This window comes from Lutjanus erythropterus, chromosome 24, assembly GCF_056507025.1.
Source record: "Lutjanus erythropterus isolate fLutEry1 chromosome 24, fLutEry1.hap2, whole genome shotgun sequence".
Classification (NCBI taxonomy): Eukaryota; Metazoa; Chordata; class Actinopteri; order Lutjaniformes; family Lutjanidae; genus Lutjanus; species Lutjanus erythropterus.
In genome coordinates, this window is record NC_139340.1 from 16,650,375 (window position 1) to 16,935,750 (window position 285,376).

At 41.5% G+C, this 285,376-nt stretch overlaps 15 protein-coding genes across 22 annotated transcripts; 5 read left to right on the forward strand and 10 right to left on the reverse strand.

The window, feature by feature from the left end:
* Positions 1–8,735: 8,735 nt before the first annotated feature.
* Positions 8,736–12,473, reverse strand: LOC146304894 (uncharacterized). Its single transcript, XM_084713316.1, has 2 exons — positions 11,649–12,473; positions 8,736–10,874 (listed from the first exon to the last, which is right to left on the reverse strand). The coding sequence occupies exons 1-2, from the start codon at positions 11,818–11,820 to the stop codon at positions 9,709–9,711; spliced, it is 1,338 nt and encodes a 445-aa protein (XP_084569442.1). The 5' UTR covers positions 11,821–12,473; the 3' UTR covers positions 8,736–9,708.
* A 3,686-nt stretch (positions 12,474–16,159) lies between these two features.
* Positions 16,160–37,851, reverse strand: LOC146304895 (voltage-dependent L-type calcium channel subunit beta-4-like). 2 transcript variants are annotated; one of them, XM_084713262.1, is made up of 15 exons: positions 37,384–37,851; positions 35,410–35,493; positions 31,476–31,547; positions 27,253–27,423; positions 26,516–26,638; positions 26,291–26,418; positions 23,615–23,691; positions 23,120–23,139; positions 21,552–21,632; positions 20,817–20,875; positions 20,303–20,412; positions 19,831–19,982; positions 18,869–18,964; positions 18,458–18,643; positions 16,160–18,305 (listed from the first exon to the last, which is right to left on the reverse strand). In XM_084713262.1, the coding sequence occupies exons 1-15, from the start codon at positions 37,444–37,446 to the stop codon at positions 18,042–18,044; spliced, it is 1,686 nt and encodes a 561-aa protein (XP_084569388.1). In that variant the 5' UTR covers positions 37,447–37,851; the 3' UTR covers positions 16,160–18,041. The 2 variants fall into 2 exon arrangements, with proteins under 2 accessions (XP_084569388.1, XP_084569387.1); XM_084713261.1 differs by lacking the exons at positions 23,615–23,691; positions 35,410–35,493; positions 37,384–37,851 and having other exon boundaries at positions 23,120–23,138; positions 31,476–32,352.
* Positions 37,852–45,661: 7,810 nt separating this feature from the next.
* Positions 45,662–87,150, reverse strand: LOC146304896 (semaphorin-5B-like). Of its 3 annotated transcripts, XR_014769292.1 has the most exons (25): positions 86,971–87,150; positions 76,878–76,933; positions 64,282–64,470; positions 63,301–63,400; positions 63,069–63,114; positions 62,698–62,760; positions 62,512–62,610; positions 61,740–61,953; positions 61,378–61,663; positions 60,519–60,654; positions 59,656–59,863; positions 59,358–59,565; positions 58,077–58,194; positions 57,691–57,875; positions 57,323–57,466; positions 57,107–57,254; positions 54,949–55,174; positions 53,024–53,245; positions 52,744–52,914; positions 49,794–49,943; positions 49,413–49,448; positions 48,477–48,688; positions 48,049–48,161; positions 46,113–46,181; positions 45,662–45,867 (listed from the first exon to the last, which is right to left on the reverse strand). XR_014769292.1 is itself a non-coding variant. In XM_084713754.1 (24 exons), the coding sequence occupies exons 3-24, from the start codon at positions 64,424–64,426 to the stop codon at positions 46,175–46,177; spliced, it is 3,237 nt and encodes a 1,078-aa protein (XP_084569880.1). In that variant the 5' UTR covers positions 64,427–64,470; positions 76,878–76,933; positions 86,971–87,150; the 3' UTR covers positions 45,662–46,174. The 3 variants fall into 3 exon arrangements, 2 of the variants coding, with proteins under 2 accessions (XP_084569880.1, XP_084569879.1); XM_084713754.1 differs by having other exon boundaries at positions 45,662–46,181; XM_084713753.1 differs by lacking the exons at positions 45,662–45,867; positions 46,113–46,181 and having other exon boundaries at positions 47,240–48,161.
* Positions 87,151–89,138: 1,988 nt separating this feature from the next.
* On the forward strand, positions 89,139–101,363 carry kpnb3 (karyopherin (importin) beta 3). The gene is made up of 26 exons (XM_084713270.1): positions 89,139–89,295; positions 92,121–92,201; positions 92,899–93,091; positions 93,285–93,387; positions 93,506–93,602; positions 93,698–93,802; positions 94,847–94,969; positions 95,165–95,285; positions 95,389–95,476; positions 96,007–96,113; positions 96,284–96,408; positions 96,539–96,628; positions 96,729–96,902; positions 96,985–97,203; positions 97,295–97,378; positions 97,469–97,601; positions 97,802–97,923; positions 98,094–98,190; positions 98,306–98,478; positions 98,580–98,691; positions 98,805–98,860; positions 98,957–99,079; positions 99,328–99,547; positions 99,639–99,867; positions 99,947–100,088; positions 100,205–101,363. Exons 1-26 carry the CDS (start codon positions 89,218–89,220, stop codon positions 100,289–100,291), a joined length of 3,282 nt encoding a protein of 1,093 aa, XP_084569396.1. The 5' UTR covers positions 89,139–89,217; the 3' UTR covers positions 100,292–101,363.
* A 2,416-nt stretch (positions 101,364–103,779) lies between these two features.
* On the reverse strand, positions 103,780–111,360 carry atg13 (ATG13 autophagy related 13 homolog (S. cerevisiae)). 3 transcript variants are annotated; one of them, XM_084713891.1, is made up of 18 exons: positions 111,195–111,360; positions 109,436–109,516; positions 108,730–108,810; positions 108,507–108,626; positions 108,259–108,305; positions 108,020–108,160; positions 107,859–107,899; positions 107,492–107,588; positions 107,246–107,353; positions 106,925–107,018; positions 106,629–106,727; positions 106,172–106,255; positions 105,835–105,944; positions 105,493–105,634; positions 105,216–105,293; positions 104,998–105,105; positions 104,587–104,715; positions 103,780–104,495 (listed from the first exon to the last, which is right to left on the reverse strand). In XM_084713891.1, the coding sequence occupies exons 2-18, from the start codon at positions 109,502–109,504 to the stop codon at positions 104,418–104,420; spliced, it is 1,626 nt and encodes a 541-aa protein (XP_084570017.1). In that variant the 5' UTR covers positions 109,505–109,516; positions 111,195–111,360; the 3' UTR covers positions 103,780–104,417. The 3 variants fall into 3 exon arrangements, with proteins under 3 accessions (XP_084570017.1, XP_084570016.1, XP_084570018.1); XM_084713890.1 differs by lacking the exon at positions 111,195–111,360 and adding an exon at positions 110,539–110,700; XM_084713892.1 differs by lacking the exons at positions 106,629–106,727; positions 111,195–111,360 and adding an exon at positions 110,539–110,699.
* harbi1 (harbinger transposase derived 1) lies at positions 110,847–114,491 on the forward strand. The gene is made up of 7 exons (XM_084713894.1): positions 110,847–110,982; positions 111,991–112,156; positions 112,246–112,448; positions 112,604–112,691; positions 112,829–113,036; positions 113,123–113,298; positions 113,467–114,491. Exons 2-7 carry the CDS (start codon positions 111,992–111,994, stop codon positions 113,665–113,667), a joined length of 1,041 nt encoding a protein of 346 aa, XP_084570020.1. The 5' UTR covers positions 110,847–110,982; position 111,991; the 3' UTR covers positions 113,668–114,491.
* Positions 114,492–116,697: 2,206 nt separating this feature from the next.
* On the reverse strand, positions 116,698–153,157 carry creb3l1 (cAMP responsive element binding protein 3-like 1). Its single transcript, XM_084713893.1, has 13 exons — positions 152,746–153,157; positions 151,095–151,373; positions 136,363–136,495; positions 135,030–135,116; positions 125,457–125,611; positions 125,281–125,362; positions 124,947–125,161; positions 123,827–123,973; positions 123,603–123,661; positions 120,330–120,398; positions 117,494–117,596; positions 117,246–117,396; positions 116,698–116,890 (listed from the first exon to the last, which is right to left on the reverse strand). Exons 2-13 carry the CDS (start codon positions 151,203–151,205, stop codon positions 116,718–116,720), a joined length of 1,485 nt encoding a protein of 494 aa, XP_084570019.1. The 5' UTR covers positions 151,206–151,373; positions 152,746–153,157; the 3' UTR covers positions 116,698–116,717.
* A 4,093-nt stretch (positions 153,158–157,250) lies between these two features.
* LOC146304901 (ras-related and estrogen-regulated growth inhibitor) lies at positions 157,251–163,163 on the reverse strand. The gene is made up of 8 exons (XM_084713899.1): positions 162,964–163,163; positions 162,709–162,822; positions 161,306–161,362; positions 161,152–161,225; positions 160,927–161,065; positions 159,539–159,632; positions 159,356–159,427; positions 157,251–159,059 (listed from the first exon to the last, which is right to left on the reverse strand). The coding sequence occupies exons 2-8, from the start codon at positions 162,758–162,760 to the stop codon at positions 158,951–158,953; spliced, it is 597 nt and encodes a 198-aa protein (XP_084570025.1). The 5' UTR covers positions 162,761–162,822; positions 162,964–163,163; the 3' UTR covers positions 157,251–158,950.
* A 1,056-nt stretch (positions 163,164–164,219) lies between these two features.
* On the reverse strand, positions 164,220–170,299 carry LOC146304902 (NADH-ubiquinone oxidoreductase 75 kDa subunit, mitochondrial-like). The gene is made up of 19 exons (XM_084713889.1): positions 170,145–170,299; positions 168,829–168,905; positions 168,439–168,530; positions 167,971–168,078; positions 167,732–167,808; positions 167,390–167,471; positions 167,171–167,301; positions 166,880–167,065; positions 166,638–166,772; positions 166,441–166,555; positions 166,186–166,331; positions 165,965–166,093; positions 165,749–165,878; positions 165,476–165,636; positions 165,238–165,392; positions 164,968–165,143; positions 164,738–164,872; positions 164,576–164,648; positions 164,220–164,499 (listed from the first exon to the last, which is right to left on the reverse strand). Exons 2-19 carry the CDS (start codon positions 168,899–168,901, stop codon positions 164,408–164,410), a joined length of 2,196 nt encoding a protein of 731 aa, XP_084570015.1. The 5' UTR covers positions 168,902–168,905; positions 170,145–170,299; the 3' UTR covers positions 164,220–164,407.
* Positions 170,300–172,166: 1,867 nt separating this feature from the next.
* On the forward strand, positions 172,167–182,370 carry LOC146304903 (uncharacterized). The gene is made up of 14 exons (XM_084713900.1): positions 172,167–172,258; positions 172,364–172,498; positions 173,766–173,912; positions 175,519–175,623; positions 175,938–176,000; positions 176,356–176,434; positions 176,597–176,798; positions 176,909–177,815; positions 177,957–178,844; positions 178,933–179,106; positions 179,385–179,558; positions 179,818–179,991; positions 180,740–180,786; positions 180,886–182,370. The coding sequence occupies exons 1-14, from the start codon at positions 172,182–172,184 to the stop codon at positions 181,455–181,457; spliced, it is 3,744 nt and encodes a 1,247-aa protein (XP_084570026.1). The 5' UTR covers positions 172,167–172,181; the 3' UTR covers positions 181,458–182,370.
* A 948-nt stretch (positions 182,371–183,318) lies between these two features.
* Positions 183,319–186,468, forward strand: unc50 (unc-50 homolog (C. elegans)). Its single transcript, XM_084713897.1, has 6 exons — positions 183,319–183,445; positions 184,585–184,856; positions 184,947–185,067; positions 185,181–185,320; positions 185,425–185,532; positions 185,774–186,468. The coding sequence occupies exons 2-6, from the start codon at positions 184,589–184,591 to the stop codon at positions 185,908–185,910; spliced, it is 774 nt and encodes a 257-aa protein (XP_084570023.1). The 5' UTR covers positions 183,319–183,445; positions 184,585–184,588; the 3' UTR covers positions 185,911–186,468.
* Positions 186,469–187,133: 665 nt separating this feature from the next.
* Positions 187,134–190,601, reverse strand: LOC146304905 (inosine-uridine preferring nucleoside hydrolase-like). 2 transcript variants are annotated; one of them, XM_084713896.1, is made up of 8 exons: positions 190,393–190,601; positions 189,129–189,313; positions 188,872–189,051; positions 188,416–188,531; positions 188,207–188,339; positions 188,051–188,128; positions 187,839–187,955; positions 187,134–187,703 (listed from the first exon to the last, which is right to left on the reverse strand). In XM_084713896.1, the coding sequence occupies exons 1-8, from the start codon at positions 190,442–190,444 to the stop codon at positions 187,551–187,553; spliced, it is 1,014 nt and encodes a 337-aa protein (XP_084570022.1). In that variant the 5' UTR covers positions 190,445–190,601; the 3' UTR covers positions 187,134–187,550. The 2 variants fall into 2 exon arrangements, with proteins under 2 accessions (XP_084570022.1, XP_084570021.1); XM_084713895.1 differs by having other exon boundaries at positions 188,207–188,343; positions 188,420–188,531; positions 190,393–190,600.
* An 890-nt stretch (positions 190,602–191,491) lies between these two features.
* LOC146304906 (inosine-uridine preferring nucleoside hydrolase-like) lies at positions 191,492–194,355 on the reverse strand. Its single transcript, XM_084713566.1, has 8 exons — positions 194,246–194,355; positions 193,364–193,541; positions 193,113–193,292; positions 192,796–192,907; positions 192,521–192,657; positions 192,234–192,311; positions 192,007–192,123; positions 191,492–191,927 (listed from the first exon to the last, which is right to left on the reverse strand). Exons 2-8 carry the CDS (start codon positions 193,538–193,540, stop codon positions 191,775–191,777), a joined length of 954 nt encoding a protein of 317 aa, XP_084569692.1. The 5' UTR covers position 193,541; positions 194,246–194,355; the 3' UTR covers positions 191,492–191,774.
* A 1,437-nt stretch (positions 194,356–195,792) lies between these two features.
* On the reverse strand, positions 195,793–209,372 carry LOC146304907 (protein-tyrosine kinase 2-beta-like). The gene is given in 29 exon segments (XM_084713901.1): positions 195,793–196,270; positions 196,507–196,587; positions 196,850–196,984; positions 197,617–197,657; positions 198,139–198,163; positions 198,926–198,958; positions 199,227–199,352; positions 199,690–199,737; positions 200,041–200,146; positions 200,248–200,452; positions 201,392–201,481; positions 201,689–201,789; positions 201,945–202,060; positions 202,193–202,293; positions 203,560–203,641; positions 203,739–203,833; positions 204,354–204,430; positions 204,831–204,876; positions 205,196–205,313; positions 205,629–205,730; positions 206,001–206,072; positions 206,176–206,316; positions 206,766–206,820; positions 207,336–207,398; positions 207,486–207,565; positions 207,792–207,879; positions 208,253–208,431; positions 208,632–209,027; positions 209,137–209,372. Coding segments are annotated over 28 exon segments (2,853 nt in total). The 5' UTR covers positions 208,836–209,027; positions 209,137–209,372; the 3' UTR covers positions 195,793–196,027.
* A 3,711-nt stretch (positions 209,373–213,083) lies between these two features.
* Positions 213,084–231,713, forward strand: arhgef7b (Rho guanine nucleotide exchange factor (GEF) 7b). Of its 2 annotated transcripts, XM_084713573.1 has the most exons (22): positions 213,084–213,538; positions 215,213–215,296; positions 218,722–218,806; positions 219,314–219,438; positions 219,620–219,824; positions 221,650–221,741; positions 224,026–224,120; positions 224,393–224,488; positions 225,291–225,413; positions 225,519–225,657; positions 225,760–225,819; positions 225,978–226,124; positions 226,244–226,330; positions 226,452–226,530; positions 227,061–227,197; positions 227,296–227,508; positions 227,710–227,803; positions 228,327–228,416; positions 228,769–228,927; positions 229,586–229,682; positions 229,773–229,827; positions 229,951–231,713. In XM_084713573.1, exons 1-22 carry the CDS (start codon positions 213,374–213,376, stop codon positions 230,071–230,073), a joined length of 2,550 nt encoding a protein of 849 aa, XP_084569699.1. In that variant the 5' UTR covers positions 213,084–213,373; the 3' UTR covers positions 230,074–231,713. The 2 variants fall into 2 exon arrangements, with proteins under 2 accessions (XP_084569699.1, XP_084569700.1); XM_084713574.1 differs by lacking the exon at positions 228,769–228,927.
* Positions 231,714–285,376: the final 53,663 nt, after the last annotated feature.

Below are 285,376 nucleotides of genomic sequence, written 5' to 3' on the forward strand. Positions count from 1 at the left end.
ATTGAACTCACAACCTCAGACACACCAACCGGATCTCTATCCTCCTGAGCTACATCATCAGATGGGTGTGGCCTGTTTCTGAGGGACTTTGAGTCTTCCTCAGGTTCCTCACAGAATGAAGTGTTGTACCTGCTGCCATCCTGCTGCCTGCTTTTTTGTTTTGGTAAGAAATGTTTTTAATTTTCTTTGTGAAGCTGCTGTTTGTTTTTTGGCCCTCAGTAATGGAGTTGTTCTCTGCCAATGAGATTTTTTTTTTCTTGTTTGTGTAACCAGCACTTAATTCTGCAAGGAACATTTTAACTTGGCTGCCAGTCACTGCTTTGACTCAGTCAGTCAGGACATTTATGTGACTTTACAGACGTGTATGAACTCACACATGAATCACGCGGCCTCATACTGTCTGATCAGGACCTGAGAGCATCAACAACATCAGGACAGTCACAAGTTTGGCTGATAAAACCTTTCATGGTCCAGTATCTTGTTGTAACTTTTAGTTTAGTTGCACTAATGGTACAATTCGTTTTAGCCTGATCAAAACTTAATATTCACTCACAAAAACCCAAACATAACCTGACAAATGATTAAATGATTAATGCTTTTTTGCTAAATCTAAATGTAAAAGCCTGCTAGAGATGTCATTTGTGATTCAGTCCTTGTTGAGGCACAACAGGGTTCAATCTGCAGGCAAGAAGGTGCTTTTTGAAGACCCACACCCAGAAGAAACAGTCAAGAGCCCCGAGAGAGGAAGTCTAAAGGTTTGATTAAATAGCTCTGCCTGTTAAATACCTGCTTGTCAGTTTTTTGGTTTTGGAAACTTATTTTATTATTATTATTTGGGCTTTTTGCCTAACAGCCACAAAACTTAGCAAGTCTGACGTGTAAAGAAAATAATCAAAAGCTTGAAAGATTATTGCGTATTGGACTAAACAGTTCAAGGAGTAAAAAAAAAGTCTTGAGAAGATTGGAGGTTGTGTGTTTGAGCCTCGAGCAATGTGATCATTTTTGAAGTGCAACACCCAGAGGTGGACCTGAAACCTCAGAAGCAGACACAGAAACTCTGTAGCTCAACATGACAGATGATTGCTGGACACTTATGAGGTTGTGGATTCAAGCCTCATTACAAACATTAGAAAGCAAAACAGCCCAAAAGCTCTTGAACATGTCAGACTGAACGGCTCAAGGAACAAGTACACAGTTAAGAAGGTTTTGGGTTTGATCCTCAACATGTGTCATGAGTTCAGAAGTGCAACAACCTGAGGAAGACTCAAAGTCCCTCAGAAACAGGCCACACCCATCTGATGATGTAGCTCAGGAGGATAGAGATCTGGTTGGTGTGTCTGAGGTTGTGAGTTCAATTCTTATAGGAACTTAATTTTGAAGTTGATCACAACATCTAAAGAAAAGGCTTGAAAAATATTATTTTGGTGTTATGACTCAAGGAGTAAGACACCTGTTTAGATGTTTTGAGGCCATGGGTTCAATCGTCAAACATAACAATTAGTTTTGAAGCCCAGCAGCCAGAGGAAGACTCACAACCTCTGAGGAAGAACCTAAAGCTGTCTGACTGCTGGCGTAGGAGGTTAAAGCGCTGCTTTACAGATCTGAGGTTGGGGGTTCAATTCTTATAAGACTCAATGACTTTTGAAGTCTGACAGCTTAAGAAAAGAGTGAAATGCTTGAAAAATGAAGCTCAGGTGTGTTCAGCACAATAGCTCAAGGAGTAAAGGAACAGTCCAGAACTTTTGAGGTTGTGAGTTCAATTCTTCCAGGAACTTAATTTTGAAGTTGATCACAACATCTAAAGAAAAGGCTTGAAAAATGATATTTTGGTGGGTTGGTTCAAGGAGTAAGACACCTGTTTAGATGTTTTGAGGCCATGGGTTCAATCATCAAACATAACGATTAGTTTTGAAACCCAGCAGCCAGAGGAAGACTCACAACCTCTGAGGAAGAACCTGAAGCTGTCTGACTGCTGGCGTAGGAGGTTAAAGCGCTGCTTCACGGAGCTGAGGTTGGGGGTTCAATCCTTATAAGACTCAATGAATTTTGAAGTCTGACAGCTTAAGAAAAGAGTGAAATGCTTGAAAAATGAAGTTCAGCTGTGTTCAGCACAATAGCTCAAGGAGTAAAGGAACAGTCCAGAACTTTTGAGGTTGTGAGTTCAATTCTTCCAGGAACTTAATTTTGAAGTTGATCACAACATCTAAAGAAAAGGCTTGAAAAATGATATTTTGGTGGGTTGGTTCAAGGAGTAAGACACCTGTTTAGATGTTTTGAGGCCATGGGTTCAATCATCAAACATAACGATTAGTTTTGAAACCCAGCAGCCAGAGGAAGACTCACAACCTCTGAGGAAGAACCTGAAGCTGTCTGACTGCTGGCGTAGGAGGTTAAAGCGCTGCTTCACGGAGCTGAGGTTGGGGGTTCAATCCTTATAAGACTCAATGAATTTTGAAGTCTGACAGCTTAAGAAAAGAGTGAAATGCTTGAAAAATGAAGTTCAGCTGTGTTCAGCACAATAGCTCAAGGAGTAAAGGAACAGTCAAGAACTTTTGAGGTTGTGAGTTCAATCCTCAACCAGTGCTTTGAGTTTTGAAGTGCAACACCCAGAGGAAGACTCAAACCCTCCGAGAAAGAAACCTCAACCGTCTGACTGAGTAGCTCAGGATGATAGAGGACTGACTTGTCATTCTGAGGTTGTGGGTTCAATCCTCATGAGATGCGGTGACTTTTGAAGTTTGTGGTCCAAAGATGAAAGTGAAAACCTCGGAGAAAGCTGACAGTAGTGTCTGATCCAATAGCTCAAGCTGGAAGAAGACGGATTGGGACTTGGAGGTCGTGTGTTCGATCCTTATCGTCCTCGGTGAATTTTGAACTCTAACGCCCCAGAGTGAAGAAATAAAAGCGCCCGGAGAACTAGTCTCAGTGTGAAGGGATGCTGGTGGCGGAGAGGGGTCGTTAGCGTCGGTTGGGCGTGCTAGAGCCGGTAGTGCCTGGTTCGATTCTGACACGGTGCCAGTTCCTGGAGCACAAGCCTCACTGCAGAGGGGCTGGGGGGAGACCGTGTCTCCTCCCGAACCTCTGGAGAGATACCAGCAGGGGGTTATGGGAAATTTTACGCTGCGTTTTTTAATTACACGTGTCCCTCTAGTGCATCCCCTTTATGTTCGTTCAGTGTCCTCCGCTCTTCCACCTGGAGCCGACAACAAGTGGAACACATGGAGCCAAGTCAGTGCATCTTTTGATCATTTGATTTACCTTTCAGAAACAGATATTTAAAAACAAACAAACAAGCAGTTATTTCATTTTCATTTTAAAATACAAAAATTAAAAGCGCATTAAGTGATTCAGCGATCAGTTATTTTCTCCACAGCTTCCAACTTTAAAACTGAAATACAAACTGTTTTTCTTTGTCAAATGTAAAAAAAAAATGGTTTGATCATTTTCTGTTTATTATAATAAATATGTCTGAAGTCACAGAGAAGATTTTAGCTAAAACAACACTGGAACATTCAGTCCTCCTGTCCTGTAAATTATGGAGGACTTTAACTGTCAAAAGTGGGTCTGACTGTAATTTTATTTATTAAATAATTTAACTTTAACTGCCAAACTGGGGACATATGGAGGAAAATAAATAAATCTAAATAAATATATTAATATGCCATTCAATGCACCAAAAATACTACAAATAAATTTAGACATTAACAATTTTTTTAAATGTGACATAAATTGATATTTATGTTTTAGTTTGCTTCTGTATTTATGACTTAAATAATAAAGTAATTAAGTTATTTAAGTTTTAAGTTATAATTGAAGTCACTTAAATAGACTAAGTTAAATAAAGTTAAATAAAAAAGTTAAGTTAAAAATTAAATTATGTTCATGAATTGAATTAAAATGAAGTTCAATGACTTAATAATTAGGTTAAATCAAGTTAAATTATTACCCATTTTTGTCAGTTATGATCCATAACTATGGAGGATTCCACCATAAATAAATTAATATGCCATTAAATGCACCAAAAATATTAAAAATAAATTTACGCATGAACTGATAAAATGTGGCATAAATTGATTATTTTAATCAGCTTCTGTATTACATTTGTATTCATTCTCCTATTTATTTATCTTCCCCTTTAAAGTTTCATTTTATTTATTGACTTTTTAAAATGTAATTCCTTTTTGTATTTCCCCCCATTTATTTTTTCCCCAAAGTCATTTATTTCTGTCTTATCTTTTTTACATTTCATTTTGCATGTCTACATTTTAATGTTCATTAAACATTAAAATAAATACAGGTAACCCTAACCCTGTGACAAAAATCTGAAGGTTTAATACACTATTATACAATTTTATTGTCATTAATGATCTTTCCTGTATCAATGTCTCTTCAGTTACCTGCCTGTTTTTAATTTATTCATTTATTTTTGCTTTTCTGCTGTAAATATTACTAATAAAATCTTATAAAACTGCAAATCATGAAAGAAGATTTAGTCTATTTATCAACTAATGTAACTTAATTTAAATTAAATTCATTAACTTAATTTAATTAACTGAATTGATTATTTTTCTCATTATATTTATCATATTTTGAACTTAATTTAGCCTTTTTTTCATTTAAAGTCACTTAATTTATTTTTGATTTTGGCAGTTAGTCTTCCATAAACACCCAGTTCAGCTGTTAATTTATTTATTCAATAATTTAACCTAAACTAAACTAATTAACTAAATTAAATTAAATTTTTTGACAGTTACAGTTTTCCATAATTTAACAACACAAGAAGACAAGAGCATCAAATGTGTCTCTCTTTCTTTTGGTGATACTATGATAGAAAATGAAAATCAAACCATTCTTTAAAATTGTGCTCATTCCTGTTCGACCACGACAAACAAAAACACCTTGTATTTCAGTGATCACTTCCGGTCAAAGCTCGTTAATGTTTGACTCAACAATCAACCGTCTTCCTTCAGAATCTTAATGCGCCTTTAATTCTTGTATTTTAACATGAAAATCAAACAAATACTGGTTTTGTGTTTTTAAATAAGCGTTTCTGGAGGTAAATCAAATGATCAAAAGACACACTGACCTGGCTCCATGTGCTCCACTTGTTGTCGACTCCAGGTGGAAGAGCGGAGTGTCAAACAGGAAGTGGAAGGTTCCAATTGGATTTATAGAGGAGGGGGCGGGACTTGGACTACAGGAAGTGGTTAAAAGAACGGGGGGGGGGGGGGGATTCGACACTTCAGGGAGATCTTTTACAAACAAAAAACAATAGAATTTCTTCACTTTTTTCTACTTTTAGTCCACAAATATCACACAGAACAAATTATTATTATTCATTAGTACTGCATTAGTCTGGGGGTTAGTCTCCATTGTCTGTTGTCCAAAGGTTGATGGTTCAATTCCACATTCTGCCTCGTGCTAAAACACTTCCTGCTGAGGATGGGAGGACCTGTCTGTAGAGACACCAACACTTGGTTTCCAAACAGCTCAAACTGGTGACCACAGGTACGAACACCACTGTTGGCAATATTGAAGAAAAAAAAAAAATTTGTCAGCAGGAATAGCTCAACAAGATAAGCGGCTGATAACGGATACGCGAGGTTGGGGGATCAAATCCAAGCTGACCTGCTCTGAGACTTTCTTTTTCTTTTTTCTGAAGTTTTCTTTTGAGTATTTTGACCCAGAAATATAAGTACAATTGAAAGTCGAGGTGTGAGCTCAGTCTGAAAGGCGGCGTGTCTCTGTTTGAAAAGAAAACACAACTGTTAGATTTTCAAGTCAAAGCAATGTGGTCGTCCAGACTCCTATTAGACACCAAGCGAGGTGTGAGTGTGTTCTCCGATAGCTCGGGCGGTAAGAGGACGGCTTGAGAACTGAAGATCATGGGTTCGATTCTTGTTGCCCACGGTGACTTTGGAAGGATGCGGTCCACAGAAAAGAGTGAAGACCCGTGAGAAGCGGCATCGCTCTGTCCGTTTGGATAGCTCACGTTTTAAGAGGACGGTTTGGGAGCTGAAGGTTGCGGGTTTGATCCTCACAAGACTCATTGACTTTTGAAGAGCAAAGTCCATAGAAGAAAGTGAAAACTTCTGAGGAGGAGAAGTTCATCACCTGAGACGATAGCTCAGGTCGTAAGAAGGCGGTTTGGGAGTTGGAGGTTGTGGGTTCGATCCTCACAAGGCTCAGTGACTTTTGAAGAGCAAAGTTCAAAAACAAAAGTGAAAACCACTGAGGAGGAGGACTTCATCACCTGAGACGATAGCTCAGGTCGTAAGAAGGTGGTTTGGGAGTTGGAGGTCGTGTGTTCGATCCTTATCTCCCTCACTGAATTTTGAAGTCCAACAGCCAAAGTGAAAAGATAAAAGCGCCCGGAGAAAAGGTGTAAGTGCAAAGGGATTCAGGTGGCGTTGTGGAGGTTCATTGTGGCTACGGAGCCAGCAGGCAGTTCTCTGCCTGGTTCGAACCCCCGTGGCGTCCATTTGGATCCTGGCGCGGAGGGCGGTGCGGGTCAGCAGGAGGGGACAGTGTCTCCTCCTGCGTTTCCGCAGAGATACAAAGAGGGGGTTTTACTTATTTGTTCTTTATTGCAAGCTTGAAATGTTGAAAATTTTTGATTCTCCAAGTCACCCCAGTGGTGCATTCCTGCCAGACGAGAGACGACAACAGAGGACAGAGTCACTGAGAAGATTTAATAAGATGTAAGAAGATGTAAGAAGCTGCTGCATGGACATGTTCTCTGACACTGGACCACTAGGGGGCGTCTGCCTGAAAAATAGAAAAGAGGAGTGAAAAGCAAATCTTAAAGGGCCAGTTCACCCACAGTCAAAAACACATTTCTTCCCTCTGGTCCGTAGTGCTGTTTATCCACGTAAATATTTTTGGTGAGAGATACGAGCTGTAGAGACGTCTGCCTTCTGTCCAACATAATGGGACTAAATGTCACTGGGACTGTGGTCCTTAAAGCACCAAAAAGTAGATTCTAAAAAAGAAAAATGAGTGTTTCTCTCCAAAAATCAGGAGGCAGTTACTACTATAAAAGAGTAGTTGTTAGATGAAAGTGCTCACAACAAGGTGTGTGAATTATTTTTTTTTTTTTGAAATGTTGAAATGTATTTTTTGGTGCTTTGAGTGTCATTTAGTCCCATTATACTGAAGAGAAGGCAGAAATTGCTAGGAGCGGTATCCCCAAAACTCTGCAAGTTACAGCAAAAGACTGTAGATGGATAAAAAGCACTACATGCCAGTGTAAGAAATGTATTTTTGATTTAGGGGGTGAACTGTCCCTTTAAGCAAGACTTTTAGTTAAAACATACATACATATACACACACACACACACACACACACACACATATATATATATATATATATATATATATACACACATGCACACCGAGTACATTTCAAAAAGTAAACGTTTACTCCATTTTACGTCATCTGTTTTGTAAATTAGTTTTTCTACAATTTTTCACTCGCCCTTCTTTTCCTTCTGATGATGAGAGGGGTCTTGTCTTGATTTACGGAACTCTCGCGAGATCTGCACGGTTCAGTTCTTCATCGAACAGGTTCTACAAACTAATAATGCTATCAACTGTGGTTCTATAATGAGGCGTTACAATGAGGATGTAAAAGTCTAGCTGGATTTAGGGACATCAAACACTCACGGTCTGAGTTAGAATAACAGCTCTCGCGAGATCTGTCGCAGGTCTGGGGTTGCCTTGTAGCCATGAGCTCTGTGTTCGCTCAGTGCACATCCGCATCCGTAAATGTGCACTCCGACAATAACTGCAGGAAAACTCAAACAAAAGCGACATTAAACACCACGTTCCTTCCCACAACAGTCCCTCATTTTAACCTCGAGTCATTCGGGCGGTTTGATCGCCGGGCAGTTTGTTTCTGAGCCTCAAATTGTCATCTACTGTCTGCACAGGTGTTGTTAGCTCACCTGTTAGCTGGTGAGCCTCTGATTCACCCCAGAACTCGTAATAATCTTAAACTGCCTGCATTATCATGACATGTAGCTTTAAGTCTTTAAAAAGCTCATGTCATGATTTGAGGGAAAGTTTACAACCAGTCCAACTCATTAAAGGAGAATTGTGTGGTTTTCAGTGGCATCTGGCGTTCAAACCTTAGATTGCAACTAAGAGGATTTACTCCGACACCGCCCGTCTCTCACCAAGAGTACGGTGGCCGTCAGCGGACAAAATGGCGAGCGAACGCTATCTCCCAACAAACTACAATTATGTGTGTAGGATGAATTACCTGTCCAGCAGAAAACAGGCTACCGCGGCGTCACTGTGAAGACGTTTGTCTTCCAGCAGCGATGTCCATCGTGTAAACGCTACGCCGATGTTGATTCGTGTTTTTGCCGTTTCCGGTCATGCTTGCTTTTACTTTCTTCGCGTCTCCGCTTCTTGGATGACGGGGATTCACCGTCCGCTGCTTTTTGTTCTGGTACAGTGTATGTATGATCCTCCATTTGTCAAAACTGTGCCAGTCAAGGTTCACAACGCTAAATGGTCTTCCAGCGATCACCCTCGTCTATCCTCCCCGTCTACTTCCGTGTTTACGCTGCGGCGTCTACGTAAGGTCGCCGTGGGCTTCCCAAGACTCACAGTTAGTGCAGTTTGTCCGCTCTGTGCTGCCGTAGACCGAGTTTACGTTGATTGATAATAATAAATAACATGGTTGGTTGGTGTGTTTCTCCAGAATAAATAAAGGTCATTCAATCATCTTTTTGTCTTGTTGATTTTTATTTCACATATTATCATCAGCTTCTTCCAAAAATAAACAGTTGCTTTAGCCGTCCCGTTCTAACATCACGTGAAAAGCAAAACTACAGTTGACAGATTTTGAAATCAAACACTCAGGCTGCTACAGGAAACCTCCACACACACATTCTGTGTGACATAAAGATTCACGGATTTTCCTCACAAACATTAAATCTTACTTTGATACGGTTTCCTACAGTAAGAATCGCTGCGTTACGACATGCAGAATCACATTCTTAAGTTTCACTGGTTCACAGTTGGACATGAAGGCGAGTTTAAAGTCAACATTTCATAAAGAGAAATATATGTACACAAATAAAGTGAAACGTCTACAATCAATTTTAGGCTCATTCATACTGAATTAATTTCTAAGGAGAGCCGAGGAGACTGTTTTTCTGTGAACATTTTTTTTTAAACTTGATCTTTTTTTTTTCTTTTAGTGCAGCAAAAATGAATTTGGAAATTAAAAAAAACTTCAAAATGGCAGAAAAAAGATCAAGACACAAACAGATGTGACTTCTATGGATAGATGAGGCTCCTACACATTTTTCCACTGCAGAAATCTCTTCTCACACTCACCAAAGAGGCGGTAAACTAACCTTAACATACTAAACCAATGACATTATTTTCTGTTCACCCCTGTATTTTTTAGCTTCTTTTATAAGTAAGAACTGAAAATAAGTTGAAAAACTTGTTGTGAGGCTTCTTGTGCTTTGACTATTCCTGACTGATCAGAACTTTTGTAACTGAGAATCATTAAAACATGATTTAGGGCATCAGACAACAGTTTGCATGACGGGTCAACACCACGTTCACTTCCACCTTCCAAGCATGTAGGAGACCCTACGGTGGCCAAACTCGACGAGCATCTTGTGCAGCCACACTTTTGTTTTTCGATAAGAGCTTTGTGTCTTTTATCACAAAGCGACAAGTGAACTATTTCTCACCTGTGTGGACAGTCAGGTGCTCCCTCAGACGAGCCTTTCGGGTAAATCTTTTACCACAAAATGAACAGCTAAAAGGCTTCTCCCCAGAATGTGTTCTCATGTGTTGGTACAAATTGCCTCTTCGGCTGAAACTCGCTTCACAAACCGAGCACGTGAAAGGTTTTTCTCCCGTATGAATTCTTAAGTGTGAGGTCAGAGTCGAGCGTTGTGTGAACTGTTTACTACAGACAGAGCAACTGAAAAGTTTCTCCCCTGTGTGGATGCTCATGTGCGCCGCAACATTTTCCCTCCGTTGAAACGCTTTTTTACAAACCGGGCAGCTGAAAGGTTTTTCCCCCGTGTGAACTCGTAGGTGTGAGGTCAAAGACGAGCTCTGTGTGAACGCTTTACCACAGACAGAACAACTGAAAGGCTTCTCCCCTGTGTGGATCCTCATGTGTCTGTCAAACTCTCCTCTCCATGGGAACGTTTTTTTACAAACTGAGCAGCTGAAACGTGTTCCTTCTGAATGAAGTCTCATGTGAGCCTTTAAGGAGTTCTTCCCAGGGTATCTTTTACCACAAACTGAGCAACAAAATGCTTTCAATCCTATTTGGACTCTGTTGTCTTTCTGCAGATGTCCCTTGTGGTTAAAGCTTGTAGCACATTCAGAGGAGCTACATGATGTTTTTCCAGCATTAGATTCAATAACACTTACAGGTACTTCATTGTTTTGCAGAGGTTTTAAATGCGACTGAGGCTCCCTGGTCCCGTCCCAGTCGCAGCTTTCATCAGTGTCAGGCTCAGAGGAGTGTGAAGTCTTTTCATGAGGTTGTAAATGACTATGTGGAAAGTTCGTAGCGGGTTCTGATCCTCCATGAACTTGTGTTTTTGAATGCTCGGTCCTCACGGCGTCATCAAAGTCAAACTGAAGCGAACAGAGATGCAGAGGTTTCTCTTCATTATCTTCTTCACTCTTCACAGGGACAGGACTGAATGTGAACCTGGTGACATCAGCCTCCTCCAGCCCTCTGAGCTGCTCTCCCTCCTGGCTCGTCCAGAGTTCCTCCTGTTCCTCTTTAATGTTCGGACGCTCTGGTGGATCCTCCTGGTGCAGACCGGAGCTCCACTCCTGCTGATCATCCTCTTCTTTACTCACCAGCAGCAGCTGGACGTCTGTGGAGAATAAAGAAATACAAAGACACATTTTAGAAAACTCTGATTTTTCGTTAAGCCACAGACACAACAACTTTCTTGAATTTCACACAGTTTTTTTTTGGTTTGTTTTTTGAAAGACGCATCTATATTTTTGTGTATTCATACGCCATAAGCCATGTGGACAAACAGCAACATTTGAGGACATAATCTTGGGCTTTGGGAAACGCTGATCACCATTTTTAACCATTTTTGGACCAAACAACTAATCAATTAATTGAAAAAACAGTCAACAGATTAATCAATTCCTTTAGCCCACAACTCAAAGATATTAAGGTTAGAGTCATAAACGACCAAATAAAGGTTATAAATATGACTTATCAAACGACTAATAATCAATCATTGTAGGTCAAGTGGTTGATCAAAGTGACAGCGACCTCTAGTGTTTGGGCTTTGACAAAATCTACAATTGCAGTTATTTTGATTGATTGACTATGGTGATTTTTTTTTTTTTTTTTGGCAGAAATCTGTACCAAATTAAAATGTTTTAAGTCTGTAGGTGTGTGATGTGTGGGACACGACATCTCTGCCTCACGACAATCATTAATTAAAAAGTTTTCTGACAGACATTTTGCCTTTAACAAATATTGCACCTGCCGTTACTTGAAAACTGCAGAAGAATTGTGATTAATTCTGCAGCCCTGCTGAACACTGCAACGACAGGGATCGCAGGTTGTTGTTCAAAATGATTTCCCAGCAGTTTAAAGTGAGAATAACTGTGAAAAGTGAACAAACCTGCTCTGTGTAGCTGGACTTCAGGCTTCAGAACAGCTTCCAGCAGTTTTCGTTGTCGACACAGTTCCTCCTCGTACTCTGCTATGGTTCTTCCAAACAGCTCGATGATCTCTTCAGCGGCCGCACTCAGCCTCTGGTTGACAAAAACTCTCAGCGTTTGGACTTTGGACATCTTTCTTGACTAAATTCACAGCAACGTTTCCTCCAGACGCACTCCGTTAAACAACTGTTAGCTCATCAATGTGCGCTGTGTTGCTAGGTTACGTCCACGTCCGTCTATTTCTTGCTACCAGGCTAGGCTAACTTCATTAGCTTCGCAGGACGCCAGGGGATAATTCACATTTTCATTTTCAAATAAAGGTGACAACATAGAGTCTATTCACACAGGTCTTCCAAGCCGTTTTGAGTCCATGAGAAATACAGTTTGGTCTCTATTGAAGCTGTCCTGACGAGCACTGTGAGGCCGACCTCCGTCTCCGTCTATTTCCTGCTAGCAGGCTGCGCTAACTTCCGTTAGCATTCTTGGCTGACGGGAGATTCTGGGCTGAAACATCCACAAAGTTTTCACAAAGTCCACTTCAACAAGTTTATCCAGACACTCGGGCTCTGCTGCTTCACTCTCACTGTAGCTTCTGCAGAGATAAATGATGATACCGGAGCTCCGAAGCTTGTTTTGCTCAAGTTAAGCGCAGTCGTGTCTAGAAGAGAACCCTTGGTTTGCGGAAGTCTCGCGAGATTTGCGCACGTTGTTTCTCAGTTGTGCACTTTTGTTCATGCAAGTTATGATGTATAATGTGAGGACGCTGTGGTTAACATCTGGTAGGTTTATGGACAAAAAAAAAAAAAAACACTAGTCGGGCACAGGAAAAGATCAGAGCTTGGGTTAAATTCAATCTCGCGAGAGCTTTCACAGGGGGTTCCCTTCTAGACACGGCCGTGGAGGGCACTGTTAGAATAACGGTACATTATGCAGGAGCTTCTGTCGTCGAAGAAGAAGAAGGACATCACGTGACTGATGCACCAGTAAATTTTGCAAAGATGAGCCAAAAACTTTAACGCATCTATTTTACTATTATATGCAATTAATTACTTATTAATCTCAAGTTAAAGTTGCAAAACTAAGCTGATAATGTGAGTCTAAAAATGTAATGTCTGTCTTGTCACAATACATATATATGTATGTATACATATATGTGTATATACATATATATGTATATGTGTATATATTTATGTATATATATATGTATATATATATATATACATATATATATATATATATATATATATATATATATATATATGTATATATATATGTGTGTGTGTGTGTGTGTGTGTGTGTGTGTGTGTGTGTGTGTGTGTGTGTGTGTACATAAATGAATAAATGAACTACCACCACCTCCTTCTGGCTTGGAGTGTAGATCAACAGTTATTTTTCTAAGACACTATCCCATTATTTTGAGATACTCACATTATTCTGAGATACTGTCTTATTAATTTGAGATACAATATCATTATTTTGAGATTTTCACATTGCAAGATAGTATCAGTATTTATTTTACAGTTAGTACCTCATTATTAGATATTATCACAGCGTCAGACTTTGCTCTGTGCAGTAATAGCAGCAGGTAGAGGTACCTGCTTTGGAACTGTAGATGTCAGACCTCGCGCAGATCCAGGATCCTGAAATGAGAATCAAAGCATCAACAAACTGCACCACGCCACAACAAAATGTGAATCTTCCTGAAACCTTTTCATTTTGTGTTAAACATTCATTACAGTAAAAAACAAAAAAACAAAACATGCTGTAGACAACTTTAGAACGACTCTTTTATTTTGAAAAAGAAATGTTTTAAGCCACTTGTAGCTTTGCCTTAAACACAATCACCTCCAATTCCATGTATTTTTCTTTAATTCCTTTTTATAAATTAGAATGGTATATTATGCATGCAATACCGCATTAACCGCTTAGGTTTTCATCTTCCACAGAAACAAAAAAAAAAAAAGAAAACCAAAAAGATCAACACAAAAAAATCCCTTAAAAGTCCAGATGAAGCTGCTTGGAAAAGGGTGGTTGGAGAAGCCACAGCATGAAGCGATGTACACAGTTTGCGGTTGCATAGTACAGTACATGAAGTTCCTCATTTTAAAACAGCATGCCGTTTTGTATTGCACATTACTGAAACTTTGTATACTGGACCTTGCTGTTGTTCTGAGTGTCCCACATGGGTCGTCGTCTCATTTCAGCACATGTATACAGCAAATAGCATCTCTCAAAGACATTATGTACATTTATTTGTTATAAAAATAATCGCCAGCAAATATTCATCTATTACTTTTCTACTGGAATAAATATTTGTTCTTTTGCTTCTTTTTTGTTCATTTTTTTTTTTCCTCTTTTGTTTTACATTTTACCAAAGAAAGTCCTCCCTAGAAGTTCTGAATTTTGTGGTCACCTTGAGATTTAATCTGTGAAAAAACAAAAGTTTCATTTGGAGATGGAAGTTTGGTCAAACGGAAGTAAATGAAGCCAGGGCGGACAGTTTTTTTTTTTTTTTTTTTTTGTTCGAGGTCTGTGAGTGAGCGTGGCGTTTATTTTTTGCTCTGATCTAAATCCCACGGCTCAAAAAAGGGGCAAACCTCTCTCATCGTTTTCGGGGCGTTTTCACGAAGAGAGAGGGGAAGGTGGGACGCTGGTCTGGAAAAATCCCTCCTGATTGTCTCAAGCAGCCCACCTCGACATTGGTTGGTTGGATTTTTCGAATGGAAAATGGCTCCCTGTTCAATCAACCAATGGGATTCATGCTATGGGGCAGAATGAGACAGATAAGCGTGCCTGTAAACAGTAACATTACGCACTTTAACACTTTGTCTTTTTTTTTCACTTGCAGTCTTGATGTTTCAGTCCGTTAACAAAGAGCGTAAAACAAAGAGACCGACAGGGAAAGTGGGAAAAGAAACCAGCTGATTCTTGGAATAATCTGCGTCCTTCCACTAGATTCACATTGTAGGAACAGTTGCTCAAAACCCACCTTAATTTTTTGCTTTTTCTTTTGTGCTATACAAGTTTTTCCAAAACCCTTTCATCCAAATCTATACAAAGTGATCTATTAAGAGAAAATACCTCACACCTAATTTTCTATTTAAATCAATAAATTAGGAGCTGCTTTGCATCGTGGGAAAAACGCGCTCGGTGTCGTCAGGTCAGGCTTTGAAGTTGTTGTCAGGGCGTAAAGAGGAGGAGTGTGTGAGTCTGAAAGTTGCTCTAATTGGGTCTCGCGAATTAGGTCCCTCCAAGACATCCGGAAACTGTGTCAGGCTGTACAGTTCTTGGGGACAGTCAGATGTCTCCTATATAGGACAGACTTTATGTTTTCAAATAAAGTTTCCTCAGAAATTCAAGTGCATATTATCGAGCCTAAAAGTCCGAAGCCCCGCTGGCAACTCCAGAAGCTGAACAGATCTACAGCTCGAGATTTGAAGGTGCCAAAACAGGAAGTAGTGTCTTTCTGTAGTGATGGGAAAAGTTAAAGTTAGGAGGTCAGAGTGTTCTTTTTTGATACAAACCTGTGTTTAACACTTTTCCACACACTCATCGTTAACCCAGGGTCAGACATGAAGCCTGATCCTCCATAAACGCAAATTAACTTTATGACTGAATGTTTGAATCTAAAACAGTGAAAGTCGCCCTGAAAGCAGCAGCTCCTAACTTATCTTTTGTTCTTTTTGCAGCAGTTTTTGATCACTAAATATTTAGACAGCACTCTGTATAGATCTACAGACAAAAAAAAAACATTATAACACATTATATTTAATGTAACGGATCCTCCATTGAGCCAGTTTTTATTTTCTGAGCGTTTTGTAAGAGGTGTATTCTCTGTTTGTGAGGCACCGAGCTAATCTGGCGCTGCAGCCGTCACTACTGTACATCGTTTTCAGAGGGGGGACGGGGGTCTACATGATAAACTTAGCTTCAACATTTGTCTAAACATGCCAAAGAAAACTCTTCTGACAAATATGGTGTATTGTACTGTACATATCTGATATTAGAGAGCAGATCAGAGTCGTATAGTGAAAGCATCATCATTAAATAGCACGCTGTCCTTGAGGAGGACAAAGCAAAGACACACTTTTCTAACTAGCCAATGTGCTTTGTCTCCTGTCTTTGTGTACGTACGCTGTAACGTTAGCTAACCTGCAGCATCCGCTGGATGTTATCAGTAGCACCTTTTAAGATGTCTGCAATTCATTTCTCACGAGTCAAATGTTAATTTTGATAAATAAAAATTCACAATGCAATCTGTAAATCTGTTCCGACTAGTCGAAATTTAATTTTTACGTGTGAAAATATATTTGTAACATGTCAAAATTATTTTAGAGATATCTTGACATCGAGACATTTCGACATCTACTAGTGAAAACTAAATCATGATCACTTACCCTATTGATTAAACGTCAAAAAGACTTTCCTTATAAGATGAAACACGTAACTTCAGCTCCCCGTCAAAAAGCAGCCAAAATATGTAATATCAAACTGTTTGTTATCTGGAGATATTAGATTATAATCACAAGATAATCTGGTATCTTAAAAGTCAGATATGTACAGCACACCATGATAATGACAACAAGCCTTAAAAACATCATTAGCAACCGCAGCAGCTGTTTCCATACAAAGCACCATGTGGGTAAATTCTCGTTATCTCAGCTGAATCTTTTTGCGAGGGCTGGGGTTTCATCACTGTTAGACAGTTTCTAACTTGGAACATAACTCTGAATTAAAGAAGCTGTTATCATTAAAGTGGCTCCATTTTCGAGTCATGCAATCCACTGAAACTCTCGACATAAACCAATACTTGAAGTTTTTTTTTTTTTTTTTTGTTAGCCGTTTGAGTCTCAAACCTCAGGGATCCAGAGAAATCATTCATCTGTAAATTTGGGCCATCTTTTTTCTTTTCTCTTTTTTGTATTTTTTTTTTTTCCTGGAGAAAGGCGCCCTATACTTCTACAAACATCGACTTGATTACAGTAGGGTTCTAGTTTACGTTTAGAGGGAACATGCTCTGCAGTCAGGACAACATGCCAGCTACACAGAGAATGAACATGATGCAACCGATTCTGCCATGTCACATTTTGAATGCTTTGACCCCCTAAAACCACAGGAAGGAAATTCGATGGCTGTGAACCGATCGCAGGACTTAACCGACATCTGTACTTTTGTTTTAACGCTGTACAACTTTGATTGCGATGCTAACAAAACGCAAAACAACCTGTTCTTTCACGCTGGCAGGGTCAAAAATATCATCCAGAACTGGTCCGAAGGTTCTCCCGGCGTCGGTTTTCACGCTGGTCCACACCGCAGCGACATCGAACGGCAGCTCAAGTAGTATTTTGCTATTGTTTTTCAACTAAACTATCCGATAGACTGTCACAGCTATTGCCTTCTCTAACTCTCTAAGTGCTAGCTGTTCAGAACAGAAGCAGTATTGCCTTCTCCTACAGTGTAACTGAGATCTGATCCCAGCACCATCAGAAATCTGCTCCGCTTATGACGGTGAGGGTCTTCACCCAAATGAAATCCTAAAGCTATGCTACAGAAAAGCTGGCCTTGCTCAAAGTGACTCTCGAATAGCAAAATAGTTTGGGAATGTGAAGCACCAGTTTTCAAAACTAGCAGCCAGATATCATCTGCACACCCACACAAACCCACCACCCACCTGTACCCACCTACCTACCTACCTACCTACCTACCGCCGATCCACACAATCAGGTGATTTAGAAAATTGGACCTCCGTATCTACACCTCGTCGTTGGAGAATCCAGAATGCTAGGTACAAAATATCAATGACGTGGATGCGGAGGTTGGTCATCTATCAGCATGCAAGAAGCTAAATGGTGAGAGGATTTATACATGGCCCGGGGCAGGGGTCAGCAGCCTTCACCAGTCTGTGTGCACTTGGACTCCCCCCTCCTGGCCCGGTGCGACGTCCCAGGCGCCGTGAAGCCCGCACACCGTCACCGTCTGACCACTATCCGTCGTTAGCTTGCTGACAACAAGCACAGTCTGCGCTGCACATCTGCTGAGCGTCGTGTTAGTACAATCCCAAAAGGTCCCAGAAACAGAAACGTAAAGGAATTCATTTTACAGCATTAGTTAGCGTCGGCACCCTGAACCTCTTGACTACTCGCGCCGTTGATTGACGGGGGTTTGCCCTGGCAGCTTGATTGAAAACAAACACCTGAATTTTGTTGGACTTTTTAAAGAGAGGGAAAGCCAGGTGGGCAAAACAAATTAAACCGAAACAAAAAGGTACAATTTGGGACCGTCTTGGCTCTGTTGCAGCGTTTGTTTTGGGTGGAATCTGGGCCGCTGGGGCCCTGGCGATGATAGAAGTGGGCTCAGAGCCGGTGCCGGGAGTCATGGCTGTAGCTGCCCGGTGAACTGCGATTGCGATGTGGCTTGTATGCATCCTGATAGGGGTCCTGGTAGTCCTGGTAGGGGTCCTGCTGCTCTCGGCTGTGCTGCGAGCCAGAAGACATGCGGTTGCGTCCCTTGTGCGCCCGCTCGTTGTGGTAGTTTTCGTCCGATGTCATCAGGTTGCGTCGCTCGTTCGGGGTGGAGTGGTCTCCGGTGTGGTTGCTCTGTCGCATTCTTTGGCTCTGCTAATCACACAAACACATCAAGAACGCAAATCAGGCTGGACATTCATTTTGTTTCCCTACAATTTATGAAGAAACAACACAACTCTGAACGTTTTTCCTCTGTCTCATGAAATTATGCCTCGCAAAGGCTCCTGGGATTGGCGGACGTGTACCTGCAGTCCAGAGATGGTGGTGGGGTACGGGGTGAGGGTGGTGGGGCCCAGGTTGCGTCCCAGCAGGGGGTTCAGGGGCGTCGCCATGGAGGTATGGGTCGCCTTCCAGTAGGCCTCGAGGTATTCGGCGAGATGCTCGCAGGCGTCCTCCAGCTGGTTCTCGTCCAGGATGATGTCAAACATTTCCTGTTAGCAGCAGATGGTCAGAGGGAGGAGAGCAGGTATGAAGCTCAGGATGGAAATGAGATGAAACAGAAATGACCTCCACACTGACTGATAGTACGTGAGGTCCTGTTGTGTTATTCTGTAGTCTGGAAAGTACCTTATTATTTATTTATTTATTTATTTATTTATTATTTAGTCTTGTATTTGTACAGAACAATAAACCAGTATATAAGGACGGCCACTTACTGGGGGACACTGGGCCAACTTGTCAGCTGCCACAAGCTGCACATTCAGATGTTTGCTCTGGGACTTCCCTCTGGATTTGACTAGCCTCTGCAGAACCTGGACGACAGGAAAGAACACGATGCTCCAGTTACACTGAACTCAAAGTATCCAGCTTCGGGTGCGCTCGTTTTAGGTCACCCGGTTCCCTCATAATCACATGGTGCAAAAAAGGAAGGGATGCCAATTCATAATGAGACATTTTTACATCGTGTGCTGAGATTTTAATAGTGCTAGTCATGCCTGTGGACACACTGCATGTTAATGTTTAAGTTTCGGTTGTCTTTTTTTTTATAGGTTTGCTTCTTTTCGTGGACTGGTTGGACTGGTCAGAATCAGGGCTGCAGCGTCCTCCTGTGTTTCTTCTTGGAAGGCGTGAGTTTTCCTGGTCGGCTGTAGTGCAGCGAGCATTTTGCATGCTAGGAGAGTGTGGATTAAGTGAGTGCACCGTTTAAATAAAAATTTGAAGACACATCTTTGCAGACAGATAGTGTGGTTGTTGTTGTTGTTGTTGTCCCAGTGTGGACAGATGAAGTGCAGCAGACCTACTCTCACATGCAGAGGTGTCGCTGTGCAGACTACTTGGTGCTGAAACCTCCTCTGACTCCACACACTAAATCAAAAAGCCTTTTATGTTGGTCAAAGTATTTCATGCTGTTTTTTGTAGGAAACATTGTACTTGTGTTGAGCTGCTACACCAGTGGAGGGTAAATATCAATCTTACATAGAGACCGTTACCTTTAACATGTCTTGTTGTTTGTCTCCACCAGCTGAATGACTGTGTGGGACAGTAGCTGTGGAGATTATATCACACGCTTCAGGCTTGACATTATTACGACGCTGATAAGTCCATTTAACCCGCTAAATAAAAAAATCCAGCTACTGCCTCGGCTCATGTGTGGCTGTGTCCTCCCAGCGTTCAGTACCTTTGGCGAGGAGACTTTAACGTGAACGATGATGGGAGCCAGGGACGTCTTGAGGAGCTGGGCCGGGTGGTTGATGGTGTCAGCGTCCAGCACCACCAGCTGCAGGGAGCGGGCCAGCTCGAAGATCCTCTCGATCTCACTCTGCACCTCAGCTGATCAGACACAACGAAGATTTAGAGATCTGCACAGTTTTCAGTCAAAATAAATAGTAAACAACAGACAGGAAACCAGCTAGTAAACGCTAACATTGCCATGTGTCTGCTGGATTTATAAATAGATAACCAACATGTCCGTCTTGTGTTCACAGCTGCCCAAAGTTGCCATAAAAACAGGTGATGCAGGTTTAAACTGTAGTTTCAGCAGGAATACTTGGTGTAGATTTAGGCAAAGCTGGTTGAATTATCTCCTGTAATTGTTTTACATAGTTTCTACAATTGTACCAAAAACTGTAAAACGGTTGTTCTGTTCTTACCTAAGCTGGAGCGAGTGTTGGATCTTTCGATGATGGCCCTCTTACTGGGGTTGTTGAGAACAGACCTCTTAGCTAACGATATATCCGCCGTGACTCGTGTGATAGATATCCTAGAAAATGATGGGAAACAAACGTTTTTTAAACATGAAAACAGACTCACAGAGAAAACGCTGGACAAAAACACTAACATCTGTCTCTTTTCTTCAGTGGAAAAGGGTTCAATCAACATTCACTCCCGGGTGCAATGACTCAGTCACAGGTATTTATCGACTCCAGCTCCGGCTCCTCTTTTGCCCCTTTTCCACACTGGCTTGACCTGACTTGGTTTGCACCCGCTTGAAGATCTGTATTTACACACTTATTTGTGTAATAAGTGTGTAAATTCCTGTTATTTTGTTACCTAAAAGCTTTTATTATGAAGCAGCACACACACAGAGGCAAACTATCCTACAGGCGATGTGGCGTAAAAACTGTAAAATCACAGGGCACAAATAACTTTCACATTTTTTCTTACCTGCCATCAAATCTGTGCTTGAGGAAGTCGAACAGTGCTTTCTGCATCATGTCTGTTACCTGCGCAGAAAAACAGAAGGATGTAAAAAGCGTCAAAAGGTAAAATTTATGTTGTTTTTAGGATACAATACTGACGCATCATTTGTTATTAATGATTTTTATTTGAGTTCTGGCATATTTCAACGTTCCCTTTCTTATTATGGACCGATAATGTGTTGTTATTGCAGATTTGTATTTGCAGATTGAGTTTAAGATCCTCCACAGCATCTTGAACGTCTCCCACATTTAAAAATCCTAAATCTAACCTTCCCCTACTTTATCTTTACCTCTTCCAAAGAGAATTAATATTTCTCGTGCTCCTCTCATCATCTGTGTACATCGTGACTATTACAGTGCTGCAGATTGTTTCTTCTACACATTTAGAAACAGCAGTGACAGAAATGAGACAGGAGGATGCTCAAAACAGAAAAGCCTAAATCTGCCAATTACACAACATATTTTCATCTGACCTCCCCGTCTCCTCGTTAGTCTGGCTGCAATCTGGATGTTACGTGGGCGATGACACGCTCAGAATTAACTGCGCCAACAGCGAGCTATTTTTTTTTTTTTTATGGGACTCCAGGAAAAGACGTCTCCTTCCTGTAAGCTTGTCCTTTCTGCACACCGTCGTCCAGCGATGCTGCACAAAGGATTATTCTGAATTTTTTTCCCCTCGCCGTGACGAGTGGCAGCTCACCTCGTAACCCTTGAGCGAGGGTCCCACCAGCACCACAGGCCTCATGGAGGGAACCACGTCATACGGTGGGATGTGCTCCGTCTGTTAACACACACAGATTTAATCAGCGGCAGCCGACTCATCACAAACAGGACAATTACAGCAGACAGCCGTAATGGACTGCTGAGTCAGCTGACCTTGAATCACAGTCAGATGTGTTAAATGGTGCGTTGCCATGTGGAGGCATGTAGCAAATGATTACGATGTCAAAAAACAAAAAAAAATGAATGTATTGATATTATTAGTGATAATGGAGCACATTATCATATATTTTTTAGCCTTCGATGAAGCAATCAATACATGTTCTAGCAAGAGATTTTGTGAAATATTCAACACGTTTAAAGAACGACTAGAAAACGTCATTTGTTAAATGGATGGATGGACATGATGGCTACACTGATGCTGTAAAATAGCCACAAAACTACCAGTTAACACAAAACCAGACCAAGTGTCACAATAGAAAGTAGCACCACAACACTGTACCATGCCAAAGTGGTAACAAACTTGATATATTACGCAGCGATTTCATTTAAAGATGCAGATCTGATGAGCAAAATTAAAAACTACTGTTTATATTTTATTTATTTCATTGCTATTTATAGTCAAATGTGGTCACCTGTCAGCTCCAAAACACACGGACGCAAAGCAAAGGATTTGATTCTCACAAGAACGCTTGAACTGTGAAATGTTATCACTGCTGGGTATTTAAAGGGATAGTTCACCCCAAAATCAAAAGTGCATGTTTTTCCAAATATAATGGGACCAAATTGCGCTTTGAAAACGTCAAAACCAGTGTCTGTTTCCTAAATCAAAAATTGTTCCTGTAGATTCTACAGCAGAAAGAAAATATCTCCTGCATGAAACTGGCTTTGAATTTTTCAAATGCATTTTTTGGCATCGTCCATCTTTATTTACAGTCTATGGAACAGACATGACGGCAGTATTCAGCTTTTCTTCTCCTCTATACCTCAGCTAGATAGTGAATGGGGTCATTTTTAATCTCTGGACAGAACCGGGCTAGCTGTTTCCCCCTGTTTCTAGGCTTTGTGCTAAGCTAAGCTAACAAGCTGCTAGCTGTGACTTCATATTTAATGTACACACATGAGAGTGGTATCGACCTTCACCTCTAACTCATGGCAATAAAGTGAATAAGCAGATTTTTTTGTCTTGGACAGAGGAAGGCTCGCTCTTTCTCCCCGTTTACAGACTTTTCTAATATGATAAATCTATAAACAAGTTCTAAAATACTTTCTGCTTTTCCCCAAAACATTCTAGAAAGTGCTAAGATCGTAAGTCTCATACATACAAGAAGTAACAGTTATAACACTTGACACTACAATACTTTGGCATCACAGAAATGCTGATGATTTGACACTTTATACTTCAGTAGAGCTGAAGTATTACGTGTCCTAGGATGTGATGTGAGGTTCTAACGTTCTGCCGGTGCCACTAGTCCCTGTCAGTTTACGACGGCAGCAGCGAGGTTCTAGTGGATGGTGAATGAGTGAGTTTTACCATCACCAACTTACCACTTTCTGTTTCTGCTTTCCTGTAGGAGGAGGGGGGGGGGGAGAGAAGACAGTGACAGTGTCGTCAGTAGCTGCTGCTAGCGGGGGAGGCGTCTCCAATAATAACTCAGAAAACATTCAGACATGCTTCACATGTGCAATTTTGCATCAAATGAAACCTATCAAGGATATCCGGCATTGATAAACATAAAAACAAAATGTCTTTCTATTGTCCTAAGGTTATATTCACAAAGTCACATGAGTGCAGTTCAGGGGGGGTTCATAGTCTTGTCGTTGGGTTCACACACTGTGGTAAGCCCCAGTCTCAGAGCGCCTGCAGTCCTCAACTGGAGGAAGAGGAGGATCATGGGAAAATGTACCAACAACTCTACGCAGTGAACTTATGCTCTATGCAGAGACATGGGAAGGCTTTAGAGTCTTATTCACTCTATGTTGTTTGGCTCTAAGCTGGCAGCTGGCTATTAAAGGCCCTCTCCCCCTGTCCGACGTTCTCACCTGCCGAGGATATGAGGGGTCGGATAGAGGCAGATACCTCATCCTCTACACTGGAAGAAGAGTTCCCTCCAGACTTACTGGAAAAGACAAGAGGGGATAAAGAAAGACAGAAAAAAAACACCTTGGTATTAATGTGGAAAATGGCAGAAAAAGTAAAACTTAAACTGATAATCCACTGCAGAGAAAACGTGAAAAACATGGAAGAAACAGTACTTTTGTGTTGCAGCAAAAAAAAAAAACGGAGAAAAAAACATGGTGCTTTCAAGTCAAATCTTCACATCTAATTTGTCGTAATTACTATTTTTTAGGTGATTACATCTTCCACTTGGCATCACAAATTGTACAGTTGTCAACTCAGGCAGGTGAGGCAGCAAATCCACTGATGTCAGCACTCCATGACCATAAAAATAAAGATTTTCAGTTACATTCACAGGAAGACATATGAAGAGCCTTTTGCATTTTGTGATTTTTATGTGCAAAAAGTATTAGGAACCATCCATCCTGCTATCCCAGATCGGCATTTTTAGGTCTATTGTTGGTCAACAAAATTTAAATACCCATGATGCTTCTGTGAGGCTGTCTGACAAGGAGTTTCCTGCACGTCTGCGTGTATTTATGACTGACAACTGGGCTGAAAAGCATTTAAAATGTGAACTTAATATCAGTTACAGAGGACCATAATCCAATATGCAATTAGTCAACAAGTCGATTAAACATCGGTCAATGTCAGTTAGTCAGTTAAAATAATTATTAACATTTTATTTAATTATGTACAAACTGATTCTTTGTGAAGTTGTGTAAAAAGTGAATAAAAACAAATCTTTTTCCAGCATCTCTGGAAGGCAGCAGGTCTCACGCAGGACAACTATTTCTCAGTTACAGTGAAACTGTAGTCCTGGTTAATGGGGTTCAAACGTCTCTCCTCGTCTGCGAGGCTCGGTGACGAAAAAGCCACAGAGGCCGAGCTAGTGAGCGAAGCTCTGAAGCGCTGCGGTCTAGTAAGATTAGTATTAAAGTGAACAGTAAGGCTGCAGGAAGTGCATGTGAGTTACTGTACAAACTCCGGCTGACAGAACCTTCAAGACACATTACACACACGCGAGGAAACTGGGAGGCTGATAGGGCCGCTAATTACAGCTATTGAAACTGTTACACTGGTACCGTCTGCATGAGTAGAAGTGATGGAGTAAATAGTCATGAGTCATGAGCAGACCTGGGTCAACATCTGAGAGCTTGTCAGGGTTTTTTTTCAATCTGATGACGTTATTTTATTGTCAGTGTAACCCGGGTCTGCTGAGGAGCTGCATGGACCAACATAACAGAACCTCCTCCTAAAGTAAAAAATGCAATAAATTAAATAAAATAACTGAAGCGTGTTCAGGAGTCCTGTGTTAGGACGGCACAGATCTTGTCCTAAATTCAACAAAACTGCCAAAAATAGCAGCACCGCTGCTGTTAGGTCTGTGTGACAATGACGGTGAAGATGATGACACGCATTCTTCACAAATTTAGAGAGGTTTTTGATTTTTACTCTTCTATTATGTTGGGAACACACATTTAGAAGATCAAACTCGTGTAACAATTAGGAGGAAAACCTCACAGAGAGGTGGGGTTTCCTCGACGAGTGATGTGAGACAGCCGTCGCCGAGGATACAGAAAATCTTGTGTGATGTCTGGACACAGATACAGGCATGACGAGACGAGTGCCGATTAAAGAATCGAGTTCACAGTTCTAGTTCAGATTTCTTAAAGGGAAGGTTCACTCCAAAATCAAAGTTACATTACAGGAGTAAAGACGCCAGAAAATATCCACATTTAATGAGCTGGAATCAGAGGATTTTGACTATTTTTGTTTTAAAATCTATCAGCACTACTTTCTTTTCCAACTCATACCAAAAACATTAGATGGATAAATAGCACTACATTCCTGTCCCTTTAATTAGACATAAGCTATGAGGTCTGAGATAAGATCTGGTATGTTTGTCTTTATGTGTGATGTTTGTAAAATGTGTCAGGAGGGTTTCCCTGACTGTTACTGCAAACCAAATCCTCACACAGGTACAAATAAAGTCACCCAACATGTAATGGGAAGATATGAGTTTCCCTCTCTTTGAATCTTGAGTTAAGGTGGGACAAAAAGTCGTTAAAACCCCCAAACTTTCAGAAAATAACGCTGAGGACACGACCTCAGCGCGAGGCTACGGCCCTGCACAAAATCAACCAACTATTTACTGTATCAGACGATCAAAAACCCAACAGAGCCGCGCAGTGATTGGAAATATTGATCATCGTTTAAGATGAAGTGGTGGTAAAACCTGAAACAACCAATAGCTGCAGGAAGCAGAGAGCAAATGTGGCGTCCAGCAGCTGTTTCAACATGAAGGTGACAAACAAAGCTTCAGCATGGAGATGAAAATAAATCCGATAAAAGAATGGTTCCAGCCCCAGCAGGGCTCTTAATTACTGACAGAATAATCTATTTCCTTCTTTTCAGCGATTTGAACCTCTGCTGATTGTTTGTCTGCACTTTTATAGTTTGTTGAACAGTTGTTCCCAATTATTTTAAAGAATTGCTAATTCTCTTATCTCTCTAATACATTTTATTTTGTTTATATTACTGCTGCGTGTCCTTATAATTCTTAATTTCTGAGATGACTGTGCTTTTCTGTTACTTACCCTTGGACTCGTCCTCTCTTTTGCTCCTGCTGGAGCCGGATGTTCTCGAGCTTCAGAGGGCTGGGGATGAAGCCGATCTCGCAGCCCTCCTTCACTAACCGACCGATCCACCAGTCATTGTTGAACTTCTGAGGACGATGACAGGAGGAAAAAAAAATCATCAGTGATTTCAGCAGCAAATAAACGCTGACAGAGCAGTAGCTGGGTGTCGTGCTCGTGTCGTACCTCTTTTATGTGGAGGAAATCCTTGGCGTCAAAGGAGATGGCTGTGGCCGGGACCGGGACATCCTCGTCCAGCGCTCCGCAGTAGCTGACGTTGGTCCTCACAGCAAACGCCACAGGTTTAGTCTGGAGGATCGAACAAGTACAGTGAGTGACAGAGAATTAACAGAGACATCACTGAGAAAACATGAGGGCTACAGAGTCGACATGTTATGTTTGAAACACATCTGATAGCAATATTATTTAATGGATTTGTCTAAAAATAGAAAGTTTAGCGGTATTCCCGTCTTTTTTTTTTTTTTTTAACCAGGAAGTGACACAGGGGTCCTTAGGGTATAGCTGAACCTTTTTATGCCTGATGATTGATCATGTTTTTGTAAAAATCTGATGGAGTTGACAGAAATCTGACACAACCTTCATTTAAACAATATTTTAAAACAAAGATGATTATAGCAGCACATTTTTACACCTATATTATCAGCAGGTGTTGTTAGTTTCAGATTTTGGAGGCTTTTCGCATATTTTTAAATTGTTTAACGTTGTTTTCTGGTTTTAAAAAAATTTAAGATACATTTATACCAAAAAAAAGCCCCACCACAATTCCAACAAAATTGGAATTAGAGTGTTGCTAATAATAATTTGAACAATTTGTCCAAGTTTTCAAGAATGGCTGGTATCTAAAAAAAGAAAAAAAAAAAGCCACATATGAATTTGGCCCAGCAGCGTCACAGTCTGGCTACCTTGGCTCTCTCCAGTTGAATGGCGGCCTGCTGCTCCCTCTCCTGGCGGCTCTGTCCCGGTCCTTGGCTCTGGCTTGGGCTCTGGCTCTGGACCTGGGCCTGCACCTCCCGCTCCTCCTCCAGAGAGACATCTGAGTCTGATGGTCTGCTAGTATATGAATCAGCTGAGCCCTGCGGACAGGAAACACACAAAACAGGTAAGTGGAACTGCAGAGCTGTGATACAAACTGTTCACGGGGTAATACAGACCATCAATATCAAAAACTAAAAGCACGATAACTCCACAGCGAAACTAAATCTCTGGTATCATGACATCCCTGCTCAAAACTGATTCGAGTACTACAGTCCCGGTAACGGCAGTTAAAAATAGTCGAGACTCTCCTGTCAGACAGGGTTGCTGTAAAAATTTCACCCTGCCCGGCCAGTACAGTAGGCAGAGCTGCTTTCAGAGCAACAGGAAAAGGCCACAGTGCTGTAAATGTGCGACGTGGGTTCGGCTAAGAGAGTTCAGTTTAAGAGAGAGGTCAGGAATCATGAGGATGAACTACTCTGCAGACACTGTAGAAATGCTGCTGACAGATGCACCTTAATGACCTAAAATGTCTCTCTTAAGAGACAAAAAAGGCACCTATAGGCTCTGAGGTTCATACATGTGATGACATTGGCGACTAACAGCCAAGGGATCAGTGCCTCGCTGCATAAACCATCTCAAGTTTCCAAATGAAGTTTGTCATTTGAGCAAAAGAATGTGGAAAGCACGTACTCTAAAATATAGCCAAGTAGTGAGTTTCAATACACGCTAAAAGCAGGCAGTTATGTTCATGTTTGGCTAGCTAGCTACACAGTTCCTAGCGCTAACGTCAGAGCTGCAAGTTGCACATCGTCCACTGAACTTTCCATGACCTGAAAAATGTCTTGGTGTCTCCTCCTCTTTAAGTAACATGTCATCCATTGTCTGATTTAACACAAATTATTTCACTTATGGTTCCTAGCAACACATGAGAGAATACTCGAGTAGCTAAGAGTAAATACTTAGCGATTATAGGGCTTTCCCTTAAATCGCCCTCAGGATTTCCTCAGCCTAAGTGTGTTTATGCAAACGAGCACAGAGCTGCAAAGCAGAATGAAGAAACTTGTTTATGGGACCAAGTTTTGGGGTTCATATCAACTTTGTGCCAAGTCCAGAGTGGTGGCTTGGCACTCTGAATGCAAAACAGGTGAAATGGATGATGTAGAAAAGAGCAGACTGCCAGGAGCATCTCAGACAAAGTGGAATTTCCAGTCCTGTGCTGTCAGCAGTTTGAATGGCCACACACAGCCAATCTCACGCTTCCAGACAATTCTGGATGGTGACGGATCTGATCCCTGCTCCCAGAGAGGCGGGGGCAGATGGATTTCTTCATCTCTTGGACCAGGAGTTTAAAGAGGTTACAGAGAGTTACAGAGGTACGCGGTCGTTCTTATATTCTGTCAGGGGTTTTCGTCACTTCGGTGTCTTGAGACTTGCCGGACGTGCAGCAGTTCATCCTCTCACACACCGAGAATTCCAGTCAATGCAACATTTTTTTTTTTGCTGGGATGTGACTGGACCAAGCGCTTCCTTCTGCTGTGTTAATCTAAACAATCAGCCCCTAATGATGATTCAATTAAGGAAGACCATTAGTCTCGAGAAAGATCAATCAAGCCGGCCATCACAGCTAAGCACTTTTTGTCTTTTTTACAAGCCAGCAGCAGCAGCAGGGTCCTGACTTCAGCACACTCCTCGTCTGGACTGCGTGCATCCAATCACAGAGTGGCAAGTTTGAGGAACAGAAACGGTTTCTTAACTTTAGGAAGCTTTCTGGGTTTGTATGATTTCCAGATAAATCACTGAAGCAGGAAAAAACGTCAAATGTTTCTTCTGAGCTGCTCGACTTTCACGTTGACTCAATTTTATTTATACAGAGCAAAATCTTTACATTTGCATCTTTTCATACAGGGAAGGTTAAGACCTTTGTAATGTCATTTACACAAATCCAACAATTCCCAACATGAGCAATCACTAAGGTGACCGCGGCGAGGAAAAAACCTCGAGGAGAACCAGGCTCTAGGCTGGGTGGCCATCTGCTGGTCATCCCATCAAATACTCATCATGAGAAGTACAACTCCAGTCTGTGAAAAATGCTGTATTATGTCTTCTGTGGCCTTCTGAAGCCCCACAAAATATCCTGCGCTGATGTCATAGTGATGTCATTAAGGTTATCTAAGCCTGAGCTAAATGCTTCACAAAAACCCTGCATCACTGACTGGGTATGTGGAGTTTGAAAGATGATGATTCATTTACCAGACAGGGCGGGTCTGATGGAAAATAAGTTGCATTATGGGAACTGTAGGACCCAATATCTTTAGGGTTCAACCCAAACTATGGACTAAAAGTGAGGACATCTCAGCACAGATGTTCTGATTCTTTATTTTCCTTCCCAATACCTGAACTCTGCATATCATCCAATAACAGCTTTTAACAGCTGTGTTGATCTGATTAAAAATGTGTGTTTCCAGCATTTTACCCTAACATAACTTTTTTTTTAAATCCACCTGCTGTGGAGCATCTAATATGTTGCAAGAATGATAGAAGAAGAGGCGTTTCCACGTGAAAATGTTCAAGACGGACCCCCATCTTACCCTGGGAACAATATTTTGCATCTTTAAATCTTTAAATCTATGTTTCCGTCCCTTCTGGAAACTTGTTTTTGTCACGTCGGGCATTTTTTTCTAACCGGAGAGAAATGATCGGAGGAAGCATTTACATGGTTATTATTTTAATCATTATCAAAGGTTTACACCGTCCCTCTCAATCAGGTTGAAAATTCCTTCAGATAGTCTTTTCCGACTTTTTTATTCTGACTGAGGTATTGATCTGATAATTTGTGGAATATCAGGATCCATGTAAACGTAGCAGATTGTTGTATGGCAACAGTGTAACAAGTGAAAACATCGATCTATATCGTCCTCTAGATACACCTTTATTTTGAAATTCCCACAGCAAATTGTCAAATCAGTAATTAGTTGCTTTTTGTGTTAAACGGACATCATCTGATATTGATCGCAGACATCGAACCAAAATCGTATCATAGAAGACTTTGTGATTTCAGCAAATCGTTGTCCAAAAAATTTATAATTTTTTTTGTGGCTAGCGTGGGACACTTCTGAGAAGTCAACAATTCCTTTTTTTTAAATCTGTCTTTCACAGGTTCACCAACTTTATGGTAATAAAATACTAAATTGAAGGCTGGGTATCTGTGCTCACTGCCTTTATGGTATCAATTGAAATGACCTGGTACCAAGCAGTGTTGAAAGTTCTCCAGTCAAACGACACCTGCGCTCGGTAATTTTAGTAACCAGATCTAGAAAAAAATGAGTATTTATATGGTTTTGTCTGCAGCCAATGTGGGCACCAGCTACCCTACAATAAAGCATTTTTCTAAAAATCCCTCAACCCAGCAGTTATAAGTCGTTCTAAACATTATTTCATGTACGTGTGTGGAAGCTTTGAGGTTTGCACTGTAGCATCAGAGCCATTATCCAATGGAGTAGCTTCAGCATGTGACTCATCAACATCAGAATCCACTTAATGACATCACGATGCATGTTTCTGTGAGCCTCGGCAGAGCCTATACGGCGCGCAGTCGCACGCTCACATCAGAAATTCTCGGCTACATTTTTTTTTTTTTTTTAAATAAATGCAGAAATGTGACACATGTAACGGGCCTTAGGGGAGAAATGAGTAATTAACGTGTCTCCATCATCCTCTTTGAATCACGGCTCGGTCCGTCTCTGAGCGTTACAGAGTGTGATGAACGCTAAATGGCTCCTCCTGGCTCCGGTGGTTTCCTGACTGTCCATTCTTACAGGTTCACGGGGCGAATACACGGCACATGCATCACATGCACAAAGACGAATATATACAGAACTGTGTGAATGTCACACGTCAGAGGCCATCTGCCTAATGTGCACCCCCTCCTCTTCACACACACACACCAACACCCACCCACCCAACCCCCTTCCAGCCAAGCATAGCCCACGATCACGCTACACTGTACCGTTGGCTAACCCATCAAAGGCCTCTGGTGTGAGTGTGTGTGTGTGTGTGTGTGTGTGTGTGTGTGTGTGTGTGTGTGTGTGTGTGCACAGCTGAGCCACTTCCATCAATAAACACACAGCGAGATTCACGTCCGAACACTCACCGCCTCCGAGTCTTCAAATCCATGCAGGTACAAATTGTCATACATGGAGGTTTGATATTCCAACGAGCGCCTCTAGAAGAATGAGGGGGAAAAAATGAGAGTGGAGGCGGAGGAGGAAGGAGGGGGCACCACGGAGAAAAAAAAAAGGATGGACGGGGGGATGACGACAATCCCTTCTCTCCCACAGCAGAGAAGAATAAATTTTTTTTTTGAGATCTCCCCTCCCGTTGGATCACGCCTGGTCCTCCGGAGGCCCGTCGCTTGATGGATGCAGCTTCTCCCTGATCCCACAGCGCTCCTGGCCGGCTCACATTATAGGACGGAGAGGTTCTCCCTGGAGGAAGCCCAATCCTGGCATTTCATTTCATCAGGCGTCCACGCGCGCGCGCACACACACACACACCCACACAGACACACACATATACATATACACAACGAGCAGCACGGCAGAGGCAGAGGCAGCAGCAGCAGCAGCAGCAGAGCAGTGGATCCTTCCTCAATATCCAAGCCTGATGACAGAGCCAATGTGCAAGGAGCTGATTGGCTGGCTGGCTGTCCACTCAGCTTGGATGAGCGCTCTCCTTGATTTTTTTTTTTTTTTTTTAGTGCGGGGAGGTAGCGGGGAACCGGGGGAGGGGGATGGAGGAGTGAAAGAGGGGAGCAGCATCCTCCATTTCCCTGTTACCTCTCATTCTCACTCTGCTTGTTTTTTCTCCACCGGGAGCAAAAAAAAAAAAAAACATTCAATCTGCCCCTGATGATACAGGGGGGGCTGATGAATTCTCACACACGACCGATGTATTTAAAAATGGCAGCTTATTTCCACTTGAGAATCAAATCATGAGTGCTACAGCTATACTATTCAAGTAAAAAAATCAATAAAGACATAAAAGCATCACATGCTGTGGTCTCAGTGCAGCACAGGTATATTTACGTTTTAGGGATATTTAATCTAACCAAACGGGACACGTTGGCACAGGAACGTAGCCAGAATTTAAAAAAAGTCCACCCAGTGCACCCCACCTAAATGTTTCATCAGTCGCATTTTTTATATTTAATTTATTCAATTAACCATTCAATTATATTTTCTGTAAATTATTCATCTCAACTAGAGCCAGACTGATGTATCGGTTGGCTGATGTTATCGGCTTTTTATATATATTTGATCCCTTTTCTTCTTTTTTTAAATAGGTAGTGTGTTTAAGTCTGTATGTCCTGATGTGATACATATGTGTACCAATGTTCATACATGTAGGTCAAAGTTAAAAGAAAGGGCTTTTATTTTGAAACTGTTGGGGGGTGTCGTTGAGGCGTTTTGCCTTGCCCATTTTTAACACCAATAAAATATAAATTTTTTCACCAGACGTGACGAGCGTGCAAAATTTCCTGACTTTTCAGACACATTTAGGCCATCAAATATGTGATCATAGGGTAAAAATAAAAAATAATGATAATAATTCCTAAAGTTTCAATAAAAATAGAAGGCTACTTAGTAAACAACAGACCTCACAAGCTCCGTGATAATGAATCATTATTATTCTTTTGGCAGAGATGAGTGTGTATCAGCCGACTCTGTTGGCTTGTCAAAAGAAAAAATGTTATTCTTAAACTAGGTTGAGGAAAAAACAAGAGAAAACAATAAACAAGAAATATCAGAGATCCAGTTTGGAGTCTTTCTACACGACGCTCTCTGTGCAAATAAGTACAACTGCAAACATCAGGCAAATCTCCAGCACCATCAAACAGGCTGCCACAACCACCACTTACAGTGAATCTGCTCTAGACCGTCCTCAAACCCACTGATATCCATTAGAACCTACTAAAACTTAATGGAACCCTTCAGTTCCATGAGAGCATCAACGTGCAGCACACGAAACAAAAAGCAGCATCCATCCTCCCCCTCCATAAACAAAAACCTAAAATAAAAATGGCCATTAAATCCAAAACGATTGAAAAAAAAAACTGATCTACCATATTAAGTTAAAAATACTGTAAAGTTATAGACATTAAAAATCTCACACACTCCATCTGCAGGCTTCGCCTTGTTTTGGAGCAGACAGCGAACGCCTCCCTCCCTCCTGCGTCTGAGTCTGCATCTAAGTTGAAGATCTCATTTGATTTATTTTGCACATTTAAAAAAATCTACTAAAATATGAAACACCTAAGCTGACAGAGTATCATCCATAATTTATTATGGAAAGGAAATAACAAAAAGACACAGGTGGCCCTCTGATGCACACAGGGTTATCTAAACTTTTAATTAAAATACAGCCAAAAGATGTGAATATGACTTAACTTGTACAGTTTTGTATGCTTTAGGTCTATTTTGTATTAGAAAAATATATAATATCTTTGGCTCCAGAGTTGTGAGGCTCACGTTTAAGTGGTTTGAGTGCATGACAAATCTTTAAAACCTGCTCTGGTTTGCAGTCTTCTTTGTCTCCTCACTGCTACCTTCTACTGGCAGTAAACGTCTGCCCTCTGCAGTCGACAGCAGCGTGCATCACGTCGGCCCTGTGGTCGTGTCATGCGTGTGCATGCATGTCCTGGTGCAGGGGTCTGCAAACTTTACTCTCAAAAGAGCCACTTTTGGGCAAAAATAAATAACAAATATCTGTCAGGAGCTGCAACTATTAAATCCTCTATTTTCCTCTGAGACTTTTTCTATTTTTGGATTTGGCATCCACAGCTATCCTGGGGAAACGAGACTAGCCACCGGCAGAATTTAGAGGAAAAAGCGCCAAGACATAGACGTAGGCTGTGACGCACGTCTGAACTGACGACATGTGTAGTTTAGAATTTTGTCAACTGGAAAATGTAAGAAGCACTTTACACTACAACAATGATAAATTAAAACTAAATGTTTTTTTTTGTCAAAGCCACAGGGAGAACTGGAGCTGCAGGTTGCTGACTTCATCTAATCATTGCTGCACAGCGCCACCTGTGGGCACAGACTCCACATGCACCTTTAAGCATGACTTATTTAACACCACATCACAACCATCAGCCACTACGAAATGATTTTCTATTTCTGGAGCTGCGCATCTCTGTCAGTCGTGTCTAGAAGGGAACCCTTGCTTTGCAAAACTCTCGCGAGATTTGTACCCGTTGTTCTTTGTTAAAGTAATCGCACTGACACGATCTTTTGCGGGTCTGACACAACTCTTTCTGTCTCACTCTCACAAACAGCAGACCTGTCTGTGAACAGCACGATCCTACACTGTAGTGCGTTTGGTTTTGTGAGCAATTTCGACATTTTTCTTTATTTCAATAGGCCCGAGAGGACGACGGCATCCACGACCGATTAGTGAACCATCTGCCTTCCTCCCCCTCCCTCAGCTGTTCCCCTCGCAGTGTGAGAAGCCCTCCCTTCTCACAAAAACCTCTTTGATTCTACACAGTTCAGATGAGTGACATATTTTGATCCAGAACGGTGAAAAGCGACTACTTTGCAGGTATGAATAAAAACTCAGAAAGCCATGTTTGTATCTAAATGTACTGCAACCAAATTTTGAGTCAATCAGCAAAAGAAAACATGAACGAATGTTTGTTTCCATCCACTATAGTTATGTGATTATTATTTGGTTTAATCAAGATAAGCAGTAGGTGGCGCCAAATCTCCACGAGGAGGATGCAACAAGATGCTGCGCTTCAAAGAGTTGAACCTCAAACAGTGAAAGACGATGTGGAAAACAGGATGCAAATATGATATTTCTGTTAGTTTTATGAATTAATGTGAGGAGGGTTCCATCAGATCTGTGTGGCGCGATCATGGACGTATTATAGAGCCATGAGCGTGATGATGAGGAGAAGACTACACGAGATGGAAGCGTCTCCATCTCACATTAACAACGCTCCAAAATGTGCATAAAAATACAGCTAGGGACAGATTTCTATTTTACATCCCATAGTGCCTTTGTTTGCGTTCGAGTACCTGTCTGAGGATGAAGCTGGTGGAGGTGGTGCTGCCATCAGACCTCTTGAGTCGACTCCTCCTGGAATAAGTCCCTCGATTCACCTGCGAGGAAAAAGACAAGATCTCAACCAGCAGAAACACTTTTTTTTCCTGCAGGATGTCTCTGAAGTTTTCTCCATGAGCATCTGTATGTTTTATGATTTTAATATGTGGGTGAAATGTTCAATGAAATCTCATCAAACTGATGCACGAGGCATTTAACTAATTAACTAGAAGACACACTATACGGTATGATTTTGCATCATATGTATGTTTGCCTTGCCTACTTTCTTTTCTCCTTACCTCCCGACTTTCTCTTTCCTTCTTTTTCTCTTCCAAAAAAGTCCAAATATACCAGCAGAGTCCATCTCCAGGGAGCTAAATTAATTATCTGCCAGTGATTTGCCCCATTTCTGTTCAAGTCTCCAGAGTTAATGACAATGTCACCGTTAAAAAGTCAGAACCTACTTCCCTGAATTTATAAAAACAGGGCCATTAATCTGGGTCACCATCTCTCTCTGCCCGTCTCTCAATTCCAGCCAAGAAGAGATGTGAAGGATAAAAGTTAGACAGGTCTATAAATACCAGACCAGGCTATTAATATCATCCCGGAGCCTCCAACGATCAATTAAGCTGAAGAAATATCAGTTATCAGCTCTCTAACAGACAGAACCTCAGCCAAAATCTGCTCATTTTATGAGTCACTCCTCACAAGTTAACACATTAAACACCGGAAACAACATTTAACATTTCAAAGAGAATTAGTTTAGTATTATTTATTATTCTGCTATATTTACTATAAACCCTGGACCACATAGGAGCATTTTATTTCAATAAAATGTCAAAGTTTACCAATACTGGTCACTGACTGATGGTTGTGTCCGTTTAATGAACAGTAATAGTAAATAGCTTATCAAAATAAATGCTGCATGGTGAAGGAGATCAGGGCTGGTTTACTACAGTACAGGAGCTTTATTATGATAAAATATGATAAAGACAATGAAAAAAGAAATTTTTACATTTGAATATTGTACATATAAACTTGATATAATTTTGCATATTAATGTATGAGGAACAAAATGCTCTACAACTTCCTCAACCATGCACACACTAAAAATACAACTGCTGTGTCTTTGAAATTCTACATTTTTTCATTTTTATACATACGCCTACAACAGCTGCAACAATTAGCCAATTAATCAATTAGTCAATTGAGGTTGCCAGCTATTTGTATGATCGATCAATCGTTGCAGTCATTTTTCAAGAAAAAATGCACGTTCCAGCTTCTTCCTCTGTGCCGCTAAAATTGCTTCAATAAAACCTAAAATGAGAAAGACGTGTTTTGTTTATCGACAATTATTGGTAATAGATCGATTGCTAATGTTTTCAATGATGGGTTTAGGAAAATACACAAAATTAGAAACACTACAACCAATGATAGCGCAGTCAGACAAAGTAAAGCTTGTTTGTCTTATTAGTAAAGTTAGGAGTACGGTTTCTAAATAGGTTATAACCTCTGTCTAATATAGAACAATAACTACAGCATGTTGTTGTATTAGTGTACCGTATAATAAATTAGTAGTACTTAGTAGTATTTTTTAATGTCAGAATGGTCTATTTGTGTCCGTGAACGCACCGACATGTATTTAGTAACATAAGTTATGACTATTTTACCTTTTTTTAAATGTTAAAAGTCCTTCAAACCAACTCCAACCTGCGCTAACAGTCAAGGCACATCATCACAAGGACTTATGGGTAAAAACTTTCCAGTATTAGTTGTTTAAAAAAAAGACTTGTTACGTCGTGTGTCAACCAGCCCCGGTCTCCCCTACAGTTAAGACGTAACTTGCCAAATACACATTAATTCAAGCTTTTAAAGTATTTTCTTGTGTGTATCTGCTGTCAGAAGCGTGATGACTGTCGTATTTTAAAGTTGGCTCGTGAAGGACCGACCTGAAAGATGGGCGCTTGGATGCCCTCGCCAATCTTGTTCCGTATGTAGATGTGTCGGGACATCTCGGCCAGGACATCGGTCCAGAGGGCTGGCTGCTCGGGTCCAGCCCAGCGGAGGGGCGGCGGGTTCCGGGCTGCGTGCTCCAGCTTCACGCCACACAGGAGAACATGAGCGCTCGCGAGCCGCTGCGTACTTTAACTGTCGCCTCCACAAGACGCACAGGTGCTCCGCGTCCTCCCTGCCGCGCGCGCTGGGGGACACTGCCGCCGCTCGCGCCACTCAAAACCAGATGCGCCTGAATGATGGACGGAACTATTTTAGAAAGCGGAGGGGGGGGGGAGAGGCTTAATTTAGTGTGACTGTCTTAAAGAGGCACAGGTGACTATTGTAGACAGAGTGAGGAACTATTTTAAGATCAAACCTGCAACACAGAGGAATTAATTAAGTACTGTAAAAAAACAAACAAAAAAAAACGAAAAACAGAAAATATATGTCAATTAAGTTTTGGTGTTGTCTTATTGATGTTAAATAAGTCTTTGGACTTCTTAAATTTACCTTTTTTATGGCAGATATTTTTGAAAAGCAACTAATTGTCCCCACAAGCCATATCAGTGGTTTCTTCCTGTTATGACACTCCAAAATGTCTGCAATGTAAATTCAGATTTACATAAGACATCCAAAGTATGGTTAAAGGCGTCATATGTGACATTCACTGCCACTAGAGGTCGCAGTAGAGCAGCAGCATCTCAGACCAAAACAAATTAAATGTTAAAGGAAACACACATGACGCTACTGTGGTGTTATAAATTTTAACTGAGTGCTAGATTTCTGCCAAAAAGTAAGGTTATTTCCAGCATGTTGTTGTGAGCAGTTTCATGTAGGAACTACTTTCTGTCTACGAGAAAAAAGTAGTTCCAACATGAAACTGCTCACATGAAGATCTGTGGATTATCTTGAGTTACCGGGTCACTGGTTTTGAAATTTTCAAATGTATTTTTTGGCACTTTGAGCACCACAACCAGCCCCACCTGCAAAAAGCTAGAAACGGCCCTGTGCGTTGAGTTTAACTGAATTTCACAGACCACTCCCTTGTTCAGCCCGTCCCCACTTTGGTCCCCTAAAGACAGCTCACCTGAGACAGATCAGTATCAGTATTTTCTGGCACGACATCAGGCCTCTGCATCATGTTTGTCCTCCTCTCTTCCACTCCGAATGCTGCAAAATCAGAAGTAGGCAATTAGGTCGTGCATGTTTAGAGCTGTTGCCACAGGTTATCTGCAAAACTTCAGTCTTGGCCCTGTTAAAGCATCTGCATAAATCTTCCTCTTTAATTAGTTTATTAGTTCAAAGTTTCGAATTTCTGCCTCAGTGGTTGCCAGAAGTTCTTTTATTGAAAAGTCCTAATTTTTTTCTTTCCCCCCCGGACATTCTGTTAGTGAGTCTGGCCAAAGAGTTGTTGTTTCATCAGTCCACAACGCCTCGTTCCAACACTTCCAGCTCTGTTTTTGTGTGTGTTTCTGTCAGATGACTGCCTCCATGCAGACTGTGCTGTGGGCACTGGACTGTGCAAAAACCCTCCTTCAGATCTTAGAGGACTTGTCTGGATCGTGACCAATCAGTTCACAATAAAGTCTCCCCAAAGTCAGATATTTCAATACGACAGTTGATTTATCCTATGTTATAATGAGGCTGTCTGTTTAAACATCTTTTTTTATGATCCTTTGAGTTTTATAAGCACATTTAAAGTTTTATTTTCCTGTAGCTCAAATGAACAAGTGATACACTTACAGCAGCGACATGAACTGGTCTATAAAAACCTCAGAAATTCAACTTTAATGATGTGCCTTATTTTTTTATTCTTTGTTTTAGTAGCTAATGTTAATGTCAGTGTTGGCCCACAGTGATACAGCGTGTTCCTCTTCACAGGAAACTCCATGTTGTCTCTTTATTTGTCCAGCAGATGGCAGCATTTTCAAAATAAAAGCAGCTGAGGACGTTTCAGTGCCTCTTCTCCGTTTTCACTGCTGCAGGTGCCGAGGGTGATGTTCCCGTTTAACTCAAACATTTTTGAAATATCATGTGATTAGCTCATATTTGCCAGTTATTTAAAGTATATTTAAAGTGATAAATATATCACATGCACTGGACAAATGTGAGAAACACTTAAAAGAGTCTATCAAGCCTTCAAATGTTTAAAAACTTAAGATCTGCTCTTTCCAAACTCAAGTTTCAACTTTTTTTTTTTTTTTACCCCCAGCATAACCTGGAAAATAAAGTAATAGTGGAGAAACACTGTAAGAAGAGTGCTGTGGTCAAGACAAACTCAAAAAAAAAAAAAATGTTGCAGAGGTTTGAAATTAAAATTTAAATACAAAATAATGTTTCCAGACACAGACAAACACATTATACAGGCCTGAGTTTCAAACTTTAAAAACTTTTTTCTCTGTTTTGAATCATGGCGTTATGTTTTCCCCAAGGGGACTGCAAGACAATTTTGCAAACACCGACCTTATTTTTCTAGAGGGCTGCAATTTAAAAATGTTGAGCACCACAGTACAAGATCGATGAAAATGCTCCTGTGGAGTGTAAATAATTAACTGTTTGTTCTTGTTAGCAGCCTGGTCATGTTGGCCAATGCATAGATACTGTATGTGTTGAAATAAAGTATTTACAGTGAAGCTGCTGCACAGTCTGCAGCGACGCTGCAGTAAACTCAGGTACTGTGGAGTTTGTCCCGACTTATGATCGATACCTGTGGAATCAGGAGGAGCCACGGTCGCAGTGTTTCATCGCTCATATTGTTATGTATCTGCCTTTTTGGTTGAGAGCAGAGCTGCAACAATCAATTATTTAGATGATTACATTTAAATTAAGTCATATAAGTCCAAATAAGTCTTTTTTTTAAGTCAAGAAATCTCTAAAATGAAGTTGGAGAAATAGAAACCAAGACATTTTTTTTAATTAATGAACTAATTTATTTATTTTACAATTTTTACTATTATTTTTTTTACTATTTTCTAATAAAAATAATCATTACTTGCAGCTCTATTTGAGAGTTCACTAAAATTATAGGAACTAATTAAATCTCGTGCCCACAAATTAACCAAAACATTGGAACGAATTATATCTTGTGCACATAAATTGCCAAAACGCGGGAATAAACTGCATCTTGTATCCGTGATTTTATCTAAAATTTTGAGAAGGAAGTATCGTTCCCACAAATCAACCAAAATTATAGGAACTTGTTGTATTTTGAGTGCATGCAATAGCATTTCAAGTGCTAATATAATCTAGTTTTCTGTCTATGTCCACTCTTGGGGTCTGCATGACGGTGAAAACCTGTGAAAAATTAGGACGATCACCAAAGTTGTGACAATTCATCCTGAGGAAGACATGAATGTACCAAAGTTCACTGTCATCAATCCAACAGTTGGTGAAACATTTCACTGAAAACCACAAATGTCAACATCATGGCGGCATTAGAGGAAAAGTGAGGGGATCACCAAAGTCATTGGGATTACTCGTCTGTCCACCGTAGATATCTGCGCTAAATGTCACGGCAATCCATCCAATAGTTGCTGAGATATTTCAGTCTCGGCCAAAGTGGCGGACGGACTGACAGACCGTGCTGCTAGCGTGGCTAAAGAGAGGGCAAAACAACTTAATCCTCCCACTTTAAACTCGGTTAATCCACCACATCCACTTCTTAGAAGATTTGTCTGATCAAAGCGTTTCTGAACTCGTGAAGACACGAGTCCGTGGAACAAAGTGGGTCCTTTTCGTTTGTTCGACGGACGATATAAAAGTTGTCGCCATGACATTTGTCACCTCTGGAACTCTGTGTGTCACGCGCGTCTTCTGCATAAAGTCTTATTTTTGTTATTTGTGCCACAGAACCGTGATGCTTTCATCTAAAGGGATTCATCCGGAGTCAGAGAGGTTTATGTGTGGACCATTACTCCACATACACATGTTGAAGGAGGACGTGGCTATTTAAAGCATAGAGACCAAGATGTTGTCCATATAACTACTCCACTGGCCAGGTGAGTGCAGACACACTCAGGTAAAAGCAAACCACAGATGTGGACCACTCAGGATAAGTAGTGAAGATGGATGGAACCACGACAAAGTGTTCTTGGCTATTTCTGTCGAAAAGAAAGGAAGGAAGGGTCGAAAAAGAAAAGCCAAGGCCGCAAATCGCTCCCGTTAGTGTCACGGAAATGTGTCTGTGGTTATTTCTGCACTAAGGAAGCAGAGAACGGCCTTTTGTCTTTTGTACTCCGCCTGTTGCTACTAGGGTCAGTCACGGCCCTATCAGTTCCCCGAACTTTGGATAAATTCATGGACATAAGACACAGTTTGTTGGCCGTCTCATCTCTGTCTCTCACGCTGAAGCGTTCTGTGAACCTGATGTAGTAAAACGTGACCTAAATATTCTAAATATTTTGTGCCATCATAAAGTCAAAAATATTTTGGTTACATCCTGCAAAATGAATGACACTCCCATCAGCAAAACGCGATTTCCAAATATTTTTTAAGTACAGAAATTCTAAGTGTGTCTGACTGTGCAGCATTATGTTTAGACATGAGATATGGAATTATTATAATTCAGAATTAGGTCAGAAACCCCCGCCCCCCCACCCCCGAAAAAGCTTCAGGATTAAAATTTGAAGGGGAACAGACTGTTAGGGATTGTGTTGACCTGGACTTGACTCCTCGGGCAGAACTTAAACACACTAAAAGGAGTTTTTAACTGTTATAAAACAGTCTTAATCTAATACCGATGCCTCCATATGACCTACATAACTCATGAGACCATCAGAGAGATGATGAACCGTTTCTATATGATTATTCTTAATGCCGGACTCTGCTTATACAAAAGCGACAATCTTCACTACTCAAACTTAAAACATAAAATAAATTAAAATATCGAGTGCAGCAGCATGAAACAAGCAAACTCCCTTTATGTGTGTGTGTGTGTGTGTGTAATATTTATGGACTTTTGCTCCAGTTTTTCCAGTTGCTAAATGGGAGTGGGGAAAAAAAAAAGAGACATTCGCATGAATAAATAAATAAATAAATATAGGGCATGAGTGTCGTCTATTTTGGTGACCCAGTGGTTCTACGAGCAGATTAAATCCTCAGACAGCAGAGCAGAGCTGCTCGCTGGACTGTGAACAATAAACACCGGAGTGCAGTCCGTTCAGAGCGACGACGACGGCAACAGAGGGGTCGACGCCGGTCCGTCCTGAGGAACTCTTTTTACCAGAAAGGGTTCTTTGGATGTAAAGCGTTCTTAAAAGAACCCACAGTGTTAGTAAGAACTATTGAACTATTTTCTTTAAAAGAAAGGGATCTTCAGAAGCCTTATTTCTAAGAGTGTGGACTGTCTGAATACAGAAACACACACAGGCAGTGGATTTTACACTGTTAATCATAAAGCATGCGTTGTGCTGCTGACTGTCGTGATCAGGCTGCACCGATTCCAGCGTCGACTGGAAACTCTTCCGTGGAAAGCATAGTTTCCAGGAAGTGAGCCTTGCGGTGCCTTTCATCTCAGGGAAGCATTAATCTCACTGGCAGTGAAAAACTGCAGTTAATTAACAGTGGACGAGCAACAGATCTGATTAAAGCTCTGAGATCCATCAGCTCGTGTGAGACCATTAATACATCTGTGGGAAAACTTTATGGGCACTACAGGGTCCACACGGGAAAAACTGGGTCCCCAGTGGGATATCTGTGGCCTGATAAATAAGCTCCTTTGTTGTTGCTTGTCCTCCAGATGCTGGTCTCCAGAGGGATTCCACCTTCGCCATCGGCCTCTAGAGTGGTTCTGTCAACGTCACTGACCTCCTGCCCTTCGTCCAGAGGTCTGCTCAGCCTCATGCCTCTCCTACAGAGTTGCTGCACTGCCAGCATCCAGGCCGTCGTCCAGAGGTGCCTCATCCCTCTGCGTCACCCTCCAGACCTGTTCTGCCCACGTTTAGACCCAAGGCCGTCCTCCTGAGGGACTCTGCCTGTCTGCTCGCGCTCCGGGCCGTCCTCGGGAGCAGTTCTGCTCATCTGCCTCGCTGCAAGCCTTTAACACCCAAGATTTATGACTCTCTTGCCTGATTGCTCTTGCCCGGAGCGAGGAAAAGTCTACGAGCATGGGTCAGAGGGATTTTGTGGTAATCAGGATAATCAGCCCGAACCCCAGTCTCAGTTCTAGGACATCTTGTCTTCAGTCTATCTAAGAGAAGGTCCTTAGAGAACTCAGCCTCTTTGTTGTTGCTTTTTACATTTTTCCTTCCAATTCCAGCCAAACAACTAATTAACTCATCTAAATACTTACTTCCTGGTTACATCTAAGGACTATTCAAGCTGCCTTCTCTCCACCAGGTGCTTCTCTTGCTTCTATTATTCACCAGCTGTGATACGTCGACCGACCTACATGAAAAATAGAAACATAATCACCAAGGTATACAGGACAAAATGGTGGACCTCGAGGTCCTGATGACTTACCTGCGTGTCTTCTCTCAAGGAATGTCAATTATTAAAGACCTGAGGGAAGCTGAAGGAGTGAAGTTACTAAAAAGAGCACCTCGTAACCCGCACCTCTTCCTGCTCCTGCACCAGTCCAACCACTTAAAAGAATAAAAAAAATCTGCCTTAGCAACAACCGACTGGACAAAAATAAAGACACTGGCACTGAACTCTACATCTTTGCACCCATTTGGTTGTGTATTTTTTGGCGAGTTGGGAAGCAGAAACTCTGATGCTCTAGATTATTTCCAGAACATGACGGAGCTCAGGCTTTCAGCCATTTTGTTCCTCTTGTTACCAGTCGAGAGAACCGGCAGTTCAGGCGAATTGGACCTGATTTAAGTACATAAATCATGTGACATTACATAATTATTGGCACAAAAAATTGATTTATTTATCTTTTTTTTTTTTTTTACAGTGTACATTATACAAAAATAGAGAGTACCAAAAGTTCACAGTGTCCAAAAGGCAGTGTTAAGTCAAATTCACATCAATCATCAATTTAAGACACTTCTGCTGAAGTGTCTTAAATCAATTTAGGGATCCACTGCAAAACTGTGAAGACACACGGTTTTCCACACTTCACCGCACCGAAGGCCGCGGCCGCCTTCAAATGCAAAACCTTCTCCGTCACAGCGCGCGGTGAGGATCCCCCGCCTTTGAAAATGAATATTTCCATCGTCAAATACGCACAAATTCGTACAGTTTACACAAACATGTATCGTATATTCATGTCAGAGTGTTAGTGCATGCAGTCACTTGTATGCAAGCACCCAAAACGTGAACACATATCATCGGAGCTGTTTGTTTCATGCTACATAACACTGCAGAATGGTGAGAAACACCTGAATTCATTTCTTGGTATTTACAATTTTAAAAACACAAGATATGCAATATACATTTTACAGCACAAAGTAACTTAAATATCAACAATACTGTCCTGGAATGTGAACGAAAACACAATTTATTTTAAAGGTTTCACATTATTTAAAGCCCCCATGTGTAGAATTCTTCATATTATTGTGATTGTGTTCAAAAACGAGACGATCCGAGTGAAACTTTATCAGATTCATAAAGGCGGTCTGCAGTCTGTCAACACATCCTACACATAGTGGCTTTAATAGCCTACATTACCTAATTTGTGTATCCTGGGGAGCAAGTAACACAAATGTACACAAGCACTGGTAATATTACTCACTCGGCATTTATACCTCGTACACGACACAGACAGACTACAGAAGAGTATTTGAGCCAGTCATGAGGAAAAAATGAGAAGAGGAAGAGTTTATTTTTAATTTTGTATGCAGAGAATAAAGTTTAAATAAAGTCGAACTGTCAGAATTAGTGCAAGGCACAAAAGACTTTTTAATTTTGCAAATAAAGTTGAAATGATGAGAATAAATTCAAAATGTTGAGAATAAAACTTAAAGGTTGAGAATAAAGTCGAGTATTAGTGCCAGGGTGCAGCGTATTTTCTTCTTGTCGACGTCGTTGCATGTTAAGAATAAAGACGAAATGTCAAAAATAAAGTTGAACTTTCAACATTAGTGCTCGGCAAAACTATAAATAAATCAGAGGAGGAAAAGTTTTTGTTGCGTGTTGAAATAAACAGTCAAGAATAAAGCTGAAATGTTCAGAATAAAGGCGAAATGTCAAGAATTAAGTCGAACTTACAATATTAGCATCAGGAATAAGTAAAAATAAATCTGTGGAGTTGTTTTGTTGCATGCTGGGAATAAAGTCGAAATGTCGAGTTCATTCTCAACATTTATTCTAAACGCCAAAAACTAAAAATCAAACCTTCCTCTGTTTGATATCACGTCTGACTCTAACTCTCTTCTGCACACAGACAGACAGTCATTTATACTCACATTCATACCTGTGGACAGCTGAGGGTTTAAAGTACACAGGTCATCTAACCTGCCTGTTTTTTAGACTGTTGGAGGAAACTGGAGCACCTGGAGGAAATCCAAATTTGCTCACTGTTATTTGTATCCAGAAAAACAAACTCACAGTCCAACTTGTTCTCCTTGATTGTGAAAACCAGTGTTTAGCACACGATATTTTATCAAAAATCTTAAAGTTATAACTTATTACACTGCTGCAAAAGATTTTCTACATAAAAAAAAAACAAAACGTAGAGACTTAAAACCTGTTTGGGGAAAATTAATCCGTCACAGACATACAGATATTGTTAAGTTACCTTTTTGTTGCAGCTGAAAGTGTGAACTCATTTGGTGATTTCTGAACAATAACCTCGACGCTTTAACATCTGGAAAAGAGGAGTGTGAGTAAAACATTTTTTTTTTACAAAATCAGATCATTTTGTTTCAGCAGATACAGATACAAACACACACGGTGACACCTGTGAACACCCCTAAATAATTCATATAACAAACTTGCATTTTTTTAACAACGTACAGTACATCGTGAGGTGTGTCAGAACGTCCTCTTCAGTGTTTTTTTTTTCCGTTGTGGATTCTGCTAAACGTGAAAATTAAAGCGAATAAGACAGAAATCTGCAAGTCTCAGTTCGTCTCGTCCCTCCGGTCACATGGTTTGTCTGTTTTTGTCTGACGGCGACACACACTTCAGTGTCCGAGCCAAACAGTCGACAGTATTAGTGAGTCCTTTGAGCCCACCCGCTGAAAACGGAGAAAAGGGAAAATCCTCCAAAATTAAAAACCGGTGGATGAGAGTCTTCTCAGTCCAGTGGAAATCCAGGTAAATACAGTACACATACAGTACAGTACAGCCCACCCTGCTCTCACACTGTCCTGAGCACAAACATCACCTCAGGGTGGCTGAAGGAGGAGGAAGTGGTCGCCATTTAGGGAACAAATGAAAACTCGGAGAGGTGAGGGCTGCTGCGTCTGCCTCTTGAGTTGGTAGCGATCGTGCAGCTCCTCGATGACGACTGGCTGACCTGTGAACCAGTCGCGACTTCTTTCGCCTCAAGAAAAAAGCAGCCACTTTTCACCTTTCACGTTTTTTTCAGCACTGTCCTGTGAATTTAGACGCCAGAAGCCGTGTCTCCATATTATTATCAAGCGAATTTGAAGCAAACGTTTGAAATGTTGCGATGCAATTCAGGCGCGTTTCCGTGAACTGGTTTGGAGCGAAAAAACGAGGCCATGCGAAGTGTAGTTTCTTTAGAAGTTGGAGGTACAGCCTACGTTAATAAACAGAGTAGAAGAAGATGCCGCGAACTGAACCGACCGCCATTAAACCTCAAAGAAGAAGAAACAAGATCAGTGGCCATCTACAAGAGAGAAATGGAGAAAGGATTTTTTTAAAAATATTTTTTCATCTCAGCTGTTAACTAACCTTGAACGAGCATAAAAACTTTTTTTTGCAAACTCTTTTCCATTTTTTTTCCCGTTTATGTGACACTTCAAAACACGCAAAGAATTTTTGGGAATTGTTTTGAACGGAAGGCTAACGTGACCAAACCTTCAGACGGCGAACAAACAGCGCCACCTAAACCGTCTCCATGCAATGACAAATCTCACAAGTACAAGAACAGAAAATTTTGGTAACACTATATATCACAGCACATATTCCCCATTAATTAGTTGCTTATTAGTGTGCATATTAGACCCAGATAAATAGATACATACAGTTAAATTGCAGGAGATGTGTGCAAAAAAGTGTCAAACTACTAGTGAAATATTTACGGACAAAACCTTTCTTTATGCTACGAATATTCATGCTCATAAGAAACTAGATAATGGTGAATATTCATTTAAATATGAGTGTTACCAAAATGTCTTTGCACGCTGTAGCAACTCGCGAACGTTACTAATTATGTAATTAAGAGCAAATAATGTTACATTCAGTTGCTACACTTAATTATCAATCACTTGGTCAACTGGAACGACTTCCTCTTTAACGGTTTGCAGGTCTGCAGATTATCCAGAATAATATTTGTTTGTTTTGAGACGCCGCTCGACGTTGTTTTAGTTTTAATTGATTGATTTTAGGGTTTACTTTAAGACCGTCTTGGCCAAGAGGATAATCTTTTAAAGTCTTCAGGGTGGAGTGTACTTGAGTAAAGAGGGTCGGTTTGTTTTCAGCGCCTGGCCGCCTCTCAGCTGTGCATGTAGGTCCTGCAGGGTGAGTCTGGGTGGAAGTCGTACTTGCTCAGGCTGGTGGGGTAGTAGGTGGTGGTGAACATGTTGCTGGAGGGCAGCGGCGAGGGGAAGTGGTTGCACGTCTCGTCGTTCACGTGGAGGTTGTTCTTGTTTAGTGTCTGTAGCGTGGAGGAATAAAGAAAGTTTTGGTCCTCAGATAAATGCCCAAAAACGAACAACTTTTCAAAACTAACTAACCCTTACTAAGTCCCTCCCCTTTTCCCTCTGTGCTCCAATAACAGTTGAGCAAGCTTGGTACGTGGTGTAACCTGGGAAAGCTGGTTAAAAGATGTTGCTATGGGACGTGTAAAAATTAGCATTAGCTACCTGAGCGGACCTGTACAAGCAACATATAGTCACATCTTATGTTAGTTAATGTCAGAAAAGCACAAGCTAACTTGCTAGCTAATCTTCAAACTACTGAACCAGCCCACCTTAAACTCCATGGGGATGTACTTCTCGTTCTTTGGCGTGGCGTTGCCCTGCTTGTTGTAGGTGAGGTGGTTGGGCGTGCTGGGGTGGATGACCGCTGACTCCGCTGATGGCCGGTTCAGGTGGTGGCAGTAGGAGTAGGCGAGCGCTGACAGCAACGCTGCTGCAAAGAAACTGGCCGAGCCCACAGCCACCAACTGGAACAAGGTAAAGGCTGGAAACAGAGGGGTTGGATGGCAGAGAGACAAATGAGGGGGACTGTGAACTTATTGTTGTCCATAAGGACTGAGTACTGATCAACCCTGAGGACGAGTGCTTTGCCTCATGGGAGCTCAAGATACAAATTTAAGGGGTCAGTGGGTAAAGACGATATTATTGGGTATCATCCTTAAGGAATTACGCATAACAGCAACAAATATCGTTGCAGTCTGACCAGTAAATACCAAGATTTCTTGCCAGGGACCAAAGTCCTGGCTTTCGCACCTAATTTTGCATTTCGACCAAAGATAGAACCTGAAATATTAGTTCCCAGCTGGAGCCAAAAAAATAGCATTTGGTTGAGCCGAGGTTCAGCTGTTTGGTCCGGATCAAGTCCTTGACAAGTTTAATTTTTGTTGGGCTGTTATCCAACTTTATCAGAAGACCGATAACTTTGCCCTGTCCCACGCCGCAAGGGGTTTAAGCCACAAACAAAAGTCAATATGCTACCAGCTGAGCTGAAAACATCAGGTGAAGAAGAAAGCCAATAACTTTCTAACTCTGCAACAAGAACTCGGTGTTCCTTCATGTTCAATAAAACTGAGGTGGCAAAGATTTACTCTGGAGTGCAGACATAAAGCCTGGAAGATCTTCTGCTGGGAACCGAGGAGACAGACACATACTGTACAAAATGAGTCTGGTACAAAGTATAATAATTTGGGGTTTTTGTTTTCACTTACTTCCACAGCTCTGGTCCTCCTGTCCGGGTAAAATAACTGGAGAGAGACAGAAAGAAATGAAAACAGACACAGATAAAAAAAAAAAACCCATCAATGTAGTGAAGTAAAATCACCTCAGCTCCAAAAGATCAAACAACACAAATGACAAGAGCGGTTCATTTCTCTCAAAGGCTCCACTGTTCTCGGGGTAGGCAGAACGCTGACATCCCCATTAATTTGTCTTTTTAATTTCTACACGGAGCGAACCAGTCAGCATTTACTGCGTCTGATTAAACTTTTGTATGACTCCGACCGGATTTTTCCAGCTTGTATCAGCAACAGTCTGCAGAAATTCGCAGCAAACTTGTTCCGGCAATCTGCCAAATGAAAGCGTGTGCTTACCTGGCACCTCATGAGGCTGGCATGGCCTGGACTGGGTGATGTTGCCCTGGCAGAGACCGGCCTCGGCCTCCTGGTCCTCGCCGCAGTGACGGGTGCGATGCTGCAGGCCCTCCTCGTCGCAGTCCCCCCACTCCGTCCATTCACCCCAACCTGACGACGAACAGAGAAAAAAAAACGTGCACACAAAGAACGAAAGCTGGAGACTGACAAAGAGAAACTGAAACAATACGATGGCAAAAGAACAATAGCTGGTTTTCTGCTCAGGTAGGTGACAATTGTGGGGGAAAAAAAAAAAAGTTGATTGCATTGTGTTGTCGGCTGTTGCTTTGTTGCAAATCTGGGACGCTGATTTTGTTTTAATTTCCATGCAGGTTTTGGACAAAAACTAATTCAGTTTCCAGCCTGTTTCTAAGCATCTTTTAAAAACTGCACATTCTGTACAATAAACAAGAGCTTAAACAGAAACCCCATAAAATGGAAAAAGAACAAATAAGGAAAACTGTTAAATATAAGATGTAGTAAGTGCTGATAGAAACCGATTTTTCAGTAAATAATGATGTATGTCTTGTTTTAATTTCCCAGCAACAACATATCACTGCAAACTAGTAATAAATATCTCCACTTCAGAATTAAGCACGGCGGCATTTTAGGGCCGTTGTAGGTAAAATAAATAAATAAATAAAATTATGGCACCAGGGGACGAGGGTATTATTCCAACAAAAAAGCTTTGTATTTACAAGAAGAGTCACAAATTTATGGAGATTATAAAATAATAAATTTGTGAGAAAAAACTCTCTTTAATCTCCCTCTGAGATTAAAATGGTAACTGCACAAGAAAGAAATGGATATCGCCTCAAATTAAAGTGGTGCATCTGCAAAGAAAAACAGAGAAAAATACTTGAATGTGCTCTAATATTAAAATAATAAACTTATGATTTAAAAAAAACTTGGACATTCTCTGAGATTAAAGCTGTAAATTTATATGAAAAACTAAAATATACGATAAAGTGGCAGATTTATGAGGATAAACTCACAAATTTACAAGAAAAAAAGCTGGATATTCTCTGAGATTAAACTGGAAAATTTACAAGGAAAAACTAAAATATATTATTAAAAACTGTCAGGATGTTTCCTGAGATTAAAGCGGCAAATTTATGTGAAAAAATAGTATATTTTCTAAGTTTAAAGTGGTCAATTTATGAGCAAAAACTCAAATTTACGAGAAGAAAACTTGGATATAATCCATTGAGATTAAAGTCACAAATTTACAAGAATAAACAATCTGAAAAATTGTGTTTTTTCTTTTCAAGCAATCAAATTATTTATTGCAATCAGATTTAACAACATGGAAGTGATGATTTTTTTTTTTTTAGCCCTGAATAACCGTATTATCCTAAACCTGATCAAACCTTCAAACTGAAGAAAGGTGGTTCCTTGACAAACTATGACTTTATAATAACCCAAGTCTTGTTCTTGTGAATTTGTGAGTTTTCTCTTGTGAATTTACGACTTCAATCTCAGAGAATAGAATCGTTTTTTTTTCCCCTCATAAATTTATAACTTTAATATCGAGTTTTATCTAAGAATATTAACCCCCTCCTCCGTAACGGGCTCAATATTTCTTCTAAAATTAAAAAATATTAAATCAATTAAATAGGTATTTAATGAGAATTGAATTGAATTATGCAACTAGGCCCAATCCATCTCTGCTGTCAGGGAAAAAGGTTCAGGAGCTGCAGGTGGTTTGTTTGATCCTCCATAATAAAACCGGTTTATGACTGGATTTTTCATTTTGGTTCGGCTGAGGTTTGCATGTGGGCTCCCCGCAAAAAACAAAGAGCAGCGAGAAGAAGCTTCTTGTAAACAACCAGCAGCAAATTCAAGCAGCCAACTAGACGTCCCTTTGTGCCGTGGAACCGACTGAGCAGAGAAACTGTGTGCAGGGTCACTCAGTGTGTTGGCCACAGCGCGGTGGTCATCATCAGTCAACAGCCAGTCACAGTTCAGCCTGCCTGTGTACCGCTGGGGTCACTTTGTTTACTGAACAAAAGTGTGAAATAGATGAGAAGTTAATTACACCAATTTGCTTTCGACGTCTCTGCTTTGATTTGCAGGAGCGAAGGAATAAAGCTGCACACAAGTCGCGTCCGTTCGCTGACAAAACATTATGCAAAAACATTATTCGGACATTTTTCCCTGTGTTTATTTTCTGTTTTTTTTTTTTAGCCAGTGCATGCTGGGAGAGGCTCTAACAAGCACATTGTTTGCCTTCTCAACCCAAATATTGATTCACCACTCGCTGTGTGGAGGAGATTTCCCATCAGTGTTCATACAAACACCATTATTCAAACTGGGGAGACAGCGTGAATCTATGGAGGGTTTTTACGGTGTAACAATTATGATAAATGGCAACAGACTTGTGGTGCACTTTTGCAAACACCATCGCAAAGTGCTTTCTAAAGCAAAACGGCAGAACAAAGATTAACACGGCAAAATAAGGTTAGAGAGAATAAAATCAATTAATTAAAATACCCATTTCCAGTACCAAAGTAGTCAGCTGTGACAGACATTCTGCTAAATAATTACTCAGTTAACTACACCGCAGCCAAATCAGAAGGATTATTTAGATTATTTATGTATCAAATGAAATTCAAAGCAAAACAAAAATAGATATCTTCAAAGATGAAAAAAGAAAATATGCATAAATGCAGTGTAGGCTTAACTACTTCGACAATTTTGTATTGGCTCTAATTACACAATGACTATAAGGTTTAGAACTATTTACAAATTTATCCGCCTGAAACAGGCGTGAAAGCAGAGTGTCGTCAGCATAGAATCAGAGTCATTACCTCTGCAGAAAATATATAAAAAATTATTTTTAAAAGAAAATATCAACAGCTTTGGGGTCCAGTTTGCAGAAAGCAGCACAGCTTTACATAACCCGTCCTACCTTCGCAGGCGTGCGTATTACAGAGCGCCTCTTCAGTGTGCAGGCCGATACAGATGTCTCCTCCGCCGGCAGGAGGTGGATTACTGCACGTCCGAGTCCGCTGGTAGTGTCCTCCCCCACAGCTGGCCGAGCACTGGGACCAGGAGGACCAGCAAGACCAGGCTCCACTCACTGGAACACACATAATGAACTCCTGGTAACCTGGTACCACTTTCTATGAAGCCTATGAAGTCTATAATGCATTATAATGCATGCATGTCCTGCATGCATGTCCTGTTACCTGGACAGGGTTGAGTGTTGCAGTCCTGGTACTCCACCGGTGAGCCGACGCAGGAGCTGGGGTTGGTCCTGCCCTCCGCCGTCGCGCAGCTACGTTTTCGTGTTCGGAAACCTCTGGAACACTGCTGAGAGCAGCTGGACCACGTTTCCCACGATCCCCAGCGCACGCCTTGGGGCTGGGACAGAGTTCTCCCACTAGTCTTCACCAAGTCTTCAACCAGAGCTGAAAACACACACAGGTTTATCAGAACACAAATGCACTCAAAGAAAGAGTGAAAACTGATGCCTTTTGATCAAGGAGTGAATTTCACCCAAATTTTTCGTTTAGTTCAAAAAAGAACCGGCAGGATTTTATCTCTTTATCGCCAAACTCAGCAGACACACAGCCTGTTATGAAACATTAATTAGTGAGGTTTAATGTGGGTCACGCTGAAAAATGAAGTACACACACGCATAGGAATCCACAATCACAAATTATTTACATATGAATGAGGAGCACTTCCTGAGGCTTTCAGTGAGGCCGGCAGAAATATTTCAGGGGTTTTATTTTGTAGACAAGAGGACGAGAGAAGCAACACGAGACGAAACAAAAAATATACATCCTCACCTTGTCAGCTTTACCTATTCATGATTATTATATAAATTCAGACAGATTCAATGGAGCCTGAATGTCTCCGAGGGACGGAGGAGGAAGTGGACATGTGCTTCTCCATGACGCTTCAATGATGTTTCATCAGTCTGCTGATTGATGTCTACAGACAGTTTGGACACATCCTGCTCTTGAATGGACCAGCTGTGTTTATTGTAGCCGACTGGGAGCTCTGCCACCAGCAGCACTTTCTAAAGCCCAATCAGATGCACTTCTACTCACCAGGTTTTACAGATACAGTATATTAGACCCGTCTGTAGACTTAGACCAGGCTTAGTTTGCTTTTTAGACCAGTTATAGGGTAACTTTTTAATCTAGACCCCACAGTTTCTAAAATGTATCCAGTAATGTATGATGTAATCCTTATGGACACGACCTGAGTCCCGCCCCTTTTTGCTCTCTGCTCCAATAACACTTCAACCTTCTCAAAACACTAACTCACCAGCTAGCTGACGAGTGATGTGCAGCTGTATATTAGCGTGCTAGTAGTGCTAGCATGCATTTTATTTTTTTTTTATTTATCATTGTTGTAGGTCTAAAGTGGTGTAAAAAAGTGTCTTCTCACAGAAGCCACCAGACTCCATTCATAAAAACAGTAATTTTATCACCGTTAAACTCACTTGAGCCAGATGTGAAAATACCGGTGAGAATGAGGTTGGACATCAGAGAAACAGCAGGGAAAAACAGCGTGAGGAGCCGCAATATTTTCAGACAGGTCTCTCTGGAACCAAGACTTTTTAGTGAGTTATATTTTATTTCTGTCGAGGCTTAATGAAGTGTGTGTTACGATAATAAAATAGCTGTTTCTGTAAATGGAGTCCGGTGGGTTTTGCGAAAGCGATGTAGCTGCTGTTTCTGCTTAAACAAAAAGGTTTATCTATGTCGGGATCCTTTCCATCATGTTTCCAGACAATAGATCAGCCTGTCGGGCAGAATTGCCAATGAGGGTTAAAGTGCAGCTTGTTTCACGGCTGCGACTGCAGCGGTCTCGCTCAGTTCTGGACCAGTTTCAGGAATTGTTGATTGTTGTCCCCCCCATTAGTCTCTCACACACAAAAACACGAGGAAATAAGGTCCAGGTCAAAAAAAAACAAAAAAACAAAGTTACCCTTTAAGGTGGCATCTGGTTATACCTGCAGTCTGGCAGGTAATTACCACACCAGCTGTGTTTCCATGGTAACAATCAAGAACACCTGCTGGCTGCTGATAAAGAGAGGTAAACTTGGCCACGTCTGCTAATGATACCGCAGAGCAAGACGTGAGAGGAGAGGACTCACAGTCGGTCTGGCAGGCTCCGGAGCCGTCATTGGGGCAGAAGCGCGTCTCCACCTTCTTCTTGCCCAGCTGGAGCTGCTGGGGGTCGGGGAGCAGCGCCCGACAGGTGTACCTGAATCTCTGCTCTTGCCTGGCCCCGTCTTGGCTGACGTTGACGGGCATCCAGGGCGTCCAGGGGGTGTTGCGGCGCACCTCGGGACAGGCCTCCAGGTTACAGGCCTTATACTCCTGGAAAACAAGATGGAGGAACCTCGTTACCATTAATGCCTGATCTACTGCAGGTTTTCTTTATCTCCCGCAGCCACAGGATCCCATTGCTTGATTAATCCATTCTAAACAGCTTGCAGAGACACACTGCTGCGTTAATACATCCTGATACACAACACAAATATCGCAGTTCTTTCTGGAGGGACTTTATTATGCAGCTAATTACTGTGTTTAATGGGACTATTTAAACTCTTCTGGTGGCTGTGAAGAGGCAAAGCTTAAGGCAGCATGGAGGGCTGCAGCTGGAGACATGCAGTCAGCTCTGATGCAGTTGTCGAATCAGCACTTCTGGCTCGTTCGTGCGGTGCACAATTGGCATTGTTCGAGAAAGAGGTGGGTTCTTGGAGGGGCACGATAAACTTCCGTGGGTGTTACGCTTCTCTGCGAGGCTCTTCACCAGCTGGTAAAAAAGAGCAGAAATACCTGCAACGGTCAACGGCATAAAAGAAGAAGTGGTCATAAAAACTGAGGGAAAAAAATCCTGAGGGGATTAATTTTAGATTTGAATAACCCAATAATCATCCTCTAGTAAGTAAAGCCTGAAGCATCTATTATTCCAAATAAAACTTGTAAATAATTTCATCTCTGCAGAAAAAGCATAAATTAAAAAGTGGGACTGCTTTAAATAAATATGGAAATATTTAAACGATGTATTTAGGCCATAGCAGGGTTCTCGGGGAAGGACGTAATATTCCAAGAAAACTTGAATTTCTGATAAAAAAAACCCTGAGATTTAAGTCAGAAATTTACTCTGAGATTAAAGTTTACATTTATGATAAAAAGAACCTGAATATTCTTTGGAGTAATTCATAAATTTGCAGTAAAATGACATGGATATTCTGCGAGATTATAGTCATAAATTTACAAGAAGAAACTTGAATATTCTCTGAGATTAAAATTGTAAATTTACGATAAAAAAAAAGGGGTATTCTTTGAGATTAGCTGTGATTTTTTACTTAAAAAAGCATATTCTCTGAAATTAAATTAGTAAATTTACAAGGAAAAACTCTTCTTCAAACATTCTTCAGAATTAAAGTTATAAATTTAAGAGAATAAACTTTTTTTTCTGAGATTAAAGTCATAAATTTCTGAGGAAAAAACTTGGATATTCTCTGAGATTAATGTCACAAATTAAGAAGAATCTTTCCACATCGCTTCACTGAGATTCTTGATGGATAGATGGATAGAGTTTGCATCCTCCGGGGCAAAGTATTAACCAAAATCTGAAGTGCCATATTGATTGGAAGTGATTGATCGAAAGAGGGCGTGGCCTAGCAGATATTTGCTAACATTTGCTCACTGGTCAGACTCACTGCAGACGTCGTGCATCTCCTGAACAGACGCTCTGAGTTTAAAATCCAATATATTGGTGCAAAAGAGCAGAAATCTGAGCGTATAATTATTGCATTACTATTGTGATAATTAAATAAGTGTGACTTTTCTCTCTCCATCTTTAAACAGAATGAAACTCGCTGCAGTGACTTTGTTCAATGTGGCAAATTGATCGTCCAATTGAGCGTATTTAAACTCATTAATCCTGTTTGAAAAGGCCACGACTTATTGGTGTCTGTGATATGATGCAATCAATCAGGAACAGAATAGAAGATTAAACCATATTTATCTTACAGTATACACTGAATTTCTGCCAAATACTTGTTGTAAATTATCAGAGCAGTTTCAGTCGAATAAAATATTAATATATTCTTGGCCAGACAAACAAATACCATTTGTCTTGAGGTGAATTCTTTCATATTTCCCACAGCAGAATGTTTGCTTTTGTAAATAAATTTATTAATCATCAAGGCTGGTCACCCTTTTAGTTTTCAGACTTTTCAAACATCTCAACCTTGTAATTTCTAAAAAAAAATATATATATACAAGCATTTATACTACCGTGGAACATCCAGGACAGCTGTTGCCGTTCTCACAAACTCTGGTCCTGGAGTGGACCCCTCCTCCGCATTCGGCGCTGCAGTGAGCCCAGGGCCCCCACGCCGTCCACAACACCGGCAGAGGACAGGGCTTCTTCTCATTGCACAGCCTGAGAAACACAGACAGAGTTATTCCTGTCCAAATTCTGTCATGTAGGAATCATCGCTGTGATCTCACCTCTCCTCTCGACCCTGGCCCACACAGATCCGACCGCCGTGGCGAGGCGAGGGGTTGTTGCAGGACCGCTGCCGCACCTCGAATCCGATGCCGCAGCTGCTGCTGCACTGGCCCCATGAAGACCAGGGAGTCCAGCCGCCATTCCTGAGGTACGGGACACGAGACGGGAAATGTGAATCGCATTACAGGAGCATATCTATGTTCCTAGGGTCCTATGTTCCACGGTTCCTCAGTTCTTACAGTCCCATGTTCATAGAGTCCTATTTTCCCAGGGCCCCAAACTGGAGGATGAACTCTTTGTTCGACAGTACACGACCAGCAAATCCAAAGATTTAAAGGTTCAGGGTCGAGGTAATGAAAATCAGTACCTGGAGCAGTTCGCCACCTGGATAGTCGAGCCCTTACACTCGACCCCGCCGCACCGGGCCACGGGTCCGTCGCACGAGCGGGACCTGCACACGCAGCTGCTGACGGAGCCCTCGCCGTCGTCATGGTTGCAAGGCTGCCACGGCGTCCAGGGACCGAAACCGCCATCCTGTGTCAGGTTCCTCACCTCCAGAGAGGATTTAAGGGGTCTTAAAGTCCACGCCAAATGCACACGAATAAGTCACATTTGCCTAAATGGTATTCTGGTCTAAAACTACAGCTTGATGCCCTGAAGCTCTACTGAACAATAACTTTATGTAAGTCTCTTAAAAAATACGGTGTATAGACAGTAAAAACCAGTACAGCAGACTGTCTGTGTGTGTCTTACTGGGCACTCGGTGATGTTTTGCGTCCACTGGTTCATGTTGGAGCTCTCCTCGATGGTGGTGCAGCGCTTTTGTTTGTGATCCCAGCCGCAGTAAGGGTCCCGAGCTTCCATGCAATGACTAATAATAACATGAGCGCAGACATTTAGTCAGTAATTGTTGCAGCTGCAGAATTATTGAGTCACTCAGCACATTCCTACAGTCTACAGTCAGCAGGCTTCTTTAAAGGGATAGTTCGGATCGTTTGAAGTGGGGTTGCTTGAGGTACTTAGCCATAGTCAGTGTATTAATGTAGATGGCAGTCTGCATCTTTTAACCACTTTACCTTACAGTCAGACAACTTTATCTGATGGGAAACTGTTGCTATTCAAGCCAAAAGTCACTCCTTCTTTAACCAACCAGACTCCATTAGCAAAATCAGTCATTTAACCTCATAAAAACACAGGAGGTACTGGTCTACCGCTGCCTTGATTGGTTAGTTTGTGTGTCTTTGGTATCTTAAAAAGTTAGTTCAGGTTCACTGAAGTTGCACAATCACACAAACAAACTAACCAATCGAGGAAGCGGAAGACCAGCAACTCCTGTGTTCTGGGAGATAAAATTACTGATTTTCCCACTGGAGTTTGGTGGCAGTGGAGAGAGTGATAAATGGCTTTGCATGCAGACTGCCAAGTCAAAGCCATAACCCCACTTCAAAAGCCCTGAACTATCCCTTTAAGTTAATAGTTTTCTCAGGGACTAATGCTAAGAAACTGCTGTACAGTATTTTGTAAGGTTGTCAACATATCCTAGTAGTCCATTAATTGTCAACAAACTCATTATGTAATGTCTGCTCTGCCAAAATATGGACTGACAGTTGCAAAAGCAGTTTGTTTACAGGGGGAAAAAAACCAGGCTCTTAACATAATCATCTTTGTCAGCGTTTATTGCGGGCCTCTCAGACTTGGCCGCCCACACGTGTTTGTCTCTTTAATGGCACTAAGTTCATAAATCTTTTTTAAGTATTTTCAAGTTGAGTTAGTAAATTTGCACACTCACTCACCGTCAGCAGCAAACCCACAAACTGAACAGACTCACTGCAACTTTTACTAAATGATCGCCTGCAGGTGCTTGATTTTCATTTGCTGTTTCTATACATATTTATGTTGAATCCTGTTTATGTTGTTATATTTGCTATATGCTTGTTAATCCTTGTGTCCTTCTAATAAAATCCATTATACAGCAAAAACAAAAGTGAAGTCTGCAACTATCTTAAAGTTCCACTTATTTTTGTTGGATCGTACCGTTCAGTCGGATAGGCGGAGCAGCGCTCCAACGGGATCTTCACCAGTCGGTCATCGAGGCCCACGAACAGAGATCTGTCACTGTGGAGGATTTGCAGGCTCTTGATTGGTCCGATTTGCCCCTCGGGGAGGATCCTGAGCTCCTCCAAGTAGCAGCCCTGAAGGCTTTTATTGGTCGTGGAGAGAGCCTTCAGGATGGTGCCGTATTCTGATTGGACAAGATGAAAAAGGAGGAGATGAGAAAGCTTTGACGCCAATAAATGAGACATAAATAAGCCAGCTGATCCGCTTTGCTCACCGGTGCCGATGTACATGACGTGGTAGAGGGTGTCTCGGCCCTGCACGATGTCCACCACCATCTTGGAGAAGCGCAGGTTGTCCTGTGTGAGCAGCGGGTTGACGGTGACCGGCTGGACCACGTCGTTCATGAGGAAGAGTCGCTGGGCGTCCTGGAGGCTGCGCTCTGTCAGGTTCCCCCCGGGGCCTCCCTCCTCCAGCGTGCCGCACTGCAGCAGCCATGATTAGTGTCAGGAGTTAGGGGACGTAAACTGGTGGTTTCTGCGTCTGCAGGTTTCTAATATTACTGATTATGTATGTCTTCAGAGTTCTTTTCTTGCTGTTTTTTGTTTTCTTTTTAAAGACAATCCATTCAGGATTTAAAAAAAACAATGCACTGACTCATACAAAAATAATCCCTCTTAATTACCACTATGTTTTCTTATTTTTTTGTTTGGGACGTTCCTGGTGTGCAGCCCAATAACAGCACGCGAGGTTTGAGGCCGGGACACTGGAAAAATGTAGCGACCAGGTTACATAGCTGTCCCCGTCTCTCCTGAGACATCTCAAATGTCACTACGATGTCCCTGCAGTCCAATTTGGGCAGCAGCTTTTATATGCATTGGCAAAGTTACCCAGCACTTTCTGTTCTGCTGGAGGTATATTTGATGGAACTGAGGTAGAATTTTCTGTCTGCTATACTGTAATAAACCATCTCTGTACTCTGCACAGCGAGATGAAATGGACGTCAGTCTTTTGAGGACTTTTTTTACAAGCATCGGAGTGAAGGCTGGGACAGACCTGTCTGTTTAACATTCTCACATCGAAACCGTGTTGTCAGAGAGAAAATGGTTATCTGGAATCTTTTTGAATGTGCGAAGTTACCTGAAAATTGGGTATGGGGTTCGGGGTCGACAGCCAGGCGGTGCGGGGGTTCTCCTGGTAACGAAAGGGTCCGTTGAAGGCCTGGGTGATGGAGCTCAGATTGAAGGCACAGACGGCAGAGGCTGATATGCTGTTCCTGAAGGATGCAATCAGAGTCAGACCTCGGCAATTCAGTCGGGAAGAAAACGGAAAGAGAAGGCTTATGATGACAGTTATCAACAGGCAAAATGAATAAAACAAAACTGAAGAAATCAGTTTTGTTTGTTTAGTATTTTACGAGCAGACCTTCAGGAATTTCCAGCAACTGTCTTCATTTATTGTAGCTGTTGAAAATCCAGACGAAACCCTTAAATTGTGGCATTTATGGTTGGATGTAGTCTGTAATTCTTCCCATAGCTATTTGGGAAGTTTGAAGCCGTTCTGTAAGACTGTGTTGGAAATCCTCGGCCCAGTGAATACAGATATGACATAAATTATTTTGGGCAGAGAGGAACAGAGAAGACCTAACTTATTATTTCAATGTTTAAATATATTAAATTTATTTCATTTAATTATTAGGCTGTTCTATTCTAATTCTAATTTCAACCTTTAACTTTGCTTCAGAAAAGAAAAGGTTACTGTCCTGAAAACAGCAAACCAAACCAAAGAGAACAATCATTTAAACAAGACAAGAAATTAAAGTAAAGCATTTTCAATTTTGGTGAACTTTGAGAGGGCGGAGTCACAGCCTCAACCAATAGCAGAGAAGTGTAAAGACGTGCAGTGGCCACTCCCCTTCATTTGCATACGTGTGACTGGGGCCAAAGGGAGAAAGGTATTTAAAAAATATTTTTGGTCTGACGTGGTCCGAGTGACTCACACGTTAGTGGTGAAGATGCCGTAGATCAGGTCCTGCTCCGGGAGGTAAAAGGTGCTCTGCAGCTCGTTGTAGTAAAAGGGGATTTCTCCCGAGCGCGAGCAGTTGAGGCGGGCCTTCATGAAGGTGGTCCACGTGTCCTCCAGAAGGAAGCGTCCCCCCATGTCGTTCTTGCAGACCCGCGCCACTCGAGAGAACACCATCTTCCCGCAGTCGTTCTCGACAGCGGTCTCTCTCAGGAAGAAGTAGGCGAACCGGCCGATCTCATACACGGAGACGAAATGCGGCTCTGAAAGAAAAGACGCGGCGGACGTTAAACTCACAAATGGACAGGTGTCATTTCGAGGCCGTGGCGTTTCGTTTACCGTTGAGCCATTTGGAGTTGTACTGGGCGGTGCGCAGTGGCGGCATGTTCCCCAGGCTCCTGTAGATGACGGGGTCACGTCCCGAGAAGTCGATCACCGTAGCGGCGTACAGCTCGCCCTTCTCCGTTATCATGGCGGTGGAGTTGTGGCGCGGGTCGTAGGGACATCGGGCGACGCCATTCACTGTGTCCAACACCTGACTGATGTTACCGACCTGACAGACAACGTAAACACAACAGAATTAACAAGTAATTAGATGGAGAAAGACAATCTGCTGTTTCTGTTTTAGTATTTAGCTCGCAAATTAAATTTTTAAGAGATAATTAAATTAATTTAAAAGTTGCAATTAATTTGTCAGGATAGAATGATGCAAACTTGACCTATTCTACATATGTACAACACTGACATTGAAAAGTATAAAACTTTGATTATGTTTCTTCAAAAAATACGTTGTATTTGTATTAACAGGATCATAAAGTCAACAAAATCAATTATTTATTAGCGACGTTGCAAAGCGGAGCCTCTTTTTTAAGGCTGAAACATTATTTCAATTAATCAATTATTTGATCAGCTGAAAATTAATCATCATCATTAATTAAATTATTTATTGAGCACTACAGTTACACAACTTGCTGGTTCTGTCTTTTCAAATGTGAGGATGTGTATTTTCTGACACTGCTTTTATTTTGAAATCAAGAATCTTCCTCAGCTTTTCAGTGATAATACCAGTAGTGAGCTGTGAGCTGATCTCATGGCGATCTGTTGTACCAACCTGCCTGGTTATGCAGACGGGGGTGAAAGCGTTGGTCCCGCACGTGAACAGCGTCCTCCCGCTTATCAACAAGACCCGGACGTAGTTTTGACACTCCTCCTGCAGACGAACGCACCACGACTCATGAGAATCCTCCGACATTCATGAAAACAATAATTCTGTATTAAATGACGCAGAGCACGCTACCTCGGACTTCCCTTTGCTCTGACACGAGCGCTTTGTGTCTTCATCAGGCGCCCAGTCTGTCGCCTGGGGAACAAAAGAAGCAATAACAGGAATTAAAGGGTAATCCTGGTGTTTTTAAACCTCTTGCACCTAAGACGTCGCTGCTTCTGACAAAGTCCAGCAAAAACCCTCCCAAAAAACCCACAAAGCGCCACGGATGCTAAGCTAAGCTAACTAACTGCTAGCTCCAAAGAACACTTATTACATGGAAGACAAAAACAAACATAAAAGCAAAGTTTTGTATTTGATAAATGTCATTTATTCACTCAGTATGAGAGAATAATGAGGTGAACTAAAAGCTGAAACCTCTCTGACAGCAGCTCCTCTCTTACCTGTATGAGCGAGGCGTTGTTCAAACTCAGTCTGAAGAGGAAGTTTCTGAAAAAGAGTTTTTTCACGTCAGAGGTAAAGCAACACAAATACACACACTGCAGATGGTCTAATAAACTAGTTTGATACTGAATCTTGCTTCTTACTTTATTTCCTTTTTATAAAATTGTCAATTTTCTCCTTATAATTTCCTTTTACCGCACTGTATGTTGACTGGACATAGCTGTTTGTCACCTTGCTCCCACAATGAGCTGGTTCCTGCTCAGGTCCACGGCCAGCTGGGAGAAATCCTTCACTCCTGGATGGGAGAACTCTGACACCCACGGCCTCAACGCTGGACAGAGGAGGAACGGGAGGACGAGAAGAGGAAGAGAAGAGCCAAAATAAGAAGGAAGGAAAGGGAGGAAAGATTATTAAAGATCCACTGCTTCCGTGGGAAACTTTCTCCACCAAATGGTACCTGGCTCGCAGCTCCAGCCTCAATGTTTTTACTGATTTACTGTCACATTTCTCTCCAGTGAATCACCTGATCGCACAGGCTGACAGCTCCACAATTTCCCATGAGCCTTTCAACCTGAGGCCTGAACGGTTCCTCAGTCCGAGGCTTCAAAACGTCACAGACCAAGGATAGAGATTTGGGTTCAGAAATTGGGTTATGTTTTAAATTTTTCCATTCTGCTGGGCTGTTTTTGGAGCTTTAATTTCAGTTTACGGCCATATTTGTTAGTTTATAGAGCCAGAAAATCCAAATTTGTCCAAAAAGGAGGAGATAAAATAGAGATAAAATGTTGGATGTGACATACCTGAGGTTGTAAGACACCTTACGTCTGTCAATCATGCAATTGTGTCCCAAAACATTGAAATTATTCAATATATATTCATATTGTGCACCAATTTAACAATATATGCCAAAAAATTACAAAAAAAACAATCTCTTTGTATTTTTACATCCCACCTTCAGTTTGACTTGTGTGCCGGGCACAGTGACCAGAAGTCAGAGGTGGGACCAAGTCATTGTTTTGCAAGTCTCACGTTTTTGCGCTCAAGTCCCAAGTCAGGTTCCAAGTCCTAAACTTTTGAGTTTCGGGACGGTATCCAGTTGAGGTACAGTATCCAGTATTTTCAAGTCAAAACGAAGTCACGGGTTCTTGGCGTTAAAGCCCAAGTCGAGTCTCAAGTCATCTGTGGATGGATGGATGGTGCTAGCGCTCTTACCTTGGTAGGACACGACAGGATGTTCCTTTCTACTACAGTCTGCTGGTTTGATGTGAGGCTGCTGGGACAGACAGACAGACGAACAGATGACCAGCACAAGGCCACACGGGGAGAGGGCCCACGCCCCCCACCCTGACGTAACCATAGTTACAACCACATCCAGTCTTCTATCAGGTCCTCAGGAAACACCTGTTGGAGCGGAGGAGATTCTGTCAATTTAAGCACGTGGCCAGCAAAGATCAAACGCCAATGATGGAAATTTCCCACAGAGAGTTCAAGGGAAATATATCAAATGCTGTATATGAGTATATGAAGGTAAAAGGACACTTCTGAAGCACTTCTGTGCTGCTGTATTGCTTCAATATATTCTTTTTCAAGCCGAGACATCTCCACTCGACTTTGAAAATCCATATACATTAAACAGTACTTCACACATGCACACCCTTCCCGGCTCGCTGTTCGCCTGTCCATCCATCTAAATTAGTTCTGCCAGTCTCCTCAGCATCAGCGCTGCTTCTGCCGGCTCTGTCTGGCTGCTCCGGGTGTCCAGCCCCTCAGTGTCAGCGGGACTCGGTCATGGCTAATTCACCTCAAAAGGCCAGAGCCGCCAATCTCTCTAATGCCGACTCTCAAACCGAGGGCGCCATCAACGGAGATCTTTATGACTGAGGAGACCCATTCAGAGACGAGCCCGGGCCCGGAGCCAAACAGGGGGGTGTGAACTCTGAGCTGGGAGCCACATGAAGGGTCTTTGTGTCAACATCAAAATCCATTTAAGTTCATCAGATTTGCTCAAAGATGATCATCTAGGTTTGCTCCAGTACGGATAACAGAATTGTAGATGTCCTCAAAGCAGCCTAAATGTATGCACAGATCTGATATCATATAATTTATCAGCCCTGAAATACCTTTTTTTTTTTTTACCTGAGCCAGGCAATATGACAATGATAGCAATCACTGGGCCGGTATTTGGTACTGGTCAGTACGCAAAGTTGTGGCTGTGACATCGTGCAAAACATGTGTGCAAACATGACGGGCACACAATCGGACATGTGACCGTGTTCCTCTACCTTTTGGGGCTCAAACTCAGCCAAAACTGCAAGCACTAAATTATTTTTAAAAAGTGCACAAAGCATCTGCAAACCTCAGTAACAATGACAAATCTTTTTCAGTAGACGTGACAAAATTTTAAAAAACATAAATACAGAAAAAAGTAGGTGACGTTTGCACACGGGACTAGTATGATTGGTAGAACCCGCGGGAAGCTACAATGACTGGTAAAATTTGTGGAAAAGTGGGGAAGTTTGGACAAAATTGCAAGGTTGTGCAGACTTCACAGGGATTTGTTGAATTTGTGTTAATTGTTGCAAACACTGCAACGTCTAGAGGGACTGGTTAATTGTCCACAGTGAGTCCTGTCTTTGCACAGTTTTAAGCACTACTGGCAGCTGAATAGTACATTTGGATAAACTGTGAGCTCTGAGAGTCGTCGGTCAGCGTCTAAACCAGGAAAGCAGTTGAACTGTCAGTTAAAGTCTGCAGAGAAAAGCTCTTACAGAACACAATAAACAGGACTAGTGCACAGAGTTGTTTAAAGTGGCATAATCTTTCGAGCATTTACTCAAAAGAAACACTGAAGTTCTTCTAAGTTCTACTTCAGCAGATTTCTCCCATTTCCATCCCACACTCTGTTAACTCTTAAACCAGCTTCGTTGCAGCTGCTCCGTGTTCTGGAGAGTGAGGCGGTGAATGTGTGTCTGTCTGCTGCTCACCAGGACGACTGAATGTGTGTGTGTGTGTGCGGGCAGAGGTTTTTCAACCTGCTGGGTCTAACATTGCTGCTTAATGAAGCGACAGGAACAGAGAGCCTCCACCGCTGGCCTCGCCTTTGTTATGCGGCAGCGCTCCCCTCACCGCGCGAAGGTTTGGGCCGGAGAGAGGGCGAGAGTTCTGGGATTTGTCTATTCAGAACGACGAGGCGGAGCAGCAGCAGACGTCAGTCAGATTCTTCAGGGGCAACAGGAAATGTACGGACGCAGACTCCCACTCTGTGATCAGCCTCGGCTTAAGGCGATGACCTCATGTTTGTCAGTGCCCTTCGACAACCATGGAAAAATGATTCACATGAGTGTTTTTACATCTGCCGCTTCTGTTAAAAGAGCTACATGTAAGAATTTTAGTTTAAAACATAAAAAAAATGGACCGAATGTGAAGCAACAACTGTTTTGATGCTTTGTTGAGTTGCAGAGCAGCTAGCCCCGCGCCGTCCTGCCTCGTAATACCATTTTGTGCCTCAGGAGGCGATAGTGAGTCACTGTAGCGTCCCACCAGCTCTCAGTCCAACACGAGAGTATGAAGAAGTCACGCTTCCCCGAAGCCAAGAACTTACATTCAGCTTTGTCTGATGTTGAAATCGCTTTGATTCTTCTAGACTGGCAGCTGTTAATGCTAACGTTGGCTACGTTTCTTTTTGTTTTGACCAATCATTAAAGCCCTCCTGTGAGTCTCTAGTTGCTCTAACTCGGCCTGAAGAGTGAAGAAGGAAGTTGGTAAAACTTTAATACATTACCTCGTCCGTGAGCATGATTTCTGCCTGAATCACAATTTCATTGGCAATTGGATTTTGTATTTCCTTCTTGGATTTTGTATTCTTTGTTTGCCCTACTTTGACCTGTCTGCATTTTTGGGTGCATCCTCTTGTTTAGTTTGACGCATATTTATGACAAGATTTTTGGAGAAAACCAGCGTTAATTGAAAAGCAGGAAGTAAAAGTGGGCAAACATTCAGGGCTGTTTTCCCGGAGCCCTGAGCGTGTCAGAACATCCATTCACTCGTGTAGCTCCCTGTGTTGGAAAAACACCATAAAGCCTTCACAACCTGTGAAGAGATTAGAAATACAGAGTCTCCGATTCATGTGACCTGTATGTGTTTGGACTGTGGGAGGAAAACCACAGGAACATGGAGAGAACATGTGACCCCCACATACAGAGGAACGCTGCCAAGATTTTAACCCTCGAGTTTACCGGTGAGCCGCTGCGCATAAAGTTTAAGACGTGGCTTCGCTGTAGCAATAAACCAGAATACGACAGGTGTATCTTTGAGTTTCTCCTGCAGCTCTGTGTTTGCTCTGCAGAATAATCTGTGTTTCTGCTTGTCATTGCTCGCTCAAACACGCGGAGGCCTTCGCTTCACTCTGAGGAAACACAGACTCTGCAGAAAACTAAGATGCTGCTGAAAGTTTGCAGCACAGTCAGAGATAAACTGACCCGTGTGCTCCACCCTGAACATGTGGAGAATATTTTCCTACAAAACAAACTCAACGTAGAGCACACAGGTTTACTTGTCTAGGGAAACACACCTTTAACATACAAACACACCTTTATTTTGAAAATAGCAACTTTAGGCATATCACAAAGGTAGAAAGATTATTTCTTTGTCAAATGTTGTTATAATAAGAGTCTTACTGCAGAAATGCATTGCTACAATGCTGTATTAGAGCCATAAATTTAACAACAACAAAAAAAAAAAAGGAACCGGGGGAGGGGGGTAATATTCTGAGATTAAAGTCGTAAATTTGCGAGAACAAAACTCAGGTGTGCTCTAAGATTCTAAAGTCATAAATTTGCAAGAATAAACTCTGCGATTAAAGTCATAAATTTAAGAGAAAAATTGTGCTTGTTGTCACTTGCTTCTTGCTGTAGTGTAAAAACGTGTAGCCATATTATTTCAGCGATAACTGAAATTGTCTATTTATCGTTGCAGTCATTATCACTGATGTAGGAGTTGTAATACTCCCGACCGCCATGTTTTTTTCTCGTAAAATAATGACTTTATAATCTCAGAGAAGATTCAAGTTTTTTCTCATATATTTACCACTTTATTTTAAAGAATGTCCCACTTTAATTTCAGAATATTAACCTCTCCCATGGGTCCAGATTTATTTATTTATTTTTTAACCAGAGATCATACATTGCCAATAAACAGTGGCGTAGAGAATTAAAGCTTTCATGACCCTCAAAGATTCAAGAGAGGATGTTATTGTATAACTAGTAAGATGCTGTCTTGCAAGACATCATACAACTATTGTAAATTGTAAATTTACAAGAAAAAAACTGAGTTATACATAGTAGCAGCTTTGCAAGTTACTGAAATTTAGTAAATAGTTACAGTTAATAGTTACTTTTCTCAAAAGTAATTGAATCATTTTACAAATGACAGTGTATAAATGTTACTACAGGAAGTCTGCTTTATTCTCTTATTAATGCACACATGTGAAAACTGTTTTTTTTTTATCTATCATTGCACTAATTATCACTAATAAGAGCAGGGGTGTGTTTTGGGGGGTGTACATTACTATCTAGGTTGAATATGCCCCTCTGCCCCCCTAGTAAATTTGCTCTAAAACTACCACTGGATAGGACTTATAAATACTCTCGACCACCAAAGGGATTTTTTTTTTTATTTGTGACTTTATAATCTCAGAGAATATCCATTTTTTTTCTCATAAATTTGTCAGTTTTTTTCCACATAAATTTACCTCTTTAATCTCAAAGAATGTCCAAGTTTTATTACTTTAATCTAGGAATATTACTCACCACCCCAGGCTCCTTTTTTTTTTTTTTTACCTAACTGGCCAAATATGCTGTAGTACATTGCTAATAAACACTGCGGAGAATTACCCTGGACTGAGTCTGTGTATATCTAAACAGACGCTGTCTTGCAAGAAGTCACAACACTATAATAACAGCAGAAGTACGTTGGAAATGTTTGCACAGGCTGAATTAAGACCACACTTCACTACACTCGTACTGGAATATGCATCTGCCCCTACAGATCCCCTGAATTCCTTCCAGAACAAACTCACCCTGCTACTGAAACAGAGTTGTGCTGACCAAAGCAATGATTGTAATTGGCCTTTAAGTCATAAAGTGTGTCCCCAGTCTGGAGGAGGCTCTGTTATCCATCACATCTTGAGATTTAAACTAACCGTGCAACAAAAACAGCTCACTGCTAACTTCTCCTTGTCCATATATAGATAGTTTACGCGTCCTCTTATTTTATTTTGACATTTATTACTAGCACTTAAATTGCTGCGATTGTTTCAGTTAAAAATATAAAAGCCCTGGATGGTGAAAACCCTTCCCCTGATACACATTCATAATGTGCCACTCTCTCAGCCAAGTTTACTGCGCTGACTTTATCATTTCTCTCAAGACAGTGACCCAACTCCTGACGATACAATACTGGACTTGTGATGCCTATACTCAAATTTTTCAGCAAATATTAATTTTCTTACGTAAACACACACATTTTTACAGCTGGAAAATAAACCTATAGGTGCTCTCCTGGACGTTGAAGCTGGTCATAAACCAAGCGAGGACACATGAGCTCCACTTAAGACGGCGCCTGCTTTCAGGCTCCACTGGTCTGAGTGGCTGTATCCCATAGGACCGCTAATTAAGCTAACCTGCTAATCGTGGCTGCAGCGCAGATAGCAGCAGTGCACCGGAAAAAGATGCATGCTGCAACAATCACCCGGACCAAACGGCAAGGCAGGGACAGCCCTGGTACGTACCGCAGTCCCATCATGTAATGTTGCAAGCATCATAACATTGCATCTCTTGTCCATCCTTCTGTCACAGCCAATGGAGAGAAATTTTAAGTACAGAACAGCGAGAAAAGCATGCTACCTTGCATACTGAGAAATGTGACACATGGTAGTATGGGCACCTGAATGCACTGACAGATGCTAACAACACACAGCGCATTTTGGTGACACCGAATGTAAATATAACTTTTGTCTGTTTACAAGAAAACTCCCCAGCGCGCCTTTAAGCTGCCATCACGCTTCATCAGAGCTGCTTCTCAGACGGTCTAATAGCTTTGGAAACCCCGAACCTACTAACGTTAACCAGAGCGGCTGCAGCCTCCAGAGTCTGCGCTTCAGTGGTGGAGAAAACGCTGTGACACATTAACAAGTGTTTGGACAGAGTAGCACTGTTCCAGCAGCACTTCATCACAGTTCTACAAACTTTACACACTGCAGAGGTTTTTGTCAAACTCTCAATTTTTCTTTTCAGAAGACAGCCAGTTATTGGACTTCAGTGTCGGGAGGAAAAAAAATGAAAATCTCTCGCTTGTGTGAGTGTTTTTTTCCCCCTTTTGTCTGCAAGCTTGTGACAGTTACTCATCTGATATTCCATTTTTATTCTAAAGACTCACAATTCAAACCACTTCATTTGAAGTATTACTTTATCCAAGGGCAGTTCAAGCTAATGCATCAATGCCATGAATAAATCCTCACACCCCCCTCGTCTTAACAACCACCACTCCAACCGCAACAACCCGAAAAAACAAGGCATCTTCAGACTTTTAAAGCGTGCTTACAAAATTAAAGCAACACGGAACTTGAGTATGTTTTTGTGAGCCTCCCTTCTTTATTTCAAGAACTTTCTATTCAAGCACCCTTGGCTTTGTCTCCAGACAAACTGAAGCAGTAGAACATTTCAGCCCTTTCACAAGCCAAAGGGATGGCCCTCCCATGGTGTGTGTCACTTGGATACCTTCAACCCACTGCTTATATTTGAATGAGTTGATTCGATGGAGTAGAGGGTAAGGCATGGATGCGCCGCTTTTGTGGCCGTGCGACCGCCGAGCTCACTGGGCTTGAACACGCCGACGGGGCGGCCATACCGACACTGTGGAGGCGCTGCTTCTTTTTCTGTCAGGATGAGTCAAAGCTCTTCTGTCATTTCTTACAAAACAAGCCTCATACGCCACGATCTGACTGCAAAACACGCACAGAAACATTCACTGAGAACAATCACACAGGAGTTTTCTCATTAAATTAATTAAGTTTTATTTATTCAAGTTGATTAAAGTACAATTTTCACGCTTTTATTTTCACAAGTTCTTCTAACTCAAAGTCTTTTGACTTGAGATGTTGAGCTGGAATCAATTAATCTTTTCTCATTGCCACAGCCTAAATCACGGGTGGGTGATTACTTTTCACGAGGGACCACATGAGAAATTGATCAGGCTGCTGTGAGCCAGACACAAATGATATAAAGTCCTAATAACGGCCAAATCTCTCGTAATGGAGTGGTCAGAAGTGTTCTATGTAGGACACTACACTACACTACAGCTGGTCACCCTTTCGTTGGAAACTGAATTTTTTACAGTGTGCCATGCACGCTGCACACAGGTTGTGACGATAGTAGCAGCAACGGTAGAAGAAGAACAACATAAACAACATGAATGAACAGGACTGAGTGAACGCAGCACTGACCCCTTTCAAAATAAAGGTCTGATAACGGTTTAATGATGAGCAAAATGCTGCTGACCGTCTTTGCAAGATTTTTAATTTTTGGTATTTCCATGATGACCTTGTGGGGTCATATGAAACCTTTCAGTGGGCTGCATTTTGCCTAAATATACAAGTTTTATTTATTCAAGTTAATTCTTTTGACTTAAAATGACAAGTTGAATTAATGTGCTTTATGGCATTTTGGAGGAGGAATCAACTAAATATGCAAGGTTTATTTACTCCAGTTAATAAATATAATTATTAAATCATTTACACTTCATTTTAGAACTTACAAACATTTCTCTTGAGTGAATGTCTTGTACAGAGTTCAATCGACTTATTAAATTAAGTTCCTAAAGAAACATGAGCAGCATTTAGCAGACTCCCCAGCATGCATTGTTTGAGAATTTTTACAGCGCTTTTGATAACATGTCCAGCAGGATCACACAGGCCACAAAATGAGCATGCTGAGACACACGGTAAGTGAGCTTCATTAAAATCCAGACAAATCCTCTTTACTCAGGTGATATATGACAGGGAAATTAATTACCAGTAATTATTCCCTCATTCAAGAAGCTCCGTAATTTGTCCCTCCGTGGCATCAAAAATAAAAGGAGGGGGTCCAGCGTCTGACCCTTGTATATCAGCCTCTTGTCTAAGCTCTCTTGTACTTGGACTTCATCCAAATATCATTAAAAGGAACAGTGAATCCCCCCCACACACCCACCTCCCACCTCCCTACACCCAAAAAACCTGGGATTCCAAACTCCAAATTCCTCCTCGAATCAAAAGGAGCTCACAAAACAACAGCTGCTACCAAAAGCAACCCCCCCTCCAACCAAAAAAAAAAAAAACGTCATTAAAGCAGCAGCTGCTCCACGGCACCTGAGCCCTCACCTGTAAACAGTAGTAATATTAATCACCAATAAAGTCAGTTCATGGAAATTTGTTAGTTGGAGCAAATGGACACTGAGGGGGCATCCAGAGTCTCTCCATCAAAATATTCAGCGAGGACCATTTCCGAGGCAGTGTTCTCAGCTCCTTCCTACCGGGGTGAATGGCCTCTCTGTGCAACCTGCCAACTATCTGCCAATGGCCGCTCTCTTTTACAAGTGAATAGACTGAGTTTAGCCACAGTTAAAAAGACACACTAACGTGCCATGGCTGCGCCACAATGGCCGTTCGGGTAATTTGCCAAACCTAATGATGCCGGTTTGGCCCCGGCTAGAGGAGGTAGAGAGCAGGAATCCTAAAGAGGCACACAGCTGCACTGATCCCTCTCTTCCCCTCCTATCTCCCCGCTCTCATCTCTGTCTCCCTCTGTTCTCTTATCATGGACTCCATTTCTTTCGCTTTGTGCAGAACACCACAACTTGGGCGTGTAACTAAATGCACACCCTCTGCTTTCTCTTAAGATGCTCCCTCTGGAGCAAATCTCTCTGCCACTGCATGGCTGAAAATTACTGGTCAGCCCAACAGCAGACAAATACAGCTCCCTTAGGAGGTGGTGGAGACCAAAAACTGAGCTAAAAGGGGAGTAAATATTTACTTACATCCATCAGGTGGTCAGAACCGTGACTCCAAATGAATGTGAACGTCTGTGTCTGCAAATAGTTTGCTCATACATTAGTGATATCAGTTTTGTGAGGCCACAACAGCTGTTTTCATCCAAATATATAGGTTATTTTAACAGAATTTTGAGCAAATCAGCAAAAGAAAATGCGTGTTTCTGTCCACTTCAGGGTGGCGCCAATTCTCCAATCAGAAAACCATTATACCAACACAAAAGAAGAAGGTGCAACAAGATAATGCGATTAAAAGTAGGGCAGGCTATTCGCTAACAGGTAAAAACAACGTACAACACAGGAGGGAAATGTGACATTTCTGTTTGTTTCATGTCTTAATGTGAGGAAGGTTCCTTCAGGATGTATTATGGAGCCATTTGAGCAATACGGAGTGGAAACAGCTGATTAGTCATGTGAGTTAATGCTTTTTTCTATCCGTCCTTTCTAATGCAATACTTCAAAACACACATGAATATATGTTGATGGAAACACATAGTAGGATAGGATAGTAGGTGTCATGCTGTACAGACTGCAAAGCACTGCCAAATGTGTGTTTTTATTATTTTGTTGATGAACATAGCTTTAAGTAGTGATTATCACAAGACTAACATAAAGTGCAAAGACAAAGTTTCAAGTTAAGTGATGCACCAAGCTAAAAAAATTTGAAAATTGTATTTTTAATCCCTGGTAAAAGTGATAATCAATAATTAAGGCACTATGCAGAGACTATAAATCCTCTTGACATGGAGGGGAGGGTTTGTATTAATAGGTTCATCAGTGACACTATTCAACAGTATATTTTTTGCCCAAGTGCATCTATCTGACTTTCTCTGCACAACAGAAAAGTACCAGTGAAAGTCGACAGGACAAATTCATGCAGGACAGCGTATGATTGGACCGCTGCACCAAAAATGGATCTACAATTTATTTCACATCTCTCTAATCTCTATAAACTGAGATGATGCCAAAGACCGTCTTTAAAAGGAGGCTATGATGTCTGTCCGTATACAGTACGACAACTTGATGAAAACTGAGCAAACTCCATCCAGTGAAAAAGACCAAGAGATTCAGTTCAGACCTCCAGAAAAGACGGGATTGAGCAATCACAAGGTCACGTCAGAATCCGTCTTGCCAGCCTTCAAGTCAACGCTCTTATGGCTGAACCCCAGCAGTTTGGACCAATCAGTGTCCTCTGAAGAACTACTGACAGGTACATGCATGGTTTATGTGTGATAACAGACAGAGAGAGATTAACGTAGATGCTCTGGAGAGTATTTCTTCACTGAAAGAAGACCAAAGAACGGCACTGAAGCCTTTTCTCAATGGAAAAGCTGTTTACGCTCTTCACTCAACTGTTTCCTCCAAAGTCCCCGCCCTTTTCTAAACAGCGCCCAAGGACGACTTCCCAGATGGTTCCATGAAACAAACCATCTGGCCGTCAGAATACGAGATTGTTCCCATGAATCGAGAATGAGTTTCCACGGCCTGATTGTCCAGTCGTGTGTGATTTGCTGCTGGGTTGCAAAACTAACATCTGACAATCTTTACAAAACGTACCATAACAAGCTCCATAGAAGTATTATTTTATTGAACTTAATTAGACTGTAACAAAGATAGTATAAAAACCATCCACCCCTTGAGAAACTGTTGTAATTGGGAAAAAAAAGTCAAGCTATTATGTTTAAGTGCGAGTAATTTTAATGGTTAGTTGCAGAATACAAATTATAGTTTTGGATTTTATTATCTCAGTATGATGAGTAGTTTGTTTTCCACTTGTGAGCCACTGGTGTCCTTACATTAATTCTTAAATGTACCTCTGAGTGGCTATTCTGCTTTCACTTGGCTGGTCAAACTAATATCATGATGCCAACAAAGCCTGCCTTTGAATAAGAAACTCTCCGGTGACTAACAGCCTTAGTATTTTAATGACTAATCCATTGCAGCTAATTGATGCTACTGTCATGGAGAGGGATCTCATAAAATCTGGGGCTTATTACTGACCAAAGATGACTGTGATGCCAGATGGGTTTTTTTTCAGTAATAACTCACCTCACATAAAAATATCATCAAAAAAGACTAATGAACTAAAGATTTGTAAGTCAGCCTTGATCCTATTAGTCATGCAATCAACCGGTGTGCGCCTGCCTTTTTGCAGCACACACAAGTCATATATCAGAAGGCCGATATTATCATTATCATATTTGTCACTTTTACGAGCTGCATGTCTGTTTGCTTGACTACACTCCAGTGCAGATAGCGCTCAGTCAGCGTAGGTGGAGCTGATTGTTACTGAGACACTATTGTCCTATCACACCTATATCGCAAAACATCGTCCAATATTTCTAAAATTGGTATTAGGGCTGTGAGCTCATTACCCTCATCACCGCAATTTTTATTATGAAAAGTAAATCTCATGTTGAGATAGATTGCGTGTGCACAACAACAACAACTGTTTTCAACACAGAAAAACTGATAAATAACTACGGTAGACATTCACTTTTGGACGTACTGTACCATGTCTCCAAGAAGACTGCAGTTCAAGGCTGGAAAACAAAGCTTCCGAAAGAAATATGATCGCAAAAGACCCAATAGTGCTAGCATTAGCATTAGCTCAATGTTAGCATTTCCTGCTCAGCTAACTTCTGAGCTAACTCTGTCACTTTTCCAGCAGTTGAGAAATAACAGACTCCTCTTTGGTGTCGAGAAGCTGCAGCTGTTTATTAACTGACACACCGTAACCTGAACTGTACATTTACTGCAACGCTGACAACTTACGGCTAAGTTAAAAGTTTCCGCTCCGCTATGACAAGCATCTGCAGTCTGCTCTCATTTACTTGCACATCACACACACTTATTCACCAAAAGGAGCTATGCTACACTTATGACAGCATGGTTCAATTCCAATAAAAGTCTGATGAAATGTGATTATTAAGGCAGCCGTGGTAAACAGCCAATGTGCTGCTTTGTCACTGCGGTAAGGAAAAATTACAGTCACAGCCCTAACTGGCATCAGCCCCAAAAATCCAGCATCAGTCAGGCTCTGGTTATAAGCAATTATTTCAGGGAAAAAGGAGAGAATAATTGTGATTTTTGCACACAAATTGCCTGGTAGCTGCCTCTAGTCAAAATATTTATCAGTATCCCAAGAACAGAGGAGCAGCATTAGGGAATTTCACACACTGCCCAAGGTTACAATCAGTGCAACATGTGGCTCTTGCTTGACAAAGGCCAATTGCCCTCTAGTGAATGGTCAGGCAAGAAAAATAACACTAATTCAGACATGATTTTACAATCCAGACTGAGGCTATTGATCCAGGGGTGGGTGTCTCCCCTCTGCTTTTCTCTCCTACATTATCCCCATGCCAATTTCAGCCCTCATGCCTCAGACAGAACAAAGGAAATACCCACTACACATTACCTGAAGCCCCCACCAGTGTTAACACATGTCTATCCACGCTATGCGTAGTCTCCGGAGTGCGAGACGGAGCGATACGCGCTGAGGATGGGAACGCAAAGGGAGGAGGGAGAGGTCGAGGGTCATGGTATAGACCATTAAATGAGAGGAAACTGACAGGCAGGCAGAAAAACAGCCGCAAAAAGTAGGCGACTTGGACACAAAGACAGAAAGGACAGCACAAAAGAATAAGTAATTGCACTGAAACAGCCAGCCTCCACATGGAATACGTGCACACAGAAATATATATTATGCAGGAAAATAAACTTACTTGTTCACCATCACCAAACAGGTCCGGCAGACAAACGAGTGGCACGGATCCCGACACTTCACATGGTGAGAGAGAGAGAGGTATGAGAAACAAGAGGGAGAGAACTTGTTACACATCGGCACACAGTGGCACGCTGACCAGAGTGTGTGCAGGACGCTGGGGAGGGGAGGGGAGGGGAGAAGGGGTGTGTGTGATGGGGGAGACGTTGGGGGGGGAGCAAAGCATTCCTGTTTGTGCAGAGCAAACTTTACTCTCTGAATAGAGAGGGATGTCTGCCCTGTGGGAGTGTGTGTGTGTGAGTGTGTGTATTGTTATCCTTGTGAGATTCTGGTTAAAAATAGGTTGTGCTTGGTTGTGTTTTGTCCTTATATTGTGATGTCGCTGCACCACATTTACCATGGATCACTTGACAGCAGGTTTATATAAATCTATACATACAAACACATATTGCCTCTTTCAGACTGATGCACCAGTTGTGCTAAAACAGTCTGTCAGCAGCTGATCGGCAAGTTAATTGCAAACTGCTACCTTCTGATGAATGCAGGTGCTAAAAGCTTCATCAAACCAGAGCTACTTAAAGAGACTCTGCAGAATTCGCAACCTGGAGTCGTGCTATCGCACCGATCAACAGGTGGCAGCGGTAACATCCAACAAGACGCAGCAACGCTCCAACAAAAGCGAGACACTGTTAACCTTGCTCTGCGTTTTCCTCAGCTGTTTTCTTCTTTTTCCTTTTTCATAAAGTTTCAACTTGATTCTGGTTTTGCGATTTGGATAGTGCATTTGGCCAAATTGTGATTTCAATAATAGTGCAATTAATTGTGCAGCCCTGGTAGGTTTGGTAGGTAGTTTTTGGCATTTTGTGTCATACTTGACAGTTTTTTTGGGCACAAAGTAGTTTGATTCAGCTACCAGGTTTCAAACATTTCATCTGACGTGACCCAAATGATCTGGTCTTGCCTTTGAGTTTTACTCTTTGTAATTACTCTTCAAGCCAATAAATGACATTTTTTATTCAGTTTTATTGACGCCTGTGTGCAAATATCACACTAGAGCAGCCTGAACTACTGGTGGATTGATCCTTTACCAAGTAATACCAGGGGCAGGATCATGAATGTCACGAGGGTTATCGTGTAAAATTGCAAAATATGCAATTATTTACAACTCTCTGAATAAATTACAACCAAATAATTTGCTAAACACGAGGCATTTGTTTTCAGTATTTGTGGTTTAATCACATGCATGACAGCTGTGTTGCACCAGCAGAGATGCAAATACTGCAGAATTAATTAAGTTCATGGGTCCAGGATGTCATCCGACATGATGTATTCATTTTTTAGTATATTTCCTCCCGACACCAGTTTAGATTTTTTGTTTCAGCCCTACAGCAAACAGAACCTATTTGTGTAATTCTAAATTGCGCAGAAGACATTGCAGATGCAAATATTTCACAATTAGTTTTTAAGCTGGTTTTGCAAGTCAAAACATTTCCCTTTCAGAAGCTTATTTGCAGTGTGAGGTGTATAGTTTTTTTTAAAAAAGCAAAGCCTAAAACTTTAGTGCTAATTGTGTTCTTACAACAATTAAAATGCACTGAGTCGCAGAGCTGCAGCAGACTATCGGCATCTAAATCAGCTTACATAAGGTCAGACGAGAGGGTAAGTGCTCTGATTTCTTTTACATCATTTGGATACAAAATGAGCCTCGGTGTCGGTGGAACACAGCTGCGGTATCATCAACGTGCAAATGAATGAGGAGACAGAGTCAATAGCAAATGCCATTAGCTCTGACAAACATTTTGTTTGCCTAAACAAAGAAATCCAGCCTGGCCTCCAGAGTCACCTATCATGGCCAACAGAAAAAAAAGTGTTACTGGTAGATTTGATCGAATGTGACCCATCAATGAAAAATCACATTTCACATTTCATGAACACAATTCTGTAAGCAGCTGTTACATGAACTGTGTTGTATGTTTCATAATCTCGGGTCCTTGAGGTTCATTCATGTCCCACTGCATCATTTCACAGACACATTCTTCGCCTCATTCCTGAATGGCTTTTGGTTTGTGGTACATTTGTGATATTTACTTTAGCGTGCCAACACAACTGGTGGCATGCTGGGGTTGTTAATCATCCCTGAACGCAGCACTGGCAGCGAGAACAGGAGATTACAGGGATGGCTGACATAAACACTAGAAAAATACTGGGTGTAACTAAATGTTTGTCTTCTATTAATACACTATAAACATTCAGGATTAGCTCAACATCAACAACATCAACAGAGGAGAATCCCCAGATCTATTTTAGACTTCAAAAGGCAAAGCATTAATTAACCTTCTGTCATACTAAACTCAAGTAGTGATTGAACTTTAAGTTTTGATTATTTTATCACAGATACAGTATGTGCTCCTACAGTTAAGAGTGAAGTTTTTCCTTTTTTTACACCTCCTGTCCTTAAAAATTCTCCTGAAAACAGTTTCTGGGCTTCACTGCAGAGCCGGTGGGTGGAGTCTGGCCTGGTCCAGCTCCACCTCTAGGTCCAGCCACAACCACAAGACCAACAGAGGCCAGTTTGATGACAGGGGATACAGCACCAAGGTGGGGATTTTTTTTACAGATTTGGTTCCTGGAACCCTTGGGCTGAGTCGGCTGGACTGGGCAAAGCCTCCAAGATCGATAGGGAATACAGTACTGAGGTGATTTACGTAATTTCCTGATGGATAAATAACTTTACATGTTGCTAAGCAATAATTGCTTCCCCCTAGAAGAGTGCCAGGTTTTAAAGCATATTTGATATAGTGGCCAAACTGTGCAAATACAACATCACGTGATGCACTGCAGCCCAAAAATAGTTTTTCTTTTAATTTTATTGTGAAAGACGGCTGTAAAATAGTGGATAAATTTGGTGTAATAACATTTGGAAAGTCTAGTCATCCCCTTTATCTCCTTTCAAGTTAGTGGAGAGCTACACAGAAAGTTAGCCACTCGACCTTTGGAGGTCTATACTGCTGTCGCTCCATGTGCCACACAAAGCATGCATCAATGAGCATCTTTCAATTGAATGGAGACCCGCCTCCGTTACTGTATCCTGTTCTCCTTAATACAGCCATGGTTGCAGCTAGCTGACTCAGCTAACGGCAAAACAGTTAGCAGTTAAACTCCACCTTAAACCACCTCGGCACTACATTCCCCGTCGGTCTCTGAGGCTGTGTTTAGTCGCAATCAGAGGCAGAGCAGGACTGGTCATGCCTTTGCCACAGTAGGACGCGGGTGGAGCTTCACTAAGTCCACAGAGGTAGAGGTCAGGCTCCACCCATGTGGCTCTGCAGTGAGCACCCCTCGTCCAGAGGGGATAAATCTGAAAATCGCTTTTGGAAAAAGAAGGCGAGCCTGCTCAGGGATGGAGATCTTCATGCAAACAATGCGAAAACACAGCATTTCCAAACATAAACATAGTTTTCAAAATTACTGTCTAAGTGTAGATACACTCTGTGTCAACAAGCAGGAAATATGGCAGGTCTCTGTACTGCTGACAGAGACACTAGTCATGCACGGCTGTAGAAGTGGATGCCAATCTAAGAAGGGAAAGGGGTGACCTCCTATTCAGAAATTAATGGCGTCAATAAATCATATTCCGTAAAAAACGACAGGATCGTTTAGCTTCCCGTGTGCCCAGCAGAGCATAAGAGACAAATAACACTTCCCGGCCTCATCCCCAACCTTTACAGAGCGGGACATTCATCTCTCTCAGCCTCAGCCTCACCACAGCAGAGTACCAAACCCCCCTAGGAGGATGAATGGCTCGCTCCTGTGCAAACTTCAGGATGACCTCCTCCGGCTCTGTTTTTACAGCCCTCCTGTCACTGCTGAGGCTGAAAGATTATAGGCACAGTGAGGCGCAGGGGAGTGCTGAGCAAAAGCCAAACTAGGATCAGTGAAAGATGGCCAGAGCAGAGAGAACAGAAGACTTCGGGGGGAGAGGGGGGGGGCTAAAAGAGGGCAACCAACCTGTCAACTTAAGGGGTGAATATGATAGCAACTTCTATATCACCTTGTACGATTCCAAACATGTTTCAGGTCTGGTTCAGAGCACATCCAGCCACCTGTGATTGCCTCTAAGTGCCACCATCTTTTGAAAAGCCCAAATCATTAGTGGCGCGTTCACCTCCGAGCGCTCCGAGGTTAATATCAAGTAGATGTTGTGAGCACCTTGGAGCATTTTATGTACCATCTGCATTGTATATATTTGATCGCCTGCTTTTTGTCGCCATCATTTCAGTCTCAGAAGAGTGTAATTTTAAAACATCAGCGCGTCTGCTAATCAACTCATTCAACCCGAGGCAGGTTTTGCTCAGCTTTCTTGCAAAAGCACAGCAAGCTAAAAGATGCTCAAAACTTTTTTAAAAATACTGATCCTAGCAGCTGCAAGTAAATTTTATATCAGAGGAGGTGGAGGGTTTATATCAATTTAAAAAACATTTTAGTTAATCTCCAGTCATTTCCATTAATCCATGGCCAGCTGTGAAAGAGGCCTACAGCGGTTACCCAACAACTCTTAACCCCCAAAACCAGCAGCTGACCCTGACCCACCCGCCCCGTCACGGCCCTCAATGGACGCCTTGTCCGACACACAGCGCTCCGCTGTGAAACAGGTCTGTGTGTCACAAAGAAATATTGACTTTTAATACTTCAAACATTCGGCTCGCTCCGTTTTTAAACAAGCCTGGCTGTGTTGATTTTTTGAAAACCCCCGCAGTCGCTGAGGTTTACCTTTCTACCGGAGCAATAAAACCAGGCTTACAGGAGCCTCACACACACACACACACACACACACACACACACACACACACCAGCAGAAGCAGGGTGATGGTGCAGCTTAAAGGTTAGACAAGCAGCTATTTGTGGTGATTTGCTCATGAAAAATCATCCCGGTTGGAGAATTTGACATACCTGGAAATATCCTAATGTCAAATGTTATGAGGCTAAATATAAGATATCAAATTCACCTAGCTTAGCGTAGCTCCAGGATGTGCTAAGGGGTTAGCTGCTAGCCTAGCGCTGTCCAAAGTGAGAGAAAGGTGCCTGGTGTCTGACAAACCCAAACCTGTCTTATTTACATTTCATATCTTATTTATTTACTGCGTAGAAATAGAAATGTAAAAATGAGCGATTGTGGTTTTAGGGAGCAGTTCAACTTTGAGCTATTTCTTGACCCAGGTTAAAGGTTAGCAATTCAAAAGACTTCACCGAAACTGCCACTCACTCGCGAGCGGTCTGACAGTGCGATCTAGCTGAGGGGTTACTGAGTGCTCCCCTCTCCTCAGCAGCTATCACGGTCTCGTCGCCGACGCTGGAAGACTGCGGCTTTCCACCGAGTTTTCCGGGAAAAAAAGTCATGAAGTCCTAACAACTTTCCCTGAATAAATAAAGGTTAAACACACTCGCGCACAGTCTCGGATGAATTCTGGGCTGTGCGAGTGGAGAAAACCTTAACACCCAGCCGCCTGTCCATCAGCCCCTTTAGCGCTAAACTTGCTCCTTCTCTCCTCATTCATCTATCTCTGCTTTTCCACTTCAGCCTGACCTCATGTGAAACTGTGGAGGTCTGTGGGTAACACATTCAGGCATCCACTTTAATGATTTAATGCCACTTCCATTTAGGGGGTTATATATTAGCAGCAGCAGTTAAGTCCTTGTATGTCCCTGCAGTCCCTGTTTCCATTCAGCTCTGAGGCAGATTTTAAGTGGCGGAAAATAAAAATAAAACATAAATATACTCTACAGTAATGTCTTTGACCATTTACTGGCAATAAATACATCTGATGTTTCCTGCGTGATTGGTCCTTGTCTGTTTATGACTGCGCACAAACTACTTTTCAAAGGTTAGTTTGACCTTTCTGCAGAAGCAGAAAAAGTTCTTCGCTTGTGGAAAAAAAAAGAAAGAAGTAGAAGAACTGATTCGACTTCTTTACTCACGTAAAAATGAAAAAGTAAAGGCTCTGAAATGTGTCAAAGTATAAAAGTAAAAAGTCAAAAGGACATTTCTACTGACTGAACCTCGTCTTTTCTCTGCCGTCTTTTACACGATTTCCTTCTTCTTACGTCTTGTTATGTCATTTTCATCTTGTCACATTGTTTTTGTCTTGTTACATTACTTTTGTTATTTTCATCTTGTTATGTTGTTTTAGTCTTGTTTTGTCTTTTTCATGTTATTATGTCTCTCACGTTGTTTTCATCTTGTTGTGTCGTTTTCTTCTAGTTACATCTTCTACACTGTTTTCATCTCATTGTGTTTGTGAGTGAGATGCAGTGATTGATGCACAAGGAACTTTTCTATGCATTCGGTCTTGATGTTTGGAAGTCGGTACACAAAGATGCAAATAAAAACAATCAATAATTCCCCTCAAATGCTTTAAAATTAAAGTGGCGAGCCAGATTTGAAAATGTAAGGAGCAGAAAGTACAGATATTTTTGTATAAATGAAGAGAGTGAAAGTAAAACGCAGTGTGAAAAATAACCTGAAAAATCTACTTTAGTAAAGTAAGTATTTGTACTTAGTTACCTCCCACCTCTGCCTTTCTGAGGGTGTTTTTCTTCTTTAGCTATAAGCTTCTATTCATTTCACTGTGGTGTGAACAACAGCATAACAGACAATAAAGGCAACGTGATGGATTATTGAAGGACGGCAGGGAAAACATTCAAAAATCCAAAAATAAGCCGATGAGCTCAGGTAGCAGTGTTTGTCAGACGTGTAAAATATTGAATGTTTGGAGGTTTGTTGTGTGTCCCACGGGTGTGAAGCAGGGAGAAAGATGGAGGAGAGGAATTTCAAATTAAAGGTTTTGAATACATCTTGAATAAGCTATTTTCGTCTGTCTAATTAGATCTGTACTGAGACTGAGAAATGGCACGGCAGAACAAAAAGTGTGACAAGGTAGTTCAGGCTCCGCTAGTTTTGTTGCTCAGCCTATTATGCTTTTGTCTGAGCGAGCTGACAACTTAAAAGGGGCCTATCAGGACACATATCGTTGACAAGGAACGAGAACGGGGAGAATTCAGCTGCAGGCTGCATGTGGACACGAAGCTATTTGAAACGTGAAGGCAAAACACTGGAGCGAATCATAATTTTCAGCTCTTGTATTCACATTATCATGCAAATGGTAAATCTTGAACTTGTCAGGAATAATCCAGTGTAAACTGTTAGTAATGATCGCACACGAGCGAGGGAAGTGAGAAAGAGGTAAACCGATCTCCACTAAAATGCTGCAGTTTGTTTGTTTGTTTATCACCGTGGACTATAAGAAGTGTTTGTTAATGATTAATGATGTGCAGTTTGTTTTCTTCACTGGAAAAAAATCACAGGAAATTAATGAAATCAACTAATCTTTTCTGATTAACTTTGTGCAAAAGCACAAGTTTTATTTATTAAGTGAATTAAACTAATCTTCTGGTATTTCAGAAAACTTCATAATTGATTAACATGAGTTTTTTTTAGCTTTAAGTGTGAGTTGAATGAACATATTACACAGAGTTCAATCATGTTCAGCCCAAACAATACTCAATTTTTGCTGCCAATGCTGATAACGATATCAAGGAGTAAAGAAATTATGACGTCAATATTTTTATTTTGTTGGTTATCAAACACTTGTAACAAAAGTATGTAATGATTGCAGGATATTTTACAGTTTGACATTAAACTTTTTTTTAAAACCCTACCAATATAATAAGCATCTTGTTTTTATATCTGTGCATATCAGACACCGATAGAGCCAATCAATATATCGGTCGGACTCTATAGCAGATCTTTTTTATAGTTTGATAAAATAAAACACATAACACTGCAAATATATAATATATATATATATATATATATAATATTTGACATATTGTCTGTAGAAGGAGATAAAGTTTGTCTGTAATGCTCATCAGTGTGATTTCAACTAATTATCTTAATTTTAGTGACTTTATTAATATCAAGTTTTGAATCATTACAAAAATATCTCAACTCGTCTTTTCAATTTCAGTCAACTTAGAATTTTAAGGCAACCTGACGTGAACTTTTTTAGATTAGAACAAATTATTTTTACAGTGGTTTACCGTGGCAGACAACTGCAAATTAATGAGGCAAAAAAAACGCTGCGTGGTTTTAAGCACTGTTCGGTTGATCAGGCCAAATTCAACAGAAGAACTTGACAGTATTTTTCAGTGTGGTGCCACAGTAAACAACAAAGTTAAAGTTTGTAAAAGTCATGATGAAGAACCAGTAAAGTCTTGCCGAAATGAAAAAAGCAGAAGACTGTTGCACATCACCCCACCAAGAATACAATATAGTAGGGGTCACCAGTAATAGCCCATCAACACTGAAGGCTGCTGCGCCTCAGACACGCTGAGGGAAGGCAGCAGGTATTACTGAAGCCGCAATAAACATCACAGGTTTATGATCTACTCCTGTGACAGCAAGCACGCCCAGAGTCCCAGTTACATCACTGGAAATGTCCCCATCACAGCCTACAGGATTCCACTCAAACGGAGGCGAAGGCGACGGCTTTTTTAAATCAGTCGCTCTTCCGCCGGAGCCTCTGAATAATGCACTTTGTTACAGTGATATACAGTTAACTGCATCCCATTCAGATTGAGTCCTCAGTGAAGTCTCTGCAGTTTATAAGAGGAACAGAAGCCGTCTCAGTGGAGCCGCTGAGCCACTCTGCTTTCTGCACCACAATCCCCTGCTGCCGGACTGGGACTACAAATCGAGGACAGGGACTGAAAAATTCAATTCAAATTTAAGTTTTATCTATTTTTGCTTTATAAAACTTTGGGGAGCTAAACTTTCCTGTCAGCTAGATAAGAAATGCTGCTGGGAGCTCCCTGCAAGATAATGTTGAAAAGTTGCAGGATTTAATCAGACAGTTCTTTTACTTAAAGGTTCAATACGTGGAATTTGTCTGCTGCTGTTAGAAAGACGGATGATTGTTGAGTCTCCGTCCTGGAACGTCAAATATGGATGCTTTGGGTTGGTGAAGCATCCCGATCACAGAAAATAATGAAAAAAGTTATGACTGAGATTATTTTTATGATTATTTCTTCGAGAAAATCCTGCACAGTTAAGTAGCAATACCATAGTGCAAAAATACTCATGTCACAATAAAAGCCCTGCATTTAAAATATTGCTTAAAGTATGTACTTAAAGTACCAAAAGTAAAAGTACAGATTGGCCAATTTCAGTGTAACAAAAGTATTATATTCCTGGATTATATTTATTGATGCATTTATCTGTTTATGTTGTAGCTGGTGAAGGTGAAACTCCTTTTAATTACTTGATAAATACTGCTGGGTAGTGTTATCTATAATAATACATCACAATTGTTCATTATAAACTGTTAGATTTAAATTTCGTATCAATAATCTGGATCTAAAAAGTTAGATATCAGTGTGTATATGTGTAAATAAAGACATAAATGTACAAAATAAAACATTAAATGCCTCCAAAATTGAATGGAGTGAAAGTAAAGTACTCAAGCATAGTACATGTATCTCAAAATTGTACTCAAGTAAATGCAATTAGTTACATTACATCACAATAATATTGGTTGCCAGTCTCTCCTTGATTACTAATAACTGGTAACTGTATCGGTAAACAATCAGGTTGAACACTGGTAGATTCATGGGCACATTTTATTGCAGCCTTCTTTAAGATTTTGATAAATGTGCAAGCAGAAAAACAGCAACTTTATGAATGAAAAACAAACAAAAAAACTGATTATTTAAACAGACTGTCAACTTCCGTTTGTACTGCTTGCATCAATCACAATTTGTTTTTCAGAAATACGTTTTAATGCAGCAACTGTTGCTTGGTTTATGGATGCCGAATTAGAGAATATACACTAACTACGGGTTTATTAAATGTTTTCCGTTAAAATGTCTTTTCTTTAAAGCGCGGCAGCAAAAACAGCTTAATTTTTGAATGGAGTTTGGTGTGAGTTCCCTCAACGCCGGAGCCGAATGGAACAAAAAGCGATAATAAGTGTCTCTCCGATCCTTTGAGGCTTCCTCGTGAAAGAAAGTTCAGACAGTTAAATGAATCTCGAGCTTACCTTTCACTTCTGGTTCATCACGGGACTCCTGGTGTTGGCTGAACTTGTCTGGTTTTAAGGACAGAGGTGGCGCAGATTCACGACGGCAGTCCGCCACCCGGAGCTCTGGACTCTGCTGCGGCTCTCTGACAGGGACCGAGGTACAGGTTTACTGCAGACCAGTAGGGGAGCTGCTGTCCGGAGACACTGTGGACCAAATGTGTCATAAACTCTGTAAGTAGGCTAATATCTGTCTGAGAAGTAAGCAGCTATTATCAATATCGCCAAAGTATTAATGTATCAATCTAGTGTCTTATATTTCCTCTGTTTATATTCCCTTTTTAAAGATGTTATACTTGTTCACATTTTATTTTCTTATTTACAGCTTCCTTCCTGTTTATATCGCTCCTATTTTAAACATTTCCTCTTGTTTCTCTTCCCCTTTAATAATAACATCCTTGTTTATACTGTTTCTATTTGATACTTCCTCCTGTTTACAAAGTTTGGTGACTTACTCATTATTTGTTTTTTTATTGATGTTATTTCTTTTCTGCTCTTAACTTTGCTGCTTTAACACTGGAAGTTTGCCCTTCCTTAGCTTATTAATGATGAATTATTTATTAAGTGTTGACAAGCTAATTGATAACCTAATCATAAATCATGTAAAGTGGTACCCACAAATCTATAGTAGCCTATGAGCATCACTGTTAGAGGAATAGTCTACTATATTTGGAGGCATTGGAAAACATTTCTAAAATAAACTAGAACTTTTTATTTTTTTCCAGCCCTGTTGAATTTTTATTGTATTAATGTACTTTAATTAAATAAGACATATTTTAATTAAGTTTTGTCCTGTTTCTGGAGCCAATTCCCCAATTAAATTCTAAATATTGTTAGTTTTTGACTTAATAATCTCTGTAGCTTCTTGTCCCTTAAGACTCGTGGTGGACAAAATACTCAGATTGCAAAGAGGAGGCCCCCGGGCCACGCTGATGCTCTCTGAGGGGTCTTGGAACAGAAGAGTTTGGGAACCTCTGGCCTATCTGACCTACAAACACACTAATGATTTCATTGGCAGACTGGGTGCCCAAGTCACTGCAAGAAAAATCATTTGAAAAGCTCTGCTGCCATCTGCTGGGCATTACTTGATACACTCATTGACAAAATGTTGGAACAAGCAGATATAGATTATAATTTATTCCCATTTTTTCCTCACCTTTTTCTTTAACAGTTTAATTTTTGCAAAAAAAAACAACTTTTTCTTTTATCAGAAGTAAATCCAACATGTGCTATATTTAGTGTGAATTACTAACCCTTTCATTTTAAGTTTAAAACTACCATTATTCAGGCAAGCTATATTTAATCTTTAATGTGCAGGGGACATGACACTCTATGTCTGCAATGAAAACATATGAAGGTTAATTTACAGGCAGTCCTAAATTCAATATTTTTGCAAGGGTTAATTTAAATTCTGTATTTGTGACAGTGTGCAGAGGGTTTTGAAAAGGCATTACCATTTGTGCTGCAAAACTAAATATAATAAATGTTTATAATTATATAAAAATTATAGAAAATACGAATGAACAGCAAAATAAATATTTCAAGGCAGGAGGTAGGATTAGCATAAGTTACAGAATATGAGAAAATAAGTAAAAATTATTCTATTCATAAACGTACTTGACCCAAAAAGTATTAGTGGCAAATGTAGACTATCCTAAAATTAATATTTCTGTCAAAATGGGAAGGACACGTTATTAATCATATTATTATCATACTTTTGGAGGTTGTTGGGGTGAAGCTGTGTATTTTAATATTAGTCTTACTGTTTTAGCTAACCTCTTAATCTGAAAAGTAGACGCCTGAAGTAGTTCAAGTACAAATACTTATAAGTTATAGTCAAATATATTGGCCTACTTGAGTAAATGTACTTAGTTACTTGCCTCCACACTGATAATATTCATGTAGGACAACAATGGCGATGCACTTTCTATTTTTCACTGATGAACTGATTTCCCGCGCTTTAGCGATTCACTATTAGCCAATATGGACACCGCGTTCACTTTCCGGTGTCCTCTCCGTCCAATAGACGCCGCGAACCCGCATGAACCAATGACCCACGTTTGCGACAGCTCTCTGGTCCAATGGACGGCGAGTGGAGTTGATAAGCCAAGCCAATGGGACGTTAGCAGCATTGTGTGACCGAGGCAGGGTCTGCCGGGCTCATTTCGCCGCTTCTCCACCCGGCTGCTCTTTTTGGATCTCACTGCAATGGCGGAACAGCAGCAGTTCTACCTCTTGCTGGGTAACCTGATGAGCCCTGACAACAGCGTCAGGAAACAAGCAGAGGTGAGTGGAGCGATCGTCGCTGTTTTCAGAGGTGACAGGTCGGACGAGTGTAGAAATCGGGGGCGATCGGGTTAGCCACAGCTAACGCAGCCTAGCTGCCTAGTCTGGCGCGCAGGGAGCTCTCACGTCAGGCTCGGTAGCCCACGTGCAATGTGAAGCCGACACTGAGCGCTAGCCGGCTAATGCTAACTACCGCCACCATGTTGCGTAGTTATGTGGACATAACGTAGATCTTACTGATATGATCCCAGTCGTGACACAGTGTGGTTGTACGTGTATGTGTTTGTGTGTGTCACGCCCAGTCGGTTTGCCTCAAGGCGAAATGTTCCGTTTGTTGGGTTCTATTCTAAATTCAACAACTGACAGTGTAGCTGATCGGTCGTGTCTAGAAGGTAACGCTACATTTGTGCAAGTCTCGCGAGATTTATAGACGTTGTTTTCCTCATCTGCGCCTTGTACGATTGTATTTTGTTTTTATAATGTTACAATTCTGCGATAACATCCGTGTTGTTTTGGGAAACAAAAACACTTGGATAGGGTTAGAGAAATATCTTGATTTAGATTAAACTACCACTCTCGCGAGATCGTACGCGAGTCTGTTGTTCCCTTCTGGATACGACTGCGGAGCTAAACGTTTAGCTAGCCAGTGTAAAGGAGGTAGCATAAAGCTAGCAACCAGCTACTTTTATTAGCTAGCAAGCAAGCGATCAACACAGTAGAATGCGGAAAGACTAACGCATGAATCAGAAATTAAATACCTAAGTACATGTTACGTTATAGGTGCGACGATAAACCACAATGGGTGACGTTAGAGATGGAAGTTGGAGAGCCAGTTCATTCAGAGGGCGAGCCATGTTAGCAGTGCTTATGCAATGGCCTTCAGTCATTTTATGTGAAAGTCTTAAACACAGCTGTTGAAAACGTGCGATTGCCTTCCCTGTTTGGTTTAATGTTACTGATGAATCAATTTGTATCAGTTACAGCCACGTCATTACAAAGGCTCATCTCAGGTCACCCCCCCCTCACTGGATTAGTTTCTCTAAGGATTTGTTTGGGCTCAGTCTCGCTGGCCTATTCACTTTCTCTCCCACCACGATTAGCCTCTTGTCGCTGCAAAGCTTTGTTACCCCGGTTTACCTCTTCAGCAGCACCCGACTTTTGGATGAGGTGGTTGAATCTTATCAGAGTCAACCCCCCTCACTGGCAGTCAGCGTTTTTCTTTGTAAAGCACAGACTGTCTGCCGCGATGCTAAGCTCATTGGGATTCATCCTTTATAGCAACTCTCCCTTTCTGTCATACACACACAATAGGGACTGATCTATCTGTAGAGGACATTAAACCCTTATTTTACAGCTACAGTCTGCAGCTACTGAACATCTGTAGGTGTCCCAAGCTCTTGACCTCATACAAGGCATGATGAGAGGGTCGGCATGCCATGAAGCACAATATTGTTGCAGTCTTGGAGTTGGGAAGTGAAACTCTTGAGTTGAATGCAGAAGTTGTGTGTTTTCTTCTGTTTTGGTACAGCTAGTGGACATGTTTTATTGCTGGCAAGCTGTCCATGTGCCCTGAAAAGTCACTTCAGGCATTTTGGCTGTTTGGATGATCCTTAAAAGTTGATTTATTACATAAACATTATTTAGAAAGTTGCATCAGTGTCTGTTTTGCTTTTAATTGTTTTTTTTGGGGGAAACTCAGGAAATCACTGACCAGCATGGGCGTGAAATGTCTTAGATCGCATTCATGATGGTCTTTAAAACTTGATTTAACTTGCTGAGACCCACACAAACCCTGTGTTTACATGCAATACAATGGTTGCTCGATTTCAACATGCAGTTTCCATTTAAATGCATCTGGTCAGTAATCCAGTTTCTCCCCCACCCTGCTGCTGCCACAGCGATACTCCTCCCTGTCCTGGATCTTTGTAATGCTAATTTCCACACTTAAAACATGCAAGAAATCCATTTCAGTGCATTTAAGGTCATGTTTCCTCATCATCTGTCAGTATAAACTGGGTTTTGCTTATATGATAATAAATAACTCTAATTGCTAAATAGCTAACTTGAGTTTTTGCCATTAAAGTTTATTGTTAAACTGACAATTAACTGCTGCTCTCATTACATATTTTTGTCACATGTTTATTAGCATGTTTGAGGGATCAGTGAAACATTGTCTGATTGATGACAAAACTTTTGCTCCCTGACATCTGCATCAGCCCCAAAGGCTCAACTGTTAGCACCACTTGTGCATGATCATCTGTAGTTTTCCCTTGAGCACACACCCAACATTTCACTGCATCCCCACAGACTAAAGCATCATTTTTTTGTGTTTGCATTTCTCATGTGGCTTAAATGATGCAACTGAAGAACAAGGAGATCAAAACAGATTCATGGCACACAGTGTGCATCACTACAATCAGTCACTGTTGTTAAATTTCTCCTTTGATATGAGTTTTAAAAAATGCTTAATCATTATGATAAAGCTCTTTACTGCTTATTCTTTAACCACTGAACAGAATATTTGGCCCGCAGGATAAATGCAATAAATATATAATCCAGATGATAAAACAGGTTTTTGAAAAGCCACACCCATGTTGGTACTTAATCCGTAAAGATGAATGAAATTATAAACCAGCCTCAAGCATCTGTTTCAGTTTAAAATGTGCCATGGCATATGTGGAATCGCAGGCATGTGTAAAATGCCATTACTTTGTGACGGCAACAAACTGAACATGACTCTCTCACAGGGCTAAAACTGTGCATCAGCAGGCGTGCACCACGTGGCGCGTCTCATCCTCACCACTGTCCATTCATGTTCTTTGCAGGAGACCTATGACACCATCCCGGGTCAGAACAAGATCACATTCTTGCTGCAGGCCATCAGAGATGCATCTGCTGCAGAGGAGGTTCGTAACACTGACATATCTGTGCCATGACTTTTTTTTGTATGTGTGCCTTTTGTAAAATGGCATCTTTGTTTGAGCTGTCTCTAATGTAAAGGTTTAACAGACACCCTCCAGCCAATTAGAAACACATCATCCCTGGTCTTGGTATAAAACCTTGTCACACAAGGAGAGAAGAACATTTAAGTTGCCGAGTGTTGGGGAATCCCGTCTGCATTACTGCAAAATCTTTGAAAAGGTGCCACATTGGTGGCATTGTGAGAATGTAGAGCAGCCATCACACGTGGGTCCTCACCCACAGCCTGACATGAAGCTTGTTATGAGTCACAGTTTTGGCATTTGGGCAGTTATGTTTACTCTGAGTCCAGCAGCTGCTTGGTCCCTCATGCTTCCTCTCCTGTTCTTTTACCTCAAGGCTGATATTTTTAGAGTCTTGAAATGGGAGCAGGCAGAGAGGTGCTCGGCCCAGCGAGAGTGACTCTGCCTTTCTGAGATGCTGAATGTTTAGTCAGTTATTAAACATGCGAGTTTATCCCACTGAATGTTAGAGTGTAAGTTTGTCAGCTGCAATCATACGGTCTCTCCTGTAACACTTACTGAAAGCTCTATTATAAAATAGTCCCAGAAATGATCGTGTTGGTGATGGTGAGCAGTTTGACATCAAGTTTAAAACCTTTTTTTTTTTTTTTGGTCTACTCAGGTCAAACAGATGGCAGCAGTGCTCCTGCGGCGGCTGCTGTCATCGTCCTTCGAGGAGATCTACCCGGGCCTGACCCTGGAGATGCAGACAGCCATCAAGACAGAGCTGCTGACCAGCATCCAGCAGGAGACCTCGCCAAACATCCGCAAGAAGGTCTGCGACATCGCAGCCGAGCTCTCCCGCAACCTAATCGGTAATGCTGCTACTTTTTTTTTTTTTTTTACAGCTGGTCTGGAAATGTTTAGCCAATATTATCTCATCTTTTCAGTCTATAATTGTGACAGTTGCGTTCACTGTTGTGTTCGATACTGTAGGTCAATGATGTAATGTTGGGAGGTGATTTATTGACCAAAATGAATTCTCTTTGCCTGTGATGTTTCCTTTAGATGATGATGGGAATAACCAGTGGCCTGAGCTGCTCAAGTTTCTGTTTGACTCTGTGAACTCTGACAATGTCGGCCTGCGAGAAGCTGCCCTGCACATATTCTGGTGAGGTTCTGTTCACGTCATACCGGGCCATATAGTTGCATTATCAAAGACAAACTACTGTATTTTCAGACAGAGGTTCTGCTGGCTGACAAATGTGTGTGTGTCTTTGCTTATTTAGGAACTTCCCAGGAATCTTTGGCAACCAGCAGCAGCATTACATGGAGGTTATCAAGCGTATGCTGGTTCAGTGCATGCAGGACCAGGCCAACCCACAGGTATCACACAGGGATCTAATTAGAGCTGGTTTTGGGCGGTTAATTTCCTGTTTTTGTATGACTGTACATTTCATTTTGTTCAAACAATCTTTCAGATTCGTACCCTGGCGGCTCGGGCTGCAGCCTCCTTCGTTCTGTCAAACGAGAGCAACACGGCGCTGCTGAAGCACTTCGCTGACCTGCTCCCAGGCATCCTGCAGGTAAGATACCAGAACCCTGTCCTCATCTGGCTCCTGTGAACTGGATCAGATTATTCAGTCAGTTTGTGTGGTTTTAATTCGGTGATCAATAAGCTCATATCAATGCAAAGTGAAAACACTGATCCAGATTATTAAGATGCGCCTTTGTTTGTCTGTGTGACCATTTTTATCCAAGAGCACCTTCCTCGAGATTCAAACTGTTCTAGTTACAGCCACGGGCCCCTGAATTGAACCGTATGGTGGCAGTTTGTGATGCCGGCGCAGTGTGACGTCACTGTCGTCTTCAGTATACCGTATCATGATGAAACTCGTGATTTAGACCCCTGTTAGTTCTCAGTGCCGCCTGATTCTTCCTACACGTTTCAGCAACTCGTCACACGGAGCAGTGTTTGTGTGACGACTGCATACAATCCTTTGCACCAGTAATGGTCAGTAAAAGCTTGTGCACGAGTCCCTTGACACCCATTAATGCAGCGCTAGATGTTACATGTCCTGTAGGCTGATCTGGATGCATTAGCTAATGTAAAAGGTTCAGGTGAAAATGATATCCTGTTGAGATCCTTTGATTTATGGAGCCGTTTTGTAAATTTGCCTCTTTGTTTCTGTCTGTATTGTGGTCATGACTATTTAGACTGAGTATACGGAAAGTAAATAAGGAAGGAAACTGCAAATAGAAGCTGCGAGAGTTCACCTGATTATTCCTTGTCATGCTGTATAGAGATGACACTGTTTGCATTGTTAGCGTATCACTAACAGAACAGGGCCGGTAGCTGTTCCTCCCAGCTGTAATTATGTAATCTAAGTTAACAACATGTTTCCCACCACTCTACAATCTAGATTATGTTGATTATATTGAGCGTGCTGGATCCTGCTGTCTTCCTCTGCTCTGTTGCAGCAGTATTTTCCTGTCGGTGACTCATGATGTTAGAGGTGGAGGTTAAGCTCTCACGCTGTGGCGACAGTGTAAATTGAGCATTAGCAGCATGCCACGGCTGAATGAATGTATTGGCAACACTGAGCCGCGCCTCTGTTGTTTCTAATCAGGCGGTGAACGAGTCGTGCTACCAGGGAGACGACTCTGTGCTCAAGTCCTTGGTGGAAATTGCAGACACAGCGCCCAAATACCTGAGACCCAACCTGGAGGCAACCCTGCAGCTCTGTCTGAAGGTGAGTCGCAGAGCACCTCAGTGCAAAGTTAAACTTTTCTGCTATTCATGTGAAATCCAAAGTCCTGCCAACATCTGCATCTCAGGAAAGTTTCTTCATATTCATCTATATTCTAATACTTTATCTGGAATAAATTAGAAACTTATCTAGGTTTAAGTTTGATGCTCTTTGTGACATTTTGCCATCTCTCTCCAGCTGTGTGCCGACACCAACCTGACCAACATGCAGAGGCAGTTGGCGCTGGAGGTCATCGTCACCTTATCTGAGACTGCAGCAGCCATGCTGAGGAAACACACGGCCATCGTGGCTCAGAGCGGTGAGAATTTGCTCCGTCATCAGTTTACGTCTCTTCACTGTTCCTCTAATAAGTTTTGGGCACCCAAAGAAGTGCGTTTAGTGATCCTGTATGTCGTCTTTAGTGCCCCAGATGTTGGCCATGATGGTGGACCTGGAGGACGATGATGAGTGGGCCATGGCTGACGAGCTGGAGGACGATGACTTTGACAGGTAAGGCCGAGAATCCACAGTTTTGTCCTCAACACCGAGTGCTGAGAAATGTCCAAACTGTCTCATGGATGTGGGCTTTTTGAGCCCGAGACTGATTAATTTTAGAGGGGAAAATTAAGTCTGGTGTTTTTTTTGAGCTGGAATAAAAGTGTTGAGGCTGTTTAAGGTTGTCAAAAGCATCGAGACATGAATACTTTTGATACCACATGTTTAAAATGATAAAAATCTGTTTCTTATAGTTCTGACTGTATTAAAAACAGTTTTTTAAAGGGCTCATTCAAGACTTCAGTTCGGTCTTCATTGTCCTGCCTCAAATTTTACTTGCAGTAAAACCAGACTGTTCTTTTTCTCTACCAGCACTGTGTGCGAAAAGATAAGAGATGGAAAGAAAAATCATTCTGTGTGTCTAGGACTTCTCTCTTTGTCGCGGTTTTGATTTATTGTCCTATTGTCAAGTATCTTTTTGTTTTCTTGTTTAAAAAAAAAAATTCTGGTATTGTGACAAGTCTTTGTTCCTCGTCCTCCACCAGTAACGCTGTGGCTGGGGAGAGCGCTCTGGACAGAATCGCCTGTGGTTTGGGAGGAAAGATCATTTTGCCGATGATCAAACAGCACATCATGCAGATGCTGCAGAACCGTAAGTAAACGCACTGCAGAGTGTTTCACTTTAAATCTCTTCAACCTTGAAACCTGCTGGAAGTAATTCCAACAGAATTTTATTACCCTGGTTTTCCATACTATTTCACGTTTCTTTTTTTAAATTGGTCAGTGAGTGTGAGGTCAACCCACTGTTGTTTTTGTCTCCAGCTGACTGGAAGTACCGCCACGCCGGACTGATGGCGCTGTCGGCCATTGGTGAGGGCTGCCACCAGCAGATGGAGGCCATCCTGCAGGAGATCGTCAGCTTCGTCCTCCTCTTCTGCTCCGACCCTGTAAGTTATAGCGAGATTAGATGTTTTGTTTTTCTCTCGCTTTACTTCTTTGGTTCCTAATGTTACAGGACTTGTTTGCACAGCAGCTGTTAGTTTGTGATTATGAGTTTGGCTTCCTTTTCCTCCTCAGCACCCAAGGGTCCGCTATGCTGCCTGCAACGCTATTGGACAAATGGCTACAGACTTCGCTCCGACCTTCCAGAAGAAATTCCATGATAAGGTGACTAAAAAATAATTGCTCTCATCAGCCTCCATCTGATGCACAGATGTTTACATGCATCTTTGACTGAAGACTGATCCTGTGTCCTCGTCCCTTCCAGGTGATCTCAGCCCTGCTTCAGACCATGGAGGATCAGAGTAACCCTCGGGTGCAGGCTCACGCTGCCGCCGCCCTCATCAACTTCACAGAGGACTGTCCCAAATCACTGCTGATCCCGTATCTGGACAGCCTGGTGCAGCACCTTCACGTCATCATGGTGGCCAAGCTGCAGGAGGTACGAATCGATCACAACAGTTTTTATAATTCAGTACATTCTTGGACAGGAGTGTAACGTCTGTCCTCTTCTCTTCTCCCAGTTGATCCAGAAGGGCACCAAACTGGTCCTGGAGCAGGTGGTGACGTCCATCGCCTCGGTGGCCGACACAGCCGAGGAGAAGTTTGTGCCGTACTACGACCTGTTCATGCCGTCGCTCAGACACATCGTGGAGAACGCCGTGCAGAAGGAGCTGCGGCTGCTTCGTGGGAAAACCATCGAGTGCATCAGCCTCATCGGCCTGGCTGTGGGCAAGGAGAAGGTACCTCAAACTGTCCACTGAGGTGTTGCATCATGACAGCTGGCTGCTTCGCTACACTTTCAGGCTTCATCTGTACTTTTTTCCGTTCTAGTTCATGCCAGACGCCTCTGCTGTCATGCAGCTGCTCCTCAAAACTCAGACAGACTTCAACGACCTTGAGGACGACGATCCTCAGGTAAAGATGCTTGAACACGACTTTGAACTAACTTGATTACCGTTTCTGCACAGTCAAACCATCATCCTGTCGTCTTGTTGTGTGGTTTAGATCTCATACATGATCTCAGCCTGGGCCAGGATGTGCAAGATCCTGGGGAAGGAGTTCCAGCAGTACCTGCCTGTGGTGATGGGCCCCCTGATGAAGACAGCCTCCATCAAGCCTGAGGTGGCCCTGCTCGACAGTAAGTAACCAACTTTTTTTTTTTTTTACCATTTTATAGACTGAAATAATTGTGAAGTGCAGCCCTAGATTTCCTTTAATTTGTCACCCTTCTGTAGAATTCTATCAGAAAACATAATTTTGCTGGAAATGCTTGAGAAGTGCTCGTATTAGAGTCTGGAAAAGGTGTGGAGCCCCGTTTATTTTTACCGTCTGTTGCAGCCCAGGACATGGAAAACATATCAGAGGATGACGGCTGGGAGTTTGTTAACTTGGGAGACCAGCAGAGTTTTGGCATCAAGACGGCCGGCCTGGAGGAGAAGGCCACCGCCTGCCAGATGCTGGTGAGTAATCCGGTCCACTGCAGCAGAGAAGCACAGAGACACATAGATGTCCTGCCAGACTGTCGGGATCCTGAGGGAGGGGGGGTCTGAGGCAGATCAGTCAGAGCAGCAGATGGCAGCATTGTTATCTGTATTTAGATATTGAGGTCATTGTCTGTGTTGTGTTGCAGGTGTGTTATGCCAAAGAGCTGAAGGAGGGTTTCGTGGAGTACACGGAGCAGGTGGTGAAGCTGATGGTTCCTCTGCTCAAGTTTTACTTCCATGATGATATCCTTTTGTTATTTGATTTTAAAAAAAAATCACGATTAATGAACAAAAACATGCCTGCAGTTAAAATTCAGATTTAGCAGAATGTGTGGCAGTATTTCCTTGACCGTGTCACGTGTGCGGGTGGCAGCAGCCGAGTCCATGCCCCTGCTCCTGGAGTGCGCTCGGGTCAGAGGACCGGAGTACCTCACCCAGATGTGGCACTTCATGTGCGACGCTCTCATCAAGTCCATCGGCACCGAGCCAGACTCTGACGTCCTGTCAGAGATCATGCACTCTTTCGCCAAGGTAACTGTTCTGTATAACTGTTGTCATAAAAGATTTTTACAGTATTTAATAATAGTAACCAGGTCCAGTTTGCATCCTGACTGATGGAGTTTATGTTTCAGTGTATTGAGCTGATGGGAGACGGGTGTCTGAACAACGAGCATTTCGAGGAGCTGGGTGGCATCTTGAAAGGAAAACTGGAGGAGCATTTCAAGAACCAGGAGCTCAGACAGGGTGAGACTTGCAGGGTGCATTTCCCCTCCGTTTTAACAAAGGCGTCATTCTCAGAAGAGTCCAGCTCAAAGGACAGACAGCTCTCTAACCTCTAACTCACTTGTCCTTCACAGCTAAGAGACAGGATGAAGACTATGATGAGCAGGTGGAGGAGACATTACAAGATGAGGTAAATATTTTCATCTCAGTTTAAGCTGTTCTGTGCAATAAATCCTAAGTCTCATCTTGTGAAAAATGCATAAACATTCCTTCTCTCTCTCCACAGGATGAGAACGATGTGTACATCCTGACCAAAGTGTCCGACATCCTGCACTCAGTGTTCAGTAGTTATAAAGAGAAGGTGCTGCCCTGGTTTGAACAGCTGCTGCAGCTCATCGTCCAGCTAATAGTGAGTACTTCCTGTTCTCAGACAAGGAAACTAAAACAGAAGGCAGCGTCATTAAGTCATAAACCAACATTCTGTGCAGTTCTAATGAAGTTTAGGATAAATATTAACATTATATGTATTTTATTTCACTCCTGAAGCTGCTTTGACTGACAAAAATCAAAAAAGACACTACACAATTATGAAAATAGTTGACTGTCTTTTCATTGACTATTTGAAGTTGTAGCTAAACTTGTCCTGCTTGTCCTCAGTGTCCCAACAGGCCGTGGGCGGACAGACAGTGGGGTCTGTGCATCTTTGACGACGTTGTGGAGCACTGCAGCCCCTCCTCCTTCAAATACGCGGAGTACTTCCTGCGGCCGATGGTGCAGTCACTGGGAGACTCGAGCCCCGAGGTTCGACAGGCAGCTGCTTATGGCGTCGGCGTCATGGCTCAGTACGGAGGAGAGAGCTACCGCCCGTTCTGCACAGGTACGACCTGCTACGGCTCCTCACTGCAAATGTTGTCTGCAGTTTGTCGTCTTTAGTGACTACATGATGTTTGTGTGTCTTTGTGGTCCAGAGGCCCTCCCCCTGCTCGTCAGAGTCATCCAGGCTGCCGACTCGCGCTCCAAGGAGAACGTCAACGCTACAGAGAACTGCATCTCCGCCGTCGGAAAAGTCATGAGGTTCAGACCAGAGTGCGTCAACGTCAACGAGATCCTTCCTCACTGGCTCAGCTGGCTGCCGCTGAACGAGGACAAAGAGGAGGCCGTCCACACGTTTGACTTCCTCTGTGACCTCATTGAAAGGTACCGCCGCAAAATTTGTCGCCCCGCATTTGTCCAGGTGTGGTTGAACAAACTGCTGACTGTCGTCTCCTCCCCGCAGCAACAACCCCATCGTCCTCGGACCAGACAACTCCAACCTTCCCAAGATTTTCCTCATCATCGCGGACGGAGTTGCAAATGAATCGGTGAAGAGTGAAGACGCGTGCAGCAAACGGCTGGCGAACGTCATCCGTCAAGTACAGGTGAGCTGTCCCTGACTCTGGATCTGGAGTTGGATTTTCTGTAGACGTAACTAAATATCAAAGTGTGTGAAGGTTTTTTTTTTTTTTCTGACGTTAACCCTGGTCTTGTCCCCCAGGTGTCAGCAGGACTATGGACACAGTGCGTCTCGACACTGAACGAGACGCAGCAGAAAGCCATACAGGACCTACTGAACACTGCCTGAGCCTCGGCCCCCCGTCACCTCCCCGCTCTTTAAAAAGCCCATGAAGAAAAGTCGAGCTCCTGGACCTCCTCCATACACTCCCTCTTCTTCCTCCTGCTCTGATCTGTAGTGTGTATGGACGCCGGCTTCACCCCCACCACCACCACCGACCCCCCCACCCCAACCCCAACATGATCTAACTCCGCCTGCATTCAGCCGAGCGGGGCAGCAGGCTGGACATTCGTGACGATGGAGGACATTGGCCATCCACCTCAAAGACTTTCACCCTGAGAGTTAACGTGTCAGTTATCCCCGTCTCCTCACAGTTCAACATGTCTTCTATCTGGACGTTTCGTCTCCAACCATTCCCTGATGTTTGACCCCGGTGCCCAGAGGGACTCATTCTCCACATCGCCCAACACAAACTCATTGGACAGTCAGGCTCGGAGGGGCCGCAGTGGGGGAAACGGGGACAGGACATTCTGATGATGGACTGAGCAAATTGAAAAGAGGTGGAAATGCACACTGGGCGATCACTGCCTGTCTCATGTGAATTTTTCTTTTTTTTTTAAATATTTTTATTTGATTTCTTTTTCTCGTTCAGTGTTCCCAGTGTCAGCTGGGGGGAAACGGCCTCTGTCTGCCACCGCTCAGAGGAAGTGTTTCAACAGTTACGGCATGTTAAGTGGCTAACTCTAGAAAATATAACTAGTTAGGAAATTTACATCATCGTCGTCTGGGAGAGTTGATTTTAAGCAGCTTCTCCTCCATAGCCTTCCAGATAGCTGTCGACAGGAAGAAGAAACGAGCGAAGAAGATGAAATGTTTACGGAACGGTTGTCAGCCCCTGAGGTAGCAGTGTCGGGGGCTCTCAGACGAAGAGGAGCAATAACGTGTAGTTGGTCACAGTCGGCCACATAGTGAGTGTCAAGCTGGAGGACGTGAACTGTGGAGGAAAATGAATTGTAGAGTATCTGTTTAAAACGCGTGCTACCATACTCTTAACTTTCTGGTTTTGACCCTTTGCAGTCCTGCAGGTATGTGATGGAACTCCAGAAAATACCAACAATAAAATTCCATTTGAGAATTCTGACACTCGACTTTTCATTTGATTTATTAAACTGAGGGAATCATTATTGCTTGTTGTTTTTCCCCCAGTGTTAGATTGATGCTATCTGTGCTTAAATATAAAGTTAGAGTCAAGAGACCTTTAGTTTAGTTTACTATAAAGACTAAAGAAGGGATGATGTGCTATCTTTTTCCTCTTCCTCAATACCAATTCTGGTACCTATAAACTTTGCGTGTCAGCCAATACCAGTGGATTAGAATAATAAATATGCATATTATTAACCCAGTATGGATGTGTATGATTGCTAATCTTGTGTGGTTAAAATTTGACTTGCAGGGTGCTGCTGAGAAGCAGCAGGGTCCCACATACTCTCTACTAACTAAAACCCAATAATTCCACTCTGGTTTAACAAATTAAAAGTACAACATGTTAAAAAATATATTGATTTTATTGGATATATGTGCTGAACTATTGCTTTGTTATGGTTCTGGGAATTCTAAAGTCTCTGCTGGTTGCCTGGCAACCCCGGTGGTGACAAGACTCTCAGAGGATGTTAGATGTTGGTGAGCTTTAGAGATGCCATGTGGCAGTTTCCCCTTTACTAGATTGTTAACGTAAGAACTTATGTGGAGTCGGTGTTGATGGTAAAAGTCAACTGAAGCAATAAATTCCTGAATAAGTTCTCACAGACCTGTGAGCTGCATGTACCAGGATAATACAGATCAAAGAAACAGCCTATAGCTTTTACTTTAGCCAAAACATAGTATAAATACTCATCCAGCAGAGGACACTAGGAATCAAAGCTGAAACAGCCTGTAACTGTGACATCACTGTGACATCACTTGACGCAGGAAGAACAGGTTTTGCAGCACAGGCTGAAGAGTTTACTGCTTCATTTAATGACATTTACCATCAAAACTCACTGGACTTCAGCATGAAAAGTGAATTATGGCTGACAGTTTAACCTCAACCCAACAGTTATCAATTATTGATTTATAGTGCTCATTGAAACAAAGTGCGTCACAATTATTCAGTGAACTTTTCCTTTAAGGTTCTGTCTTTGCGTCACCCGCTTCCTCAGTTGCAGTGAATATAACAGAAATGTTTTATACATGTGGGTCCAGGCGTTTGTTGTTTGAACAGAGCAGCCATGCTTTATTAGAACATCTACTGTAGACCAACAGCAAAGAAACGTTTAAATTAAAGCTTTCAACCAAACTCAAAACAGTCATGGATGGAGACCCTGGATTCTTCCGTGAACAGCTGGACACGTGTTTATCACCTTTACAGACCCCAAAATATACATACGCATGTTCTACTGCAGACGACAGTCCTCACACTCGGCTGTCAGCTTATTAGGAAGCTAAAACTAATAACAGCAGCCCTGCAGCAAATCCTGCCTTCCTGAAGGTTTTTACGGTCGCTTTCTGGAGGTTGTAGCTTCAAAGTGCCTCGCTACAAATTAAAGCCTCCAAAATGAGCATAAACACTTCAACCTTCAGAGACGTAGAACTTTTACTGCAGAAACTACTGTTTCAGCTCGGCCTGTTACTGTGTATAAACTCACAAGTTGCTTTAGCATGGAAATGTGTTTCCTGTACACGTAAAGGTGCAGGTCAGTTTATCTGAAGTGCGGTTGTGTGAGTTGTGGTCAGTAGTCAGTGTGTTACCTGCAGCAGATGGCGGTCGACGCGCCCTCAGTTTGGAGAAGCAGGAGTAGGAATCTAACCACTGTACTGCTGTGCAAAATCTATTCTAGCCACCTAAAAAGAAAAATCAATATCAGATGAAGTGCACACTACGCTTTCTTTACCTCTGTCTTGCTCAACCAAACTCCACTGGCAGAATCAGCATTTTTTACTTGCAGGAGCACGGGAGCTGCTGGTCTACCGCTGCCTCGATCTTTTAAGTTTGTGTTATTGTGCGACCTCTGTGTTTTAAACGGTTGGTCTGGATTCACAAAAGTCACACAGTAACAAACAAACAAATTGATCAGAGCAGCAGTAGACCAGGAATTTTGCCAGAAATTCCCAGTGGAGTTTGGTTGAGGGCGAGAGAGCTTTTTTTGGCATATACATCAGTGGTTTCCTGTTGGAAAAGGCTGTCTGACACTAAAGTAAAGAGATGAAAATATTCTGAATACAGTGTGCACTTTGACTGCTGAGCGTCTGTGCTGCTTCCCTGAGCTGGGGGCGTGTCCACCGCCTCCTCCTGTAGGTAAAACACTGACTATAGCCAAATACCTCACACAGCATCACTTCAAATACAATAATAATCCAAAATATCCCTTTAAATTCCCCTGGGGCTGTTTGCTGACGTTGAAGTTGGCAGTTTAAATCCCCAGTCCAGCTGGGAAACACCTGGCTTGGGTGAAATGAATGAAAGGCTTGTCGCTGTGTTGCCTCTGATCGAGGCAGCGCCCCCCCCCCCGGACCGCTTTCGATGTCAGTTGTGACGTTTCTGAATCGTGACACGCGGGGAGGCGTGAGTGCAATTTCTTTGCCAAGACCAGCTTTTCAGGATTTCAGATCAGAAATAAAAGCCTCCTGGAGTCGCGTTGCTCATCAGAAAGGCCGTGATGTTTTGTAGGGAACCTTCAGAGGCTGGTAGTGTTCTGCAGAGGGGGAGGGTGAGTTCTAGTGAGTTCTAGTGAGCTACAGTTGAGCTAAAACTACCATGAGTGCAGGAAGTCTGTCCTTTAAACTGCATGGCTGAAAACCACATGATCATCTGATTAAACGATGACAGCAGACCTGTGCCACATAGAAAATAAAGATTCTTCAGTTTGAATGAACGCTATCAGATCAGAGAGGAGGGTGTGTGTGTGTGTGTGTGTCAGTGTCAGTGTCAGAGGAGATCGTACAGTATTTACAGAAGAGAGAGAAGATCTGTACAGGCTGCGAGGTGAACGTGCCGAGGAAGAGGAGGAAAAACGTCAGAAATGAGGAGCTTCACGTTAAAAGATGGTGATTTAAGTCTGAGTGATTCTCACAGGAACAAACAACTACAGTCTCCACGCTGCGTCTCCCTTTCGCTCTTTTTCCGTTTCATCCATCCAGTCTCGTCTCCTTCGCTCCTCTACTGCAGCATGTCCACAAAAGCGTCGAACTCGTCGATGTTCTTCTCGTAGACGGCCAGTTTCTCTGGCAGCGAGTCCTGCACACACAAGACACAAGTTGCTTTTACTTATATGCATTCAATTTGACAGCAATTTTTTTTTTTAAGTTAGACTTTTCTAGAGCGTTACCAGGTCGTCGGCCATCGACTGGGAGCTGATGTGTAGCGAGAGGCTGGCGAGCTGAGGAGGGTTTTGGAACTCTCGGTAGAAGGTGCCAAGATCCATCGGCAACAAGTCGTCTTTCGAGAAGGCTGGACGCTGCACACAGAGACAGACAGAGAATAACATTAAAAGTCAAAACACCTGACCCTAAAGTCCAGTTCGTTTGATTAACTTTTCTGCACCATGGCTTGAGACTAAAGAGTAAATGTCTGAACTTGGTTGGAGTAGCTTTCTCAACGCACCTCAGTTCAGATTTCTGGACAGTTTAAAAGACCAAAAACTAAATTCTCTGTTGCATAATTTTACATTTTTATATTGTGCCTATATGATGTTATCAGTAATGAGCGGGCGAAAGAGAAGAGAGCTAAAATGACGTACAAAGTCGACCATGACAAAGTCATCCTGTGGACCCGATCCCTCTGAGCCCTGAGAGTGGAGGCTGGCCTGCAGGGGAGACGGGCAGGGAGGAGAGTCTGGAGGCTGTACCTGAACACACACACACACACACACACACACAGAGACCCAACATCATTGTCTATTTCAAGACAAACCAAAGTAATCTGCTGAATGATTCATCATAATAAAAGTGAAGCTACCATGGGATCGTTCTCCTCCGAGTCCAGACCTCGAGGAGCAAATGCAGCGAACGGCAGGTCCAGACTGGCTGCTGTTATCTACACACACACACACACACACACACACACACACACACACACACACACACAGTAGAATTAAGTGTTAAAAGTGACTCACAAAGTCAAAAACACAATTCTAGTTAAAAGGGTTCCCTCTAGAGACAATTTAATTAATGTCACTACAAAGCACTTCAGCAGGGAGGAACAAACGGGCCGACGTGTGTTTTTTTTTTTTTACCTGTGTGCTGGGTTTGTTGACAAAGGCTCCGATCTTCCTTGTAAAAGCGTTGAGAGACTCCACGGGGTCAGAGGGAGAAACACTCCTCCTGCCTTCATCCCTCCTTCCATCTCCGCTCTGAGACAGACCGTCATCGTCACCACTGGGAGGAAAGACGAGACGCCGTTACTGAAAGTTTCATCAAGTTCAAAGTCACACCTGAAGCCTCTTTTCAGAGTCTGACGACATTCGACTGTGAGACTAAATCATGAGCTTGTTTATGTTAAACTCTAAAGCTCCATATTTGTAATGAAATAACTTAAAAGTTCTGCAGGTTGTGAAGTGACATCTGGAGAGAGCGACCTGCTGCCTGGTGTGTTGGGGGCGTGCTCTACTGTCAGATGGGCGTCGGCTCCATGAGGCGGCTGGGCAGGAACCAACACGACGCCGCCCTCCTTCCCAACATGCAACATCTAGGGAGGCAGAACAGAGCAGAGTTTATGTGTCTGTGTTTTTTCTTTTGTGGGCTGCCTGACAGATACTGGATTTTTTAGCACATATTCATGATGCAAGTTTATATTTTAAATTTAATAACAATAAAAAAAATACAGATTCTGCATTCATGTGCAGATAATTGTTTCTAGAGATGCTGTATATCTTTATTTTCCAGTGTATGGATGAGGAAGTGACTGTGGATCACCTGGTTTGGGTTGGCAGCAGGGTGACACAGTTCAGCAGCTCCTGCTAGAGCTGGAGGCTGGTATGATAACCTGGAGGTATACAGCTACAGACACAGACACAGACAAGAGGGAGAAGGGATGTTGATCTCAAAACATGGAGGGGTTCAAGGTCAACAGAACATCAGCGCTCTTGAGATGAGTCAAAGACTGACAGGGTTGAACTACTGAGCTACATGGGATGAAGATGATGATGAAACAGGCCTGGTGTTTGCAGCAAACAGGAGATCATACATCATGTAAGTGAGTGATGGAGCTTTAAACAGTTAAAAGTGAAGATGGTAAAAAAAAAAAAAAAAGTCAGATGCAACTCTGACACACCAAACAAAAGAGAAATGGGAGCGATGAACAGCGTCAGTGTTCAGTTGAAGGTGTCTCACACACACAGTCACACTCTCACGGTGGCCAGTAGAGACTCACAGTGTGAGTGACCAGTCCAGGAGCCACAGGAAGCTGCAGACTGTCCAGGGGGACGGGCTTAGACAGTTTAGAGGGCGAAGGACTCAGTGTGCATACACACTGACACAATGCAAAACACACACACACACACACACACAGACACACGCACAGAGATACAACAGACGATAAAAAGACAACAGGAAAGAAAACAGACAGAGAGAAGAGAAAGTGGAATAAAAAATAGGTATGAGAATGAAGAGAAGTCACAGGATAAAGAAGGAGACAGTGAAGAGGAGCAGAGGAGTGTGTCATCATACCTGAGAGGGAGGGGAGGTGGAGAAGGAGGTGGTGCAGACCTCCTGGGAGTCCTGAACTCCTCCAAACGGACCTCCGTCCTCCTCATCTGGAGCTCTGCAGAAATACAAACACACAGTTATAATTTAATTGTTTTTTTTATTTTAATACAGAGAAATGAACACAAGTTACACGTTTAAAAAATGCAGAGACACAAGTCACAGAGAGCTGATGTGTCCACTGTGACGTCCAGAGGATGAATCACGTCACCTAAAAGCTCTTAATTGTCTGTGATCTCTGTGTTCGGTGGTTGTTTAACTTTGAGCAGAGCTCTGTGTATCTACCTGTAGTTGCAGGGCTGTCCCATGGTTGCAGGACGCTGGCTGCTGCAGGGAGGATCCACAAAGTGATCCACGATGATCCCCATGATGGGAGCTGAGCGCTCAAACTGTCTGCAGGGAGCCACAAATCAACAGTTTGTTGAGAAAACAGAGCTAAATCAAGGGCTAAATAAAACTTTAAATATGATTCTACTTTTTTAAAAAAACAAAACGATGCATGTGTTGTTTCACATGCAGTGTGCTTGTTACCTGTTGGACATGAATGCCAGGTTGGTGCGGTAAGCACATGACAGTGTGACTGTGCCGACAGGAGTGCCGACGACTCCGACACGCACCGTCTGAAAACCTTAAAACCAGACGGCCAACTTCAGTAAACATGAATATATGCTAACCTGATACAGTTAATTCAACTGCATGTCGTAAAGTTGATTTATTACACCAGTTAGAGACATTAACAGTGTATAATTTACTATATTTCATTTGATTCCCAGTCAGATTACATTACGACTGTAACGGTTCAGTTTTTTAAGTATACCAAAGTGTAAAACCTTAGTTTAGTATTATCTACAGTAAACTATGAAAGTCTCGTCAGTCAAGAAGTTGAGTTTACAGTTACCTTCTCCTAATCCACTCAGCTGGACTTCCCCAAAGTAAATCCTGGACACGAGACAGAAGGAATTTAGAACGAAAAGCAAGTCACATTTTCCAGATTTATAAAACTCTGTAGACAATAATAAAAGAAAAAAAAAAGGAGCTTCAGCAAAACTGTCCACTCACCTGTATAATATGACATAGTCGTGTCCCTGCTTTCTGGACAGTTTGTAGGCGGGTGTTACTCTGGTAATTGCCAGCAGAGACTTCAGGAGGACAGAGAGACGATTGTAGACTGTATAAGACACCTTGATGTCCTTATCGCACCTACAGCAGAGACACACGACACATCGACTCAGCACAATTCAGCAGAGTGTCTGTATTTCTACTTTCCTCGAAACAAAAATGAAACTGAATCCTCTCACTTTTCGTTCATCTCCAGGCACCACGTCTCTAACTCCATCGAGTCCCCCTGAGAGAGAAAGACAGACACAAAGGTCAACATACGTGTCGCCAACCTCTTCTAGTTTACAAAGACGATTCCTGAAGTGAATTTTTTTTATGTTAAAGCTTCTGCACATTTTGAGCTCCTCTGGATAAAAAGCCATTTCACAAACAAAGAAAATGGACAGCAGGAGAAGGTCCGCGGTCGACGTGTTGAGAAATATTTTACCTCTGACGTCTTGAGGGAGATCTCGACACACATGGAGCGTCCGATGCCTGGCAGTTGGCCGGCGAGCGCCTTCTTGGCTTCATGAGTCACCTCTGGGATGTCTTTGATGGCCAAATTAAACTAAACGACATAATAATAATCAAAATTATTTTAGTTTACATATAAATCTGATCAATCAACACAACAGCTGAAGGTAAAAGACACTCTGACTAAATGATTTTACCCAGTCAGAGCCAGTAGGGGACGAGGATGAGCGAGTGCAGATCTTTTCTCCAAGACGAGCTTGGACAATCACCTGGACCGTCTGTCAACAGGACATGAGAAATTAAACAAAGTGAAAAGCCTGGTCGGACAAACGCTGCAAATGAAAACAGCTGACTGGAGTGACAAGCACCTCGAAATAAGGGCAAAAAAATCCCAAAATGTTGGATACCACTAGAGGTTAGAGAGAAGATGTTTTATAAACTTTTAAGAAGAGTGGGGAAACAAAGCTACTAGAGGTAGAGCCAGACCGATATGAAAACAAATTTTTGAAGAACATATAATGCAAAAATGATGCTTGAGGTGGTTTAAATTTAGCACAACGGGAAACATTCATGTGGACCAAAGAAGCTCCCAGGCAGGTGTGGATGCCAAGAAACTAAGCTTCTTACTTTGCAACCTGTTCAACTCGCAGTGTTAAAATGTTCAGGACTATTTATTTCACTTTTATTTATTCTTTATTTTCTCCATAATCATTTCTAGAATTAGTAGAAAATGTAGAGGTTAAATTATTTAACATACAATACAATATTTCACCTAAATATTATTTAATGAAGTTATTTATTTTAAGGTGCTACAAGCAATTCTGAAGAAATTTAGTGGATTGTTGATGTTCAGTCTCGTTCGCAGGTCACCAGCAACACAATAAAATCATACAGGCTTCTTACCTTTAAGGCAAAAAACTTAATGAACTTGTCCAAGTCTTTTTTATCCTGGGGACTCAGACCACTGTCCATGTTGTCACGACCCTGCAGGCAAACACAACAACAGAAAGAAAACTGTGATTGTAATCCACAATCAGCTGGAAAAATTTTTATTCATCATTTATTTTCCATATATTGCAGTTTTAGATTTAAATATTGCTGTTACATACTGTACATAAGGTACATGCACATTTATACACACCTTATTGAATTTATTATATATTACTATACTTAGATATATATTATTGTTATATTATCTGTTTCAAATATTGTAGTAGCATACATATTTTTACATACTTCATATCTTTCTATTATTATTATTCTCTATGCTTATATATATTTTCTGTTCTTTAACGTCAACAGTTTCCTCCTGGGGATCAATAAAGTATGTCTGATTCTGGTCTGTTCAACATTTAGTTGAAGTAATCAGAGTAATTACAGTTTCTGGTCAGTTCAGGAATGATTCCAGCAGCATCACATCGAGCACAGGCTGCATCCAAAATAATATTAAATGACTTGAAATACACAAAAAGAGATGACTGCAGAGAAACTACTTCAATATTAGTGGATTAACAGACAGTTAACAAAAAGAATATCCAACAACAAGCCAAATTTGGACCAAAACAAGTATTTCTAACCACACATATACAGTATTTTGCTACCTTGCAATTTAACAATTACTAACTGAAAGTAATGCACAACACAGTGAGAGTATTGCCTTCAACATTACTGTTTCTCACATTTGTTTTTAACCCACATATGGCCACTGTTTGTGTTAGCATATGAGGCCTTCACGTTCACATGAAATTGTCCGGATAATATTTGGAGGTCACAATAAATTAGAGACACTGACAACCTGCTCACACGGTTCACTGCACAGCCAGGCCCATTAAACGAGAGCAAAATAGCAGTTTTATCGATAATTACTGAACGTTTATGTTTTATAAAGGGGAGAAACAGGACTGGACAGGTGACTCACTGTCCAACAAGCGTTAGCATGCGGCTAACGTTAGCTAGCTAGCTACATAACACGCACTTTCTCTCCATCGCAAAACAGCCGAACTTACATTAGCTTGTCCCTCAGCAATGTAGCTTCAACAAAATGCGAATTAATTTAATAAAAAACGACATGCAACGCTGTGTTCCACAAACATTTACACGCCCAGTTCGGATGTACACAACGTCAACAGCGGCTGAGCTGCTTCTCTGTTTATCTTCTCCATGTCGACGTGTTTAGACAACAGCGCGTTCACACACGCACTTTCCTTCATTTGTCCGAAACCGTCTGTAAAATATGCAGTTTGGAAAAAAACAAGATACAACACTTATAATAATCACAGAGAACAAAAATCTGATTATTGTGCGGGAAAGAAATATATTATTCGCTGTGAAACGATAATTTGTACCTAAAACGTGTCGCACTTTTTTTGTCGAATCTACGCATGTGCGTAGCAAGTTGAATGTTCCTGAGGCTTGTTTTGGTTGACAAATGCCGCATGACTTCTCTAAAGGTAATGGCATTTTCCTTAACAATGCAAAATAATTTAATTATGCTGTAATTCTCGTTTACAGCCATTCACCTACATGTGTCAATAGAGGAATAGTCTCCGCAGGCTCGCCCCGCTGATTAAAAAAAAACTCATATGCTAGGTAGCTAGCTAGTTAGCACGTAGGCTCGATTCTTGATTATCAGTAACGCAACCGTTATTACTTATATACTCACTTTAAGGATGGCAGGTTTTCAGTGCTGGAAAAGTCACGTCTTTCCACAATTTTTCAGCTAACAAGCGCCACATTCGCGGTTTAATAAAATAAAATAAAACAAAAGTAATCTATAGGCAGTCCACACCACAAATGTAATGTATAGAAAGTGAGTGGATTCCAGTCAACAGCCGACCGATGCTGGCTTTTTGGGACCGATACTGATATTAGGAAGTAAACACATTCTAATAAAGATTTATCAGCCTATACAGAATGCATACATATATGTATTATGTTTGCAATTATTCCTCAAATCTGTTCATCAAACACCTGTGACAGAGATTTTGAATGGAGACGGGGTATTATAAAGTTTAATAATAAATTTTAATTGACCAAAATGACATTGGGGGACTGAAAAAATGCAAAGAAGAAGAATACAGGAATGAAAACATTAAATTATTTATTGAATCATTTATGTTTGTTTATTTTAGATTTTTGCTGTTATGGTTCTTTATACTGAAACAGTAAACTTTCACTGATATTTTTAGTAAATAGAAATAACTATAATAAAAAAAAATAAAATAATATAATAATATATATATTGAACTTGAATTAAGAAAAACGATTAAATGTACATAAACTGCTGCTTACAAAACAAAAAATGAACAAAGAAAAACACTTTGCATTATGTTATGTAAAAAGAAAAAACTTTCCATATCGGCACATAATAAATAAAATATAAGGCGCACAAAATACAAAAAAGTATAGACATCAAATAAGAATATAAACTGCTGAAGTAAATGTATCGTCTCCCACAGAATGGCGATCCCGATAGCCATCTTGGACTGTGATCTACTCCTACACGGTCGAGGACACAAGACTCTGGACCGCTTTGACCTGGACTCTGTCTCAGACAACTTCCTCCTCACACAGTTTGGCTTCCCCAGAGAGTTCATCCTGTATCTGGTGGAGTTACTCAGAGAGGTCCGTATGAGACGCTTTACTGTCCCTTCAACTGTCCGTCTTTCTGTAAAACCTGCAGATTCTCTGGATTGTGTTTTTCTGCTTGTCAGGCTCTCTGCAGACGTACCCAGCGGTCCAGAGCCATCAGTCCTGAGGTCCAGGTGTTGGCTGCTTTGGGCTTCTACACATCTGGATCATTCCAGACATCCATGGGAGACACTATAGGGATCAGCCAGGCGTCGATGTCCAGATGTGTGTCCAATGTGACCAGAGCCCTGGTGGAGAAAGCTCCTCAGTTCATCACATTCAACAGGTATGATAACATGCTACATGCTGTAAACACCTTCATCTCTGCAGAAAGATAACAGTGGAGAGCCGAGAAGCACAAATTAACCTTCATTCTAAATATTAAAAACAATAAGAGGAAGAAAAATAACAATAAGAGCAATAATAATGTTTTCCGAGCAGAGATCCCTCCAGCAGAGAGCAGTCGTTCCAGGAGTTTCAGAGGCTGGCAGGATTCCCAGGAGTTCTGGGGGTGCTGGACTGTGTTCAGGTCTGTTATACTACATTATATAAATAAATACTGATTTCTCTTTAGTAAATTCAACCTTACATTGTTTGGTAGCAAGATAAAAAAGTTCGATAGCCTGAAGTCATTCTGTCCCCACATCCTTCTCTCTTCACCTGCAGGTCACCATCAAAGCTCCAAACAGCGAAGACTCGTCGTACGTCAACAAGAAGGGCTTCCACTCTGTGGGCTGTCAGCTGGTGTGTGACGCCAGAGGACTGTTACTGAGCGCGGAGACACACTGGCCGGGCGGACTCAAAGACACTGACGTCCTGGAAAGATCTGCTCTGTACAAACAGCTGCAGGAGACAGAGGAGGGCTGGCTGCTGGGTGAGACGCGGATTTCGGACTCAGGACGGCCTGAATCCTTCCGCAGAGTCTGAAAGGGTCCCTGATTTCAGTTTTCTGTTTCCTAGGCGACCGGCGTTACCCCCTAAGGAAGTGGTTGATGACCCCGGTCGACTGCCCAGAATCCCCTGCAGAGTTTCGATATAATCTGGCTCACGCTGCCACACATGAGATAGTGGACAGAACCTTCAGAGCCATCCAGACCAGATTCAGGTGTTTGGACGGCACCAAAGGATACCTGCAGGTACTAATCCCACCAATATGATACAAAAACATCCCACAAGTCTTTGCAATCAGAAACTTTAATCAAAATAATGAGTTAATAAGAGGTTTTCTCAAAATTGTCATCTTCCACTATCCTATTATACTAAAAAACAGTGTCCTCAATCTATCTCACCTCTTGTCTCTGCAGTATTCTCCAGAGAGGAGTTCGTCCATCCTGCTGGCCTGCTGCGTCCTCCACAACGCCTCCCTGCAGTCCGGATTGGACGCCTGGACCCTGGAGAGGACGGACCCCCTGGAGCAGCCCGAGAGCCTCGAGCAGAGGCCCGAGGACCGCGACAGCCAGGCGGAGGAGCTCCGGAAACAGCTCATACTCAAACACTTCAGCTAAAGACTGCCGAGAGGACGAGGTCAAAGACTGAATTAAGACCGGGACCAGAACAAACATGAAGAAAGTGCACAGACACAGTGTTGCTGATGCAGTTTTTTAATATTTTGCTGGTTTCTACTCTACTGACTACACTAAGATAACATAGTAATATATGGAGGAACATGCAGGACGCTATACAACAAACCAAGACAACATTTACCAAACACACATTTCAGATAATTCCAGAAGATGCTTGATTATTCTCTGAACATCCATGAAGAATAATCAAGCGCCCCCTTGTCTGTTACAACTATTTAAACTGTGTGCAGCTGTTGTGTTTTCGAGGTTTCTTTACAAGTGGAAAAAGTCACCCTCCCCTCCCCAACTTTACATCGTCCTCCCCCCCTCAAAAAAAAAAAATCCACTGATTTTCTCCCTTTTTTTTTTCCCACGTTGATTCCACAGGTTAAAATCTTGTCACAATACAAAAAAAAACAAAAAAAAACAAGGCCCTTTATTTACAACAACTGCACATTAAGTTGTCATTATTTATGTACACCGGTGCATTAAGACTGTCAAAGGTGAGAATGGTGGGATGTTTGTGCAACGGGCTGCAGTCACGTGATGGTTTTTGTGTTCGCTTAGCGGGAGGAAACAAAATGAAACGAATACGGAATTAATCGTAACGTTTTAGGGACGAAAAGAGGATTATAGTCGTGGACTGGGACACTGAAAAGTCTGTTTTCATGGCTTTTAATTTGAAGGAATACCACAAGGTTTACTGTGTTGTTGTTTTTTTCTTGCATTGTCAGAACAGTGATGAAGAAATAAAGATTTTCTCTAAATGTCCTGGTGTTCCTTCAAATTGTGGCGATAACAAAGAAGCTAGTGGTGTTTTACTTCCTGGAATGTATTAGTCCCCTGATTGGCTTCATCAATATATACACACTTTCTACAAACAGGAATAAATACAACAAACACTGCTGTCGCATGAACACGTTTAGTATCCACGTTGAGATGCTTTTATGACAGAAAAATATCTACAAGTTTTCATTTTTTTAAAACTTTGCAGCTGATTTATGATGAATTTCTTTGGATTTTCAGGTCCAGAAACTTGAGATTGAGGGTGAAAAGTTATTATTTTTTTAAAGTTTCAATTGGCATTTTTAAATCACAAGGGAACAAAAACCTCCTCGGAGTGTTTTTGTTTTTTTTTTCATGCGACAGCAGTGCAACATAAACACTGTATTACAGTTAAACGACACAAACAGATCATGTCAAAGTTTTACAGTCTGTAAAACAGCATGTAAAACTTCACATCATCCTAAATGCCAAAACACAACATACAATTCTTTTTTTTTTTTTGGCATAAAATAAATATGCTCTTTTTCGATGCTCAGAATATATTATAAGTTGTATTTTTTAAGTTTTTTGTAAACATTATTTAGAAAAACAGATAAACTAATCTTAAAAACAAGTTCAGTTATTTATTTTTTTGTTGCATAAATTAAATATGCTCTTTTTCGATGCTGCAAATATATTACATATACAATTTTTAATTCCATAAAAATATTTCCCAACCTCTGTCAGGACCCCTTTAACGGGCCCTCGATATGAAAATATGGTTTCAACCCCGAATGATGCAGAATTTTGGTCAGAATTTGGAAAAATAAAAAATAAAACAAAATAAAAGTTGTAACTTTAAACACACGACATAACTGTTTGATGAGCAGCTCGTGAGAAGGACATAACAGAGAGATCAATCCTGAAAATTCATCCAGGTTATGAGGAGAAACAAAAACTAAAGAGGTGATAAAATGAGATAAATTTAACCCGAGTCTGAGCCCAGCCTGTGGTCTGGTTTAAGTTTATATTCCTGTGTGGGATTTAGGTGTGAAGGCCAAGTTGGTCACACTTTGACTGAAGGCACTTTTTTTTTAAATGGCACAGTTTCTTTTATAAATTATGTTTTTTTTCACACCTGCAAGTAAAGTTTTGCAACATGTTTGTAGCGTCACATGCTGCATTCACTGCGTTGTGTTATGAACACAGAGCTGAAACAATTATTTAATTAGATGATTGACAGAAAATTAATCAGAAATGCCCCCCGACTTTAGCTCAGGGCTTGCTGGCCCTGCTCTGGACCAGGGTTAGTTTGCAGGGTTAAATCTTAGCCCAGGTCTATTCTTAGTCCTGTGTAAAAACAAAAAAGAACATGCTGTGTGAAAAGCCCTGTTACAGGGATTTTAAAACCCTTTCTGACTTTGTATAATCAATAATGAAAATAATTGCAGCCCTATAACAACATATATATTTGTAGGTGGAGGTGAGGTTGAAAATGAAAGCGCTGATCCGACGTTTTTGATCTCGAGAGCCTCGGTAGTAAAACACAAGCACCATGTGCAAACATCGGCGAGTTTCCCACAGTGGAGGTCTGTTTCATTTCTACAGAAAACCACATTTCCCTCTCGCACAGAGGAAGCTGCTCGTCCTCCGATCGGCAACTCTGAAATATTTGCTTTGGAGAGAAAGACGATAAGACGAAAGACTCGTTTGTGGCGATGTATTATTTTTGTTAAAATGCTACATGATATTATCTAGAGGTTTTTTAACTGAGACCTTTTTAAATGAGACGTATCTGTAAAATATTCTTTGTGATTGTTTAAACTTAATACGAATAGATTAGTTGGGTTTATACTATTTTTAAGGCGGTTCCTTTAAAATCAAGTGTATTCAGGTGTGGCAGAGTCTGTGTGAGCAGAGAGGTGAAGCACCGCGTCCAGGCTGCGGAGGTGATGATGATGATGATGAAGGTCAGGCAGAGTCGTGTAGATTTTGGTCCAGCTGGATGTCGGTGTGTGAAGCCTGCTGAGTTCTGGAATCTGGAGGTCCGGGTCTCTTCAGGGGGTCAGAGGTGAGAGGTCGTGGGAGGAGGGGGTCGGGCCGCGTCAGAAAAACTCTGACGCTCCGTCTGGTTTTGCTTCTCTGAGGGGACGAGAGGCGCTCAGTTAACGCTGAGAGGACGATAAAGGGTTTTTTTTTTTTTAAGATCACAGTGTATAAAGGTGTTTTCACCTGCGGTCGAGCTCGGGCCCAGTCGTCTGGTTGCTGTGTGCGTCAGCTGTGTACCGGCTGGTCTGGACATGGGAGTGACCCTCTGACTGTAGCCTCTCCCCTTCTGATGGCGCTAAACTCTCCTCCAGTGGAGAGCCTTCGTTGTAGAAGAGCAGGCTGCGGGAACGCACTGCAACACACACAAACACACACACAGTCTTAAATTTGTTCATTTCATGGACTTGTGACGCAAAAGCGGCCGCCAGCAGTTGCAGGGTTGCAGATTTCGTCCCGTACAACTCAGAGGACGGTGGCTGGCAGAAAGGAGTGGTGCTTAGCATGATGACAGCCTGACCCCTGGTTTCTGAAGGGGTTTCCCAGGAGTCAGTGGTTACAGGAAGGGAATTTATAGGGAAGAGGAACGCAGGAGTGAAAGTGTTCGCAAATGTTCGCAAACACTCTCTATCTGCAAGTATAAGTTTATGGGTACATTAAAAAAAAAATGTACTACCGTTGAATAAGAGGTGACGTATTTGTTGACCTACCCTGACTGGTGGTGTAGAGGTCCGCTGACGGAAGCGGAGGAGAGGAGGAGGAGGAGGATGAGGACAAAGAGGAGGAGTCGGCGAGGAAGGAGAGGGGAGAGAGGCAGGGAGAGAAGGAGCCCAACACCAGGACGAAACACAACGCCATCATCTGCACAGAGGGGAACAAAACACAGCAAAACGTTACATGTGATCGATTATTACACCGTCCTGGGGTAAATAAAGACGCAGCGAGAGAAGGTGTTTACCATGAGGCACGTCCCTGTTTGAGTTGAGGCCATTTTACAAGAACGGGGGACGACTTTCCCTGAAATCAATGATTGAAGCTTCTGCAGCTGCTGTAGGAGAGACCTGAGGAGAGAGGAGAGGAGAGGAGAGGAGAGGAGAGGAGAGGAGAGGAGAGGAGAGGAGAGGAGAGGAGAGGAGAGGCAGGAGTGAAGTTTTTGTTTTTCATTTCCTGAGATTTTAGGCGTCTGAGCAGCGGAGGGAGGAAATGTGCTCCGTCCAGCACTAAACAGGAAGCAGCAAACCGAATAGTTACTCAATGAAAAAACCTCTTCAGATTTCATCACATGCACACGACAGACGGTGAACGCACGGCGTTACGAGTCATGTTTAATTCTACATGTGTCTGATCCACCAACCAACACATATTTTAGTCTGGAATATTAATTTTTTAGATATTTTATCGCTCAGTCCAACAGTCTTTTCCCACTAAAATAGAGCAGCTAACAGTGGAGGCTGGTAGTGAGATGAGGCGACAACATCCAAAACTTTTCCATAAAGTTTTTATTGAAATAAAGTTTGTCTTTATGGATTATATTGATGCCGAACTGACAAGAAGACTCTCGACATGTGAGAATTTTTATCTTGTGTTTCTGGAGTTATGTGTTTTTACGGACATGTGAAGAATCGCTAATATTTTATATTTTTTAAAGGGAGTTTGGTGCTGTATTTTCCCTGGAGAGCTGCAGGAGGTTTAGATGAATTCAAACTGCTAATATGTGCATGAAAGTAAAGTTTATTCACCTTATTTACTGTCGTTCTGCTGGTTAATCAGAGTAAGCACAGAGTACACCAGTAAAACCACTGGAATACAGCGTACCAGTGGGATCTGGAGAGCAGGGTTCTGATGGTATGAGCTGTCAGCAGATGTGAGGACACGCTCCGACCACCGAGTGGAGACAGAGAGCCAGCTACGCCTGAACACGCCGCACTGAAGCGAGCCAGTCACTCATTTCATAAGTCAGAAATGAAAGCAGACAATGGACCGCTCCTCCCGTCAGTCAGACACTCAGATGGCAAAACTAAACGGCGAGTGAGTCGGTCCGCCCCGTCTGTACATCCAGAGTGTCTGATTGTGTCACGTGCAGCAGAGTGTAGCATTAGACAACCCGCTGCCAGCTGTAATAAATTTATTTGGGATGATACTGACCAGCATCACTCACACAGGCCTTTGATGTGAAAACCACAGTGATTTACTGCTCAAGTTATTGCTGCTTTAAATACACTTGCAGAGGTCAGGCTGGTTGACTGGGTGAACCGTTCTGTGTGTGTAAATATTCAGCACAAGAATAGAAAATTCAATGAGACTGAATTAAACGAAGACAAAACTCTGCTCTTTTATGAGGCGTGTCTTTTTTTGTCTTCGACTGGAGCTAGGCTAGCAGTTTCCCCCTGCCTCCAGTGTTTGTGCTAAGCTAGTTTTAACATATGAACTAATATTGAATGATAATGAATCTTTTTAATCTGACACTGGCTGAAACAACAATTGAACATATCTAGAAAGTGCAGAGAAATATAAGGAAAGTAATGAGAGGAGGAAGATTTTTTTTAAAGTTGAAATGTTGAGAATAAAGTCAAACTTTCAGTATTATTCCCAGGCATAAGAAAAAATGACTCAGAACATTTTGACTTTTCAACCTCAACTATTCTTGCAACTTTTGCAACTTCTCACAACTTTATTCTCAAAGTTTTTCAAACTCACTGTCGACATTTTGACTTTATTCTCGACGATTCAACTTCATTCTCAAAGTTTCAACATTATTCTTGTCATTTTTACATTAAATAAATATATTCCTCTCATTTTACGCCTGGTTCTGATACTCTTCTGTAAAAAAGTTCATATTTGACACAAGAACTTTTAATATTTAATCCTACATGAGTTAAAGTTGCTCTTGTACAACTAATAAAGCACTAACTCAGTCCTGCAGTGCAGAGAAAACATCACATGCTGAACAAAATGACCACTAATAACTGCATTTGGGGCATTTTTAGAAACTAGGAGCTTAAATTTAGTTCAAAACCTTTTGTAAAAAAAAAAAAAAAACCTGCACATACGCTGGGCCTTTATGTGAGAGTGAGCGTGCTGTGTGCTGACTCATGTTCGCCAGTTTGTGCCAACTCATTGTTCTTTGTGGTGGTTTAACATATTCATCAGCGTGAGTGTGTGTGTGTGTGTGCGTGTGGTGAGAAGGGAGGGGGTTGCCTTCCATGATGAAAGCTACTGTTAAGTCGCAGCTTTAATGACAGGCTGAGGCCGCCACAGACAGACAGACAGACAGACAGACAGACAGACATAGAGACAGACCCCCCCACCCTACACCCACCCACCCATTCCAGGATAATGGCAGATTGGTTTCATATTGTTATAATAACAGAGGAGACAAACGGAGCAGGGTGAGTCGACACTTTGCTTATGGAGGAGACAAATTTCTGCTCAGACTCCTATAATTCATCCGCTGTGACACACATATGCATATAAACTGCAGGCCTCAAACATTTTTGTTTTTACATAAATACTAGTACGTGTAATCTGCAGTCGAGCGCTTTTGTCCTTTGAAGACCATGTGACTGCAGCTTGAAGTTTTCCGGCTAATCATCGTAATTTCTCAGAGGAAGATTAAAGCGAAACGAGATCCGGTTTCTCCGGCCCTGCTGCAGATCATTCAACCCTCGGCTTATCAAGACGCATTCTTTGCCATCCTGTTGCTGTTTTCAGTGACGATAATCCGCACGCTGCGCTGTTGGTTGCGGGGATTCTGCACGCCATGGCTTCGGTGTGTTCAGAGACACGATTCTCACCTGTTGGCCGTCTCCAGGTTTTCTACTTTTCTCCACAGGTCGCTGTTTTCTGACGTGTAGCTCTCCACCCTGATAGAAACAGACACACAGATGTTTGTCAGTGTCATTTGACTTTTTTTCACCTTTAAGAACAAATATCAACTCAGCAAGACTGAACTGTGCAAAAATCTAGGGTAAAAACTGTAAAAAAGTGGAGAAAACTCAAAATTTCAAGCCCCCACGCCACATTTCACCGCCGAAACCCCGCAGGAAGTTTTGAATTTAGAGGTTTGAAGATTTCCACACGTTGTATTTTAACAAACTCCTGCTACAGAAATTATCAGATTGACTTCAAAACAGGTGTGCACCATCTACACAAGTTTTTTGATCAAAATGTATTAAAATATGTGGTCAGCGTTAAACGGCGTGGCCGTGGCGTGCCGTCGAGTTTTGATGTCTCGCCATGAAACACGAAATTGCTATAACTTTGGATTAAATGGTGCGATTTGCACCAAACTTCACACGTTTGATTAAAGTCCCGGCCTGAACAAACCTACATGACAATCAGGAGTCATTGGCACAGCGCCACCTAGTGGAGACAGGAAGTGTCATCAGATTCCTTCTGGCCGTACAACCATGACACTTGCACGATTCTAGTGAAGGTCGTGGTGGGAAAGTACTTTAAAAACACTTAAAAACCTCCAAGTTTCAACTTGCTACACTACACTTCATCTTTTTATTGCACAATATCTTTATAAACCAAATAATATGAGACATTTCTAAACAATTTTGACATTTAAAATCTCCAGTAGGGCTTTTTTTTTGTGCACAAAATACACACAATGCAGGATAAGAGATGTTCTCCTCCCGACTGCGTCGTCCCCTTCATCTCCCGCTAATCCTATTGATCTCTACCATCAACTGAACATCTTGTCCAGCTCAGAATCCTCCTGATCTGCTCCTGTGTTTGGTTTCATTCAGACGCATTCCTTTCAGCGAGTCGTCCTGCTGTTTTCTGTCTCCCATAATCCTGTCCTCATGTCCAAAAAGAAACACAAACACAAAGAGGATAGAAAAAGGATTTCTACTTTTACACACCTCCTCTTACTTCTCTGAAGTGTTGATTCGGTTAAAAGAACTTTGATTGAAAGGATATTTAGTCATCACCTCTATGAACTTCTTTGGGGTGTTTATCGACTGACTGCAGCAGTTTACTGTTTGCTATACGAGCTCATGTGTTCTGCAGGTTACTGGAGTCCCGCCACAGCAAAGAACAGCCAGATAACAGAGGAAACAAGAGAGGAAGGAGTTTCTGTTTCTGATGATGAAATCCTCTGTAACTATCATGCGCTCATCTGGACACTTGTACCCAGGTTTGTGGAGTTCCTTACGTAACTAAGATAGGTAGGTACTGTTTATCAGGATTACAGTTTTAAAACACATTTTCACACGAAGAATGATTTAATACCGCGTGAACTGCACACGTATTACAACACCACTGTGGTCTCAGTGAAAGCAGCTAATCTGACCTCAAGAAAAAAAGTTTCACTGGGAGGAAATTTCAACATTATTTTATCTTTAAATCAGAGAAGAGAAACAACATCACAGCACAGCGACAGTTCTGCATTCGGCTGCGAAAACACTGTCATCATGCAAGAAGTCAAGCACAACCGCTAAAGTTCGCTACACAGACCAACCGCTAACAACAAACAAACAAGCTGGACAAACAATTAATGAACCGAACTTAAAACATGATATTAGACTAAGTAATTTCAGGTGAAGTAATCCAAGGTGAACCAAAAGTAACTGAAGTTATCAAGCTACACTGAACAAGTTACTGACTACATTTTAACAGGTAACCAGTAACTGTATGTGACCCCACAGGGAGTCAGGAGTTAGCAGCTGTTGAATCCCCTGCAGAGCTCTCGTGTCCGTCACCACACTCAGCTCCAGAGCAGTTGGGGAAAACCTCTAAATACAAAAAACTGCTTCTTAACAAAACTTCAGCTGCCAAGTTCTCTCCAGCATTACACAACTCCTCATCTTTTTTCTCTTTAGCCAGTTGAATTTTTCATGGTTTTTTTTTCTTTTTCTTTTTTTTTTTGCTGTGCCAGCGATGCACATTACGAGCACAATTATATATAAAAAGGTCTATGGTTGAGTTCAACTCAGGGGAAACCTCACGGTTGGTCTCTGGACCAAACACAACACTCTTAAATACATTGTTAGACAGCTTGGAGAAGTGGAAGAAAAAAAAAGAAATCAGTCCTTGCCTGGATATTACTGCTGCAACCAGCTGTTTAAGCATTTCTAACAGCTGGACTGGCATGAGACTGTTGGGGTCGATAAAGCAGTTATTAATTCAGCTGCGCAACACTGCATGATTTAGTTAGAATTCAATGAGAAATTACATTTGTTAGAAATCAAGTCACACAGAGCATTTTAATAAGGAACATCCAGTCGCCAAACTTGTCTATAAATATTGTATTATCCATAAAATAATATTGTATTTATATATTTGACAGTTATGGTATTTTTTCAATCTTATGAAAGGACAAGAAATAAAATGAGGACCTTTAAAAATGAAATAAAATTCTTTTAAGGCCTTATTTTGAGACTTGAGATTACAGAACTACATGTGTATCAATCTGCAGCTGGAAAAAGTCCCTAACAAATGCATTATTTACTCCTGTTTATAGGGATGAAAAGCTCTGACTGATTTTTGTGGATTTTCCCTGGCAACAGCCTGACAACACAGGAAGTCCCGCCCGTGATCGGATCAGCTGCTTTTTCGGGTGAGAAGCGGCTGTTTTCGTGTCACGATGCCAAACGAATCAGTCAACTCGCAGTCGCTGGCAAACGTATCTGTGGCTTGAAAGATTCATGGTTTCGGCAGAAACCAACGGACTGGCAGGGCGGCGCTCCTCCAAACAAAGTGTTTCTGAAACCCCCCTTTCGTTGGAATCGCACTCACATGATCAATATTGTTGCAAGCACGCTGAGGCCTTCACACACTGTTGGTTTTGGTCTTTTCGTGGCATTTGTCAACAGTAAGAAAATAAAGAATAACACCAGCATTATTCCTCAAAAGTCTGTCATGGTGCCACAAACAGCGGGGTAAAGTCAGAGGCACTGATATACTCTGGTGTAGTTACTTTAATATCGTTTGAAGGGACTCTAATGAGGGCAAAAAAAAAAGGGCTCGGAAATACAGACAGACAGAAGCAAAGGTAAACTGAAAGGAGTGGAAAAGGAATGGAAAAAATGGGGACAAAGATTTTTTCCGAGCCTTACTTTTTCTCCAGACATTCCACATACTCTTTCTTCTTCCTCCGACTCTCCTGAGCTGAGATCTGGACACAAAAACCAGAAAAGAAAATATCAGGGAGAATGCAAAGACTTTCTTAATATTAGGTGCCCAAATCGGGCTGATTTGCAGCAGCGTCATTATCTTGATGTCAGAAAAAGCTTCACTCTCAGAGTAGGATGCGGTGATTCATGACGGCCGTGACGTTCACCTTATTTTTGATCTTCCGTCGGACTCTCTTCAGTGCCTTCTCTTCACTCTTGGTGAGAGGGAGTTTGTTTGGTACCGGGTAACCCTCAGCCACCAGGGTCCTCTTCTCCTCCTCTGTCAGCATGAGGGGTCCCGAACCCTGCAGCTTCTGCACAATCAAACAAAGCAGCTTATCAGCAGATTTACAAGCAGCATCAACCCTGCAGGCAGCTGACTCGCTGAAGAAAACAGTGATTTTACAGCAGTTTTACAAAATCAAACATATTTACTGACAGTGAACAATTCTGCATAAACATTTTCTCATAAAGTATGACATCTGCAGTGGTTTGGAGTCATAAGAGTGCCATAAAAATAAATAAATCTGTAAGAAGAGAAGAGTAAGAATTATTATATTATATATATTAGATTATACAGAATCATTTTCATTTATTTGCACATTTATTTGCACATAACTCATTTTTTTCTGTATTTTTAAACATTTATTTATGTATTATTTTTCATACAGTGTAGTTTATTTATTTATATTTTTCCTAAACAGGATTCATGTGTTCGAGAACCGACTTCTCAGCCTGGACAGGAAGTCCCGCCCCATGCCAGCTGATTGTCAGCTCGTCCCCTTAAGGAACAGCAAAAGCCAAAGAGGTAAAAAGGGAAAAGTAAAGGGCTAAAAATATATAAATTCCATTATATAAAAATAAAAACTTAATTAAATTATTTTAGTTAAAAACACAGAAACAATTCAGTTATTACTTTTTATGGCCCTGCGATGAGTCCACATCATCACCAGACGAGTAAACAAAAACAATAAAGACACCATACAATTGTACAGCGTGTAAACAAAGGCTGACATCACACATTTAACCTACATATCAAGCTTCATACATTAACGGAACAATCCTTTTTATGAAGCCCAAACTGCACATCAGAGGAGGGTTTACCGATTTACCAGAATGACAGTAAACATAACAAACAGTGCATCCTGTTTACCCAGCATTCCAGCTGTTCTCCATTTGTAAACCACAAGCCATTAAATGAACAATTGTACCACTTTCACTGAATAAGCACCCACATGGGGGCAGCTCTGTGGGTGCTGAGGGGCTTCTCGAGTCGTTTTTACTCACATGCGGCGCAGTGAGGAGAGGTGAAGAAGAGATGGCTGAGGAAGAGGAGGAGGAGGAGGAGGAGGACGAGGAGGAGGAGGCGCGACCTCCTGGCCTCTGCTGCGGCTGAGGGGAAGACGGCGGCAAGGGGAGGTGCGGGGAGGAGGGAGGGAGGGAGCCGTCGCTGTCGCCATGGTTACTGCTGGGAGGGGTGGGCGGGAGCTGGAGAGCATCGTCTGAGGGAGAGGAGGGAGTTGGATGACTTTAGACTCCTTTTCTTTGACAAGTATATCTGTGGTGTGTGTGTGTGTGTGTGTGTGTGTGTGTGTGTGTGTGTGTGTGTGTGTGTGTGTACCGCTGGGCAGGCTGAGATACTGTCCGATCTCTCTGGGTTCATCTTTTATGGCGACGGGCTTCACTTCATCTTGACTGTGGTCCTGCAGAAACACACAAACACACAACACTCATTCCGACTTTTCCCCTCAACACCGACAACAGCGCCGTTTTCGGCGTTTGGCCGTGGATGCTGACCGTGTGTCTCCATGGCGACCCTCTGTGTGGCGGGGCAGGGCTTAATATGAGGGGCGGGCCTTCCAGAGGCTGAGGATCTAACCGCTGATTCACGTCGGGCTCCTCCTGTTTCACCAAGATGGCTGAAAGGTCCTGACTGAAGTTCCACTCAAACTCTGAGAGAAAGACAAAATACCACAAAATCATTTTAGTCACATCTGTCCAGGTACTACAGATAAAAGTCTTGACTGAGATTATATTTACTGTTTGAGCATTAAATATCTTGTCTTTGCACTGTATTCACTATAATATAGGTTGAAAAGTTTTTGCAAATAATTGCATAATGTTGTATTTAAGTTTTAACTTTTATTGTGAAATAAATACTTTTCATATACATTTAAATTTGTGGTTTGCTGTGCTCTTTATCAGTCTCTAAAAGTAGATGTTGCATGATGTATTTTTATGAGTTTAGATCCTGGGATCCTGCAGCTGAAAAGCTAATTAGTGGTTCTACTATTTCTCAGGAATCAACGCAAAGTAATAAATTGACAAAAAGTATCATGCATTCAGCAGAATGAGCCTCAATGTTCTGAGCAACTAAGCAGCCTAAACCAAACTATATCTCTTTTCAGGGAGGCTTTGCTGTAGGTCTTCCAATGGGAAGTAACTGGTATCTTATAAATCACACTTTCAAAGAGCTTCCCAAAACATTTGAGCACTTCCTGACGAAGCTGGTCATTATAGACTGCTGGACGACGTCGCTCTGGCAACTGTGGTGCATAATTTGTCTCCAGCGAGTGTGTATCTACCCTGAAATAAAAGATGGGCTGAACCAGCAACTTGTCTTCGGTGTCCCTCCTGAGAAAAAGAAGCAGTCGCTGCCTTTAAACACTGCAGAAAATATGCATCATTGAGTCACCCAGCAGTGAGGTAAGAGTACAATTTTAAAGGAGGTTCACCAAAACACAAAGAGGATAGATTTCTAAAAGCATCTCGCAGGTACTGCATTGTTTAGTCTGCTGTCAGCTGCAGAAAGTATTTTTAGGAACATAAGCGCCACTGCAGGGCTGCAGGAAAGTTAGTCACGAGCGCTCCTGGTATATTTGGTGTCCTAGTGGGCAAGATGATGAAGAGGCTCCGGTCCTCCCCGTCCCTGCCAGCAGCAGCCAACCTCCCGAAATAACCTCTGGCAAACCAAAGTGACGGGGATTGATTTTTATTGTGGGACAAACATGATCACTTAAGTCAGTCAGAGAGAACTTTTCACAAAAGTCAACCAAAAGATGAACTTTTTCAGGTGAACACCGGGAAAAGTTTAGGGGCAGATATCAGCAGTAGTGTTAGCTGACAAGCTAGCTCCTTTCCAGCTTCACCTTCTCCTTCAAAAAATCCAAGATGGCGACATCCAAAAATGTCACAGTCAAAGCTTCGAAACAGTCACGGTGGCTACGTCCACCTCTTTCATACAGTCAAATTGCTGCTGTAAAGTTAGACAAAACATCTTGTTTTTTGCGGCTGCAACATTACATCAAATAATGAAATGATTCATTCAAAATAATGTTTGGTTTATTTGGAAAGAGCTTGTCCACACAGAGAAAGTTTATATGATAAATCTACTGATCTGTCTCCCAGAGTTAAAGGTTAACGATGTGTGCTTTCAGTTAAGGCCCTGAGCTAATCTGCAACAAAGATTTTCAACATTGAAGTTTAATTTAAAAAGTGAAACCATGTTCTGAACGAGGACATAACTTTTTAGAGGCAAATAATAACAAAAAAGTAGCTGCGGTTAGAGGAGGACGAGTGAGTCAAGTTTCACCGAGTCAGCATCTGACTCATTTTAGAATAAGACATAAACACCAGGACACACACTTTGATGTTTGTCACAACACACACACACACACACACACCACCAAGAGACCCCCGTGGTGAACGTACGGAAAGAGCGCAGAAGCAGTTAAACAAGACGAGGTGCTGCTGTAGATATGTGTGTGTGTGTGTTGAGAGTGAACGTCATTTTTATCACCTCCTGGTTTCCTAGCAACGCATTGCTGGTAAAATGCTCTGAAGTTTACAAGCCGTGTGTGTCTGGAGGTGTGTGTGCCCGTCACAGAGCCAGGAGCTCGTCTCTTTATCCCGTCCATCACTGCAGCAGCAGCAGCAGCGGGGGGGTCAGCACACGGAGAGTCCATCCTAAAATCAAATCCCTCTGGCTCCTCTCTGCCGTCTGACACATCCTAAAGCTGCTAATAACTGTCACTGACGGGAAGAAACACTGACCTCGAGATGTTTGGTTTATTTTAATCCAATAGCTAATATAAGAGGTGATGCACTGCTGGAATCAAAATGGTCAGCAGACAAGATGTTTGCGCTTGTGGGAAGGTTTGACTCGTACTAAAGGTCCTCGATCAGCACACGAGTTTATAGTGATTTGGATATGTGGCAATGATTGATTAACTTGTAACGCAGTTAGGATTTGCAAGAACCCATCCTGCCGGCTTCGAGTCAATGCTCTTGTGTCTGAAAATAGTGAAAAGTACCATTATTGTTTAAAATGCCCATTGTACAGCCTTCAATAACAACTTTAAATGTCTTGTTTTATGTGACCAAAAGTGCACAACTCAAATATATTTAGTTTTCAATTAGATAAAAGAAGAGGTTGCAGCTAACTAAGTACTGACTAAACTGTGAGGTAGTCAGACCTCTCTCCACAGCACAACAAAGTTCTGGCTGCACGCGTTATAATTCTGCTATGGGGGGGAAAATCACAATCATCATCATCATCATCCTGAGCGGCGCAAAGCCCAAGATGCAGATCTGGTGCTCTTGCAAAATATTAGCGAGCTGAGCTTGTTTTGGTGAAACGTTGGTGGCATTAAAGTGGCTAAACTCCTGCAAAAGAAAAGGCAACACCTGCTAGCTTCTTCTGTTCGTGCCGCTAATGAACAGGTTATTGTTTGGGTAACTTGTCATTTTCAGCGTTTAGCTAACTTGCTTGGAGGTTGTTGTTGTTGTCTGTGGTGACAAAGACTTTGAAAACAGTAAAACAGAAAATAGAAGGGGACGAGGGGATGCCACTTGAAGTAGGTGGTCAATTGCAACAGTCTGCAACCAAAATATATTATGTTTGAATTGATGAATAAAATAAATCCTTGCAGCCAAGGAAAGTTTAGCGTTGTTGCATAATAACTGACTTACTGATTCAGTTCCACTGAAAAATATCCTGCAGATCCTCAGCTGTGAAGCCCCAGACTCTAACGTCTGGTCTCTTTTTTTACAACACAGGTTAACTAATCTAGTCATGTCTACAAATCAACCGACCACAAAACTAACCGTGATTAAAACGCAGTGATGGAAACTGTCGAGTGTATACAGCTGTAACATGTTAGATTTGCTTAAGGGACATTTATTACAGAAGTTCCACAGCTGCTGCTAGTTAAATCAAGTCAATTTTTATTTTTAACGGCGCCAAATCATAACAGAAGTTATGAGAGGGTGCTTTTCATATAGAGCAGGTCTAGACTGAGCTCTTTATGATATTATTTACAGACACCCAACAATTCCCACAATGAGCAAACACTTGGCAACAGAGGCAAGGAAAAACTCCTAATAAAACGACACATGATTAATATTATCAGATATTATGGCAACCAAGCTACCAGTTCTGTGGACTGCTGAACACAGCTCATCAGAACCAGGTCTGTAATGGTCCGGTTTTGGTTGACTTAGCCCTGACCGCTGGCTGATTAACTGTAAGTCACCGCTGCCCGGTGACTCTGAAAACTCTCAGGGAAAACGAGCACGTGAATTGAGCGTTTTGGGGTGGATCAAGCAGCGTTCACCTATCCCCCACATCCTCTGTAGAAGTGAGATCCACAGAAGGCTCTCCTAATGAGGCCCGTCCCGCTGCTCGCTCAGCCTCGTTAAGCCTCCTGCCCTCGTTAAGCCAGGGCTTGATTGGAAACCCTCCACCACCATTTTTCTTAATGAATACCAGAAGCTGTTAGATGTTAGCCAATGCATAGGAAGGTCGTGCTGTATGTTTGTAGCTACTCTGGTAGTTCGATCAAAGAGAGAAGGAAATCTTTTGACAGTGTTTTGACATTTCAGATTATTTTCTGCACACTGCAGGCTTCTTTTGCTTTCAAATTACTGGACTTGATGTTCATAAATACAGTAATTTATATGGGCTTTAGCTTCATTTTAGACGTATTGTGTTGTATTTTTCTGGTGCTGTCCAGTGTTACGTAACTGTAAAAGATGCTAATACAGTAAAAACCTGATCCTCTCCCCAACCACTTTATGGAATCTCTTTGGATGCTGTTAATAAAAGAAGAGTCCGCCTGTGAGGCTAGTAAACCCCTGCAAGAAATCCTACCGTTAGAGCGATGGCTAATGACCAAAGGCTCCTGGCAGTCATCACAGGGGGGGTTTGAAGTGACGGAGGAGAGGTGGTGACTGTGTTTGATCTCAGTGGGACAGCAGCAGTATTAAAACAATAGATGGAGCAGCGCAGCAGGAGCTGCAGTAAAACACGCAGCTTCTCTTTGACTGAATGAGAACTACTGTAAGACCACAGGCCGAGAGAGAGAGAGACAGAGAAGAGGACAGGAGAGGTGAAAATTCACTATCAAGTATCAATAACTAACAATAAACCTATGCTGTAAGAAACATGTTTAAAGATGGCCGTCATACTCTGCTGCTGTGAAATGTTAATTGGCTGTTCTCACTTCCAGCTTGTACAGTAGTTTGGTCAGTGGTACGCTTCCAACTACTGGGGCTTTTCCACCGCCACCATGTGGCACTGATTTGCCTTTTCATTACCAGTTATAACGTGCCGAGCTGCGCAACTTGCACCCGAGATGCACCATCTCTGGAATCGCTGTGGTGCCAGTTTGTCAGCTGCTGGAATGCCCCAGATGCTTTGCAGTGGTTTGGTCCGTGATACCGCGGTTACATGATGCCTACCACGGGGTTAAGCTCATTGCAATTTTATTTTGAAGGGTCAAACTCATGTTGAGATCAGCGCATCGATCTGTTAATACGACTAAGTCACACGGAAGTCAGGAACACAGCCTGTAATTGGTCGACAGACTCAATCCAAGGCGTCGGTTAGCCAGTGGGTGGCTAACAACATGCTAACAACAAATGTTTTCAAGACGGTAAAACGGATAAATAAGTACAGAAGGCATTTGGTGTTGGAGTTATCATGCACTGCAGATCAAGGCTGGATTACAATATTGTAATCAGCAATGCTAGCATTAGCATTAGCTTAACATTGACGTCAGGGCTAACCCCCCCGCTATTCCAGATGTTGGGACTTTTTCTTTTGCCATTATAAGAATAAATCCATACTCTCACAGCCCTAGAACTTCCAAATAAAGGCACAAAAACTACTTGTTGCACCACAGTTATGCAAGTTAATGTACGTAACTTAAAAAGAAGTCAGTGTTGACCTTTGGTTTCACACGGGAACCTCTGTTTCCTGGGTGGAACTGGCCTGATGCTTTTATGGAGGCTCAGCTTCTCAAAAGAGCCTCGAGACTTCTGTAATGTCTGACACTGAGGTGCTGAGGGAGAAGCGGTGGCTGTTGCAGCACGTCTTATCTCTCAGTTTCCTGTAAAAAAAACATTTAGTGGTTTTGTGTCTAATCGACCAAATCTGATCTGCGTATTGGTGCGGTATGAGCATCGACTGCTTCACACACAACCTTATAATTCCGCTTGTGGAGGGCCTTAAACTGCTCTCTGTCCACAAGAACAAACTATGATTCACAAATTCCTTTATTCGGAGCAAACTGGCTTTGTGAAAGGTCAACAACTTCTGACATCCCTAGGTGGTTAATTAACCTGAGTCATCAAGACAAACAAGCTGCTCCTCCTGTTGCTGTGCTCTCACAGGGAGGACAGAGAAAAGGGGGAAAAAATGCAGCGTGCACAAGGATCCTCTCAAGCCTGCATTGTACTTGAGATAAGGGATGAGTGCCTACTGCCTTTTCTGCATGTGTACCTGTGTTTGCATATATTTCATGTGTGTAATATGCACTGAAACAAAGCTCTCTTCTCCAAACTTCATTAACGTCGCTACTTCCAATGCTCCCAACCTTGAAATGCCATTATCAGGGCGATACTGAGGGACTTGATCAACTTTTCAGCTGCTGCAGACTTGTCAAAATACTTTTCATGCCAAAATGGCAGCTAACTGTCCGGCTGAGTGACAAAATATTTTTCAGAGGAGACGTGAACAAAGCAAAGTGCTGAATCTGAAATGAAAAATATGCGGCAGGCGTTCCAACGAGTGGCTTAATAAGAAAATCCGTCTCTAGAATCAGAGTGAAGAGCAGCATTCAACAGGTGAAGCATCAGAGACAACAAATCTGATAATGACAGAAATAAGACGGACATGCAATGAAACCTTTCAGTCATTCCGTCCGACATGCTAAAACTTTTAAAAACAAACTTCAAAAACACAGGAAAAGGGACTGAGATCATACGTCAAACACTATTTTTTAATGAATTACCTGCTGTTTTTTGTTTAAAATCAAACTCATGGCAAGAAATCTGGAGGAAAGAGTCGTAAAGTAATCAAACTACCTATAAAGGAAGGAATCTCTGTGCTTCTGTCTGTTTGAATGTTTGTCTTTTGTTTTTCTTGACAGCCACACATCTGATCGACTTTGCACATGGCCGATGTGTTGCATTTTCATCCTTTTGAACCGAAAGTCTAAAAATCAACCGTCTGTCCATTTAAGCCACACCCATCTCTGTTCAGATTAATTTTGGCCAATAATTGGTGCTGCGGCAGCATTATCTAACCGTCAAGGAAGGGATCTGAATGTATGCGTGTACGACTGTCCTTCGCATACTTCGAGAACTGTTCATCCGATCTACTTCACACTCGGCGGGTGTATTGCTAAGGACCCAGGGCAGTGCAGCGTCCAGTGTGTGGGTCTTGCAAGCAGCACTTACAGGGACTAAGAACCTCTACAAGTGTGTCTGTACACACAATCTGTTTTTCATCTGCAAACAGAAAAGGTTATCAGGACAGAATCAGATAGCAATATTGCTGGAAACTAAGTCAGCTACTCTACTATTTCTATGTAAAACTTTGCTATATAACACCCGTCTCTACTGTAAAATAAACGTAGCTCGTTAACTACACGTTAGTGCAAATATATAAAACTATAATGATCCGTTTGTGCAGGGGATACGCTGAAGTAGAGATGTAAAGCTGGTGGAAAGTGTACAGTCAGGCTCTGTGGAGCGCATTCAGGTCGTAAAAATGCATTTTGGATAAAGTTCAATGTCAAATAGGCTGGAATACATTCAAATACATAAGATATGTAGGCTTCTCTCTCACTGTTTGTGCGTGTTTTCCATATGTGAGCTTGAGATGGCAGCTACACAAGTAAAGGCGAGGGCAATGAATAAGATAAATATATATATATATGAACAACCATGAAATCAAGGCTGTCTAAATGTAGTGTTTTATTAAGTGATATATTATGTTGATGGTGAGTGGTTTAAGTTTTTAGAACATCCTGTTTGCTTTGGCTTCAGTGTGCATTTACATTCTGACTGCAGCGCACATGTTGGCTTCGGATTGATTCATTCAGTCTGATGCTTTTTTATGCAACGTTCTGCATAAATATAACTATTCTACTTCACGGCACTGAACTGAAAACAATGCACAAGCCGCACAGATGTTTTTTAATGTGTGCCGGACTTTTTTCCTTCAGTGTGGTATTTTGGAAACACAGGTAATCTGATATTCATACCCATAAAGTGGATTTAATTGGATTAAGGGAGAAAGGGAAGGAGAGAAAGATAGAAAACAGCAGAGTTAGAGACAGAGAGATAACCTGACAGAGGAGAGAAAGAGAGTTTCCGCTGGCTTCGGCTAAAGCTGCACACTCAAAACCATATGCTTGTCATAGTGGTGTGTGAGTCCATGTGTGTGTGTGTGTGTGTGTGTGTGTGTGTGTGTGTGTGTTAGGTGGGCAGGGCTTAGCTGGAGGAAAACTGCTCAGACCGGGGATCCTGCTGCTCAGACAGCAGGATCCCCGGGACAAACGGAGAACAGCCAGGCAGAGTGAGAGACAGAGAGGAGACAGGTACAGACGGAGACAGACAGACAGACAGAGGATCACGGGGTAGAGAGACAGACACACGGGGAGGAAGACGGGAGGAGATAATGAGGAAGATCAGACAGAAAGACACAGCAGGATCTGAAATACATAGTGTTTCTATATCACACTGCTGCAGACGCTCGCTCCTACAGACACCTCTGAAATACAATATAATAGACCTGTCAGCCCCAGCGGGACGCCGGCATCCAGCCCACTCTTTAAAGGGACAGTTCAACTCTTTTGAAACGGGGTTGTATTATCCATAATAAGTTTATTATCTACAGTAGGTGGCAGTTGACACACCCCCAGTTCGGAGAGGCAGCAGCTGTACCGGTGTAGGAAGCTAAGTGATGTCCTGCTGTGGACAGGGTCCGCAGCAAGACAAAGTTCATGATATACTCAGAATATTTTCACAGCTCTACCCTGCTGTCAGACCGTTTTTTTCTGATTGGAAATCGTTGTTTTATAAGCCGTTGTCTCGCTCTCTCCAAAGCTACCAAACTCGATAGACAAAATCAATAATTTTACCTCACAGAACACAGGAGTTGCTGGTCTACCACTGCTTCAATTTATTACTTTGTTTTTGTTATTGTGTGACTTCAGGGGCTTAAATGGTTGGTTTGGATTCACCGAAGTCACACGATCACACAGACAAACTAGCTGACGGAGGCAGCGGTAGACCAACAACTCTTGTGTTCTGCTCAGTAGAATTGCTGTTTTTTCCAATGGAGTTTGGTGGCTTTGGAAAGCGTGACACAACAGCTCTTTCCTGTTGGAAAAGGCTGTCAAGCAGCAAGATAAACTGGAGAAAATATTCTAAATACAGCATACACTTAATTTTGCTGCAGACCCTGTCCGCAGCAGAGCATTGGTGAGCTTCCTATATTAGGGATGTGCATGATTAAAGTCAACTTAGTGATAAAATATGGCTATCCTCGCTATTCAGCAGCAGAAATACTAGTTGGTTAAACTCACTGTTGATATTTTATTAATGTAAAACTCCTCTGAGATGTTACGCAGCCGCCCGTCAGTAGCCGTAACCCTGACGGACGGCAGCACCTTCAAACCAACAGGTATCCTTAAGAAACCCATCATTAATGTTGAGTCTTGAAATCAGATCTGGTTATTCTGAGAAAAGAAAATGTGCAGAAGCTTTCAGAGACTTTGAGAGGCTGACAAACATTTTTTGGCCTCTTTGGACCGAAAGAGCCAATCATCACATATTTCCTGACAGGCAGTGGATTTAGCCAATGACAGACAGCGGACAGAAGGACAGATATTATATCAGTCATAAAACGGAGCCAAACCAGATAACCAGAGGACAGCCAGTGTGATCGAGAGCCAGGCTAAACATCAGCAGCACAGTTTTACTTGGCTATACTTTTTTTTTCCAGGAAGCACAAACCTGGGAAAGCGAGGAACAAATGGATAAAAAGTTTAGAGGTTTAGTGAAGCCTCGATGACCTACCGGAGTCTTGGTCCATTTTGATTGACAGGGCTGGGCTCTGGGGGGCGGAGTCTTCACTCAAAGAGTAGCTGTGCTCTGCTTGAATATCTGTGACATTAAAAAAAGTTCTTTTCAGGCAAAGAAAATGCAGCATTGTTGTAATGATATGCAGTTTGCATGAATGAAAAGTGAAAACAGCCTATAGAGAGGGAGTGGATGTCTTTATGCATTTATATTGTTCGAGGGGTTTCCTCTTTTACTTGTACCACAAATCAGTCTGGCCACTTCTTGAATTCATACTGCAGCATATATCAGCTAACTGCTAACTGTAGCTGCCTCTATCCAGGTGGCTCAGTTATCTGTGCAGCTGATGAAGCCATCGCTCAAAACTGTCTCTCTCTATGCACGTTTCAGCTTGTGCTCCTGTGGCCTTTGTGTTGATTCAATTGTGCCGTGCTGAAATTGAAAAGTGACTCTGGTGCTTACGGAGACATGACGCTGACATGTTAACTGTTATGCATCGAGGTGCATGTCAGAAGGGGACTTATTATTCCTGATTTATTGTGTAGACAGTTATTGTATACATGCTGAAATCTTTGATTTATTATCTCCTAGGATGTAAGAGTCACAATGTTTTTTTTCCTGCCTTCATCCTGTCATTTTGTTGAAGTCTTAGCAGCCATGGCAACGCCTGACAGGGACACCGATTTGTCTCGAGTGATGAGCGTGACGAGTCAATGCTTCTGACAGCTTCGACAGACTGAAAGAACCTACAGTACAATGACTCCGAGCAGCCCAATCATGCAGCTCTGGCACTTCAGTTCGCGGGTGAGTGCCTGGTATTAAACTGAACCGACAACTCGGTGTCTTTTCCTCGCAGAGCCAGCACCTGCTCAGCGAGGAGCAGCGGTCTCGTGTGTTCCCCTCGCAGACTTTGGCGACAGAAGCTGGTGGAATCTGACCTCTCCGGGGAGGACCGAGCCAGGGTTGATGTCAGCGGTTGGGGGAAGTTACAGCTCGATACAGTTGGTCTTCCCTGCGGAGTTTTTTGGCGCTCGAATCAAACCAAATAATGGGATTGGGGTCTTTTCTGCTCAGACGTTAGCTGAGAAGGCTGCTGACTGCTGGACGCTAACTGAACATATGTGAGGGTCAACTAAATGTCTCTCTGTGGAGAGGAAAATATGGTATTTTTGTGCTTAAAAACATTCTCAAGACAGTGGTTGGGAAGTCGGGAAAGGCTTGTTATTGCGACATTGGCAATAACTGAGAAATTCTGCAGCAATGTTATTGGAACTACTGTGATCCAACCCCTGGTGCATTTAATGTTTCTATTGATAAAAGAGGGGCTGACCTGGGCTGCTGTCTATGTCCATGTGTAAGAGTGAAGGTCTGTCTGCCAGCAGGGGCCGCTCTAATAGATGGTCGTCAAAGAAACTGTTGAATAATTCGCTGCTGAAGTCGTCCATCTGGTCTCCTGAGAAAGGCTGAAAGACATGAACACAAACATGGAGAAAGAAAGTTATTTTTTATCCAGTAAAAATCAGGCTTTTCCATGGAAAATTCTGTTTTCTTTAGAAGTTAGTCAGTTATCAGTCCAAGAAAACGTTTCAAGTTTACTTTTTTGGGTAAGAAACTTTTTCTACTTCCTCAGATAAATAAACCAATAAAAAAAAAACCCAGTGGATTATCTGAAATAATGTTCTCACAAAGCTGACAGAGGGCTGGTTTTCTTAGCTTGTGAAAAGTTGACGTTTTGGAGATACAATATACAGCAGGAAAACATGAGGCAACACGAAGAGATTTCATGAAACGTGGAGCAATGTGTTAGTCTTTGTTGGCACTATGCAGTTGTTTGCAGTAGGTTTTGACTGTCAGGGCACTTGAGATTATAAATATATTCCCATTAGCTGGAGGATTAATGCTAAAACAGCATGCTAACATGCTACAGATAGCAAAAAGTTTCTGCAAGACTCGTCTGTTCAGATCTGGGAATAGAGATTAATTTGATTAATTTGTTATTTATTTTCTGGATTAAAGCTGCAGCAGTCAAGGAGGTCGTGTTTTTGGTGCCGTTTGTTTGTCCGATTGTCCGCAGGATTACAGAAAAACTACTGGCTCAGTTTTTAGGAAACTTGGTGGATGGGTGCAGCATGGGTCAAGGAGGAACCCATGAAATTTTACACAATCGATACACAAATTATTATTCACTTTAATTAACACTGCAAGATTGGGAATTTGGCCTCGGCAGAGGTCTGCACAGTGTTTGTGCTCTTCTGGGTTTTTTTATCGAGAGAACTTCACAAATCATTTGTCATTCTATCTTACAACACAAGCCTTTTTCAGCATGACTCTCAATTTTTTTTGTAAGCGTGTAATCACAGACTATAAAGAAAGACAAGTACAAAACAGAGAAAAACCATCAAAATCAAGCAAACAATATAAAAGAATCAAAAACAGACAAAAAGAAAAGACCAACAACTAAAAAAAAAAAAAAAAAGGAAAAACACACAGGGGACTGGAATAAACATCTTTACATCTTTCATTAATTCATTTTAGATGACTAATAGGGAAATTATTTTGCCCATTGCTTACAGCCAAGAAGTAAATTACAAAGAACAAAAACAACAAAAAATGTATTGTTCTCTATCCATTTGGTCCAAATCTGCAGCTTTAAAGAAAAGCTCCTCTACTTTCATTATAGTTTGGGTTGAAATAAGACATTTTGATGACTGCATGTCACTTAAAATATTTAATTGCCCCTGCCTCTTTGTATTTAGCTAAAAAAAAAAAAAACTGGACCTGGTCTGAATTAAACAACCACACAGAGTTAGCTAATGAGTCACTAGCCAATCACAGCGCCTCTGTACAATTAAAGGTCTTCTGGGTTCTGTGCTCTGTTGTTCTTACGTCTTGAATCAGACTTGACTAGCCGAGTAAAACAGACGTTGGTTTCCTAGTAGGTCACAACGGTGGAAAACCTTCAAATACAGCAGAATGTGCATGCAAGTTTGGTGCATCATTTGGTGGGCGAGGCTTTGTCAAAGTCAAATACAAGCGCTTTTCTAAAATTTTCGGGTGCATTTCCAAGCTTTTCCAGCACCTAACAGCTGCAGAGTGCAGAGCGATATGAGTAAAGTCAAGTAAATATTATTTAAATAGCGCAAAATCATAGCAGAAGTTATCTCAGGGCACTTTTCACATGGAGCTGGTCTAGACTGTATTATTTTCCTAACAATTCCCATCATGAGCAAGTACTAGGCAACAATGGTGAGGAAAAACCTGGAGACAGCATGGGAGGAAATACCCACAGCAGCTGCAGCTTCAATAAATGACTTGTTTTGTCCATTAAATATCTGAAAATTACATAAAATGCACAGTTTCCCATGAATGTCCTGTTTTGTCTCAGTCCAAAATTAAAAAAAATAATCAGTTTAAAGTTAAATGAAACAAAGACAAGCAGCAAATCTTCACGCTGGAGAGGCTGGGAGAATAAAATATTAACATTTTTTGCTCGACTCATGCATGTTTTCACAATAGCTGTCGATCGGCTGGTGGAATATTCGACTCATTGTTTCAGATCTCCTTCAGACGGCAGACACCCCAGCAGACTGCGGCGATGCCCTGAAGACTCAGTCAGTGGGAAAACAGCGCTGATAGATTCACCGTCAGTCTGGATGAATGAGTCACAGAGCTGAGAGACCATGTTCTGGAAGCCTGGGACAGCATGGTGCTCTGATTTCACTGGTTTACACACACACACAAACACACATACACACAATATGAGTCATCCCGGTCTTGAGCAAACATGCACAAAGCAGTACAAACGCACACACACACACAGATGGATTTGTTGGAACCAATCAGCTGCACAAGTCAGCTCTGCTTGGAGGTTTCTCAGACAGACGCAAGTGACAGAAATAACCTGATTTAATTAACAACAAATACAAAAATCGATGTACATGTTTTATTCCTGGAAATTAGCTTAAGCTCTCCTCCAAAACCCGCCACAAGTGTCAGGGAAGATTAAATCGGGCCAGTAACGACAGAAAAGACACGTCTGGGACAATAAAATGCAGAGCTGACTTCAAGGTTTTTTAATATCAGTGATGGAGGAATGAAAGTCAAACCAACAAAGAACTCCGAACAAACCAAAATGTGCAGTTTCCGTCAGCTCTACGGAGGTTTAGTAAGTCAGATAGTTTAAACACTTAAGTGCATGGTTCAATTGTGATATGTGAAAGTCAGCAATCTGAGAGCACGACTGGCAGAAAAAACATTTTTCAGGGACTTTCTTTCTTTCCCTGAATAAAGGCTGTCAATTAACTAATAGGATCGGACATGCTACTGTATATATATTAAGAAAAAGGTGCATTTGGGTTTTATTAGCTTGGCTTCGTTAGACTTTTTTAATTATATGCACACATCAAAGCTTCAGCGCTTGTAGGAGCATCCATCCCTGCAGCAGAGTGCAGATTAAAGAGAGCAAACAGGTCAAATAGAGAACTAAACAAAAGGTATGAGGGTTGATGCGCACAGCTTATGCAATATTTCATCTTGCTACATCTGCTATGTCCTTTTACATCTGGTAGTAGCTTTTACTTAATTCTTCTCTGTGTCCCATCTTTTACGTTGTTTTTATGTCTCGTTACGTCTTTTCTGTCTTGTTAAGTCTGTTGTGCGTGATACGCGCTGACGGATACATCAAGAAATCGTCTTCTCTATGCGTTGTTGTTCCATCCAAGTCAAGATGTACTGATGCAAAATAAAAATAATCAATAATTCCCCTCAAAGGCATTTAAAATGCACTAGAATAACAGGCCTGTCTTGAAAAGGTAAGGAGCCGAAAGTACAGATATTTGTGTTAAAATGTAATGAGCAAAAGTAAAGAGTTGAAAAATAAAAACTCAACTAGTACAAGTACCTTAACAAAGTATTTGTAGTTAGTTGTTTCCCACCTCTGACATTCATGCATGCATTATCTCAGAGTGTGTGTGTGTGTGTGTGTGTGTGTGTGTGTGTGTGTGTGTGTGTGTGTGTGCATACTGTTGGACTGTATTTGTGTCGAGGAGGTCATGTGTGTCTCTGGTGAAACTGTGGGACACATGCAGCTGTCTAATAAAAACATGTTGAGTAAGCACACACACTCATACAGAAGGTAGACATACATATGGTGGGTAAAATAACAGAAGCACATGACGTCTGAAGAACTGCTGATGTTTGGAAACTGAGTTGAGCTGCAACAAAGAATGTTAATTTAAAACAGCAGCAAAAAAAATCATATTTTCGTGAAATCAAACCATGTTTTTGACGCTATCTACAGTTCAGCTATAGCTATTCAATGTATTTCCACTGAAATAGAATAAAGTTTTCATTGTTAGTGGCGGGGTCCGCCATTCCCGCACTGAATACAAATTGCCTTTGCACAAGCAAGCGACAGGAAACGATGCATTTGTGTAATCCAGTGTCACTGTTTTTAATTTTATCTAACTGATAACAGCCTCTCTGTATCAGAGGTGTATTAATGGTGATAATAATAATGATGATAGTAATGTCTTTATTTACAAAAGGCTTATCAAAACAAAGCAACAAAGTGCTTCAAATAGGAAGTCAAGGGCACATAAAACCTAACAAACACAATAAAACGCTGCTATAAAAGAATAAAATGAAAGACGGACCACATAAAAGCAAATTTAAAATTAGAATTAAAACTAGAATCAGATGACATCAGAGATCAGGTTTAAAAGAAGCCACTGAGTCAGCGCGCTGTATTTCGTTGGGCAGGATGTTCCAGTTCAGTTGATGCTAACGCAAACCGAACATTTCCTACTGTTTCTGCTCAAAGCGTTCGACTGGCTAAAAACAGGGTGGCTTTTATTTTGAAGCAGTCAAAACAGGAAAGCCCTGACAGTGATTATTCAACAGATCTTTTTTTTTTTTGCAGTGGAATAATCACCGGACGTTGGCAGTTTTGTCATTACTAGGGGACGTTTTTTTAAATGGCAGTTACGTTAGCACAAATCAATGTTAGATAAATACTGATAGCAGCACAGTTTCTCCAGGAGCTTATCAATATTTAGGTACTGACCGATCAGGAACCAGTTTAGTACCGGCTCTTGATACCCATCCGTGCTCTGTACTCTGGACCTGTAAGAATTATAACGAGAGGACAGACGCTTAAGTCTGAAGAACGCGGTGGCTTTTTCATTCTGTGCAGGAATTAGAGGTGGTTCACTGTTTGAAATAAAACGCAATTGGTAGATTTCATACTCGCCCACAGAACCATATCAATATTTGTATTTGAGCGTAATCTCAAGGCTTAACTGAGCTCAGAACAGGATAAACCATCTGACAGCCACAGCTCAACAAGGTGTGTGCAAACACTCTGCACACACAAAGAGAACTCCTCATTCATTCATAAACAAAGACACCCACATAAAGGAACAATAATACCGACAGAGCGGCTTTGTTCTCCGGCTACGCTAAATGTTGGAACATTATCCCTTTAAATAACCCCCGACACTGGCCCTTTAACTGCGCTCCATTAGGAATATAGGTCACATTTAAACTGGGCGACTCAAAAATAAACAGTGAAAAGTTTCCCATATGGAGAAATGTGGGTGAAAATTGGTGCAGGGAGGGAAAAGAAGCAGAGGAAGGTCAGTAATTGAAACAATTTTGTAAGAGCTAAAATTAGCTCTAGTAGCTGCATTAGATTAACAGTCTATGTTGCGCTCTAGCAGCGCTGACAGTTTAATATACAGAATTTAACCCTTAAATTCCAGTCGTGGTCCTTTAATTTATAAGTAACTACATTTGCAGGACTTGTCTTCAGTAGTTTCAGTAGTTTCAGCACAGTGGAGACTCTATTCTGCCATATTTATTGCGATATTGTTATCCTCTTTCTCATTTCCAGCACATCTGCAGCCTGTGATGCAGCTCGTAGTCGCACAGCCATCTTGGAGGCAAATTTCTGTCTTTATCCATCACCTGCTGGCGCCGTAATGATGTTTTTCCCCACACCTGACCCGAAGATACCCACTTTGTGATGTCTCATGGCTCTATTTTTGTAAATCAAACATGTGGAGAAGCTCCCAGCATTCCTCTGTAGTCAAAGACCTCCGTGTGTCTGTCTGTCGCACCACTACAGCGCAATAATGAGGTCTGAAATATAAACTGCTGCCTTTACGCAGTCTGGGAACTTTCAGAGACGAGCCTATGGAAATACACTGAAAACTAAACTTAAAACATGATGATAATCTGCATTGAGCTTTACAACGCATTCATACAGAAATCATCAAGGACTGATTTATATTTTTGAGACGGTAGAGACGTCACGGGTAAACTGAAGGTACGAGGATCAATCACTTCCTGTTTTTCTTTATTTATTACATATTAAATTGATTATCTTTGGGTTTTGGGCAGCTGCACAGTTAATTTAGCAGGCAGACTGTGATTTTCAGCCTAATTTTGTTTGCAGATAATGTGATATTATTTTGCTCTTGCACGGGATTGGTCGGAGACATTCAGTGGACGATTGTCCTCATTTGAATTCAATGCACCTGCAGAGATTCAACAGTATTTTGCAATTCTTGTCGTTTTTTGAATCATTTAATTGTTGGTCTTGTAAAGCAGCTTGGCGGTGGGAGCTGGTTTTGTTGTTATTAGCACAGGAAGCTTCACGAGCGCAGACTGGTTCAGTGCTGGAACAGCTGCAGTCGGTGTGAACAGAGCCACAGAGGTCTGGACCTTTCATTACCTGCAGCCAGTCTGCTGGGAAAAGAATCACATTAGGGAGGCAAACAGTGTTAAAAAGCAGTTGACAGTTTTTATGGCTTATTTCGGCGGCGGTGTGTCATTAGAGGGGGATGGGGCTGAAGATGTAAACCACACAGGGAAGGAGCTGGGAAAGACAGACGCAAGGAGTAATTATAAAAGCAGAGAGCGACTCTGTTATGTCTGTAATTAACAGTGTTGAGTCTCAACATATCTCGCTGCTCTCCTCTCATTTGGATGCCTCGCTGGTTCAGGTGGAATAGGCAGAAAAAGACCAAAATCACCAACGCCGGTCCCATGAGGATCATCAGAATTAGGGGATTACACTGACGTCGCAGTTCACGGTTTGTCTCTTAACCCTTAAGCCGTGAGGAAGCCCCCTTAAGGATTGATTAAGTCTATAAAACGAAGCGTTAGACGATTCAGGAGAGGGAATAGTTGATCGCTGAGTCTCAATTCCAGGTTGTCGCTTTGGATCGGTGGCTTTTATTCTTTGGCTGTCAAATATTGATTGGCCAAAGTCACAGGCAAGATTTCCTAAAGACTAAAAAAACAAAGCTAAGAGGAGGAGCAGAGGTCAGGTTTCCTCTCAGAACACTTGAATTAATTAAACACTTTAAGGTAAAACTGCATACCCCATCTTTATGGCAATAAGAATAGCACATTATGAAACATCAATCACAGAAAAAAGAATTGAAATCACAGCAGACAAGAAAGATGCTGCTATCAAGTAAATTTGTCAAAAGTATGGATAATTTAACCCATACTTGCCAACCTTGAGATCTCAATTTTGGTGACCGTTAAAGAATGAAAATAACAAAATAGGTACGCTGCAGCAGTATTTTTTTTAGAAGAAAATACTTAAGAAATAGGAATTATTCTTTCCTGGACGTCTGGTTTGGTGCAGCTGTATTGTTGTCTTGCATTTCGTAATCATATGAGGCTGTACAAAAGAGAAAAGAACACATGAAAATTTGTAAGAAATAGTGAGAAATACAAGAGAATTGTGATCTTGGAAGGACATAGCAAGAGGGAAATGAAAAATGATAGCATCCTGGGAAAAGCAGGAGGTTTGGTAAGTATGCTTTAACTTAGTAGGACAGTAGTCTGTTGGTAAGAAGAGCCACCTCCTGCATCTTAACAATTTTACAGCAAATGAATCACCTGCTCAACGACTATTAAGGATCTTCAGTTTCCCTGATACAGTGATAAAGGAAAGCACAGGCCAAACATTTTATGACGTTATGGCAAGAATACAGCAGTGGAAACCGTCGTAAACTCTTCAGAACATCACGTACAGGCCAAAGGGAATTGCACTGAGAACATGATAATGTCAACTTGTATCTCTCCTGATTTAATTACTATTCAAACCAAATTATGCTGGAAGCAGCAAACACTTTTATTATCAGCAGATATGTGTATGCTGCCACAGACCAACAGTGATTGTCATAAATTACTGCTACTCTATCGTGGATGTCCCAGTGGTAGCTGGAGACATCTTACGCTCAGTCATGTTGGAGTGACTTCCTCTCTGCGTGAAATTATTTTCACACATCACAGCCACAGTTTTAAGCAGTGGCTCCGTTGTTTCAGACTGCGCTGCACATGCATGTGTTCAGCGTGGACAGCGGGGTCCAAACTTTTGCAGGAATCGGGACCAGCAGTTTGTGTTTTCATGCCAAGCCGTCACAGAGCGGGGGTCACGGCCTGGCGCACGCAGCTGCACGCAAGCAACATGGTATGTAGACTGATGCATACGATTCAGAACCACACTTCAGAGGCGCCCAAACAACTTCCGGCCGAGGAATCGTTAGTCTTACGCCACAGCCATGTGCTGAAGTTAGTGCAGACACCTGAGCTGGAAGGCCCACCTGCGCCCTTTAAATCAGTTTGTTTGGGTTGAGTCCTCACTTCTTTTAGCCATTAGGGGCCAAAAGTCATCAGCAACTGCTCATCTAGCCTGTTGCAGGCCACATTTTGACTCGTGTCGTGGCTCACAAACTGATTTCTGTATCTATTATACTGTTGTAAACCCACCTGGTCACCCATTATTCTATGCATCTTAAAGAAAACTGAGACTTTCTTTTGCATTTTTGCATATATCTAGATAAGAAAACTTTCATTGCAGTCAGTGTTTCATCATCTGTTGCCGGGTCTGTACTCTACTAAGTAGCCTGAAAGCAATTGCCTCCTAAAACAATAAAATTTAGCCACATCAGACATTAAATCATCTGAAATATAACAGTATGGATTAGAGCTGCAACAAATAGTCAAGTCTGACTAAAATTAATCTGCAAATATATTTTTAAATGATCAATTTAACACATTTTTTAAGCAGAAATGCCAGCTTCTCTTGCAAAACAGTTTGCTGCTTTTTTTTTTGGCTCAGATGATCATTAACCAAATATCCTTCAGATAAAATGAAGAGAAATTTCTGTATATAAATGTGCATTTTTCATAAATTTAGAGGCATGTTTATCGAGAAAGCATTTAGATTTTACAATAAAATGGGATAAAATGTGCAAGTGAAATCTTTTAATTAAAAAAAAAGTCTTCATAAAGGTGAAATAATCTCGCTCCACTTTTAACTGGTGTTAAATAAGACATTATAAAAGACTCCACGCCTGGCTAAGATGGAGATGTTTTTTTCCCGTGTAGATTGAAATTGCAGCAGTGAGAGACCTGCAAACATCATGTCATTATGCTATAACCCTGGCTGCCACAGATAAGAAAATGGCAATGTTCTCTACTGTATTTGGCTTGGTGTGGTGGCGTGCGGCTGCAGCGGGCTGGCTCTGTTTGGCTTCACTCGAACAACCTCTGAGAGCGAGGGGAGGCAGCTGAGGTTACCGTCTGTGTGTGTGTGTGTGTGTGTGTGTGTGTCTCTGCGTGTGTGTGTCAGCTATAGTTCTCTGTAAAATAGTAGAGGAGTATTTTTCCTTCACATTCAGTCAAACTCACACACACACACACACACACACACACACACACACACACACACTGCTGCATGCCTGCTCACATTCCATCTGGCAGCTCGGCGGCCAATCGGCAGCGAGCATGCAGATGAGATGGGTGTGTCTTTTTAAAGCTGGAGTGCAGGGTCTGAACGGAGAGTAGAATAGAAAAGAGTAGAAGAGAATAAAATAGAACAGAATATGGGCAGAGAATGTATAAGAAGGAAGAGAAAAGAGGGAACAGAATAAATGTAGAGAAAGTTGTAGCATGAATAGAGGACAGAAAGTGTGTGTGTGTGTGTGTGTGTGTGTGTGTGTGTGTGTGTGTGTGTGTGTGTGTGTTCACCAGTTAAAGGCTGTGTGCTCCAAATATCTACAGCTCTTTTTCTAGATTTTAGACTAGAACACAGTAGAAAAGAATCAAATAGAACACACAGAGACCAGCTTGCACCGACCACACTGTCCTGGTCTCACCTCACTTTGTGTTTTTTCTTTCTGCAAACTAGAACTCAGTAGAGTGCAGCTCTCTGCCAAGCAGCAGATGGTGAAGCACCTACTGCAATGCCACAACAACTGCCAGATGCAACCAAGCATGTGTGATTTAGTCTTCTTTAAGATGCACAGAATGTCATTTTTTCAACTTAGTAAGGAAACAAAAAATGGGACAATAAGTCAAAACTTCTCAATTTAAATCCGTTATTGATTTAGAACATTTGCATCTTTCATTTTTTGCAAATAGACCGTGCAGAGAGGGTACCAAAGCGAAAAAAAGGAGGATTTATTCATCTTGTGTCATGCTTGAATTAATCTGTGGATGCTCCACTTTGAGATGAAACAAACTTTTTCATAGATGCCAGTTTTTGAGCAACAACAAATGTGGCCTGCAGCAGACTAGGTAAGACTCGCTTTTAGCCAAGCAGTTGTTGATGACTTGCGGCGCCTAGTGGCAGGTGAAGAGGAGTGAGGAGTCAGCAGCTGATATAAAACAGAGCAGTTAAAATAATCAGTTTTTCAAGGTTCACTGAACACAGAGAATCACCGCAACCACAAGAGTTCCACGAGCATACAGTCATAAATGTGCACAAAAAATCTTTGGGTCCAGTAGTCTGAGAGATTAGCTGCAGACAAGCTGCAGCCCTGCTGGTCACGTACACATGCACACACAGACATCACAACATCTCCCCCAGGTTTATACCTGGCAGAGAATAACTACGATTATTTTCATTATTGCTTAATCTTTTTGATTAATCACTTTCACAATCTTAAAATTGCACGTTTTGTCAGTCCAAACATATTCATGATGATATAAAACAGAGAAAAGCAGGAAATACTCAAATAACTTTTTTTTTTTATGTTACAAATGACTGAAACGATCAACTGATTATGATTAACTCTCTCAGTTATTGAAATGTCAATGTAGTACGGATGCAGTTACCATAGTTACCATGGCATTTACCCCCGCATTCGTCTGGCACGGCTTCACACTCAGCAAACTCCACTTCTGGGCCTGTGTTTATCAATCATCTCGGAGGAGGAAATCAGTCTTAACTTGAGCAAAAAGTCTCAGACTGACGCAACAGTGATGAAAAACAATGAACAAAGATGATCTCCGACTATATGTGGGACAAAGTCATCATCAGAGACACACTGGAGGTGGTTTTTTTCCATTAAAATTTGGTCTAAATGGCACATTTTAGCCACAAATGCACACTGACATTTTCTATATTCTTCTCTTCTCCCAACTTTGAAGCTGAAATAATCAATATTTCTATATTAACAATGATGTAGTGTGAAAGATTCATTTGTCAGGACGAGTTGGCAACAATTGTGCAGCTTTTATAGTTTTTTATAGCATCTTTATGCTCCTCGTTTCAGTTTTATACCCCACAAAAGCAGGTAGTTTTCAATGAATACTGTAGTTGTCCTGCACTAAACTGCAGGCAGACAACTAAATTTAGCGGCTAGCTAACTTTGGAGCATCTAGTAGCTGCTGAGGTAAATCGGCAGAGACCAAAACAGCGATAAAAGAGAAGTAAACATGGCCCAAGTAATATATAGAAGTATATTTTCTCTAAAAGAAGAAAAAATTCACTTAAAACATTTTTTCATGAGAAAGATGTGTTTGCTGTTCTTCCAACAGGATTTGTTTAAGTTTCATTTACCAACTACGTTACGTCACAAGGTTTCGTTGCAGTTTGCCAGGATATCCTGTCCTGCTATTGCCAAAGAAATCAGTCAATGCAGGTTTAAACACTTGAGTTCAGAGTAGCAGAACAGAAAAGAAACTTTATCTCTAGATTGGGCTTATTTTGGCAGCTACACTAGCTTTTCATATATGATTATGCTGCTAGCCATAAAGACAGATAATAATCTAATTTTAATGCATCGTCCGCAGTCAAAAAGTAAAGTAGATCACGAATCACTGAGAGTCAAGTAAACACTCTCATGCTGCTTGTGATGAGCACAAGATTGGGAATGGAGAAAAAGAGTAATTCACATATTACCACAGAGTTCTCAGACTCCCATCATGAGTTAACAGAAGGACGTCTCTGGTGCCGTGACTCATCAGCAGCAGCACCTGTGCAAATAATGCAGCTGCAGATTAGAGATCAAATCAGGTCCATTCACTGCACTAAAGGATGTATAAGTGTGCCATCCTGCAGCAGACAGCTAATCATCCGTCGCCTCCCATGTCCTCCTCAGTGGTACAGCCCAGCCTAGTGGCTTCACAGCAGAGTGGACTACTTTATTTAGAACAGAGGCGGGGGGGTATAAACCACAAGCAGACTGCTCGGCTGACTCACTGACTAGAATAGAGGTCTGCTTAGAAAAACCTGCGCCACTTAAAAAAAAAGAATAAAAGAGGGAATGACACAGAGAGTGGAAAAAGAGACTCTGATATCGGGATCTTTAAACTCTTAGTGTGCAGCAGTGAAATGGTCCTCAGCCTGTCCTCCCTGGTTCAAAGCCCGGTCAAGCATGCAAAGAGCCCACAGCGGTGTACTTTTGGCATTTTGCTGCTGGAGGTGCACAGAACACCAACAGTGCGCTTGGAGACGGAGTGGAATGAGGAGGAACCCAGCGTCAGATGTTAGGGGGCTGGTACCAATTCTCTCAGAAAAGCGGCCTGAAGACAGCAGCCTGGAATAATGTGACTCTGTCCCTTTTTGCAGCGATTATTGCATTGATAAACAAGCATGAGTCTGTGCTACCACATCCTGTTGTTCATCACAGCCACACGTCTTCCTCTACTGAAATTAAAGATGCACGGCATCAGGTGCGACGGCAGCTGTTGCCCCCGGTAACCTGTTGTTTTTGGATGAGGACATGGACAGAGGGGACTGGTGATGACAGGTGTTTTTTTTTGTTTTTTTTAAAGGGGGACTGGCAGGATGATGCAGACAGGAGAGACTTAATTGTCCTCTGATTTCTCATGCATCAGTCTGGAGTGTGTTTGTGACATACCCTGCTGAATCGCTAATGCATCGCCTCGGGAGAGTTTGTACCACAACGCTGAGTCATGTGCTCAGGGAGAAAAAAAAAAAGTGGGTGATTATTTTGCGGCAGCGCTGAGCTGGTTGATTAAGATTTAATCAAGGTATCAACAGCATATATGGCACGCAAGATTGCTATGTGACAGTTCATAACCGTCCAGGATAAAGTTTATAACTATATAGTTAGTTAAGTTCCTGGGACAAAACTGTGATAGCGGAAAAAGGGAAAACTAATTTCATTAAAGAAAAAACGTTGTGCACATCAGATCTGTTATCATAAGCTAAATCGCCATCAGACAACAGCTGCATCTTCACATTAAAAGCACATAAGCATATATAAAAAAAAGGTGTCAACACAGCGAGGGAGTACTGCAACAGTCAGGGGAAGCTACAGCGAGCTGTCAGAGGAAGAGCTGCGGGCGACAGGCTGCAAACCTCCGACTTTTCAGCACAGCGACCAACTCTTTCAACTTTAACAGACTCAGGCCATGTGCAGAACAATGGAAAAGGACAATAGCTTGTTTTGCTGCTCCGAGGGATTCTGGGACCTGTAGTAATTAACTGCGTTTGCCGTTACCACCAGTAAGTTGTCACAATACCAGAGTTTCAAACTTAGATGCAATCACAGTGTAAAAAATATTCAATACAATTTTGATACCAATGTACAACCTGCGCACAGAGCAGAAAAAAATCATACAACACATGTCATCACAGGTGTTTCCAAATTAACCAGGACTGAAATCTTATTAAAATTACCACTTTAATTAAAAGTTAGACGTGTAATTTCACAACTGGGTTACACTAAAGTCAATTAAGATACAGAATTAATGATTTGATTTTATTGTTGCTTTAAAAAATACTGAAATGATGAATTATCAAAGCAGTTTAAAGATTTTTTTTGTTGTTGGGCAAAAAACAGCTGGTATTATTAGCCTGATAGCACAGCTTTATCTATAAATATGTATCGATGTATATATTGACTGATTTTTTCTTACAAAGCATAACACAGATTGTTTTTATTCATTTGTTTTATTTTTTTAGGTGTTTCTGGCAGCATTTTGTGTATATTTGTCCCTTTTAGTTAATTAATTATTCTATTTGTTGTCTAGTTATTTGCAATTATTATTTAGTGGCCTTTTGAATCATATATATGAATAAAGAATATCGACTATTCATACATTGATACCAGAATGTTTCTGATATCTCTGCTGGCATCAGGCCCAAATATTAAATACCAGTCAAGCTCTGCAGACAACTAATCAATTAATTGACTGAAGTAAGACTTGTGTCATAATAATCAAAGCTTTCATTATTTGGGAAATAATTAAGAAAAATGTCTCAATTATAATTGTGGTTGTAATTATGACAAACACTGTAAGAGTTAATTGAAAACTAATAAAGATCAATGTCACTGAACACAACTGTTAATTAATACACACACACACAACAGCTGTGCACAAGCCAGAGTCTGTTGAACACACACACACACACACACACACACACACACACACACACACACACACAGTGCACATTAATAGTCAGGTGTGCTGCTGAGGACTGAAACACCTGTCCACTGAACACACACACACACACACACACACAAGTTAAAGAGTAACTTGGCAGCTTGTGTAGCTGTTCCCGGTCTCACGTTCAGGTTTACACTCTTAAACACACACTAACTTACGCACGAGCCCCGGATGTCAGTCAGGATCTGAGCTGCACCGCCCTCCTGAGGTCCGGCTCCGGGCGGAACAGGCAGCAGAGGTGCGTTTGATTTTAAGGTGCTCTAAGAAACTGGACCCACACGGGCGAAAGGCCAATTAAAGTCACGCCAATTAAGGTCAACGTGCACGTGAACTCACCACGTTAGTGAGGAAATCTCCGTCGCTGAGCTCCTCCAGGTCCAACAGGTTGGTGCCTCCGGACGGGTAGAGTTTCTCCGCCGTTAGACTGTCTAAGATAGACTCCATCATGTTGTCTGTGTGTGTCTGTGTCAGCTCACTGGACGGACGGTCAGTAGCTCTCTGGACTGGACGTGACACCTTCACATCAACTCATGAAAACGAGGCAGTTTTCTGTCAGCGTCCAGCCGTTATTTTCACCCGGAGTCCAGCTTCCTGCCGCTTCCTGTTTCTGACAAACTTCAACAAAAACAAACAAACAAACAAACAGACAAACAAAAAATGTCGATAATTCACATCCTTTCTCCTCCAGCTGTGGCAGAGACGCTCCTATCATCCAGCTGTGCGTGCGCGGCTCTGCCTCTCTCCTCGCGTGCGCTGGCTCTCCCTCCCTCGCGCTCATGAATATTCAGCGTAGCCCCGCCCACCGTGGCGTCAAATAACCAGCACGCCCCAAACACACGCAAAATATAAAGCTGTTCATTACCCGTCATATGTTTTTAATAAAACTTCATATATCAACAGCTGTAAAAGTAATTAAGTACATTTAGTAGGATATTTAATTAATTTGAGTATTTCCGTTTTATGTTTTATGTAGGGGAAATACTGTACTTTACTACATTTACTTGAACAGCAAATTATTATAATGATGCCTAAAAGGCTGCTTACACTGTAATAAGGCACACACCTTTACTGTATTTATTTTATTTTATAATTTTTATTACAATTTTTTCCTCTATGTATTTTTGTTAGACGTATATTTTACACATATTTATATTTTTTTTATCTCTAATTGCACTATGCAATATATTTTTCTGTTCTTGAAAGTCACATGAACATTCTCACCGTGGAGATAAAAAATAAAGTATTTCTGATTCTGATTCGGACTCTGAATGCATCACTGATAATAATCCAATAATGCAATAAAAAATGATTTCTGTTTGGGCTTATTATGCATATTTGAGTTAAACAGACCTTTAATTCACCTTTTTCACGACAACCTTGTCAATATGAAATAGTTATTAAGGCCACATTCCATTTAGTGCAGCAGAGGCTTTCCAGTGAGCCAATATGCACAACAGCAGCACCTTGACTCTGTTTGACCTGCGTGGAATCAGGCCTATACGGTTTTAGTGTTATGCTATAATTATAAAATACAGCATTTGATAAAAACAAAAAAAATAGGATGACATAAACAAGCAATAAACCATGAAAATTCAATATTTACCTATTATGAAACATTATTTCTGTAACCATTTTATCACAGTTTTTGTGGTGTGGAGAATTATTGGTGCATGAACCTTTGAGCAAATTTGCAAAGAATTATTTATTGGTAAAATTGTGTTACTAGCTTCACTTTTAGCAACTTTTCAGGGTTTTTTTTTCAACATCTGTGGCTTAAATGCAAAAGTGCCACAAACTGCAGTTCCTCACATGGCCACACGACGGCGCCTCCAAAAGCAAGTCAATCCCCACAGATCAGCATATTAAAAATACTCAACTTTACAGCAGAAATAAGCATGTTTAAAGCATGTAAAAAAAAAAAGTTTGGTCTCTACAGCTAATATAAACTATATTAAGGCTTGAAGTTAATAATTAAGGGCATGCTCACTTTAAATGACAGGCAGGTAGGTGACATCACAGATGGCTAGCTGCTAGGTAACCGCTTCATTCAGCTGCTTCAGCTCCACCCACGCTCTCCATCTCTCTTTGTGCATTTTTAGCTGAATCAGGCACCAACAGCTCCTCAGAAAACCTGTGGGTGACGTCATGAATTATTATGGTTTGACCTGAATGCACTGCAGCTTTAATTAGTGTCATCAGTAACACCTGTGTTTACCCTGCTAGTTAGTATTAATGGCTGGTCCATTAGTACAGTTTTGATGACATCATGTAATTACTGGTTCATCTTTAACCTGAGCAGAGGTCTGATCAGACACAACAGTCTAATTGAAAACACGTGTGGTTACACAGAACCTTTAAGAAGCCATGGTTCTTTTTTTTTTTCCCCAATATTTTATTAAAAGTCATTTTAAATAAAACAAAACAGAAGATATGTTTAAAACAAGTGCAACACAAGGACAATACCTAAAAAATCAATTCATAAATAAAGTAATTATTATTATTATAAGGGGGCAAAGGTGTGTTATACAATGGAAAGAGAAAATCGTACAGGAACAAGGTGTGCTGTAGTTCCACGTTCTATATTCTGAACATTAAAAATAAATTCCCAGACAGATCAAATCTCAGTCAACATGCAGAATATCCACCAATTCACGTAACCAGGTCTCAAACTTTTTATCACTCTACTGCAGTAATTAAAAGTTCATCATTCCAGACAATTGTTTCTTTTGATTTCAGATGTTCATTAAGGTTTTCTCAACTCTTTCCAAAAAAACAGGTGTTTAATTTGCATTTTAAAAACCTCATGCTCACTTTCCAAGCAAAATCCCTCCAATATCTGGACTGTGATGTCTTAAAATGTCCATTTAAGGAGAATTTCCAGTCCATATGATAATTTCTAATTCTTTTTCCCCCCCTTCCTTTTTTTTCTACCTTATTATCTACAGTGGTGAGCTTCTGAATCCCAGTTTTCCACAGTTATGGAATAGCAAAATAAAGCGGTGTCCAGGTCAGGGCACGAAGTTATATTAAAAACAGCGGGGTACCGTGCAAATGAGAGAGACCGAAAATTATGGAACTATGTTTCTGGAGGACCCAGAGGAGGCTTGAACGATGATTTATCTTCCGGCAAAGGAGGAGTATTTTCACCTGACATAATTTCTCGGTTGTAAACACCTGTGACATTGACTTTCGATTCATTTGAGCTTGTTCATGTTTCTGTGCACGGTGACTCAGAGGTGCAGCCTCCATGAACTGAGCCCCACGGTAATTTTATCAGTTCCACCTCAGCTTTTCTTGCAGTGACAAGTCCAAAATGTCAGTGAAAAGGTCTTGCCAGCAGATTTTACCACAGGGCAGAGGGAGTAATATTACCCCCTTCAGGTCAGAGGGAATCAGTGTGATCTGAGTTATTTTAATATGTTTATTATAGTATGGAAATAAGACCTATTGCATTAGATTGTGAGACATAATTCGCTGCAAAAAAGTGAGAAGAATGTGTTTGTATGTGAAGAAAAACAGAAAAAAACAGGTGACACTCAGAGATGATGCCTGCAGCTAAAACACACACACTGCAAAGTGGGAATGAAACAGATATTTCTTTCTCTTCCATGATTGCTCAGGCTCGCCCGTCTCATTCCTCCCCCCTCTCATTCTGCCCCAGATTGTCTCTCCTCTGAGAGACGCAGACGGAGAGACTGAAACTCAGAGGAGCGAGAGGAACACTGTCCATTGTGTGGCAGGTATCAGAGGTGCTTGTGTTGTGTGCGTGCAGCTCTGACCTGTTACATAATCTGGGTAGATTTCAGTCAAAGAGGCATGTAAGGAAGTGTTAGTTATTTACAGAATAGAAATGTCTCCAAGAGGATAAACCCTAATGACTCTGGAGATCCCCTGACTTTTAATTTCAGGATGAACTGTAGTCAGTTCTAGCAATTCCTTAACTTTACATCTACTGCCACATTAAAATTTGGACCTGATAATGGCTGTAAATAGGCCTACCTACAAAATACCTACAAAAAATCTACAAAACTAATGATATTCCCATCAATCTCTGATGTGTTTTGTGTTTAAAGTAGAGATGAAATGAAAAATTACCCTTTCGGATCACATTCCCGGTCATGTTATGCATCTATTTGCCAAAACATACCAGAAAAAAATCACAAGTCAGCATGTTAGCATGCTGACACGAGCATTTAGCTCAAAGTAACGCTTTTCCTGAGTCGCGGCCACAGAAGGCATCATCTCAGCTTAAGGAGACTGCAGGAGTCCCACGCGGCTCAGTTCTGAGTCCTCCAGCATTTATATTTAACTCAGAGGGTAATTATAATACCCCTGACTTTACTGTTCATATCAAGGTCAATGCAGAGGACGTGGTCGAGGTAAAGGGACGTGCTCGCTTGTCTCCCATCATGCAATTTATGTGCATGCTTTATGTTCTCTTGCAAACAATGGTGACAAACTGTTATGTAATGATCTCCTGTTACATTTCAACCTTCTTCTGATTCCCTTCCTGGTTTTTCTGTTTCCTTATCTCCCTCCCTGCTTCCACCCCTCCTCTTTTCTCTGTCTCCTCTCTCCTTCCAGATATCGGTTTACGGAGGTGTCCCACCCCGAGGGACAGGGCGTCTCTGTTTTCTCTCACACACACACATCGGTGTTGTGCAACTGTGGTGACCTTCCACCGACTACAGTAATTCTCTCCCAGATCAAACTATTTCAAATTTAACGGTATTCTGTGGAGCCCTATTTTGGTTGTATCACCTGTTTTATCACTTGCACAGGGGTGATTTTTTTATATTATTGCCCATGTCCCATCTGCTAACATGGAGGGGGGCATGACCTATACTGTAACCAGCCACCAGGGGGCGATCCAACATGTCCTGTGTTTTCCTGGAAGTTTTAGCAACTAGCAACTAGCAGGAAACAAACAATTGTTGGAAACATTTGGGGTAATGCAAGGACACAACCTGGCAAAATATGTAACATATGTCTACAATTTTTAGAGATTTTAACGCGAGATGTTACTCATAAAGAGTTTTAGATTGTTGAACAGGGTTTAGTTTGTATTCAAAATCAAATCCATTTTCAAACTGTGGTGGGATAAACGGAAACAAATGGCTGCCTGCAAGGTAGGAGAACCTCAGTTCAGAACTGGCATTGATCAGCAGATCTAATCAGCAGTCAGCTTTTATGGAAAGTAGGTTTCCTCCTGCCCCTGAACACAACACGCAGTCCATGATGCAGAGCAGAGCCCGAAGCCTGTATGAAGGTTAATAACTGCTACTCTTACTTTGAACGACATTTAATTGATGCATTTATTTAAAATAAATCTAAATTTGTGCAAAGCTTGAGTTTCAGTCTGTTTGAATGCATCAGCTCCCTGATTGGTTGGTCGTCCGTTGATGCAGGATGTGACAGGCATCTGCGCCCTGATTGGCCGTCGGCGCGGTGATGCACGCATGACTCATCCTCTATTCTGAGCCGGGTGACTCTGGGTTCTGACCTTTCGTCTCCGTGGTGACCGCTGTGATGTCATCACCTCTCCACACATTCATTGTTGTCATCATGTCGTCCTGTCTGTTCTCCGTCCGTCCACTCAGACACACTCGAAGCGTTGAGGTGGGGAAGACAGTTTCTATGAATGTGTCTGTGTGAGTCAATTACGGTCTCTACCAGACAATTACAATTGGTCCTCACATAATACGTCCGTCTCCCCGCCAGTTAAGAGGCCTGAGTGAATTCACTGTAGCACCCACTCATGTTGGTGAATATTAATTCATACTTTGTATTAATGACTTCTATTTGAAAGCAGTCTGTTCACATTAAACTGTCCAGGGCCGGCACAAGACTGATCGGGGCCCCAAGCAGGACCCCCCCCCCCAAAAAAAAAATTAAAGGCAGAAATGTTACATATTATAGCTTTAAATATCCTGCATCCTCATGCATGCATCATTACCAGTGAAATTAATATATATAAAGATGCAATCACAGAATCTGAATCCAGACAGGCTGCTGCTGAAATAACCAACAATAGTGTCAAAAATGGGGTGTGATATGAAAAAGTCTTCACCCTCTTTCATCCTCACTCAGTGGGGCTCTGTGGTTGGAGCTGGGTGGAGCAGCTGATGCATAATAAATGGTCGTGGGGGTGGACAGAGTGGTGGGACGGAGACACAGTCACAGTCAATTTTCCCATAATGCTTTTTACGACCGACTGGAGATCAGTCAGACTCGGTGTGGCTGCAACAGAGCAGCTCCTCTTTCCTCTCTCCGCTCCTCACAGACAGAAAAGATGCCAAAAGGAGCCTGATGTTTTTCCTTCCCCGTTATAGTCCGTCTTATTTTCTGCCGCTCGCTGAGTTGCTTTTTCCTGTCGCTCTCCGTTTTTTTTCCTTTTTTTTCTCAGATGCCTCTCGCTGATCATAAAGTTCAGAAGTTCAGAGTGTACAGTGAGGATAGAGAGGGAGATACATGGAAAGGAACACAGAGTCGGATGATGCCAAGACTGTAATCAAAGCCAGCCTCATTCTTTACACTCTATTATATCATCCACACACTCCAACAACAACGGCAAGTTTAACTGTTTAACTTTGAGCCACTTTGAGCAAATTATACCTGAAAATATCAAGTTATAAAGATGAACTCGAGTGAAGTTCAGCCTGGACAAAAGTATGCGGACACACCAGCATCACATCTTATTTTAAAACTGTGGGGATTAATCTGCTTCTGTAACAGCGTCCACTGCCCTGCACATGATTCTGGATCTCTCTGATGTTGGAACATGAGATCTGGTTCTGAGTCAGCGTTCTAATTTGTTCCACAGGTGTTTATTTGTTGGAGTTGAGGTCACGGCTCTGTGCAGGCGACTCAGCTCCTTCCACACCTCAGAGGACATGGTATTCATCTACTTTTGGCCAAAGAGCGTCTTCAACCTGCTGTGGGACTGTGGCGAGTCTGCATCAGATCAAATGACTCTGCCGCCCTCTACTGGAGAACAGAACGCAGAACAACGTAGCACACAAACTCCTTTCAGTTTATGCAATCATGTACATGGCTTTAAAAGATTATCGTGTGCATAAGACTGACATGATGGGTGCCGTAACCATGTCATGACATCTATCAGGAACATGAAGGTGTTTTTATGATCGTTGTCATTAAGCCTGGGTTGCACCAACGAGAATTAAGGATTTAATTTAAACCTGCTACTGCAGAGTTTTAATGGCTGCTTTCTTTTAGACGCATTGAGCAAAATAATCGACTTTAAAGAAAGTTAAAGGACAAACTCAAACTAATTTAGCTGGCTTTAGTCCGTCCCTTATTTGGCCACATTTCTCCATTAATTCTGCAAAAAAGTTTTTCTCACAGGAGGAGAAACAGAGCTTCTCTGCAGAGCCACCATGGCTAACTAACTTTTTAGCTGTTAGCAAACAAAGTACATGTGCACAGCTGAAAGTTAACGGTTTCCCCCCTCATAGTTTCTCTACAACACTTGAATTTATTATTTAATCAAATAAAGTGTTATCCAGACTACAGCACTTAAATGCATGTACTTGCATGGAGCCGTTTAATCCGGATCATAAATAGGACAAACATATTTTATTTCACTGTATCTCTACCCTAACTGCACAGATGGTACTGTCCTCTAAAATAAATTCAGGACATCCATCAGTCCTGTCCGTGAAAGTGTATTTGGGTCACGGTGTGTTTGCTCTTTCCAGAGAAGAAGCCGTTTTCTCCTCTGATTTAACAGCCCTGGACTCTCATCCAGGCCCATTAAACTGTCTGCTGCTTATAAAATGGCTAAATGATATGGTTTATAACTTGAGGAGGTCTGGCGCACTCTGCCCAAGTCTCTTAAGATCTGGGGAGAGTTTGATCATATCAGGAGGGGAAAGTGTCGACCTGGGAAGTAATTATGTCAGACTGTACTGTACTGTGCTTTGATATACAGTGTTATTGTGCATACGTGCACTTTTTCTGTCAATTTGTTTGTTTGTGTTGTAAAAGAGCAGAAAAAGAGCAACAGACGCCTTGAACGCTGTCAGACCCGGAGTACAACAAGTCTCCTCCACAGCCGAGCGAACAGAGAGGACACTTAACGTGCTGATGTCACAAAACCAGTCCGACAACGCGCAGCTTTCTCGGACGCCGCGCTGTGACAGCAGGTGGATGGTCGGCCTGCCGCAGACGGGTCACCACTGCATGGTCTTGGATCGGGTCAGCTTCTTGGTCAGAGCGTGGCGAACGGTCAGCATGTAGGACCGACGGTCAGGCAGGGGGCGCTGCTGATCCAACACCAGCCTGTCACACACGGAAGAAGCAAAACATCACAACGTGTGGAACAAAAAGTACGGTGTTATTATTGCATACTAATTATTTCCTGGAGAGTTGTTAGTTTTTCAAGCTCTTTCTGCAGCTGCCTCCATGATTTGTTATTCCAGCTGCATTTCCAGCTGTGAAAAGCTTATTCATTAACATCAAGAGCTCAATCAAAAATCAAACATTTTCTGATGTGCACAAAGACTTTCTGGACTATATGTAATGATGTTATCAGATCAAAGTGAACTGTGTGAAGTTATAATGCGTCTGAAACAAACCTGATGAGCTGCAGCACTGCTGCCTCCACGGCTAAAACAGCTTCTGCCACCGACAGCTCCCTGAAACCGCACCTATAAAATCATAAAAAACATTTCCAACACCATTTCCAGGATTTAAATGCCAGTTTGCTTGCAAGATGCTGCTGTTCGAAAAAACATTTAGATGCATTTTTACACACAAACCTTAAATCCTTGGCCAGTCTCTGTCCTTCCTCTGTCGTCACCTCCCTGCCGATTTCCAGGTCTGCCTTATTGGCCACCAGCACTGTAGGAACAACTGACACACACACACACACACACACACACACACACACACACACTGAGGCGACAATAAAGCAGCAGGACGGTGCTCTGGCATGCAGAGCTGGGGGTTGTTAGCACACATTACCTACAGAGAGCAGGACGGCCTACCAAGTATGGAATGTGCAAGTATGTCTGTTTCATCTGTGCACGAGTGTGTGTGTGTGTGTGTGTGTGTGTGTGTGTGTGTGTGTGTGTGTGTGTGTGTGTGTGTAAAGGTGACAATAGACAGATGTCAGACAGAGTTAGAACAGCGTACCACTGGACATAAAGAGTGAACATAGTGAACACAGTGTTCCTGTGTCAGGAGTTCAGCAGCTGGTCTGAGTCTGTTTCATGTCTGTAAGTCACCTGTAGGAGTCACCGGTGATGCTGAAGAAAAGAGGAGCTCAAATCATTTTGCTCACCTCCAAAAGTCTTTACCTCTGATGTCAAATTAACGACATAAAGCCTCTGTGTGTTTGGCTTTGACTTTGGTGACACCTAGTGGTAAAAGATGGTTCAAAACAATGGAGGACGGAGATTTTTATCAAAATTTATTTTGCATTTTGAGAGAAAATGTAAAAAAAAAAAACAAAGTCTTGAATAAAGTTTAAATGTCAAGAAGAGAGTCAAAATGTTGAAAATAAAGTTGACACTTCAAGATTTAAGTTGAAATGTCAAAAAACAAATTTGAAAAGAAAGTCAAAAACTTTAGAATAAAGTCAAAATTTTGAGAATCAAGTCCAAAAGTCAAGAGTACAGTTGAAATGTCAAGATTAAAGTAAAAAGGTCATCAACAATGACATCAAAATGTCAATGACAAAGTTAAAATGTCAAGAATAACTTTGAAAACTCGAGAGTAAAGTCAAAATATTGAGAATAAAGCTGAAAAGACGAGAATAAAGTTTAAATGTTGAGAATGAAATCAAACTGCTGGAAACAAAGTTGAGATGTCAAGAACAAAGTTGAAAACTTGAGAATAAAGTCAAAAAGTCAAGAATAAACTCAAAATGTAAAAAAAAAAGTCAAAATGTCCAGAGGATGTTGAAAGAGTCAAGAATAGAAAGAAAATAAGAAAATTTAATGTATTTATTTATCTTTGCATTTTGAGAACAAAGCCAAAATGTTGAGAAAAAAGTCCAAATGTTGTATTATTTTTTTCATCTGCCTGGTTGTAACACTGAAAGCTTGATTTTACATATCTACTTTATTCCCCAAATGCAAAATAAAATCCTAAAAACCCTCCTTTTTCTGCTCTCAGACGAGTCAGAGTCTCGTCGGTTCCTCACCCAGACTCTGTTTGGTTTGGTCGATGAGCTTCTTGAGCCGCGAGACCTCCAGGAAGCTCGGCCGCTGTGTGATGGAGTAGAGCAGCAGGAAGCCGTCGGCCCAGCGGATGGACGACTCCAGAGAAGACACAGAGCTGTCCTGCAGGACATGAGGTCATTTTAAAAACAGGAAGCTAAAACAGACATTTTACACGTTAAAATAAATCAACAGGAGCCAAAACTTACCTTACAAGCTACGTCCAGAATCTCCAGATCGACAGCTTCCTGGTCGACCACACGGCTGCATCTGTAGGTCACCTCTGCAGTGAATCACAGACGTCCTGTCAGTGACTGATGCGGGTCAGTGACACACATGTTTATTGTTCTGCTGAAGTCTCACCCTTTTTATGGTCGTATTCGCCGATGAAGCGCTTGGTTATGAAACGAACGCACAGAGCTGGAGACACAAAACAGACACGGTGACCAGAGAGTGAACCTCCAGAAACACAACACACACACACACACACGCACACACACACACACACACACACTAACGTTTGATTTTCACATTTTCTCATCTGATCTGCAGCTTCACGTGTTTCTGTCGTCACCGTCACTTGGAGAATTATCCTCTTAGTAACGATACCTGCCTTGTTTAAACAAACGTAGAAGTGCTCTCACTCTCTCTCTCTCTCTCTCTCTCTCTCTGTGTGTGTGTGTGTGTGTGTGTGTGTGTGTGTGTGTGTGTGTGTGTGTGTGTGTGTGTGTGTGTGTTTGGGCTGTGAAGGAGTCTGGACCAGTTTATGTTTGTTTGACGTCTGTGTCTCCTGTTTGGCTGCATTCAGGCAGGACACATTAAAAAGTTATTTAGTTCTGTTCAGGCTGTTATTTGAGCCTTTACAGCTGAAAAATTACAGACACACACTTACAGGAATTAATTCTCGCTGTGTGTCACATCTGTAAATTAAAACACTTACTAACTACTTATAATAAAACTAACTTACTTATAATAAAATGAATTATGAAGCATTATGAACCTGCTTATAATGTGCTACACTGTAGCAACCTGCAATTATAGTTAGAAGTACTCATAATGCTTTATGACAATAATATGAACACATTATGACACCCATGTCTATAAAATTATAATTCATTATAATGTAAACATACAGATCATGTGTCATACTGTGCTCATAGCAACCTGTAATTATAGTTATAGTTTAGAACACATTATGACACCCATGTCTATAATGCTTTATACTGTAATTTCCCCCCATCATTAATAAGTATAATCAAGAAAATCTATTTAAAGTATTAATATTAAAGTGCTACATGCACTTATTTAAGTCCCTCCTTCTTTTCATTTTATTGTAGAAAAACAAACTAACAAGTGGCTCACATGAGACTCTTATTAAATCATGCAGTACGATCTTAAGAGTTTATAATGAAACCGTGCCTCATGGACAAATTCATTTCCCAACAAAACAATCTCTCATTCTGATCTGCTCTCCCACCATGAAAAGATCTGACAGCAGACATAAGGACGCAGGCGGGTCGCGGTTTGACACGAGCGCCGGGGGTCACAGCGGCTGGACTCGCTTCACTGCTCAGGAAGAGGGGGGTCGACGTGAGACCTGTGTGAGGTTTCCTTATTTAGCAAAACCTCATGACCAAAATTTAACCCTAAACTTAACCTCCTTTGTTTTGTTTTCGCGTGATGACCATGTGACCTTTGCTGCTGTTACATAATCCAAAATGTGCACACACACACACACACATTCCCATCTCTGTGCGTTAATGTACCTGTTTTCCCAGTGTTCTGTGCTCCCAGGATGAGAAGTTTAACTGGAACCATTTTCCTGCTGGGTCCAGTATTAGTCCTCGGTCTGTCCTGCTGTCCGTCCCTGCATGAAAACCCTGGAGAGGAGGACAGAGGAGGACGCTTTGAGTCCCACATGCAGCCTCGCAAAACAAACTTTGTGTGACAATATCTGCACGTAGAAATACAGCAGTCCATGAATTTAAGTGAAAACAACTACAGGCTGAAACAACACTGACCTTAATGAAGAACAAATTCCTGAAACGGAGAAAAGAGAGAAGTGAAACAGTGAAGTCGCTGTGTTCAGTCTCAGACACTGAGCAGACAGGGAATGAGGAGATGGGACTGTCTTCTCTCTTTGTGTTTTTTTTCTCTGTGTGTGCGTCTGTTTGGTTATAAGAGCTCTCCCTCTCTCTCTCTCTCTCTCTTTTAGGGAACAGTATATGACAAGAGCCATTTGTCTGGAGGGACTGAGTCCAGCTCTGGATACCAGCGTCCCATTCTGGATCTATTCAAGACGCATAAAAACTGAAAACAGGAGAAAACAGTGACAAACTAAAGAAAGTCACGCCGCGAAACAGTCCTGCACATAAGCCCTAATTTAACTGTGAATTCTCTGTTTTACTTCAACTTTTTTTCCTGGTGACCCAGTTTTTATTTGTAATGACAAACCACTGCAACCCAAGTTACACTAAGCCTTATCAATAAATTCTGAGAAGAGTTCATTTGTGCAGAAATAAACATTCCTGATCATATTTCCTGCCATGTTTGCATCACCCTACATTATGAAGACGTTTTATTGAAAACATTCACACGTGTTCAGACTGTATGAGAGATACATTAATAAACAGGCCATTTTATTGTTTTTCTTTCCTCTTATCAGGAAAACAACATAAGCCGACTTCATAAATGAGACAAAATAAATGCATTAATGCAGAATTAAGAGGCTGTAGTTTTTTCCTGTCATCAGTAAAACAATATAAAGATTTTTAAATGTTTTATAAAAGCTGTGCTGCAGAAATAAATCTTATATTTGCAGAATTTCTTGCATAAACCCAAATAAAATCTCCTAGTGTTCAGGACTGACTGGAAACAGAGGAAGAGTCTCTCGGTTTTATTACCTCTGAGCAGAGAGTGGTAACAAATTTCTCACCTAACTTGCAGCAACAAATCAAATGAGCATCATGCAAAATGTTCATCCCAAAATAAACGATCCCTCTATTTAAATACGACTCAGATTATTCATGTCTTTATTTACTTCAGTCGGCGGCCCTGACCTGACCACCTGTGTGTCAGCAGGCCCGTGCAGAAAGCCAGATTTAACCATATTTCAAACGGGGAGTACTTGGCAAACGCCGCTTGGAAAGTTCAGTCAGATGATTTATGCCCGAGGTGTTTTGTTTTCGGTTGAAAGGGTAGAAGTTAGATGGCACAGGGAAAGATAAACGACAGAAGCGAGGAACTGAAGAAACACATGAAAACCATCAACTCGGAGTAAAGACATTCGTAAGATTTTATTTATATGTTTCTCATCATTCGACAAAGGTCGTTCTCTGGAGTGAAAACGATAGAACTGTATACAACAAGCATCAAGGACAACTTTAAATTAAGGAGACAGTGAGTGTGTTGTTTCGGCACAGGAGAGTTTATTGCTGCGTCGTGTGTGAGAGCGTTACTGGACGTTCAGCAAACCGACGGCTCGTCCACGGCGGCCGCTCCTTCCGTCACGGCTTTGACGCATTTGGCCATTGTCTGTGAAGCCCTGCTGATAGAGTCTGAACACAGAAAAGGAAATGTTATTTTACAGTTTTAGATTTGCATTATTCGCTCTGTTAAAAGACGCGAGCTTACCTGTCATGTAGAAGTCCTTTGCTGTGAGCTGAGGTGGAACCAGAGGAGCTGCGATGAGGTCCTGGTTCACAGTCTGTGAAGGACAGAGTTAAAACCAGGTGTAAACAGGAACTGAGTAACTGACTTTTAAGTCTGAGTGACTGTTTTTGTGTGTGTGTTTACCTTAGCAAGTTCATTAGCCTGTTTGAAGTAGTTTGCCTCCTCTACATCATCATAACGGACCAGATTAGGAGAGACCTCCGCTAGCCTGGACCGGACCTCGTCCAGAGAGTCGTAGGGCAGCGCCACGCCAGCCAGCTGCAAACACACAAAGACGTCACTTTTAATGACTCGGCGTGAGGTCGAGCTAAACGTCGCCCGACGTTCTGAGGCAGGAGTGAGGTCCCGCTTACTTCAGATACGGCTCGGAGGATCTTCCAGTCCTCTCTGGCCATTCCAGGAGGGGTGACGGCCACCCGGGTGTGCTGGCTCCGGCCCTCGGTGTTCACGTAGGTGGCGTTTTTCTCTGTGTATGCAGCACTAGGGAGAATGATGTCTGCCATCGGTGCTCCTACGTCACCATGGTGACCTGGAGGGGATGAAATTTATTTTTTTTACTTTCACTCTCATGGTTACTGGATGTTTATGCTTTGTTGTGTGTGTGTGTGTGTGTGTGTGCGTACCCTGGTAGATGATGAGGCTGTCTTTGGGCAGGTCAGCTCTGGTGATGCAGCCGGCATCAGCTCCCAGCAGGAACAGGACTTTGGGTGGATTGTTCCTGATGGCGTCCACGCCGGTCTTGTAGCCCAGGTCCAACGCAGCCACCTGACTGGCCACTCTGCTCACACAAACACAGAAACGCAAAGCATAAGAAAAAGAGACGATCACGACAACTTAAATCTGTAGAAAACAATTCTGTACCTGTGCAGGACGTTGAGGACCTTCCACCCCTCTTCCACTCCACTGCTGGCTCTGGCGTTCTGAGCGATGGTGGAGACGGCGGTCAAAATGGCGGCTCCGTCTTCTCTCTGCAGAGCGCTGCTGCCCACAACCACAACCGGACGCTTAGCGGCTGAAAGGACCTGGAGACGAGAAATGGAACAAAATTCAAGTAAGATCTGCCAGAAATCCATCAAAGAAAAGTGACATCAGTTCATAAATGAGCAGCAGAGTCGGACTCCGTGCGTCGATTACCTCACAGAAGGGGTGTGTGCCGTTAGCCAGCTCCTTCAGCACCGACGTCTCTTCTCCCAGATGGTCGTATGTGAAGCTCAGGTCCACTTTGTGACCCACCATAGCAACTTGCAGCTCATTATGGAGCCAACTGACAGAGGAAAGGCAAGTTACAGATTTTCTGCTGGAATAAAACTGTTTCCAGAAGGACAAACGAAACAATAAAAGCGTGGTTACCTCTTGCGGATGCGGGCGTTGAAGAGCGGAGCCTCGTAGCGTGGGTTGGTTCCCACGAGCAGCAGCAGGTCGCACTCCTCGATGCCGGTGATGCGAGAGTTCAACAGGTAGTTGGAGCGCAGGTCAGCGCTGCAGGGAGAGAACGAACAAACGGAGTCAGCTGGTAAAACTGGAGTCTGCGGGGACGTTTGCACGTTATGTTTTACTGCACAGCGTCTTACCCTGCTCCCGCCATGGGGAAGAGCTCCTCGGTGCAGAGGTGTTCTGAGTTGAGTCTGTTGAGGAGATCTTTGAGGGAGATCAGAGCTTCAGCATCGGCCATCCCTCCTGCAATGGCTGCCACCTCGCTGCCCTGCACACTCTGCAGCTATAACACACAAACACACACACATCCATCCTTTAGTAACAGACTGAAACACATCTGAACGTATGAATAACAACAGAAACATCCTGCAGAGAAACAAACACACACTTACTGCTCCAGCGACGCGAGTGAGAGCGTCCTCCCAGGTGGTCGGGGTCAGCTGACCTGAATCATCCTTCACCAGTGGCTGAGTCAACCTCTGCCTCTTCAGACCATCATATGCAAACCTGAGGACACACGTTTTGGAAGTCAAATCTCACATCTGACGACATCATGTGGCACCTCCACACCCGATTTTGTGTGTTTTACCTGGTCTTGTCAGAGATCCATTCTTCGTTGACGTCTTCGTTCAGCCTGGGCATCACCCTCATCACCTCGCCGCCTCTTGTGCTCACCACGATGTTGCTGCCTACGGCGTCCAACACGTCGATCGACTCGGTTTTCCTGCAAACACGGCAGAAGATGAAGTTAAAGCATGAGGGAGTCAGACGCAAAGATGAAGACGCTAACTGGAGAAAGTTGTGTGCGTCGAGTGTCAAACCCTCTCCTACCTCGTCTCCCAGGGTCGTGCGGTGAAAGCGTAGGGTTTGGAGGTGAGCGCTCCCACGGGACACACATCGATAACGTTGCCCGACAGCTCCGACATGAACATCTTCTCCACGTACGTCCCGATCTGCAGGTTGTTTCCTCTTCCTGTCGTTCCCAGGTCTTCAACGCCAGCGATCTCACTGGCAAAACTACAAAAAGAAACCACAGACAGGAACGCATGAATGAGCTGTTAAGAAAAAACACCAGCAGATAATTATCCCTGACGGATATATGGATGTTTGCGCTGCACTGACCGGACGCAGCGTGTGCACTGGATACAGCGGGTCATGATGGTTTTGATCAGCGGTCCAATGTTTTTGTCCTCGACTGCTCTCTTCCCTTCTGAGAAACGGCTGCGGTCTGAACCAAACTGCATGGACTGATCCTGAAAACACAACAGGCAGACCGTTAACAAGTGTGGCAAATGTTCGGTTTGATCCATTTTAACCTCCGTACGCTGGTTGTTTGTTTACCTGCAGGTCACACTCTCCTCCCTGATCACAGATGGGACAGTCCAGTGGATGGTTGGCCAACAGGAACTCCATCACTCCCTCTCTGATCACACACACATTCATAAAGCCTGTTTACAACAGTTCTCCTCCAAGATTCATACAGATTAAGGAGAAATATTCAAGCACTTTCAAGGTATCTGAAACAAAAATATACAGACTCTTGAAGTCTTTATCATCACATCTAAATTGTTACTATAAATGCAAATTCCTCTAAACCCACAGCAATCAATGTAAGTTGTCACTTTGTTGACTTTGTCCAAAATAGCGAGACTACAAATCGTGTTTGAATGCACTGATTTGTACCTGGCTTTGCGTGTTTTCTCTGAGTTGGTGAGGATGTTCCACCCCTTCATGACGGGCATGGCACAGGCTGCCACCGGCTGAGGAACACATGAAGACGCACACGTCAATTAAACTGTCGCACTGCGAACATTTACAGCTGTTTCTATGGCAATGTATCTGTATTTATCTCAAGGTTCTTTGTTCAATCTAATGCACGTTCATCAGAGAGGCTGTTAAAATAATCTGATGCAGTCCGTTACCTTAGGAGCTTTCTCGATCTCCACCAGACACATCCTACAGTTTCCTGCCACTGAGAGGCGCTCATGGTAACAGAACCTGGGGATCTGGATTCCTGCTTTCTCACAGGCCTGAAGGGAAGAAGAACAATATCAGTATCTGACACTGGGAGGACAAGGACATTAAATCACACACAACTATACAAATTCTTAAGGATGATGCAAGAAATATGTGAACATGTCAAACTGTTTTTTTCTGAAGTCTGCACGTGACACAAGAGTTAAAGTTAACCCTTTAAAATATGGCAGTAAGATCAGAGTCACTTCTGCTTCACAGCATCATCTCTCACCGTGTCACATTAATGGGCTAAATCATTTCCGAGACAATAGAAACAACACAAAACAGCAGCTAATGTTAACGACACAGATACAAATATACAGTATATAATCATGTAAAACATCTGTACGGTAAAATGATCTGCTGTTTCTGACCTGCAGCACCGTCGTTCCAGGCTCCACCTCGATTGGTTTCCCATCCACAAACACTTCCACCATGTTGCTGGCAGCACGCACTGGAGTACGCACTGGAAGTGGACGCACAGAGGTCAAGTTTAGTGACATTAAATGAATCAATTTATTTAGTTTCCCTAAATGTGAAAGGAGCATAAGATACAAACAGGACATCCTTAAATACTGCATCTTTATTTATGCAATGCTTCTGAAATTTACTGTATGTTAGCAAAGAAATATGGAGATATACTGAAATACAACTGAGCTCAATCAGAAATGAAATCTGTTCACTGAGTGCAGAGAATAACTGTTGTTAGTTACCTTGACACACACAAACACAGATACATATACAGACACACACACGGGTCTTACCAGTGTGGGAGGGAGCCAGGCTGCTCTTGGCGGCTGTGGCCAGAGCTCGGCCGACGTTCGGCAGACGCAACATGACGCTGTGAGAAGAAAACGGAGAGAAAGCAGCCAACAGGTGAGCTATCCTTATTCCGTTACCATGATTAATCTTTTCTTAATATTTTTGCACACTTAGTAAGAGTGTGTTCACCATGGCGTCAATTTCTTGATTAGAGATTCACTAATTGTGAAATTCTGTGGTGCATATAAATAACATAAACAATAACAGTGCTGAAGATGGTGGGATAGGTGTGTGAGTTTTATAAATTAGAGTACAGACTTGCAGATTATAAACAAATAAAAAATGCAGTAATGACACCGGTGTGACCAGTAGAGCTGCAACGAATAATTGATTATTAATAGATAATTAAAAAAATTAAAAAAACTTCTTTGATTTCAGATTTTACTTCTCTCTACTTACTTCTCTCTGACAATAAACTGAATTTCTTTGGGTTGCGAGTAAAACAAGACATGTAAGGAGGTCATGTTAGGTTTCTGACAAACAACTATTAATCGGTTAATTGAGAAAATAATCGACTGATTATTCAAATATAAAAATAACCGTTAGTTGCAGACCTAGCAACCAGTGTATTGCACTAATGATGATCAAAATTGCTCAGATGGTTGTTTAAAATGAATGTTTTACAGCTTTTCAGCCCAAAGCCTGACAGTAGATGGCAACAAAATCTCAGTGGGTTTTTGATTTGACTTAGTGCTGGGCAATACATTGGTATTATATTGATATAAAGATATGAAAATAAATACAATTTTAGATATTGGATATCAATACATGGGATATGACTTTATAGGCTGCAACAGTAAAGTTACGTCATTTTCTGAAGTTGCTACTGTACTGGTATAATCAGCATATTTCACAAATATTAGTGAATAACTTAAAATCAGAGCCACAGTAGCTAATGCTAGCTAGCTTCATAGCTGTCACTGTCAACAACAACAAGTGATACTCAGAAACACAGTCAACGTTTCATGGAGATAATGCACAGACAACAGAAAGAGAATTTCCGAAACATACTGACATAACAAAATATTAAGCGTCATAACAGACAGTTAATAACTAGCATGGAACTTTCAAAGAGGACTCCTTGCTCGCAGGCTAACACTGTTAGCTAACAGTGCTATTCAAGGACACGGGCGCTGCAATGTTGTCCGAGGGTTACTGAAGGTAACGAGGTCAAACACTTCTTTATTTTCCGGTCTCGTCATTAAATAACATGCGGGTTTAAACCTTTAAAAATGCACGATACGTTTCTGGCTCTTACCTTTCGCTATTTGGCCTTCTGGACCAGAACAGCGTTAACTTGAGTTATACCACCAGTCAGATAGCTATGGCGGAGTTAGCGGAAATAGCATGGTAATCTACTTCCGTTTCAAATGGGGTCCCAAATTTCACAATAAAAGTCACTTCTTCACTAAATGCGAAAATGTCACTAACGGTATGAAAAAGATTAAATCTCAGGAACATTTTGCATCTTTATTTATTTATTTATTTTTATTTTTATTTTTATTTTATTTTTTATTTTTTTTTTGGGGGGGGGGGGGGGGGGGGGGGTGTATGTGCATAGCTCATCACTAAGAGACGTATCTTATAATTATGAAATTCTACATTAACACACAATGTCCTCACAAATACTGATCCCACAGAGACACACAGACCTGCTGAAGTCCAGCTGGACTCTGACCTCCGATCAGTCCTTCGTATGGATTTTATTACCAGTATTTGTAGCAGCAGCACAATGAGAATAGATGATGACAACTAACTTTATCTGTGTAACTAAACGACTGTAAAGAAAAGTATCAGAAACCATTTAACATTTAAGTATTAATGTTGGAGTCAGAGATGAAATTTAATATGTGCAGATAAACACGGTTCAATAAAATGAACAGAGGTGTGGTGTTTATTCTCCGCCTCTCTCTCTGTTTCCTCGAACAATTTTACTTTCGGTTTGTGTCTGACTGTAGTGACGCACTTATTATTTTTCTCCGTGTGAATCTCCAGCTGAAGGTAAAGTAACAAGTTTGAAATGTTTGACTCGTTTAAATCAACATGTCGTTAGTTTAGTTTCAATAGAAACAGTAAAAATCTTCCGCTTCAATCTTGATTTAAACTTGTTAAAGGAGTTTGAAGTGTAAAGTGTAAAACATGTTGTGGATGTTTGGAGTGTAAACGGTGGAATAAGAGTAGAAGTAGAGTTAGTTGATGGTCAGTAGTTGAACAGAGTTGTTCTTCCTGTGTAGCATCATTATTGATGACTGAATCAGCCTGTGGACGAGGCGGAGACGAGCCGCTGCTCTCCCGTTGTCTGAGCCTCGAAACGCGGCCTGACTCGGCCCGACAGGCCTAGAAGCCCGACAGGCCTAGAAGCCTCGCTTCTAGAAGGTAACCCCAGACCTGCGAAACATCTCGCGAGACTAAACATTTTAACCCAAACCGTGATCTTTTCTGAATCGAGACCAAGTGTTTTCAGTCCTTAAACCGACCCGGACCCGAACCACAGCGTTGTGACTTTAATAAATATAATTAGTTTGTACAACGTCTGTAGTGAGGAAACAACGTCTAGAAATCTCGCGAGAGTTTTAATCTAGGGTTCCCTTCTAGACACGACTACTCCTAAAAATTAGTTTTTTTTGTCATCTAAATAATCGATAATCCAATCAAAGAGATTTCCTTTAAACTAATCTTTTAATATTTTGGCGGAGGACTTTTATTTTGGAATTATCTGTCTGCTTTTGTAACTAAATGACGAAGTACATTTACTCAAGTATTTCTGTTAGTCTATTTCTACTGCACTGCATAGAAGAGAAAGACATTTGACTTTTTACTTCCCTACATTTTGTTATTTCTCAGATTAAGATAAAAAAAAAAAAAGGAAAAATAAAAGTCCAATAATCAGTTTATAAAATATGATTCACTGTTTGACATCTTCATATCAAAGATCCCTGAGACAAACTGAAAGTTTTTGTGAATTTACTGAATATTGAACAAAGTGAAGCTTCCTGTCAGATTCAGTCGGTGTGTCAGTGAATGTGAACGTTCCTCTTCACGTCACTGCAGCTCCATGACGCCATCTAGTGGCGTGATAGTAGAAGAAGAGCAGCTTCCTCTGCCTCACACTGCTGTCTGACTGCATTCAAGTGACACTGATATGAAACAGAGAATAAGAGCCAATCAGAGGAGGAGCAGCTGATGTTTTTACAGGAGAAATGATGTAAAGGATGATTTCAGCTGATGTGCACATGAATGATTTGTGTTTCCTCTGCAGATCAAAGTGTGTGTGAGCTGATCTGAGTCCAGCAGCATGAGTCAGTGTGAGGACAGAGAGGAGGGAGTCCCTCCCTCTAAAACCACTCTGTGTGATGAAGATGAAGCTCAGAGGTGAGATGAAGATCTCTAACTGTCCATCACTCTTCTGCATGTCACAGATCAGCACTCAGATCACTCAAAGCTCTGTGTGTGTTCATGATCAATTCATTTCATCAGGATCCATCAGAGACCACAATCTGCTGGACCTGGACCTGGACCTGGACCTGAACCCAGCTGTGTGTCCTTCAAGAGTGATCGGTCAAATCCTTACCTCATTAATTTTAAAGGACATCGACCGTCTGCTTCAAAGAGGTAAACTGTTCATAACATTAAAATAAGTCTGATTCATGTTTTAAATGTTATTAATCCAGAAAAGTTTTTTAAACCTGGATGTTTATTTTCAGCTTTGTTCTTCATCACATTCATTTATATTCTCACAGCTGAAAGCTGCCCAGTATAACCAGTATAACCAGTATAACCAGTCTTCAACTCTTCAGTTTAGCATTGGACCTGTTTTAGTCCAATATTGTCTGATGTTTTGGTCGTTGTATTTTCTAATATTTTATGCAGAAATGAACCAATTATTCTGACTGAAATTAGGGTTGAACAGTATCAACAGTGTAGAAAATACACCAGAATGAATTTCACTTTGTTTGAAACAAACTGTCGTCCAGGATTCGTTCCAGGATTCATCGTCATCAGCCGTCATCAGATAACCTTGTTTTGGTATGAAGCGCTGCACAGTCGAGGTCACGTGCTGCGTTTGTGTCAAACATGGCGACAGTTGATGAGAGACTGCAGACAGCAGATTAAAATATTTCTTCAGCTTTCTTTCTTCTCTGAATTATCTGGTTCACTGTCTGTTCTTCAAATTCTACCCTGACTGCCCCGCTACAACTGAAATCACTGATCATCATGTTTTCTTGAACTTCAGTTTGTTGATTCTTTCCTTCATGAAAGCTGCTAGTTTCTCCAGCAGCTTCTGTGTCTCAAGGCTGAAAACTGAATTTCTGTCCCTGGTGTTTTTTTTTTCTCTGTCTAACAGGATCTATGGGAGACCAGGTTCTGCTGAATCTGAACCTGAACCTGGACCTGAACCCAGCTGTGTGTCCTTCAAGAGTGATCGGTCAAATCCTTACCTCATTAATTTTAAAGGACATCGACCGTCTGCTTCAAAGAGGTAAACTGTTCATAACATTAAAATACATTTTTTCTGACATCTGAAAGCTGCCCAGTATAACCAGTATAACCAGTATAACCAGTATAACCAGTCTTCAGCTCTTATCATTCTCTCCTCACACACATCCTGACTGTTGTCTGATGACTGCATGAATATAAAACAGTGGTATTATTGAGGCTAACAGATGCTAACAGCTGATGAAGGTAAATTTAGTTCTGGTTTGTTCAAATATTTCATATAAAAATTCACAGACTGAAAGAATGTGGCTTCACTTTTTCTTGAACTTCAGTTTGTTGATTCTTTTCTTCATGAAAGCTGCTAGTTTCTCCAGCAGCTTCTGTGTCTGAAGATTAAAAAGTGAATTTCCATCCCTGGTGTTTTTTTCTCTCTGTCTAACAGGATCTATGACAGACCAGCCTCTGTTGAACCTGGACCTGGACCTGAACCTGGACCTGGACCTGAACCCAGCTGTGTGTCCTTCAAGAGTGATCGGTCAAATCCTTACCTCATTAATTTTAAAGGACATCGACCGTCTGCTTCAAAGAGGTAAACTGTTCATAACATTAAAATAAGTCTGATTCATGTTTTAAATGTTATTAATCCAGAAAAGTTTTTTAAACCTGGATGTTTATTTTCAGCTTTGTTCTTCTTCACATTCATTTATATTCTCACAGCTGAAAGCTGCCCAGTATAACCAGTATAACCAGTATAACCAGTCTTCAACTCTTCAGTTTAGCATTGGACCTGTTTTAGTCCAATATTGTCTGATGTTTTGGTCGTTGTATTTTCTAATATTTTATGCAGAAATGAACCAATTATTCTGACTGAAATTAGGGTTGAACAGTATCAACAGTGTAGAAAATACACCAGAATGAATTTCACTTTGTTTGAAACAAACTGTCGTCCAGGATTCGTTCCAGGATTCATCGTCATCAGCCGTCATCAGATAACCTTGTTTTGGTATGAAGCGCTGCACAGTCGAGGTCACGTGCTGCGTTTGTGTCAAACATGGCGACAGTTGATGAGAGACTGCAGACAGCAGATTAAAATATTTCTTCAGCTTTCTTTCTTCTCTGAATTATCTGGTTCACTGTCTGTTCTTCAAATTCTACCCTGACTGCCCCGCTACAACTGAAATCACTGATCATCATGTTTTCTTGAACTTCAGTTTGTTGATTCTTTCCTTCATGAAAGCTGCTAGTTTCTCCAGCAGCTTCTGTGTCTCAAGGCTGAAAACTGAATTTCTGTCCCTGGTGTTTTTTTTTCTCTGTCTAACAGGATCTATGGGAGACCAGGTTCTGCTGAATCTGATTCTGAATCTGAATCTGAACCCAGCTGTGTGTCTTTAAAGAGTGACTGGTCAACGGGTCGCCTCATTAATTTTAAAAGACATCGATCTTCTGCTTCAAAGAGGTAAACTGTTCATAACATTAAAATAAGACTGATTCATGTTTTAAATGTCATTTATTTAGATACAAGAGGTAAATAGAGATACATTTTTAAAAATATATGTTTATTTTCAGCACCATTCTTCCTCACATACATTCTTTTCTGACATCTGAAAGCTGCCCAGTATAACCAGTACAACCAGTATAACCAGTATAACCAGTCTTCAACTCTTTATCATTTTCTCCTCACACACATCCTGACTGTTGTCTGATGGCTGCATGAATATAAAACAGTGGTATTATTGAGGCTAACAGATGCTAACAGCTGATGAAGGCTAACCTTGATTCCTCCATCAACTCAATATTTTCTAGTTTTCAGTCACGTGACAACAGAGACAGAAACATGTCAGTGATAAGAGCTGAACTGTGATCAGCACAGAATGAACCAATCACAGACAGTCTGAGGAAACATGATTAGTTTCTTATTGATGCTGCTGATGGAAGAAGTCAGTTATATCAGTGAGTGTTGATGAACAGACGTCAGCTCAGTTTCACGTTTTTCTGTAACATGAGAGAACTGATTTCATTCCAGTGTCTTTAAGATAAATTCACTTACTTTCACTGATGGAAAGCAGGAAGGCTGGATGGCAAGACGAAACAACAAGCTAATTGTTTTGTCAAATGTGTCCACGATAAATTTTAAAGTTTCATTTTACTCTGTGTTTTACTCCAGTACTGATAGAGTTTTTCTGGTTTTCCGTCAGGAGGAAGCTGGACGAACCTGAACCCAGCAGTGTGTCCATGAAGAGCAACCAGTCTAAAGCTCATCCTCTAACCTTCAAAGACAGACATCAATCTGTTGATCAAAGGTAAAGATTTGATATTTATAACAATAATAAAATCTTTACTGACATGGAATCACATTTCTCATCCATCCAGTCTGAAACAACCAGACACTGACCAGCTTCACTGCTGGGTGGGAATCAGGGTCATAAATGTTGAACATTTTCCTCAATTGATCGATGAAAATGCTAAAAGTTGAACGATTGATGAATCATTAATGATACAAAACATGTTTTTTTTTTATCTCTTCATGACAAATGCTAGTTTCTCCAGCAGCTTGTGTGTCTGAAGACTAAAAATGTATTTCCATCCCTGGTGTTTTTTACTCTCTGTCTAACAGGATCTATGAGAGACCAGCCTCTGTTGAATCTGGAATTGGATCTGAACCTGAACCTGAACCAAGGTATGTGTCCTTAAAGAGTGACTTCTGTGATTCATTGATCTTACAGGAGAACAACCCTCTGCTGCAAAGAAGTAAACTGTTAATAACATTAAAATATGACTGATTCATGTTTTAATTGTTTTTAATCCAGAAAGTTTTTTAAACCTGGATGTTTATTTTTACCAAAACTAAATATTCAGATTTGATGAGGGAGCAGCACGCTGACTCTGGCTCAGAACCACCTGTTGTCCAAAGCAGTTTCATGATTGGAGGAGACGGGGTTCACTCCCCCAGATGTCCAGCAGGGTCCCTGAAGGACCTGATGTTTGTCTCTGTGTGACATAATGTGTCCTAATTATTGATGATTCCTCCACAGAGTAGAACAGGAGAACTCAGAGGTTCCCTGCAGTCAGTCTGTCCTGCAGCATCAGACACACCTGGACTCCATATTTATGGTCTGTTCATGTTCAACAACTACTTCTTCATCTATTCTGTCCACAATAATCTCCCTGCTGCATGTGTGAGACCAGTGGACTGTCAGTCTGTCCAACATGGATCTGATGTTTGTCTCCATGATTTTAGTTTGATTGTGTCATTAATATAAATTTCTGTTCCAGCTGTTGGAGGAGAACATTGTAATGTTTGTGAAGAACGAGCTGAAGAAGTTTCAGAGGGTTCTGAGTTCCAGGGAGGATGAAGAGGTGCTGCATGGTGAGGATGAAGAGCAGGAGAAGAGCAGCAGAGAGTCATTTCTGAAGATCACACTGCACTTCCTGAGGAGACTGAAGCAGGAGGATCTGGCTGACCGTCTGCAGACAAGTAAGAGGATTTATCTAAAGATTTTATATGTTTGACAAATTATTTAAGGAAATTAAATTGTAATATTTACTTTATAATTCATTCATTGGTCTTATTTGTTGTTTATTCAGAAAGTCATCCTGGAGTTTGTCAGCGTAAACTTAAATCTAACCTGAAGAAGAAGTTCCAGTGTGTGTTTGAGGGGATTTCTAAAGCAGGAAACTCAACTCTTCTGAACCAGATCTACACAGAGCTCTACATCACAGAGGGAGGGACTGCAGAGGTCAATAAAGAACATGAGGTCAGACAGATTGAAACAGCATCCAGGAAACCAGACAGACCAGAAACACCAATCAGACAAGAAGACATCTTTAGACCCTCAGCTGGAAGAGATGAACCAATCAGAACAGTGATGACAAAGGGAGTGGCTGGCATCGGGAAAACAGTCTTAACACAGAAGTTCACTCTGGACTGGACTGAAGACAAAACCAACCAGGACATACAGTTCATGTTTCCGTTCACTTTCAGAGAGCTGAATGTGCTGAAAGAGAAAAAGTTCAGCTTGGTGGAACTTGTTCATCACTTCTTTACTGAAACCAAAGAAGCAGGAATCTGCAGGTTTGAAGAGTTCCAGGTTGTGTTCATCTTTGATGGTCTGGATGAGTGTCGACTTCCTCTGGACTTCAACAAAACTAAAATCCTGACTGATGTTACAAAGTCCACCTCAGTGGATGAGCTACTGACAAACCTCATCAGGGGGAATCTGCTTCCCTCTGCTCGACTCTGGATAACCACACGACCTGCAGCGGCCAATCAGATCCCTCCTGGGTGTGTTGACATGGTGACAGAGATCAGAGGGTTCACTGACCCACAGAAGGAGGAGTACTTCAGGAAGAGATTCAGAGATGAGGAGCAGAGCAGCAGAATCATCTCCCACATCAAAACATCACGAAGCCTCCACATCATGTGTCACATCCCAGTCTTCTGCTGGATCACTGCTACAGTTCTGGAGGACGTGTTGAAGACCAGAGAGGGAGGAGGACGAGAAGAAACAGAAGAAGAAGAAGAAGGAGGAGGAACAGAAGAAGAAGAAACAGAAACAGAAGAAGAAACAGAAGAAGAAGTAACAGAAACAGAAGATGAAGAAGAAACAGAAGAAGAAGAAGGAGGAACAGAAGCAGAGCTGCCCATGACCCTAACTGAGATGTACATCCACTTCCTGGTGGTTCAGTCCAAACTGAAGAACTTCAAATATGATGGAGGATCTGAGACAGATCCACACTGGAGTCCAGAGAGCAGGAACATGATTGAGTCTCTGGGAAAACTGGCTTTTGATCAGCTGCAGAAAGGAAACCTGATCTTCTATGAATCAGACCTGACAGAGTGTGGCATCGATATCAGAGCAGCCTCAGTGTACTCAGGAGTGTTCACACAGATCTTTAAAGAGGAGAGAGGACTGTACCAGGACAAGGTGTTCTGCTTCGTCCATCTGAGTGTTCAGGAGTTTCTGGCTGCTCTTCATGTCCATCTGACATTCATCGACTCTGGAGTCAATCTGCTGTCAGAAGAACAGTCAACCTACCATGAATCTGCAGTGACACAGTACTTCCAGTGTGCTGTGGACCAGGCCTTAAAGAGTCCAAATGGACACCTGGACTTGTTCCTCCGCTTCCTCCTGGGTCTTTCACTGCAGACCAACCAGAATCTCCTACGAGGTTTGCTGACAAAGACAGGAAGTGACTCAAAAACCAATCAGATAACAGTCAAGTACATCAAGAAGAAGATTGATGAGACTCCCTCTGCAGAGAAATGCATCAATCTGTTCCACTGTCTGAATGAACTGAATGATCGTTCTCTGGTTGATCAGATCCAACAGTCTTTGAGTTCAGGAAGTCTGTCCACAGATGAACTGTCTCCTGCTCAGTGGTCAGCTCTGGTCTTCATCTTACTGTCATCAGAAAAAGATCTGGACGTGTTTGACCTGAAGAAATTCTCAGACGAGTATTCAGATCCAGAGGAGGTTCTTCTGAGGCTGCTGCCAGTGGTCAAAGCCTCCAAGAAAGTTCTGTAAGTGAGATTTATTCATCAATAAATATACTGCAGTCTTTCAGATGGAAAACTCTTATTACATGTTTCCTGACTGTTGTCTCTCCAGGTTGAGTGACTGTAACCTGTCAGAGAGAAGCTGTGAAGCTCTGTCCTCAGTTCTCAGCTCACAGTCCTCAAGTCTGAGAGACCTGGACCTGAGTAACAACAACCTGCAGGATTCAGGACTGAAGCTGGTGTCTGATGGACTGAAGAGTCCAAACTGTACTCTGGAAACTCTCAGGTCAGATCAACTCACAGTCTTTCAGGATTTACAGTCACACAGTATAGACCAAAACCAAAACATATGAATTATGGCTGAGATTTAGTATCTAATTAGTTTTGATATAATTTGATTTTAAATACTTATTCCTAATTCAGGTTCGCAGTAAAAGAGTAAAGATTTTAATATGTGCTGAGAAGTGATTTTTACTGTATATACTGTAAAAAAGAGACATTAGAGACATTAGATTGGACATTTTAACACAAATGTTATTTGCTGTCATAAATTTTTCTGATCAGGTTGAGTGTCTGTAACCTGTCAGAGAGAAGCTGTGAAGCTCTGTCCTCAGTTCTCAGCTCACAGTCCTCTAGTCTGAGAGACCTGGACCTGAGTAACAACAACCTGCAGGATTCAGGACTGAAGCTGGTGTCTGATGGACTGAAGAGTCCAAACTGTACTCTGGAAACTCTCAGGTCAGGATTCATCAACCCAACAACTAATCTGTGCAGGATTGTGTCTGTTAATATGATTCATTACAGGAACTTTAACTAAACTTAAATGATGATTTTAAAGATTTATTCTTAATTTGTATGTGGATCAAAATGTACCTGAAGAAAAACAAAGACATGCAGGGAGATTGATGAAGTATTTGGAGGCTGTTTCTTCTTGTCTTTGACTGACAGCAGGAGCCTCAGATGATGTGATCATGTGTGTTGTTTTGTGTGTTTGCAGCCTGTCAGGTTGTCTGATCACAGAGGAAGGCTGTGCTTCTCTGGCCTCAGCTCTGAGCTCCAACCCCTCCCATCTGAGAGAGCTGGACCTGAGCTACAATCATCCAGGAGACTCAGGAGTCCAGCTTCTGTCTGCTGGACTAAAGGATCCACACTGGAGACTGGAGACTCTCAGGTATGAAGAGGCCTGCTGCAGCCACAGACAGTCAGTCTGATAGAGGAGGAGGAGCTGCAAACATTTTCTCTGTCAACGCTGGAGACACATGTCAACTGAATCTGTGACAGAGTTTCAGCAGCTCCTTCAAAACTCTAAAAAACAATCATGTGAAGTTTAGCTCTTCAAATATCAGTCAAAAGACATAAATCTGCTGTAAAAATCATCATCAGTCAGTATTGTTGTGTTTTCACATCAGCAAAGTGTGAGTCTGTGTGCAGCAACAAGCTGAACTCCTGCAGCTCCAGTCAGAGACCTCGGGACAGAGTTTGGATCTACAGCAACATTAAAAGCACAGCTGCTCTGTCTCTCATTTATAAATGTTGGACAAACAAAACAGGGCAGATTTCATGAAGACATGAAATAATATGAAATAATGAATCAGACATGAATGAAGATATTTAGTCTCCAATCTGGATGTGAAGTAGATGTTAAATTAGCTTCATAATGATCTTAAGAAGGTGGTAAAAGTCTGAAACTGAACTTGTTGAAAGCTGCAGAAACCCTGTTTGAGTCCTAAATTTAGCTGCAAATGTTGAAAGTGAAACCTGATTGAAAAGGAATCAGATCGTGGATTTAATGAAAAGAATCAAATTCCAACTGTAGATTTGAAGAGAAACAGAAAAAGTGTGTATGAGAGTGAGGTAACGTCCATGTTTCCATGCTGAAAGAGGAAGTGCTGCTCTGACCCTCCTCCTCCTCCTTTCAGGGTGGAGCCTGCTGGAGTCCGATGGTTGAGACCAGGTCTGAGGAAGTGTAAGTGTGAAAACATCATCATTCACATCTGTGATGTCATCATCAAACACATGATCCATCAATAACTGCAGCTGTGTTGTGTCTCCTTCTCTCCATCAGATTCCTGTGAACTCACAGTCGACACAAACACAGTAAACAGATTCATCGAACTGTCTGATGACAACAGGAAGATGAAACATGTGGACGAGCTTCAGTCATATCCTGATCATCCAGACAGATTTGATGATGACTGGTGTCATCAGCTGCTGTGTAGAACTGGTCTGACTGGTCGCTGTTACTGGGAGGTCGAGTGGAGAGGAGACGTTTATATATCAGTGAGTTACAGACGAATCAGGAGGAGAGGAGATGATGAAGACTGTGTGTTTGGAAGGAATGATCAGTCCTGGTGTCTGAACTGCTCTGATGATGGTTACTCTGTCAGTCACAATAACAGAGAAACATTCATCTCCTCCTCCTCCTCCTCCTCCTCCTCCTCCTCCTCCTCTGTCTCTAACAGAGTAGCAGTGTATGTGGACTGTCCTGCTGGCTCTCTGTCCTTCTACAGAGTCTCCTCTGACACACTGATCCACCTCCACACCTTCAACACCACATTCACTGAACCTCTTTATCCTGGATTTGGGCTCTGGTGGTCCAGGTCTGGTTCCTCCTCAGTGTCTCTGTGTCCTCTGTAGGACAGACAGTGTCCTCCTGTCACAGACAGATCAGTTGAGTCTGTACAGGATCACAGTCTCATCAATCTTTCAGCTCATCAATGAACTTTGTACAAACTGATTCAAAGTGGCGTCAAAGATTCACGGTTCACGTTGTAAACTTGTTCCACTTCCTGTCCTTTAAAGATGGACGCTGTGATCATTCAACTGTGACTTGGACCTTCTGTCACGTGACCTTTTCAATTCTGACTCTGGTTACAATCAAATCAAGAAATATTTGTAATTCTTTAATGACCGTGTTCATTTATCATTTGACCAAAACAAAGAGGCGAATGAAAAACTCGTTGTCCACATTTGTGTGATGATTTATGTAAAAAAGACATTTTCAATCAGAAAACTTTGTTGAAAGGTTTTAGTCGTGTCTGTTATTAAGTGCTGAATTTTTCTGGAACTGCTCTTTACACAGAAACTATTAAAGAAGACGAAAGTCATCAGAAATGTTGATCAGAAAGTAGAAAAGTTGGATTTGTGTGTTTGTGGATGTAGTTCAGTGAGACGCTGCTGCCGTCCAGTGGACATCAGAGAAAACATCATCACATCAGTCATAAAGGACATTTTCCAGCAGGACTTGTTTGTTCTGTTAAATCGTGTTTCTGGAACTGTGGACAAGAAATGTTCAAGTTTATATTTCTATGTGTTTTATATTTGTATAAGTGACCCTGAATTAGAAACAGCACATGTTGAGATCTGGAGACAAAAATACTGATGACTTACTTTTTTATCATTCTGTCTTTAGATATTGTTAATATTGATCAAATATATTCTTTATTATTCTTTTGTTTTTCTTATTTCACTTTTAACATTTAATATTTACTGTATATTGTATTGCAGTGTTTCACAAACATTTTTTCTGGAGACATTTTTTAAATATTATTTAAATATTATTATTATATTATAAACCATCGAGACCAAATTCATCAATAAATGTTGGGAAAGTAAATTTGTGCATTAATGAACGTTCCTGATCGTTTTTACTGTCATTTCTATAATCACCTTATATTATCTTGACACCTGCATATACACATGTTAAATACTTCATAAATGAGAAATAAATGTATTTCTGCTGAGTTAACAGGATCATTGTTCTTATTTTCTCTCATCAACAAAACAAAACTAAAACTTTCACAACACTTTCACTTCAACAAGTTTACTCAATAATTTTTGAAATTAATTTTTATTGTTTTATAAAACTCAGAGATTGAAGTTTATCTAAAGAAGAAAAGTAAATTATTTCAACAAAATATTACTTATATTATTTTTTCCTCAACTTTTTTTGTTTTTAGTGTTTGACATTTGATCCTGCTTCATAAATGAAGCAGTGTTGCTGTTGTGTTGATCAGATTTAGATCAGGTCTAATGTGGATTGAGATTGACTCTGGTCTCTTGCAGTGTAGTCGAGTTGGAAATGTTTCCTTAAATATGTCTTTTTAATTTAAACTCAGAAATACTACCTGAGAAGTTTTCGTGCTTGATAGTATTAGTTATAAAACTTTATTTAACTGAGAGGAGGTTTATTTTCTGCTTCAATCTGATATAACTGAGCAAAACACACAGCAACAGTTAGTTATTTAGAAAAAAAAAACGACACGTGAAGGGACTTTTAAAATGGGGATGAATGAGAAAAAAATGTCAGGAAGTGTGTTTTCTTTAAGATCTGGCTGAATTTAAATAAAAAACTACATTTACCACGATACTTTGTTTTGTTGTGATTTTCAGTGTCCTGTTCTGAGCCATTTCGAACATTTGTGATTAAAAAAAATAAATAAAATCACATCACTGATACCTGATTTCACTTCCGAGGGCTGATGTCACCTCCGACTACATTTCCCATGATGACCTGACTGTTTCCGGAAGTAGCTACGTGTTCATTTTCGCGACAGTTCAGGAAGCAGCTACAGAAAGAAGCTCGAGTTGGTGCTTTCTCCTGGGCAGGAGTACAGCAGAAGCAGGTGAATATTATTTTAAATAAATAAGTTTAGTTGATTATATGAAACCAAACAGTCTAAGCGACGTTAAAACCGAGTCTGATAGACATAAATCTGTCCGGGCCTTCTCTTCTTAGTAAACTAGTTAGCAACAAGCTAACTGTACCTGCTAGCAAACACAGCGTTAACTAACAAGGAAATTAAATATTTGAATGCTTGTTGGGGGTCAAATGAAACGATTATTGCTCAGTGAGTAACTGGTATTTGTATTAATATATTAATACATTGCCATAATTGTGAGGATGTTGACGTAACTAAGGTGAATATGGTTCATAGGGTTGCAGTAGCATCCTGTTTCTGTGTGTCATTGTTTTTTTATCTGTATGATTGACACTGTTTAGTGATAACCTGCCACAGGACACACAGTGTGTAGGTAAGAATAAAATTTAAAGTAATGCGTTATTATTATTATATATAAAATTGAGTTACAGGACTGTGTGTGTGTGTGTATGTGTGTGTTTGTAGTCCATAAATAAGCTACAGGACTGGTTTAAACCACTGAAACGCTTTAGACCTTTATGTCAGCTGTCCAATGTCTCTCACATTACTCTGGGTTTATTATACTGCCACCATGGACGCTGTCATTCATCTCAGATTACTGTCATAGTAAATTAATCAGTTATTTTCTCAATTAATAGTTGTCTGTTTTAAAATGTCAGAAAATGGTGAAAAATGTGAATCAGTGTTTCCCAAAGCGCAAAATCACGTGCTCAAAAAATATCTTCGTATTTCTTCATTATTTTGTTGTGCTCTAGATGCTTTACCAACCCAAAACGTTGGTTTCTGATGTTCTTTGAATGAGACGCCATTAACTATCTTTATGGTGCATTTTCAAACAGCAACAGACAAATTCTACTTATTCTACTTTTAAGCAAGTAACGGTTTCAGATTAGATTTGCTGTCTCTTAGGATGGGAAAAACATGTTAACAACATCTAGAAAAAAATGATGGTGACTCTGATACATGTGCGCAAAAGTCGCAAGGCGAAATGCAAACATTGTTCTATAGCAGCCACACTGACAAGCCCGTCTGTAGATGTGTCTGCACAAATATTTGTTTCCTTACCTCCCTGTTTTAACATTCTCTTTGAATCTAATCTTCAGCACCATGTTGCCGACCACCTCGCCGCAAACCAACGGCGCCCTCAGTTCCAGGGACGCTGCACGTCACACGGCGGGCGCCAAGCGCTACAAGTACCTGCGGCGGCTGCTCCACTTCAGACAGATGGACTTCGAGTTTGCCCTGTGGCAGATGCTTTACCTGTTCACGTCGCCACAGAGAGTCTACCGCAACTTCCACTACAGGAAACAGACCAAGGACCAGTGGGCCAGGGACGACCCCGCCTTCCTGGTCCTGCTCAGCATCTGGCTCTGTGGTAAGTCTAGTCATTTCTGCTCTTTTGAGATGGTTCTGCTTCCTTACTTTACCTGTTTGGTTAAATTAAACAAACACTCCTCCTCTGCAGTGTCCACAGTCGGCTTTGGTCTGGTGTTGGACATGGGGGTCCTGGAGACTCTGAAGCTGCTGCTGTGGGTGGTCTTTGTTGACTGTATAGGAGTCGGTCTGCTCATATCAACCCTCATGTGGTGAGTTTGCCTTCTTGATTAGATGAATAAGATGGAAATAAACGAAGATTCCCTCCAGTTATTAGAATTAAGGAACTTTTTTCTGTCTGAAAAATTAGTTTTGTCTGTTCCAGGTTTGTCAGCAACAAGTACCTGCTGAAACATCCCAGCAGAAACTTTGACGTGGAGTGGGGCTACGCGTTCGATGTTCACCTCAACGCTTTCTACCCACTTTTAGTCATCCTACATTTCCTGCAGCTCTTCTTCATTAACCGTGAGTAGACTGTGACTCTCTGTGAGTTCTATCAGCACGTTCGAATGGCTTCGTTCATTTTTTTAGAAACGTTTCACTTTGTGTTGAATTTCTGTGTGTTTCAGATATTGTGGTCATAAACTCAGACTGGTTCCTGGGATACTTTGTTGGAAACACTTTGTGGCTCATCGCCATCAGTTATTACCTCTACATCACCTTCTTAGGGTACAACGGTGAGTCCAGCTCGCATTTAACTACGCCGACTTAGATTGTGTTCAATATATTTATTAAAAAAGTAGCAACACTGCACTTCCTGGATGTGCGTCATCAAGTCAGGGTGTAACAGGATTTCAGATCCTGTTAAACTAATAAAAAGGCTGTTTTTATTTCTTCGACTGGAGTCATTTTCACCAGGATTGTCGTGTATTTTGACCGTCAGTGTGCTGATGTGTCCGTCCTGTGTTTTCCACTCAGCTCTACCGTTCCTGAAGAACACCGTGGTGCTGCTCTACCCCTTCGCTCTGCTCGGCCTCATCTACGTCCTCTCCGTCTCTCTGGGCTGGAACTTCACTCAGGGTCTCTGCTGGTTTTACAAGTACAGAGTCCAGTAGAATCGGTTTCTCTCTGAGGTTGGACACTAGTTGGCTCCAGGCCGACTCCTGAATCTGTTTTCAACTCAATTCTAGGGTGACAACGACTCCGCTTCCAGCTCGTGTCAGTCAACGTGTGGTCGAGGAGGACTCAGGTTGACTCTCTGGGTTGATTGACGCCGAGCTGGTTGACTGTTTCTCAACTCTTGATTGTTGGTTTTCTGTTCGGCTCTCGTGTTGAGCTCCAAAGCCGGTGAACGGTGATGAGTTTGGACTGAGTTTGGACTAGCTGCAGAAACGTGGGCACAGATGAGACACAGCTTTTATTGTTGTTCTTTTGTATGATTTGTAAATAATATTCTGGCAGGTTGTAATATATACACCGAGAATTGTTTCTGAAGAGGCTTTGTTTCTTTGAGTTTTCTTAAAAAAAGACTGAAAAAAAAATCTAATCCTGCTTATTGAAGAGAAAAAAGGAAAGTGGAGGAACATTGGGTGCAAACTTTTTTTCCCCTTTCTTTCTTTCTTTCTTAAAGTGTACATTCCAAAGCACTTTCAATAAAAGGTTTTATTAACTTACGTTGCCTCAGTTTTACACCCTGGAGGAATAAATCACATCCTTTTCCTGCTGCTCTTCTGTGAAATGTTTTAACCGCGTGCAGTAGCGTGTCATCGTCTCACAGTGGCGCCGTTGCAGTGATGTTTGTGGTTTTGGTCAAATGTGAAAGTGAAGCAAAACAAAGTGAAGCATCTATGGTCATACATCTTTTTTTTTTTGTTAGACATTAATATTTTATGTGGTGCAAAAATCTAATCAATTGAAAATTTACAAATCCTTGAATTCAGTACAAAGGCAAGATATTTAATGTTCAAGCTGATATATATATTTTTTTCATAAATATACACTCATTTATCATTTAATGTCTGCAACATGTTTAAAAAAAAAGTTGAGACAGGAGAAACAAAAGGCCGGCAAAGTTGCAGAAAGTTAAAAAAAAATGACGGTTTTGAACATCCCACAAGTAAACAGACTTCATCCGCAAAAGGTTCAGCTGATCACAAGCATGTTCAGCATTCAAATTCAGAATGAGTTTATTAATTTGAACATTAAATATCTTGTTTTTGCTCTGTACTCAACTGACACAACGTCACAGCTTTTTTGGAGTTGAGGTTGCAAACAGTGCAGTTTATCAACCTGACAAAGTGTCAAAATACAGAAACAAACAAGCAGAAATTCACTGGAATCCAGGATTCGTAAAGGAAATGTTTCTCTTTCTTTATTCACTTGAATATTTTTATATTCCAAAGATTTTTCTAAAGTCTCGTATTGATTTACTTGTTACTCATCAGTTATATTTTTCCAAAGAAGTATCCTAACTTCCAAAGAATGCTGAGTGATATCACACAGAAAAGGCCAAAGAGAAAGAAAAAGAAATACATTTTGAATATATAAAGAAACACCATTTCTCTCTACAAAATTATAGTCAGTTTGTTACCCACGGCTCAGAGTGACAGGAGCTGTTAAACATCATTTCTCATCATTTTATCAGCGTATTTATATTTTATATTTTGTCTGAGCGTCAAGAAATGGAAGCTAAAAATATGAAAAGCAAAATATTTCTGTGTGGTGAGAAGACTGTGATATTTAGCAGGTCAGACGTCTATTTCAGTGCGTCCATCATCATCTGTTTAAACCTCTCCAAGTCAACTGTCTTCATGATGAAGGCCTTATGTTTCTTCTTCAGCAGACCCAAGTGGTCCACGACCATCATGCCTCGGGCGTAAGTCCCCTCCAACTCCACCGACACCGCAACCTGGAGGAGGAAAACCGTACTGTTGGATATCCTGGCAGTGTTTTGCTGAAAAAAATACACTACTTACAGCTCGTTTAAAGGGCATGTAGCTGTCAAACACAAACATGATAAAGTGGCGACAGAAGCCGTTTTAACCTCTTCGCTCTCCGTCACCAGAGCGTCTTCGATGGCTGCAGCCAAAGCGTAGCTGTCACAGGCGTTGAACCCCGGTCCTGCCACCAGCTCCTTCTGATACCTCTCAGTCTGCACCATCTGACGACAAAACAGACCAGAGATGTTTGTGACATTTATCCTGAATTCTTTTCCAGCACGTTGAAATAAATAAAACGCTTGGGACAGCGTCGCACCTTCCTGGTGTGGCGGGAAATCTCCTCCATGAAACGAGCCTTGTCTGTGTCTTGAGCGAGCCAAGTGTCACAGAAAGACTGAGGGAGGAAAAGTTCAAGTTAACTGACTGTTTTAATTGTGGCAATTTTGATTCTCATGACAAAACAGCGACAGACCCATGGCAGGCTGTTCCTGCAGCTGAACTCCCAGGTGGCGATGTAGGTGGGGCAGGTGTAGCGGTCCAACACGATGTAGGCCGCCTCAGGGTCAGCCACGAAGTTAAACTCTCCACACACCGTGGTGTTTCCTCTGGCTGTAGAAAACAAGCGCTCCACGTCAAGTTTAACGCTTACAGCTGATGTCAACACAAATAAAAACAGATAACGTGCCTTCAGTGTTTCCTCCCATGATGTAGAGCGCCTTCAGCTTCTTAGGGAGGTTAGCATCCAGTTGCACGGCAACAGCAAGGTTAGTGAGGGGCGCCGTGGCAACCAGAGTCACCTGCAGACAGTCCAAGTGAGAGCAAAACTAGATTCAGATCATTTAACCACCGGTATCTACTTGGCATCTTCAGGCAAAAAGTTCCAGACTTACTTTAGGATCAGAAAGAAAGTAGTTCTGGTAAATTTTGCTGTAAAAACAAAATAGTTCCTACACTGAACTGCTCAGATCGGATTATCTTGAGTGACCCAAACTTAAGCTTATCTAAACTAGCACTGCAAGTAAGAGGAAAAATGTGTGGTTTTGTTTTTGGGGAGAACTTTTGCTGTAAGCATCCCCGCGTCAGGAGACTTTGACCAATCAGAGGTCAGTAAGATAGTTGATTGTTGAGTCTCATTACCTCTCCAGGATGCTCTTTCACGATCTTGATCATGGCCTGCACAGCTTTCCTCTTCTGCAGCAGCTCCAGGTCTGGAGCGTCCGGATCCGGGACGTCTCCCAGGCCGTCCTTCCCGTGGAACTCTCCAGCGTGGCGTTTGTGACCCAGCAGAGGCCATGTACAGCCGCGGTACACCGGGATCTGAGGAGCAGTGCAGGTTTCCCGTCACGTGACACAACGACCTCACCCAGGAAGACATCATGTGCAAAAAAACTTACATCCAGCCTGTCGCAGACTTTGAGGACGCGGAGCGTGTTCTTGCAGGCATTTTCTAGTGTTGTGTTGCCATGGGAACAGGTGATGCCCAGGATCTCTACATTGGGGGCTGCGAGGGCCATCATGATGGCCTGAGCATCATCCACCCCCGTGTCCACATCGAGGATCAACTTCTTCTTCATCTCACCTGGAAGAAATCAAAGAAAATCGATAAATGTGATAAATGTGTGATTTATAAATCTCAACTTAACTGATTTATAGCACCGTCTCAAACTTTTACATTCTGAGATAAACTTTAAAAGAAAACAGTTTTTCCGACCTACAATCTTTTGACGACATAATTGACTTTTCTTCCAAGAAAAGTATGGATCTTTGAGTTTTGGAAACAAAATATTTTGTGTTTCAAAAATTGTTGTAAAGTCATTAAAGTGAAAGTGAATAATGGTAAATAATTTCATATTTTCATTTGCAACCACTTGATTTTCAAGCACCAAAATAACGATCAAGGTCAAAAAAAAGATTCAAGCTCATCTTAAGAACAAAAGTAAAACATTAAATGAATTAAAGACTGTAAAAATTTAAACGTTGAACAATTTAAACTCAAAATTTCAAGGCAACATGCTGCAATAGATTTTGAGTTTTGACTCAGATTCTTAAGCTTTGAAATAAACTTTAAACAGTCGAGTTTATCTAAAGAAGAAAAGTAAATCATCTCAACTAAAGAGTATAGGTTAAGTTTATTGCAAAGCTTAGGCTCAAAACTCACAAGTCTGTTGCCATATATTGAGTTTTCTCAACCTTTTTTTTTCTTTGGATCAAAAGAGAGAAGCAAACAGTTTGGAGGACGAGATCCCAGCGACAGTAGAGGAGATGGAAGTGTGTCGCTATGAATTCCTCCACATTATTCACAGAGCTGATGGTTCACCACAGGCTCAGACAGGCCTCCCAAACTGCAACACGCAAGAAGAAAACTGTTTCTCACAATCGTCATTTATTTGTCTTATAAGAAATAAATGAGATTCTTATTCTCATCTGTTTCTCCTAACTGTCCCTTCGGAGCAAAACAAAAGAAAAACAGATTTTTTAGCTCAGGTGTCTCAAAAGTTTCTCCTTGTTGACCGAATGGAGCAACAAGACTTAAATTTAACCACTGAGCCGAAAATCTCATTTAAGACAACCAGGTTTTCTTTTAGATCTAGCTGTTATCTTATTTAAGACTGATTTAAGATCAGTGCAGTGAGACAAAAGAACATTTTAAGATCTTACATTGGGCTGAAATAAGTCTTGAGACAAAGGCGTTCTCTCCAGAGCCGAACATGAAAATGAAAAACAGTCACACAGTTTTTATGATGTTGAACATGTTGTTCATTAATCAGGGATTAAAGGTCGACAGCAGAAAGACAAACTCACCGGTGAAAAAAGTTTCAGTATCCAGGTGTCTCCTTATCAAAAGTGCAGATCGTCTGCAGAGTTCGACGTCTCACTGACAGGATGGTTATGCAACAGTCACACAAAATGAAACCACATGCAAAACATTAACCAGCACAGACATGTCTGAGGCGTGTTTACACAGTTAAAGACACACAGCTGCTTTGACCTAGAAATGCACTCAACAAATATAGAAACACAGCATTTGTGTTTTTGCTCTCAATTTTCATGAGTTGAAGTAAACAAAATGAAGATTCTGTGAACACAAAAGGTTTATTTCTCTCAAATCTTGTTCACAAATTTGTTAAAGTCCGTCAGTGAAGGAGATCTGACAGATGTGGCTTTAAACAGCTGGATTACTGCACAGGTGGACTTCACTCCCTTCATTTGAACACAAGAATCTGTTCTTTCTACTCTTTTTGTAAAACAGGTTTGTTGCTTCAGCTTTAATGAATTTGAGGTCAATTATTTATTATCTTTATTTTGCATCATTGTGCGTCACCTTCATTCCCAACATCAAGACGGTTCCTCTGTGCATCAGTGCAAATCGCACACAGCAGGTTTAACAACACTTTAAAAAAAAAATCAAAGTGTTGCATTTAAATTTTTGTTGGATTTTCCTGCATCATCAGAACAGATGAACTCCTCCTCCTACACTGAAAACCAAACCCTCAAATTAAATATTTAGTAAGAAGCAAGTGGTGAAAACTTTTGTTTAAAGGTTCTAACTTAAAAATATTGATTGTCAGTTGAATTTTCTTTCTTTTATATTCATAAAACTAAATTAATGAGGGAAAAAGTCCCAAAAAAGGTCCTTAAAAGATAAAATAATTAAAAAACACATGTTGAGTTGACTGAAAAGGAAATGTTATGTTTTCATGAATAATCTCAGTTTTTGATTCAGGGAGACAAAAAAAAAAACTTATTTGTGACTCAGTTACTTTGGCAGAAAGAATTTTATTTGAAATTGAAATTGTGCTTTAGAGAACAGGAAGATCATTTGCACAATAGTTATTACAAATTAAGTAAAGAAGAAGCGGAAGTTGGTGGCAAAGCTGGAGGCGACCGCAGTTCAAAAAGGGAAGCTATTAATTATAACCCTGGATGGAATAAGGAGTTTTAAAAATGACATCACTTAATCTCACCGGCGCCCCCAAATGATGCTTGAACAAAATTTGTTTTATTCGTTCTGGTGAATCATTTTCGTGCATTTTTCATGTCTACTTCAGCGAATTCATGAACATTTTCTTTAACTTCTCCAGGTCGACCTTCTTCATGATGACGGCCTTGTGCTTCTTCTTCTGCAGCTCCATGTAGTCCAGGACCATCATGCCGCGGGTGTAGGTTCCCTCCAGCTCCACCGTCACCGCAACCTGGTGGAGGACCACGACAAGTTGAGGCTGATCTAAACTTTTTTTTTAAACAGATAAAAGCAGTGGGTCTTAACCTCACCTCCTCGCTCTCTGTTATGAAGGCGTCGTCGATGGCGGCAGCCAAAGCGTACGTGTCGCAGGAGTTGAAGCCTTTTCCTGCTGTGATCTCCTTTTGATACTCCGCTGACTGAGCTTTCTGCAGAAACAACACACAAAGACATTTGAGCTGCTGTGTCTTTATAAGAAAAGTCTAATTTAACAGGACCGTTAACCCTCCTCGTATCTTCACAACCTGCACACTCTTACCGCCATCGACAGAGCTGAAATCTTCTTCATGAAGGCAGCTTTCTCAGTGTTTTGGTTCAGCCACTGATCACAGAAAGACTGAGGGAGGAAAACAGAGCGTCACCGTACAAACAGAGTCTCTGCGTCCTTCTGGATCAAATCAGAAACTGCTCTTTTTATGTTAGTTTATCAGACAAACCAAGGTTAAAGTTCAGATGATGCTAATTGTCTGTGATTATATTTGAAGCGGTGAAGGGTGCATGATGGGTAAAGTCTCTCATCGAGTTGTGTTCAGTGCTCAGCCTCACCCATGGCAGGCTGTTCCTGCAGGTGAACTCCCAGGTGGCGATGTAGGTGGGGCAGGTGTAGCGGTCCAACACGACGTAGGCCGCCTCAGAGTCAGCCACGAAGTTAAACTCTCCACACTCTGTGGTGTTTCCCCTGGCTGCACACACGCACACACACACACACACACACACACACACACACACACACACACACAATCCTCAGTAATCCAAAGAGGGATAAAAGATAAAACACACTGATTATGCACTTTTTTTTTAATTAATGAGCGATCATCTACATTCGATGTTTCCTCCCATGATGTAGAGCGCCTTCAGCTTCTTAGAGATGGAGGGGTCCAGTTGCACGGCGACAGCCAGGTTAGTGAGGGGCGCCGTGGCAACCAGAGTCACCTGCAGACAAAAACATAAAAGCAACACTTAACCAAGAGAGTAAACTTGGTCTTTTGTAGAGCGGGATGTTCTCTGACACAGGAGTTTAGTGTTTGCATGTGAAAGAGAAACAACATGCTCAAATTTCGGTGTTAACAGGATGTTTGATGGAGTGGACGCGTGACGCACGCAAACTTTAGCGTGTGTGACGTTGCGTTTGGCTCACCTCTCCCGGGTGCTCTGTCACGATCTCGATCATGGCCTGCACGGCGTTCTTCTTCTGCAGCAGCTCCAGGCCTGGAGCGTCCGGATCGGGGACGTCGCCCAGCCCGTCCTTCCCGTGGTAATCTCCAGCGTGCTGTTTACGCGCCAGCAGCGGCTTGTCACAGCCACGATACACCGGGATCTGTAGAGTACGACATGTTGAACACCAAACCTCCACCATCACACCAACATGCGAGTGGGCCACAAACTTACGTCCAGCCTCTTGCAGACTTTCAGGACACGCAGCGTGTTCTTGAGGACGTTCTCCAGGGGCGTGTTGCCGTGGCAGCAGGTGATCCCCAAAACTTTGACACTGGGGTCCGCCAGGGCCACCATGAGGGCCTGGGCATCATCCACCCCTGTGTCCAAATCGAAGATCAACTTCTTCATCCTGCGTTCAACAACAACAACAAGATTTGTAGAGAAACACAAAGTTAGGATGCTTGTGTTATAAACTTTTCCTATGATAAGATAAGATTATTGACTTAAGAACTAAATCAGGTCCTAACCCTACCCATCATGGTCACCAAACAGTTCAGAAGTTTGACAGTTTTGGTAATAAAGGCCCAGATCTCCATCTTATCTTCTGCACTGTGTGATCGTATCAAATAAATATTGACTTGTTCTGCTTCTTCACTGCAGTTAAATGTAGGACGTTCCCTCTGATGCACTTCTGCCTGCAGCATCACAAAGTTTGGGGGTTTTTTTATCCTCAGGCAGCGACGCTTAAACGAGAAGTTCGGTAACTCACACACAGAATGAAAATAAAAGTCCCGTAGTACTGGTTTGAGTGTTTGCATGTGCAACCTGAGGATGTGATGAGCGTGTAAAGTGAGCTGCGTGTCATGAGTCTGGATTTCATTAAAACCACTTCAGCATCTTTCTAAAAAGTTGCAATAAAACATTTGCTGGTTTTGAGAATTATATTTTTAAGGTAACCCTCACATTACCTGATGCTTACACCAACACCTGTAAAATTCAGCGGTGTAAAAACCCATAAGGTCAGACTTTAGCTGAGGTTTTGCTCCTTCAACCCTCGGTGGAGTCGAGAGCCGTCCGTGAATAAAATGTAAAGAAAGATGTAAAACTCCTCACCTGCTGATCGGATCCTGACAGATGTTGACTGCTGTGTGCTTTCAGAGCGGAGAGGCAGCCGGTGACCACCCCGACCTGAAGAGCCGCATTTATAGGTGAAGTGAGGGTGTGGTTCTCCTGAGGGGTGGTGCTGCAGATGTAAAGGTCTGCAAAGACCTTTAAAATGATTGGTTCTATCGACGCTTTAGTTTGATTCTGGTTTGCATGTTACATTTTGTTCCCTTCTCAAGATCATGTGGTAACAGTGGTGCTTTTCATTTTATTTTATTTTAATTGATTTAATATTTTTATTTTGTGTTTTTTTGACACATTAATGGTAGAAAAGATTAAAACAGACACGAGTGTCTTAGAATGACCATGTGTGTGATGTCTATGCATTTATATCAGAAATTAAAGGAACATATAAGGTGGTTTCACAAAACGTTTGCTCTGCTACCGATGAATCCACCGTTCTGCAGAATAACCTGTGTTCCCCGAGTGCGAAGTAATTACAAAATTCTGCATCAGGACAGGAAAGTGTTGAAAGAAATGTATTTCATGTTTGCCTGGAGCTCAGCGGGGGAGTAGAGTGGTCAGGAAGAATATTTTTAAACAAGTTGTGTAACTGCACCTTACAGGAGCTCGCTCAACTACATTCTTCAAACGTATTTTCTCAAAACAGAAACAGCGCAGCACAAGACAGAATATGCAACACAATAACGGCAAAAATAAAGAGACGATCAGTCCAACGTCTCTTCGCTTTCGTAGTTTTCTTTTAGGAAAGACTAAAGTCGCGGCTCTTTCACGAACGCCTCTGCGCTCGACTGAACGCCAAAAAGTCGTTTGATGGTTGAATGAACTAAAAAAAAAGGTTGTAAAAGTATTTACTTAATGTTTTATGATCTTATAACATGTAATCAGTGTCTCGTTCAATTAAACGAATAATTTACGTAACAAAAACGAGCTGCAGTGTTAAGATGAACATTTCAACTTCTTCTCAGCTTAAAACTGAAGCAATCCCTCCTCTTTTAATCAACGTATTATTTTCACACGATTCAGTAGAAAACTTGTTTGTAATGTGCGTCAGTGTGAAGAGCTGTTGGATGAACTTAATATCTGAAGCTTATTGATCGTGTTTTCTCAAGTTCAGTTAACTCAGCTGGTTGTAAGACTTTAAACTAATTATTCAACGTAAGATCAGTTAACTTATGTTTTTAAGTTGAAGCCGTTTAAACTGATTTAAGGTGCACTTTAAACGTTTTGTGTGCAAAATGTTTACGATGAACTTTTAAGCTGAGTGGAGAATAAAGGAAAATTATTGCGTCCCACGCAACAGTTGCCAAATTTGCCAACAACCTCTCTTGCATCATTCCTGACACACACAACAAGATCTTGTAATTTTCTGGTGAATGTCTTACATCCCTATAATGTTGAAATGTTGTAACCCAACACGCAATAAATCAAACTTTACATGACCCCTAATTTTCAAGCGCGGCTGGCGTTCAAAGCGCTGTAAAAAGTGTCTGTGCACGCAGTCTCAAAAGAAAAAACAACAGAGAAAGTGCAGAATGTCATTGTCTTTAATAGTAAAAATAGTAAAAATATTTTTTTAAAAAGAAGAGACATAAGAATAAACTTTTTCTTTTATACATTGTGGTTGTTTGAATTGTTTAGCTTCAGGAAATGCTCAGTTTGATTCATGTTTAATGAGAAAATACAAATATATTCAGACATCTTCACTGAGACGAGTGCAGCACATTCTGATGAGATCAGAGCCGGCGTCCTGAAGAAGGAGCCCCGTCCTCAGTTCCAAGAGTCCTCTTTGTCCTGCGAGGCAGGTCTGGGCTTGGCCAGGTTGGCTCGGACTCGGGCCTGGTCCACGGCATCCAGCAGGTTCTTGGAGTCCAGCGCCAGCGTGTGGGCGGCCGCCAGCATCTGCCGCTGACACTCCTCCTTCAGCGACGTGATGGCGTTCTGCTGCGCCAGACGCATCTTGTTGATCAGCTCCCCCAAATCCTTGTTCAGCAGTTTCTTGGTGCCCTCGATCTGAGACATGAAGGACAGACACTGTGTCAAATATCATTTTCTTTATATTAATAAGAGTTAGAATAATGAATATACCATATAGCATTTTGCATGTGAAATATCTTTCTTTTTTAGATTCACATATTTTGGTGAGCAGCATTAATTTAACTGTAACAGAACGATAAAATTTAACAGCATTCAGTTTTTCCTTTTGTGTCCTGATCTGATGCAAAGAGAGGAAGTGAAGCCGACGGTACCTCTGTAGTGACAGAGCTGTGCAGAGAAGGCAGGATCTCATCAACACTCTGAATCAGGCTACGGAGGGTGATTCCCACCGCCTGAGGGACGGAGGGAAGACAGACGGACAGACAGACAGACGGACAGACAGAGACAGACAGATGGACAGACAGACAGACAGGAGGTCGGAGAGGGACAGAGTTGAAACAATTAAAATAAAATCATATCTCAGTTTAGATTCAGGAGCAGGTTGCAGTTCAGGTTCATGCTCCCCAGAATCCTTTGCTGCGGCGCCACGAGCATCTTCAGTACACACACGATAACACAACAACAACAACAACAACGACATGGTGGCGGACGTACTTTGACGGCGTTGGGATACTCGGAGGCGGGCAGCGTGTTGACGTCATTCTTCAGCTGGACCACCTGTTTCACCATCGCCATGACGCCAGTGTAAACCTGATCACCTGACCGGTCCAGCTCAGCTGTGGGCCGCGGCTACGACAACAACAACAACAACAACAACAACAACAACAACAACAACACAAAACGTTAATTTTAGTGAGCAAATCTAATTTCTGTTCTAAAATACGGAGAGCATCAAGAGTCAAAACTAAAACTATAAATACATAAATAATTACAGTATTAAATGCTTAAATAAACAAAAAAATAGAGTTATGTGATTTAATGCTTAACTGTCATCATTAAATTATTCACATATTAAATAAGACATTAAATATACAAATTTTAAATATATTTCTGCATTCATTTAGTTATACATTTACACAAAATACAAATGCATAAATAAATGAGTATAAATACATTTATATATATATCTGATGTCTCATTCAAGTTGTGATTTATTTATTACAGATGACAATTAAACACTAAATCACATGTTACTTATGTATTAAAGAATATAATTACGTAATTATTAATTTTTATTTCTTTACTTAGCTTCCGTACTTTAAATCCTCCATATTAAAAAGGTCTGCAGTGTAAAAACATTGGTGATGGTAAGAAATTAACAAAATTCAGTTCAGTTTAAATTTAATCTGTATATCACCACATCATAGATGTAAGAATAATTTCTTTTATAGATACGTAGCTTTTTTTTTTTTTTTTTTTACCTGTGCGACTGGGGGAGGCATCGGAGGCTTTTCCGGAGCACCTGACACAAACACAGTTTATGCAAATTGTTAGTTTGTCTCTCCCTTTCCTTGTGTTTCATGTTTCCCCTCCCCCTCGTGTGTCATGTCTGTCTCTGTCTGCGTTGATGGGCGTGGCTCTCGGTCCCCTCCTCCTGCTCACCTGCAACCAATCCACTAATCAGGACACTGCAGTATTTAACCCCGACTCAGACTTCCAGACTCTGACAGATCGTTCAGTCTCCTATGTGCTACAGACATCTAGGCTCTAGTCTGCTGAAGGTTTTGTTTGGACCTCAGTAACTTTTCTTCCCCTGTGCTTCAGATCCTCTAAGCCAGCTCCAGTTTCCAACCAGCCTCGTCTGTTTTAATGCCATTATACGCTGCGTATTTCTACTGCAGGTTCTTTACAGCTTAAACATTTTGAGCACATGAGGTCAGAAGCAGTAAAAGTTTGTTTTAGAAAGCTGCAGGCTGAAGTGAGATCTCGTCATCTGGACTCACCATTCTCTGAGCTTTTCTCAGGAGGCTGCAAACAACAGAGAGAGAGAGAGGATGTGAATATATCACTTTACAGCCAACTGTCTTTTCACCACGTGGAAAAAGAATCTAATAGGGTTTATTTTAATTGATTTAGCCTTTGTTTAACCAGGCAGGATTACAGTATGTCTTCTGCCAGGACGTCCTGGACAAAAGGGGCAGCAAAAATAAAATAAATAGGATTAAAATTAAAGTACACAACAAGACACACAAGATGCATGCATGTAAATTACATCACTATAGTCTAACACTGACAAAAAAGGCACTTTGGACTAATCTTTTTCTTGCAGTAAAAGAAAAAAATAAAATAAAAACCTGAGTTTGTTTTTTAGGAGGTTATCAATGTGAATCCAGTCAGACGCTGAGGGCTCTGTGATAATCCTCTGTACATTTGTGCCATCTAGTGTTAAAACTGGACAGTTGCGACTAAAAGTCATAAGTTTGGTCTTTTAATTTAACAAGTGACGTCTGCAATAAGTTAAAAGCTGCCTTTAAAGAACCCGTTGAAAATAAAAAACTGGTCCCAGGATGGATCCTTGAGGAACACCAGTCTTTACAGTTATAATCACCTGCTTTAAAAGAAGCAGAAAACCAAATGAACGAGTGGTTCAGCAACAGGAAGTGGTGCACCAGACTACATCTGAGAAATGTTTAGGTACGCCTCTTGGCGCCTGCTGGTCAAAAAGTCCCCAGACGCAGCTTTAACACACCTCTCAGAGTTTCATGAGGGAATAAAAACAAGATGATGTACCTTGTTGTGTGGATCCGGTTTCACGACGGGATCCTGCAGAAACACAGAGGCAGAGGTCAGTGAACGCAGCACGGACCAGTGTTTGTTTGAGTCACATTATAGAAAGTTATTTTAATCTGTCAGCACTCCTGAAATTTCATCACATTCAGTCACATGTCAAGTGTTTGACAAAGACACGTCACTCTGCCGTTTCGTCACTCTCTTGAGGCCACAAACTATTTCCTGTGCTTTCTCTGCTGAGCAGTTCTCTGCTTTCCGCTGTGTGTGTGTGTGTGTGTGTGTGTGTGTGTGCGTGTCTCACCAGCTGTCTCTCCTCCTGCTCCAGCCACTTTTTATCCATCAGCATCTCTCGTCTTTGTCTTTGCAGCGTGTCCTCCACCTGCTCCCTCTGTTTCTCCCACACCGGCCTGCTGTCCTTGTTTGTCCTCTGCACACACACACACAAACTTTACATATAAATATTCGTGGTTTGTTTGGATTTCTTCTTGTGTATTCTGTGCAGCTTTTCCTCAGTTTCCATGAAATTATTTTGCACATTACGACAGATTTTCCCCTCAGCTTGCTGCGTGCTGTTTAGTCATCCAGTTTTGACACTCTGGCCTGAACATCTTATCAGCAGCTGTCACTGCAGAGCGCTGTGACTCAACAGCGAACTTCCCTCTCGTGCTTGATGTAATTTGGGAGGTTTGGTCATTGTAGTCATTGCTGTCTGCTGCTGACATTTTCACTCAATGATTTTCAGTGTTACGTTTGGTTTTATTCACCTGTGTGTGTGCGACTCGAGGAAGTGTGCTGCCTTGAACTCTGGACGGCTGAAAGAGAGGACGAGAAACGTAGTCAGGTCAAACAATGCAGCCTTTAGTGGTCGTACTGGAGGTCATCAACTATCCAGTATGCCTTTAACTTAAAAAAAAAAGTGGTTGTTTAGATTTAGTTACTGTGTACATTCTGGAAAACCCAACATTTCCTGGTTTTGCTGCGTCATAACAAAAGCTTCTGAAGAGCACAGTAACACAGGACTTTTATTGTGAAGAATTTACAGGAAGTTCACTGAGTCAAACTGAGTCATCAGCTCATGTTGTGTGTTTGTGTGTGTGTGTGTGTGTGTGTGGTACCTTGGGTGGAGGTTCTGTGAGATTAGGGTCACATATCTGGGAGATGGATCGTGATCTGTCTCGCCTCAGACCCGTCTCCTGCTCCAGCTCCATCCTGTGGATCTCACTGTCACAAAATGTGACATCATGAAGACATCAGTTAGCGTGTGTGTGTGTGTGTGTGTATTAACCATCGTGTGTATTAACCAGCACATTTTTGTTGTATACCTGAAGGAGCAGACGAGCTGGCTGAAGGCGGGTCGGCCGTGCGGCTCGTACGACCAGCAGCGGGTGAGCAGGGAGTAGACGGTGGGCGGGCAGTGCTGCGGTTTGGGGAGACGGACTCCCGTCTCCAGCTGGTTGATCACCTGCCCGTTCTCCAGCCAGAAGAACGGCTGCTGGGCCATCGAGAAGATCTCCCACACACACACGCCTGGTTAAACACACACACACACACACACACACACACACACACACACACACACACACACACACACACACACACGACAGCTTTAACCACGATGTAAAGAACCTCTGATGTTTGTCTTTAGTTCACCTCTTTTAGTTATTTTTTAGGTTTATAATCTAACAGGACAAATCATTTATTTTTAAAAATATCTATTATAAGAAATATCCAGTAACACTTTCTGTGACTCATGTCTATAATGCCTTATAATCCATTATAAACACAGTGCAGATAGCAATGTATAATTATAGGTATAAGCATTCATAATGCTCTTAACCATTTAATAATACATTATAATCACTGATTATAATGTGATTAGATTGCATATACAGTATATAGAGTACATACTATATACTGAATAGATAAATTGTTTTTTACATAAAGTAATTTAATTCCTGAGTTTGGGGCAGATGTAATGCATTATAAGCTGGTTATGAGTCACTGTAAGTGGTCATTGTTTGCTTTGGGTAAAAAATCTCATGAACTTAGGTGTTGTAATACGTCATAATAATTTTATAAGAATATGATCTAATTATTATGATTATACATAAGTATTATGATATTTGACCAGACATGTAAAATATTCTGTTATGATTATTGTTATTACGTCTTATAACTATATTATACATTTCTATGAGGACTGTATAATGCATTATGAGTATGTTGTCATAATGCATTATAATCTATTGCAGACATGGGCGTCATTGTGTCATCGCTAACATATATAATCTATAGTTATTCTGGTGCATGAATGTAAGGAACAAACTATAAGTTTATATTTATATGTATAGACAATAAAAGACACACTAAGCTGTGTGTGTGTGTGTGTGTGTGTGTGTGTGTGTGTGTGTGTGTGTGTGTGTGTGTGTGCGTGTGTGTGTGTGCGCAGACGAGTGCGTTTCTCACCAAACATCCAGACATCACTGGCTGTGGTGAAACGTCTGAAGTTGATGGATTCGGGCGCCATCCATTTGATCGGTAATCGACTCACTGAGGCTGCACACAGAAGAAGAATACCGGAAGAGAAACAAACAAAAAAAAAAGGTGTTGGATGTGTATTTTAAGTTTTACAAGGTGGAGATAAAAATAAAATTGAACCTCTTTACAAAGGACAGAAGGAAGGAGCCTCCTCTGCACTGCTGACCACAGACATTTGCCTGTGTGCATGTGTGTGTTTCTGTGTGTGTGTTTCCGTGTGTTTACCTTTATAATACTCCTGTTCATCAACGTAGCGAGACAGACCGAAGTCGCCGAGCTTCACACATTCAGGAGACGCCACCAAGACATTTCTCACCGCGATATCTCTGCAGCACAGAGGCAGAACAGAAACCAAACAGGATATAAATATACATATTACAGTAAATATTACCAGAAGCTGCACACTTTCTGTAAAATAACACGCACAGCCCTTCAAATAAAGGGGCAGAATGGTCGTTTTTCTTTTAGGAAGAAGTGTCACCTGTGCACCATGTTGAGACCCTCCAGGTAAGCCAAGGCTTTGCAGATTTGAACACAGTACAGGATTAATGTTGCAGTGGTGAGGATGTACTGCTCCTCCACCAGATAGTTCCCCAGCTGTCGGGGAAACAAACATCAACAATCTTCAACTTGATATGAAATTTGATAGAGGTGACATGTTTTTTCCAGATGAATATGATTGATCTTGATTCATAATTCAAGCACAGACGCACGAATAAAAACACACACCTCTCCATGTTCATAGAGCTCCATGATAATCCAGATAGGCTCGACTTCAATGACTCCTATCAGACGCACGATGTGAGGATGATCCAGGTTCTTCATCAAGTCTGCAGCAGACAGAGAAACATCCCTCGGATCAATACAATAACGCTTTTTATAATCTCATGCTCGCTGTTTCAGGTTTTTGGCATTTTTGCTAAAAGCCGGAGGAGACGGAGGGGAAACCAGCGGAGAGGAGCGAGAAATCAAACAAAGGTCCTCTGCCACAATCAACCCAGATAAACACCGATCACCGTGTGTGTGTGTGTGTGTGTGTGTGTGAATCTTAACCACCTGGACACCAACCAAGCTTTCACTTTCACTCGACAGGAAAACCATTATCAAAAAATAGAATCTAACCGCTGTGTTTGTGTGGCAGATGTGCATGTGAGAAATTCAAAGAACATCACTGCAGTCACACAATAAAGCTGCGCTCATCAACAGTTTTTTTTAGTTTAGCAATGGATCAGCTGATTGTGTGTCATAGGAAACAGGTTCGTCATGGTGACGAAAGCACTGACCATGTAATTCTACTGTTTTATGTACAGTAGACACTTTCCTCAGGAGGCGGTGGAGGAGACCAAAACAGAGCTAAAAGTAGCACACATATTGGATTTGGTAAAGAAAAAAGAGACAACCTGGCAGCAACTGGAGTGAAAGAATAAAATAAATACATATTATTTTAAGGTAGTTTTAAAGTTTGGTGCAACATAAAGTTAAGCCACAATTTAATCTGGTCTAAAATTGAACTGTTGTTGGTGCGATCCAGCCTTATGACTGTAGGAAGAGGAAATGATCAATATGATGATCAGTACTGTTTGGTATTATGAACATTTCAACAGTCAGTCTTGATTTTACAGACGAGTCAAAGTGATGTTATTGAATGTCTTCGCAGCACATTCAAAACAATAGTTAAAAAAACTAAACTAAACCTTCACTTTGTCATTGAGCAAAGGAATGAAAAATCATATGAGGTCTGTTGTCTCACACTGAAGCTACCGCAGCCTCCAGTCTGAGCTTTGTCACAAAGCCACAACCAGGCAACAGGAAGTTTTCTGCAGCAACCTTCAGCCTGATGAAACCTGCAAAACCCTCAAACTCTTCTCTCAAAATACCTCCTTCTCTTCTTTCCTCACTGTGATTGAAACGATAATCAGTCCGCCGAGACGGATGTGAGCTATTTCTGGAAAAATTTGATATTTGCTGCTGTGAACATCTGTCACGCGTCGCAGCTGCGTCACGAACCCCGTGATCAGAGTGTGACTGAGGCGGCAAAAGAAGTGCAAGTGTTTTTGGTGGGAAATAATCACTGCAGCTGCTGCAGCTTCACTCACCGGCTTCACTGAGAAACTTCTCCTTCACGTCAGCTGAGCAGTCCTTGCATGTTTTGATGGCGACATTGATCCTCTCTCCTGTCTGCAAACACACACACACACACACACACAGATTCAGCATCACGTCTGTCGTGTTTTGATCCTGTGTGTGATGTTCAGGAGATCACAGAAGAACTCACCGGGCTTTTATAAACCCCCTGGTGAACCTCTCCGAAGAATCCCTCGCCCAGGATCCGACCCACGACCACGTCGTCTCTGCAGACTCTGTACTTCTCTGAAAACACATGAAACACATGAAGGAACGGAGGGATAGTTTAGAAAAGTCTTTTTCATTTACTCACTTCTTGTTTAGTGTTTTGGTTGAAACTGAAACCTGATCTGGTTTCTCAAAGATATTTTATTTTGCTCTGAGACTATTTTAATGCAAACCTAAAATATTATAATACTGTAATGACCTATAAATTCAATATCATCAGGTCTTTTTCTTATAATTCTTGTTGTTTTTTCTTGTGATAAAAATATCAGAGTGAGCAGCACCTATGAAATATCACGATACTTGACCTTATAACTTATTATAAAATGCTTTAAAGGGTGTTATGATCATATAGTTCTCGAGGATTATGAGTATTTTTTTGTGTTTAAAACTATAATTATACCCCACTAAAAGCACAGTATAATGCATTATAATAGTGTTTATAATGCATGACATTTTTCTAAGTGATTGGCTGCTTTGGGGGCATTTATAGCGATGTATTACAGGATGATATCAGGATAAAACTTGTAATCAAACTCACCAGCAGAGTCGACTGTGCCGTCTGGAATCTCAGCATAAATATCTGAACCTGGAGTTAACAAGAAAACGTGGAAATTTCTCATTATTTTGACCCACTAACTCATTATTTTTTCATCATTTTGAGAAAGATTCTCATTATAATGGTGTGCAGGATGTTTTTTGTTTTGTGTTTTTCATCAAACAGACTTACTCAGACCTCTGTCAGGACCGCTGGTGCCGCCGCTGGAGGAGAGATTTTTCAAAGCAAGCAGTCAGCATCATTTTAACTAAAAGTCAGCCTAAAAGAGCAGAAATTAATTCAAAAACATCCGCGACCTTTTGGTGAAAGTATGACCAGAACATAAAGGAAGAAGGGGAAGGTGTGAAAATAGAAATCCTCAAAAAGCTGCAGTCGTCCCACACAGTGTAAAGTTTTCTGATTAACCACCACAGTGGAAAAAACTCGACTTTAACACGACTTTCCAATGTGATTCATCACACTCACCGTTGTGGGATGTCAGGCAGTTTCGGTCGAGTGTCTCTCCCTAAAAGAGTCAGATATTAAGATAATTATCTTAGTAGAAAATTAAAGGAACATTTCATGGGTTTATACCTCGTCGTACTTCAGTTACTTTCACTGCTGTGATGTGTGGATGCAGCCCCAACAAGTAAGGCTGCAGTTTAATCCTGTTATTTAAAAGACAGGTGCAAATAACACCCAGGTCTCCGTAGCCAAAAACGCTATTTGCACTTGGGTGAATATAGTCTGGCATGGCAGAGACGAGAAATACAATTTGCATCCAGGTTGTAAATAAGAAGAAGTTTTGATTGAGATTTTTACATGGTTATACAGGTGAAGTGTACCTTTGTTGGGCCGGATTATGAGCGAAGTCTCAGAGGTGCCCTGCAGCCGACAGTAGCCGTCGATCAGGTCGGCCATGTTTTCCGCCACGGCCAGGGAGGAGGTGTTCACTGACAGCGGCTGGAGGGGCAAAGATACAACATATGAAGTGTGTGTGCTTCACACCACAACCTCAACCGCAAAACATGCAGCACAGAGGCCGGAGCACATTCACTCACAGGACTCAAGGAAGTCACTGGACCCGCCCAAGATTATTTTCAGTGCTTATCATTCACACCATTTGGTTTTTGTCCTGATTCAACAAATACTAAGTTAAGATGCAGCTGGCTGTGGCTTAATACTGGAAAATTATCACACAGACATGAAAGTGATATCAATCTTTTCATCCGGCTCTCAGCAAAATGTTGAACTTCACTTTAGGAGGGTTCTCATCACCTGTTTGGTTCCTTCTATGTGCACAGTGAGCAGAGCCCCACCGTCACTCTCAGCAGAGCAGGAGATGCTGCGCACCTGAGAGAACGTGGCCAAACACTTGGGCTGCAAAAGACACAAAGAGCAAACGATTGATGTAAATTAGCTAGCTAGTATTTTGCTAATATTAATTAACATATGCTGTATCTTTAAACATCTAGCTAGCATAGCATTTCTAAGCACAGGAAACAGGAAAGGAAAAAGTTGCTTGCATGCTGCATGTGATTATTTTCACTTTATTCACTTTATAAGATAATCCATATATTCAAGTGTTGCGAATCCTCTACTTATTTATATGTTTGCATTATTTTCCTGTTACTGTTAGCGTTAGCTCACCGTGGAGTTTTCAGTTTGCTGACTGATGCCTTCAGGGGCGATGACCAGGTCTATCGTTACACTCCAGCCGTGCTATAGACACAAGACACACACAAACACTAAATGGTTAAAAACACTAAACATTTAGCTTGAAATGTGATAGAAATATATTTTCTTCACTTGTGCACAAACTCACCACCAGCTGGCAGGCAAAGATCTCCTGTGTGTAGCTGTAGCACTGAGCCAGTGTGGTGAAGAACTTGCTCATGCACTGGTCCTGGTTCAGGGTGGAGTAACCCTGGAACATCTGCTGGATCATCTTACGTAACTGTTTAGGCTGATCCATCGCACACAGACAAGAAGCACTCGTTGAAAATGTGAATTTGACAGATGCTGTGAGCATCCAGGTGTAAATAGCCACATTGGCTATTTACACCTGGATGCATATAGTCTAGCATGCCAGAGATAAACATCCAGGTGTCAAAAACAAAAACTGTTATTTGCACGCAGGATTTAAATAGTCAGTGTAGTTATTTGCAGCCAGGGTGTAAATAGCCAGTGGGGGTACGTATACCACAAATAGCCAATGTGTAAATAGCCTAGCATGGCAGAGAAAATCACCATTGTGTCCAAGCTGGTTGCAAATAGCCAAACTGCTGCTGTGCAACTACTCTCACCCAGGTGCAAACAGACACTGTGGTCATTTTTATAATTTCATTGCATTACGTAACCTCAGCACAATACAAGAGATATTCAAACAAGGAAGTGTTTGCTGCAGCTCTGTACCTTCATGCTGTTGATGAGCTCTTTGGGAAAGAACAGGTCCAGACCCACATCCTTCCTAACGTCAGAACGTCAGAACACAATCATCAAACAGACAGACATTTTCAAAAGCAGCAAGAACAACCAGGAACCTTCTTTCTGCCCTCGGCCTCGTGGTTTGATACTCTGTCGTGAATGTAAAGCAGCTGCACGGCAGAGATCCACTAGTGTTGCATATTTTATTATATATCTCATTCCATTTTTATTTTTTTCTTATTTTATCTTTGTGTGCTGTTATTGTGACTAGTGCTCTTACTGCTGAGCTGACCTATTTTTCTCTTCCGCACACACACAACATATGCTTAATGTTTTTCATTGTAAGCTCACACCGCATCTGCTCTTTTAACTCTTCCTCATTGTTTATCTGTCAGGTCACATCGGCAGCTGTCTACCCACAGAGTGTAGCTATGCCACAGATATATGGTGACATCTTTTTATGGCAAAATCTAACAACATGTCAGATGTTTGCCACCAGTGTATATATATATATATAAACTGTCATTGCCCTGAATAGAAGAGACTGACTTGACTTACTCTAAGAGCTCAAAGTTGGACTTTTTCTCCAGTCCGTTTGGATTCATGTCTTTGCAGAATCTCCTGCAAACATAATAAATGAACACAGTTGTCATGTGGAGCAGTGACTGATGCACATTCATCCTGCACGAGGTGGCAGGTGTACTTTACCTTATTTCCAGACAACCGAGCTGTAGAGCCATCCCATCGGCGACTTTTGAGGCGTACTGCTGCATGTAGTCACTTCGTACCTGTGGACGAGCACACACACACACACACACACCTTTGACAGGCAGTTGTATTTGCACCCAGGTGAGAATAGTCACAAAGTTCAGCTATTTACACCTGACACCTGGTGCTAACATAATCCCCTACTCCCAAAATCTAACATTTAAAATAATTTACAAGAGTAAGCATGCAAAAACACTCACACACACACACACACACACACACACTTCACACAGTGGTGTTACTGACCTGCTGGTAAAAGTAGAGCATCGTGGTTCTGTCGTCTTTAAATATCTCCATGAAGTCTGGTGGGATGTATCTGATCCTCAGATCATATCTGGACAAACAAAGTTCTCTGTCAACTTTGCCAAGTCATGACTTTTTCTTCAGAGGATGTGACGCAAGTTGACTAACATTTTGTGCAAGAGCTGTGCCCCAAATCCACACAAAATATAGAACTGATTCCAGTAGGGTTTTATTTAGTGAATGTTGATCTAATTATTCTAATTTCATGTACACCTGCTGCAAAAACAATGCTCTATAAAGGTGGATGCCACTGTAAACAACAGTTTTCCCCAACTTTACTTAAGTTTTAACTGCTGGATTTCTTTGCTGTTTACTCTGGAAATTCCTGACCTGCGTACAGCGGTTTCTCATAGTTAAAAAACAAAAAGGTGCACGGTGCGTGTCGCCTCGAGGCGAGCACTGACCTCCACTCAGCCTCCAGGTGCTGCTGCTCGTAGCGCTGGGTGAGCTCGCACACCGTCATGTCCGGGTGCAGCCAGTGGATCTCTGAGGACTTGAGGTGTTTGAGGAGGAGGCCGTAGCAGAGGTTGTGTTTAATGTCTGGACCCACGCAGCCGCTGGACAAAACCACGTTCATGATGGCCTGGGAGGGACACAGTCATGCATGTGTATGGTAGAGTACAGTGGAATACAGCAGAGTGCAGTAGAACTCAGTAGAGAACAGAAGAGTACAGTGGAATATAGTAGAGTACAGTAGTATGGAATAAGTAGAGTGCAGCAGAGTAGAGTATAGCAGCATACAGTAGACTACAATAGAGTACAGTAGAGTTCAGTAGAGTTTACCCTGACGGTCCAGCCCTCCTCACAGCGGACCAGTTTGAAGTTCTTGCCCAGGTTGGAGCTGTTGCTAAGGAAACACACTTTGATGATCTTCACCGGGAAGACGCCGTCCCTGCTGACATGTGTCGTGGGGGACATGTCCGAGGAGTCGGACTGGCTGGTGGGAGACACGCTCCTCCAGGACAGGGTGCTGGTGTCCCCCGACATCACACACTCACTCACACACACACACACACACACTCAACGCATACACACCTAGACACACACACACACACACACACACACACACAGTATGCTACTGCTTATAGACACACATTGCTGTCACACTTATAAACACCATTGTCTTCCTTTTCTCTCGAGGACACAGTCACATAAAACAAATGAAGGGACGCATTGAAGCTGTGGACAGACAAGAGACACAACAATCATTAAATGATCACACTGGAACTGAAGAACATTTGACACCTCAGTAAAGCTTCAACTTGCGCTGCGATCTCTGTGTACTCACCGGTCCTGCAGTGGCTCCACGGCCCAGGACGACAAATGTCTGTCCTTAAAACTGAGGACAAGTCAACAGACGGCGTTCATGTCAGTCATGAGGTGCAGATTTGATCTCTGGAAGGTCAGCGGAGCAGAGTTATCCGAAGCTGTACACCGAAGAACAACCTCATCAGTAAGCGAAAGAGGAAACAGCACTTCTGGGCAAATAAGGAAGTTGAAGTGCAGCTAACAGAAAAACTGACAGGACTGATGAAACTGCCGTGTCACCCCGTCTCATGTGCGATTGGCACAATCCGCCATCAAACCACAACCCGCCCACTGTGCAAAAGAGGCAACGCCGACATTACACTTATTTCCTCTTCCACAAGTTTTGATGAGCCAAAACACAGCACAGGTGAACATGGGTATTTTAGAAAAAGAAGTGATGACGCACAACACGAGCTGGTAATTTACAGGTTTTCAACCACGCCGAAGTGTTGCATGGACTGTCACGTACATTCATGATCCCCAGAGGATGAATCCTGCTGACTTTACCTTTTCTGTAGCGCCGTGAGGCCGACGTTTTTGGTTTTTGAGTAAAATGTCTCCACAACTCTTAAATACTGTGGATTGCCGTGAACTTTGGCATCCAGCGTCATCATCAGGTACCATCAGTAGTCGATGGTACCTGACGATGGCGAGGTTGAGTTGAAGTTGATGAAGCCGTTAATAGTAAATTCTTTATCCACCTAGTTTCATATTCAGCCTCAGTGGTTTTATTCTGCCTAGAAAGCACAAACACAAGTGTGAAACAACAACCACCACCACCAGGTGAAGTGTTGCTTCTGTAATTCTTACAAAATACTTGAGGTTTTAGTGCCACACTGACCGTCAAGGTGACACTATAACAGGCCAACTATTAACCTACCTACGGGAAAGCTGGGCGAGTGTAACAGGGGTCAGTTGAAACACGCTGTCCATTCAGAAACAAGCTAATACCTAAATAACATTATTAGATACTACAGCAGTGATTTCATTACTTTGATGTCACTCAGTTTTTCAGCGTTACAGTTGCCGCAACCACTGTTACGCCTGCCCCCATCAAGGCAGCCACTGTCACCCTGTGATCTATTGCATTCAGTTTAATTTTATTGTCTTGTCCCTATAAGTGAAAATACATCAATTGCATTTGTGGTTAGCGCACATATGTTTCTCAAATTAAAAGATGACTTGTGTATTTCAAGTAGTCTGTGAGTTATGAATGAAAATTAAAATTAGAAAAAATGTTACAGTTGCCCCCGGTCTCCCCTGTTTGTTGTATTATGTATTGGTGTTTTCGGAGCTTATTTGTCTGCATGTAAAAACACGACTGAATGAGATGGGAGAGTCAGGATTGCTGCATGATTTCACTGTATTTTTCTCCACGCAGACCAGAACAGAAGCAGCATCATTTACCGGCTGGTTTTTCAGGTCCAACCTGATTGGTCAGTGAGATCTGGTGCTGGTTTTCCGGACAGAAGCGGGCACTTCTTTATATTCGAGCCCTTGGTGTAAACGACAAGCCTAACGAGGTTTTTAATGTGGGCCTTTGTGTGACTGGAAACCTTCACACATAGTATGTGATGCATCTCTTCATGTCACTCCTCAGTGTGACATCCTGTTATGTTTCATCGATCAAACTTTCACACTCAAAACCCAGCCCAGTTTCTGCAGACAAAAAAGAACACTTAGATTATACTTCAAGTTACAGATGATAAAGCTTTTTTTTTTTTTTTTATCATCTTCACAACAGCCGAGGTGGAGAACTAGTTTCAAGCCACAAAAACCCAAGACACAAAGTGCAGACACCCTTATTTTTAAAACACTGTATTTAGAGTAAAAGTTTTGTTAACTATAATCCGACATGTGGTTTGGTTTTCATCTGGCCTCAGTGTCAGATGGGATGAACGCACTACTACTTTTCTGCAAATCTTAAACTTAATTTAAAAATTTAACTAAAAGTTTATACTCTTTACCTTCTGAATTCCAGGTTTGTTTTGTTTAATTTCTGCCAACTTTCATTTTTTTATTTGTTCAGCACATTTTAAATGGTTCTGACTCCATATACAGTCTGCTCTTTTAGAAAAGTACAAATCTTTGGTAATAGTCACTCGATAATCACAATTTATACACACAAATAGAGTAAAACATGTAAGAATTGCAGATTTTTGGATCATTTTCAGTAACCAGGTCATGATTTTGTGGAAAGAGACACTGGTTTTGAATTTTTCAAATGTTTTATTTTGGTGCTTTGAGCATATTTACAGCTGATATCTCCAAAACTCTGCAAAAATAAATAAATTAATTAATTAACAGTGTTACAGACCAGTGAAAAAGTATATATTTTTATATTAATATTTTACAAAAAAAAAGTTTCTTCCGTTAAAATGTGAAAAAAGTGTCTTTTCAACTGTGTTCTCAGTTATGTTACTATAATTAAAACGTGCTAATAGTATTCACAGTACAGACTCTAGAATTATATAATTACAATAAATTGTGGGACTTATAGTAAGTCCTGCTGTAAATGATAATATAATGCCATGTTCACGCACCACTGTGATTTTATTCTCTATATTACTTGTAGAAAGAGATCCTTTATTACTTTCCACTGTATATAATATTAAGAACATTTTATTGGCGTCATTTATTAGTTGGCAAAGTGGAAACTAAATTTGTCCGGCAGAGGGCGACAGAGGCCGGTGTGACAGAGTCACAGAGGCTGATAAAAGCCTCCGAGTCAATGAATTAATAATGTCCTGTCCCTGCAGTCACAGGAGGAAATCGACTTAACACGTAATTTATGGTTCAGCGAATAAATCAGTGCATTAGTGGAATTTATAGCCGAGAGAAACACTGTTTGATTAAAATATTTTAAATGATTTATTTTCCTGCAATAAAAAAAATGTTCCAACAATTTTGAGACTAAATTAAACAAAATACTGCGTATTTTATATGTGAATATTTTTGAATGGAGTTTGGCAGCTTTCAGTCTGTAAACAGAAAAAAAACGTATCAGATAAGGAATTAAAATTAATTTACAGCCTTTTGAAATGAACTGAATCATCTGTTACAGGCTGTAACAGTCAGTTAGTGAGGTTTAATCAGCCTGTTTTTTACGGGACGGTCCTGTGATGTGCGTCAAACTCATCAGAGACGGCGAGGGTGGAAACGGAAGTTAGACGGTTTGCCTTCAAAGTAAAATCACCGAAGGAGGCCTAAGTGCAAAAATCTGATTTGGAAAAGCTGCCATGACGACATAGGATGGTCACAGTCTGTCTATAACCATGCAATACATTAAGAGATTTTGTATGACACAATATATTTAAGCTTTTTGTGTCTTTTCTCATAACAGATGTACATTAAATAATAAAAAAAATTACAGTAGGATAATAAGTAAACTAGAATACTAGAGTAAAACTTGAATCTAGAATAATAAGTAAAATATATAAATGTAATGCACTGCTATTTGCACTAGAATAGGTGTAAACCTGTTTTTGCACAAGAATTATTTATTGTAATTATTGCACAAAAATAATTGTAATTATTGCGCTGGAATAAATGTCATATTGCACTAAATGGATGCAAAATATAGTTATTAATAACCTCCTACATGCTGCAACTAATGCTTTTGCAATATTGTATTGCAACAGTTATTCCAGTTAAGCTTGTTTGAATCATATTTCCTATCAATATTGCTATCAATATGTTTTGTGTTGCCAGCATATATGCGACACTAAAAGTCGACAAAGACAAAAGAGAACAAAGAGAGAAAATGATTCTCAACAATCGATATTAATAATAAAATTCCTCATTCATTTTTTACGAGCAAACTTCTCACGAGCTCCTCGAGGATGTGCTTTTAATTTGAAACGTTTCGCAGGAAGCGGCGTGTTGCAGTGTTGCGTTGACGGTGCTGCTGCTGATACAGATGTGAACACAAGCAGAGGTGATGCCAACATCCGCTCAGACACAGAGGGACAGCAGTGCGGGACAATAAGCGGCTGTTAAAGGAAGGAACCACCTTTGTTTCTCATTTCCACATGAATATTTGTATTTTCTCTGTGTGTGTTCAGGAGCAGCAGCGCGTGTTGATCCCAGCAGTGTGTGTCTGTGTGTGATGTTCAGTCGAGGCGGGGCTCACTGACCCTCTCGGCTCATTTCGGACGGACCACCGGCAGGATATCACGGAGAGGACACTGCCGCTGCTGCTGTAGGACATCAGAGACATGAATTCAGCCGAACAGACGGTAACGTGGCTCATCACGCTCGGGGTCCTGGACTCTCCCAAGAAAAGCATCTCGGATCCGGAGGCTTTTCTCCAGACGTCCCTGCAGGATGGAGCGGTGCTGTGCAGGCTGCTGGAGCGACTCCGACCCGGGACGGTGGACAAAGTAAGTGGACGGAGGGATGGAGGACAGTGGAGGACGGAAATAATCCATTATATCGTGTATAAAACAGCATAAAAGCAAAACAACTTAGAAACATTAACCCCTATAATAAATAAACTCTATTATCTTACAAACAACAGTGTTAAACATAATATTTTGAGAATATTTACAAATTACTGTCTTAAAATAAGCAGTTAATACCAGTTATTAGGACGTAAGAATACAAAAAACTCACAGTATGATATACCATGATAAAAAGTTTACAACGCGATATTTATCACATATAAGAAATAAATAAAAATAACTTGAAAAACGCCCTTACTTAAATAGAAAATCTGCAGCATGTTTTGTTCGTGTAAAATGTTTTTCCTTTCAACTTCAAGTGCCTCTGCTGTCTTTCAGTAATAAAATAAAATAAAAGTAGACAGCCAATGAGATAACCATGTGCAAGAAACTGGTATTAACTGTCTTTGCCAGTGGTAATGAATTTTTGAATTATGTATGTATGATTGGGAAAAAGGAAAACTTAAAAAAAATTGCAAATAAATAAATAAATACGCAGCAGTAGAAGTCCTTTCTTTTACAAAAATAAAATAATAAAAATAATCATAATTTATCTATTCTTAAATTATTTACATATTTATTAGCTATTATCTCTATTTCTTACACGGGAAAAGATGAGACAATATGAGACATTTAGATGTAAATCCGAGACCTGATTTCCCGCATAAATTAAGTTATGAAGATATTTCGCTGTAATACAGTAATAAAATTAATAATACTAATAATATAAATCCAATATAGACCTTATTTCACGACAGCCCTATTAGTGACGTAAACACAGGTGTTACCAGTGATACTAAATAAGGTCCTGGTTCATTTAGTGCACAATAGAAAAAAATGGAATGCACACACACACACACGCACACACACACACACACACACACACACACACACACACACACACACACGCACGCACGCACGCACGCACGCACAATGCACGGACCCTGAACCTGTCAACGTCATATCCTCCTTCGGTTTATCCCACTTCCCTGGGAGATTGTAGTTCTCTATCAAAGTAGCTTCTATTAGCTTCAACTCAGCACAGAGCGAGGCTTTCAAAATAAAGGCATTAAACCCGTCAGCAGCTATGAAGCGCCAGTTCCACTATCTATTTTATCTCGCCTGGGACAGCTTTGCCACAGCTGGTCCACTTTTGTGACAGCATTGTGTTCCATTTCTAGTTATACAATACATATTATGTCACTAAGTTTGTTGTTGATCCATTTTTGGTGGCGGATGTAGACCAGGTAGGCAAAAACTTTAAAAAATGATCCTCCAGAAGTAGCTGAAAAAAGATACACAAGATACAACAACTAGGTATCTAACTATTAGCTTAAAATAAAATTATGGTAAATTTAACTTTTACAAAAGGCGCAATTTCAAACACAAGATATGAAAACATCGCTCAATTAATGCTTTATTTTGAAAGTCTTCACCGGAAGTGTGACTTATTAGCTAGCTTGATGCTCGTAAGCAGCAAGTGGCAAGTGCACCAGCAGCAACGCCTGTAATAAGATTGTTTCACGGCGGAAAAACGTCAAACACCCTCAATAACATTTTAATTATATTTGATGTCAGTAATTTGAGGCTAATTCGGCGACTTTTTGTGTTTAGTTTGTCCAGGAACCGAAGAGCGACGGCGACTGTCAGAGGAACATTACCGAGTTTATTAAAGGCTGCGGGGCTTTCGGTGTGGAGGTGAGTTCACGTGTCAATAATGGATTTATTAATGCATCAACACAGCGTGAAGCCCAGGAAACAGATTAACACACACCCACACGAACATATTCATCGTTTAAAACACCTTGTAAAACTTGTGTATCCCGCTGTTTAGCGGTGACGTCTTCCACACTGATAGCCGCTTCTCCTATTTACAGCACGAGACAGCAACAGTTATTGTACCCACGTCACGAGCCACCTGGAAAGGTGTCATTCTGGGTAAATATAGCTGCGGCGTGACATTTATTTTCGGATAAACCTGTATAATGAGAAACACAAATACTGTGTCTGTGTATAGTTGGTTAGGATTATGGCTGTTTGTGTGTTTTTTTATATTAAAGGGACAGTTCACCCCAAAATCAAAACACATCAAAATACGATGTCTCTGGCCTGTATTGTTCTTTATTAGATCCTGACCGATGCTGGATTTTTTGGTCTGATGCTCATACAGATATTAAAGAGTGAAAAAATACAGAATATAATACATAGAATACAGAATATACACATAATCAACATTTTTTTTTTTTACAATGATCCCTCAAAGGTGGTTACATGTGAAAAAAACATGTGACAAAGATATGTAATAGATGCAGGAAATTTTAGAGTTTAACAAATAAACAGAACTGAAACAGTAAACTGGTAATTTCTTAATAATATAAATAGAAAAACATAAGTAAAACTATATATATATGTTTGAATTAAGAAAAATGTGCATTATACTCACATATTCACACACATCACAGCTACAATGTCAGGCTTTGAAGGGATCACCTGAAGGAATATAATGCGACTAGATGGCACTCACCTTGTGATGCTCAAAGCATCAAAAAATGCATATCAAAAACTCAACAGCGATGTTTCCAGATATGATTGTCCCTTACTGTGTTTCACTCTTGTTGCTGTTGCTGACACCTGAATTTCCCTTCTGGGACTAATAAAGGTTTATCTGATTTTAGGAAAGAGACACTGCTGTTGAGTTTTTCAGATCTATTTTTTTGGGCACTTTGAGCGTCACAAGCTCTGATGTATGCCTTCTAGTTCCATTATATTGGAGAGAAACCAGACATCTCTACAGCTGATATCTCCAAAAACTCTGCAGCTCACACCAAAACAATCTGGATGGATAAACAGCATGACAGGGTGAACTGTCCCTTTAATTAAATGCTTGGTTCTGATCCATTCAACCATGCAGACACATGGATGTGGTGGTAATTTGGAACTAAAGACCTTATTGATGTTTAGCAAATCATTTACTAATTCTTCGTGGATCAGTAATAAGACACTGATAAGAACAACACTGGGTTGCCAGGTTGTGGAAGTGTTTTTCTCTGTTTTGGTGATTATGCATTTATAAATGTTGCCGATCCTTGATACATATAATGAATAATAATAAAAGGGTTTAATCATCACCTGCAGTTTTTTAATGTTAATGTTAAGGTATTAAACGGATAGGCTTTTCTTTCAGAGACTCTGATCAGAAATCTGTGTGGGAACCATCAATAGTTTTGCAAAAAACTCTGAAATCTAAAGCTGCAAATACTGAAACTGATATAGAATGTTTGGCTGTTACTGTGTTTTTCTACAGTAAAATGTATCTGCATTGTTATCAGTATAAAAATAGGTATTGAGGCGTGTGCATGTGTCGGTGTGTTTGCACAACAGCAGGCCAAGCCAACTTATATCCTGCTCCACAGTGGGTGTGAAGAGAGGGTTAGTGAGTAGTGTGGTACAAAAAAAAACATACCACACACAGGCTATTGATCTTAGCTGTGGAAAAAGCCATGAAATCTTATTGGACGAGAGCTGATTATGCAACACAGGAGTCCCGGGCTGCAGACCTGTAACAAGGTTTTGCTCCAGACTTGGAAAATTGTTTTGACGTCAGATGGAAATAGTATAAAAATATGAAATGGAGCAGAGGAGACGGGCGGGCTGATGTAATGCAACACGCCAGGCAGTCAGTGGATTTTCCAATCAGGTTGATTAGAGGCATGTCAGCCATGTTGCTGGAAGCCAAGGCCTCCATTACCAGCAGCCTGACTGACATCAGCGTAGTAATTCTCCCAGACAGTCATCGGACAAGCAGAGGACAAGCCAGACTGTCTGTCTGTCCAATAGGGGAGGATTACAGAGTGGACAGTGTGACTGTGGATGACTTCTGACTCCACGATTAACCAGAGCTGCACGATTTAATCAGACCATTAATTTGGCTTTTGTTGTTTATTAAAATGAATCGGGTGGGATATTGATTCTGTGCATTTAGAGCGCCCAGTCTGCAGCATTAAATCAAGCGCTCCCTATTATCAGGTAAGCCGTCCGACCAATCACGGGCGTTTGTTTTAAGCATGCTTATTTACTCTCTCTGCCTCTCACAGCTGCAGGCGAGAAATATTTTCACTACAACCTGCAATATGAACATAACTGCATTTCCTGTGTAGTTACTAATATGTCTGTTTGGTTGTGATAAAGCGTCCAGTGAGCGATATTTGTCTTATATAATGGCGTATGTTCGATTTGCGTGTGTTGCTGACTGACTGTGGATGAATACCTCACACGACCCCTCTTCAAAAACACTGGTACATTTCTGCTGCAGCAGTGGACTGAAAGTCTCATATAGTCTCTTGGCCTGATGCCAGTCAGAGAGATGAAAGTGTGTATTAATTGCTGGGTCCAAACTGCTCTGACTGCTAATCAGCCTGTGTATAAATCAGACCAAGTGGATTCATTAAAGAACAGAGGAGTTTTATCAATGGATTAAAGAGACATAATCTGGGAAAAATAAAAAAAACTGCTATTTTTGGCTGCTCTCAGCGCACACCATTGCACATTTCCTTTCAAAATATTTTTTAATTTATTCCCAAGTCAGGATGTTTCAGCTTTTACTTTGACATCCCAGTTTGCTCCACCTTCACGCCTTGGGAATGTAGAAGTCAGCCAGTGTGTGGTATACACAAGATTAGGGGCTTCAGAGGTATTTTGATTATGACTGTGTGTGTGTGTGTGTGTGTGTGATTGGGAGATTACAAGGGGAGGCTCAGACTTTGAGTAATCCTGCTCCAGACTGCAGTCAGAGCAGGGATGTAAACCCCCCGCTGAACTTAGTATTTCTTCATTTAATGCTGACACATGTTCTCGTCACGTAAATTCATTATGAGCACTGGTGTGAGCTAAATAAGGACAGAGAAAAGGAATGAAACCACAGTTTCTAGAAATATAATTTTTTTCATTGAAGGCATTTTGTTCCTATGTTTCAGTTTATTGTGATCACAATAGATACACACATGGAAATGTCATGCTGATGTCATGCTCTATAAATTTATTCTGAACCCCTCTGAGCTTTATTGCATTAAATGTATGTAATGTAAATGTATTTTATGATCTTCATTTTGTTTTTTCTCCTTCAGCCTTTTGAGGTCAATGACCTCCTGCAGGGACTGAACTTCTCCAAGGTCCTAAACTCCTTGGTCGCCCTCAACAAAGCAACTGAAAGTAAGATTATTGTCTTTTTATTGTCTTTTCTTTTCATTTTTATAAAATGAGAGTGTAATTGACCCAGTAAATTCCTCAGGAGTTCTCCTGCCGGGAGTGCCTACATGTCCCACGATGCATTGCGCCCAGGCTTCTGACGCCCACTCCCACTGAGCAAGCAAGCTGCTGGGTACTAATCAAAGTTACACAGCGTTGCCAAGCAAATGAAATCCTGCAGTTTGAACATTTCTTTTCCACACGCTGCTTCATCGAGGCGTCTCTGTCCAGTTCAGCAGCAACACAGGGACATTTCTGTCTCATTTGCATCAAGCTAATCCACTTGGTCTTGATATTCTCAAACGGCAGGAGCAGATGAGGACTTCTTATGTTGATTCTTGCAACCAAGAACAGAGGAATTGGCGCGATTAGTCCCCAGTAATAACTGTATTCTGATAAATGCTCCTTAGGTTTATTGTTTATGTGAATATAATGAATTTTGAATTTTGTTTATTGAACCACTGTGTGCAGATTTGGGTGTCTCTGAAGACAGCGTGTGTGTGACACACTCCTCAACATTGAGGATCAAGTCGTTTGACTCTCTGAACACTCAGAGTCGCTCCTCCAAACTGCTGCAGCCTCAGTACCGCAGCCTGGTGAGTTACCATGACAACGACAACAACACGTCTCATGGGGAATGACAATAGACAAACACATGCAAAACTGATATTAAACTTGGATGCCGATCCTCTGAAGTGCAGCGTAGGTCCTTCTCCGATCGCCGCCGTCAGCCAGTACAGAGTCTCTCACCCCCGTCTTTGTTCTCCGTTTCCTCAGGACATGTCAGAGGGCAGCGGGTGTGGCCACTTGCTGGTCAAGGCGCGCTTTGCCTTCCAGCAGACCAACGAGGACGAGCTCTCGTTCTCCAAGGGAGACATCATCAGCGTGAGCCGGCAGGAGGAGGGGGGCTGGTGGGAGGGCTCGCTCAACGGCAAGTCTGGCTGGTTCCCCAGTAACTACGTCCGGGAGCTGAAAGGAAGCGGTGGGTGCAGCTCTCATTGCCTCAGATGCAACACATCATTCATTTCCCTGTCATCTTTCACAATAGTAGGAACAAGGTCTCATGATAACTTCTGTAACTTGCACTATTCTATAAATAGTAAAACATCAGACTATATTACCTCATTATTATCAGGTTTTATTTCACCATATTAGCAGTTTTAATCCAAATATTGCACTGATAAAGCCATTTTATCGCTAGCAGATTATCCTTTTGTTACCTAAATATTACCACACAGTTAGAGCATTGCCTTGTTGCTCTTTTTTTTACCCTTTGTTTTTGGCCCCTTATTACCCTGCTACGTAAGTCTAACTTGTTGAGCTGCAACACTCAAACATCATAGTAGACCCAAACCCTCCATTATTAGAATTAGAAGTGTGCATGATTTTCTCAAAGCAGCGACACAAACAAGCACAGATAAACAAACAAACAGACTTCCTGCAGGCCTGATGTCACTGATAATGACTTAATGTCTCTTTTAGTCGTGGCATGATTTCTTAAAGGCGTAGACTCATTCTAAAAGAGCCACTGAATATAAATGAGGGATTAAGGATTTTAATAACTTAATTTAAGGTTGTGGTGTGTTTAAGGTGTGACTTTGAGTTTATATTGTTAAGGAGTGTGTGAATAAATTGAGAGAAGATGAAGGCATTTACTTAATGGATTTGTATCCACTTCTGTTTAACATCTAAATCAACAACGATCAAAGATATATCTCAAAGCTGAGCTCAGAAGGCTGTTAACTGCTGCTTCCTGTGCTCGTCTCCTCGTAGCCTGTATGGTTGCGCTGCATGGTTGTGCTGCTTTCTGAGGAGGGAAAGCAGGAATGAAGGAAGGAAGCTGTGGGAGCGCACAAAGACAGGAAGTGCCGGAGCTGTTGTATAGAAAGGAACTTCCTGACTTAAAGCGCAGCACAAAACAAAGACCATGATAACACAGGAGTGGTAGATTCATTCATTCTTTTATTTATCCCTCCCTATATTTCTATATTTCTATGTTTCTTTTCTTTTTTTTTTTTTTTTACAGATTTTGTTATGGCGCTCTTATGACTCTACACAAGACCAAGATTAGAGTTCAAATAAAAGTCCCTCTCATAGCATCCTGATTACAGTCTGTAGTGGATTTAGCTTCAGGTCGCTCTTTAGTTTCTCTAATCAGTACCAAAACTACTTTAAGCTGCCCATTATCTAGAGAAAGCTTATTACTGTCGTCTTACGTCTTTACATTACAATGTCTGCAGAGGACAATGAACTGAAGGACATGACAGCGTGCGTTATGATTGGCCGAACAATGTTGGAAACATAAACCAGGACGGGGGAACAACATGAGGTTGTGGAGTCAGTAAATTGAAGCATTCGTATGTCCACAACATTGACCTGCAGGAAATGTTGGAATGCAATAAAGACATTTTTCTGTATGATTGTATTGACTTTAATGTATTTGTTTTGTTGTTCAGGCTCAGTGTTTTTGCACACGTGATGTTTGTTTGAACCGGAGGTCAGATTATTTGAAACGGGGATGTATGAGGTTCTTGTTCGTGGTCAGTGGACGGCAGCTGGCACGTCACCAGCAGCAGCAAAATGCATTTCAGCCACCCCAAAAAAAATCAATGTCAATTTAAGTGTATGCTTTATTTGGTCTATTTTCACAGCTTTACTTTCAGACAGTCTTTACCAACTACCAACTTTGGTTTGTGTTTTTGTGTACTAACATATCGAGGCAGCAATACACCAGCGACTCCTGTGTAAATTGCTTTCGCCTCGTCTGGTCTTTGAATCGTTGTCTCTCTCTCTGTCTCTCTTTGTAGACAAGACGTTAGAGAAGCCAAAGTCTGCGACGCTGAAAAGCCCCCCGAAAGGTTTTGACACCACGATCATCAGTAAGACCTACTACAACGTGGTGAGTGTCGCACTCCGAGGAAACTCTTTCGTTTCTTGTTATTTGCCTGTCGGTTTTATTTACTTTGATTCATGGGTGTGGAGGGAAGAGATCAGGCTCCAGATTAGGACTGTAATTAGGACTTTAACTTTGAATTAACACTAGTTTAGTTCAGAATACATGTTAGACTTTTATTATGGCAAAGAATTATTGCAAAGATTTCATGACCCAGGGATGTCTGTGCTGCTGCAGTGAACCGAGTTAATGGTTAATGTGTGTCTGCTTTTGTGGACGGTTGCAATCAATTATTTTTCATCTAATCCATCCAATTAATGATCGTGTAGCTGCCGTCTGTGTGTGTATGAGCATGTGATCATCTGTGGAGCCTGCATGACACCCCTGCATGCGCCGTCTGTATGTGAGAGTGCAGCAGATGTAATGTAGGTTATTTCTTCCATTCCAGTGGTTTCTGGGGCAGCCGTGCCCCAGGGTCGGCTTCTGCACGGTGTGTGTGCGTGTTTTTCAATAATGCAACAAGCTCCGACCGTCTGTAGTCTCTGTCCGTCTTTGGTCGGGGTACCTGAGTGTCTGTCTGCGTCACACATGCTCTCAGACCCCGCCTGAAGTCAAAGCTGTTCCCAGACAGAAACACAAAATAAGAATAAAAGGAAAAGTTTTTCTTCTGATGGAGTCTCGTCGACAGAAGCGTAGAAGACGCAGCTTTGGGCTGTTTTTGTCTTTGTGCGTTTGTGGTCAGATAAAGGTCACGCTTTTGTTTCAAGTTTGAAACCACCGATGTTTTACCATATTCTCGGCCGCCACATCCTGCACCGGCGTCCTCTCTGCTCCGTTTCCTCTCATACATCAGTTCTTCATGAAAAATGAACACATAAAAGTTTATGATAGATAAATAATTGGAGCTGCCTCAGCTGCAGTTCAGGTTTTACTGCCTCCAGACCTGAGGGGAGCTGCAGCAACACGTGTCAATTCATTAGCAGAAACCTCATTCTTAAGAGGTTTCTGATGCTGCGGAGAGATTAGCCAATCAGCCTGTGGAGTCGCACCCGTGGACAGCTACTGGAGACAGTTTTACAGCTCCCGCGGGGTCTGATATCGCTCTCTATTAGCTTTTTACAGAATACAGCTCCCATTAAAAAGACAACAGCTTACAGAGTCAGTTTCACTCTGCAGGATGTTGTGTTTGGGTCTCAGAAACACATTCAGGAGGATTGCAAAATAATATCAGGGCTGCAATTAACAATGATTTTCTTAATCAATTGATTATGCTCATAAATGACAAAGAAAAGCAGCAAATCTTCACATTTGAGAAGCCAGAACTAGCAAACGTTTGACTTTTGTGCTTGAAAAAAGACTGAAACTGCAAATAACAGAAATCGGATCGTTTTCACGTGATTGAAAGACAATATCAGTGCTTCAGTTGGGTTAATATTGATAATCAAGGTAAGAAAAACTCCAAAATATTCCATAATATTAATATATCCCTTCGTGGTAACAATTACAAATGATATGTGGAGTAAAATATTACATATGAATTATTTATTTAGCGCATAATGGGTTCTTTTATTAGCTGCAGTGATTCATTGGATCTGTTTCACCATGAGAGCTGCAATGATTAGTTAAAATCAATTAGTTCATAGAGAAAAAAGTTAATAGTTTCAGTCATTTTTCAACTAAACATTTGCTCGTTCCAGAAGTCATTTGAAGGCATCAGTTTAGCATCTTAGAAATCGTGATGAGCATTTTTCTCTCTTTTCTTTGGCATTTCTAACCATTTATAAATCGATAATGAGAATTATGGTTAGTTGCACTTTCAGCCCTGTTTGCCGCTCATCACAAGGCTGCAGCTAACAATTTTTCATTTTCGTTATCTGTTTATCTGCCCGTTACTTTCTTAACTAACAAATTCATTGATTAGTCTCTAAAAGATCGTTTCTCAGAGTCTTAAAGTGTCGTGTTTTGTCTGACCAATAGTCTAAAATCCAAAGATATTCAGTTTATAATGATAGATTGTTTGAGTACAAATGTTTTGAGGTAAATGTTATGAAACAGTTTGAGTAAATTTAAGTGTATTTTAATCTATAAGATATGGATTTTTATGTGCAAAAGCACAAAGTTCTGCCATTTTAAATCAGCTCTCATATGCTTTTGCATTATTTACTTATTCTTTATGTCACTCGATTGAATATTTTAAAAGTCTGTGTGTGTGTGTGTGTGTGTGTGTGTGTGTGTGTGTGTGTGTGTGTGTGTGTGTGTGTGTGTGTGTGTGTGTGTGTGTGTCTGTCAGGTCCTGCAGAACATCCTGGAAGCAGAGAATGAATTTTCGAGGGAACTCCAGAGTCTCCTGGGCTCGTACCTGCGCTCGCTTCACCCCACAGACAGGTGGAGTTATTTTTACACTTTTTGTTGTTTTATTCAACAGCAGCACATTTTAGATCTGATGCTGCACACACACACACACACACACACACACACACACACACACACACACACACACACACACACACACAAATATCTGTTGCTACACCTTCACAATCTGTCCTGTTTCACAGAAGATAAAGAACAGTCACTCTCCTCTCCTCTCCTCTCCTCTCCTCTTCTCTCCTCTCCTCTCCTCTCCTCTCCTCTCCTCTCCTCTCCTCTCCTCCTTGCAGACTCAGCAGTGTCGACATCGGTCACATTCAGGGGAATCTGGAGGAGATCTCGACCTTCCAGCAGATGCTGGTTCAGTCACTGGAGGAGCACACAAAGTCAGTGCACAAATCTCCTTCTGTCTGGTCAAGATGGTGTCAATAACAGGCTTTTCTTGTCATATGTTGCTGTGATATCTATCAAAGTCAGTCTTGCAGTATTAACAGTTAAGTATAAAATAAAAATGAGCATTAAGAACAATAGTATTTCACAGTTTCCCTAGAAAAACCCTCATGTGTATCTGAAAACAGACTTTCTGCAGCATGTCACACACAAAGCTGATTCCTCTCCACATACATGCATCAGCAACAGCAACAGGCTGTGTCTGAAAGAAAAGTTAACTTCCAAACAGATCTTTCATTCTTGGGTCAGACAAAACAAGAAATTATAGATAATGAATCAGTTAGTAGCGTTAGAATAATCAATAGATAGTTGCAGCTGAAGTTGCAAGCGTTCCTAAACAGTTTGACTCGTGCACTTGATGAACTTGCTTATTCTAAATTACTTAATATGTTTTCTTTCTATTATTGGATTTAATTTCACTTCCAGGTAGGAATAAGAACTCTTAAAAAGTCTTTAATTTGTCCCTTTAGGAACTTTCACAAACCCCTGATTAGCTGCTCATGCTAACATCCTCCAGCTTCACGTCCAAACAGGTTAACTGAAGTTGAGTGTAAGCAGTTATTAAAACAACAGAGACATCTAGTGGTAGACCGAAGTAACAACCTGTTTGTCTGCAGCTCAAGAAAACAGATCACTTAAATGTTTATGTTTACGTCTGTAAGATGACTGAATTAAAATCTCTTTACAGTTTAGCAGTGGCAGTTGTTGACCGGTTTGATGTGTCATTTGTGCGTGCAGACTCCCAGAGAGCCAGCAGAGGATCGGTAACTTCTTCCTCGGTCTGATGCCGCAGATAAAGACCCTCTATGTGGCGTACTGCTCCAACCACCCGTCTGCTGTCAACGTACTCACACAGCACAGGTACAGACGGAGATATGCTGAGTTAAAACCACAAAAACCAGTCTGCTAAGAAGAGAAAATTTGTCTGAATGTGTTTGCGTGTGTGTGTGTGTGTGTGCGTCACAGTGAGGAACTGGGCGAGTACATGGAGTCAAAGGGAGCGTCCACTCCAGGGATCCTGACTCTGACCACCAGTCTGAGTAAACCTTTCACCAGACTGGAGAGATACCCGACGCTGCTGAAAGAGCTCGACAGACACATGGAGGTCAGATTCAACCTGTCTCTCTCTCTTTTATTGACCTGTGCAGAGTCAGATAAATATGAGTGAACACTGATTTTTTTCTGAATCTGTTTGTCTTTTTTGTAGGACCAACACCCTGACAGAGCCGATCTCCATGCCTGCATGACGGCCTTTAAAAGCCTCGCGGTAAGGTGCAAACACAGGCTTGCATGTGTGTCTTTATTTACAGTTTAAGCTTCCTTAAATATGAGTTTTTGTGCATCTGTGTGCCTTATAATGCTTCTGTGTGTGTGTGTGTGTGTGTGTGTGTGTGTGTGTGTGTGTGTGTGTGTGTGTGTGTTCAGGCTCAGTGTCAGGAGGTGAGGAAGAAGAAGGACCTGGAGCTGCAGATCTTAACAGAGCCGATCAGAAACTGGGAGGGGGATGACATCAAAACCCTCGGCCCCGTTCTCCACATGTCCCAGGCCACGGTCCACACGCAGAACTGTCAGGTAGTCCCGAGTCCGTCCGTCTCTAAATTAAAGATGCGCGACAGTGAATGCATGAGATCGTTGAATTCGAGCGATCACAAAAACAAGTATGTAAAAAGGCGATTTGCTTGTTTTTTCAGGAGTTAAACGAACGCTACCTCGTCCTGTTCCCTCACACTCTGCTCGTGCTCTCTGCCAGCATGAGGATGAGTGGATTCATCTATCAGGTGAGTTCACAGTGCATGAGATTAACTAACTAAAATAACTTTATAACTATACTTTATTCACTCCTTGACCTTAGAAAGTACTGGTTTGGTCCTCTGATTTTCATGCCGTGTGTGTCTGCAGGGGAGGATGCCGCTGTCAGGGATGCTCATCTCCAGAATAGAAGACGGAGAAAACCTGAGGAACGCCTTTGAAATATCCGGTCAGCCCTCAGCTAGTAGAACTTCATTTATAGAACCTCATTGTTTCAAGGGATAGTTGAAGTGTGGTTGTGTGAGGAATATTATATAAACCAAATATCACTCCCTCTCTTGCTCCATTGGCAAAATCATTAATTTTACCTCACAGAATATGTGATTTGTGTGACACCGGTGAATCCAAACTAACTTTTTAAAACACCAAAGTCATGTAATAACACAACTTACAGATTGAAGCAGTGGTTGGCTAATAACTCCCATGTTCTGTGAGGTAAAATTACTGATTTTGTCAGTGGAGTTTGGTTGATTTGGAAGGAGTGAGATTTGGCGTATATAATGGCACTGAAAAATGCCATCACTCCTACTTTTTTAACATCAACTACTGTAGGTAACACACTGTCTGTGAATAAGCACCTCATACAACTCCACTTAAAAAACCCCAAACTATCCCTTTAAATGCATTTTGACTGAATGAAGCAGCTGTTTGTCTTTCTGTACATTTATACTCTTGGTTTTCGTGCGTGCTGTCGTGCAGGTGGCCAGTGTGAGCGGATGCAGGTGGCGTGTAACAGTCAGAAGGACCTACAGGACTGGCTGGACCTCCTCACCAAACACACACACACCCCGGCCGCGCACACACACTCGCATAAGCCTCAGTCCGTCTGTCACACGGTAAGTGTCCACGTCTTTTGAAGAGTAAGTCAATTAAGCAGTTGATCCTTGATCCACTTTACCGCCCTCTTCTTTACCCTCTCCTCTGCTCCTCTCAGTTGCCCTCTCACCCCGGCACTCCCTCCAGACACTCGGAGTCTCGTGGAGGGAGCACTGGACACACCTACCACACCCTCCCCCATCCCTCTTCATATGGTGGCAGCCCGATGTGGGGGCCGCTGGAGCCACCGAGTACCCCCAAACCCTGGAGCCTGAGCTGCCTCCGCCCTGCGCCTCCGCTCCGGCCCTCAGCTGCTCTCTGCCAGAAGGAGGTGCTGCACACTGGCATGCTAAAATAAGATTTACTGTGTGTTGTTCAAAGTGGGATAAAATAACCCCCAGGATGTGTTTTTTTCCTATTTCATTCATTTGACCTCGTCCCAGTGGAGTAATGTGCAAGAATGTGAGCACGGCGTCAAACTGGGATTGCGACAACATTCCTACTGTACATGTTTGTGTGTGTTTGTGTGTAGGATCTGAGTAAGAGTCCTAAGAACATGAAGAAGCTGCTCCCCAAGAGGAAGCCAGAGAGGAAACCTTCAGAAGAGGACTTCACCGTCAGAAAAAGTAAATAAAATACACCACTCTGATTATGAAAGAAACTTTCACCTTTTTTACCCTGATGTCCTTTCCTTGTGATGCAGAGGTACTTCTGTTGCTTCTAATCAGGCTTTTATTATTTTAAAATGATGTAAAACAGTTAGTTAGTTCATTATTGTGTAGTCTACAAAATGTAAAAAATTATCACAATGTCCCAGAGCCCAAAGTGACATCTTCAAATTCCTTCTTTTGTCCAACCAACAGTCCAAAACTCCTACTGTCATTCCATGAAGCAAAGGCTCGTGGTTGTAAAATGTGCATCATAGCAGCTTATTAATCAAACCTATTTTATTATAATCAAAGATTAATATAATAAAGTAGCCAGCTGGACTTGGCTGGCAGCTGGTACTTAAAGGAAGCTCTCTGAGTTGTACTTACAGCTGCAGTCAGCTGTTTTGTAAAGCTGCAAAGGGCCGTACGGCTCCAATATGGCCGCCAGACGCTGTGTGTGCTGAGGGAGACTCAAACTTTTTCTCATCGTGTTTCTCAGGTACAGCAGCTCTAGAGGAGGACGCTCAGATACTGAAAGTGATCGAGGCCTACTGTACCAGCGCCAAGACACGACAGACCCTCAACTCCAGTCAGTACACACACACACACACACACACACACCAGCATGCTCACACACACCTCGCTGTCTTATTGCTGCTAACCACTGTTTGTTCTCTGCTGTCAGCTCTAACCATGTTTTTCTCTTTCCTCTCTTTTCATGTCTTCCCTGCGTTCCTCTGCTTTCCTCTTCTCCTTCATCCTTGCTCGTTTGGTTTCATCACCATCCTCCCCCTTTTATTCCGTGTCCTTCCCTTGTTTCCTTTGGTTGCATTTGATTTAAATCTTATATTTATGTTTAAAATGTCCCCTCATCCCCTCCCTCCAACATTCAATTTGATTTATTCCGACCCCGTCTATTGCTGGGTACTTTTACGGTTCAGCCTGGCAAGGGACTGACCTCATGCACAACCATGTGCTCGCTGACACCAGCCTCACCGTCGCTGGTCTCCCTGGCAACCTGCCTTGTTCTGACCAGTCAGAGGACTCGGATTATGACAGTATCTGGACCGCCACTAGTTACAGGACTGCCTCGTTTTCTCGTAAGATATTGGTGACGTGCAAACGAATCACGATTAGGGATAGACTTGTGTATCATCCCAACCCTTTCACCTGCTGTGTGAGCGTCTGTGCATCTTGTGTTTGTAGTGTTTGTCTTTAAGTATGAGCCTGTGTGATTTCCCATGAGTGTACAGTAGCACCCGTAAACATAAACCCCTCATAGTACAGTGTATTTAATTGCATGCAAACAAAACAAGCACGTGTATTTGTGTGTGATACGATAAAATGCTTTTAGTAACTTACTTCACGTTCATCGTTCATCAAAATTGTTCTGTTTAATGTTCCTTTTTTAGTTCAATCCTCTGGTGTTTCCCCATTAAAATGAAGGTGCAATATGCAGGGAAAACAGAGACCATCCAGAGCCCCTCGTCTATTACTTTCCTAAGAAATAAATAAACTGTTTATAAGTTGTTGTGACATTTTACGTGCCCTTTTTGTCATGCTATGATGACACAGTTTTGTAACAATATTCCTCCTCTTCCAGCTACAGTTTCTTGGTCCTCCTCTGTCAGAGTGACATCGTCCGGTGTTTCCTCTATTGTAGTTTGTTATCCAGCCCGTCTGTAACGTCACCGTCTTTGAATTCTGTGATCATCAGTTAAAATCTGTGTGTAAGTCACACTGTCGCTGCTCCATCAGGCTCCAGCAGGAAGGACGTACACATGTTGTTCCCAGAGGAGGAGAAGATCATAGTGGAGGAGACCAGGAGCAACGGACAGACTGTAGTGGAGGAGAGGTGAGAGACTTTTGTTCAGGCCGGTCAGTGTACTGACTAATATGACTGATATGTGTGTTAAAGTAAAGCTGAGCTGTTGTGTTTGTGCAGAAGTCTGGTGGACACCGTGTACAGCCTGAAAGATGAAGTCCAGGAGCTCAAACAGGTGAGTCTGCAGGTTTTTAAACCACACAGACAACTTGCTCTTCAGTTTTCACATTTTATAGGATTATTTTAAGTCCAGAAACTGAAGGATTCGCTGCTGACTCTCTTTGTCTCACTCGTCCAGGACAACAAGAGGATGAGGAGGACGCTGGAGGAGGAGCAGCGAGCGAGGAAAGAGCTGGAGCGCATCATCAGGAGAGTTCTGAAGAACATGAACGACCCGACCTGGGACGAGACTAACCTCTGAGACCGACGAGACTCGAGACCAGTTTCGTGACTTTTCAAAACGACCAAATGACTTTCGAACTTTTGTCCGACCCGTGTGGACAGAAGCTGCCAACACTCCACGCCGCTCTTCATCGTGTCTTCGCCTGTCTTCACTTGGACCAAAAGGAAATGCCTGCCAGCCATCAGCAAAGCCATCCCAACCGACCGTAAAGCTGTGAAGCCAAATCAACTGGTAGGCATGACGACATCACTTCCTGTCAAGCTCCTTTACTTTTTATTTTTGGCCTTTTCTGGAGCACCGACAAACAAATCACTTTCTCTCATTTGTGCTGTAAAATTTCACCATTGCAAGGACAGTATTTTACTAACTGGCCCGGTGCATGAAGACGAACGCTACGTGAGTTTCTATATTTCAGAGAGATATCAGAGCAGTATGTGCAGGAAAGTCCTCGCTGAAACTTGAAATAGACATTTTCTCCATTAGCAGCAATTTTGCTCTAATTTCAGACGCTGAATCATCATATTATTATGAAAGAGACCTTTAAAATTCTATTTTATGACGAATGTCCATTCATTCACAGTCAAACTAACTATAAAGTGTCTTTATTTGTTTGTTTATATCAAATACAAAGAGAAGCAGGGCACTCAGTCACTACATTTTAAACTAAACCTAAATTTACCAGCACTTCTAAGTGACCTCAGCTTAACATTTCAGAACAGACCAACATAAGACTTGAATCTGCTGCATTGCTTCATGGGATATGTACCTTTCTGGCCAGTGATTACTTGGATTATTTTAATATTTTTTTGTATTCTACTAACTTTTTAAACCCAGATAATCAGATGATGAGTTGTTCTAGAAGCAGTGAGTTTGTTTACTGGTTTAACTGAAACTGTTCTTCCACCTTTGCATGCAAAAAAAAAAAAAAAATTGGAGGCTGAAGCAAAAGATAAATTGACTTTTGACAACAATCTGCTTAACTGAAGAGTAGATGAGAGTATGGATGTCTGGTTAGTAAAGGGAAGCTGGAGGGAGATTTTCTCAGGAATGAACTTGATCATCAGGGAGCTCCAGATGAACTTTTTACTTTTTATAATTTCATATTCTTGCAGATTGACGCTACAGCCAAGTGATATTAAGAAGTATGGCTCCTTTTTTTAATCTAGTTTCAACGTGGATGCCTAAATTGATTGGCTGCTGATAGTTACTGGACAATATCTATATATATTTAAAAAATGTGATCAGGAGTAAGGCATTAAAATCGCAGATTGCTAAAACCGATCGCTCTCAGATGAGTTGGTGTCATTGTCGCATGCTAACTAACTAAAAGGAGCTCGTCATCTCCAACATGACTTGTTTATCAGCTGCTTACTTTGCATGCCGGTGCCTCCACAAGGACCAACTGACGGTCCTGAGCATCTGTCTAAAAACTCTCACACAACTCGACCAATGCCTCTAAAATACCTGCCAGTGAAATCACTTCTGGCAGAAAGCCCTGAAGTAAATTCTGAGCGATACCGGATGATTAGGGAGTAAAAGAATTCAATACTATCGGCCAGCTGATAATATCGTCCATTTTCTGGCTCCACCATGAAGGTAAACCAGTTAAACACTCTGATGCGTGCAGCAGAGAGCGACACCTTCGCCTCCCAGGAGCCTTTACAGCCCCGGTTACGCTGCTGCCTGGTCAGATCCCAGTATATAATACTGCTATAACAAATGACTGCCAGGTTTTTGGGTGGCAAAAAACCACTTGGTCGGGACATTTGATCCTTACACATGTGATGTACTGTGCAGAGGATGTGTGTATTTGAAGCAGGGAGGAAGAGAAAGGCCGATACGTTCCTAAAACATTACGTCTGCCCCAAATATGGGCAGATTACAGGTACAGTGTTGGTGCTAGGTCATAATTAATGTGCAAAAAAAGAGCTCTAAAAAATCCTGCGGTTGGTTTTTCTCACTGCCCACAAATATCTAATGTTTCCTTTGTCAGCTCCTTGAACGCTTCATGGTGAAAAATCCAGCTAAAATGTACGTTTCACCTGCAGTAGCCCTTCGCAAAAGAAGTCAGGAAGTTGAGTTTCATGTACGTTTAACTTTTTCTAAACTTGTGGACCTACTGTCAACACGTTTTGCTGCAGCTGTCGATATTATCTTCAAAAGGATGAACAATAACTGTTTAAAGTGTGAGCTGAAATACAATCAAATACATCAAATGGACGTTGTCGTGTCTTAAAGCCATGCAGAAAACGATATATGCATACTGTAATATAAAAGTAATAAAAAGTCCAAGAATGAAGGAAAATGCTGAATGCAGCTCACTTTATAAATCAGCAAAAAAAAAGAAAAAATATGTGATCATAAAACATTTGCAGGGTTTCCATCTGTCACACAGACACCGTCTTCTTCTTTGGTTCGACTTTACTTCAGTTTTTTTAGAAACTCAATGAGTCAGCTATTTTCTGTTTCAATACCAAAGTCCAAGCAATACAACACTGGAAAATGTTTCTTTTTTTTTTTTTAAATGATTTTTATGATGTCAATATGCAACTTGCTGTAGAATGATTTCTTATTTTTATATTTGTGATTTGTGTTTTTATTGTTAAAACTGGCTTTGATTTGTAACACTGCTTATTTTTTTACCGGCTGGCTGATCACACTGGGGATGATTTGCACCGAGCAGCAGAATATTTCTCATGAGCGTCAGGAGACGTGCCTTCAGGATGAGAACATTTCCCTTGTTAAAGCTGATAAAAAAAAACTTCACCTTTTCTGCAAAAAGAAATATGACTGAAATTAGAAGCCACACTAATGTTAAGCCATGTACTACAGTATGTCAATTACTGACTTTAACTTATGTATTTAACTGAAAAGTGACTGATGTAAATGTAATGTGTGTTCTCATGTTACAGTGATGAAGGTGATAACAGTAGTTACTATGACAACATTCACCCCCCCCCCCTCTATTTATTTCACCCATTTGTCTGTGAATAAAATGTTCAAACAGTTGAATCTCATCTCTTTAGTAGACCCACAGGATTTTACAGAATGTGATGCCTTGCTTTAGGTTAAACTAGCCAACAGCCGTATATAAAGGAGTTAAAATAAGCTCAACCTTAAACATCCACAGCAGTAAAATGCAACATGAACCTTAATCCAACAGTAATATTAATACAGACACGTCAGATACAATAGTACACACTGACAGGAACCATTTAATTGCATAATGAGTACATCATACTTTGAATGCAGGACTTTTTGGTGTGTATTGGTATTAATATTTTTACTTAAATAAAGGATCTGAATACTTTTTTCAGTCTTACCCATCTTTTTTGAATGATAAAAAAATGACAAGCACAAAAAAACAACAAAAAAATAATAAATATAGAAATACCTGAACTAATAATTGAATAATGTATATAATCTAATTTAAAAAAAAGTATTTTTAATGTATTTAATTATTTATTTTATTTCCGTTTTTGTCATCCGTGATCTTTTACTGAACTCCCTGAAATGAGTGAAACAGCGCCCCCGTGGTGCCTGCGGTCAGAACAGGTACTGCACCCTTAACGAGCGTTAGCATTCCTCGATTACAAAATATTTTGGGATGTGAAACAAAGCGGACGCTGCGAAACTGAGGACGGAAAAACAACTGGAAAAACAAACTTTGGACTGAATTGTGGAGCCTGTCACACTCTGACCAAAAAAAAACGAGGAGCAAAATGTAGTTAAAAGTTGTTTAAATTTACGAAACGACCGTTGAGTTTGTAGTTTTCCAGTGTTGCTAACGATGTGAGCTAACGTGCGTTTAAAGGACTGTCAAGCTAAGCTAGCAGCGGCGAGGGAGACACCTGTCAACTAAAAAAACAACATGACTGTCAAAACAAGTGGACATTTATGGACACTTTATTTTCATGAAAGAAGCGAGAAAGAACTTTCTACGTCAAAGTAAGTGAGATACACTCTGTCTGTCTGTCTGTCTGTCTGTCGCTGTTTTGTTTAAATGTCTCTCTGTTTTGTTTAAATGTCTCTCTGTGCTGTTTTTAAGTCCTTGCTGATGGTTTGAAGTCTGTCCGTTTTGTGTGAAGACATGCTGTGATTTGCTGGGTGTTTTATCGCTGACAGCCCGCCCAGGCTGTCATTAACACACCTGTCCGTATGCCAAACTCAAGTGTTACCAATTATGCTAATGTGGGACCCGTCCCATTTAGAGTAGCAGAGCATTTCCTGTGAGCCAATAGCGGCAGCCTGCCTCTGCTTGAATATGAATGGATCATGTATGAGTGTGTTTATCATACTACTTAATACATGAAAAAATGTTACAAAACTGCTTATGAGCAATTAAATTTAAATGTCCTGCAGGCTTTAATTGTTTGCATGCCAGTCAAATAGATGAGGATGTGTAAGTCATGTACTTGCTACATGCATTAATGCTTATTTTAGATCTGTGAATGTTTGTAGTGTTCAGTATATTCCAGCATGCATTACTGCACAGTATACCTGTCTCAAAATATAAGATAATACATATTTTATATATATATATATATTGTATTTTGAGAATGCATGCACACGTGAATGCATGTGTGTACATATGCAAATTTGCACTTGTCTTTTTTCTTTTTTAAAACAGTCTCTCACAGAATTATATACTCATATAAACTGCTAAAACTATGACAGCACAGTCAACTAAATGATTAATTTATTATTTTGTCATGTGCAGTGATTATTGCTGGGTAATATGTTGATGTTGCCTTATAACAGTCTATTTGATCGCGTGATTTTGATTTTTGTTATCCATGGCTCTGAAAGCTTTCTCTGTTCAGTTCTGTGGTTTTTGAGACGTTAAGGTGGAGAAACTTGTTTTCACACCACGAGGAAAAGACACGATTTTAGCTGGATAAAAGCGAAATGTTGCCTTGCCATGACTCACCAGACTTAGTCACCGTGTCAGCTATATATCTGGGTGTTTTATCTGCTTTACCACTGTAAAGGAAGTGTATATTTTAATGTTGAAGGAGAGACAGCTCCTGTATTCATAAGAAGTTTTAGTTGAATCTGATGATCTCACACACACATTTGTGATCTTTCACGCTGTGTTACAGACAGTGTGATGGTTTCCATGTTAGATGTCTGTTATCGATGCAATCAATAGCATCACAATGCCACATTGCCAACAGGTTTTGGCAGGACACCAGTGAAAAGCATTATTCCCATAACAACAGAGGAGAAAGGAGTCTTTGTGGAGTTGTCCTTACTAAATTGACAAGGCCTTTTACAGCCTTTGATACGGGGCTGGCTGCCTCACACAATGGAAGGCATATAAATTTGCAGATGTCGTCTGGAAAGCTCAAATGTCAACGCTTTTCACAACAGCACCAGGGCCCTGCAAGAGGAATAATTGATTAGTTCACCTTTTGTCTCGAGCCAAATATTCATCCAGGAGGACAAAAACAGGAGGCAAAGCAAAAGATGAAAGAGCATCTTCTGCAGTCAGCGTGTGACGTTTATCATTTTCCTTTTGAGAGAAAATGTTTTTTCCCCGTTTTTATTCTACAGGCCACTCAGCGCTCAGGGAACATCCATGCAGTGGTCCATGCATTGACCATACAGTTTTTCTTTTTCCTTTCTGATACCTGGATTGCCTTTAACTTGCAACTGAATTGCAACTTGTGCTCAGACTACAGGACGGTGTTATCTTTTCAACTTAAAACAATAAGTTTATCCCCCTAAAACCAAGTAAATCTTTGCTTCATTTATTCATTAAAGGTCATGTATTAACTTCTGGAAAATGCACTTGAATGATGTCGAAGGGTGCAGAACTTTTTAACCTAAAAGAAAGCACGAGCCAAAGTTTCAGTGTGTAGTGAAGCAGTTGTTTCTGCCAGCATCTCCACACACCTACAGGTCTGCCAGATGGTAGTGAATCGGACACACACAAATACACACATGCACACACACACACACACAGACGATCGACAGCCCCATTGTAGATGAAATGACAGCGAGTCACTGGGGTTGTATTGTTTTTGGCCATGGAACCAACAGGTGTCTGTGTTTTGTGAAAGGTACTCCCACACAGACACACATCCCAACTCCTCTGGAGCCGTACAGTACCTCTCTGTCTCTTCACTGTGTTCAATAGCTAGTGATAATTTAGATTTGACTTGTATTGTTGCATTGTGTCCCGCTCCTCTTTCTCTCTCTCTTTGCCTTCAAAGCCTCGCCATTAATTTCCAGCCTCTGCAATTTTCCTCTCCAATAGCAGAAAGGAGCGAAAGAAAAGGGAAAGAAAGATGACAAAGACAACACAGGACTCCTCTCTTCCCCCGGCCCTGTTATTGTACAAAATAGCCAAGCAATAATTTTTTGTCATTGGTTTACTCCTAAAAGCCCATTTGACGTCGGTCCTGAAAAGAAAGCAATAAAGAAACCTTTTCAGTGGCGCTGAATGAGCAAGCGAGCGAAGGAGGAATGAATCCCTTTGGGACGTTGCGACCGGAGAGGCCTTTTTTATTGTCTTTGCTCTGGTAATCAAATGGAGCTGAAATGAAAATGGAGTTTTCTATGAAAATAGGGGCCTTTGTTGCCTTTGGAAGGCTAGTAATTCATAAACAATAAGCCGGCTCCTTTTGTTTGGGTTATAATATATTCCTGCTGCTCTGAAAGAGGTCTCTCTCTGCACACACACACACATACACACACACACACACACACACACACACACACACACACACATTGAAGCCAGGGTAAAAGCCAAAGCGAGGCAGCAGGGGAAGAGAGAATATAAAAGGAGGCAGAGAGGCAGGCTTTTTATTCATCGTCCTGGCTGAGAGACAGCAGGATGCTCGACTCCTCAACTCTCCATCCTTCCCCTCTCTTTTCTCTGTTAACTCCATCAACCTCTTCTTCTTTTCTTCGTAAACCTCTCAGTCTGTTGTTTTGCAGCAAAAGTCAAACTTAGATGGGGCCGTCGTGGCCAACCAACAGGTGTGTTTGGATCACTTTTCTCAGCAACGGCAAAGTGTCTCAGACTGCAGGACACCTGTCCTTCCAAGGACAGGATTTCTCCTTCATTCAGAAGATTGTGGATTATATGAAAAGGTCACAGCATCTCTGATTTACCATTTTCCTTACACCGTTTTGATTTTTTTTTAACTCAACACTGGATGTTAAGAAGAAGACACAGTGGAAGTCAAGTGATGCAGGTTTCATCAGCAGCATGATGGGATGACACCAGAGTTCCACTGAGCAAGACCAGGATGCTAAACTATATAAACTGTATTGTTGTAACTTCAGTGAAGCATTACTTGAGTATGTGGAGAGTAATCTGACTGCATGGTTTAACCCTTTACTCCAGAGAGGACAACAACATGGATGCTTTTGTACATAATGAAATAACAACTGTGATTACTGGATTAATGGACATCTGTTTTATCCAGTTGGACAGTTTACAGTGCATTTAATACAAAAAACATGGGGAATATAACTTAACATTTACACCTGAATGAGGCAGAAGCTCCAAACAACATAATCCTCCCCTGCTGTCTGTAAATCAACCTGGTGGATTTGCTCAATTCAGGTTCAATTCAGTGGAAGAAGCTCAAGAAAGAAGACACTGAAACACCTGGTATGTCATCCAGCACTTGCTCCTTCTGGACCAGACTTCATGAACTTGGTTGTAGATGAGAACTGTGCACGTTTGACATGCAAAGAGATGTGGATATTTACATAAATATGGATTTGGATGGAGCCAACATGATGTAAGTGCTGCATTTTGGATATTTTCTACAGTATACTTTGTACAGGGTTTCACTTCTTCACTCTGCTTTCAGAGAGAGAGAGCAAAAGACAAAAACTTTTACACTGAGGTTTTTGTCCCGAGTTCCACATGTGTTTATGTTACAGCTTCTTAAATAAGGGCTACGCTGTGGTTAAAGTTTGTATAAGTTATGGTTTTGATTAAAAATGGAGAAATCCGTCCTGACCCACGTTTCAAGTCAGCATTAACTTATTTGAATTAATAGAATAATTTTGTATAATCTTAAGCAAGTGGGGTGAGTTATAAGTAAGTATATTCATAAAAAAAAGCCATAAGGAGTTCTTTAGGAGAACAACGAAACTCAGAAACACATAGTGTCCCGTTTAGCTGTAATTTGAGAATATTAGCAACCAACTTCACCCAACTTTCATGTGTCGCTCAGTCGCCACACGTCTCAGTGCACTGATTGGTTGTAGGTCACATTTCCTTGCTCTGATTGGTTGGAGGTCTACTCTACTGGCAGAGGCATTTTGATCAGCGCTCGCTGATAAACGCCCTCATGATGCTGATTAAAAAAAGGCACAATTTCTTTCACTCATTTGCAAATTAGTATTAATATAGACATAATTAGGGTGGCTTCAAGCAAATATAACGCCTCATGTACATTGTCAAAGTAAACGGGCAGGTAGATGTAGGCGGCGTATAGGAGGTATCAAGTGCCAAAATTTTTAGCAGCAGATCTGTGTGCAGCTGTTTGCCTTCGTCACTCTGCCTCTGTTCAGTAATGACACATGCAGTGTGGTGCTCTTTGTTTGTGTTTTTGAATGAGTTTGCATGAGGCGGTTGGACCCCTGTTAACACACAAGTGATGGCAGACAGCTCATCTGCTGCCTCCGAAGCTACATATTTCCCACTTCTTCAGTTTATCCAGTGATAGTTGGCTGTAACTGGCTTCATTCATGACAAAATGAAAGAAACTGAAGATACTGAACATCTTTTTGTGTCCATCATCACACGCTACAAGAGTAAATGGCATTTCATAATCAAACCAAAACTTTTTAATGCAACCAGCTGCTCTCAGAGAGGTGATTCACTGAATCTTGTGACGTTCTGCTTGACGACTTTGATGATCAGAGACATAAAGACTTTTTTAGTCCAGTTGCATTGTCAGAATAAAAATGTTTGACAGTCTGGATCTTGATGACCACTGCATTTATGTTTTTTTTTGCATCATGATCAAAGTCTGCTTAGGAACTGGCTCGCTGTTTTGAATAGGTTTAGTTAGATGTTTGTTGCAAAATAGCTGTTTATTCTAACATGTCTGACACTGGGATCCACTTAATGGCAGGTTCAGCTGGTGGTGGAAACGCCAGAGAGGTTATCATCAGGTTACAAAAGGTAGATGTTCAACAAACGGCCACTTACTGTAATTGCTGCAGCTCTTACCCATTTCTTATTCTCGCCCAATTTAAGAACATTAAGAGCTGCACGTCTGTCATTCACTATTTGTAAAAAAAGGGCAAAAAGAGGAGAGGCTGGAGAGAAAAAGCTTTGTCTCTAGTAATCGCATGAACCTTACATCTCGTGATGGCCGAAACCTGAGGGTATCTTCATGTTCGGTGTCATCAGTCGGCCTGTTGTCTACGCAGAGCAGCGCAGACAGGTCTTCATCTTCTTCCTCCAATCGTCCTACGTTTGATTTGATAAATCAGCTACAGATCTGATATATAGTTAATTTTGTCTGGACCTGCGTACTGACAGAAAAGTGATGAAATTAAAATATATTTTGTCATGTATGGTTGCATGCCTTCAGTGTGTCATAGAATAAAACAAAGCTGCTGTGATAAGAGATGAATTAGCATATTGCAAGATATTTATTTAATTATTTAAATATGTATTTTTGGGGCACAAAGCGAACTGCCTGTTAAATGCTAACATTTAGTATAACCTTACACAGGTCCCGTTGTTTAGAACAGAGTAATAGATAACTTCAACCTCACAAGAACAAACTTGCAGACTTATCAATACACTGGATGATGTGTACATTAACTTTACGCCCCCTGTCCTTTGCCTGAACCCTTCATCGTCCCCTGGAGTCAGAGTCCTGCTGTAAATCACCTTTGTGTGACTGACTGATAAATGAAAACTTGGTCCACTAGAACTTTTCTCACTAACTGACAGTGTAGTTGACTTTAAGGGGGCAGCCCGAGTTCCAGGAAGTGTCTCTCTAGGTAGATTGAACAGAAGGATACTGCAAATGTTGGAAAAAGATACACTGCCAAAGAAATACAAGCTGAACTCTGAGGTCAAGGTACATCAGTTTATGCACCATTGGTTGTTTTTGTTTTTGAGGAAAAGTGACCTCTATGGAAGAAGACTCAGGAGCACTCCACTTTTGAAAGAAAAGGCAGACTGGAATCTGCTGAAAATTCACATTGACAAGCCACAAACCTTTTGGGAGAATGAATCGAACTGGAGCTTTTTTTGTCAAGTCACATCAGCTCTTTGTTCACAGACGGAGCTGGGTGAGCGGGCAGCAGAACCGGGCTCAGCAGCCTCCCAGCGAATATGAATCCAGGACAGAACACAGCCTCTGAGAAGGAGGCCAGTTTGATGACAGGAGAAGCCAGTGACAAGGTGACTTTCAGCAAAAAATTAACCTTTGGAGGAAAAGAACGCCAAACCTACATCTGTGCAGGGAACACTGAAAGACGATCAAGACGAGCTGCAGCGAAAAACGCCGCCCGGTGTCAGAAAGCTCTGTCTGAGTCACAGGTCATGGGTTGTGTAACAGGATAATGACTCAAATCACGCAGCTGAAAGCACCAAGAATGGATAAGAACAAAACTTTGCACTATTCTGCATCCTATTAAACATCATTGCTAGTCTTGCTTTGGAAAAGTGAATGTTGTATAATGCTTAATTTTGCACAGGTATTTGTGAGATTATTAGGTTATCAAAGGTTGCAAATATTCAGTTTTGAACTTTAAAATGCCTTCATTCTGACACTTGTGATTTCCTGAAGTGTAAATGCTCATCTGAAACATTTTACACACCAGCCTTCCCTGTTTTTGCCGTGACGTTGTTGTTGCATTAATAAATGAGCGTTTCCTCCAGGATGATACACGATCAGGTCCTGATGTGCATTAATGTGTTGTAGTTTTGCTGCCTTCAGCTTTTGCATCAGGCATCATAACTTTAGTTGTCATTGGTGGAAGTTGTAATAACAGTTGTGGCTGTCTGGTTGAAACTATGTGAAAGCAAGAAACATTTGGTTTACTTTTGCCTTTTGTCACTTCAGATGCAGTTTGCTGATACTGATTCTGTAACAGTCCACTTTTATCAGGAAGAGATCCCTTGTGCATCAAATCAAACACAGACTGACATAATTACATGACAATAAATTAACTACACATTTGTATATGGAGATGCTAAATACAATCCTAGATTAAAACAGAACAAATTGACTTGACTTGTCTTCCTGGATTGACATGTTAATGTTGGAAACAGTGCTGCTAAAGATGAAGTAGAAACACTGTAAGTCCTCATATAACCACTAGATGGCAGCACAGACTAACACAACAACAAGCAGGTGACAGTGGCGCCACCATGAAACTCATTTGAGTCCTCGTTTTGTCTTCACTTCTCTCACATATAAATGCTAATTTGGGATCTAACAGTTAACTCCACAGAATGAGGTAGGCCTCTTCTTTTTTCAAATTAAATTTTAATTCAATTCACAAGTAGGTTTTAATTATCTTGTACCTCACAGGACACAGTTCTTTGTCTACTTCAGATGCATATGCCTATTAAATTGTGTTTTATTTACACGTGAGTGAGAATAAAGGTGGGAAATAAGCACCAACCGACTGCTGATAAAATATGAAAGCATCAGTTCTCAGATACTGTGGCTGCAGTAACCAGGAGCACCGTTACACAAAATTTCATAACTGCTTGTCCTGTATTGTACTGTTTCACAGACAGGAAAAATCCTATCATATGTTCATGCTTTCCATCTTTGTTGTCATTGCCATACAGACCCACTCCTAATTTAGGATTCCTAATCTAATCTAAATGCTTCAGTCAGGTCAGTTGTGTAAGGGCTGAATTCCAATCCTAAATTGACTTTATTCCTAAATAAAGTTAGGAAACATGCTTTTGTAACACCAGAAATCCTAAATGTCATCCTTAACTGAGATAAAATATGTTTTTTAGGCTTAAGAAAATCTGTATGTAAGTTCTTTATGAAAATGTAGAATATAAACTCTTCTGCAGGTTGTTGAAAAGCTTTGCTCCTTTAACTTTTCTTCATTAGAATTCCTTTTATTTGCTTTTTTGCTTGTCTGTCTGTTTTGTTTTCTTGGGTGTATGAGGGTGGACTCGGTGGACTGTTAGGATTGTATGTTTATATACTGGTGCTGGTTTACACACTTGTTGAAGTAAAAATAGAAGAAAAGTTGCCATAAGAACATGTCAAATAGTACATGACGAACTTCCTCTTTTCATTCGTGCAAACCATTAAGAAGTTAGAAACTCTCCACTAGAGGGAGCTTGATATCCACCTTAAATCTGCTCACTTAAACCACATGGAGGCCATCGAAGCCCTGACAACCACGGTCCCCCGAGTGTCTAAACTCTTGTTAGTCTGCAAACAGCTGTTTTCCAGATGCTAACTGACCGTGAGCGCAGAGAACAAAGCCCACTGATTCTCCTCATGTCAGCAGGTCGTTGTGTGTCTAACAAGCAGGTCACTGTGGGGAAAGAACTGGAGGACGGCTGTGATATGAGACATGGCAAGTCAAAAACTGTGATGTGCAGTTTTACTTTAGTCAGATCAAGAATTAATCAGAATTGCCTGTGCATCAATATTTAATTTGAGGGGGGAAAAAATCATCATTTGGCTGCAAATTTTCACATTTTAAGTGTGTTTGTTGAAGTGTATTTGTAGAGAGACGGTAAATTTCCCGATTAAATCAGTGTGGAAAATAAAAATTTCAAAATAACATCTCATACATGAAATATGCAGGAAGCGAAACACTGATCTGATGAATATAGTCCATTTCTTTGCTCATTTTGACATAAAAACACAGAATAAACAATAAAATATCAATCGTGCAGATCGGTGCATTCTGATCGCACACTGTAGAGGCGAAAAATATCCTTCACAACAGACTGTATGGGTGTTTTTTTTCCCGAGGCAGAGAGATTAAAATATGAATAGGTAGGAAATATCACTTCCTCTCACTATGCGGGCATTATGCCATTTCTTCAGCTGTTATTTAGACTAACTGTACCATAATGGCCAAACAAGCTTGAGTGGAATAAAGACTGCCATTATGTGAGCTCAGAGTCTCGACCTGTTGATGCGCCATTAGCCTCAGTTCTCAAATGTGACTGGATTGTTAGACTGTGCTTTTCACACTTTGCAGAGATTAAGGTTAACTGGGTGCAAAGACAGGAGGAGAGAAATAAGGAGGGAGATGCTGTGGGAAAAGTCTGTGGAAGTAAACTCCACTTCTGAATTTGTTACTTTTTGCTGTTTATTATCTGTTAAGAAAAAAAGAAAGAAAAAGATATTCCCTCATTGCAAACTGGACAATATCTGCACTTTTATCATATAGAAACAATGCAAGCGTCATGTTATGAATTTATATTATATTTTCAGGCATTACTCTTCAGTTATAGCTGATCAGAAACAAAAAGCGAATTTAAGGCAAGTTCTTTTTTTTAAATCAAGTGATAGAAGGCAGAATGGCAACTCTTAAATCCCCCATTTAGAAACAATACGCAGTAAATTAACACGTAATATTCATTTATTCTTATTATTGCCCATGTGTGTTAATAATTTGTTAAGACATTTCTAAGTGTTTATTAAAGTATTTGTCTACAGTTGGACCCTCAGTGTGTTAAAAAAAACACTGAGTAACTTTTTGTACACATGTAGATAAAATAAACAATTTATAAATATGTTCAAAACTCACAATGACATGTCCACTTATTAGAGAGTATAATATAACAAATAGGCTGATCAGAATCAGAAATACTTTATTGATCCCTGGGGGAAACTGAGTTATATTATCTATATTGGCTTATACAACAATATATTGAAAGGGAAAATTGCTTGAAGATGGGTTTTATAAAGATTTATGAATATTTCAATTAGACAAATTTTAGGCTGTTTGAATACAGTTGTGTTAGATTATATTGTCAATCATTGATTATCTGTTAATACACCATGCAGTCAGGTTGAAACTTTTCTTTAAACAGACAGCGTTTCTAGCAGTCTGATGTTTTCGTCTTCAGTAAAAATATCAAATGCTGGTTTTCCGAAAATGTTCTAAAATGTAGGCTAACGCTGACAAACATGAGCTCATGCTGTATTAACTGGACCAGCCATTTCAGTGGTAAGAATAGACTGCCTGACAAAAACACATGAAGCGACATGTTAGAAATCTTGGTTTGCTGACTTTAAATGGCCACGTTCCAACACTCTGTCCAACGTCACTGACCTGCTGACTGGTTGATGGAGCTCTGCTGGTTGTTATTAGGACTCGGCTGGTGACTAATGATCCCTTCGCTGTTAAAGTTCCTGTAGTTCAACCTCTTTGACCACTGTTCCTCTCTATTCTTTTATGAGAAATTCAGCATTTCTTTTCTAATTTTGCCCCTCCACTTGTGCCATTTCATGTTTTCATCAACTTTTCTGTTTTTTGTGTCTTCTGAATTAGCTCTCTTTTTAAAACAACTGCAACGAATGGACGACATCTTGGGCTTTAGGAAACAGTGATCAAGATTAATTGAGAAATGATCAATAGATTAATTGATAATGACACAGGGCTCAACAAGCCCAGGGCTTTTCACTTGATTAATCTATTAAACTGTTAAACTGTTAAGGATTAATAAACTGATAATTTAGCAATGCAGAAAGTCTGTTTTCAGCCTCTCAAATATAGAGATTTCCTGCTTTTCTCCATTTATTATTGTATTAAACTCTTGGACAAACATTTTATAGATGTTTCAGCCTTAGATTAAATATGACAGTTAACTTTAGTCTTTGATTTTATTTGATAGCTGCTACTAAATTAAACAATTCGCACAGGGGCAAGTAAAATTATTTGACCCACTTGTCCGATGGGGCAAGTAAAATAAAAAAAACAAAAAAAACAAAACAATAGTTTCAGCTTTAATTTCAGCCTGTGAAATATCATTTTCAGCATTTTTAATTATTTTTGTGATTTGACCAGGGGAAAAAAAACACATCTAGTCTATCTTTTTCTCTTTTTGAACAGAATTTGAAGGTTAACACTGCTCTTAAAGGCCAAGTTGATATTTTCCTAAAAGAGGTAAGAGCAATGGTAACAAAGCCAAAACAAACAGCTTTACTATAGAGTTCAATAAAACAGCAAAATCTACCACCAACACGACTGCACTGAAATTGTTTTTTAAAAATAAAGCTGCAAACATAAGTGACGTGCGGCGCTCCGAAGCATTTGCAGAAAAAGCAGGGACCAGTGGGATATGAGAGCCTTCCCGTGGACTGAATTGCCTCAAAGTGCCAGGCTGCTATCAAACCGCATTAATGTGATGGATATCCGGCATTCTGCATTCATTCTCCACGCAGTAAATGTGGGAGCTGACAAACAGATCCTGGTGAGAGGGCCTCCAGCACAGAGCAGCCGCTCTCTGCCTCTGCCTCATAGACAAATATAGCCCGGGTTCAAGTACGTTTTATGTAAAACACACACACAAGTAGACACACTTTTCCTTAACCCAATTTCTGCAATTTCCAAAGAGTAAGCAGCTCAGTCTTCTATATCTGGTGTTCAGCGTGAGGATGACAGTCGGTGTGGCCACGCTTGTGTTCTCTGCTTTCAGCCAGAGTGGAAAAGGTCACTTTATTGAGTTTTTTTTTTTTTTTTTTGGTCTGTTTGTTTGTTTGTTTGTGGTGCACAAACCAATTTTGAGCTTGCAAAGAAGATGAGTGGTGATTAGATGGTTTGTTGGACAAATCGAGTTTTTATTGGTTATCACACTGATGATTTTTTTTTTCCCCTATAATGCACGAGAAAGAAAATTTTAAATGTAGTTTTAAACCTTATTTTCAATACTTAGAGTTTTGGTGTTTTGAACATGTTTTGTTTGCAATGCCAGAATATAATTCTGCTTTGTTTTTAGGAGAGGGTCATAAAATTTATCAAATTTAAGAAAATGAAACCAGCCAAGAACAACAACCAAAAAACCCACCATGCTAAATTTGTGTGTAATTATCCTCTGGTTCATTAAAGGGGTATACTTTGGTATTTAGCAATTTAATATTGCACTTTCACGAAATTGGGAGGCGTGCATTGGACAAATGAAAAAAATAATGGTGAAAATTGATTCAGAAGAGGCTGAGATATCCAGATTAGACCTACAACTAACTATTATTTTCATCATCATCATCATCATTGATTACTTGTTTGGTCCAAATAATGTCAACAAATGGTGAAAAATGTTGATCAGTTTCCCAAATGTCTTTTGTCTACAACCCAAATATATTCAGTTTAAAGAAACCAGAAAATATTCACATTTGAGAAACTATTTAATTTAACTGATTGATCACTTCATTGTTGCAGCTCTAATCCAAATTTTTAGCGAGTCAGAGTCTTAAAGCACATGCAGAAATATTGCTGTTTTAAACCAAAGTATTGTTTTTTTTTTTCTCCTAAACCTTGTTGTTGGGAGAATTTAGCCTTCAAGGCTTTCTGCCAGAAGGCCTCTCTTGGGTAGATTTAGGGGGTTAAAAATAATGAAGCCTAACCAAGGAGGACTTCTGTTCAGAAGGCCTTGAAGGCTAGACTTCCCTTTCTAAGTAAATGTCCACATCACTGTCCGAACCGGTGCTGATGACGTCATTTTCTGTCTCTGTCCAGAGCCACATGAAAAAATAAACAAGCTGAGTAGCACTGCCCGTGAGTGAGTATGCTGAATTTCATGTGGAATGCCCCTTTAAAACCTCCAAATTTACAACAGTACAAGGTCCTCAGTGGAAGTGGAGTGTGCTCATGAGAACATGTGAACAGACTCTTGTCCATTTTTAATCTATTGTAACACGTTCCCCGTCCTGCGTCTGAGGTCCTCTGCTCGTTTAAAATGGTATCAGGTGTTGGGAGGGAAACAGCCTTTATGAATTATTGGTTAAATCAGTATTATGTGTAAACTGTTGGGGGGAAAAAGGACTTTTATTCATAAAAAGTTGTACAGTAAAAGAAAACAAAGAATCAAGCAGAAGTGCTCGGCTCAGGTTGATCTGCTAAATGACACGTCACCTTTTCAGCTGCCTGCTTGACGAGCATCATGAATGCAAATCTGTCTCTGTACGTATTTAAATAGGTTCTGTCAGTGCTCCTCCCATTACTCAGACCCCCTCACTATGAAGGAACTACGCTGCCATCATCACACCACTACAAGCATTACACAAGATATTCAGTCACACTAAATGGTCCAGCCAATTACATTGATTTTAGAGGAGCTATGTTGTTTGCATTAGCGGAGGAAAATGGACTGCCATTTTCCATGTTGTTGGATGGAAATTTAGAATTGAGCTCTCCTCAGGGTCCATAATGGATCAGCTGGCTGATGTAACTCTACGCGCTCTCTTTTTGACCACGTATCACGTCGTGCACTTACACCATTAGGAAGTCTTTTCAACACGTTTCTAATTACGTGAACGAATATATTTTTAGTCCTGACAGCGAGTGCACCGGCCGGTATAGAAACAAGTGTTGATGCTGTGTTCAGATCAAACTGCTTTATAATATGATAATGGAAAGTTTGTATGGGACTTAATCAAGACCCCTCAAATAATAAATCAATAAATAAATGCTCAGTGAAAATATTAAGAATTTCAACTCAGTTTTGATAATTATAGTAAAAATGTCAAACATTTGCTGGTTCCAGCTTCTTAAATCTAAGGATCTGCACAGCTGGAGTTCACTTCCCGTTTGTTTTATGAAGGTTATGCAGAGATATTTTTCATTGTACTGTAGTATAGCTGCTGCGCAGATAATTGCATAATTGTCTCTAAATATTTTCTTTCTGAGTTTTGATGTTTAGGTACTTTTTAAGGCGAGATACATGATGAGCCCTGATTTACTCGAATAAAAATATTGCTGTGATCGTTTACATTTCATATGTAGAGAGATATTGGGCAAACAACTGCTGGAATTATTACTTTATTTAACTAAAAAACCTTTAACAGGGAAAAAAAATGGAAAAATCCTCAAGGAGAGCCACAGAGGCTCCCAGGATGGACAGATATGCATTAGATGTTACGTCATTTATTAAGCAAAAATTTCAAAATATTCTCTGATTCATAGTTCTTAGTATTTCCTGGCATTTTCTAAACTAAAGAGCTAATCAAAAAAAAAAAAAAAAAAGAATCACTCCCGAAAATAATTGTTAGTCACAGCCCTAGTGCTTCTGATTTAGTTTCTAAATGTAAAATAATAGAAAACAAATCTCATTGTGCAGCCACCCACCACTTACACGGTTAGATCTCTCTCTGAGGCACCGCCACCTACCTGATACACACACCGACACACACACTCACATGCACACCTACAGCAGAGTACCACTAAGTAAGACATCAAATATCATTGTTGGGGCCAAGTCGATTTCAATCTCTATTTTCAGCTTTTTCCAAAATCTATAAACGCAGCTCTTAACACGGGGCTGAGAGCCGGGTGAGCGGAGGGTGAAAGGGGGTCCGGGTCTGGGTTAACTGCTGTGTCAAAGTGGCTTTTGTCCTCTGAACAGTGATGGGATGATGGTGCCTGGCAGGCGGCGCCGCCTGAAGTGATGTGGGAGGTTGCCGGTTTGAGTTCTGCTGCTCAAGAGCCTCAGATACTGTTGCCAGAGGGTGTTTTATATCAACCTTTTTTTTTTTTAGCGGAACAAAGTTGTTTTTCATGGCTTTAAAAGGAGCAGAGGGATGTTTTCTAGGCCTTGCCACTCAGTAAAGACAAATGTCTGGTTGCATACGTTGCTGCTGCATGATCAAAATGCATTCTGGCCTTATAGCTGGCAATAACCACAACAGAAATGCCTCTCCAGCCACGTATCATAGCTGTCTCACAACAAGCCTCGCCTCAAAATAATTTCTTAATCCATTAATTGGCGTGGAGCAGCATTCGGGGCAGGGCTTTTTGTTCAATATGTTTTTCAGAGATGCATACTAATCATATAAAGTGATCCTTTGTACTCAGGTTGACAGCAGCGACGAGGGCTTTTAGACGCAAGCGCGCGCACACACACACACTTACACACACACACACACGGCGAGGCATGTGTCTGGGAGCGCCAACGGCAGAACGAGTGTATTATTTTCCCTGAAGAGTGTTATTTTCCTGTCAAGGCTTGATGGCAACGTGCCAACAGATGTGACAGGGAGCGATCATCCCTCCTTCATACAGTACAGAAAGAGAGGGAGAGAGGAAGCGAGGAGGGATGGATGAGGACGGAGAGAGGAGGACAGACAGACAGACAGACACACTAGCTGGGTTTCCATCCAGGCATTTTTATGCAAATTTATCGAATTTGAAAAGCAGCAGGGAAATGGCTAATTCTAATGAAATTTTCTCGCAAAGTTTTTCACTCAAGGCTGAAGTTTGATTTGAGGAATTGTGATTGAAATTCGTTTGTCAGATACATATCGATGCCATCTGTCCACTGATCCCCCAACAATGAAGGACTTCAACTGTCACATTAACTTTTATTATTATTATCTCTCAATTAAGAGCCAAGTGTGCCAGTGTGTGTTTTTTTGTTACTTTTTGTGCATATCAGTTATATTAGAAGAACTAATCAACAACTATGAAAAGTATGAGTCGGACTCCTGCCTGGAATATTTTGTCACGAAAGACTGATTATAATTTTTTTTTTCTCCAGGCATTTTCTACAAGCCTTGTTGAGATGTGAGCTGCGTGGTGTCTTTGTTTTTCGTTTTTTTTTCGAAGTTAACTCCTCTGTGTCGGCCTGCTTTCTGTCTGCACTTGGGTCCTATCTAACTCTGATTGTTGTTGTTGATATGAAGTATTTGAGAAGTGTTTTGTAGTGGGCTTATGATACTTGAAATTGATTGTGAAATGGCACTGCCCAGGCAAAAACTTCCATAGCACCACCAATATCCTACATAATTTGGCCCCCAGTTAACCCCAGCAAAATTTCTGGCCCTTTAATGTTTTTTCCCTTTACTGTTGACTTGGTTTGGACATTAATAGACAGCGTATGTTTCAGATGACCAACACCACGAGCACTTTGCTTTATCGGCTCAGTTTGTAAAGGCAGTTCTGCATGTTATGTGTGTAGGATCCGTTGCTGAAAACTAGCCACACTTACGCTTTGAGTCCATTTGGGACGTCTGCAAAGCGGTTTTGATTCGTCCTCCACAAACAGCGTTTAGAAGAGTAGCATTTCGCCCACCTTTTTTTTTTTTTACTTCCTCAGATTTAGTTGATTTGTTGCTTCTATCATGGGTGGGTAGGCTACACAGCTAAATAGTTTATTTTCTGTCTGCTTTTATGGTTGGGAGTCTGCATGCGGTCTTTTATTTTGAAAATTCCTGTGCTCGACTGTTTTGACGCAGCATTTGACTCGGCCTTCTCTCGGTCTCTGAGGCACTTCTGGTCCAATCACAAGCATTGTCTGTAACGGCCGCAAGCAGCTCCGGGGACCAGGATGTAGCCGTGCCCAGTAGGAGCAGGAGCTATGGTGGCTTCACCATATGATGCACTTGGTTGTGATAAATAAAATGATTATGACAGTTATAGTTAAGCCAACAGAGTGGAATACGTGTACTTGGTTTGTATATATAGATAATCAGGTTATACACTGATCGGTCACAACATTTAAACCACTGACAAGTGAAGTTAATAACATTTATCATGTTGTTACAGTGACACCTGTCAAGGTGTGTGATATATTAGGTAGACAGTGAACTGCCAGTTCTTGCAGTTGATTTATTGGAAGCAGGAAAAATGGGCAGCGTGAGGATCTGAGTGACTTTGACGAGGACCAGATTATGATGACTGGGTCAGAGCAAAACGACAGGTCTTGTTGGTCCAACCTGCAACAGGCTCGTGGGGAGCGAAGGCGAGCCCGTCTGATCCAATCCCACAGACGAGCTACTGTACAAATTCATGAAAAAGTTAATGCTGGCTATGATAGAAAGGTGTCAGAACGTGCAGTGCATTGCAGTTTGCTGTGCATGGGCCTGTGTAGCTGCAGGCTGGTGAGAGCGCCCGCCTTGTCCACTGCCACCTACAGTGAGCATGGAGCACATGTTGGTCTGTAAAACAGGACTGTAATCAGTTACCAGAAATCTGTGTGACTCTTGGCTTCAAGAAATGGACTTGAATGGTCGTTGGACGTTCCTAAATGACTAAATGTGGATTTCCACTCCAGATCGTCCTCGGTACTGTGATCTCCTGAGCCAGCTGTTTCTGAGAGGCAAACAGTTCCTCGCAGATCAGCACTGATGCTATTCAGAGCCACCTGATAAATAACAGCCGCTGCACATCAGATTATAGAGTGTGTGTGTGTGTTAATGGCTCTGTTCTCTTTTGTCATGTGGCAAAGTCTGTAAGTAAACCGATTCTCGGCGTTATCTCGCTCTCTGTCTGTGTTCCTCAGTATCTCTCTCTCTGCTCCTTTAGCCTCTTCATTTACTTCTTCTCTGACTAAAAAACAAAGAAAAAGCAAAACAAAGCAGAAGAAAACAAAAGGAAAGAAAGAAGAACATGTCATTACTGGTTTTGTTTCTACAGCGGCACAATACCCTGACCACCCTCATCAAATGATAGAGAGAGATTGCGGGCATGCAGGCAAGTAAGAGAGAGAGAGATAGAGCCCCCGTGTGACGAAAGGCAGTTTAATTTAGATAATTATCTCGCAAATTAACCACAAACTCCTTCTCTGTTAATTACCTGTCTTGGGGAGCGGTGCAGGAAAACAAAAAGCAGAGCCGGGGAGGTCTTTGTTCCCATCTTCTTGGGGGGGCCATAAATTGGTTACGCCACTGCTGAAAGGCCAGATAACCCTTTGAGGGAACAACCACTAAAGCATTTGATAGGCTAATGGGGAATACTGTTAGCATCCGCGTTTGTAATTGGACGTCATAAATCTGGAACAGGTGATGGGGGAACAAAAGAGGGGTTTTGTGTGGGTGTCGAGGCCACGGCGCGACTTGTAAATCCTCCCCCCTGCTGAATGGCGCTATCTGATGGTCCACATACGGCTACAACAGGAGATGCACGGCAACTGGATCCCCCACATCGATCTTCTGTGAGTGTGTGGAGTATTTATACGTGCACAGATACACAGCAGTATGTATATGTGTGTGTATGAGTGTGTATGTGCGGCAGGGGTGCTAATAAAAAGACCTTTTCTTATCTTGGTGTCTGCTGAAGGTGATTCTGTCAGCAGCTATTAACCTTGCCTTTATAACGACAGCTCGCCTGATTAGTTTCAACACTTAAAGCTCTGACATTTTCAATTTCACTCTGTTATTTTTCTTCTTCAGGTCTTTGCCACAGTTAGAAATACATTTTCTACACCTTTATCTTCTCTAATAATGACTTATTAGTGTTGTTAGCGTACCTCATTAAAAACCAACATTAAAGCTTTGTTGTTTGTACATTTTTTTTTTTGCCAAAGTACATTTCCATATGTAAACTTTAATTAGTAATCCTAAACTTATGTTCAGCGTGCTTAGAAGAGAAAAATCAAAAGGTAAAATAAATGTTTCATTAAATTTGAAAGTGTCTTTTTAAAGAGAAAACTCAAAGAAGAGAACAGTGGGTGGTCAAACCACTTCACAAATCTATGAAGCAGATTATATTTTAGCTTCTGTGAAGAATTTGACAAGGTTAGTAGACCAAAAACTCCTCATCTTAATTTCCCTTTATGTCTCCTCATAAGTGCTAATAAAAATAACTGTCTTTATCTACGGTCAGTGTCAGGGAGGTTACTGTTATCTCCTGATTTCAGTGATTTTAGAGCTTTAGCACACGGTTGAACGCCACCAGAAACAGTGATGTGTGAAACCTCTTATCTGTTAGCTGGAAGGACATACTTAATGTCATCCTCTTATTACCCCTGCACAAGGTTTCCTGATCTGATGCCCTATCAGCAGGACATCATTTGTCAGCGCCTTTCAAAACCTTTACAAATCACTGCTGTAGAAATTTAAAAAAAAGTTTTTTGAATGACAGCATGATGGTTAAGGTTAGGGAAGTTTTTAACCAGCCCTGCTTCATCAGAGAAATTGTCATTTAGGTTGTTGGTGCAAGCAGCTTATTTTGACCTATGTTTACATTTATTGTTGTTTTGCAACCTCTAGTGGCTGCAGTAATTATAAGGAAGAGATGGAGGAAGTCATTTGACGTTGTATAAAGAGCAACACATCAACACAGGTTGTTTATTCTTCATCCAGAACAGGAGGTGAGATTTTAACTGTCCCTCTGTGAACAGCGGTCTGCCGCTGGCTAACATTAGCATGAAGAGCTACAAAGTTTACAGCTGTTTTGCGACATTGTCAGCTGCTCTGTCTCGTTGTAGACGGTCTGTCTTCTCTTTATCCTGCTGTTGCAATCTGTCGCTGACACCAGCTTCATGCAAGCATGTGTCTGAGTGTGTGGAGCTGTGATCATGACATCACGGTCAGGTTGTCTGCTGCGCGCATGACGTGACCAACGTGCAGAACATGTGTGCACAGAATCAGATATGTGACGCTGAAAACCAGCTGGTTCTGGTCTCTGGCCGGTCGATCGGTGCATCCCTAGTAGTTTGCATTAAAATTTCTTCTTTCTTAGGGTTTTGAACAATCATGGTGACAGGTAGAAGAAACCAACATCAACTTTGTGAGGAAATAGGAATTGAACAGTTCTGTCTGGTGTCAAACTGCAGCTTTTTTCATCTTTAAGACAATGTCGATACCTGATGGACAGAATTCCTGTTGCCTCTAGAGGGACAAAGACAAACATGTGATTTTGGAGCTTTTTCTGAAAAGACTTGCGTTGTTGTTTTAGCCATAGTGCTGATCACTCCTCAATGTATGTAGTTTCCTGTTTTGTGTTGCAGAGGATCTTTATGGCAGCGTGTGGTAGCCACAGTTTTTCGTCCAAGGAGACTATAATTTGGCATGGTGGTCAAGTGTGTGTGTGTGTGTGTGTGAAACAGTGTGTTCATACCAGTTGGCTAAAAGGGGGCGTGGCAGTGGGAATAGCCTGTAACAAAAAGGTGCCTAACTTCTAATTTATGCTTGTTTTCCATTTAGTTTTCCAGTTAGAGTTATGTGGCGAGAAGGTCCTGGAGGGGCAATGGATTTGATCAGAACTGCTCACGTGGTTGTAAATGATCTTAGAATCGGAGTATGAGTGTAATCTGGTCCTACACCACATATTTAAGCTCCAAATAACATCAAGACATCAATAGAAAAGAGATGAAAATGTTCTTTATTTGTGTAAGGATGTTATTTTAACCTTCACAATAAAATATCTAATACTAAAACGTTATTTTTATATATGTCAACCTCAAACCCAACCTCAGTAAGAAGCAGGAAGGAGCCGCCTTTCTATCCTTATGAGGACATCTCATAGATAATACACACACTCATTTTACCACACATAACACTGTCTGTGACGACACTGTTGTTGCTAAGCTGTAGTCATGTCCTCCAAACCAGGTGTGAGCGACATGAGAGCGCGCACACACACACACACACACACACACCCTCTCTCTCGTCATACTTAACACACAGCGTGAGGGGAACATCGGAGCTGCACCAATATTTGTGTTTTGCGGCTGTCACGTATTTGTCCAAGTCCTTGTGGCTGCTCTCCACATCTACCGGCAGCAGGTGTGAACAACTCTTGTGCTGAGAGGGACGCACTCTACCGCCACCCTGTCAGAGAGAGAGAGAGAGAGAGAGAGAGAGATAGACACACACACACACACACACGCACGCACACACTCTCACTCAGGCCGGGGGAGGAGGGGGGGAGGGGGGAGGGAGAGATCAATAGTAGTGAGTGTGGAGTTTGGATAATTACAGTTGTTAGCAGGCAGAGGAGAGCAGCTATAGTGGCCTCTCCACTCAGAGTCTCTTATCACTCTCTGGCCTGTCATTACAGCTTTAAATGCTGCTGTAGCAAAGTGGCAACTGTGTGTGTGTGAGTGTGAGTGTGTGTGTGTGTGTGTGTGTGTTTCTGTATTTTTTTTCCTCTCCTCCTCTTTTTACCCCTTCTCTTCTACTCGTCATTGCTCCTTCTCCTCTTCTTGTTCCTACCCTCATCTCCTCTTTTACTTCCTCCCCTCTCTTCTCCTCTCTGGTTCTCCTCTTCTTGTTCCTCCTCTTCTCTGCATGCAGCATCTCCTCTCTCCTTCTCCACATGAGATGCTCTGTCGTTGAGCTTGCTGCCTATATTTCACCGCTTCATAGGCGCCACTGTAATGAAATCATCGGTTTTATTCACTTTATCTCCTTTCATCTCCTCTTATTTATTTCCTCTCCTTACCTTGCGTCATTTATGTTCTCATCTCTCCTCTCCCGTCCTCTCATTCCTCTTCTTGCCTCCATCAATCGTAGTTCGCTCCACCTCTTGCATTTCTTTTTGCACTCCAAACTTTTCAGACTTTTCCAAAGAATCAAAGCGAGCTCTGTACTCTGTTGTACTTGGCTGGTTTTCAAGGTGGCTGAGTGTGTTCTTCACTTTACTGCCATTGATGATTTGGACATTGTTTCTTAAACACTAAATCATTAATCAGTTATCAAAAGACTTAGTTAATTTCAAAGTTGATAATTTGTTGATGAATCAACTAATCAATGCAGCTCCATTCAGATCTGTCTGACTTTCTCTTTACTCATCCTCACCTCTTTCATCTTGACCTCCATTCTTTCACCTTCATCCAATAACAACCTTTTATCTCTTTTTTCCTGAGTATTTTTTCTTTGGCTCTCTTCTCCTATACATCTCTGCTCCTCTCTTATCTCTCCTCCCCTGTCACCCAGTCTGTTCCTTCATCCAATAATCTCTCATCATCTCTCTCCACTCTTCTGTTTCCTCTCCTTACATCTCCTCTCTCATCCACTAATCTCCCTTCATCTCCTATCTTCTCCTTCCCCGCTCCTCTACACTCTTTGTCTCTTCCCTTCTTCTCCATCCTCCTTTTCTGACGCCACCGCTGGTGCCAGGAAGAGGAATTTATTTTGGAGATCCACGCTCTTAATTTCTCAGAAAGACGTGGAGAGGTTTTGACTGTCCAGCCAGACAGGATTTTCTTAGTTGTTGAGTCTTGACACGCGACACTAAAATAGGCCTGGAGAAACTGGAGTTAAATCCCCTTTGGATCGCTCTGGATGTTTCACCATTTTCTCTCTCACACACACACATACTCATGCATGCACACACACACACACACACATTTGCGGTTTTGTTGATCTCCACTGATGTTGAGGAGCCTTGTCAGACATAAGAAGGAGATGAGAATGATGGAGAGAAGGATTAGATGGGCGCAAAACAACAGCGGTTTGTCCCCTCCGGGCTGTTTGCTCTGATTTAGATGGAGCAGGATTAGCTGAGGATGAGGAGATCAGAGTAGTGTGTGTGTTACTATGTGTGTGTGTGTGTGTGTGTGTTGAAGAGAAGTGGGCTGGTGATACGCAGACGCTTCAGGCAAAGCTGTCAGATATTCGACCGATTTTCTTGTGTTCCGTAGGTGGTGCATAGTACACCATGAAGGTTACACACACACACACACACACACACACACACACACAGATCATGCACTACATCAAGCACTGCAAAACACGGCAAAAAACAAAAGTAAAGTTGCAAACATCCGACCGTAGAGAAATTTTTTGGTTCAAATTCTTTTTAAAAAAAAACTGGACCAGATGTTCACAAAACAGTCAACATGAGTGTGTTTGTGTTGTCAGGATATCACAAGTTTGACTTTGACACCAATACGAAAAAGTTTAAGTGTCCCGATACCTTATAGATCAGATACAGAATGCCCTGGGGCGCCTTGGTAGCTCAGTTGTTAGAGACCGTGAGCCGTCTGCAGCAGCTCAGTTCTGCACAGTTCCTCGATCTGTGCTCGGGTCCATGTGCGCCGTGCAACAGTGGAGTGTGTGACTTTACTTTTCATGAGGTTCTTGTAAAGCTTCGCATGTTGTGGTGTCAGTGCACTTGCAGATGCTCCATACTGTTGGGTTTGAGTAAATGGTGTGCGCGTTATTGAAGCCGATCAGGAAACGGAACTATGTGAATGCGGGTTTGATTGTCAGGAAGTGCTAACATGGCGGCTCATGAAACCAGACTGTCAGCTGTCTCTCAAATCCCGCTGGGCTGTGTGTGTGCGTGCGTGCATGCTTGTGTGTTACACTGAGTCGAGTATCACAATGAGACAGGAAATCACTGCAAGGATAAAAATTCTCTCTCCCTCCCGTCCTCATACAAAACACTCACAAATAACCCGCTAATCTCTGCCTCTGCCCGCGTGCCATTCAAGGCTTCCTCCAATTAAAAAGCATCGGGGAGTCGAACCCGCCATCTTATTTATCATATTAATTAGAAACTCCCCTGACAACAAAGAGAGGCCTACAGCTGTGGAGCAGAGGAGAGGCCTGGGAAATGAAGGATGGTTTGATTTGTTGTCTTGCTAATGTGACACCTATTATACAGGTTAGGCCTCAGATACAAAGACGCCACAACAGCATATGGTAATTGTAAGTGTGCACGTGCATGTGCAAGTGTGTGTGGTAAATACGTTGGCATCAAAGCAGCAGCTTTGACTAAGTAGATTTTGTATTTAGTTAACCACAGCTTGCTCTGTTTCATATTGGTAACACATTACTCATAAAGCCTTATTTGGTTGCTATAAACCATTATAAACCATTATAAACTTTACCTGAATGGAGCTACCATACAGGTCTGACAGTGTCAACATACAACAGGTGAGCTTCGTGTCCACAGTCAAACTTACTAAATCATCAGTAGAAGCGAATGTTTTTTTTTTTTTTTATTAATTTCATCATTTCAAGTCATTATTTTAATTTAAATATATCCAAATTCTCTGATTTCAGCTTCTCAAATGTAAATATTTTATGCATTCTTTAGTCCCTTAGACATTTTATGGAACAAACAACTAATTGATTAATCAAGAAAATAACTGACAGATTAATTGATTATGAAAATGATGGATAGTTATATTTTTTCCCACACTGGACTTAAGTTTCTAACTAGTTTCTAAGGCAGTTTAAGGTGTAAATGATGCTCTCTATCACTGACATGATAATGTGTATAAATGTCATAACTGAGTACTACTTTGTAATGGGTTGAAGGTAATTTTCCAGTTGTTTCTTTGGAGTTTTAAGTAACACTTAAGTTAATAAAGACTATTAATTTTTGTACCAGATCATAATTGAGAAACGTGGTATTTGAGGAAGCACTGTTTGTACTGAATCAAAAAGCATTTATATCGTCCTTCAGGATAGAAATCCTTGTTCAAAACATTTACTCCACAGGTCTCAATGTTAAAAAGTTGATGAATGAATTCATTGATTTTGTTTGGATCCTCTGCAGCTCTTTCATTTAATCAATTAAAGAACACATTTGGGGTTTTCAGGTTGTGAAAAATGGCCTTGCCTTTATATGAAGGCTTTACATTCAGAATTCTTTTATTTTAGGTTATTTGTTTGGGCTTTTTTTTTTACCTTTATTGGACAGGATAGCTGAGGAGCAGACAGGAAAGGGAGAGAGGGGATGACACAGCAATTATGTACAATCCTAAATACTTGTAGGCCTCTTTAATAAATATTACAGTTTTTGATTTGTGGTGACCTTACTAAGCCGGTTTATGTTTTTTTTCCCTTAAATTTGTCACCATATGTGGATGCAAGTAGCACAGACGCTGAGAGAAGTGCATCAAGCAGAATAAAGTTTGCATTTATCACACAAAAGTTACCTAAACTTTTGGCCTTACACATAATTTTGCAAGGTATTAAGGTCTCACATGTCCACCGCACAGTTTCTGACATGATCATGTGAGCAAGCAAGTCTCCTGTCACAGCATCAGAAACAATCATTCTTGCACCAGTGCATTGTTTGTGCTCTGCTCTCTAATTTGGGCGCAAATATTAAATTCATTAAAAAAGGAGGAGGCTGAGGTGTCGCTGGCCGTGGTGCTGAAGCTGAGGCCGTCAGCAGTGAAGGAGCTGTCCACAGTTCTGAATCAGTGGCTCTGTGTGCATCTGTTTTCTGCAGAGTTGCACTATTTGCATATTGCTTTATTGATAAGTGTAGGTGATCATTCTGGCCTTGACAAGTCCATTTCTTGCACTGAGAAGTCTCCTGGTTTGCCTGTCAATATAAGTTTGGTGTTTGCACAGCAGGGGTTGAGTCGTGTGGCAAAAAGGTTGAACCTGTTCTCAACTTTTCCAGGGTTGTAAAATCCCGTCTCATAGGATTTTATGCTTTTTTGTGCCTTTAAACTCACATTAATTTGCTCAAACTGGACTTATGGATTTTATTCTCATGGGGAAGGATAGTGGATGGAATTATTATGGTTTATTAATAGACCTCTTTACATTTCACCATGTCTGTTTCTTCTCAAGGCATGTGCGTCTGTGTCAGCTCATTTGCTGTCAGGAAGAACAGGGAAAAGAAAAGATAAAACGAAAGAGGAGATAAAGAGATGTAGGGAAGGGAGAAGTAAGTGTTGGATGGATGGAGGTAGAGAAGGATGTTCAGATGCGGAGAGAGAGACGATGATAAATGGGTTGAGGATATCTGAGCTGTAAAACAAGCCTCTCATTCTGTCTCTCCCTGCGGTGGTTTTCATTCGAGCCTCCAGCTATTGAGATTTGATAGACATTGTCAAATGTGTGTGTGTGTGTGTGTGTGTGTGTGTGTGTGTGTGTGTGTCAGTCCAGCCATCTGGTTACCAGGGCATTGTTTACTCTGTCACAGCTCAATATTTGCCCATCCATCTCTCATCCCACTGCAAACCATGAGTGTGTGTGCTTGTAGTAAACTACGTCTGTGTGTTGAACAAAACGTGCATAAATCACTTAAACGCATAAACTCACCTTTCTCGGGTCATATTTATTGCACTCTGAGGTATTTATTGCTTTAACTGAATACATTTACCATCAACAATGTCTGGACATTCGTACAGAAAGCGATCAGTGTTTTTTTTTTTTAGTTTTTTGAAAGTGTCTCCCCTTTTCCAAACAGTGTCCAGGGACGTCTTCTCAGGTGGTTCTGTGTAACAAACCGCTCTGTCCAATCAAATATGCACATCCCATGTAGATTACCTTGTAATATACAGTTTGTGCTACCTTTCTACAGTTTACCTGCCGACTGTAACAATGCATGACGACTAATAACTACAGTGTTTTGGCATCTGATTCACCTTCAGACTCATCAATGTCTACCATGTCCCTACTGAGACAGGCCCTTGTGTGTGTTGTTTTTTTTTTTTAATGCAGGAATGTTGTTTGGTCCGAGGACACGGTAATTGTAAGGGTTATGATCAAAGCTGTTTTTGGGCTGGGGATTAAAGAATGAATTTAATCACAGAGGGTCCTCGTAGCAGTAGCAATACAAAGATGTGTGTATGTGTGTGCAGCGCAAAGCCAATGCCTTGGTGTCATTTTCCATTTGGCTGCTGGACAGAAAGATGCATGTTGGCTAGACAATCTGCTTATTGTGGTGAACACACACATCAGTACAAACACACACACACACACATGTCGGCATGGAGATCCTCACTATTCTGTAGCTTTTATGTGTTTGTGTATAGGACAGCACCAGACTAAATGCTCTGCTTCGATACCAGTGCACTTAACACAGCCAGGGAGACGTATCTTTGACATGGATGTTTTTGCTGCCGTGGATCTCCATCTCTGTCTTTCTACTTACTCTCCTCCTTCCATCTACGCTTTCGTTCTCTCCCGTCTTTTCACAATATGTTGTTGCTCTTCCCTCCGTTCCCTTTCTCCATCTGGCCGTCTCTGATCTCCTGCTGCCGTTTGAGCATCAAAGGGGTTGAAGAGGTTTGCCATCTCACCTTCCTCCCCACAGATCCCTTCATCTTCTTCAAACAGGAAGGTGCAAAGGCTAACTGTGGGTTTCAGGCGTCTTCTGTTCTATTGCTCCGTCCTGCTCTATGTCTCTGCCTCGCTGTGCCGTCCCAGCCTTCGCCATTAGTAAAGAATCTTGACAGAGATGCTCTCTGGGAATAGAAATGGTTGATCTTCACATTGAGGCTTGCATGACCTTGGCCCTCAGATCTACTGAGGCTTAATTTGTGTTTGCTTAGAGTGAGAGGAGTTATGTGGTGAAAGTTGAAGTGAAGTAACAGAATTACTTTGGTACATTTGTGATAATCGATTTCTGTTTGTTATGTTCACATGTATTACTGGAATAACAACAGTAGTTATTTGAAAGTTTAAGTTGACTTTTTCAAGTTGGATTTACTGGATAAGATATAATTTATTCTGCAGAGGCCAAATGCTATCTTGCAACAAAAATGAAATAATTTGTGTATCCACTCCAAACTTTAATGGTTTCTTCCTTGACCGATGCTACATCCTTCCACCAGGTTTCATGAAAACTGGGCCGGTAGTTTTTCCATAATCCTGCTGACAATCAGGGACGGTACTTTGTATTCAGACCCCACAACATTAAGTAATGCAAGCTGTAAACAACAGGAAAATATTTTTTTCTTTGCATTTCAAATACCATGTGGTTTTGGTGCGTCTTTACTTTGGGATGCAGCGTGTGTTGTGCTAAAATTGATCATTTTTAAGTGGGTGACTAGCTTGCGATCCTGGCAGCTCCTCTTCAGTGTTTAAACACACACCCATACACACACACGATGATGAGTGTGTGCTGACTGTACAGTACGAGCACCTGTCTGGTGTTTGTTGCTGTGGAGTTTGTGAACTGCTCCTCCAGGAGATCAGTCAAACGATGCCGGCAGCACTGTGATATTTTCTTTTGATTTGTGACGTAATGTTATGTCAGACTTGAATTACAATTGTAAGGATGAGGAATGAAACATACAGTGTGTAGTATTAGTATTATTAACACATTTATATAGGATTATATGGGATTATATGACGTTTGACACGCTAAACCCCTTGGGTGTGATGTTCCAGACGGCCCAAAGGCCTAGACCTTACATGCTAAACATCAACAAACCCCCCCCACCCCATGCACACACACACACACTCCAACCTTAACCCTAAACCCATTCCTCATCTCAGCGAAAGCAGACTGCGAGTGAATGGCCTCGCTAAAGGCTTTTTAATAGACTGCTTTGTGTGGTGAAAACTCCGGGTGACCGGGGTGAGTCTCAAGGGAGACGTGGGGGAGGGGGGGGGGGTGAGGCACAGAGTGGAGAGAGAGTGAGAATGGCTCATTGAAAAACTAACTGAGCGGAGAATCAGTGTTTGCTGTGCTGCTCATCCTTATTTGAATCCAATAAACTATAATTACATCTGTGACATTTCATAAAATAAAGCTGTTGTGACTGACATGTTATAACTGTGTGAATGACGTATCCTATGACAATCTGCATGGATATACATGCATTTTACAGTACAGATAAAAATAACTAAATAGCTCCTTTAATTTTTGGATATCTGAGGTTTCTCCAGGGTCCTGCGTGTCAGATACAGGCTTTGAGACCCTTCACATTTCACGCACAGCTTATAATCACGACAGTCATAACGGCTTTCCCATTTGCCGCTCACCTGTCAGAGAATCACTCTTTACATCAACCCTTCATTTTGTTTGAATCCAGTTTGTCCCCGTCAGAGATTATACAACATCCAGGCTTCACAGAGATTTGAAACAGCTCGAAATAGCTCCTCTAAAATGCACCCACACACACACTGAATGCTCTTTTTGGAAATAGTATGTTGGATCGTGCTAAATGAAAAGAAATGCAGCAAATCCATTGCATTTATCTGTACTCTGTATTTACTGTATCTACAGTGTTGAAGTGCCTGTCAGAAGCTATTAAAATGATATTCACATGGCTCAAAAGGTATAGGACATGCATGTCCACATGACAGGTTTTAAGCACAATGATCCTTCATATGCACATTTATTGTATTTATACTAAGCATGTGGTGACCATTTGTGATTAATTCTGCATCTCGGCTCAATATACTGAAAAGAAATCTTTTAAAAAATAGAGAAACAGATTTCCGTCTTGGCTTCCACTTGGGGCTGGGTACCAAACTTCAATACATTTATAGCACCGATCAAACTGACCAAACTCCAGTGTCATTCGATGCAAATTTCAGTATCTACAGAGCATTTCTCATCAGTGAACCAATAAGCACGCAGCATGCCTGTACCAAGATCTAATCATGCTGGTGATTGGCTAACGTAACACGTTATAGAGGCACACAGGAAAAACACAGACACAAACATTACAACCAGAGACAGAGATAATTTTTTTTACTGTCAGCTACTTATCTGCACAGATAACTAATGTTAAGTGAAATTTGTGGTGCAGCCGAAACTGTTAGCACGTTGGTGAGTCCGTCTTCTCGCCACCACAGATCACCTGGATGGATAACCTGGAACAGAGGCAGAGACGAGTAGAGAAAGAAGTGGAGAAATACACAAATTGAAAAGGTGGATGGTTGTCAGACCAAGCATAGCTGCTCTTCAGAACAGAGAAAGTACGAGGTCTCACTCTGCCACTATTTCCCTGTACCACAAACACCACCCACAGCCATCCTCCTCTTCTTTGGCCTGGCTATATCTTAAAGTTTCTTTCAACAGTTATTTATATTTTTATATATATATATGAATACGATGTTAAAAAAAAAAAAAACACTTCAGGAGAACTCCTTTCACTTTCCATCATTAGTTCATAAAAACTTAAGAGTATGAGTTGGAGTCAAAACTCAAAATCCTACTGAAATAAGTTTCCTTGAAATGTTGAGTTTTCTCAGCCTTTTAGTTTTTACAGTTCACTGTACTGATATTTCATCAGTTCTGTAGGATAAAAACAGTTTCTGCAGCTGCTCTCAGGTCTTTGAACAGCTTCCTGCTTTGACATGAGTCATTGAACTGTAAGCTGTAATATTTTATATTTGATCAAATGTATTTACTTGACAAACATACTGACTGAACAATCCTGTTACACTGCAGATATTTACTTTTACTTCATTTTAAATATAGGCCTCAGATATATGTACCAACAATTTTTTGAAAAACTAAAAATGTGCAGAACGATGCTGTTTTCATCTGATGTCACGCGCAAATTTGAGTATTTCTTGACGGTGTTGATTGGTCCAAGACAGATGCTACAGTTTCAGGTCAACACAAGGTGACATGTTTGACTGCATCATCCTTGGGAAGGCGATATGTTTGCTGTCGCCGTGTATTCCTATCCCCTCTCTGCCGCGGAGTGTGTGAATGAAGACATTTATTACAACAGAGACACAGAGGATTAGCACAGGGCTTAAACCATTCTCATGGTAATGCGCAGAGCTGGGAGCGCGCAGATAAACACAAACACTCACCTTATCAAAACACCCAGACCTGAAAGACTACTCCTTAACAGCACCGACAGACCGGCTGAGAGACACTGACAGAAAAACAGGAAACAGACAGGCAGAGAGAAAGATGTCAGTTAGCTGTGGCAGATTATGGCCTCATTCACAAATAATGTTTGGACAATGAAATCATTCAAGGAAACACCCATCACACTTAAATCCAAAAGGTATGACGCTATTGTCCAAGTTAATGCACAAAAACTACTTTTCACACGGACCTCAGCTGGGCGCATTCATACTTGACATTTAAAGTAGTAGAGGTAGATTTTTTTTTAATCCATTTATAAAATAAATAAAGTAAGAAGTCAGTGTTTACTCGTGCATGAAAACTTGAACATCAGAAGACCTGCTGTTATTAAAGACCTGCCAGGGTCTATTTTTACTTTCCAAGTCTATTTTTGATTGTACCTGCTCAAACTGTTTTATTTAGTTGCGGTTATCAAAAAACGACAAAGAATAAAGTTAATTGTGATGTTTAATCGAGGGCTGCACCATCTATAAAATGTCAGAAAACAGTCCATATAATTTGATGTCTTTAAATGTTTTGCTCTGTTGCTCTAAATCCCAAAGATATTCCACAAAAATCTGTTCTGCTAACCTGATATTTTTAACTGATAACTTTTTTGGGTTAGTGAGTGGGATCCATGGGACCAGTGCTTAAAAATATAAGCATGTATCCCTGCTGCAAACTGCGTCCTGCTCATATGAAAGTACTCGTTGAACCGGACCCTGTCCAACTTCAGAACGATGGCACTCGCCGCGATGTTTCCTCGCCCACAAAGTCTTGAGAACCCACATTAACCTGAGCGTCCGTCCTCTTCCTCTGTGTGCTCCAGCCGTCCCTTCACCAACAGCAAGGACCACAGCAAAGTGCTCTACCTCGTGCCGACATTTTTACATTCAGTATTTGTCGACGGCAAAAACTCTCTGCGAAATTAGGTGCTTGCGACACATAAATTAACCGTTACTTCTGCGGATGTTTCGTATCATAGCAACCAAAGCGCTGCAACTCCAAAGCGCTCTCAAGCACTGCCAGCTGGGTGTTTTCAGAAGAGCGCCTGGTGTTTTCAGCTTTGGTGCGCGGTGAGTCAGCCCTTAATACATACATTCAGACCTGAAATGTAGAGTTTCTCATTAACCTGACCTGCTGAGCCACTGTGCTGCCTCATGCTAATGTGCCTATTTGTGATTTTTCATGGTGTTTTTTGGTCAGTTTCTAATTTTTGGAAGAGGAATGAAAGCTTCTCTGATTTATTTCTCGCTCCAGCTGATAATAAAGCTGTGTGTGCACATGTGAGAGGCAGAGCAGAGAGGACAGCGAGCTCTCTGCCACTGTAATCCACAGTATCCTCTCAGCTCCAGGCGATCCACTTTGTTCACTTGTACCTTCTCAACATTGTAGTCTGACAACAATCTCAGCCACCAAATCCATGTCTCTCCAAATCTTCTCTCTTGGCGGCAGGTTTGTTTTTTTTTTTTTTTCTTTTTGGCTCCTTCAAGAGAAGACGGGGAAGAAGCTGAGCTCTGGGGATTTTTATATCCCTCTTTTCAATAGACGCTTCCTCTTTTGAACATCAGCGTAGCAGCATATCATAGAGCGAGCAAGACTCCAAGGTTCTTTCAGCCATCACATCCTGATAAAGGAGCAGTAAAACCCCGACATGGAGAACCTGACACTGACAACTCAAAGCAAACATTTTTGTATTTGACTGTCACAAAAATTTCCTGAAAGAGTCATCAGTGATTGGATTTACAACTTGACTTCCTGTAAGGAGAAGGTGCAGATAAAGTTTAAAGCCCTTCAGGTAAATTTACAAGCCTTTTAGGGTAAGTCTACACTAGTCTGTCGGTAAAGTCACAGGTGTTTTGGGGGAAGTTCAGAACAACTCTCGTTGCCAGTCTCAATGCACAGGTCTTCAGGGTGAAGTCACAAGTCTTTTGGGTCAAGTCCATGTCCAGTTTTTCACTCATGTCACAAGTCTTCACATGAAAATTGTAAGTCAAGTGTATTTGAGTCTCAAGTTTCAAGGCTCCAGCTCTGTTCATAACTAGACTGAAAACACGTGAGACTTGAATAAGTGAGTCGCACCTGGATTCAAATGAAAAATGTGTTTTAACCTCTGCTGATGGTCAAGTGTTTTCCATCAAGACTGAAGGTCTTGGTCGTAGGGGATGAGGTGTAAAGATTTGACTCGTCCGGTGTCAGCAGTAGGGTTCTCCTTTGAGTTTAGGGTACTGCGCAGAACACTTAATCTGCTCAGTTTGGAAATGTGTTTATCACACATCTGGCCTTCCTGAAGCCATCAGGAAGAGTTCATTGTGCTGAGATTCGGTCCAGTCCACAGGGGATGTAAAGCTGTAACTTTCGCAGTGTCCATGCTTGAACCACATCAGACACACAGGCACACGCTCCTCTTCCTCCCTCCACCCCGGCTGCCAGTCTTCCACACAGTGACAGAGATGTAGCTTCCAGATCTCTCCCCTGCCACCTCTGATTAAGGCCGCCGTGGGCGAGACACACCTGTACAGCTGATGGGAGACAATGCGGCCGCTTCCTCCCAGAGATTGATTTTCTCCATTAAAACGGGCCCTTTGTCTAAAAACCCTGCACCCCTTTTGTTATGCTAAAGAGAAGATGGAAGATTTCCAATTCAATTTGGGCTGAGCCGAGGGCCGGTCAGCTATATGGGCCTCCATTGTTCTGTCCGAGCCCGCTGGGACGGCGCTAGCGTCTCCCAAACGCCAATTAAGCCGGACGGAGAGACGGACAGGGGGGATAATTGACAGGCAGGAGAAAGGCGGCCTTCTTCCTCTCTGTCTCATCACTGAAAAAGAAAATCAAAGAGAAGGAGCAGCAGAGAGGAGGAGAAGTGAGGGATGAGAGGGAGAACAAGGAGGAGAGGAGTAATAACCTGTAATATGTTGCCCAGAGCAAATTCAGATTACATGAAGTGTTTAGCTCACGTACACGACTTTGTCCCGCCAGCACCAATCGTGCCAAGAAAAGACAATGAGAACCGCGATTAAGAGCAAAGAGAAAACTCCGATGGCGCTTAAAATTGGTTGATTTAATGTTTGTGAAAAGTGCGCCAAGCAGTCGTATAAATTACACTTTCACAAGGTGATAATTTTACTGTAACTTTCAGTATCTTCATCCTCCATCATTAACCTGTCACAGGTCTGCTCGCGTGTTAATTACCAGAAAATGTATCTAATTAAGGGTAATTTCACTTAAACTGTTAAATACGTCCTACTACCTCTGTGATGTCTCAGAGAGAGGTGTACCAATAAGGGCTTGTTATCTAAAGAATCTACAGCACGCTATTATGAATTCAGAAATCTGTCTCCTCTTTCTGCTGTTGGAGTAATGAAGCGGTTTGAGCTTTTCAATGATGCAGTGAATTAAGTTTCTTTTCTATTAGCTGCACAGTCAGTGACAGTCGGCTGGCTGGCTGGTTGGTCACTTTGGTCCAGACTGAACTGAACTAGTTCCTGTTACCTTCCTGACTTCCTTGCGAGGCAGCTGGATTTAAGAGTTTCACGCGAGAATCCATCTCGCCAGGCTTCAGGTTACAAGTTAGTTTCTGCACCAAAAGTGGTGCAGCTAATCTGCTGGTTTATAGTTTTAATAATTAGTGAGGTGGCTGTTACATTTCTAGGGGTAAATAAAAAATTAACAGCTCTGTAACCTATTTTGGGTTGTGATCCACTGATTTAATGTATATGGTACATTAATACAACAAATTAACAAAAAATAATAGAGAATCGTTCATTAAACTGATCTTTGAATTGGAACGAGTCATTACAGTTTTAACATTTCAGTTTAACATTTTGTTTTCCTCACATTTAAACGCAATTTCAAACGGCCCCACAGGTTACACAACTCAAACAAGTTTCAAGAGTTTGACTTTTATTGTATACAGTGAATGGAAAACTAATGTAGGCAGATGGAACAGTAGAAAAAAATATTGTAGGAATTTGATTCATTCAGACATTCAAGGCACACTGCTTTTGTTAAAGTACAAGTCAAAAAAACCTTTATTTTCCTGACGTGACTAAAAACAAAGACCAGTGCGTACTGACCTCACGCTGGCCTTCTACCTGTGCCTCTCTCCGTGTATCACGAGCACCTGCTTTGTGTTTCATTACTGTCAATTCCAATTAGCACTTCCACTGTGAGAACCACTTTCATGTATAAAACCTGTGCTGAGAGGCTTGATTCGAGCCTGAAAAGGTTTGAATGCTTTCTTTCAAAATCGCCGATGATTCCAGTGATACAGACACAAAGACGTGGCTGTACCTCCTCTCCTTCATGTCTCCACTTTGTGAATGTGCACAAGTCAAACTGAACTGGATAGCTGCTGCTTTTCATTCAGAGGATACAGTTTTATACTGATCAGAAATTGGCCTAAAAAGCCTCCATCATTTACGTCTCAAACGATACGATAAAATGGGTATATTAAAAAGTCACACGATAACCTGCAGCAGGTTTCAGGAGAAAGTAAAGGACTCTATAGAACCAATTAAGCATGAATTGAGGTCACAATTATCCTATAAAAATGATCGATCATGATCTTAATTTCATGCACAGGAGATATCTGCACAAACACAGTGGCTAGGAGCTGGTAGTAAAAAGCATCTCTTTCACCACTTTCTTTCCACCAGACCTTCTTTTTCTCAGTTTATCTCGCTCTGTTTCTCCCTCGCTCAAATCATAATGTCTCTCATTCCTGCCCCCCTCCTCCTCCTCCTCCTCCTCCTCCTCTTCCTCCTCCTCCTCCTCCTCCCCCCTTCGCTCTCCCTCTCTTTGCTGGCTTGTGACAGACGGCCTAATAGGATTTAATAAGCCCCATTTGCATGTCAGCCTTTTAGATTTTTCTGTAAGAAAGAAAGGCAATAGGAGGGATGGGGGGTGGACAGGGAGAGAGGAGGGAGGGAGGGATGGTGTGAAGGAATAGAAAGAAGGAGAGAAAGGAAGGAAGGAAGGAGGGAGGGATAGGAGTGAGCGTGACGATGGACGGATTGGTTTAAGGAACCTCTTTCTCTTTTGATGAAAGTAGAAAAGCATTATACCAAGTGCTTTAAAATATACTGGAGCCAATACTGACCTTAATTGTTCATTACTCTGGTGTGATTTAGTGTTATGGACTAAATGTTTATTCAGAGGCGTCCCCACCCTGACAAATATCAGATTTTGGTGTAAAATCTATATCCAGTTGGACCCGGCGGCTTCATGTCACTTTCACCGAGTAGCTTTTGTGCTTTTGTTTGGGCTTTGTGAAGAACAGAGTGCAACAGAAAGTCAGGCTTCTCAAAAACTGATCACCAGACAATGAGTTATCTGGTATTACATGACAATCAAAAGTCCTCATGTTGAAAGAGCTCATTGTTCACAGCCGCACTGCAATGGCCAATCTCCATTTTCGTTTTCATCCATTCTGTAGATCTTTTTTCCTTGTTATTTTTGTTTGTTGACACGTAGACTGTAGACTGTCCTCGCTAAACAAACAACATCAACAACCATTTGTTTAATTGCTTAAATAAAAGTCTTCTTGACACGTGACCTCTTGTGGTCGTGCAAATAATTACTTGGTGTATCTATCAGTGCATATAATTTCTGCATGATGTATAAGACAAAAAGGATGTCAAAGACATAATGATCAAAATGAAATAAAAGATGTAGAATAAGTCAAAAAGTAAATAAAATTCATAAGGATGAAAACGACGCAAAAGACAAAAATGATAAAAGATATGAAAATGATGTAGAACATGTAACAAGATGAAAACGTTTCTCAGACTAATTATCTGCAATAAACTCCACCGGTCAGATATATTAAGGCAAAATGTTTGAACTTTACGCTTCACGAGTACAAGCAGTAATACTGATCATGCAGTTTGCAACATCTGCATATCATAGAAGAGTGGACTGTTGGCCTCGGTGGAGGTCTGTGCTCTCTGAGTGCTCTTCTAGCTGAAAGTGTGTTTAGATCCCCGCTGTGAGCTGAAATGAAACTGGTGTCTGTTATTATATATGACATAAAGAGCTGATGATATTGATGTCCTGTTTCAGTTTGTCAGAATTTTCTTTTCTTTTGCTGAAATGTTTAATTTTGTGGTAAATATAAAATATTGTGCTTCTCCAGTCCTCACATGGATAGTACCACAAACCATAGGGTGTGTGTGTGTGTGTGAGACTGTGGTTCTGTAAGGAGGATAAAAGGTCCAGCCAAAAACCATGAGTGTTGCACACATCTCCACACACACACACACACACACACACACACACACACACACACACACACACACACACACACACACACACACACTCAGTAATCCCCATGTTGGTAGCTGACGTTTATTGCCGTGTAATAGGATCAGAATGAGGCAGCGTCAATATCAGAGCAAACATCTCACACACTCTCTCACTCACACACACACACACACACACACACACACACACGCACACACAATCGCTGATCAAACATAGGCCCAGGAAACATTGTGATCCAGGAGAGATGAGAGGACTAATCCTTTTAGCCTTCTAAGAAGACTCTCCTCCTCCTCCTCCTCTTCTTTCTCTTCCAGGCTCGCTTCCTCAATCATTCTTCTTCTTTGACTCCCTGCCTTCCTCTTTCTTCTTCTCTTTCGTTTGACAACATTGTTTTCCGCTCTCTCTCTCCCTCTGCCACTTCTTCTGACAAGGACAAGGCTAAAGAGAGAGAGAGAGAGAGAGAGAGAGTCACTGAGCTAAATATACATACTGTGTGTGTGTGTGTGTGTGTGTGTGTATCGAAGTGTTAAGAGTAGATTGATCTGTTTGCTGGGAGATTAGACCTGATAAATCCTCCTTTTAAACCAAAGCAGCCTCCTCCCACCTACACTCTGCATCCAGCCGTCTGTGTGTCAACATTCCTTCAGGTTTGCACGTTCAGATTTCAGCTGCTCGAGTTCTGTAGGATGAAACCTGAAGTGTCTCATACCAGGCTGGTTGGTCTGTCCCTGCAGCTAATGCACAGATTTCCATTAAGTTTTTAAGGTGTCCTAATGATCTTCGTGACCTCCTGACCCTTTGTCTGCCATCAGGATAAAATTTGTCTCGTCTTCACCAGGAAATGTCAGCAGTGATTGTTTAATCACGTACTGAAGATGACACCGAGTAGACGATGTGAGAGGGGATGCCATTCACCTTGTTAGCAAAATTACCAAAATGCGTCCCCCTTGTTAACCTGCCATTCTTCTGTCCGTCCGCCGGTAGCAGCGGCAGAAAGGTTGTTTAGTTGCTGTTAGTCTTCCTGACTCATGGATGTGACTGAGCTTTGTGCAAGTTAGAATCTGTGGCCCCGACCACGGCTCTGAAGTACAAGCAGGTTAACGCTGCTGTGTTGATAAATCCACGGTGTACCCCCTCCTTACCCCCCGTTAAAAATGAACAAATCCAACACCTCTCTCAGGAGAAAAGGCATAAATAACACGTTGTTATAGTGGCACCGTTTCCCTTAACATAGAGAGGGCAGATCAGAAAACACGCTTGTGAATAGTTTTTCTGAATGAAGTATTGGATGTTTTGGAAGGTTATGAAAAATCCTGGTTCTTAAAGGGTCAAGGTCTTCAACCAGAATATTAAAACACGTGTACATAAATTATATTCAGTACCGTATATTTAAATTTGGAGGCAAACCTGATATGATACAAACAAAAACACTTTTCTGGAGGTTTACCTCTTTGTCATAGTCAGTAAATCCTTTTTTTTGTTTTATATTTTGAGCCTCCTTTCTGTATCCTGTTCAAAGTCGGTGTCAGATTTTTATGGTGTTTGTTTTCCGTCTGATCTGTTGCTTCTTTCTTCTGCTGGTAAACAGTATTTATTTTATTTACTGACAGTGCAGCCATGCAACTGAATACATACATGTAAAGACCTGACACAGTGTTATTAGTGCATATCACATTCATAGGTTGACGTAAACGCTCGCTGCGACATACGGTTCATGTGTATGTGTTGTGTATGTTCGTCGCGTGTATGCGTGTCTTCAAACAGAGCCGTGAGTGCTTAATGAATTTACTTTGCTCTGATTGGAAATTAATTAAAACAGCCTCAAACAGACAGCCGCCCACAGGGAGCCACTGGCAACACACTGACAGACAGATTACTGCTGTGAGGAGGAAGGGAGGAGGGAACGGAGTTTACAACTATCTGATGCACTCCCCACGACCCCGCATGACACGGATTATAGCAACCTTAGCCTCGTTATTAGCGTTATTTTTGAATCAGTCACGTCTGAAGTATCAGTTAAACAGCAGCAGCCTCAATCATAGACGAGCGAACAAGTGGCTCTCTCCTCTGAGCTTCTGACACACACTGACACGCAGAAAATGTTTTTAACTGATGGCAGAATAATATTCAGATTCTGATTTCACTTAACAATGCAGGAAGTAGATTTGCATAAATGGATGATACTCTAGGAAAAAAAAACAAAAAGAAAATCAGCTTTAGAATATGTTTAAAAGGCAATATAGCAACGTGAGTAAAACGTCAGTGTCCCAGCCCAGGGATACTCTGGGTATTAGACCCTGCTTAGTGTGGAATTATATATTATATTTTCATGAGTAGTGGTAAAAAATCTCCATCTGTGCACACAAAAGGCTTATTTCTCTCAAACTTTGACGATAATCGATCCGCCTGACAGATGTGGCATATAGTGATGCAGATTTTAAAGAGTTTTTCTACGTTCATAAAATTTTGGTCGGACCTGAAACATGGCTTGGTGACGTACCAGAGCCGTGGTCATGTCTGCTACACGGCGTGTCCATGTTTCAGTTTGTTTTCAGGTCGTAGTGGTGTTTGACACCGAGACAGCGGAGTGGACACGCCCCCACTGCTTCAGAGCAGAGAAAACTGCTCATTATATTTAGTGTTTTTTCTTTTTTAATCATTCAGATTTGGCTGGGTGGTTAATAACATGTTTCCGTGGCGTGTCAAACTCATATTTACTGTTGCTTTACGGTGTCTTTAAACAGCTGGATTATCGCACAGCTGTGCCTTGGATTGGTCACGGTGAAATGCAGTAAAAAATGTGCAGTTTGAACTTTAAAAAAAGACATTTATCAGACACTGAACTATGCCCTCCCAGGGAAAAAATGGTAATTAAACTTCAAATGCAAGCATATAAACACCCCATTCAATGAAAAACAAAACACTTGTCCCTCGTCAGTAATACCTGTGTATAAGACATAAAATTCACAACAAAACAGTTGTGTCTTTTCCACTTTAAAATGGACCACCTTTATACTTTAATGTTGCACAAGCTGTCATGTGAGTTTTCTGTTATGCTGCTGTCCTGGTATGAATCTAATAAGACTGAGGGTTAAACAGTTAAATGCATGTGGCTCCTTCAGGTTTCACATATTTGCTGGTTTTCCAACAAACAGAAGATGGCATTATGGGAGGCTGTTAATGCAGCTTGTTAAACTGCAAATGCAAAAGAACTGAACAAAAGTATTTGATTCATCTGTGAGACAGCTGTAAACTGAAGACGTCGGTGAACGATTGCCTACCAGCCCCTCAGGGAACGTGTCAAACACAAAAGGCACAGAGAAATAAGACACTGTACATTCATAGACAAACAACAGACGCATCAATAATGACAAGTTATGGTATTGAAAGAATTCATCAACAGGGACCACATGTCAGCCGCTGTGAGTGATTTCTACCTCGACTCAATTCAAACAGTCCTTTTGGTCTCAGTTTTTTAAAAAAATTCTCTTTCATAGCATTCATTTCGACGTCTCGCTACGCAGCACACCCCCTCGCATATTCACACAAGCTCTCATACCATTACGCTCACCCCAGACTCACATGTCACTCTCTAAACACTTTATGAAGACTGAGGACAATCTCCCAGCTTTTGTTGCTAAAACTGGTTGTAAACAATTAAGACAACGACAAAAAAAACCTGCAAGGCAGATCCAATCCAAACTCTGAAGGTTAGCCCTTCATAAGGCGTATCCTTGAAATCAATCTAAGGGGCGTAGGTTTGTTATTATCGCATTTAGAAATGTCTGGCAGTCATGACATTTACATCAGGGTCCTCAGCCTTTATATGATGCATAACTTGTCAATAATAAGCTACTGTCTTTCTGTATCAGGGCTAACTAGCTTAACCATCCTCAGACCAAACACCCACGATACCAGACTATTGGGAATTTCAAGTGTTTCCACGCAGTTTTAGCAACAAAAGTTTGGAGACTGTCCTCAGTTTAGACACAGCACTTGTGAGTCTATGGTATAAGAGCCTCTGTGAATTTGCAGAGGAGGGGATTGCCTTTGTGAGAATCTACCTACTAGTGCTACTCAGAGAATTAGTGTTGTGCAAGTAACCTAAAGCTTTCTATTGTATATTATTCCACTCGTGTGAAAAATAAGAATCTCTAATGTGTTGGGTTTTAGAAAAATAAGGAGAACGACCTTGATCTTTGGTTCAACATTGTGTTCTGGAGTAGCTTCAACTGACTTCAAAAGGTTTTCAGAGACTGAGGATTCTCAAGTCATAAGGGCAGTCAGTTTGTGTTAATATTAAAAGGGAATTCCAGTGATCTACAGGAGCACAGACTTAAATGACAGTGGTTAAATTGATGCAGCAGAGGCTAAAGTATACAGACTTTTGTGATGTATTCATGTCATATCGGCGTTATCCTAATTATTAGTTTCTAACTGATAAATAGCATTTACATCAACACTCAAACCAGGAAACTCTTTTCAGAATATCCAACTTGTTGCTGAATTATATGTAAGTGCAAGCTAAAGTCTGTCAGTCAAAGTATTTCAACCCGTATTTAATGGACACAGTCCTATATTATCTTTTTTTTTTTAAAGCTGCACACATCTGTCACAACAATCACACAACAATTTTGAGTTTTCCTGTTCCTACATTTAATGTGAATGCAGCATTACAGTAGCTGCTATTCAAGGTTCAAGAAACAGTCAAAGTAGGAACTTTGGATTCAGATTCAAGATTTAGTTTATTCTATTATTCTCTATTACTACAGTGCAACACGAGATACAATATATGTATCTAAAATTCCTTTAAAATCAACAGCAATACAATTAAAACACAACTATATACACAAATTTAAACCAGGGAGAAACCTTGCTATTATTGATCAACCTGCAAAAACCCTGCATCCTACATTTATCATCATTTCTCTCCCTGCCTGTTAAACGCCCACATATTCCTAAATACGGTTTGTAATGCAGCTCCACCTTGAAAATAATCGATCACAGGATCAGCGTTCATGTCTCTGACTCGACAAAGCTCCCCCAGAGCAACAGAAGACGCAGCACGACTGTTTTTCCGGTGTTCCACATGTTGACTTAAGTGATGTGGAATAGCCCTTTAGCTGTTATTTTTGTCGCTGTGCTGAGCTGGACCCAAACTGTTGCTGCGTGTGAACCCCTGCGCTCTGCCTCTGGTTCAGGAAGTGTTAACCGGTCCAGCTCCCTCAGGCAGACAATGATGTTAAAGACTAATTGACGAGCACTTTAAATAAGTCCTAATTAGAGCACGGCTGGTAATAATTGGGCAGGCGGTCTGAGCACTAATTAGCGTTCAAAAAAAAAAAAAAAAAAAAAAAAGCCCACTGTGTGTGTGTGTGTGTGTGTGTGTGTGTGTGTGTGTGTGTGTTAGCGTGTGGATGAATGATCTCTGCAGGGGGGCTGGTGAAGCCCGCACTTTAAGAAGCAGACAGCAAGGGAGAGGCAGGGAGGAAGAGGGGAGATAAAATGCCGCCCCATCCTCGCTCTTTTGTGATGGCGTGTGGTCTGCGGGTGGCCCTCTCCGCATGGGAGGGACGAGGTGGAGGGCAGGTGTGTGTGTGTGTGTGTGTGTGTGTGAACTTGCTCCTAACAAGACTAATTGATTCTGTAGCCTGTCTTTATCCGTCCCCGTCTTCCCCTCACGCACAGTTTTTTCCTCCTCCTCTCTGCCTCTCATTGTTTGTGCTGAGAGGCATCTAGAAAACAGCAGTAATAGATTTCCCACCTGCTGCACAGACACATTAGTAACACACTCAAATGACTTGTTTGCCTCTCTCTGTCCCCGCTGTCGTCTGTTCATTGTTTGCCGCTCGTCCTTTCAGCCGGCGACCCAGGTGTACTGATCCCCTCTGGTTCTCAGCCAGGCTGCATATTAAAATACAACCAAGGTGTCACTCTCACAAATATTTAGTATTTTCATATCAGTGAATGAATGTGGTCACAAAGGAATATTGTTGCGTAGTTTTTTAAGTTTGAATGCAGCACATGATGTTCATTCATGAATGTTTGGTTCCTTGATTATTATAGAACAGATCGGTCGATTATTTTCTTGATTAATGGATTAATGGTTATTAGTTTTAAAATGGTGAAAAGATGTTGATAAAGATGACGTCCTCAAATGTCTTGTTTTACTCACAACTTCATCTGTCAGATTTAGTCTTTTTTAAGCTCGTCTCACTGAGCGTCTCCTCCATATAAAACACAATAAGGCCTCCCTTTAATGAGGAAAATGCATTCACATATCAGAGCGTTCTTATGCATTTTACTTAATCAGTGACCTATTTTGTGCCGCAGCCCTGGGTTCAGTAAAGGCTGGTCTGATGCAGTTAATACAACTGTTCTGCCATAAAGTCTCTTTTTGACACTGTCACACAGGCGTGTAATTAAATTATGTTAGCACCAAACAGTACAGCTGAGGTTGATAGTTTTGTCGGTTATTAACTGAAATATTGGATCAATGCAACTACTTTTCACCTGATGAAAAGACAACATTACCTAAAGTATTGCATTTAATTCTGTGAAATCTGTATCACATGTTATAGCAAGCCATCCAATGGCTGTTGAGAAACACAACCAGCTGACCAACCCATTCTCATCCCAAATCTGATGCACAAGATACAAGATTATGTTAAGTTTGTTAAGTTTGTTAAGTTCAGAGGTGTCTTACGCAGGTGTGGAGTGGAGAATTAGTAGATCCCTTTAAATTCAGAGACGTGTTTTCCTGTTGAAGCATCCTGGTCAGAACATTCTGGTAGGACATGCTGTGAAAAGTCAGCAGTGAGCCGGGTTAAAGTCTGATGTTTGTGAACTTTGATCGCGGTGGGTCGGTGGTAGGTAGCCCCGCTTTAAGGCTTCAAAGTGATTCTGCTGATCAAGCCCCAGAACTCAAAGTACTGTCCTCCTGGTCTCACACGCAGCAGGATTCATCACTCAGACAGATTTATAATTGAAAATTACTTCAAATACTAATTAATGGCACAGCAGAGCCAATCTACAATTGGCTGTCTGGTTTGAACATGCCAGCTGTACAGTTGTTGGTCTCTAATTGCTGGTTAATTAATTAAATATCCAGTGGATTAGAGGAATTATGGGCAATTGTCCCTTAACGACCCTTAACAAGGTCTTGATTAGTGTCTTCAGCCATATCCTGTGGCTAAAATGATCCTTCAATTAGTGATGGAAAGCTCATGAGGAGAGGGCGTCGGTGGATGAGAGGTCACATGGTGGACAGCAGGCAGGAGTGAGATTTGCAGTTATTTCAGCCAGCTGAGGGAAAAAAGAACAGAAAGTTCTGAGGGAGATTTCAGTTCAGTGAACATGGAGACAACTTCAGATAACAGGAGTGAGTGTGTGTGTAGTGCTGACCGTTACATTTTGTCGTGACTCGAAAATGGACGTCCATACTCTGTAAAAATGGAAAAGTTGAGGAAACTCATAATTTCAATGCAACTTACTGCAAATGATTTTTAAGATAAGAAAACCTAAACTGTTTTATCTGATTTTGATGTGACCAGAAATCACTGATGTTCATGCTTTGCTTAGTTTATTCTACCACTGCCTACAGAAATATGATTTATAGACATTCAGTTTGAAGCAGTTATTAAAAACAGCTTCAGTAAGTGAGCTACATAGACAGTTATAGTCATAAAAAATAAGATATATTTGTACCTTCTATTCATGCCCTGAAATACTGACCCATTTGAAGATCTGTTCTGGAAAATAAGTCTTATTTTTATCTTTTTTTGTTCAGAGGCAGGGAACAAATTGTGCATCATTTTCAGTCTGGCCTCTATTCAGTACAAAAGATTTTACCCATACTCCATTTGTGCAAGTCATATTTTTATTACTCTACATACACATCAATGTGAAACCACTTGTTGCTGAGATATTCGACTTGATTGTTGCAGCCGCAAATATAACGTTGAGACCTTATATTTGCAGCTGCAGTGTTTGCATCCATGTGTGTGTGTGTGTGTGTGTGTGTGTGAGTGTGTGTGTGTGGGTTCCCATATTTCATGACTGTGACACAGTGACAGGAAGATTTCTCTGGCCTCTGCAGCCTTGTCAGACAGATAAATGTTGTAGATCTCCCATCATGCACACACACACACACACACACACACACACACACACACACACACACACACAGTCTGTAGATAGGAAGGTGGCTGACATTTGTGGTGGCTCGGGTGAGGACATGGCCTTTTCTCCTCATTTCTCCTGGCCAATCACCCAGACTGAAAGGGGAGAGGAAGATAAGGCCTTTTGTCTGGCTTGACAATGTCCTACTGATACTGCCATGGGAGACCATTCAGCGTGTGAGACAGTGTGTGGGTGTGCTCGCGCGTGTGTGTCGGGTCTATCCCACCCCTTGAAGACAGGGAACCCCTCAGAGAAGTCATTATTACAGGAGCATTATCACCATCAGAGCTGCCTTCTTAGAGGAGCAGACACACACCTGATCACACAGCCTACATACAGTAACAAGATGGCGGAGAAGATTATTCTTACAATCACTTTATGATCGCAAGAATCAACCGAGACCTGCAATGTTTGTTTTGTTTAATTTACACAACTGTTAATGCACATATCAGGTGGATTACTGTGTGGTAAATCTACTGTTGCGTTACTGTCAAGTCAGGAGTTTCTGTTTCCAAGTTGCGTTATCAACCAGTAGTGCCTATTGGCTCTGGATGCAGATGGAGAGACCTTAAACCAATCAGAGCACGCCTCCTAATAGCTAAACAGCGATATGGTTTTCTTATTTTATGAGCGTAAACTGGCAAAGGCCTGGGAATCTGTACTGACCGACAGTCAAATCAGAGTGGTTGTTTTCACCCAGAGAGGAGCAAAGCACCTGGAAACGCTGCCATGCCAGTTTCACCCGCCTGGGAAAACTGTGGCAGATAAATTTTGTGGAGCAACTTTGAGAGATGTGATTGAAAGCTCTGGAAAAAGCTAGTAGATGGACTTTGAGTTTGAATTGAACAAGTCATGGTTTTCTTGTCCTACAGTGCTTTTAACTGTGGTGGTTTTTGTCAGTGTAGTTAGATGACTAAGTCTGGACTGTAAGTAACTGTTGAGCTGGAAGTAGATTTTCTCTCCTGTGTTAAAAACCATTATCAGTTTTTAACACCACGGCTGAAGCGACTGTGACTGACAGGTGACAGCGAGCGCTACAGCCGCTGCAGAGTCACTTCTGCTTTGCCCGGTCGCCTTGAAAAGGCTGCGTGACGCGTGAACGATGTTCATTCAATCTGACAGGTTTGTCTTCAGCTTGAAGACGCTTTATTTTATTTGTTTGAAGGTCGCAGTCGGAGCACATACTGTCAGATCGGGCTCGATATGCACCAGACCAGTACTTCACATCCACCATGCTAGGCAGATGTGGCCCCATATCATATTAGATAGCCTGATATTACATTGTTAGCAGTAAATGGTGTTAAGATAGTGTCAGGTGGAAAGGGGGAATGCACTCATTTAAGATGATATCACTCCCGGAAAAAGAGGGCAGCAGCCAAATGCAGCAGGATTGATAATTTTGTCAAATTGCCTGCAGCACTTTGAGGCCTCGCCGTCAGCTGCCGAACATCTTAAAGAAGATCCTGGTATAATATATGAAGCCATCTTCATAATGTATCAAAATTGAATGGCTGGAATGCCACTTAAGGTAGTGGTGGTGTAATTGGTACTCAAAAAATCTTAATAGTATCATATATCCTGAGCTGGGCTTTTAAAAGGATCTATTGTGAGATCTTGCCTTGATCTCTTTCTCTCTCTCTCTCTCACACACACACACACACACAGACACACACACACCCACACACGGGGTAATGCATTCAAGCCATCATTTCATCTCAGAATTCCCAAGCGTATTGGGACACCACATGCTATAATGATCCTCTGTAAATGGCTTGGTTGGACTGCTAACTTGTGTAAATAGTGCAGGCAGAGACTAATGTACTGTCTTGTAATAGGGGGGAAATTACTCGCCTATTACAGCTAGACCCTCCGAGAGGAGGAGGAGGAGGAGGAGGAGAGGAGAAAAGGAGATGGAAGACGAGGAGGAGGAAAAGACGGGAAAAAAGAGGAGGATAACGAGGTTGATGAGGAGGATGAAAGGAAAGCTGGGAAGGCGCGGTTATGTGTGAGGAGACTGTTGATGTTGACAGAATCTAATGGAGTTCATTAGTTGTGATGAATGGAATATTTATGCACGAAATCACAAGACAATACAGGACTTGTTTGGATTCTGTCATCCAGTCCTCAGGTTTTTGTTTCGTTTTTGTTTGTTTGTGTTTTTTAAGGCCTTTTCTCCATCTGCACTCGCCTCTATACTTCTGTGTCCTTGTGGACTTGACTGTTTTTTGTACCAGGCTGTAAACATGTTTATTTCTGCTGTAAAGTTTTAATGTGGGGGTCTCTGGGGACTGACTGACAGACGGCGTCAAGTGACCACTCAGGGAACTGCAGTTTTTGGCACATCGTGTTGGCCTGGCAGAAAGTTGTCTGTAGTTATCAATCTTTTCTTTGGTGTTCGGCCTTAGTAACCTTTTACTTGCAAACGCCAGCTGAAGAGTGAATCTGTTGCATTAGATCCAGGTTTAGATCTGCCTGACTACATACGGAGGTGGTTTGGTTTGCAATGTGTTCTGATCTTAGGAAGGTGTATCCGGATACAGATCTCATTTTAAAACCAGTTGTAAATGGGGTGCAACTGAGGTCGAATCGCCAGTACTGATCATGAGAAACCCGAGCAAATATTGGAAAATGGCTCCAACAGTTGATGTGGTTTCCTCTGTGTGGAAACTTGTGTTTTTCCACATTAGAGTTAGTGCAGCCATGTTTGATGAGGTTTAATATCAACAGAGGCATCTGTTCTCTATCTGTCTGTATTCAATCATGAACCACAGTGAGTGTGATTTAATGTCCTCTTGCTCATAATGTGAAAAAAATACTAAATTAAAGGAAGATCCATTGATCAAAACTGTGGAAGTATGAATGGAAGTGTCCATAAAGGCCTCCCCAAGTGTTAATTAGACAGTTGTAAAGTGCCATTCATGATGTTTTGGTCAATGTGAATCCCATTTGAAGCTTCATGAATCTACTTTTCAAATCTGGATTATGTTTGCTGACAAAATTCAGCCTTTAGAAAACCAGCGCCATGTTTTGTCGTGCTTGTTTAAGGAAATTAATTGAAAGTCTGTGCAGAGCCGGTTGTAATGCACGCTAATTTCCTTCAGCTATTGGTGAAGCGTAAATTGGCAAACATTCGCATAATGTGTTCATGTGAATAGACAGTTTAGATCGCTGTTTGTTAACAATATTTGTTTGCTTAGTTATTGTATTCATGGAGACAAATATGAGGCATGTCTTTTTATGCTGCTTCATTTCTTGTTAGTTGTTTGCTATTATGATAACAAGGATCCATTTGATGTCAGCAGGCCTTTTATCTTCAAATGAGCCATTTAAATGTCATTACGGTGTGTGTGTGTGTGTGTGTGTGTGTGTGTGTGTGTGTGTGTGTGTGTGATCATTACATTTACACGGCCCATTCATGTCTCGTCATTTTTTCCTACAATGAGAAATTACCAGCATTCACTCTCCCTCATGGTGCAACACTAACAATATTCAGTTTTTAATAGTTACTGTTCAGTGACATAAAATCAGGCTTTTGTCCATTTCGCTGTCCTCAGTTGTTTACTGTTGAATCAACAGGCCGCAGCATAATGACACAGAAAATTAGAGTCAGTATTCACTAATATGGTGGACATTCAGTTTGTGATTTTTAAAGCCAAACGTGATGCATTATGTAGTTTTTGCTGCGGGTCATCCATACGACTCTTCATGCCAGTAGCTTATTAAAATATAAGCCTGCAAGTTTTCATGCTAAAAAAAAACAGTGCATGCATCCTTCATTAATTCCTTCATCTAATGAGGGAGGAAAAAAATACCGAAAACTCGCTTATGAACTTATAAAAAGAGGAAGGAGGAGAAGAAAAGCCACAGGTTACGGTTTAGCTTGTAGTGCTGCCATTTTCACGAGCTGTGACCCTCCTGGAGTCTGCAGAGGCACAGAAGTGTTGCTAAAGTAAGGAAGGGTTACAGTCGGCTCCTATTGAATCAGAGACACAGACTGAACCATCAAAAATGGGCCAACAGATACTTGAAGACTGACTTTTCAGTGGTTTAATGGTCCAACAAGAAGAGGGTGACTCTTGACCAGCTGGATGGGACCGTGGCTGGATCATTCAAGGACACAGGCCACGAGTTCAACTGCAGCTGAAAAGGGTCACGGAGGAGGAAAAAAGAAAAGGACACGGACAGATTCAGTCGATGCAAGTCAGTGAAAGGAACGGTGTCTGTCGGCAAATTATTTTTTTATTCGAGAAAAATGCAGAATATTTACCTCCCTATCACCAGTAGCCAGTCCAGCATTTTAGGCTGTATCAGAGGCATTTCTGTTGGTACTGGACCAACCTTTCTCTCAGCTGTATCAGTTTGAATGATTTTCTGGAGATCTAATTACTTTATTGACAGAAGGTTTGGCATAAAATGAGCCTCAGCATTACCATTAGCCAGTTTTTTGCTGTAGTAAAATGCACCAGTAAAGAGATTTAACACACTGAGAAGACAGTGAAAGTCAAAATATGCAGGATGCAAAAATAATTGTCAGATGACTGCACAATTAAAGGGAAAATCTGGCACTTTTATGTGGATGTCCAATCAGTGTTGATGGTACAGATTCCTCAGTGCTGCTCTAGTGACAGAAAAAGTTCTCCTGCTGCAAAATCTCCTTTTCTTCCTGGTACAGGTCGGCACTGTGAGCAGAGCTCCATTTTCTCGGTCAATGCAGCAGCACAGAGGAATTTATCGCTTCAGTTGGCTGCATTTACCTCCAACAATGACCGGACATAAAAAAGTATTGAATTTTCCCTTTAAAATTCTTCTTCAATGACAGTCAACATGAGAGCAAACGGAGAAGAAAAGCCGCGAGTTAACGTTTAGCTTCTAGTGCTTCCATTTTCATGAGCTCCAACCTTCCTGGAGTCTGCAAGAGGCACAAGGTGAAAAGTGCTTAGAAGTGTTGCCAAGGTAAGGAAGGCTTAGAATCAGCAACCTCTGAATAAGAGACACAAGCTGAAGCATCAAGAATGGGCCAAGAAATACTTGGAAGACCGACTTTTCAAAGGTTTTATGCACTGACAAGATGAGACTCTTGACCAGATGGGTGGGCCCATAGCCAGCAGGCCGCCAGTTCAACTTCAGCTGAAATAAAAAGAAACTGACAGTCTGAATGGGTGCAAGGCTCATACAAGTCACTGAAAAGAATGTGCCGAATGTTTTTTCTTTCCTCTTCGGGCAAATATGCTATTGATTGCCATTTATCATGTACTGAGTTGCCCTAATAATTGTGCACATTTATCTTCAGCTTTTCTGTTGAGAGTTGATATTTTCTGTTTGAAAAGAAAAAAAAATCTAAGGTTTTCTTTGTATGATGTACATTTATTACCAGAGTCAGATTTGGGATCACTCCTAAAATTGAGTCTTGCTTGCAGTGTGTATGGACACCTCCAAGTTGTTTAGCTCTCACCGTGATCTGATTTTATCTGATATTTTTCTTTGCCAGCGGCTGCATGGAGAATATTATACATTCAGGTTGCACCAGACCAGTTTTGGTAAAGTCAGATTTATTACTAAACCACAGCTTTCAGCTAATGTTTGACTTATTTTTTAATATATAACAGAATAAACAAACAAAAAATGACAAATTATTATTTGCAAAATCTACTTAAAAGTACTCATTGTGCAGAATGTCAGTGTTTTACTACAGACTATTCAGTAAAAGTGGAATATTATGCATTTAAATGAAAGCAGCACTTTCATGGAGCTAATTTGAACTAGTTATACTCTAGTGGGGAGTTTAGTTTACAGCAGAAACGTGTGCCATAAATGAAATTCTTATTCTAGAGGTTTAATTTAATTTTTAATCTACAAAATTACTGCTAACTATGGCTGTGAAGTACATGCAGAGAGTGTTGCAGCGGTGTGTTGATCAGCAGTACTGTGTATCCTCCTCAGGCTCGGTGTCATTTTCCAGGTTACCTGGACGCTCCGCCTTACAGACTAAAGTAAGAGGGCCAGTTAATGCCTCAGATGACATGAAGGACCGTAACATGTTCGGCCGCAGTGATACTGTGTCTCAGAACTGGCCTGACTGGATAATATCAGCTGATAGTGGCCTGTTGCAGCGTAACCTTCGCTGAGAGAGCGCTGTCTCCATCTCTTTACTGGAGTGGCAGATAAGCTATAGGGCAGCCCTCCCAGTGCACTACTGGTAATTTAGGAAATCCTTACTGGCAGGTTGAGATGACAAGGCCACTGTCTTTGTGGCAGTGCTCTGTAATTTGCTTGTTTTCCTCTCCGCCATAGAGCTGACGCACTGCAGGAGCAGGCGAGCCAAGGAGCAGCTCTCTCTCTCTCTTCCTCTCTTCCTCTCCTCCTATCTCTTTCTCTTACTCACTCGCCCATTTGCTCGCTCCGGTATGCTCTCTCCTATTGTTGTCATTGTGTTGTTCAGCTCGGCTCTGTGGCCTCCGAGTTAAAAAGAAAAATACAGGCTGCA

Bases quoted from the DNA above. Each gene is read 5' to 3' on its own strand.
- LOC146304894 (XM_084713316.1), bottom strand. From the start codon at position 11,820: ATGTCCAAAGTCCAAACGCTGAGAGTTTTTGTCAACCAGAGGCTGAGT. The intron at 10,875-11,648 runs GTTTGTTCACTT...TATTCTCCACAG, and splicing joins AGTCCAGCTACACAGAGCAG to ACGTCCAGCTGCTGCTGGTG.
- LOC146304901 (XM_084713899.1), bottom strand. From the start codon at position 162,760: ATGGTTCCAGTTAAACTTCTCATCCTGGGAGCACAGAACACTGGGAAA. The intron at 161,363-162,708 runs GTACATTAACGC...TTGTGTCTCCAG, and splicing joins ACAGAACACTGGGAAAACAG to CTCTGTGCGTTCGTTTCATA. The intron at 159,428-159,538 runs GTTTGTGTGTAA...ATGATTTTATAG, and splicing joins AGACTGGCCAAGGATTTAAG to GTGCGGTTTCAGGGAGCTGT.
- LOC146304896 (XM_084713753.1), bottom strand. From the start codon at position 64,426: ATGGTTACGTCAGGGTGGGGGGCGTGGGCCCTCTCCCCGTGTGGCCTT. The intron at 57,255-57,322 runs GTGAGATCACAG...TGTGTTTCTCAG, and splicing joins GGCCAGGGTCGAGAGGAGAG to GCTGTGCAATGAGAAGAAGC. The intron at 48,162-48,476 runs GTGGGCTGGTTC...TCCACGCTACAG, and splicing joins ACATCCCCATGGAGTTTAAG to ACACTAAACAAGAACAACCT.
- creb3l1 (XM_084713893.1), bottom strand. From the start codon at position 151,205: ATGATGGAGTCTATCTTAGACAGTCTAACGGCGGAGAAACTCTACCCG. The intron at 136,496-151,094 runs GTGAGTTCACGT...CATGTCTTTCAG, and splicing joins GAGATTTCCTCACTAACGTG to CCTTTCTCAGGAGACCAGAT. The intron at 125,162-125,280 runs GTACACACACAC...CCTCTCCCTCAG, and splicing joins GTATCTCAGCCTGCCCAGCG to ACGATGCTCTCCAGCTCCCG.
- LOC146304902 (XM_084713889.1), bottom strand. From the start codon at position 168,901: ATGTTGCGTCTGCCGAACGTCGGCCGAGCTCTGGCCACAGCCGCCAAG. The intron at 167,809-167,970 runs GTAACGGACTGC...TGTGTTCCTCAG, and splicing joins AGATCGAGAAAGCTCCTAAG to CCGGTGGCAGCCTGTGCCAT. The intron at 164,500-164,575 runs GTAAGCTCGCGT...TTCTGTGTTCAG, and splicing joins AAAGGACTTCTACATGACAG to ACTCTATCAGCAGGGCTTCA.
- kpnb3 (XM_084713270.1), top strand. From the start codon at position 89,218: ATGGCGGAACAGCAGCAGTTCTACCTCTTGCTGGGTAACCTGATGAGC. The intron at 93,803-94,846 runs GTAAGATACCAG...GTTTCTAATCAG, and splicing joins TGCTCCCAGGCATCCTGCAG to GCGGTGAACGAGTCGTGCTA. The intron at 95,477-96,006 runs GTAAGGCCGAGA...GTCCTCCACCAG, and splicing joins GAGGACGATGACTTTGACAG to TAACGCTGTGGCTGGGGAGA.
- arhgef7b (XM_084713573.1), top strand. From the start codon at position 213,374: ATGAATTCAGCCGAACAGACGGTAACGTGGCTCATCACGCTCGGGGTC. The intron at 215,297-218,721 runs GTGAGTTCACGT...TTTCTCCTTCAG, and splicing joins GCGGGGCTTTCGGTGTGGAG to CCTTTTGAGGTCAATGACCT. The intron at 228,928-229,585 runs GTAAGATATTGG...CTGCTCCATCAG, and splicing joins CAGGACTGCCTCGTTTTCTC to GCTCCAGCAGGAAGGACGTA.
- LOC146304895 (XM_084713262.1), bottom strand. From the start codon at position 37,446: ATGTCCCGACACATCTACATACGGAACAAGATTGGCGAGGGCATCCAA. The intron at 23,692-26,290 runs GTAAGTAACAGA...TGTCTTTTCCAG, and splicing joins AAGAGAGGACGAGTCCAAGG to TAAGTCTGGAGGGAACTCTT. The intron at 19,983-20,302 runs GTAAGAACAGAA...GTGTCTGATCAG, and splicing joins CAACACTCGCTCCAGCTTAG to CTGAGGTGCAGAGTGAGATC.
- atg13 (XM_084713891.1), bottom strand. From the start codon at position 109,504: ATGGACAGTGGTCTGAGTCCCCAGGATAAAAAAGACTTGGACAAGTTC. The intron at 107,900-108,019 runs GTGAGTGGACAG...TCTCGTGTCCAG, and splicing joins GACTATGTCATATTATACAG to GATTTACTTTGGGGAAGTCC. The intron at 105,945-106,171 runs GTGATCCACAGT...CTGCCTCCCTAG, and splicing joins CTGCTGCCAACCCAAACCAG to ATGTTGCATGTTGGGAAGGA.
- harbi1 (XM_084713894.1), top strand. From the start codon at position 111,992: ATGGCGATCCCGATAGCCATCTTGGACTGTGATCTACTCCTACACGGT. The intron at 112,157-112,245 runs GTCCGTATGAGA...TCTGCTTGTCAG, and splicing joins TGGTGGAGTTACTCAGAGAG to GCTCTCTGCAGACGTACCCA. The intron at 113,299-113,466 runs GTACTAATCCCA...TTGTCTCTGCAG, and splicing joins GCACCAAAGGATACCTGCAG to TATTCTCCAGAGAGGAGTTC.
- unc50 (XM_084713897.1), top strand. From the start codon at position 184,589: ATGTTGCCGACCACCTCGCCGCAAACCAACGGCGCCCTCAGTTCCAGG. The intron at 184,857-184,946 runs GTAAGTCTAGTC...CCTCCTCTGCAG, and splicing joins GCTCAGCATCTGGCTCTGTG to TGTCCACAGTCGGCTTTGGT. The intron at 185,533-185,773 runs GTGAGTCCAGCT...TTTTCCACTCAG, and splicing joins CACCTTCTTAGGGTACAACG to CTCTACCGTTCCTGAAGAAC.
- LOC146304903 (XM_084713900.1), top strand. From the start codon at position 172,182: ATGAGTCAGTGTGAGGACAGAGAGGAGGGAGTCCCTCCCTCTAAAACC. The intron at 178,845-178,932 runs GTAAGTGAGATT...TTGTCTCTCCAG, and splicing joins AAAGCCTCCAAGAAAGTTCT to GTTGAGTGACTGTAACCTGT. The intron at 179,992-180,739 runs GTATGAAGAGGC...TCCTCCTTTCAG, and splicing joins TGGAGACTGGAGACTCTCAG to GGTGGAGCCTGCTGGAGTCC.
- LOC146304906 (XM_084713566.1), bottom strand. From the start codon at position 193,540: ATGAAGAAGTTGATCTTCGATTTGGACACAGGGGTGGATGATGCCCAG. The intron at 192,908-193,112 runs GTGAGCCAAACG...TTTTGTCTGCAG, and splicing joins TGACAGAGCACCCGGGAGAG to GTGACTCTGGTTGCCACGGC. The intron at 191,928-192,006 runs GTGAGGTTAAGA...GTCCTCCACCAG, and splicing joins TCATAACAGAGAGCGAGGAG to GTTGCGGTGACGGTGGAGCT.
- LOC146304905 (XM_084713896.1), bottom strand. From the start codon at position 190,444: ATGTTCGGCTCTGGAGAGAACGCCTTTGTCTCAAGACTTATTTCAGCC. The intron at 188,532-188,871 runs GTAATGAGACTC...GACTGTCTGCAG, and splicing joins TGAAAGAGCATCCTGGAGAG to GTGACTCTGGTTGCCACGGC. The intron at 188,129-188,206 runs GTCTGTCGCTGT...TTCCTCCCTCAG, and splicing joins GCAGGAACAGCCTGCCATGG to TCTTTCTGTGACACTTGGCT.